The 288,358-nt window shown below is 41.5% G+C and overlaps 2 protein-coding genes across 2 annotated transcripts; one reads left to right on the forward strand and one right to left on the reverse strand.

The window, feature by feature from the left end:
- The first annotated feature begins 15,247 nt into the window (after positions 1-15,247).
- Positions 15,248-154,249, forward strand: LOC126278479 (uncharacterized). The gene is made up of 5 exons (XM_049978628.1): positions 15,248-15,385; positions 74,188-74,328; positions 92,816-93,096; positions 105,248-105,433; positions 153,887-154,249. The coding sequence occupies exons 1-5, from the start codon at positions 15,350-15,352 to the stop codon at positions 154,140-154,142; spliced, it is 900 nt and encodes a 299-aa protein (XP_049834585.1). The 5' UTR covers positions 15,248-15,349; the 3' UTR covers positions 154,143-154,249.
- Positions 154,250-232,817: 78,568 nt separating this feature from the next.
- Positions 232,818-254,673, reverse strand: LOC126278080 (peptidyl-prolyl cis-trans isomerase FKBP2). The gene is made up of 2 exons (XM_049977918.1): positions 254,455-254,673; positions 232,818-233,234 (listed from the first exon to the last, which is right to left on the reverse strand). The coding sequence occupies exons 1-2, from the start codon at positions 254,632-254,634 to the stop codon at positions 232,977-232,979; spliced, it is 438 nt and encodes a 145-aa protein (XP_049833875.1). The 5' UTR covers positions 254,635-254,673; the 3' UTR covers positions 232,818-232,976.
- Between the last annotated feature and the right edge of the window lie 33,685 nt (positions 254,674-288,358).

A 288,358-nucleotide genomic window follows, 5' to 3' on the forward strand; every position in this document is an offset into this window, starting at 1 on the left:
GGCACAAACACACAGTTAATAAAAACACAAATAAATGAAAAAAGGAGGCTCAATTAGTAATCACATTACATTTCGCCCTTTCTCGTAGTACGACGACTGTTCATGAAGATGAAAAAGACGAGACAAGTTGAATATTGTCAGGGCAACATTAAGTATCCAGTCACATACAACGTTGAATCGCCTGCATCACAAACCAACGGACTTCAAGACGAATGTAACTTGCAGCAGGCGAGAAACGCTAAGGCTGTGACCAAAACAAGCACCCGAGAAATATTGCTGCCGCTGTTCTTTCTGGCCCGCCGTACCCAGCTGTTTGCTTAACCTCGTTGTATTGGCTCCCTCCACATTCTGCCTCCACCTCGATGCACCGCTAGAGATGCTGCTTCACAAGGAGACTACGGAAAGCAGGGAAGAATTGATAAGGAGCCGCCGTTGTGCCTCACATGGTGTGCCCCAAATCACCTCTCAACTGAAGAAAAATTTCAAAGGCGCACCGGCAGCCGGTGTTGTCATGGCGACCGTCTTCTGGGACTATTGTTCTGTTGTATTTCCACCCTCATGGTGCAACGAGCAACTCTGAAGTGCATTTTACTTCAAATGTATGTGAATTCCTAAGGGTCCAGACTGCTGTGCTAGACTTACACACTACTTAAATTAACTTATGCTAAGAACGACACAAACACCTATGCCCGAGGGAGGACTCAGCGCTCCGCCGGGAGGGGCCGCGAAATCCGTGACATGGCGCCTCAAACGTCGTGACTACATCGCGCGGCTGCATTTTACTACCCTCAGGAAATTGAAGAAACGACTTCAAGTGTTCGTCACCACAAAAATGCAGACGAACTTGTCCTTTTGGATGATAACGCAAGGCCTTACACAAATCCGCGCACTGAGAGAAGCTCACAAAACTTCATTGGGTTGTTCTTCATCATCCAAGCTACAGCCCTGGTATCTACTCTTCCGACTTCCATCTGTTTGGCCCAACCAAGGATGCACTACGGGTGAAGCAGTACGTGGATGACCGGAGGTTATGGATGCAGCAAGATGTGACCAGTAAAGTGGTGCAATGCGGGCGTACAGGTTCTCCCAGGAAGGTGGCGTAAGGCTGTCGCATTGAATGGAGATTATGTTGAAAACTAGGGATTTGTAGTCAAAAGAGTGGGGAACAAAACGGTGAGTTGGAATCCTGAATAAAACTAACATGCTTTCAGACGGAAAACGTGTTTAATTAATTATTGAATGTCCCTCATGTTAAGACATCAACCATTAACGTCGACGGTAACTGTGAGGGATGTGGAGGATCAACTGTAGGGGAAGACAGAAATTGGAGTATATCCTAGATATAACTGCGGACGTAAGTTGCAAGTGCTACTCAGATGAAGAAATTTCCACAGGAGAGGAGTTCGTGGTGGGCCACATCAAACCAGTCAGAAGACTGATTACTCAAAAACAAAATTTAAAAAAGTACGATCAGTCGTTCTTAGCATACTCTTTTCGGCTAAGGAAGTTTGGCATTTAATGTCCCAAGGCTACAGTGTCATTAGAGATATAGCACACACTCCAACTGGCCAAAGATAGTGAAAGGAATCGCCCGTGCTGGCATTTGCCTCTAGTGATGTACGACAACAGTAGAAAACGTAAATCAGCATCGTCGAACAGACATTTGAATCATGATCCTCCAATGTAAGTCCAGTGTTCTTCCACTGCGCACAGGGCCGGATTAAGGCCCAAAGCAGAGGTTCACAATGCGAAGAAAGCTGTAGAACAAATTCTGGACCGCATCCACAAAGATTCTATTCTGAAACTTTCTGAGGCACCAAGCTGAGAGCGGAGCAAGAGGGACCCAAGTGCAAAATTTGTATACCGTGTGTATCGTAATTAGGATCGAAAACAGATACGTCTTAAAGTGTACGGCAATAGAAGAATGAACGTTCCAGAAAAAATCGACTCGAAAACGGCTTGTCCGTCATATACTGCGAATGAATTGTTATAAGCCACCTCTGGCTTTAGTATCAAATATTGCCCTAGTTGGAATTTGAGCCTTTTTGGAGGTGGTCTGAAAGAACGCATTCAATTAAAATTAGGATTGTACTGATTAGGACAATATTTCACACTAAAGTCAATGGCTTCTCCGAACCACACAAACGTAAGCATACAAAAAATTTTAAAAAAATGAGGCACCACGAAATAGTTATCCTAATAGAACGGACATTGGTAGATGTGATGTACATGTATACACGATCAAAACGATCAAACTACTACATTTTCATAAAAATTCGATCATTTATTCAAGAAAATTGAGCATGGCAGTAAAGTGTTGGTCCACTTCAGGCCCTTATGCAAGCAGTTATTCGGTTTGGCATCGATTGGCAGAGTTGTCAGATGTCCTTCTGGATATCGTGCCAAATTCTGTCCAATTGACGTTTTAGATCAACAACATCCCGAGATGATTGGAGAGGCATGTCCATAATGCTCAAAACACTCTGAATTGGGGAGAGATTCGACGACCTTGCTTGCTGGGGTAGTGTTTGGCAACCAGTGAGAAACGCAGTAGAAACTCTCGCCGTTGTCTTGCTTAAATGGAAGATCAGGATGGTTTGCCATGAACAGCAACAAAAACGGATATAGATTATCGTCGACATACTGATGTGCCGCAAGGGTGAAGCGGATGACAACCAAAGGGGTCCTGCTATGAAAAGAAAAGGCACACCAGACCACCACATAAAGTTGTTGGACCATATGGCAGGTGACAGGCAGGTTGGTATCCCAGTGCAGTCCAGGACGTCCCACACAAGTCTTCGGCCTATAATCTCATTGGCTGGAGTAGAACTGTCTTCTTTGTTGAGTCCTGCTTCGAAATGAGCCCGATGGCCAGCATACACGTGTCTGGAGACACCTTTGACAGTAGTGGGATACCAAACCGACTATCACCCACCATACAGCAAAACAACCAGGAGTGATTGTCTGGGTAGCAATTTCTTTTCATATCACAACCCTTTTGCTTCTTATCCACAGCACTGTTGCAGCACTTTGGTACATCGACAGGGGATCTCAAGTTGATTCCGTATTTCTAGATTTCCGGAAAGCTTTTGACACCGTTCCTCACAAGCGACTTCTAATCAAGCTGCGGAGCTATGGGGTATCGTCTCAGTTGTGCGACTGGATTCGTGATTTCCTGTCAGGAAGGTCGCAGTTCGTAGTAATAGACGGCAAATCATCGAGTAAAACTGAAGTGATATCAGGTGTTCCCCAGGGAAGCGTCCTGGGACCTCTAGTGTTCCTGATCTATATAAATGACCTGGGTGACAATCTGAGTAGTTCTCTTAGACTGTTCGCAGATGATGCTGTAATTTACCGTCTAGTAAGGTCATCCGAAGACCAGTATCAGCTGCAAAGCGATTTAGAAAAGATTGCTGTATGGTGTGTCAGGTGGCAGTTGACGCTAAATAACGAAAAGTGTGAGATGATCCACATGAGTTCCAAAAGAAATCCGTTGGAATTCGATTACTCGATAAATAGTACAATTCTCAAGGCTGTCAATTCAACTAAGTACCTGGGTGTTAAAATTACGAACAACTTCAGTTGGAAGGACCACATAGATAATATTGTCGGGAAGGCGAGCCAAAGGTTGCGTTTCATTGGCAGGACATTTAGAAGATGCAACAAGTCCACTAAAGAGACAGCTTACACTACACTCATTCGTCCTCTGTTAGAATATTGCTGCGCGGTGTGGGATCCTTACCAGGTGGGATTGACGGAGGACATCGAAAGGGTGCAAAAAAGGGCAGCTCGTTTTGTATTATCGCGTTATAGGGGAGAGAGTGTGGCAGATATGATACACGAGTTGGGATGGAAGTCATTACAGCATAGACGTTTTTCGTCGCGGCGAGACCTTTTTACGAAATTTCAGTCACCAACTTTCTCTTCCGAATGCGAAAATATTTTGTTGAGCCCAACCTACATAGGTAGGAATGATCATCAAAATAAAATAAGAGAAACCAAAGCTCGAACAGAAAGGTTTAGGTGTTCGTTTTTCCTGCTCGCTGTTCGGGAGTGGAATAGTAGAGAGATAGTATGATTGTGGTTCGATGAACCCTCTGCCAAGCACTTTAATGTGAATTGCAGAGTAGTGATGTAGATGTAAATTCTGCGTTGGGTGGGGTTGGGGGTTGTTTAGGGGAAGAGACCAAACTGCGAGGTCATCAATCTCATCGGATTAGGGAAGGACGGGGAAGGAAGCCGGCCATGCCCTTTCAAAGGAACCATCCTGGCATTTGCCTGGAGCCATTTAGGGAAATCACGGAAAACCTAAATCAGGATGTCCGGGCGCGGGATTGAATCGTCGTCCTCCCGAATGCGAGTCCAGTGGCTAACCCCTGCGCCACCTCGCTCGGTAATATTCTACGTCCCTTTTTGTAGCCCTTCATGGCAAGCCATCCTGGGCTTACACTTGAGCAGGAAAATGTCCACGCACACATGGTCTTCATTCTTGCCAAAATGTGCCTTGGCCAGCAATGTCATCGGACCTCTGCCCAGCTGAGGACGTTTTGAACCTTAGGGGCAAAGCTCTCCAAACATATCGGAATTTTGGTGATTTAATGCACCAGTTGAACGGAACTTGGCAGGACATCCCTCACGAGGAGATCCGATAACTCTGTCAGTCAACGACAATCAGAATAACTGCTTGCGTAAGCGTCACAGGTACACCAATATGTTATAACTTGCTCAATTTGTAAAGCTCTTACTGTAGAATATATCACTCAATGTACATGACATCTACCAACTTCCGTCCCATTCGGATAATTGCTTCGTGGTGCGTCGTTTTCTTTGTCTTTGTGTGTTGCAATGTTTAATGGAACGTTTTTGTGCTGTTATCGTGCACTTTCAGTTATGTTGCGCCACAACTGCTTTATCTGGCATGGCTAAATTCCAGTAAAGATATCACCCATGGGCTAATGCAAGAAGTATCGTGGAAGCAGGTCATACAGGGGCCAGTGAAGCAGTCAAGCAGACTGCGCTGACGCTGTTAAGTACTGCCATCTAGGCCTCTGGTTGGTAGCCACATGTAGAGGCCCTGATGGATAAAACTGTAGCTGTAATATCATTGGCACAGTGGAAGGACAGAATCCTTGTGTTGTTGATGGCCTGACCGCTCATGACTAAGCTGTGACTCTGTTGTGGCTTAGGCTGCGGTTACAGTGGAGCGACGCGGCAAGATCAGAGCAAATTTGCGAGGCAAGTAGAGCAGCGATGGCATAACAAACCAGAGCTTTCTGACTGCGAGTGATTACTGTAGCGTTGCAGTAAGGGTGGGGGGGGGGGGGGCGGAGTAGGGGTGCAGAGAGCGGCGCTGGTGGAATCGCTGTTTCCGAGCCCAGCGACCAGAGCGTTCGGGTGACTCCGGCGGCGACTGGGCGCAGCCGGCAGCATTCGGCTGTCGCTCTGTCGCTGTGCTTAGAAGCGCCAGTACTGTTGCTGATGCTCGTGTTTCTGTTGTTGTACTGTTGAAAAAATGGTATCAGCATCTAAGAATACCACCACTTGCAAAGTAGGTTAGAAATCAGATTTATAGAGTTGCTCACGCAGCATATGTTCGCTTTATCAGGCAACAACAAAGTTATAGACTGTGGATGGATGAAGTCACTGTAAAAAAGTCATTAATTTTTGCACTTATCTTGAATGGAGTCCCACGTAGATTTCGTCAAAGTTGTTATGGCTCATATTGTTGATTCTAGGGTGATTCCACTTTGACTGCTAGAAGCTCCAGGTCTGTATTTTAGAAATATTTGAAGACCCAAGAAATGCGTTTTTCAGGAAATTCTTAATGATCAAACAATCCCAGATCAGAACAATGGTATGGCAGAAATAATTTTTGACTTGGTGTTCACGATCAACATTTTTATTAAACTTCTTGTAAATACACATATACTTCTTCTTAATTGTCACATCATCAAGAAAACAGTTTTGTATCAATCTTCATATATTTAATTTCCACTTTAACGAAACACAAGACTTGAGTGTTCTTTTACAAAGCGAAACAACAACTTAACTTCTGCAAAGTGAAACAAAGACTGCTCTGAGCGCATTCGCGCCAAAACGGTTACAAGTATGTCAAAGATTATGACAGTCGCAGAAAAATGAATACACACAAGAACCATATCACTGTAATATATCGATACATCGGAGTACCTATACATTAATAAAACCAAATGTGAATATTGCCACAAAAATATGTTACTTCGCAGAAGAGTAGTACGATATTACTGGTATCGAGAACTGGGGTTGGAGTGCCGTAATGGTCACGTAAATAAAGAACCATTACAAGCAGAAGCTTTGATAGCAGTTGTGTTTACATGGCGTCCTTAATGGAACTACCGAAACCATTATTATCACAACTGATTCATTTTGAACAAGTTTTGCGATGAAGTGGTAGCAGAATTGCAGATTATAAGTATTGAATGTGTTTCATTAACCTCTTATTTCTGTCATTGTCTTAAAACGAGAGGCAATGCTGAAGTTGATGTAGCGTACCTGAGAAATATTACCTGAGAAATATATGAAAATCGTGATTTACTAAGTGATAATAAGTTTTCAAAACTGTCTCATTTGGACAGGTCTGTTAAACTTTCAGCCTGTCTTATAAACGTCTGGCATAGACCACTCACTTCTGTGTGTTGCTCATCGGCACTCAGGGATCACGGTAGGTCAGTGACAATGATGTGGAGGACATGTGCATTTCTCAATATTTTCAGCAAATTCTGGTGAAGTTTTAATTGGATTCCAAATAAGGCTGCACGTGCCGATTATTATTCCAAAATCACATTCTGTTAATCCTTGATGTCTGGAAAAGTGTTTGTTGAAATATGCATACCACCGATCTAAAACACATTGACTGTGATATTTGATAAAATGCCTCCACAATGGGTATGTCTAATCTCCAAAGAATACAAAAAGGAATCCAACTGATGTATTTAGTACTGAAAAGTCTGGCAATATAAGAGCTGCCTTTCTTGCATCAGGCGAAATACACTACAAGAATAAAGTCAACCACCTTCCCTTTCCTCCCTTTCTGGAAGTCTTGGAAGGAAGCAGGGAATTTTTCAATTGCGATGCTTGTAAACCCATTTGTCACATCTCGTGGGAAGTCTGTGACATGTTGATGAAGCTTTCCTTTCAATGACCTTTTCACTCATGGAAAAAAGAAAGTATCGCAAAGCGAAAGGTCGGACGAATACGGCTTATACGGAGTGGCAATCGCAGAATGTCTGGCCAGGTAGTCGATAACAGGTAAAGCACTATGAAGTCCTGCACTATTATGCAGTAAGAACCAGACCTGATAATGCCAAAAATCAGGGTGACTTTCTTCGAGGCCGGTGATCCAGGACTGCTCCATTCAGCACTTTGACGCTTCATGTCAGGCTCACACTGGTAGCATCAACTTTCATCCCCAGCAATTCCACAGAATTGTGGCATCATGTCTGGCTCTATATAGCAGTTCAGCATAAATTCTTCATCTTTCCTCTTTCTGTTCTTCTGTTAGTGTTTGAGGGACGAGTTTTGCATTAAGTTAACACTTCCCTAAATCTTGGTGTAAAATCTTATGACACACATCACGATTCAAATTAAGTTCATCTGATATCATACAATTCTGGGATCGTCTTACACTGAACCTCTGCCTCTAAAAAAACTTTTTTGCCACTCGAAAACACCTCTTGAAAGTGCGTCGCGTGCATATGCTTGCTTAATCATTGTTCACGTTTCACTAGGAGTTTTCCCGAGTTTAATGCGGAACTTAATCTTCACTCTTTGTTCACAGTCACCATCAATTGTGTTATTGTAACTAACACACCAAGACCCCAAACAGCGTGTTGTTAAGGACAGCCCTGCCACCTAGTGTGTTTACATGCAAACATGTCAAGGCCATTTCAAGGAAGCACACATACAAGGGAACATAAAGACAACATTTGTTCCTTTCTGGTACTGCAAATGTAGAAATTAAAAATATCTGTAGTGGACAAATGGCGTATTACAGGATTTAGGGTTTGTAGAGGGAAACACCGATAAAGTTCTGATAAGGAACCTCAGTCCAGAGGGTCCTATTAGGGTGCAAAATAAGTTTGAAGATCTCATCACTTTCAAATCCCCTGATTCACGGTACACACACAGCAGAGACAACGAGCTCTGACCTCCGTGTTCTGCAGCACCTCATAACATGGGAAATGTCTCGAGTACTGATGGTCAGGTTCTCATCTACGTTATGATGAACATCAACTTCAAAACATACGAGTTGTTCAGTCACTATTGTGTACTAACGAAAATGGTATGTTACGTCATAATCATACCAGGGACTGATGACGGCGCTCTCTTCTCACTTTGTGTGCATGCCGGAGGCAAGCGAGTTGAGAGGTACTCGCCGGCCGGGGTGGCCGGGCGGTTCTAGGCGCCACAGTCTGGAACCGCGCGACCGCTACGGTCGCAGGTTCGAATCCTGCCTGAGGAATGGATGTGTGTGATGTCCTTAGGTTAGTTAGGTTTAAGTAGTTCTAAGTTCTAGGGGACTGATGACCTCAGAAGTTAAGTCCCATAGTGGTCAGAGCCATTTTTTTGAGAGGTACTCCATCTTCAAATACTTTTTACACAGGAACGCTTAAGTGGTTATTAGTGGGCGAATGGTCTGGCACAGTCGCCGTGTAAATGATTCACTGGGTGAATGGTAATCTGGAAAGTGATTCGTAAACAGAAACTGTGGGAAGTAAGTCACTGTGGGCCACTGCAGTCCACCGTTAGTTTCGCATGCCGTAAAATTTTGCCGGGTCGCCACCCAATTTAATCAAATTTGGGATAATTTAAATTAAGAACTGAATTAATGACTGAACTGATAAGCATAAATAACTTGTTAATATTTTACAAAATCCAAGTGAATACATCGAATGAACATATGGGAACAATTTAAGCAAAAACGATAAATCAAATAATTGAGAACTGGCAGAAGCGCAAGCCTCAACAAAAAAAAGGTAATCGGACAAAAGCCTATAAATGTAAGGCCTGTTTTTTGCTCTGCAGAAAGGCCAGATGGGATGTATTAAGGATAATGTTACAAAAAGGGAGGGGTTTGTCTGAGAAACTGCCATCACAGTTTAACATAGTCTAGTAAAATAAAACAGCATATTAAAAAATCACAAAGTAATTCTGAACTATGATCTGTCGTTGTCTGTTGTATGTGAGTGTGTGCCTGTGTGTATCTGGTGCTTACAGACGCTCAACGGCGAGGTTATCAGCGTCCTTAGTCATACTAAAAGTAACGCATTACCTGTTATTTAATTAATTAACTCACTTCTATTACACTGAAGCGCCAAACAAACTGTTACAGCCATGCCTATTCAAATACAGAAATATGTGAACAGGCAGAATACGGCGCTGCGGTCGGCAACGCGTATACAAGACAAGTGTGTGGCGCAGTTGTTAGATCGGTTCCTGCTGCGACAATGGCAAGTTATCAAGATTTAGTTGAGTAGTCGGCGCACGAGCGATGGGGCGCAGCATCTCCGAGGTAGCGATGAAGTGGTGACTTTCCTGTACGACCATTTCACTAGGGTACCGTGAATATGAGGAATCCGGTAAAACATCAAAACTCCGACATGGCTGCGGCCGGAAAAAGATCCCGGAAGACTGGGACCAACGAAGACTGATAGAAGTGCAACCCTTCCGCAGATTTCAATGTTGGGCCATCAATAAGTGTCATCGTGCCAAACATTCAGAACAATGCGACACCCTACACGTCCAGAATTGCTACAGACTTGTTCCAAGAACACTCTTCTGAGTTTAAACACTTCTGCTGGCCACTGAATTTCCTACCCATGAACATTATTGGCCATATCTGGATGCCATGCAACGTGCTGTTCAGAAGACATCTCCACCCCCTTGTTGTCTTACGGATTTATGGACTGCACTGCAGGATTCAAGGTTTCAATTACTTCCAGCACTACTTTATAGAATAGTCTAGTCCATGCCATATCCTGCTGCCGCACTTCTGTGTTCTCATGGGGACCCTACACGATGTTAGGCAGGTGTACCATTTTTTTTGTTGATGTTCAGTGTATTATTATACTGAGTGCTGAGGTACATTGTGCTGATAAATGAAAAGGAAATCTTAGAAGCAGAAGGCGAAAGTTCACACAAACATACACGATTCACACATGCAGGTACAGAGATGAAAAGAATTTTGCCCATCACGATAAGTCAAAGGCTCAGAGATTCACCACAGTCGGTATGATTGAACTGCTGTAAATACTGATATTGTGGAATACTTTGCGACAAAGAAATTTATCTGCATCACCTAACACACGAAACTAAGGTATCCTGGCGTGAAACACCCGCAAATGCCGTGGATATTCATGAACAAAGACTTGTGGAAACTTCCAGAACACAAATGTAAATCGTATAGACACAAATAGCTATAAAGTATAGGGCGGAATTAAGAATAAAACTTATTCAAGATGGTACAGAAATTACATTTGATGTAATCACAATCTTGTGGTATGAAAAGAGCTGCACAGTCTTAAAACTGAAACGAAATGAAAAGTAGAAGAGATAAAACACACGCACTCGAGGAAAGTTCACACATACATTCCAGTTAAAGATAAGTCAGGGAAGTGAATTTTAAAACTGTGTGGAGTAACGAACTTCCTACATGACGTGTTCTGGTTGCACAAAGCAAGAACCAGAAGAACTTACCAAATACAGAAAATATACTCGTGACCACACTTTAAAGACTATAAGGATTCGACTACCGATCTTTAAGGTTGAGTAGCAAAATCAAACGTGTGCATCAAAATATCTACACACCATCACACATTAACACACTCATCAACGCCAAGTCGCCCTTGAGAGAACCACCTTCACTCATCCAAGGTGCAGTCCCGAGGGCACTGTCACCACAACGAACTTGCCCAGGTAGCAGGTTGAGACCAGAGGGGTTATTTCCGCCGCCAGCTGGCTGAGAAAGCTACGTTGGCTACATTTTTGCTACTACAGCTGACAGAGAGATACTGTACTGCTACCATGTTGTTGTTGTCTTCAGTCCAGAGACTGGTCTGATGCAGCTCTCCATGCAACTCAATCCTATGCGACTTTTATCCTCCAAGTTGCCCTCCAATACTAAATTGGTGATCCCTTGATTCCTCATAACATGTCCTACCAACCGATCTTTTCCTCTAGTCAAGTTGTGCCACAAATTTCTCTTCCCCCCAATTCTATTCAATACCTCCTCATTAGTTATGTGATCTTCATCATTCTTCTGTAGCACCACATTTCGAAAATTTCTATTCTCTCCTTTTCTAAACTATTTATCGTCCATGTTTCACTTCCATACATGGCTACACTCCATATAAATACATTCAGAAACGACTTCCTGACACTTAAATCTATACTCGATGTTAACAAATTTCTCTTCTTCAGAAACTCTTTCCTCTCCATTGCCAGTCTGCATTTTATATCCTCTTTACTTAGACCATCATCAGTTATTTTGCTCCCCAAATAGCAAAACTCATTTACTACTTTAAGTGTCTCATTTCCTAATCTAATTCCCTCCGCATCACCCGATTTAATTCGACTACATTCCATTATCGTCGTTTTGATTTTTTTGATGTTAATCTTATATCCTCCTTTCAAGACACAGTTCATTCCGTTCAACTGCTCTTCCAGGTTCTTTTGCTGTCTCTGCCAGAATTACAGTGTAATCGGCAAACCTCAAAGTTTTTATTTCTTCTCCATGGATTTTAATATTTACTCCGAATTTTTCTTTTGTTGCCTTTACTGTTTGCTCGATATACAGATTGAATAACATCGGGGACAGGCTACAACCCTGTCTCACTCCCTTCCCAACCACTGCTTCCCTGATACTTCGGTAATTTTCACATCTGTCAACACTTGCTTTCTTTGGGGTTGGAATTATTATATTCTTCTTGAAGTCTGGGGGTATTTCGCCTGTCTCATACGTCTTGCTCACCAGATGGTAGAGTTTTGTCTGGGCTGGCTCTCCCAAGGCTATCAGTAGTTCTAATGGAATGTTGTCTACTTCGGGGGCCTTCTTTTGACTTTGGCCTTTAGTGCTCTGTCAAACTCTTCACGCAGTATCATATCTCCCATTTCATCTTCATCTACATCCTCTTCCATTTCCATAATATTGTCCTCAAGTACATCGACCTTGTATAGACCCTCAATATACTCCATCCACCATTCTGCCTTCCCTTCTTTGCTTACAACTGGGTTTCCATCTGAGCTCTAGATATTCATACAAGTGGTTCTCTTTTCTCCAAATGTCTCTTTAATTTTCCTGTAGGCAGTATCTATCTTACCCCTAGTGATATATGCCTCTACATCCTTACATTTGTCCTCTAGCCATCCCTGCTAAGCTATTTTGCACTTCCTGTCGATCTCATTTTTGAGACGTTTGTATTCCTTTTTGACTGCTTCATTTACTACATTTTTATATTTTATCCTTTCATCAATTAAATTCATTATATCTTCTGTTATCCATGGATTTCTATTAGCCTTTGTCTTTTTACCTACTTGATCCTCTACTGCCTTCACTATTTCATCTCCCAAAGCTACCCATTCTTCTTCTACTGTATTTTTTCCCCCCAACCTTGTCAGTCGTTCCCTAATGCTCTCCCTGAAACTCTCTACAACCTCTGGTTCTGTCAGTTCATCCAGGTCCCATCTCCTAAATTCAAACCTTTTGGTACAATATAAAAGACAAATTCACTATAAGCACTCCATCACTCATTCATACTGATGATAAAGAGAGAAAGGAAATTTGGGAGCACACAATGTAGGTAATGTACGTAGAATTAGGTCCTTACTGGAAAAATTGATGCTTTAATGTAACTGAACACCACTGTATGGGGACAAACACGAGTTACAAAACTAAATTACAAATTATTGAGCGTCACGGCACGAAATAACGTTAAATAGCATGGAAAGAATCTAAAGAGACGTTTCACGGTACATTACTACCAATGGGTTTCTTTTCAAAACTTTGTCTACTAAATCCGCTCTACAATCCGTAGAAGTCCGTAGCAGAAATTCTTAAACGCCCTGTATAACAGCACAAGGTTTATGGTAATGTTTGTCATCATCATGATCATTTATGGCATTAAAGGGCCTTTAAGGCTCAGAGCATAAGAACAAATGAACAAATCTCACTACAAAAGGAAAAGAAACGAGATCACTATGAAAGATTATAACACACACACAAGAAGCACAATAAAAAAAGAAGGGCAATCAGTGACAACAGAAGAGATGTCAACTGCAAATAGTAGTCCACCACTGCGAGTACTCGATCCTTCCTTCACGTCCTTGGACTTCCCCCAGTTAGTTTTCCAGCAGGCGGAGGGAGAATGGAGGAAAGTTGTCATGTGGATAAAAATCAGCATGTTATTAAAGGTTTGTCATAAATAAAATATTAAAAAAAAAAACATGAAGTATCTTGAGCAGATGGCCATGTCCACAGGTATACATCGCTCACAGATGCTTCTTCTGCAATACCAGACATGAATTGAATAAACCGTCCGTACTAAAAAAAAAAAAAAAAAAAAAAAAAAAAAAAAAAAAAAAAAAAAACATGACTAGCGTTTATTATTGGTTAATGCACCTCCTTCTTCACTCAATTTTTATAAGTCAGTAACGACCCCAGGTACTTGAATTCTTGAACTCGACCAAAGATATGCCCATCAACTACAATGGAAAGAACGAGAGCTTGACAGCATGATGCATCGAGATATTTTATTATCGTTCACGACATGCCTACTTTTCTTCGAATTGTGGAGAAATCGGGAAGTATTAGTGCTTACTTGCTTCAGGGTGTCAAATGGTTTAAATGGCTCTGAGCACTATGCGACTTAACTTCTGAGGTCATCGGTCTCCTAGAACTTACAATTAATTAAACCTAACTAACCTAAGGACATCACACACTTCCATGCTCGAGCCAGGATTCGAACCTGCGACCGTAGCGGTCGCTCGGCTCCAGACTGTAGCGCCCAGAACCGCACGGCCACTCCGACCGGCCTCAGGGTGTCACCAAGAGTCACAACATCGTCAGCAAACGCCACGATTATATCCGCTGCCACAATCTCCACCTCTCCGATTTTACTAGTGTCACGGCTTGCGTTTTACAACGTCAAATTGAATAATGCTTGTATCTAAATAAATGTGGCGTGGCTCAGAGTTTGATGCAAATATTTTCATCTGACACAATTCCAGTGACGGCCTAGTCTGTTTAAACTAATACTGTCAACAGCAGTCGAATCGAAACTCATAGTGTGGCTTATTTTTCGTATCACACACAAATTTGTCTTATCCTTTTCATTTGCGTACATAGAAATCTGGAACATGTATATCAATTTTCAACAACTTCCATGTTAAGTTTGCTATAATACAACTAGCTACTGGACAGTTTTCTTCCCGCTTAACATACAACTTAGGCAGTTAAACTACGTCATATGTTTAATACGTCAGCGTAAGATTAGATGATATTTTTTGTGTGTATGTCGAAACTTTTCTGATGGAAAATGGAGTAATTTGTTAATTATAGAATTAAAAAAGTTCCACTATAAACTAAAAAGTAACAAAAATTATATATTTTCATTCCTTCCACCCGATTCAATATATGTATGTTTTATCGAAGGTAGAACAACAGATGTAACTCTTTCAGATTTTACTGAAAGCTTTTACAAATTCACAAATTACATTAAATGAAAACTAATTACTTCTTCTTTTAATATTTACCATTGGCATAAGGTTCAGAAATTCATTTCTGTTAGAAACGAATGTCTTCGTAGAAGTTTTTTAAAGAAAAAACCTGTTTTACCATTATCACTAGATTTACATTTATTTTTATTGATCCCACGAACAGTACAAGGAAAAGTAACTGATGTCTGAGAGGAAACAGGCGTTGCCAAACCATATCTCGCATAAGTGGGGAAATGCGTCCTTGACTACACCACCTTATCCTGTAATACTACAAGGAAGCAATTTGTATCGTAAGTGACCGTTGCAATGAGTACTTGACACTTCGAAGAAACTATGGAACTATATATTTAATTACGAGTACATCAGATTCGTACCGATATAAAAATCCTGTAATCTGATATCGTTTTGTCAGAAAAAAGACCACCGTTCTTGTAATTAACCGTGAAGTTAACTGATTGGTCAATTACTTAAAAGGAAACAGATATATTTTTCCATTCCTGTTTTTCCAACGAGCATTTAGATATCATTCTGTCTCATCACTGACTTATTATCGCATACACACTGTCACGTGCTCGTGGGTCGTACACGCTGCAGCAGAATGCGTAGTTCGTTGCTTGCCTTCTCACTGCTTTTGGTAAGTAATATTTGCTGTTTTCGTCGGGTGTCCATAATTTTAACACTTGGGCTTCTGAATGCTAAACGTGAATTCTCTGTTTCTATTCGCACCAAACTGATTACTTTTTTGCCTAAAATGGTGTAGAGTAAATTCTACGTATTTAAATGTAAGTGAAAACGATTCGATAAGTTTTACAGTTCTTTGAGTTGCTAATTGATGTATTCATTTTTCTACTGCGACACACGACCGTCAATAAATTAAAGTTAAAAGAAAGAATTTGTTAACAAATTTCACCAAAGTGGTGCGCCATGCACACGTAGATCATTTTGATACATTTTTTCACAGTTCTGAGAAGTCTGAATACCTTGACAAATGTTCTCATTGTAATTGTACACGTAGGCAAATGGTGAGCTCTAATCAAAATGACACCCAGGAAGAAAAGATATCCTAAGACTTATAATTCGAGCTGTTAAGAAAAGCTTGTTTTGTAAATAAAACCGCCTTTTCTTGCCGTAACTTAATTTATTTTTCCCCGAAACGAATATTATTGGGTATTATGGACCATAAAACAAAATGTAAGTTTTTAAATAAATACAAGTTTCTGTGATTCAAAAACAAATTAATCTACTTGTATATCAAAAGTACGAAATAATAAAAAGCATTTTTTACTCTGTGTTCGACTGTACCTGACACAGCGCGTTATACCTCTGGACTGAGGAATTACGTACGACAGTTCTCGATGCTTCTTCAAAAATTTTGATGGAAAATTTTACGAGGCAATTTCTTTTCTTTGTTAAATCTGTGAGAAATTTCGAATTTTGCTGCCAATTCAAGCCAACTATGGGCATTAGCCTGGAATATAAATCTCCGATGTGTGCTACAAGCATTTCTTCGTAAATTTCTTCAAATGTTCATTTGGAGAATCCCATCTGGAGTGTCGCAGATGTCTGCTGATTCGCTACAACGATTTTAGTGTCCTTTGAAGTGTGGTTCTACGAACATTAAAACGACCTGCAGTAGTCCTTCCGTTCACTTCGGTTTCCAAAGCACTTGAAACCGCCTGCTTCATTGCACTCGCCGACCTCTTCCGTCGACCCCCACCAGCGGGCTTTTCCTTCAACCCTGCACTGTGCACTAAAAGGAAAACAAAATTATTAGTTATATGGTCTATACCACCGAACTTTGGTATGGCTCATACTACCCGAGTGACACTGCGCATTAAAACTTATCGGAAACAGAAACCGGCTTCAGTGATTAGAATTTCATTGTTGTTGTGGTCTTCAGTCCTGAGACTGGTTTGATGCAGCTCTCCATGATACTCTATCCTGTGCAAGCTTCTTCATCTCCCAGTACCTACTGCAACCTACATCCTTCTGAATCTGCTTAGTGTATTCATCTCTTGGTCTCCCTCTACGATTTTTACCCTCCACACTGCCCTCCAATACTAAATTGGTGATCCCGTGATGCCTCAGAACATGTCCTACCAACCGATCCCTTCTTCTAGTCAAGTTGTTCCACAAACTTCTCTTCTCCCCAATCCTATTCAATACCTCCTCATTAGTTATGTGATCTACCCATCTAATCTTCAGCATTCTTCTGTAGCACCACATTTCGAAAGCTTCTATTCTCTTCTTGTCCAAACTATTTATCGTCCATGTTTCACTTCCATACCTGGCTACACTCCATACAAATACTTTCAGAAATGACTTCCTGACACTTAAATCTGTATTCGATGTTAACAAATTTCTCTTCTTTAGAAAGGCTTTCCTTGCCATTGCAAGTCTACATTTTATATCCTCTCTAATTCGACCATCATCAGTTATTTTGCTCTCCAAATAGCAAAACTCCTTTACTATTTCATTATTATGACGGAATCTACATTAGGCTACTTAAATACTAAATAGTAATATGATGATATTACTGCTTACCTCTGAAAGCATAAACCGATACAGAAAATTAACTGTTTAGCAGCTTTGATACTCAAAAACAAGTGAAATTTAGCTGTGACACAAACAGAGCAGCATTCAAGCTGTAGAAAATGGCAGAATGATGTCTGCATTTCATTCAAAGCACTTCATGCTTCCACTGTTTTGCGACAAAACCGAGAAACTCCAAGTGGCCCATACTCAAATGGTTCAAATGGCTCTAAGCACTATGGGACTTAACATCTGAGGTCATCAGTCCCCTAGAACGTAGAACTACTTAAACCTAACTAACCTAAGGACATCACACAGATCCACGCAAGAGGCAGGATTCGAACCTGCGACAGTAGCAGTCCCGCGGTTCCGGACTGAAGCTCCTAGAACCGCTCGGTCACAACATGCGGAAGGCCCATACTACACGCAGGCCCACATTAACTGCAGTTCTCCTGTTCCCAGCGTTCCGTTAAAATGAGCAGCTGGCCTTACCTAACGCTATTTACTACACTCCTGGAAATTGAAATAAGAACAGCGTGAATTCATTGTCCCAGGAAGGGGAAACTTTATTGACACATTCCCGGGGTCAGATACATCACATGATCACACTGACAGAACCACAGGCACATAGACACAGACAACAGAGCATGCACAATGTCGGCACTAGTACAGTGTATATCCACGTTTCGCAGCAATGCAGGCTGCTATTCTCCCATGGAGACGATCGTAGAGATGCTGGGTGTAGTCCTGTGGAACGGCTTGCCATGCCATTTCCACCTGGCGCCTCAGTTGGGCCAGCGTTCGTGCTGGACGTGCAGACCGCGTGAGACGACGCTTCATCCAGTCCCAAACATGCTCAATGCGGGATAGATCCGGAGATCTTGCTGGCCAGGGTAGTTGACTTACACCTTCTAGAGCACGTTGGGTGGCACGGGATACATGCGGACGTGCATTGTCCTGTTGGAACAGCAAGTTCCCTTGCCGGCCTAGGAATGGTAGATCGATGGGTTCGATGACGGTTTAGATGTACCGTGCACTATTCAGCGTCCCCTCGACGATCACCAGAGGTGTACGGCCAGTATAGGAGATCGCTACCCACACCATGATGCCGGGTGTTGGCCCTGTGTGCCTCGGTCGTATGCAGTCCTGATTGTGGCGCTCAGCTGCACGGCGCCAAACACGCATACGACCGTCATTGGCACCAAGGCAGAAGCGACTCTCATCGCTGAAGACGACACGTCTCCATTCGTCCCTCCATTCACGCCTGTCGCGACACCACTGGAGGCGGGCTGCACGATGTTGGGGCGTGAGCGGAAGACGGCCTAACGGTGTGCGGGACCGTAGCCCACCTTCATGGAGACGGTTGCGAATGGTCCTCGCCGATACCCCAGGAGTAACAGTGTCCCTAATTTGATGGGAAGTGGCGGTGCGGTCCCCTACGGCACTGCGTAGGATCCTACGGTCTTGGCGTGCATCCGTGCGTCGCTGCGGTCCGGTCCCAGGTCGACGGGCACGTGCACCTTCCGCCGACCACTGGCGACAACATCGATGTACTGTGGAGACCTCACGCCCCACGTGTTGAGCAATTCGGCGGTACGTCCACCCGTCCTCCCGCATGCCCACTATACGCCCTCGCTCAAAGTCCGTCAACTGCACATACGGTTCACGTCCACGCTGTCGCGGCATGCTACCAGTGTTAAAGACTGCGATGGAGCTCCGTATGCCACGGCAAACTGGCTGACACTGACGGCGGCGGTGCACAAATGCTGCGCAGCTAGCGCCATTCGACGGCCAACACCGCGGTTCCTGGTGTGTCCGCTGTGCCGTGCGTGTAATCATTGCTTGTACAGCCCTCTCGCAGTGTCCGGAGCAAGTATGGTGGATCTGACACACCGGTGTCAATGTGTTCTTTTTTCCATTTCCAGGAGTGTATAATTCATAAATCTCAGTTTCCTATACTGAGGTTTTGGTTCACTCACTAACTGATATCCCTATGCCATATGCCATCCAGTGACTTGATTCGAATTTTTATTTGGCCCTGTTAAATTATAGTCTGTATAATGATTGTACTAAAATGTAAGACAAGTCAATGAATATAATAATACAAGGGCAAAAAGAGAAGAAAAACAAATAATACTGTAAATAAAACAAATACACAACAAAAACCACAGAATTACAGGCAACACACATGTAAGATATACAATATTACATACTTTACTGTACAAATTACATCATTGTAACGTAACACATCTTTTACAAAGATTATAGCTCCATAAATTCATTTCAATTGCATGCATTATGATTTATGAGAAATTGTTTCACTTTCATCTTGAATACATAAGGGTTTTCATTGTCCTTTCTTATATGCAGTGAGAGCTTGTTGTAAATTCTTATCCCAGCCTGGGTAACTCCTTTTTATTCAATGAAGAGTGTTACTGAAGGCTTTGCTTCTGACTCGTGGCATAATTGTGAACATCACAGTTTGGAAAAGTTTCTCGCTGAATACAAATATCGTCAACGAGCAGATGCACTGACTTGTGAGTGCCAATACCCCAAGTGCCTTGAACTGGTGCCTACAGCACGTCCGATTTTAAACATCACAGATCAACCACAAAGCTCGTTTTTGTATTTTGAAATTGTTTTCCTGTTTTGCAAAATTTCTCCAGAATACTGTACCATACGATATTAGAGAGTGGAAATATGCAAAATATGACAGCTTTATTCTTTCCCTGTAAACACAGGGCGAAATAGCTCTTAGCTCAAAGCATGCTCAGCTTTCATTCCATCTTAATTTACTATCCATATGTATTCCTAAAAATCTCAAAAATTTTATTTATTTTCTGACAATTGATGTCTATTTGAGGAGCTTTTAAGTCGTTATTTGCTGCCTGAAACTGCATTAAATTTATTTTTGAGAGGTTTAATGATAGACAATTTGCTGCAAACCATTTCTTGACTTGTTGCGTTGTTGTTTCAGTTGTAATCTGTGCTGAGGATTTCAAGCCCTTGGTCGAGATACTTGTATCATCAGCAAACGTTTATATCTTTGCATATTTACTTACTGACGCTGGCAGGTCACAATGCAAACTAAGGAGATCAGTGGTTCAAGGAATGAGCCTTGAGGAACTCCGTTTTTAATAGTTCCGCACTAATTTTATTGTTTCACCTAGAATTTTCGGAGGGTATCACTGCTCTTGTTGTTCTGGCCTTTAGTCCAGAGACTGGTTTGAAGCAGCTCTCCATGCTACCTTATTCTGTGCAAGCTTCTTCATCTCAACACTGCTTTTAATATTCGTTAAATTCAGACGCAAGTAAGTTCTCATGCTGTCAGCTAAGTAATCATGTTAGCGTTTTAAACTGAATACGTACGAGGTGTATGAATTCAGCTCTCACATCTGCTGAATAAGGGAAATTTTCATGATCTGAATTCCCATCCCATGATTTTGCGATGAAGGCTAGTTTGCTTGTCACGTTTGGTTACAGGTTAAGTGTTTTTGGTTCGAAACCCTATCCATAACGCCATGGACGATGCCACGGTACCGACCAGTGAGGGGTAAAAACCACAGCGTCGCATGGCAAATCTTTCATTACCGATATACAGCACTGCTGGTCTTCGATGTTAACTTCTTACCATAACTTTTACTACGAGTAAACGAATATTTGATTGACGTGATTAGTGTATTCTGTATTTGAACAACGTCCGTCTGGTGTACCACATAGTGCGATATTTTGGGAGACTGTGATTTCAGCCAGTAACACATCGTGTCCGAAGGTTTGTAAAAGTACACTACTGACCATTAAAATTGTTACACCACGAAGATGACGTGCTACAGACGCCAAATTTAACCGACAGGAAGAAGGTGCTGTGATATGCAAATGACTAGCTTTTTAGAGCATTCACACAAGGCTGGCGCCAGTGACGACACCTACAACGAGTTGACATGAGGAAAGATTCCAACCTATTTCTCATACACAAACAGCAGTTGACCGGCTTTGCCTGGTGAAACGTTGTTGTACTGCCTCGTGTAAGGAGGAGAAATGCGTACCATCACGTTTCCGACTTTGATAAAGGCCGAATTGTAGCCTATCGCGATTGCGGTTTATCGTAACGTGACATTGCTGTTCGCGTTGGTCGAGATCCAATGAGTGTTAGCAGAATATGGAATCAGTGGGTTCAGGAGGGTAATACGGAATGCCGTGCTGGATCCCAACGGCCTCGTATCTCTAGCAGTCGAGATGACAGGCAACTTATCCGCGTGGCTGTAACGGAACGTGCAGCCACGTCTCGATCCCCGAGTCGACAGATAGGGACATCTGCAAGACAAAAAGCATCTGCACGAACGGCGTTTGCAGCAGCATGGACTATCAGCTCGGAGACCATGGCTGCGGTTACCCTTTACGCTGCATCACAGACTGGAGCGCCTGCGATGGTGTACTCAACGACGAACCTGGCTGCACGAATGGCAAAACGTCATTTTTTCGGATGAATCCAGGTTCTGTTTACAGCATCATGATGGTCGCATCCGTGTTTGGCGACATCGCGGTGAACGCACATTGGAAGCGTTTATTCGTCATCGCCATACTGGAGTATCACCCGGCGTGATGGTATAGGGTGCCATTGGTTACACGTCTCGGTCACCTCTTGTTCGCATTGACGGCACTTTGAACAGTGGACGTTACATTTCAGATATATTACGACCTGTGGCTCTACCCTTCATTCGACCCCTGTGAAACCCTACATTTCAGCGGGATTGTGGTGTCACCGCCAGACACCACACTTGCTAGGTGGTAGCCTTTAAATCGGCCGCGGTCCGGTAGTATACGTCGGACCCGCGTGTCGCCACTATCAGTGATTGCAGACCGAGCGCCGCCACACGGCAGGTTCGCCCCGTGGTACAGTCGACTTTGCTAGCGATGGGTCACTGACTAAATACGCTCTCATTTGCCGGGACGATAGTTAGCATAGCCTTCAGCTACGTTATTTGCTGCGACCTAACAAGGCACCATTATCAGTTACTATTGATATTGTGAATGATGAACCGTCAAGACCGACGTTCGTCATTAATGGATTAAAGTTAAGTATTCCACCAGCTACGTCCGCTTTTCTAAATTCTAATTTCCTTGTCCTGCTCCAGACCTCACGCCAGCCTGCGTGAGCTAAAACGCGTACCTTTCGGCCTCCTCTAGTAACACGGTGTTGGCTCTCCTGCCAACCACAACAAGGATAATGCACGACCGCATGTTGCAGGTCCTGTACGGGTCTTTCTGGATGCAGAAAATGTTCGACTGCGGCCCTGGTCAGCACATTCTCCAGATCTCTCACCAAAAGTCTGGTCAATGGTGGGCGAGCAACTGGCTCGTCACAATACGCCAGTCACTACTCTTGGTGAACTGTGGTGTCGTGTTGAAGCTGCATGGGCAGCTGTACCTGTACACGCCATCCAAGCTCTGTTTGACTCAATGCCCAGGCGTATCAAGGCCGTTATTACGGTTCTGGGTACTAATTTCTCATGATCTATGTACCCAAATTGCGTGAAAATGTAATCACATGTCAGTTCTAGTATAATATATTTGTCCAATGAATACCCATTTATCATCTGCATTTCTTCTTGGTGTAGCAATTTTAATGGCCAGTAGTGTATTTCTGATCTACTCTGTATAATTAATGGAGAACCAGAACTGCACAGACAAAATTCCGGAGGTTTCTGTGGGATAATTTTGATATAAACGCAATCTCCAAAACGTGCAACACAAAACACAGTGAAGTGTGCAGACAAAAAAGTAGCGTGACGTAGTCGTCTCTTGTGATACTCTTCCACTGCATTCGATGAATCAACAGGTGAAGTGCATACCGGCCAGCACTTCAGCAGTAATATTATCCATAACACTGTATTATCACTGTAAACATACGACGGAAAAGAGCACTATTGAAGGCAATCCTGAAGATGCGGGGTGAAGTGGGCGTTACTGTTGTCGACAGCAACTGGCGGGAGTGAATTTAGCAAGAGTGTTTCAGACGAGACGCGGAGCGCGTGCCGTCGACATTTCTACTGCTGGGCAAATATTTTCAGTGCAACACAATTAGAAAGGTAAGAATTCAAACGTACTGAGCCACAGGTAAAAACGTGTCTCCTGTATGAGACGCTCAGAAAGTGCCAATGATAAAAATTTCGTCGGTGGAACTGGGTGCTCTCCTTGTAAATACATGAAATAAGAAATTTACGCAAGACTAGTTACTATGGTAGCCTTATCGATGACTATATCATGTGACAATTCAAACATTCAAAATGTCCCCTTCTTGCTACTACACATGCATGTTCCCTCACAACATTGCTGCCTCCATGTTATTAGTATGTATGACTAGAAGACGCCTGACATACCAAGATGGAAAAAAAGAATTTGATTCACCTAAAACGATTTAGAGAAGTCATGAAAAAAAGGTCGATTTTCGAGCGGGGGTTCAAACCGTCATCCACTCGAACACAAGTGCCGTGCTTTAGCTGCTGCACTAACTCGCTGAGTCCTGATTGCAGATACAACAGGATCCAAACAGGAATAACCAAAATGAGATTTTCACTCTGCAGCGGAGTGTGCACTGATATGAAACTTCCTGTCACATTAAAACTGTGTGCCAGACCGAGACTCGAGTTCGAGTCTCGGTCGGGCACACAGTTTTAATCTGACAGGAAGTTTCAGGAATAACGAAATCTGCTCCAGTGAGTAAATACACATTACAACACATTTTGATAGTGTCCAATGTGCCGTTGTTGGAATAGAGTGGACCTGGGTTCCACTGTTTATAGAAAATGAAAGGGTATTGGTTAAAAAAAAAAGTACGGTCTTGTGGCAGTGTTGGTTGGGAGGTCCTGAACGACTTCGCAAAGTGCTACAGTCGCTGTTTTTTTTTAATTTATCTGATAAGTGTAGGTGTGTGTTATGTGGTGTCCTGCTGTGTTGGAAGGGAGAAGAGTGAAACCCGGCCCCGGCACATCGTCTGCTCTTGTCGAATAGCAGCAAGGCGGCTGCAAAGCTTAACATCCCCGTCTGACAAGAGGATCACCATCAACAGCGTCATATGACCTCAATTCATGAGACACTACGGAGACGTTTGGTATTTAAACGAGAGTTTTGGCGCAAAGACTAGTGATCACGTCTTTACGTCACCGCGTTGTTTTTCATTTGGTTATAAGAGTGTACGCCCCCTGCTAACGTGAGGTCAGTGGCAGTTTTGATGTTTACAACGAGTCTGGAACCGCGCTGTTGCTACGGTCGCAGGTTCGAATCCTGCCTCGGGCTTGGGTGTGTGTGATGCCCTTAGGTTATTTAGGATTAAGTAGTTCTAAGTCTAGGGGACTGATGACCTCAGATGTTATGTCCCATAGTGCTTAGAGCCAATTGAACCATTTTTTAAAAATATATTTATGTATGTATTACAACGCGCTACTCTGTTTTTACTTGTCTTTATACATTCTCCCCAAATATTAAATCCGATCGTACACTTTTTCATATATTGGGCATGAAAGAGTTCACATAGCTAAACATCCGAACGTAAATGAGTTACGTCTTTGCTTACATCTGGTTACACTGGGAAGGACGTTTGTGGAACCTCGTCTCCGACGGCGGGACATTGGTTCGCGGCGCTGTATATCTTTTTACAGTCAGATGGAGCTACACAGACCTTATGCTACTGATGTCCTCTTCGTACGCACTTTATGCCAGAGAAGATGTGTGTAGTACCACAAAAATCCAAGGTCGATATTATAATTCAGAAGCTATAAATGCCGGAAATTACTTGCTATGTCAGAAAATTCACCATATCGTGCGTTATTGCTTATCAAAAACAGCACCTCGATACGTTTACTTGTTCTGAATATACATTGCCATAAAAATAGGACGCAACAAAAAAATGGTTCAAATGGCTCTGAGCACTATGGGACTTAACATCTAAGGTCATTAGTCCCCTAGAACTTAGAACTACTTAAACCTAACTAACCTAAGGACATCACACACATCCTTGCCCGAGGCAGGATTCGAACCTGCGACCGTTGCGGTCGCGCTGTTCCAGACTGAAGCGCCTAGAGCCGCTCGGCCACTCTGGCCGGCTTAGAACGCAACACCCCCGAGGACTGTGTTCAGTGGAACCTGGGTACTGAGGCGCTGCAGTGTAAGTGAATCATCTGTCGCGATCATCGGCGATCGAAAGAAGCTCAGGAGGCCCGCCCCTACACTCTCTGTTTTGACTCTCCAGGCAGCAACTGTGCTGAGTTTAGAGGAGGACAGTGTTTGTTTTCTAGGGGTCAACCACGCCCCACCAACGATAACGTTGTGGACGTTCGCATTCTACAGGCGCACGTCACGATCGGCGCTTTATGCGAGCAGCGATGCCTGACCGAACATCATTCTGGGACAAAATCTAGGCACACACAGCGCCTTCTGTGTCACCAGGGACCACTGGAAACCGTCTGCCTGCAGCATCCCTAACATCATGTATGCCTCTTGCTAGGCTACCGCCTACACCACGACATCACCGAGCATGGGCAGTCTGGTAAGAATGGACTGGAGAATGGAAGGAGCTCTGTTGTCTTCAGTGATGAGAGTAGGTTCGACGTTAGTGCGAGCAATGGACGAAGTACGCCCCACAGATGAAGAGTATGGAGACCGAGATTATGCGCGACTTACGCACTCTGAATGCAGGTGCGGCTCGATCGCGCACTCTAGTAGAAGAAGCGACGGCAGCACCTCTGATGTGGTGAACACTGTTTCACAACAACCAATGCAGAGAACAGGCGTCGGCAGTGCACCTGATGTGTTTTTCCGGAAAGTGCTCCCTCTCTTTCTACATCATCCCTGAGCTCGGTGGTAGTTTTGGGGTAATGGCGGCACCACCTCAATTTTAATATCAAATTAATTAAATGGTCAATTAATTACCCTCACCCACACTCCTAATCCTGTCCTGTTGGTAGGAATTTTGAATTTTGTCAGGAATTTCAGATATGGTGAGAGTTCCGTTGCCCCAAGCTGTGCTGACGTTTCATCCTGCCCCCCACCCCGGAACTGACTGGAACATCAAAATGGCAGTGCAATTTCTGGCACTCAAATCCAGGTCCTTCTGGGCAGAAAGCCCAAGTGCACCTCCTTACACAGGAAAACTGTCCAGATGCGCGAGAGGAAGGTTAGGATAGTGTACTTTAGGTTGGGTGGGAAACTGAAGTAAATATGGGTCCTAATTAGGTATTTAATCATAAAGGTTGGGCCTAATTAGACATCTATATTTATAGCGCTACACGAAGAGCACCTAAAGTAGCAATACAGATCAGAAAGTGACGTTGTCATACAACTGGTGTTATCCTGTTAGGGGAAAAAATTCACAAAACCACTCAAAACGAGTGGCAGTCGTACTCACATTCTATTTAGGAAAACCCCTTCACCTATGTGGTGTGCGTACTCTAAGACCTTCAGTACACACACTATCAGATTATTTGACTTGTCGCTCTAACGAAGTAGGCGAGTGTCAGCAACATGTCTCGTGGTCTTATCGTGGCGTGTCTATCTTCTGCCGTTAGGTCAGATGATAGAAATGCCTCTTGCACGTTTAGAGTAGCAGATTGACGGTGACCAAAATTGACAATCTGAAGTTCCTTTGGTCTTGGTACATTAGTCTTATTCTCACATATCTCTGATACTTGACAAAGTGTGTACACATTTACCTTCATGGCTATGTACAGGAATATGGTAATCTTATTAGGCGCAGACGGAAACTTGACTATATACTGGTACAGACAAATGCAGACTGGTACAGACTGGTGCAGATAAATGCAGACTGACTAGTCGGAGGTCTGTACGCTCGTTATAATACCTCGCGCATTCAGGTTTCACTGCACGAGTGTGATCCATGAGGAGAAAAGGTTCTACGTTAGCAGCAATCTCATTGGCTGCGTTACATATTAAAACGCGGATCGGCGGAAGCAGAATTTGGTCCATCTCTAAGGCAGCGCCATCTCGTAGTGCGGAGATGGACGAGCAGTGCGCCTGCGCTCTTGTTCTTAGCGGGGTGCGTTCTAGTGGGAAACTTGTGTACACGCTGACTACGCGGAGCTATGTACACAACAACCTACAAGTTAGTGGGAAAAGGCTGGAGTGGAAGCTACTGTCTTTATTTCTGATGGGAAATGTGTTAAACTGATGACCTGTTGGTGTTGGACAGAGAGAAGTTTAATCAGCGTATTACCCATAAATATACAGCTGAGGGCTATGTCTGTCGCTGTTTGACATGAGCATTCGCTACAGACGACTCCTGCTGCACTGATCAACAATCACTCTACAGCTCTGGTACTCGGAATTCAGGAAGGCTAATACATGCTACTACAACGGATGAAAATGCTTCACTGTTCTAATTTCGCATCATAATTTTCGTGAAAAAACTAGCACGCTAAACAACGGGTCATAATGCAACACATGTGTGGGGATTGAGAAAATCATTGTAATAATACGACTACCGCAAAAACCGACCCCAAAAGATTGCAACGGGAGAGAGGGGTGGTAGTTGCGCTTGTGTTCTTCTCGCTGTGCGGTCACAAACTAACCACCTTAGAGCCAGTCTTACCTCCCCCCTCTTGCCACCTCTCATCCCCCGTCTCCTCACTGTGTGTAGGGATACAGGCCTCTTCTATCCTGTCATTGATGGTCCACAAAGAGATCCACCGGGTGGCATTGATACACTGTCTCCAGATATTAGCAATCAGTCACAGATGGACAAAAAGGACAGGACGTTTCCTGCAATCTGTTAAACGTCTTTCGACGGGCCCCCCTGGAACAACAACAAAGTTATGGAGAGCTCTCCAAATCGCTTTTTCAAACATCCGGTGGTTAGGAAACGGACAGCTGCTACCAGTTCTGCATGCCACCGTGCAACCCGTTCTGCAAGTGGGCAGTGCCTTGGACAAGCCTCCACAGCGGAACACATGGCTGGGGACGGTCAGAGTGTTATCGATGCCAACAAAAGTCACACATACGCAATAGGCCGCGACATCACCAGGCCACAGAACACACCGAGATAAATGACGCTACTCCAGTTGCAAGTTTCTTGGCTAAGAGTGCAGCTGTGACTGTCTATAAGACACACCACTCTGGACTGGCATTCGGGAGGACGACGGTTCAACCCCGCGTCCGACCATTCTGATTTAGGTTTTCCGTGATTTCCCTAAATCGCTCCAGGCAAATGCCGGGATGGTTCCTTTAAAAGGGCACGGCCGACTTCCTTCCCATTCCTTCACTAATCCAATGAGACCGATGACCTAACTGTTTGGTCTCTTCCCCCAAACAACCCTATAAGACACACCCCCACGCCGCGAGCAACCACCCCCGCAAGCGCTCGCCATTCTGAGAGGGAAAACACTTCATTGTAACAATTTTATTTAACGGCAATGCATCTCTTATAAGGGAGCTTCTGTTAAAAAAGAACACACAATCGCAACGATAATAAATGTCCTGTTTCACGAAAATAGGCGCAGTCCATTTTCTTTTAGTTTTATGAGCAAAATGGGTACAGTCTGAGAGCATTACTCGTTTTCAAATTATAAATTGTCATGCATGAGGGCATTGCAATCTTTTTGATGATTGAATTATCAATACAGAATGGCATCTACAGAGTCATTCTTTTAAGTTTCACTGCAGGATACAGTTCGCATCTCTCTCCCCTCGCATCCCGTTATTCTGCGACATCCAACGACGTGAAAAAAAGAAAAAGAAAGAAAATCTACAGCACTGCTGCCGATTACAGATTAGCAAACTGCAGAGGTCGGAACTCTATAGTGATACATCTGACAGATGTATTAACTTATCTCATAGATTCTATACATGTCCACTATTTTGCTGCAAGAACTACCGATTGCTGCAGAATGTCCTGTTATTTTGAAACATTCATCAGAGTAAACAAAAAGCGATAATTTCAGCTCCGAAGATAGAAAACATGTACGTTAAGTGATTTCTTTCAGTCTGATGTACAAAAATACACAGATTGAGAGCATCACTAGCATTCAAATCAGCATCCATAAATAAACTCTCATGCACATGTGCATTAGAAACGATTCAGACACTTGAAATAACAGTACAGAATACAACCTTTCACGCCATTTGCTCTCATGCCGGGAAAAACACGATCATTTTACAAAATTCAAATGGCTCTGAGCACTATGGGACTTAACATCGATGGTCATCAGTCCCCTAGCACTTAGAACTACTTAAACATAACTAACCTAAGGACATCACACAACACCCAGCCATCACGAGGCAGAGAAAATCCCTGACCCCGCCGGGAATCGAACCCGGGCGTGGGAAGCGAGAACGCTAACGCATGACCACGAGATGCGGGCGATCATTTTACATTCAGCAACAACAAGGTATGATTCAAGAGGACGTTGTTGTTTTGTACACTATTACAGGTCTCGTTTTAGCAATGAGATGCTGTATTGCACTGGCGCTTATGAAATGTGAAAAACAAATCGTTAGAGCATGTCTTGTAATAGAAAGAGGTTTGAATATTGCATGGGTAGACATGGAAGTCTTCAACAAAAATTTGTCGCAGTGTCTTCCTATTGATTCTCACCTGTTGCGAGGTTCGTATGATCGATTTCCTGTAACTGGTATGAAGCACAGGGTGTCTCTTCTCGGTGTTCTGAGGCGTTTTCACCGTTTTTCGGCGGCCGACATTGCCAATATTGTCATGACGAACACTACCCGTACTGTCAAACTTGCGAACCACATTCTTGATTATTATCACACTTGGACGGGTTGTCTTCAGCTTGGAGTCGGTCGCAAACGTCCTTGGAGCCGCAGTTTGGTTGTTATTGGTCGCATGGTAGGCCTCCACGAGCGCTATACGCTCAGGCATGCTGAACAGTGACGTTTCCACATGCAACAGACAGACAAAAACAAGGCGCATACTAATACCCATCACTCAGTAGACAACTGTGTAGTTTTGAACACTCAAACGCAAACCGTTCAGAAAGCATGACGATTTTGTTTCACATAGTTAAATAATTGGCAGTCTGTACTTAGTAAACAATGAAAAAAATGGCGCTGAATAATTCAAACAATATTGGAAACATGGGATATGTTAGTGACTGGGGAGAAATCACAAAGGATGTCCCACGGGATTCAATGCTGGGTCCACTCTTATTTCTTACACAGTAGTGTCTTTCCCAAGAGCCGTCGGGCACATTTTCCCTGGAATTTCGACAGATACTTGCAATTTCGTCTTTGCTATGTGTAGCTGGATTCATCCCAAACAAATACTGCTCATCACATAGTTCAGCTGACTCCCAGTGTTTCCCATTACAAACAAAGGGATCTTCAAGCGGAAATTTACATGCCCATTCGACAGAACGGTCCAGAATTCGCCTAATATGATAGTAATGTTGGCGGTATGCATTGACAGTAACAGTAGAACACGAAGAATGACCAAGACTCTAGCAGCGACTGAGCAGCGCTGCTACTGCATGGTGATAGCTGCCGGCGCAGGCCAGGGCAGTACCGTAGCTGCTGGAGTACTTGTTATTCTTCATGTTTTTACTGTCACTGTTAATGCATATTGGCAACACGGATATCGTAGTGGGCTACTTTGGGACCGCTCTATGGAATGGCCAAGAGAAATTTCGCTTTAAAAATCATTTTGTTTATAACGGGAAACATTGGGAGTCGCTTTAAAGACGTGAAGAGCAATGTTTGTTTGCTATTACTCCACCTATGCATAGTAAGAACGAAATTACAAATATCTGCCGAATAACCAGGGAAAAAGGGGCTGAATGAAATTCCTCTTAACGTTCAACAAGCAGAATTGGTACTTTCGGTTCGCAATACTAATGTTATAAGTCCCATTAGAGAGAAAGCAGGAAAAGAGGTGTTTTTAAAATAATTATTAGGTGATCCTCTGAAAACGTGCTCTTCTTTAATTTTGAGAAAGCACAGCACATTCATATCTGTACAACAAATGGTGTAATAACAGTAAGTGATGTAGCACATGAACAGCACACAGTAAGTAGGGTAGAATGCTCCAAATTTTTGGATATACGTATTGATGAAAACTTGAACTGGAAGAAGCATATTAGTGAGCTTCTCCAACATTTAAGTTCAGGTACTTTTGCTCTTCGTGTAATTACTAATCTTTGAAACAAACGTACCAACCTCCTGACATATTTTGCATATTTCCACTCAATAATGTCGTACAGAATAATTTTCTGGGGTAACTCATCGCTTAGGAATAAAGTATTGATAACACAAGAGCCAAGTATACTATGTGGTATTCACCGACGAACATCATGTAGGTACCTGTTCAAGGAGCTAGGTATTAACTGCGCCGACGCAATACACACATTCGCTAATGAAATTCGTCAATAATAAAACAGTGATATACGTAGCTACAACACTAGAGGGAAAAATTACTTTCATTACTCATTGTTAAAGCTGTCAGTAGCTCAACGAGAAGTTCAATATGCAGCAACAAAAAGTTTTGATCATTTTCCCAACAACATAAAATGTCTGACAGGTAGCGAAGTAAGTTTTAAATCTAATTTAAAACATTTTTCCTGGACAACTCCTTCTGTTCCATTGACATTTTTCTTCTTAAAAACTGGTAGCCAGGAAAAAAAAATCATGTATACATATGTTGTAACTGACCTGTACCACATCATTTCGATAAAGGCATCATTCAAATGATCTATGGAACATGTTACTAACTAACTAACTAACCAACCCCGTGTGCTGGCATACCATTGGGAGGGATATGGCATAAGCTGATGTGCACAGGAGCCGGCCGGAGTGGCCGATCGGTTCTAGGCGCTACAGTCTGGAGCCGAGCGACCGCTACGGTCACAGGTTCGAATCCTGCCTCGGGCATGGATGTGTGTAATGTCCTTAGGTTAGTTAGGTGTAATTAGTTCTAAGTTCTAGGCGACTGATGACCTCAGAAGTTAAGTCGCATAGTGCTCAGAGCCATTTGATGTGCATAGGGATACTGAAACAGAACATGGCAATTTTCGGGTAAAAATTCTATTTTATCGAAACTTATGGTTACCTCTTCTTCTAGGCTATAAACTGTTGAAATAAATTCCTCCTCCAGAAATAGTACCCAGTTAAGAATGAATTCTGCTTTAATGCAGGAACAACAGTATAAACTTAAATGCATCAAGAAATAATGAATTCTTCAAAGAAAAAGAAAATTCTGCTTATTATTACGTCTATTTACAGTTATTCAAATAGAATTAGCTCGATGTTTTAAATCAACCACAGATGTAAGGCCTGAGAACTTACTTATTTAGTGAGTATCGTGACGAATACAGGGGTTAGCGACCACAAGGCAGTATCTGCTACGCTGAATACCGAACCCCTACAACCATCAAAAAGTAACGCAAAGTATATCTATTTAAAAAAAGCTGATAAAAATGCTCTTAACTCCGTTTTAAGAGACAGTCTGCACTCCTTCCGATCTGATCATGTAAGCGTAGAAAAGTTGTGGAATGATTTCAGAGATATAGTATCGATAGCAAGTGAGAGATACATACCACATAATTTAATAAGTGATTATACTGACTCCCCATGATACACAAAACGGGTCAGATCGCTATTGCAGAAGCAGCGAAAAAAGCATCCCAAATTTAAAAAGCGTTAAATCTCCAAGACTGGCAAAGTTTTGCTGAAGTTCGAAATATAGCGCGTTCTTCAATGCGAGATGCTTTCAATAATTTCCACAACGAATCTCTGTCTCGAAATCCGCCAGAAAACTCAAAGAGATACTGGTAATACATAAAGCACGCCAGTGGCTAGACACAATCAGTACCTTCACTGCGCGATGACAACGGTGAAGTCACTGATAGCAGTGTCACTAGAGCAAAGTTATTAAACACGATTTTCCGAAACTCCTTCACCAAGGCGGAGTAAATATTCCTGAATTCCAATCAACAACAGCTGCTAAGATAAGAAACAGAGAAATAGATACCATCGGCGTCGCAAAGCACCTCAAATCTCTTAATAAAAGCAAGGCTTTTGGTCCAGATTGTATACCAGTCAGGTTCCTCTTAGAGTATGCTGATACAATAACTCCATATTTAGCAATTAAATACAACCGCTCGCTCATAGAAAGATCCGTACCTAAAGACTGGAAAATTCCTCAAGTCACTCCAATACCCAAAAAGGGAAGTAGGAGTAATCCGCTGAATTACAGGCCCATGTCACTAACGTCGATTTGCAGTAGGGTTTTGGAACATAAACTATATTTGAACATTATGAAGTACCTCGAAGAAAACGATTTATTGACACATAATCAGCGCAGATTCAGAAAATATCGTTCTTGCGAAAGACAACTAGCCCTTTATACTCATAAAGTAATGAGTGCTATCCACAGGGGATGTCAAATTGAGTCCATATTTTTAGATTTCCATAAGGCTTTCGACACCGTTCCTCACAAGCCTCTTCTAACCAAACTGCGTGCCTATTGAATATCGCCTCAGTTGTGCGACTGGATTCGATGATTTCCTGTCAGAAATGTCACAGTTCTTAGTAACAGACGGAAAGCCATGGAGTAAAAGAGAAATAATAGCCGGCGTTCCCCAAAGAAGTGTTATAGGCCCTCTATTGTTCCTGATCTATATTAACGACATAGGAGACAATCTCAGTAGCCGTCGTAGATTGTTTGTAGATGATGCTGTTATTTACCGTCTTGTAAAGTCATCAGAGGATCAAAACGAATTGCAAAATGATTTAGATAAGATACCTGTATGGTGCGAAAAGTGGCAGTTGACCGTGAATAAAGAAAAGTGTGAAGTTATTCACATGAGTACGAAAAATCCGCTAAATTTCGATTACGCGATAAGTCACCCAAATCTGAAGGCTGCAGATTCAACTAAATTCTTAGAGATTACAATTTCAAATACCCTAAATTGGAACGATCACATAGATAATGTTGTGGGTAGAGCATACCAAAGATTGCGATTCACTGGCAGAACACTTAGAAACTGCAACAGGTCTACTAAAGAGACTGCTTACACCACGCTTGTCCGCCCTATTCTGGAGTACTGCTGTGCAGTGTGGGATACGCATCAGATGGGACTGACGGATGCGAAAAAGTACAAAGAAGGACAGCTCGTTTTGTATTATCGCGAAGTATGAGAGGTAGTGCCACAGACATGATACGTGGATTGGAGTGGCTATCATTAAAACAAAGGCGTTTTTCGTTGCGACGGGATTTTCTCATGAAATTTCAGTCACCAGTTTTCTCCACCGATTGCGAAAACATTCTGTTGGGATCCACCTACATAGGGAGAAATAATCATCACGATAAAATAAGAGAACGCAGGGCTCACACAGAAAAATTTAAGTGCTCGTTTTCCCGCGCGCCATTCGAGAGTGAAACGGCAGAGAGACAGCTTGAATGTGGTTCATTGAACCCTCTGCCAGGCGCTTTATTGTGAATAGCAGAGTAATCACACGTATTTGAACGGATGGAATTAATTTCCGAACGATTTTACTTTGCTCTTATCAAACTGAACCATCCCCGTCTGGCCATCTCCAGTTTTTCCCCTTTCTGATCATGGTGGACACACTGTCTCATTGCCATCACTTTCGATAGTTTTTCGAGAGTGTTGGCGGGGATGGTACTTCAACAAAACAAAGTAATATACATGGTATTCAAGACAGTCAGGAGGCCCCTGAGATTGTCAGGGATTCGGTTTAGGCCTTGTTCGAAGTGACTTATTGGCATCTTTTAGATGTTTTCTAGAATTCGTGAATACTCATGATTGAGACCCTTCACTGTCGTCTAAGCAGGAGGCTGAGGGTGAAAGTTCTTCGTCATGAAGAGATTCTTCAGCGTCTAAACTATCATTAAGGAGGGGCTAAACTGTCATCACGTCAGGCATATCTATTGTGTGACACGCCCTCATCAGAATCCATACAAGAAAGTTCAGATCGACATATTTTTTTCTTCTTCGACTTGCCAGCCTTAACCATGTCGCCCTCCTTCATTGTACTTGCCCCTTTCCTCTCGTTGGCCCTTTCAGCACGATTCAATCTTCGATGCAACTGTGTGTTAGAACAGCAGTAAAACTTATTTTTCGGCCGTGATTGGACTGACGCCGTGGCCGGCCTGTGGGAAAGGGCGAATTTCTTCCGGGGTGATGTATACTTATTTCTTTAAAGTTGTTTTTTAATGAACTTTAATGAAGGCTTTACTTGGTATAGGTGTGAAGCAAACTGTTATAGGTATGCCAGCTTACCCCATACTTAACTCTGAGCACTAGCCACACGGTGACATCAAAACCGAATTCGATACCACATAATCCCTAATCTCAGAAACAAAACATTATCATACATGAATGCAACGTCAGTTTAGCGCTCGTTCGAAAACCAGCAGCAGTAGCGCCTTAGTTCGATCTACCGGTTCACCAGGACAAAAACAAATAACGACTAAAAATGTACTGACCAGTCAGAAGAACGATTAAACAGGGGTGCTTCCTTCCTGACACTTCCCAACAAACGGAAGTTACGGCGGACGCTATACATCTACTACTACATCTACTACATTTATACTCCGCAAGCCACCCAACGGTGTCTGGTGGAGGGCACTTTACGTGCCACTGTCATTACCTCCCTTTTCTGTTTCAGTCGCGTATGGTTCGCGGGAAGAGCGACTGTCTGAAAGCCTCCGTGCGCGCTCGAATCTCTCTAATTTTACATTCGTGATCTCCTCTGGAGGTATAAATAGTTGGAAGCAATATATTCGATACCTCATCCAGAAACGCCCCCTCTCGAAACCTGGCGAGCAAGCTACACCGTGATGCAGAGCGCCTCTCTTGCAGAGTCTGCCACTTGAGTTTACTAACCATCTCCGTAACGCTATCAAGGTTACCAAATAACCCTGTGACGAAACGCGCCGCTCTTCTTTGGATCTTCTCTATCTCCTCCGTCAACCCGATCTGGTACGGATCCCACACTGATGAGCAATACTCAAGTATAGGTTGAACTAGTGTTTTGTAAGCCACCTCCTTTGTTGATGGACTCCATTTTCTAAGGACTCTCCCAATGAATCTCAACCTGGTACCCGCCTTACCAACAATGAATTTTATATGATCATTCCACTTCAAATCGTTCCGCAAGCATACTCCCAGATATTTTACAGAAGTAACTGCTACCAGTGTTTGTTCCTCTATCATATAATCATACAATAAAGGATACTTCCTTTTATACCTTTACATACACTCTGCACTAGCGCGATGACAGCGCTCTAACTCCGCAGTGGCAGGCAATAGAAGCTGTGTGCCAAGTAGCCCCTTATGAAAACTAACCCCTGTCTACACTACTAAAGAGTAACTGGTAAGTATTCCACTGCGAAATCGCTTCTATTTCCAAAACCTCACATGCAAAGAACTTTGGTTTTTATGCAGTACAACAAATAATTACCATTTGGATTCGAAGAAATGCCTATTATGAGCAGTGAGCGTCATTCTTTCTCACAGCACATAAAGTATAAGCGACGGGAAAAACGGATATGTACTATGACAAAAAAATTACCCTCTGTGTGTCACGTATACATCCTCAAGGGCTTATGATGGGGTGATAAATCACTCTCTACGCGTAATTCCCACTTCTTTGTCGGTTCCAAGAAATTACAGCCTCCAACTCTGATGCATTTGTTGCATAACTATCAAGAATTTTTATTCTGTCCTGAGGAGTTTGTTTTGAACTCCCCAGTTATCTCTCAAGAGCAAAACGTAGATTACACTAATCTTGATGAAACCTCTCGATTTGTTTTCCCTGGAGTGCTCTCTTGAGCAAATGCGATAACTGATATATCCTAATCACTGTATGATCGAGAACGTATTTATCATAAACAAAAGCTTGCTTGCGGAATGCGACATTGTAATAAACGAAGGCAAAATATCTGAAGCCTTTAGAATGCGTAACTGACAATTTGTCAGGTGAAAAACAATTGGTTCAAGAACGTCGAGCGTCACGATACCGTTCGGATGGTCTCGTGGGTTACTGGACGGGTAGTGGCGCTCAACGAGAACTCGACAGGTAAGGTAATGAAGGGCCTAATCAAGAGACCAAATAACAATAACTGCCGATACTTCCAGCCATTTTTGAATCTAGGACAGTCCAGACACAAATCACCATAGGCAAAGCTGTGAGGCACTTGGTTAAATGCCGATATAGTAGCAAATACCAAAATCTGCAAAAAATTGCAACCACTGGTAATTGGAAACAGGACATCGTAAGTGCAATTTCTCAATGTAAGTGACATATCCTAATCGCAGAATATGTGTTCGACTGAGAATGTTATATTGCTATCATAAATTAAAAAGAGGCTTGAAAAACATGGTAGTGTACTTACTAACCTTGTCTACCCTACAACTCAAAAGCAATGCGCCAGATGCAAAAATGTTTAGCAGGCATCGAATATCGCGAATGTCACCTAACACATCGGATGGGTTCTTGGATTACTAGGTTGACAAGGTCAGCATGCTTTACTCCAGTTTATTGCCTACAAATTTTTCCCGCCATCAAACAGTTGTCAGCCTCCGTTAAGAACAGTGAAGTAGCAATAGCGATGCGCCTGTCCCAGAACATCACACAGTCATATTGTTTTGTTCAAAAATGTTCAAATGTGTGTGAAATCTTGTGGGACTTAACTGCTAAGATCATCAGTCCCTAAGCTTACACACTAATTAACCTAAATTATCCTAAGGACAAAAACACACACGCACCCATGCCCGAGGGAGGACTCGAACCCCCGCCGGGACCAGCCGCACAGTACATGACTGTAGCGCCCCAGACCGTTTGGCTAATCCCGAGCGGCTCATATTGTTTGAAAGTGAGGCTCCTTGAACAGCAACGATTTCCACATGGCTGACAGGCTGCCGCAAGAGGAAACTGAGGGCTGTTTTGCTGACGATGGAAGCGGATAAGCAGCCTCTGGTGGCATCCTCTGTTGAAGTGTCTCATGTATACGTTTGACGGATGACGAAAATTATAATAACAAAAATCCGGAAAGAGATTTTTCTTTCACTCATGCACACGAGTGAACACTCATGGGACAAGAAAACTTCGTACCCTCGATAATAACACTAGTCGACAGACATTTTGCATCTGGGATGTGATACATCAGCTAGTACTTATTTTGGGGTATAGAATCCGAATATGCCTTTCAAAATGATCTAGCACATATCATTATCCAGTTTTTAAAGGCTTTTTATTTTTCGTATTCAGTATTTCGCCTTTTGCTGTTCTGTCTTGATGTTTAATTGTTTCTTTTTGATTTGCAGAGGAGAGCTAGAAGATCTACAAATCGTCAGTAAATGGTTGGTGTGGTAATTCAGTGGTGTGAAAGAGATCCTGCGAAAGATAGTGCAAACTTTTTGTGTTTAAAACTTACACTGAGAAAAATGGCAACTAGTAAATCTCGCTGCTGTCTAAACCACACCAACAACTTTTGTTATGTGTGTAGGAAATTCACGCCAAAAGCCCAACGAAAACCAATCACTGATTTGCGTAAGAAAGCATATAAATTGTATTTTTATTGCCCTGTTGGTGATCAAGATAAAAATTTTGCACCTCATATTGCCTGCATAACCTGTGACAACCTTAACCGTGTGGTTGAAAGGAAAAGGCCGAGCGATGCCATTCACTGCTCCGATGGTGTGAGTGAGCCTAAGGACCATTATTCAGACTGTTATTTCTGTCTTACAAATATTTCGGGACATTCAAGCAAAAGAAGACATAAAATAAAGTATCCAAATGTATCTTCAGTGCATTTGCCTGTGCCCTGTGATGAAGGGTTGCCTATTCCTGTCTGTAACTTGATAGCCACGGAACCAGACACCATGTCAAGTGAATCAGAAAGTATTGAGCATATAGAAGAGTACTGTCCTCAATATCAAGACACTTCGCCTCAGCTCTTTAATCAAAAGGAACTGAACGATGTGGTTCGCGATCGAAAACTTTCGAAACAGCAAGCAGAACTCTTGGGGTCGAGACTGCAACAACGGAACCTCCTAGCTCCAGGGACGAAAATTTCCTGTTTCAGATCAAGAGGTGCTTCCTTCGCTCAGTACTTCGATACGCAGACTTCAATGTGTGTACGTAGAGCTGTCAATGGTCTGATGATGCAGCTACGTGTACAGCATAATCCATAGGAGTGGCGACTATTTATTGACTCCAGTAAAACCAGCTTGAAAGCAGTATTACTGAATAATGGCAATGCATTTCCATTGGTACCTTTGCCTTACGCAGTAGACAGGAAAGAAACTTATGAAACCATGGGTTTGCTTCTAGAGGCAATCATATGTAAGTATCAAGAATGGCAGCTTTGTTGTGATTTAAAAGTTGTTCCACTCCTTTCAGGTTCAGAGGCTGGAATCACGAAATACTGCTGCTTTCTGTGGCTTTGGGATAGCCGTGACACCAAGAACCGCAGTCAAGGAATGGGCTATAAGGAAGTCCCGTGTTCCTAGAAACGTAAATATGAACATTACCCCATTGGTTGAGCCCGATAAAATCATTTTGCCTCCCTTTCATATCAAGTTGGGCCTTATGAACAAGTTTGTAAAAGCTCTGGATAAAGAAGGTGAGGCCTTCAATCACTTAAAAGAAAAGTTTCCCTAATTAAGTGAGGCAAAGTTGAAAGAGGGTATATTTGTTGGACCACAAATAAGAAAATTGCTGAAAGATCCAACTTTTGATACCAAACTCACAGATAAATTAACTGCTTGGTCTTCTTTTAAATCATTTGTGAAAGGCTTTTTGGGTAACAGAAAAGACAAAAACTATGTTACCATTGTGAATAATCTGTTGGACAACTATAAGAACATGGGGTATGGAATGTCGATTAAAATTCACTTTTTAAATTCTCACCTTGATTTCTTCCCGGAAAATTTGGGAGCCGTAAGCGATGAGCATGATGAATGCTTTCACCAAGACATTCTTACCATGGAACACCGCTACCAAGGCCACTGGAACCCTACTACTGCTGGGGTTTTGTTAGGGAGACTGATGAAATGGCAAACAAAAGAAGAGTTCCGTCGTCGAATTTTTCAGAAACCAAAGACGATTAAAGATGAAAATATCTTCTGAACTAATTTGGACCTTTAATTGGCATCACGCCCAGATATGTATACAAAATAGTATTGATTTCAAATGTTCTGAACGTGTATTTTTGTTTGACTTCATTGTGTCAATTTTCGCTATTGCCATTTTTATTCTGCTGTGTATCTAGGAAATGTGGCGTCATAGAGAAAAACTGATTTTACTAGTGTATTCAGCACCCCAAATTTAGGCAAATCCATCCATTTACAAACCAGATGCAGAAAAAGACTTTAAATTTGTTAACTAGTGTAATGGTTGCCTGTGCACTTTTATAAAAAAAATCACATGAAATCAACGGACTGAATCACTCGTGAGTCCCAAACTGCTAACTTGCTAAAGTTATTGAAAAGGCTGTGTATTTACGGATAATCATTTCATTTCACACAATTTGGTGTAAAATGTATAGTTCGGTTTTAGAAGTGGTTTAACACCTGAAAATTCTGTGTTCTCTTTTCTTTGTGAGCTGCCGGATGGATTAAACAAAACGTTTCGAAGGCTAAGCATCTTTTTTGGGTTAACTAAGGTGTTTCATTGTGTTTTACTAAGTATTTATCCATAAATTGGACCTTTATGGAATACGGGCAATGGCTCACAATTGGTTCACCTCTCACTTCGAGAACAGACAGATAAAATCGGTGAAGTGGAACACACATACCCCACGAGCCAAACTAGATCCATGTTGTCATTTAAACATAGCATTTTCAGAGTTAGATTTTTAATTTTAGAATGAGTTGACTAGGATTGAAATTATGGAAAAATGTATTAAAAAATCAGTACCGGAACACATTTATTCACATGAGAATGAAAAACATGAAATATCGCACACAAGTTTTCAATATAACATCTGAAGATGGCTTTGACATACCAAACACCAATGTTTTCTGTATCATATGAAGTTTCCTGAGGCATACACGTGCTACTACATACAAGATGTGCACAAACTAGCAGAATTACTTAAGGTGTGTACTACTCTTTCAAAAGAATGTCTATGATGTTTAAGAAAACAAAATTAGTTACTTCAGACATTCTTGGAATAGAGAAGATGGTGATTCAATCTGATTTTCGTGAAACAATCGTACTGTGCCACATATAAACACAAGCCGTTCGATTTGATAGCTCACAGCCTTCTGTGTATTCACTCCATAGTCGTAGTGTTTTTCCCCAGATTCTGAAACCATCTCGCTACATGCTACCACCACACAAATATGAGTCATAGACGTCCTAACACTAAGAACTGCATATTTAGTGACACACACATATATATATATATATATATATATATATATATATATATATATATATATACTACTGGAAATGGGAAAAAGAACACATTGACACCGGTGTGTCAGACCCACCATACTTGCTCCGGACACTGCGAGAGGGCTGTACAAGCAATGATCACACGCACGGCACAGCGGACATACCAGGAACCGCGGTGTTGGCCGTCGAATGGCGCTAGCTGCGCAGCATTTGTGCACTGCCGCCATCAGTGTCAGCCAGTTTGCCGTGGCATACGGAGCTTCATCGCAGTCTTTAACACTGGTAGCATGCCGCGACAGCGTGGACGTGAACCGTATGTGCAGTTAACGGACTTTGAGCGAGGGCGTATAGTGGGCATGCGGGAGGCCGGGTGGACGTACCGCCGAATTGCTCAACACGTGGGGCTTGAGGTCTCCACAGTACATCGATGTTGTCGCCAGTGGTCGGCGGAAGGTGCACGTGCCCGTCGACCTGGGACCGGACCGCAGCGACGCACGGATGTACGCCAAGACCGTAGGATCCTACGCAGTGCCGTAGGGGACCGCACCGCCACTTCCCAGCAAATTAGGGACACTGTTGCTCCTGGGGTATCGGCGAGGACCATTCGCAACCGTCTCCATGAAGTTGGGATACGGTCCCGCACACCGTTAGGCCGTCTTCCGCTCACGCCCCAACATCGTGCAGCCCGCCTCCAGTGGTGTCGCGACAGGCGTGAATGGAGGGACGAATGGAGAAGTGTCGTCTTCAGCGATGAGAGTCGCTTCTGCCTTGGTGCCAATGATGGTCGTATGCGTGTTTGGCGCCGTGCAGGTGAGCGAAACAATCAGGACTGCATACAACCGAGGCACACAGGGCCAACACCCGGCATCACGGTGTGGGGAGCGATCTCCTACACTGGCCGTACACCTCTGGTGATCGTCGAGGGGACGCTGAATAGTGCACGGTACATCCAAACCGTCATCGAACCCATCGTTCTACCATTCCTAGACCGGCAAGGGAACTTGCTGTTCCAACAGGACAATGCACGTCCGCATGTATCCCGTGCCACCCAACGTGCTCTAGAAGGTGTAAGTCAACTACCCTGGCCAGCAAGATCTCCGGATCTGTCCCCCATTGAGCATGTTTGGGACTGGATGAAGCATCGTCTCACGCGGTCTGCACGTCCAGCACGAACGCTGGTCCAACTGAGGCGCCAGGTGGAAATAGCATGGCAAGCCGTTCCACAGGAATACATCCAGCCTCTCTACGATCATCTCCATGGGAGAATAGCAGCCTGCATTGCTGCAAAAGGTGGATATACACTGTACTAGTGCCGACATTGTGCATGCTCTGTTGCCTGTGTCTATGTGCCTGTGGTTCTGTCAGTGTGATCATGTGATGTATCTGACCCCAAGAATGTGTCAATAAAGTTTCCCCTTCCTGGGACAATGAATTCACGGTGTTCTTATTTCAATTTCCAGGAGTGTATATATATATATATATAAAGGCCGGGAAAGGCCGGATACATCAGCCTTAAACATGAGAAATGTACGCCAGCTGACAAATTACTCGCTATGTAAACCAGAAGTGATGGTGTTGCGTAACCAACGACAGCGTACACCATCACGCCAGATGACGAACAAGTATGAAGATGAGGATTGCAATCTGGCAACATTCGTACATGTCAGAAGATGAAGTCTGACATGTAGTAAAAGCATATTCTTTTGCAGTATACCACTTGATAATGCCCTTAAGGCTGAAACTGCAATAGGGAAGATAAATAATTTCTACAGTCCATGATGACTATGAAGTCTTTTAAAAAATATAGCAAGATTGTGAACCCCAATTACAAGAAGTTAAAAAATATAAATTACGAACAACTTTTAAACTGAATTTTGACTACGCAGACGAATAAATTACGGATGACATTTGTAACGCGCCGACTGGCGGTACTCAAGATCGAACTCACGACAACGGATCGTACTGTACCAACGTCGCTATGCCACTGATGTATGGCTTCCTGCCGCTGAAAATAACTTGAGCGAACCAATCGGTCACCACAGCATGAATTTAGTACAGTTTTAATTTTATAGTCGAAGTTATGACTGGATCGCTATTAGTTTTCAGAATATTCCAGTCGTAGTGGAACGCCTGGCAAATACTCAAAGTCTAACTCGTACCACACTCTTAAAACACAAATTGAAGACTGCAGCAATCATAACCATTGACGAGACGGCAGACTCAAATGTCGAATAATAATAAACAGCACCTTTACTATACACAACGTCGTAATCGTACAGTGACACTATTACACCAGAAATAGACACGTTAAAACATTCCAATGACACTGACAAACAATATCGAGCAGCAATTAAGAGACAGGCAGATTTTGATAAAAACTCCCTTTATCGCACTATCGGACAAACACAACACCAAACCACTTCATATTCAATATCTGTTTATATTATGTAAAGCTAAATGTTACCTCTAGCTTGCAATTGTTCTCACGCACAACAAAATTCTCACAGTGCAGCACACTATCTCTGGAAAAGTCTCGTAATCTTTTAATTACTTGCAATTTAGGTATCCAATATATCGACGTGTTACGACCAATTCATTTTAAGTTGCTTTCACCGATACCTATAAGGATTAAGATAATTGATGGTACCATTAAATCTCTTTTTATTTACTCCAGCGTTGCTATATAAATAATACGACATAACGTATTCCACAGATTACTCACTCTTTGTTATTAGTATAATCGCTGGCTTTTCCGTGATAACTTTCGATAACTTTAATTCTAATTGAAGTTACTTAGAACACTCTTTCCATAAATTAAATCATTTTAACTGTTTAGAATATCTACCCTCTGTATATTTAGCGTGGATCAACTCAATTAATGAACTTTTTGATAAGGCAAAGCTTACAAATACCATCGCAAAATTGTCCTGCAAAGCGTTATTAATATCTCTGAAACTAAACCTTTGCTTTTCTCACAAAACATAGCTACACACAACAGCTACTAATTGACCGCACGTAAAGGTTTCTTTTAACCCAAGAAAAATGATATTTATTGGGTCTAGGTATCTCAATACAATTTAATTCACGTAAGTGAGCGAGTGCCAGCAAAGACTAACACACCCCACAGAAACGGAAATTCAATAATAATAATAATAATAATAATAATAATAACAGAAATCCTAGTCGCCACCGCCTCTTTGACCCTAACCTTAACTAACAATTTAACACAATTCTGAGCCTCTTCAGGCGTTAGCAAAACGCGACCCGCAAAGTTCCCTAAATTGAAATAGGCCACCCGTCATTTTGACTAACAAAGTTTTCGTTTAGTTGCGTGTTGCTTGTAAATGGTTCCTCTTATTCTCGTAGCTTATCAACTCAACTACTGGTGCAATCTATCATATTACAGTGAAACAGTTCGAATCTATACGAGCCAATTCTCGGCCCGCTGTATGATCGGGGTACTTAAACAACAACAACAAAATGTGTTCGAGGCTTTCCCTTCTCGACACACACCAGTCACTACCAAACCATTCCCACAAAGCAGCTAACAACCCAGTTACCTCTGGGCGAGCCGCGACCACTAATCGTACACCACGGACAGGATATCGGTTCCAACGATTCCCAAAAACTCATCAACTGCAAATCTCCTTCTATCTAAAACGGCTCACGCTGTATCTATCACAGCAAACTATTCCTTACCACCGAACTGTCCAAAGGTCGGCAACCTGCGGATCGCAAGCCACATGCGGCCCTTTGGATGTGAAGCCCCAGCTCTTTAGTTTCATAGGTAGATATTATTTATTTTATAAGGAAAAAATTTTAATCGTTCTGAATCGATTAACGAGGATTAGGCACCATTTCTATCTCTCACAATCAGCCCATTGTTCTCGCTTTTCACTGCACCTCTCCCCCGAGACACTCGTCACTGTCGCACCGTGATAAGCACGTTTTGAGTTCTGACGAGTCCGTTCATGCCAGTCGGCGATCACGGTACACGGGAGGCGACCACAGAGTGAGGCAAACAATGTTTCGTGTCTGAATTATTCACTTTAATAATTCAGTTATTGGACAATTATTTATTCTGTCAAGATAAGTATTTTTAATTTGGAAACATCGATGTAAAATGTTTTTTGATAGATTATATTTTAAAGCACAGCTTTTCGTATGCATAAAGAGAGAGAGAGAGAGAGAGAGAGAGAGAGAGAGAGAGAGAGAGAGAGAGAAACTGAAGAAGAGCATCGAGAATTCAATCGGGATTGGAAGGAGTCGTTCGCTTTCATATACAACTCAGATGGCCTTCCGACTTGTCTCATTTGCCACGAAAAACTTGCACACAATGAGAAATCAAATTTAGAGAGACACTTCACTGCAAAACGTACACAGTTTGCTAGTAAATGTCCAGCCGGCGAAGAACAAAAAAAAGCTGTCGACGAGCTCCAGAAACAAGACGGCAATCAAGTTCTATGTTAAGTAACTGGACGCAATCTACAAGTAATGTTAATCTGGCAAGCTTCGTGGTATCACTAGAAATTACAAAAAAAGGCAATCCATTCACACATGCCGAGTATGTCAAAGATTGCTTCATACGTGCATCTGAAGAACTATTTCGTGATTTCAAAAACAAACCAGAAATCTTGAAAAAAAACCAAAGTTCTCCAACTATTCGCTAAAACAGTGCAAGATAGAATAAGTAAAATGTCTTCAAATGTAACACATTTGCAGATTGTAGAAATTCAACTGGCTTCTGCCTTATCGCTTGCTATCGATGAGTCTTGCGATATAGAAGACACGGCACAGGTCGCCCTTTTTGTGAGGTATAAGTCTTCCCAAGGTCCGAAAGAAGAACTGCTAAGATTGCTACCGCTCTTGGGACAAACTAGAGGGGAAGACATAGCCAGTGCCGTGCCGAAATGCCTCGATGATAATGAGATCGATTCAAATAAAATCGTTTCAATAGCGACTGATGGAGCCAGAAGTATGACAGGAAATAATAAAGGGACAACAACGATTCTTAAGAGCAAAATAAACCACGAAATTCTTACGTTTCACTGCATAATATACCAAGAAACGCTTTGTGCGCAAACATTTCCGGCAGAAATAGTTGACGTAATGAATTCGGTAATCAAGATTGTAAACAGCATCTTCTCAAAAGCACTCTACCATCGTCAATTTAAAGAATTCTTAAACGAAATGACGGCTCAGTATTCCGACCCCTCCTTCACGATAAAGTGCGATGGCTTTCCAAGGATAAGATGTTGAAACGTTTTGCTTTGTGCTTGAATGAAGTAAATACATTCCTCAGTGAAAAAGGCATTAATCACCCTGAATTAGAGAACAGCAAATGGCTGCAAAATTTTACATTATGGTGGATATGATGGCGAAATTAAATGAGCTGTCTCTAAAACTGCAAGGAAAGGGAAACCCAGCCTATGTTTTGGTAGAAGAATTGGTTTGTTTCGAAGAAAATTTAATTATTTTTGAAGAAGATATTCAGAGCGGTAAATTACTTTATTTTCAATTTCTAAAGCAATATCGCGATGAAACCAGTGCAACTGTCGACTCTAGTTACTTAAGCACAATTATTTAAAAAATGAAAGATGAATTTGCTAACAGATTTCAGCAATTCAAAGCCAACATATCCACTCTAGCATTCATAGTAAATGCTCTCAACACAAATAGGTACGAAATCCACATTGAGCCATTTGGAGTTGATAGTGGATCTCTACAAATGCAATTGATCGATTTAAAAAGTAAAGCTTTGTGGAGTGGAAAATTCAGAGTTGGAAAGCAAATTGGAAGACTCGTAAGTCTACAAATGTATGTACGTAACGCATCAAAAGCGGACTGCTTTAAAAGAAATGCGGCGAGTTGAGGCACTTATATTCGACGCATGGAATGACTTCAAGATTGCTACAGTGAGGTGAAGAAGTTGGCATTTGGACTGCTGCTTATTTTCGGATCGACGTATTCGTGCGAGCAAGCTTTCTTTTGCATGAACATAATTAAAAGTAAAGTGAGAAGCCAACTAACAAATGGAAAATTTTGAGTCGTGTTTGAAACTTCAAACAAGTTATGAGCCAAATTTATCAAACTTTCTAAAACTATGCAAAGCCAACGCTCCCATTGAATTTGTTCGCTCGAATGTATGCTATCTTTTTTCCATTTTTAAGTACATGTTACATAGTTTAGTAAAGTTCAAATTTTCTACTTGAATAACCATGAAAGCCATCGCTCCCAGTGAATTTGTTTGTTCAGTTGTTTGCTATTGAAGTACAAGTTAGTGTTGTAAGTGAATGTTTAATTGTTTTAATATTTTACTTGAATAATAAGTGATTATGTAATAACACACACACACACACACACACACACACACACACATATATATATATATATATATATATATATAATTTGTTGTGAAAAACTCTACTTATAGTATATGAATAAACATATTTTTTTCTGATGAATGAATAGGTTAATTTTTTTCATCAAAAAACTTTATGCAAGTACTATTTATTACTGGCAAGAAAAATTTTTGTGGCTCTTTAAAAACTTAGAAATTTTATAAATTGTAATTTCTGACTCTTGGGACTCAAAAGGTTGTCGACTCCTGCCCTAGCACATAAATTCGCCAAAACCAGTGTCTTATCCGCGACTATTTATAAAATCACACACAGCCTACGTACATTCCATAGCCCAGCTTTGGGAGGAAACTACCGTCACAGCCATGTATATGAACAGGAGCCTAAAAGACGAAGTATCCACGCAGCCTCCGTGAACTGCACCAAAGTAAGATACAGTTTCTACCAGTATAACTTTTTTCCCTCTATCAAGCCTTAAACACCAACTGCGGTGCCTCAATGCACCATGCAATGGGTCGGTAATCCTATCCCACCCTGAAATATCAACTTCGTCGGTAAGAAATCTACTCGGGAACTAACTACTATCTTACGTCATGCAATAGGAACCATTTACAAGAACAAATACGCAGCTCCACGCCAACTTTTGAAAATTAATTATTCGTTGGTGCTGTCGGTTCTGTATGACAGCGGCCGTCTGCTGCGCGTCGCTCATGCAGCATCTCTGGACCCAGCGATGGTGAGTTGCATCGCTGAAGTCTCGCGCGCTCAACACCTGTTTTATTCGTCGTACACGTATATTTATAGTAGCCACCAGGTATTATTAGCCATTTATCGGGTCGGATGCTCATCAGTTGTAATGGCGAACGAAACCCGTGCGTTTTGACTCAGCACACACTCACAGATTATTACAGTACATAAACTCAGCACTCTACAATCGACAAACCGATTATAACAACTTACAAGATATAAAAACAGGAAGATTCATTCATACACTTTAAGACACACTTTTACTTCATTTATAACAGTAATATAAGCCTCTTGTTAACGTCACTGACGTACAATGTTCATTTATTTCATTTTATTTTTATTTTCATTGTGAGTTGGTAAATAGCACCATACAGCTGCTCATATTATATATGTAATACATCGCAGATACTAATGACAATGTAATACGTTTTTTAATATTCCTTTCCGGAATTTCTAAGTATGGCAGATATAATCTAAACTATAATTTGAGCTGATGAAGAATACTTGGAAAACCATAAGGTAGGAGGACATCAGCTTTCTTTAAGAATTCAGGAAGACCTGTCTAAGCATACTATGTTTTGTACAAGCAAAGAAAATACGGTTCACACTTGCGTAGCTGGTATTGTCACAGTCGCAATAAGGAGAATTCAAGGCGACCATTCGGTGAAGAAGGCCTGGAAAATATCCATGATTGAAACACGCCCGAATTACGCTATTTATTAATTTCCTGGAAGAGTTTGTCTTGGAACCAAGGTTTAAGTGGGATAGATTCTTGCATCGATTCATACCATCTCCCTTCATTAGCTACAAATAACTTTCAACATTGATTTCAATAAATATTAATTTTCTCCTTCGTCCAGGGATTGAGGTCTGATATAGGAACTCTTTAGAGATATTAAATTCATGCTGTAACTGCTGACTTCGCAAGCTGATCTGTCTGTTCATTGCATATGATGCCTGAGTGAGTGTGAATCCAAATGAAAGAAGAGACGATTCCTTTGTCGTTCCTTTGCATCACCATGTGAATAATTTCAACTGTCTATGTATTTGTATCATAGTTCTATTTGGATTTCCATAGATTGTGTAACTTTTTCGAATCTGAAGAAACGTCAATGTTGCGATCTGCTGTTGTCTACTAATAAAATAGTGCCTTGTTTATGGCCATTGTTCAGCTGTGTAGATGGAAAAGTGTGATGAGAGGATAACTTGTTTGCACTGTCCTAGCTGTGGGCATAAAAAAGCGCAGCCAACCGAACCACTGTATCCCATTTTTGGCCTAACTGTAACTATTAACAGGGACTTAGAAGAAACTTCAAAACTACGCTTAATAACATCGTTGTTTCAAGTATAGGAAGAGTGCCTTGTCTGGCTACAATAATGAGTCATGGCATTGCTTAGCTGGCAACTAATTGGAAATTTAAATGGAATACCCACATCATGTGGTCAAAAAGATAGACTCCCATAGATGGTTAACACCACAATCAGACTGAAGAAAGCTTTTGGAAGACAAAACAAAGGAACATGGTACACGATAGTGCTTAAAAAAATTGCGAAAACTAAATAACAAATTCACATAAAGTAAAACTTTTGGATCTTCTTCCTTTGTTGGTTTATATCACAACTGTACAAAACCTTTAACACGTAAGATTTGTAAACAATACTCAGTTGAAATGAGATATATTCGTAGTTTTATTGCTTTTGTGCTTGCAGTTATAATACTTTCAAATCGTAATCACTTGAAATAAGATATATTCGTAGCTTTATTACTTTTGTGCGTGCAGTTATACCCTGCAGAAACGTTAGGCATGATTTAGAATAGAAATTTGGCAACAGCGTATCTTACAAGTTCGCACACATTCTACATTGCTCTCAAAACAGCCAGAGAACGACTTCCGAAAATGTGTCGAATAGTACTACAGCGAGGCACCGCAAGTAGTGCTAAATGTGTATAGTGCATCTCTCTGAATGTGCCGTACAACTCATAATTCCATAAAACAAAATTCAGTCCTTTAAGTGTTCACATATTTAATAAATTAATTAAAGCAGGGTAATGGAATTAAAGCACCCGCACGCTGATAGAAGGTAATTCTTCAAACAGTAAGTGACTTGAACAGTAAGCTGTTATCGATCGAAATCAGGGACGTGTATTACACATCCCAATACAGCAGCAGTTCCAAAAATGATTAATTTTTACCAATAGTGTCTCAAATGAAAGTCATTCGAAATGAGGAGGCAGCTACAGAAGACTTTTTGTAGAGGAAATATTTAGACTGCAGTGTAGACGTTGCAGATAGACTTCACGGCATCTTCCTTCTGCTCTGTTCATAGGCCGGCCCTATTGCGATTCTTCCATCATTCCAGTTCTCCTTTCCTCTTATTGCAACCACAATTAACTCTAGCAACATCAAGGAATTTTCCATAACGTGTACTACCAGGGGAGGGGGCGGGTGGTACTTTATGCTCATAAAATAAATAAATAAATAAATAACAACAAATTTCGTTAATGATTATTAACTTTTACTGACTACATTCTTTTTATACAGATACTTATGTATAAGTAGGGTCTACAATATGAAAATATTTTACAGAATTATCTTAGCAGCACCAAAGCATCTTCCGTAATGTATACACAGAGAGGACTGATGTTTTATGACCACCACAAATATTTTAAAAATACAGATTTAGGTAATTAACGTTACGTTTTATTCGCAACATACTTTTTAAAGGCATGGTGGTGTAAAAGGAAGGTTCTGAACTAGAAAATATGAATATGACATTTGTTGCAAGAATTCACGCTTACAACTAAACTTAAATTTTTGGGTTACGTTTAACTGAAAAATTCAAACTAGTTACGAAATCGGGCACAAGAAATTATTAAAAACGATACAGATTATTTCAGAATTTTAAAATGTAAAATACATGGCCAGATAACAATATTTTCCAAACATGATAGTGCATTGAGATTCGGGAGAACACAGGCACTGTAATATCGTATTTATATGCCGACATCGGGCAAGCGACTTTCAAGTAAAATGTCTCCCCTGTACGGTGTATACATAATGGAGTACGGGTTGTAGACATGTGAAGGGTGGTAGTGGCTCTACTGTACTCGAATAGCCAAGTTGTAAGGAGAGCGATCGCGATAAGTAGGAAATCCGGATTCGAGCCCCTGTCCCGCACGAATTACATTGTCGTTATTCTATTATACAGCTGACGGTTGTCCATATTCACAACTGCCAATGTATTTCATACATTTTCAAAATATTGGTGTAAACTACCTCCCACCCTCTTGGTATTGTGAGGGTTAATACGTGACATTTTCTGGTAGCAACATCCCGGTTGCTTGACCTTAGTACGTCTGGATCTCGTGGATCTTTCCTTCCAATTCCACAGCTACTACTTTGTTCATGTGTTACATACAACTGCGCCCCTCATGCAAATTACACTAGCTTGTGTAAAGCAGCCCTTTGGCGGCACACAAATACAGGGAAAATCAAAGTGAGTATTGCATTGTTTAATTCATATATTTCGGGCGTATTATAGTATTTGAGGGTTGTAGCATCGCGCCTTAGTACCTGAATAGTGTAAATTCGCGTAGTCGTCTGTCTTCTGTTTTTGTTGTAAACGGCCAGTGTCGGTTGGTCAGTCAGTGTGCTCCCTGCCGCCGTTGGATAAGCAGCTGCAGCAGCAAGTCGTATAACCCTAGCTTACTTGTTTGTTAGATAGTTTAATTAATTTCTTTGCGTGTTTTTGGGTACTTGCATTGTTTAATTCATATATTTCGGGCGTATTATAGTATTTGGCAGTTGTAGCATCGCGCTTTAGTGTTTACTTCGTAGATTATTATTTAAATTGCGTGTGAGTTTCGTATAGGAGGTGCAATTTCGAGTTTTAGTTACTGTAATCGTAAATTCAGCAGATTGTGGCGTAGTCGTTAGGCATTTGTACAGGTTAGTTGATACATTCTTTGCGTGTTTCGCTTGCGTTATCTAGGCACGGACACGTGTTTCAGTAACTGTTGTTCAACATCGATTAGAATGGACAGGGACTGCGATTGCTGTGTTCGGATGAGGGCTGACTTGGCATCCCTTCGCTCACAGCTGCAATCGGCGCTGACTTCGGTCGCGCAGCTTGAGGCTGTTGCCAATGGGCACCACTGTGGGCAGCCGGACTTGGGTATCACGGGGATGTCAACCTCGTCCCGTCTGTCCCCAGATCGGTCTGCCGCTGTGGTTGCCCAGGTTGCTGCCCGCAGTGGTGCTGAGCTCTCGCCTGTGGTTGATTGGGAGGTCGTTCCAAGGCGTGGCAGGCAGCGAAAGGCGTCCCCGGAGGCTGATCAGAAAGCCTCCCCGGTGCATCTGACAAACCGGTTTCAGGCACTGTCTCTGGCTGAGCCAGATGCAGCTGCCTGCCCTGTTTCAGAGGATCATTCTCAGCCTTCGAGGTCCGGGCAATCGCAGAGGGTGGGCTTACTGGTAGTTGGGAGCTCCAATGTTAAGCGCGTAATGGGGCCCCTTAGGGATACGGCGGCTAAGGAGGGGAAGAAATACAGTGTGCACTCCGTGTGCATTCCGGGAGGAGTCATTCCTGATGTGGAAAGGGTCCTTCCGGATGCCATGAAGAGCACAGGGTGCAGGTGGTGGCACATGTCGGCACTAATGACGTGTGTCGCTTTGGATCTGAGGAAATTCTCTCTGGATTCCAGCGGATATCTGATTTGGTGAAGGCTGCCGGTCTTGCTTACGAGATGAAGGCAGAGCTCACCATCTGCAGCATCGTTGACAGAACCGACTGCGGACCTTTGGTGCAGAGCCGGGTGGAGGGTCTGAATCAGAGGCTCAGACGGTTTTGCGACCGTATTGGCTGCAGATTCCTTGACTTGCGCCATAGGGTGGTGGGGTTTCGGGTTCCGTTGAATAGGTCAGGAGTTCACTACACTCAGCTGGCGGCTACACGGGTAGCGGAGGCTGTGTGGCGTGGACTGGGCGGTTTTTTAGGTTAGAAGGCCTCGGGAAAGTGCGGGATGGGCTGCAATGTCAAAGGGTGCTTGGCAATTACAGGACGTGCTTGGATCAAGGAACAGTCGGAATTATAGTTGTAAATTGTTGTAGTTGCGCTGGAAAAGTCCCTGAGCTTCAAGCGCTAATAGAAAGCACATAATCTGATATCGTTATAGGTACAGAAAGCTGGCTAAAGCCTGAAATAAGTTCTGCAGAAATTTTTACTAAGTCTCAGACGGTGTTCAGGAAAGATAGATTAGGCAGAATTGGTGGTGGAGTGTTTGTGTCTGTCAGTAGTGGTTTAACTTGTAGTGAAGTCGAAGTAGATACTCCGTGCAAATTGGTATGGGTGGAGGTTATACTTAACAGCCGAATTAAGTTCATAATTGGCTCCTTCTACCGACCCCCAGACTCCGGTGATACAGTTGCGGAACAGTTCAGAGAAAGTTTGAGTCTCGTAACAAATAAATACCCCACTCATACGGTTATAGTTGGTGGGGACTTCAACCTACCCTCGGTATGTTGGCAAAAATACTTGTTCAAAACCGGTGGTAGGCAGAAAACGTCTTCCGAGATTGTCCTAAATGCTTTCTCCGAAAATTATTTCGAGCAGTTAGTCCACGAACCCACGCGAATTGTAAATGGTTGCGAAAACACACTAGACCTCTTAGCCACAAACAATCCAGAGCTGATAGAGAGCATCATGACTGGTACAGGGATTAGTGATCACAAGGTCGTTGTAGCTAGGCTCAATACCATTTCTTCCAAATCCATCAGAAACAAACGCAAAATAATTTTATTGAAAAAAGCGGATAAAGTGCCACTAGAAGCCTTCCTAAAAGACAATTTCCATTCCTTCCGAACTGACTATGCTAATGTAGACGAGATGTGGCTCAAATTCAAAGATATAGTAGCAACAGCAATTGAGATATTCATACCTCATAAATTGGTAAGAGATGGAACGGATCTCCCGTGGTACACAAAAAAGGTCCGAACGCTTATGTAGAGGCAACGGAAAAAGCATGCGAAGTTCAGAAGAACGCGAAATCCCGAAGATGGGCTAAAATTTACAGACGCGCGAAATTTGGCACGTACTTCGATGCGAGATGCCTTTAATAGGTTCCACAACGAAACATTGTCTCGAAATTTGGTAGAAAATCCGAAGAACTTCTGGTCGTATGTAAAGTACACAAGCGGCAAGACGCAGTCAATACCTTCGCTGCGCAGTGCCGATGGTACTGTTATCGACGACTGTGCCGCTAAAGCGGAGTTATTGAACGCAGTTTTCCGAAATTCCTTCACCAGGGAAGACGAATGGAATATTGCAGAATTTGAAACACGAACATCTGCTAGCATGAGTTTCTTAGAAGTAGATACCTTAGGGGTTGCGAAGCAACTCAAATCGCTTGATACGGGCAAGTCTTCAGGTCCAGATTGTATACCGATTAGGTTCCTTTCAGATTACGCTGATACTATAGCTCTCTACTTAGCACTCATATACAACCGCTCGCTCACCGATAGATCTGTACCTACAGATTGGAAAATTGCGCAGGTCGCACCAGTGTTCAAGAAGGGTAGTAGGAGTAATCCATTTAACTACAGACCTATATCATTGACGACGGTTTGCAGTAGGGTTTTGGAGCATATACTGTATTCAAACATTATGAATCACCTCGAAGGGAACGATCTATTGACACGTAATCAGCATGGCTTCAGAAAACATCGCTATTGTGCAACGCAGCTAGCTCTTTATTCGCACGAAGTAATGGCCGCTATCGACAGGGGATCTCAAGTTGATTCCGTATTTCTAGATTTCTGGAAAACTTTTGACACCGTTCCTCACAAGCGACTTCTAATCAAGCTGTGGACCTATGGGGTATCGTCTCAGTTGTGCGACTGGATTCGTGATTTCCTCTCAGGAAGGTCGCAGTTCGTAGTAATAGACGGCAAAGCATCGAGTAAAACTTAAGTGATATCAGGTGTCCCCCAGGGAAGCGTCCTGGGATCTCTACAGTTCCTGATCTATATAAATGACCTGGGTGACAATCTGAGCAGTTCTCTTAGACTGTTCGCAGATGATGCTGTAATTTACCGTCTAGTAAGGTCATCCGAAGACCAGTATCAGTTGCAAAGCGATTTAGAAAAGATTGCTGTATGGTGTGTCAGGTGGCAGTTGACGCTAAATAACGAAAAGTGTGAGATGATCCACATGAGTTCCAAAAGAAATCTGTTGGAATTCGATTACTCGATAAATGGTACAATTCTCAAGGCTGTCAATTCAACTAAGTACCTGGGTGTTAAAATTACGAACAACTTCAGTTGGAAGGACCACATAGATAATATTGTCGGGAAGGCGAGCCAAAGGTTGCGTTTCATTGGCAGGACACTTAAAAGATACAACAAGTCCACTAAAGAGACAGCTTACACTACACTCGTTCGTCCTCTGTTAGAATATTGCTGCGCGGTGTGGGATCCTTACCAGGTGGGATTGACGGAGGACATCGAAAGGGTGCAAAAAAGGGCAGCTCGTTTTGTATTATCACGTTATAGGGGAGAGAGTGTGGCAGATATGATACACGAGTTGGGATGGAAGTCATTACAGCATAGACGTTTTTCGTCGCGGCGAGACCTTTTTACGAAATTTCAGTCACCAACTTTCTCTTCCGAATGCGAAAATATTTTGTTGATCCCAACCTACATAGGTAGGAATGATCATCAAAATAAAATAAGAGAAATCAGAGCTCGAACAGAAAGGTTTAGGTGTTCGTTTTTCCCGCTTGCTGTTCGGGAGTGGAATAGTAGAGAGATAGTATGATTGTGGTTCGATGAAACCTCTGCCAAGCACTTAAATGTGAATTGCAGAGTAGTCATGTAGATGTAGATAGCGATTACAAATGGCTATAACTATTTAGTGGATAAGTATACAACGATACGAATTACAGAGAACGTAAACACTTAAAAATTTCGATGGTTGTTTAAGCGCAGTGAGCGGGAAGCCTACCACGCGCTGTGGCCTGTAAGCGAAAATGGCACATCGCATTCACTGTTGCAGAGGTTTCTTTCCCCTCGATGCTTGCCTTGGCACTTTTTTCCCTCTGTCCTGAAGCCCGCTACTCATCAACCGCTTTTAGTCCACTTCCTATCACTTCGAAAAGCCCGTATTAGTGGGTACTCCTACCCAGACGCACGGAAAACCACACAGAACAGCATCCTGTGAACTGCTTGATTAGCACTAACAAACGCACAGATATCACTAGAACTTTCGTGATGGTCACCATGCCAGAGCACGGTGCGATCATGGAGGGGTGTTGCCAAATCCCTATTTTTTTAAAAGACATATTCACGTTACAATTTAACAGTTGCCGTTGTGTCATCACAGTGCAAAGTAGAATTCGCCATCTACACAGTCAAGCGCCTACAGATGCCAAAAACTTTCGGAGATGGTATTGGCAGTCTGGAGAAACATTACCTTTGTGTAAAGGAAAAAGAAACGGGCGGCCACGTGTAACGGCACAAAATTTTGAAATAATTCATCTTTCATTTGAACGTCGTTCTTGGAAATCGATGTATGAATCCACGAGAGAGCTACAAAAGCCTCAAGCAACGGTTTGGCGTGTCCTCAAAACGAAGTTGAAAATGAGACCACACAGTTAAAATTTTAGAGGAACTGAAACAGGAAGACTACATCAAACGCACGAATTATACGAAGATATTTATTCACCTAGAGATCATTTCACAATGATACAGATTTTATAGTCGTAACACAATGAAAATAAAAATCTCCAACAATCAACCACACACAGTATGCAAATATGTTTCATGAGAATGCTGAATGCCATGAAGGAAGAAGTATTCACTGCATGTCTCATTTTTAGCGATGACCCTACCTTCTGCAAAAGAAGCATTATTAAGCGGCACTGCATTCGACTAAGGGTTCTAGAAAAGCCTTCGCGTGCAACTGAACATCAGCGTGAGTAGTGTGATATCAACACAAAAATTGTACGATCCAATTTTCCTCATTGAGCTAAATGTTTCAACATACACTCCTGGAAATTGAAATAAGAACACCGTGAATTCATTGTCCCAGGAAGGGTAAACTTTATTGACACATTCCTGGGGTCAGATACATCACATGATCACACTGACAGAACCACAGGCACATAGACACAGGCAACAGAGCATGCACAATGTCGGCACTAGTACAGTGTATATCCACCTTTCGCAGCAATGCAGGCTGCTATTCTCCCATGGAGACGATCGTAGAGATGCTGGATGTAGTCCTGTGGAACGGCTTGCCATGCCATTTCCACCTGGCGCCTCAGTTGGACCAGCGTTCGTGCTGGACGTGCAGACCGCGTGAGACGACGCTTCATCCAGTCCCAAACATGCTCAATGGGCGACAGATCCGGAGATCTTGCTGGCCAGGGTAGTTAACTTACACCTTCTAGAGCACGTTGGGTGGCACGGGATACATGCGGACGTGCATTGTCCTGTTGGAACAGCAAGTTCCCTTGCCGGTCTAGGAATGGTAGAACGATGGGTTCGATGACGGTTTGGATGTACCGTGCACTATTCAGTGTCCCCTCGACGATCACCAGAGGTGTACGGCCAGTGTAGGAGGTCGCTCCTCACACCATGATGCCGGGTGTTGGCCCTGTGTGCCTCGGTCGTATGCAGTCCTGATTGTCGCGCTCACCTGCACGGCGCCAAACACGCATACGACCATCATTGGCATCAAGGCAGAAGCGACTCTCATCGCTGAAGATGACACGTCTCCCCATCGGTGCACAATTGCTGTGCAGCTAGCGCCATTCGACGGCCAACACTGCGGTTCCTGGTGTGTCCGCTGTCCCGTGCGTGTGATCATTGCTTGTACAGCCCTCTCGCAGTGTCCGGAGCAAGTATGGTGGGTCTGACACACCGGTGTCAATGTGTTCTTTTTTCCATTTCCAGGAGTGTACATTTACCTGAACGTGCTTGAGCAATAGCTGATGCCACAGTTTAACATGGATCCCGCGGATTACATCTTTCAGCAGAATGGAACACCTCCAATTTGCGGTATGGATATTCGGACGTTTTTAAATCAACATCTTGCAAACCGTTTCATCGGTCATAATGGACATGACGACCCTGCGTTCAGCCCTATGCCGGCCGGATCTACGAAGTGAACGCTCACGGATTTATTTTCATAGAGTTATGTGAAAGTCCTTTGGTTGTACCTCCTTCGTTAAAAACTATTCCAGAACTCAAAATGCGCCTTTCTAATTTTGGAATGTATTTTAGAGTCTTTGTAATGACTATATTATCGATGTGTCACTATGAACTAACTAGTAATAGCTTAAATTTATCCATTTCACTGTTTTTTTAGGTCTATAGATGTGGATTGTGTTACTTTTCAGAAACAAAGCAACCAGGCACTTCTTACTATATGTTATTATTATTATTATTAGGTGCGATTAGACCCCCTCGGTTCACCCAAAGCTATTGCGTTTCTATCTTGGAGTTTCGAAACAGATCTCACTTTTTCTCCGTTGAATCTCTCTTCTTCTTCAGTCCGCTTTGTCCCTGGTCTTGTAATAACTTCATTCTCTGCCAATGCTTCCCATTTGCTAATTTTTTCTATTCGTTTCTGTTGAAAATGTTTGCCTCCAATTTTCTAAATCCTTTTTGACCCTCTGGAGCATGATATGGTTCTGAATCATTCTATGTACGTCGCCATTTTGTGAGTGAATCTTATTGGTGAGAGTCTATGGATACGCCTCTAAAATTTCATTCTTCTTATGTAAGCCACAAGATTCTATAGTTTTTCGAGATTGTAGTCGGTATCCAGCTTTTGTTCTTTTTGGGCCGAGAATTTTGCGATCTTATTTTTCCGATTACCTTTTCTTGGAGTGGAAGGGTGTGCAAGCATACAGGGCTTCAGGCTTAGTAACTGTGTCATAGTGCCTGGTTTCGTGTTTATGTACATACATTTTTTGCTGTAGATGACTGAGCGCGTTGGCACAGTGGTTAGTTAGCACACTGGACTTACATTAAAATGCCCATCCGGATATCCGGATTTAGGTTTTCCGTGGTTTGGTTGATTGTCTGTTTGTGGGAAGAGACCAAACTGCGAGGTCTCGGTCTCATCGGATTAGGGAAGCATGGGGAAGGATGTCGGCCGTGCCCTTTCAAAGGAACCAATCCAGCATTTGCCTGGAGCGATTTAGGGAAATCACGGAAAACCTAAATCAGGATGGCCGGACGCGGGATTGAACCGTCGTCCTCCCGAATGCGAGTCCAGTGTTTCCGTGGTTTCTCTAAACCGCAGAATTAGATGGCGAGATGGTTCCCACTGAAGGAGCGCGGTCGATTTCCTTCCCCATCCTTCACAAATTAGAAATCGTGTTCCGTCTCTAATGACGTTAAACATTAATGTTCCTTCCTTCCTTCTTTTTTTGTGTGTAGTGGATGCTGTAGATTGTACCTTAGGCTCAGCTAAGTTTTTGCGCGCATATTTTCTGTGCTGTTAAGTCTCCTCCTTTAGGTTCAAGGATTTCGTCTAAATACTGTAAGTATGGAATGTTCTAGACTCATCCCTATTTCGTGATCGGTTTCTGAACTGGATATTTTGAGCATGTAATATCTCAAGTGCTAACGCATAACTGAAGGGAGAGATTCCAGCACACCCCCTTCATCTGTAATAGCGTAACTGAGACAATGTTTGTAATTTGCGTGGGACGTAAAGTCCAAATGATTGCCTCAGTGCCATCTGTAGTCCATCTAGATCTTGGGTAGCCAATATTTCTAATTTACCGCCCACTTTCGTGTCTATGTTAGTAGTAATATTTTCTAACTGGCCACCGTTTCCACAGTACTGGTGATGTACAAAGTGGGGAAGTAACTTTACGTTATAAAAACTGTAAAGCAGAGGTACAGCAAGTGAAAGCAAACAATACCAGTTACTTACCAAATACTTTACGTAGAAATTTTATGAAAACCTAATAAAAATACTTTTTAAACCACTAACGTTTACGGCCCAACATGAAAGCTGGAGCTAGTTGACTGCCACTGATCTAGGTCAACTACGTAACTAAGTAATGATGATCTCTGTTATGTGGAAGCACCGATATTCGCCGTCACAAGATTAACGTAAACGGTTAGGAAACTTTCTGCAAAAGCAGTTGTTTTATACTCTTCGAAAACAAATGGCTCTGAGCACTATGGGACTCAACTGCTGTGGTCATTAGTCCCCTAGAACTTAGAACTACTAAAACCTAACTACATCACACACATCCATGCCCGAGGCAGGATTCGAACCTGCGACCGTAGCAGTCTCACGGTTCCGGACTGCGCGCCTAGAACCGCGAGACCACCGCGGCCGGCCTCTTCGAAAACAGATCATAACCATTATTGTACAAATACTAGTCTTGTGACAAAATTTTGTAAACATTTTTCTTGTTAGAAGAGAGAAGATTGAGCATTTTCCAATTTGCATAAATTGTCAGGGAAAGGAGTGTGATGCACAAAATGACTTGTCACCATCACCAACGATATACGATGGTGAGTCAAATGAAAACTTTAAATTTATAATAACAAATCGAAATTTCGCGCCGTTATCCTGTAAGATGCTAAGCGTGTTACAAACAGCGTGCAGAATGGTCTGTAGGTGGCAGCATAGTGCAGATGTAACATATCGTCGCAGCATCGGTATAAAGATGGCCGCCCCACATGCGACTTGCACCACGGAAGAACAGCGTTCTGTTATTCGGTTTTTGCATAGTGAAGGTGTGAAACCTATTGAAATTCATCGACGAATGAAGGTTCAGTACGGTGATGCATGTTTGTCAAAGCAGCAAGTCTACGAATGGAGTCGGAAGTTCGCAAATGGTGTGACTTCAGTGGAAGATGCTCCTCGTCCAGGTCAGGCACAACGAGTTGTGACTCCACAGAACATTGCGGCAGTTGAAGCCATAGTGAAGGAAAACCGCCGAGTGTTTACAGATTAGTCATGGATCAGCATACCACATTGTGCATGATGTGCTCCACTTTCACGAAGTGTCTGCAAGATGGGTGAAACGGCAGCTGACTCCTGAAATGAGAGAACGACGTGTTGATGCTTGTGAAGAACTTCTTCAGCGCTTTGAACGAGAAGCTGATGGCTCCCTTGCAAGAATCGTTACTGGGGACGAAACCTGGGTTCACTTCTACCAACTGGAAATGAAGAGAGCGAGGAAGGAATGGCACCATTCCTCATCATCAAGTTATTTCCATATGTTTGTACCACTCAAAGACGAAATGGGAGGAAAGAAGTTCTGTTCTGATGATGAGGTGCGCCAAACGTTGCATGAGTGGTGGCATGGACTACCAATAGAATTTTTTTCTGAAGGAATTTAGGCACTTTGTAAGCGCTGGAAGACTTGCATTGAACGTGGGGCAGATTTTGTTGAAAAGTGATACAGCTTTGTACCACTTCTTCACAATAAATAATAGTTAAAAAAAATTTGAGGTTTTCATTTGACTCACCCTGTAATATGATCTTTGTGGTATTGGGCAAAAGAACAATCTAAAAAAAGTTCCAGAAAAAATACGGCGTAAAAGAAAGTTTTGATTGGAAAAGAAGAACATGCCCACATAATGTAGCAAAAACGACTGGCTTTAAATAACACTGCTGTAAAGACGCCTACAGATAATTACAACATGGGCGGTATGTGTAGTGCCAATTTTTCGTGTTTGAAGTAGTCACCGGTTAAACATCACACCTAAACTGACCGACCCTTAAGGTCGTATCAACAGTATAAAAAGTGTTGTGATCTCTCCGTCGTTTATAAAAAAGTAAGAATAACATTATACGCTGCTGCATAAGTTCGTAGCATTTTTGTTTTGTATATCGATATTCCGGTTGCTACTGGGTTATTTATCGATTGTCATATTTTATTTGTAGTTCACTGTTGCTGTTTGAATTTACACACTGTCATTTTGAGATAGAGAGTGGAGCTGTAGACGCTAGAAAACGGAATGCCAAGTGGAGAAATCGGAACATATCGGAATATACTTCTGTTTGAGTTCAATAGAGGGGTGACGGAAACGGAGGCAGCCCGAAACATTTGCGCCGTGTATGTGACAATGTCATTGGACAGAGCACTCCAAGAAAACGTTTTACTCGGTTCAAGGAGGATCGTTTCGACATTAGTGCCTCTCCAAGTTCAGCAAGACACGTTCGGCGTTTGATGAAGATCGTTTATAAGTATTAATCTGCAATATCAAAATTTCTGAGAACTGGCAAATGTGATAAACTACACTACTGGCCATTAAAATTGCTACACCACGAAGATGACGTGCTACAGACGAGAAATTTAACCGACAGGAAGAAGATGCTGTGATATGGAAATGATTAGCTTTTCAGAGTATTCACACAAGGTTGGCGCCGATGGCGACACCTACAACATGCTGACTTGAGGAAATTTTGCAACCGATTTCTCATACACAAACAGCAGTTGACCGGCGTTGACTGGTGAAACGTTGTTCTGATGCCTCGTGAAGGAGGAGAGATGCGTACCATCACGTTTCCAACTTTGGTAAAGGTCGGATTGAAGTCTTTCGCGATTGCGGTTTATCGTATTGCGACGTTGCTGCTCGCGTTGGTAGAGATCCAATGGCTGTTAGCAGAATATGGAATCGGTGGGTTCAGGAGGGTAATACGGAACGCTGTGCTGGATCCCGACGACCTCGTATCACTAGCAGTCGAGATGACAGGCATCTTATCCGCATGGCTGTAATGGGTCGTGCAGCCCCGTCTTGATCAACAGATGGGGACGTTTGCAAGACAACAACCATCTGTACGAACAGTTCTGCGACGTTTGCAGCAGCCTGGGCCATCTGCTCGGAGACCATGGCTGCGGTTACCCTTGGCGCTGCACCACAGACAGGAGCGCCTGTGATGTTGTACTCAACGACGAACCTGGGTTCACGAATGGCAAAACGTCATTTTTTCGAATGAATTCAGGTTCTGTTTACAGCATCATGATGGTCGCATCCGTGTTTGGCGACACCACGGTGAACGCACATTGGAAGCGTGTATTCGTCATCGCCATACTGGCGTATCACCTGGGGTGATGGTATAGGGTGCCACTGGTTACACGTCTTGGTCACCTCTTGTTCGCATTGACGGCGCTTTGAACAGTGGACGTTACATTCAGATGTGTTACGACCCGTGGCTCTACCCATCATTCGATCCCTGCGAAACCCTACATTTCATCAGGATAATGCAGGACCGCATGTTGCAGGTCCTGTACGGGCCTTTCTGGATACGGAAAATGTTCGACTGCTCCCTGCCCAGCACATTCTCCAGATCTCTCACCAACTGAAAACGACTGGTCAATGTTGGCCGAGCAACTGGCTCGTCACAATACGCCAGTCACTACACTTGATGAACTGTGGTATCGTGTTGAAGCTGCATGCGCAGCTGCACCTGTACACGCCATCCAAGCTCTGTCAGACTCAATGCCTTGGCGTATCAAGGCCGTAATTACGGCCAGAGGTGGTTGTTCTGGGTACTGATTGCTCAGGATCTATGCACCCAAGTTGCGTGAAAATGTAATCACATGTCAGTTCAAGTGTAATATATTTGTCCAATGGATACCCCTTTATCATGTGCATTTCTTATTGGTGTAGCAATTTTAATGGCCAGTAGTGTATTATCATTCCACTATCGCGCGATTTGCATGCAATGGCGAATGTTAAAAAATAGGATGTATGGATAATGCATACTCTAAGTCAAAATCACAAAAATCAGTGGTTGGTCATATGTGCATATCTGCTTGCTCATCCTCAATTTTCCTACCCTGTGTCGTTACTGGTGACGAGAAATGGTGTCCTTATGATAACATAAGAAAAAGAAAAGATGCTTGATCCCAAACAAAGCGGAAACTCTCCTACAAAGATATGCAGGATTCCACAAAGATAGTGTTCTGAATCTGGTGGATCAGCGACGGTGTGGCTTACTATGAATTGCTTCCCCGAGGTGTAACCATCACTGCTGACATTTATTGTCAACTAATGTGAGGTCTTGCAGACGCAGTCAGAGAAAAACGGCCAGAAAGACGGAGTAAAGTGATGCAACTCCACGACAACGCCCTCCCGCATTCTGCTAAACACAAAAATCGCTATACAGGAGCTCGATCGAAAAGTCATTTCAACTCCTTCTTGTTCACCTGATCTTGCGCCCTCAGATTTTCGCCTTTTCCGCTCTCCTTCAAGGAACTTCATTTTCGGATGAAAATCCGCTCCGAGCATTGCTTAACGAGTTTCTAGCCTCAAAACCATGTCATTTCTACAGTCGAAGAAACGAAACGCTACCCAACACTGTCAGACTGTTCTAAATAGCGAAGGAGAGTATACTTTTAATGATTAAAGTCTCTGTTAAGTGTATCTATTGTGTTAAACTCGTAGAAAAATGCTACGAATTTGTGCACAGAACTAATACGATCGTGCTTTCATTACCTTACCTGCATTGTATTAGAGCCAGTCGCAGTAGCCCAGCGGTTCTAGGCGCTTCAGTCTGGAACCGCGCGACCGCTACGGTCGCAGGTTCGAATCGTGCCTCGGGCATGGATGTGTGCGATGTCCTTAGGTTAAGTTACGTTTAAGTAGTTTTAAGTTCTAGGGGACTGATGACCTCAGAAGTTAAGTCCCATAGTACTCAGAGTCATTTGAACCATTTTGAACCTTGTAATAGACAAAACAATTTTCAGCTAAAGTATAATGTGAAAGTTCCTATATCGAATAAACTTAAATAAATCGAAAGACATGGTAGAAATGAGGGAGAGACACTGAACTACAAATATCGCCGCAGTAAGTGACAAACTACACTGAAGCGCAAAAGAAACTGGTACGGACATGCGTATTCAAATACAAAAATATGTAAACAGGCAGAATACGGCGCTGTGGTCGTCAACACCTGTACACGACAACAAGTGTTTGGCGCAGTTGTTAGATCGGTTACTGCTGCTACAATGGCAGGTTATAAAGATTTAAGTGAGTTTGAACGTAGTGTTATAGTCGGCAACGAGTGATGGGACACAGCATCTCCGAGGCAGCAATGAAGTAGAGATTTTACCGTAAGACCACTTCCCTAGTGAACCGTGAATAACAGGAATCCGATAAAACATAAAATCTCCAACATCGCTGCGACGGGAAAAAGATCCTGCAAGAATGGGACCACCGCCGGCTGAAGGGAATTGTTCAGCGTGACAGAAGTGCAACCTTTCCGCAAATTGCTGCTGATTTCAATGCTGGGCCATCAACAAGTGCCAGCGTGCGAACCATTCAACGAAACATTATCGAGAGGGGCCTTCGGAGCCGAAGGCACACTCGTGTACCCTTGATGACTGCACGACACAAAGCTTTACACCTCACCTGGGCCCGTCAACGCCGACTTTGGAATGTTGATGACTGGAAACATGTAGTCTGATCGGACGAGACTCGTTTTAAATTTTGCCGAGCGGGTGGACGTGTACGGGTATGGAGACAACCTTATAAATCCATGGACCTTGCATGTCAGAAGGGAACTGTTCAAGCTGCTGGAGGCTCTGTAATGGTGTGGGAGTGAGTTGTTGGAGTGATATGGGACCCCTGATATGTCTAGTTACGATTCTGAACATTATTGAGCAATTCTGGAATTCCTTGCGTCGTGCTGTTCAGAAGAGATCTCCACCCCATCGTACTCTTACGGATTTATGGACGGGCCTGCAGGATTTATGATGTCAATTCCCTCCAGCACTACTTCAGACATTAGTCGAGTCCATGTCACGTTGTGTTGCGGCACTTCTGCGTTCTCGCTGGGGTCTCACACGATATTAGGCAGGTGTACCAGTTGCTTTGGCTCTTCAGTTTATATGATGTGTTCTGACAGAAAGAAATACCCTACTCATAAGCCTCGCTGTCATGTTGAAGGGAAGTTCCTCAGGCTACATGCGGTCAGTTACTTTTGCTAATACAAACAGTTCTAAAGTAGTTATTGCTGTATGAGTAATGACGAATTAGTGGCAGTGTTTCGTCCACTTCTTTGATCTCAACCACTATTATTAGAGCACACTTAGTAAAAAAAGAAAAGAAAAGGGAGGTGATATTATGGAAAGATGTATTTGGTGTTTTGGAAGGATATTTGGAAGATTAGTGACTAGTTAGTGAGAGTGGTTCATCCATTTCTTTGACCTCAACCACAGTTATTAATGCACACTTGGGTAAAGAAAAAAAGGAGAGTTGGTATTACAAGCAGATGTGCTTGGTGTTTGGGAAGGATATTCGTAAGCCAAATCTTTCAGCCCCTTCGTAGAAAGTTTCTGTCTGTTAGGTTGCTGTCTTCTCGTCGTCTGCTAGGATTGCCAGATCGTCTGCGAGAGGTAGACAAGAAAATTGGATGTTATTTTTAGGTCTTTCAAATTGCATGGCTCCCAATTGTTTTTATTTTTAAGTTCTGTTTCCCAAATCTCGGATGACTTTATCCAAAACGAAATTAAAGTTGATATGATTCGGTCGTCTACCTGCCGAACACCGGTTTTTATTAGAAATGATTCCGAAACCTCATCTTTGAATTTTTACTCTAGGAATTGTGTTGATGAGAATTTTTTTGATGAGATTTTAAGTTTTTAAATAAAGAGGGTCTGGCGATAGATTGAATTGTATGCCTTCCACCAAGTAGGATATGATTGAGCTGTTCATGGGCGGCTATGGTCGCACGTTCGAATCCTGCCCCGGGCATGGATGTGTGTGATGTCCTTGGGTTAGTTAGGTTTAAGTAGTTCGAAGTTCTAGGGGACTGATGACCACAGCAGTTAAGTCCCATAGTACTCAGAGCCATTTTTTTTCATGGGCGCTTTGTATTTTCGCATTGTTTTCAAAATGAATATTTCTTCTATACAATTTCGACTAGTGTGAAAGACGGCCTGGTATTCGTAAAAATGGTTCAAATGGCGCTGAGCACTATGGGACTTAACTTCTGAGGTCATCAGTCCCCTAGAACTTAGAACTACTTAAACCTAACTAACCTAAGGACATCGCACACATCCATGCCCGAGGCACGATTCGAATCTGCCACCGTAGCGGTCGCGCGGTTTCAGACTGTAGCGCCTAGAACCGCTCGGCCACTCTGGGCGGCGGTATTCGTAAATTTTGTGTTCCAGTTTCTTCTGAACTTTTTGGACGGCACATGTTTGTATGTAACTCTCAGGAGGAGGAGTCTCGATAATTATTTCAATTTGTCTTGTCACCTTTCCTGTGCAAAGGGAGAAAGAGGGTGCAATTCCACTACACTCGGAGATTCTTTGGCTTTCAAATCTCTTTAATGATTTGCTTGCATCTTTGAGGGAGTTTGGTTCGGTGATGCCATTTTCTCCCGAAGTTCTGTTACTGTTGAGTTTCAGGCAGTGCCTACGAATCAGTTCTCGTGAAGATGGCCGGGATTTAGTGTGGGTGTGTATGGAGCTTTCCTTAGGGAGTCCTGAAGTGGGTTCATGGCAGCTGAGTAGATCGGAAAAATATCGTCTCAGTCCCCGACAGGTTTCCTGTAACTATCAGTGCAAGAAATATGGCAGCCGGCCTGTTGTTAAACATTTTCATTTATCCTAATACGTGTTTCGGGCACTCAGCTATCTCCAGTTGGCGTAATACTTTTATTTAGCAAATCATTATCACGTCGACTGCATTATGGATAATGCAACGGCCAGGTGGTAATATGGCGACTCTGCGCTGGTGTTGTTCGTCCGACATACAAGGTTTGTGAGAAAAGTGATGATACCGATAACAATGTGAGTTATCTGGCAACACTGTGTTGTTCTACTCAGTCAGAACTTAAGTTCCTTACTGCCTTCATGTAATTCTTGAGGTCGCCATCAGTGAAGTCGTGTCACAGCGGAATTTAAAGCAAGGTTATGCCCTCAAGTTTTGGGTTAAACATGGGGAGTCCGCGTGTCTGACCTTTGAAAAGTTGAAATAGGTCTATACGGAAGTTTTTCGCTGCACAGATCATTTTTGGAAGGCCGAAAACATGTTGAAGATGAACCTAGCTCAGGGAGACCTTAAAAAACTGACGAAAACATGCTCCTGTGAGATTGTTTCTCCAGGACAAACTGTCAACCGAGAGTTTTACAAAGATGTCTTGAAGGCTCAGGGGAAGGGAGAATCGAGTGACATCAGTCATTGCAGACAAGTGGCTGCTGCATCGTGACATTGCCCCGTGTCACACAGCCACGGAATTTCTCACCTTAAAATGCATTCATGTTGTTTCATAGGCCCCCTATCCATCTGATCTGAGTCCCTGTGACTTTTTTTCCCGAAATTGAAAGAGTCTTAGAAGGGCGTCATTTTGGTGCTGGAGAACACTCAGAACAATATGACTGATGTGCTAGAAACTCTACCCGTTGAAGCCTTTCAACGCCGCTACAAACAATAGGAACAACGACTCCACCGGTGTATATCTGCTGAAGGGAACTGGTTAGAAGGGGACAATACTGTTGTTTGAAAAAAATAAAAACTTTGATGGATAAAAAACCAGTTTCATTACTTTTCTCATACACCTCGTAGAAAAAAGTTTATGTGCAAAGGGCATAAAACAGGTGCAAAACAAGCACAACAGAAATACGAATAAGAGTATATAAAAAGTGGTTGGTGCTTTTTGAAGTTATAACTGATTGTAATCAAATGGTTCAAATGGCTCTGACCATTATGGGACTTAGAATCTGAGGTCGTCACTCCCCTAGACTTAGAACACTTAAACCTAACTAATCTAAGTGCACCACACACATCCATGCTCGAGGCAGGATTCGAAACTGCGACCGTAGCAGCAGCGCGGTTCCAGACTGAATCGCCTAGAACCGCTCGGCAACAGCGGCCAGCTGATTGTAATCGCCACACGATATGGGTTGGGCAACCAGCAAACCTTGGGCCGCATCTGGCCAGCGATTGGTTTCAGTCTGGCCCACGGAAGAAATCTAAAATGAACTTTTCTCAGAAACACGAGTGTTGAGGCATAATTTGTTGGAGTGGCGTATCAGTACAGTACAAAGCTGCTGTTCATATCAGTGCGTTACCGCAAAATCATTACAGTCACAGATACGATAGTTTTGAGTTGATGTGGTAGGGATGTTGTTGTCACGTCGTGACGACGTGGTTCGCGGTAAGTATGTGAATCAGACCAGTATAAAAAGGAGGCGTGGGCTATTGTGTTGTTAGCAGTTACTGCAGAATGGGTCGCTGAAGAGATCTCAATGACATCTAATGTGGAGTAGTCATTGGACGCCGCCCGGGTAACACATCCATCAGGGGACGTTTAATCTTCCTAAAGCTGCTCAAGTCCATTGTTGTGAATGTGACTGTGAAGCGGAAATACGAAGGAAAAACAGCCAAACCAAGACGAGGCATACCGCACGTGCTGACGAACAGGGGCCATCGAGCTCTGCGAAGGATGGTTCTAAGAAATCGGATGAAGTCAGTGGACGGAATACCTCGTGAGTCCCTAGGTGCTACTAGGAGTCCAGGAAGCACAATGGCTCCGCAGGGAGTTAAAAAGAATGGAGTATAACGGGCGAGCAGCTCCTCATAAGCCACAAGTTGCTACGGAAAACTTGAGGTAGTGTAAAGAGGAACACTGCTGGGCAGTAGATGACTGGAAGCAAATGATCTGGCGCGATGAAGCACGCTACACCCTCTGACAGTCTGATGAAAGGGTGTGGGTTTGGTGAATATGTGTAGAACGTAGCCTGCCGTCATTCGTAGGGCCAACAGTGGAGTATGGAGGAGGTGGTGTTACGGTACGGGGGTGCTTTTCGTGCTGGTTAGGGTGACGCAGCCTTATTAGCTTTATAAAAACGCTAAGTGAGGAAGGATATGAACCCTATTTTACAGCGTTGTAGTAGAGAGTACGGTAAAGGAATAGTTTAAAAGAATAGTCCGGAGGCGATGATTGTTTGTATGTTTCACAAGCAACTAGTCTGAGGCAATGGTTTGTGGACAATAACATTTTTGAAATGGACTGGCCAACCCAAAGTCCTGACATGAACCAACTGGAACACGTTTGGGAATGAGTTAGAACCTCAGCTTCACTCGATACTGCAGTGTCAAACATCACTATCTTCTCTGGTTTCTGCTGCTGAGGATGAATGAGCTGCCATTCCTACACAGACATTCAGATGCGTCACTGAATGGGTCGCCAGCAGAGTTCAAATCGTCATAAAGGGGAAGCATTGCCCTGTATTGTCACAGTAATTACTATGCAACCTTTAGACTGACTACACCAGCAAAAACAATAGCTACAGAGTGATTTACATATCAAATCAGTAAAAGTAACAAAAATCCATATTTGAGAAACAATATAGTTTCAGTTGAGCCTAACAGGTATCCAAAGTTATGGCTTCTCTTACCAAGTGTCCTTTAACCCTTTACAGGACAAAACTTTTTTTCAAAAAATTTGAAAGAATATTTTTATTGCAACCAAATTGACTGGCATGTAATATAATTAGAATTATTTTATGTTCATTTGCCTTGGAATTGAAATGAAGAAATAGGTGGTTGATGTACAGACCACTATCCATTTTGGGTGGGGGCTTAGACTACTGTGGATGGCGGTCATTTAAAAGACCGCCTTCTTATATCTGGTATAGATAAATAAAAACATGGCATTTTGAATGCAAATACGATACAGTTTATTAGCTAATGTACTGGAGTACAAAAACTGAACACATTTCACTATTTAAACAATGAAACATCAGCAAACACTATGAAATACAACAAATTCCAGTGGTAAACATGTTATTTAGAATGAAACGGGTGAAAACAAGGAAGGCAAAGCGCAACTTTGCATTCCTTGCATACAATACTACATTTTTTGGGTTGCTTTTTTATGCTATGATGGGCACACCTTCTGCTCGTACCCTTCTGTGGCAAATGTGCCCCATACATTCATTACTATCTATGGATCCACATTTGAAACATTTTTGCCCCTAAACTTTGTTTTTGTGATAAAAACTTTTGGGGAAGTTTGTGGCCCACATGTCTTCCTGCTAGAAAAAGTTCCAATTAACTCATTGGCCAAGATATTGCGGAAATTTAGATGTGGCAGTGGGCTTCCATTATAAGAGTGTGCCATTTTTGCAGTCTCATAATAAAGAATGAAGGAATTGACAACTGCAGCATCCAGAAAGTAATAGAATAATTTTATCCACCACTTTCTTGATTTTCATGAAACACTGTTATCAAATTTATCAACCCATACCATGTAGCTATTATGGTCAGCAATAGCCTTGGGACACTCAGTACTTTCCTTTTCACCCTTCTTGTTTCTCCTAGTCACTTTACACATCTCACTAGGGTTATTCATGTTGCTCCCAATTACTACTGATTTTGCACCTGTCTTTCCATTTTGTTATAGAAATATCGTCTTCCATAACAGAGTCATGCTGTCCTAATTTCATCTGCTTGTCAGCTTTCAATAACATTTTAGGAACATATTTTCTATTTTGAAGCATTTTTCCACAACCAAATGTTCCTCTAGTCAATAATTTAGAAAGCAATGGTAAATTAGTAAAAAATCTGTCAAAAAAGAGGCAGTACCCTAAAAACTGGAATGGTTTTGAAAGTGACAAAACAACCTTCTCACCTAGAGAACCTTCTTCTTTGAATTCAGATTTTCCTTCATACACTTGAAAAGATAACATGTACCCTGTAACACTGCAGGCTGCAACCCAAATTTTAAATCCTCGTTTTGTAGGCTTCATTGGCGTATACTGCTTTAGGGAAGTCCTACCTTTGAAAGCCACCATGCTTTCATCAATACTGATAAATCGGCTCGGTATAACAGTTTTCAAAAAATTTGTTTTGGATGGGTAAGATGTGGACAAAACTTATACAATTTGTCATACCCACATTCCCCTTTTTCGGCTTTTTTTGTGAATAGTTTACATGCAAGAACCTTAATATCTTCAAAAATCTTCTGACAAACATCACTGAAGCTACTCTGTTTACAAATAAATTGGGATCAGATGAACAGTAATGTCTTATGCTGGGATGTCTGTGGAAACCTATTATAAGAAGTACACCGAGGAATGCTTTCAATTCAGCTGTGGTCATATTTAGACCAGCACCTTTCTGATTAGCATAAAGATTAGATTCTCTGACACATGTTCTAAGATAAAGATAGGAAAAAACTGCGAGAATGTAGCTATAGGAGATTCTAAATTCACTTCAATGTTTGTTCCAAAACCATGTGAATAATTTACTGAATTGTATATGGCAAGATCAGTAATGGTTTTTGAAAAATTGTACTGCACGGTAGGCCTAACATGAGCATCGTCACGTTCATCCTCTTCTTCACTTTCGTCTTCATCCTCATCGCTTTCAGGGATTACACATGTTTCTTGAGGTGATAGAGGAATCAAATCACTACAAGAGTCATGGGATGAATTATCTCTCCTGCTTGTATTAGTGGGATGAGTATTTGGCAATATGTCGTCGGCATCCGAATCACCTCCACACTCGAAATCAACAGCCTGATCATCGCCTATCAAACTCTGGAAGTCTTGTGATGATATCTATTCGAATTCTCGAAATATAAAGGTATTCTTAGTTCTGTGCATCTGTAATAATGAAATGCGAGGTTATGTCAGTTTCCGTTTTGTCATTGTTCATTTGCTAATAATTTGTATCCAGACACTAAAACTGGCTTATATATATATATATATATATATATATATATATATATATATATATATATATATATATATATATATTGTAAATTACTTGCATATTATCAGGGTATATCGTAAATATTGCATAGTCCCTTGTACGTATTTGATGAAGGAACATTTTACGAAAATGTAATAAACGACACTCAAGTTTTGCTACCTATCTCTGTATTATTACGTGTAGTCTCTATTTAGGTACATAAAACGTATATACAATGTAAAACACGTAACTATTAATTCAATAAATGTCATACATATCTTATATTTTAACAAATTGTCACATTAATTGCGCCTTCAGTGGGACGATTTTCTCTCGTACACACAGAACGCCGCCAAAGGTACTCCTCACGTAGACAGTGGTCGCCTAGACAACCACCATTTCAATAAGAATGTTCTACCAACCTCAGCAAACAAAAAGTGGTCGCTCGAGAGTACACCATGCATTTAGCAACACCTGATGCATCTTTAAGGGTCATGTTTCTACAGAAAACGTACACGTTTCGCACTTATGGTAGGTGGGCAATATATCGACCACTATCCTATAAAGAATTAAAGCCACTTGCTCGTTTGCATTTGCAGGCGCAGCCAAAGGTGGAGGTAGGTTTTCAACACGTCCAGCAAACGAGGCACTGCGGTGTGGTTCACAGCCTCGCTGTTGTTTCACTCGCCTGGCTGTGGTCTGTGTTGCAGGCGACGGCGTCCCAGATCAGCGCCTCGCCACCCCAGAGGGCGGCGCTCGGTTTCCTGGCGCAGCTCAACTACCTGACGCAGCTGGCAGCCTCCACGTGCAGCCAAGCCGGGCAGACCATCTGCAATGCGGCCTGCACACAGGTAAGACGCCACTGGGCTCGACTCGTCCCGCTGCTTACAGAAGGTGCGCCTCGTCACAGTCCGTACAAAATACTGTGGCCGGCAGACGGGCAGTCGGCAGGACCTGCGTAGGGTTGTGGTAGTGCTGGGGGGACACGCAGGCGCTGTAGGGTAAATGCTGAGCGCTAGAGGTGAAGGGCCCTTCTAAACAGTTAACACTACTGGTCATTAAAATTGCTACACCACGAAGATGCTACAGGCGCGAAATTTAACTGACAAGAAGAAGGTGTTGTGATATGCAAATGATTAGCTTTTCACAGCTTTCACGCAAGGTTGGCGCCAGTGGCGACACCTACAACTAGCTGACATGAGGAAAGTTTCCAACCGATTTCTCATACACTAACAGCAGTTGACCAGTATTGCCTGGTGAAACGTTTTTGTGATGCCTCGTGTAAGGAGGAGAAATGCGTACCATCACGTTTCCGACTTTGATAAAGGTCGGATTGTAGCCTATCGCGATTGCAGTTTATCGTATCGCGACATTGCTGCTCGCGTTGGTCCAGATCTAATGGCTGTTAGAAGAATATGGAATCGGTGGGTTCAGGAGGGTCATACGGAACGCCGTGCAAGATCCCAAAGTTCTCGTATCACTAGCAGTCGAGATGACAGGCATCTTACCCGCATGACTGAAATTAATCGTGCAGCCACGTCTCGATCCCTGAATCAACAGATGGGGACGTTTGCGAGACAACAACCATCTACACCAACAGTTCGACGACATTCGCAGCAGCATGGACTATCTGCTCGGAGACCATGGCTGCAGTTACCCTTGAGGCTTGTAAGGGATCCGTGCTCCCATGAACATAGATGCTAGTGTCCAACGCCAGGTCGATAGTAGACAGGAGTCGATTGTCAAGCGCTGCAGGACGCAGCGAGATGAGTATCGAGTGCAGAGTAGTACTAGAGAGTGTCGAGTGAGAAGTGGTGCTCGAGAGACAGGCAAGAATGGGGGTCGAGTGAGTTGTAAATGGTAAAATTCACCAGAGTATGAGGAGTGAGCACGTCCCCCTGATGGTCGTGGGGTTGACCCTCACTAATACCGATTCGCGAGTGATATGAAACAGAAAGTGACAAGTGGCGAATTACGTGTTTCGCGTCAACCGCGTCGGCCAGCAACAACTATGGATTGCAGTGAGGATTGTTGTGAACGTAAACCGTCAGGACTGCGTGTGACGAAGCACTGAAAATCAGCAACCAATAGAAAGGTATAACTGTAATTAGACGTGTAAGGCGAAGGTAGCAACTGCCTCAGAATTTGTGTGTTAGTAGGAAATAATACACTAGTATGGTCCTTAATAATAGACAAACTTTCAATCATTCCACTATTCAGTTGCAAAACAGCCGCACTGGGCTGAAGTACCCCCTAAACCACAGCAGAAAAACCGATAGCCTTTCATCCATTAAGCACACGGTCATGTAATCATAATAATTACCTGTTTTAGCGGCTTCGGTAAATTTCACAAAATCCAGTAAAGGAATTAAACGGGGGTGTTTCATTATGCATTACAGACAGGAGCGCCTGCGATGGTGTACCCAACAACGAATCTGGGTGCACGAATGGCAAAACGTCATTTTTTCGGATGAATTCAGGTTCTGTTTACACCATCATGATGGTCGCATCCTTGCTTGGCGACATCGCCGTGAACGCACATTGGAATCGTGTATTCGTATCACCCGGCGTGATGGTATGGGGTGCCATTGGTTACACGTCTCGCTCACCTCTTGTTCGCATAGACGACACTTTGAACAGTGGACGTTACATTTCGGATGTGTTACGACTCGTGGCTCTACCCTTCATTTGATCGCTGCGAAAACCTACATTTCAGCAGGATAATGCACGACCGCATGTTGCAGGTCCTGTACGGGCCTTTCTGGATACAGAAAATGTTCGACTGCTGCCCTGGCCAGCACATTCCCCAGATCTCTCACCAATTGAAAACGTCTGCTCAATGGTGACCGAGCAACTGGCTCGTCACAATACGCCTGTCACTACTCTCGATGAACTGTGGTATCGTGTTGAAGCTGAATGGGCAGCTGTACCTGTACACGCCATCCAAGCTTTGTTTGACTCAATGCCCAGGCGTATCAAGGCCGTTATTACGGCCAGAGGTGATTGTTCTGGGTACTGATTTCTCAGGATCTATGCACCCAAACTGCGTGAAAATGTAATCACATGTCAGTTCTAGTATAATATATTTGTCAAATGAATACCCGCTTATCATCTGCAGTTCTTCTTGGTGTAGCAGTTTTAATGGGCAGAACCTCAAATTTTTTTGTAAATAGTAATTGGAGCCCCTTCACACCCACAAATGCATGGTTACCATTCAAACTTTTCTCTCACTTCTGCTTTGGTTAGTATCTAAAAAGAATCATAGACAAAACCGTAATTTATACTCGTTCCTGTGTTCTATAATTTCTGTCACGAGTAGCAAGTCACCTATTGTGCTGTATATATTTCTAAAGACAGATTTATCCTTTGATTTCAAATGCAAGATTTTTCTTCCATTCAGTTGATGACTGATGATAATAAACGAGTACTTTGTACATTTGGAAGAGAGACGCTTATGTCACTGTTGGAATCAGCCAACTCATACAAATAACTGGTTGTAACACTTTGTAGGAATATGAAATGGAATGATCACACAGGTTCAGTTGTGGGTAAGACAAGTGGTAGACTTCGGACTATTGGTAGAATACTGGGAAAGTGCAATCAGTCTACAAAACAGCCTCTTAAAAATCACTCGTGTGACTGGTTATAGGATACTATTCAAGTGTGCGGGACCCATACCAGACAGGACTAACAAGAGATATTGAACATATATAGAGAGAAGGGCAGCACGAATGGTCACAGATTTGTTTATTAAATGAGAGTGATTTTTCATTTTAACATTCTTTAACAGGATCAGATTTTTGTTACTGTCATGAAATGCTTGTATTCAAAGTTTTCAGTTTGTCAGTATCGGAATGTACTTTGTCGCCAATTACACATTCTTAATCATAGCTCTCAAGTCACCAAAATTACTTTCAGCATATTTACATTAGGATAGTAGGAGAAAGTTCCTTGCACGTATGGACTAAAAGGATAATAAGAGAAGACGAGTGTACCAAGAAACTGAAAAATAATTAACACCCATCTCGGGGAGGCATCGTTCGCCAATCGATGTATCCAGAAAAGTGGAATAGATGCCCTACCTACATTTGAACGTAATAAAATGCTTTGTTAGTTCTTTCCGTAATTATATTCCTCTGTATGATTACGTGCAGACTGTTCACTGTCTTGTGTGTAAGTACATTTTTGTGTACGAAAATAATCGCCTAAGTTGTCTGTGTGAAAATGTTTGTAAACGTAACTGTAAGCTTTCTGTATCCATATAACTTCGCTGCTTCGCCACCCAGGCTACTCACCGATCCGACTGCGAGAGAAACTGTGTTCTCGAGAAAAGTCACTTAAATACCGTGAATACATGTTGTTGTTGTTGTTGTGGTCTTCAGTCCTGAGACTGGTTTGATGCAGCTCTCCATGCTACTCTATCCTGTGCAAGCTTCTTCATCTCCCAGTACCTACTACAACCTACATCCTTCTGAATCTGCTTGGTGTATTCATCTCTTGGTCTCCCTCTACGCTGCCCTCCAATACTAAATTGGTGACCCCTGACGCATCAGAACATGTCCTACCAACCGATCCCTTCTTCTAGTCAAGTTTTGCCACATGCTCCTCTTCTCCCCAACCCTATTCAATACCTCCTCATTAGTTATGTGATCAACCCATCTAATCTTCAGCATTCTTCTGTAGCACCACATTTCGAAAGCTTCTATTCTCTTCTTTTCTGAACTACACTCGTGGAAATTGAAATAAGAACACCGTGAATTCATTGTCCCAGGAAGGGGAAACTTTATTGACACATTCCTGGGGTCAGATACATCACATGATCACACTGACAGAACCACAGGCACATAGACACAGGCAACAGAGCATGCACAATGTCGGCACTAGTACAGTGTATATCCACCTTTCGCAGCAATGCAGGCTGCTATTCTCCCATGGAGACGATCGTAGAGATGCTGGATGTAGTCCTGTGGAACGGCTTGCCATGCCATTTCCACCTGGCGCCTCAGTTGGACCACCGTTCGTGCTGGACGTGCAGACCGCGTGAGACGACGCTTCATCCAGTCCCAAACATGCTCAATGGGGGACAGATCCGGAGATCTTGCTGGCCAGGGTAGTCGACTTACACTTTCTAGAGCACGTTGGCTGGCACGGGATACATGCGGACGTCCATTCTCATGTTGGAACAGCAAGTTCCCTTGCCGGTCTAGGAATGGTAGAACGACGGGTTCGATGACGGTTTGGATGTACCATGCACTATTCAGTATCCCCTCGACGATCACCAGAAGTGTACGGCCAGTGTAGGAGATCACTCCCCACACTATGATGCCGGGTGTTGGCCCTGTGTGCCTCGGTCATATGCAGTCCTGATTGTGGCACTCACCTGCACGGCGCCAAACACGCATACGACCATCATTGGCACCAAGGCAGAAGCGACTCTCATCGCTGAAGACGACACGTTTTCATTCGTCCCTCCATTCACGCCTGTCGCGACACCACTGGAGGCGGGGTGCACGATGTTGGGGCGTGAGCGGAAGACGGCCTAACGGTGTGCGGGACCGTAGCCCAGCTTCATGGAGACGGTTGCGAATGGTCCTCTCCGATACCCCAGGAGCAACAGTGTCCCTAATTTGCTGGGAAGTGGCGGTGCGGTCCCCTACGGCACTGCGTAGGATCCTACGGTCTTGGCATGCATCCGTGCGTCGCTGCGGTCCGGTCCCAGGTCGACGGGCACATGCACCTTCCGCCGACCACTGGCGACAACATCGATGTACTGTGGAGACCTCACGTCCCACGTGTTAAGCAATTCGGCGGTACGTCCACCCGGCCTCCCGCATGCCCACTATACGCCCTCGCTCAAAGTCCGTCAACTGCACATACGGTTCACGTCCACGCTGTCGCGGCATGCTACCAGTGTTAAAGACTGCGATGGAGCTCCGTATACCACGGCAAACTGGCTGACACTGACGGCGGCGGTGCACAAATGCTGCGCAGCTAGCGCCATTCGACGGGCAACACCGAGGTTCCTGGTGTGTCCGCTGTGCGGTGCGTGTGATCATTGCTTGTACAGCCCTCTCGCAGTGTCCGGAGCAAGTATGGTGGGTCTGACACACCGGTGTCAATGTGTTCTTTTTTCCATTTCCAGGAGTGTATTTATCGTCCATGTTCACTTCCATACGTGGCTACACTCCATACAAATACTTTCAGAAACGACTTCCTGACACTTAAATCTATACTCGATGTTAACAAATTTCTCTTCTTCAGAAACGCTTTCCTTGCCATTGCCAGGGTACATTTTATATCCTCCCTACTTCCACCATCATCAGTTATTTTGCTCCCCAAATAGCAAAACTCCTTTAGTACTTTAAGTGTCTCATTTCCTAATCTAATTCCCTCAGCAACACCCAACTTAATTCGACTACATTTCATTATCCGCGTTTTGCTTTTGTTGATGTTCATCTCATATCCTCCTTTCAAGACACCGTCCATTCCGTTCAACTGCTCTTCCAAGTCCTTTGCTGTCTCTGACAGAATTACAATGTCATCGGCGAACCTCAAAGTTTTTATTTCTTCTCCATGGATTTTAATACCTACACCGAATTTTTCCTTAGTTTCCTTCACTGCTTGCTCAATATACAGATTGAATAACATCGGGGAGAGGCTACAACCCTGTCTCACTCCCTTCCCAACCACTGCCCTCCTTTCATGCCCCCCAACTCCTAAAACTGCCATTTGGTTTCTATACAAATTGTAAATAGCCTCTCGCTCCCTGTATTTTACTCCTGCCACATTCAGAATTCGAAAGAGAGTATTGCAGTCAACATTACCAAAAGCTTTCTCTAAGTCTACAAATGCTAGAAACGTAGGTTTGCCTTTCCTTAATCTAGCTTCTGAGATAAGTCGTAGGGTGAGTATTGCCTCTCGTGTTCCAATATTTCTACGGAATCCAAACTGATCTTCCCCGAGGTCAACTTCTACTAGTCTTTCCATTCGTCTGTAAAGAATTCGCGCTAGTATTTTGCAGCTGTGACTTATTAAAATGATTGTTCGCTAATTTTCACATCTGTCAACACCTTCTTTCTTTGGGATTGGAATTATTATATTCTTCTTGAAGTCTGAAGTTATTTCGCCTATCTGTGAATACATACAGATAACGAAAACGCGAAAATATGATTAAGAATAACTGAGATCATCACACTTGCATTTTCTTTCAGAATGTGTAAGCTGTTGGTCCCTAAGTCTTACATGATCGTCTATATGCTATTTCAAAGCTTCACTTTGCATTATACGTGAAGAACAAAAGAGGGAAATGTTATCTGCATATGTTATTCGAAATTATAATAGCTGTTCGTTCGTGTTCGTCACACGTTGGTGTAGCCATGTGTTCGATTTCTTGTTCTCCATGAATTGCGATCATACAGGGTATTACATTGCTTTCATTGACTAGTTTTTCTACTTTGTCATTGCGCAGGTTGGTTTTACTGTTTAACCTTGTGTTAGCTAATGTGTTGTTTGTTAAAGTACAAAGTTGTTCTTTTTGTTCTTCAGAATTTAGTGTCTACGTTTCCACTTGTCCGCTAATTTCTTTTACCGTTATGTTAAGACGTTCGTTCTGTTCTTTTATCTGTGTAACTATCGCACACAGATCTACAGTGTTGCATTTAGTTAACAATTCGTCCGTGTCATGAGGCTCATTTGTTATCAAGTTTTCATGTTCTGTTTCAAGGTCACGTAACCTCATGCAAAAGTGCTAATTATTGATTGAAGGTCATTTTTAGTTTCTTACCTAGATGAGTATCTACTCCCCCCCCCCCATCCCACCATGAACCATGGACCTTGCCGTTGGTTGGGAGGCTTGCGTGCCTCAGCGCGATACAGATAGCCGTACCGTAGGTGCGACCACAACGGAGGGGTATCTGTTGAGAGGCCAGACAAACGTGTGGTTCCTGAAGAGGGGCAGCAGCCTTTTCAGTAGTTGCAGAGGCAACAGTCTGGATGATTGACTGATGTGGCCTTGTAACACTAACCAAAACGGCCTTTCTGTGCTGGTACTGCGAACGGCTGAAAGCAAGGAGAAACTACAGCCGTAATTTTTCCCGAGAGCATGCAGCTTTACTGTATGGTTAAATGATGATGGCGTCCTCTTGGGTAAAATATAGAGGAGGTAAAATAGTCTCCCATTCGGATCTCCGGGCGGGGACTACTCAAGAGGATGCCGTTATCAGGAGAAAGAAAACTGGCGTTATACGGATCGGAGCGTGGAATATCAGATCCCTTAATCGGGCAGGTAGGTTGAAAATTTAAAAAGGGAAATGGATAGGTTAAAGTTAGATATAGTGGGAATTAGTGAAGTTCGGTGGCAGGAGGAACAAGACTTCTGGTCAGGTGATTACAGGATTATAAACACAAAATCAAATAGGGGTAATGCAGGAGTCGGTTTAATAATGAATAGGAAAATAGGAATGCGGGTAAGCTACTAGAAACAGCATAGTGAAAGCAGTATTGTGGCCAAGATAGACACGAAGCCCACGAATACTGAAGTAGTAAAAGTTTATATGCCAACTAGCTCTGCAGATGCCGAAGAAATTGAAGAAATGTATGATGAAATAAAATAAATTATTCAGATAGTGAAGGGTGACGAAAATTTAATAGTCATGGGTGACTGGAATTTTAGAGTAGGAAAAGGGAGAGAAGGAAACATAGTAGGTGAATATGGATTGGGGGAATGAAATGAAAGAGGAAGCCGTCTGGTAGAATTTTGCACAGAGCTCAACTTAATCATAGCTAACACTTGGTTCAACCATCATAAGAGAAAGTTGTATACACGGAAGAAGCCTGGATATACTGACAGGGTACAAATAGATTATATAATGGTAAGACAGAGATTTAGGAACCAGGTTTTAAATTATAAGACATTACCAGGGGCAGATGTGTACTCTGACCACAATCTATTGGTTATGAATTGTAGATTAAAACTGAAGAAACTGCAAAAAGGTGGGATTATAAGGAGATGGGATCTGGATAAACTGACTAAACCAGAGGTTGTACAGAGTTTCAGGGAGAGCATAAGGGAACAATTGACAGGAATGGGGGAAATAAATTCAGTAGAAGGTGAATGGGTAGCTCTGAGGGATGAAGTAGTGAAGGCAGCAGAGGGTCAAGTAGATAAAAAGACGAGGGCTAGTACAAATCTTTGGGTAACAGAAGAAATATTGAATTTAACTGATGAAAGGAGAAAATATAAAAATGCAGTAAATGAAGCAGGTAAAAAGGAATACAGGCGTCTCATAAAATGAGATCGATAGGAAGTGCAAAATGGCTAAGCAGGGAAGGCTAGAGGACAAATGTAAGGAGGTAGAGGCTTATCTCACCAGGGGTAAGATAGATACTGCTTACAGGAAAATTAAAGAGACCTTTGGAGAAAAGAGAACCCCTTGTATGAACATCAAGAACTCAGATGGAAACCCAGTTCTGAGCAAATAAGGGAAAGCAGAAAGGTGGAAGGAGTATATAGAGGGTCTATACAAGAGCGATGTACTTGAGGACAATATTATGGAAACAGAAGAAGATGTAGATGAAGACGAAATGGGAGATATGATACTGCGTGAAGAGTTTGACAGAGCACTGAAAGATCTGAGTGGAAACAAGGCCACGGGAGTTGACCACATTCCATTAGAACTACTGATAGCCTTAGGAGAGCCAGTCCTGACAAATGTTACCATCTGGTGAGCAAGATATATGAGACAGACGAAATAGCCCGAGACTTCAAGAAGAATATAATAATTCCAATCCCAAAGAAAGCAGGTGTTGACAGATGTGAAAATTACCGAACTATCAGTTTAATATGGCACGGCTGCAAAATACTAACGCGAATTCTTTACAGACGAATGGAAAAACTAGTAGAAGTTGACCTCGGGGAAGATCAGTTTGGATTCCGTAGAAATATTGGAACACATGAGACAATACTAACCCTACGACTTATCTTAGAAGCTAGATTAAGGAAAGGTAAACCTACGTTTCTAGCATTTGTAGACTTAGAGAAAGCTTTTGACAATGTTGACTGAAATACTCTCTTTCAAATTCTGAAGGTGGCATGGGTAAAATACAGGGAGCGAAAGGCTATTTACAATTTGTAAAGAGTCGAGGGACACGAAAGGGAAGCAGTGGTTGGGAAAGGAGTCAGGGTTGTAGCCTCTCCCCGATGTTATTCAATCTGTATATTGAGCAAGCAGTAAAGTAAACAAAAGAAAAATTTGGAGTAGGTATTAAAATCCATGGAGAATAAATAAAAACTTTGAGGTTCGCCGATGACATCGTAATTCTGTCAGAGACGGCAAAGGACTTGGAAGAGCAGTTGAACGGAATGGATAGTGTCTTGAAAGGAGGATATAAAATGAACATCAACAAAAGCAAAACGAGGATAATGGAATGTAGTCGAATTAAGTCGGGTAATACTGAGGGAATTAGATTAGGAAATGACACTCTTAAGGTAGTAAAGGAGTTTTGCTATTTGGGGAGCAAGATAACTGGTGATGGTCGAAGTAGAGAGGATATAAAATGTAGACTGGCAATGGCAAGGAAAGCGTTTCTGAAGAAGAGAAATTTGTTAACATCGAGTATAGATTTAAGTGTCAGAAGTCATTTCTGAAAGTATTTGTATGGAGTGTAGCCTTGTATGGAAGTGAAACATGGACGATAAATAGTTTGGACAAGAAGAGAATAGAAGCTTTCGAAATGTCGTGCTACAGAAGAATGCTGAAGATTAGATGAGTAGATCACATAACTAATGGGGAGGTAATGAATGGGATTGGGGAGAAGAGAAGTTTGTGGCACAACTTGACTAGAAGATGGGATCGGTTGGCAGGACATGTTCTGAGACATCAAGGGATCACCAATTTAGTACTGGAGGGCAGCGTGGAGGGTAAAAATCATAGAGGGAGACCAAGAGATGAATACACTAAGCAGATTCAGAAGGATGTAGGTTGTAGTAGGTACTGGGAGATGAAGAAGCTTGCACAGGATAGAGTTGCATGGAGTGCTGCATCAAACCAGTCTCAGGAGTGAAGACCACAACAACAACAACAACATGATTTTATAATCTCTTCCTGTGATTTTCTTATTTATTCCCTAAGTAATTTACTATCTTTTTCTTGTGTTCTGTCAATTTTCTTAGCATTTCATCTTATCTTTCTTTAAGCGTGTGGTGCATTGATTCTAGAAAATTTGTCTTATTCGCACAGTGTGGTTCTCCATAATTGTTCACTGAAGGTGATGTGTTTTACGTTCGTTCAAAAGACATTGACACAAAACCTGATTCTGATGTGTCTGTTACCTGTTGTAAACTTTCTCACGATTGTGGCGACTTTTGTAAGCTTTCGCTAGACTGTGGCGATTTATTGCCGACCGACTCAACTTCATAATTTACGTTTTCATTACTTATTGTTTGTTCTGTTTCATAATTGTTCGCTAAATTGGTTAATAGTTGTCGATCCGCGCAATTTTCTGCAGTCTCGTGTAAACTATTGGCATTTGCTAATTTCTCAAGGTGGTTTATCTCATCCTGTACCGACTCGTTATTTAGTCTTATGCTTGGAAAAACTTTCTTATTGTTTTCTGTTGTACCAAGCATGATGAAACACTATTTCTTGAAAAAAAAACTGCTTCAATGAGCAAACAAACAAAAACAAAACTTTACCATTGTGCACAAAGATACTCAACAATGAAAGAAATCCACACATAACTTTCACTATTTTGCCAACTGCTGACGCAACAAAGTAATCGATAATTGTCAGACGACACAAAATTTCACGAATTGAACACAGAATTTTAAACGAATAACCTGAAAAAAGAAGTACGATACTAGTAAAATCAGCGCAGCGGTATTTTTCTTCCGAGAAATCCGACACTATATATTACCAAAAGAAGCAACGAAATATCATGGCAGAAGGGCGAAATACGTAGCCTCCCCACTATATTTGTTTCTGTATGAAATTTAGCCCAACTTTACCCCCCACTCTATAAAAGTTTACATATTACCTAAAAACTATCTACCCATAAACTGTTATCCAATTTACACTCATATGCTAACCTTTGACGAAACAGAACATATGCAGCATGTCTTTGTATTAAATGTGCAATGGAAGTAAAACAATGATCCTGGCCCTAATCAAAATTTTCACTGTCCTTGCGTCTTGACAACATTGTTGCGGATTTCTCGAAAGCACAGCTGCAAACAGCAAGAAGGTAGCGGCTAAAATAGATTTCTGTTTTCAAATACATACGGTATTCAAACCGTTGCATGCGGTAATGCATAATTATAAACGGAGGGGTGGGGAGAGTAACTATTCCTATGAAATGATATTCAAAGACAACGATTTTAGAATGAAATATATATTCGAAAAAGACAGAATGAAAGTTCGCATGATCTTCACACAGAACATTGGTCTGAACAATACAGTGCTTAATAAAGTGAACAATGATTCAAAAATGGTACAATGTTAACAGAGAATTTCTATTAAAAACCAAACAGCTTAATCAGTTAATATGTTACTGCTTGACTCAGGGAAGTGTGGTGGTCTTTCTCTCAGACTTTAGCAAGTTAACTGGTTGACGATAATCATTCCGACAAATGGTGCGCAGTGCTGCAGTCTTACCCCAAACTTCTTCTCTTCAAAAACAATCACGTTATTCAAAAATATTGCTTTCACCTTTCATTGCAAGTATCATATTTATTATTGCTGTCGTTTCCAAGAAATCTCTATGTAACAGAAACAGTCAGAAGTCGATATGGCACTAATGTATACGTCTACCACCTATCACCTTCAACTAAGAATGTATCAGACTGCGCACGGACAAAGACTGTGCCACGACAAGACCAAAGATTTGCTTAACAGTAACGCAACTTGCTCTCTCTCTCTCTCTCTCTCTCTCTCTCTCTGATGTGCACATCGGTAACACAGAAAAACAAAAATGACATGATAACCATACACAGTCCATGCATTATAACAATCTTGGCTCCTCCCTGTCACGGTGACTGTCATTCCACTCTTCAACGGTGGCTCTCTAAAGGCCATCCAGTACGTGAGTTGGTTTCCATCGGCAATCCACTACAAGTCTCATCTGGTCCCAGGCAGGCTTCAGGCAGTTTAATGTCAGCAGATACCATAAGCCATTTCAGGCCACTGAGTTCTGCCTCCCGGAAGAAGGTGTTCACGAGGTGGGTAGAGTGTGGCGGTGTGCCCTTGCAATGTCGTCCTAAAAGACGATACCGTTGCTGAAATTTTGACTGTGGGGCCGGAAAATAGGTAATAGGATCAATGAGAGGCGTCTGACATTTGTATAAGATGCTGTTCCGCCTGCTTGTTGAACATGTGGCACTGCATATCTGAGAAGTACACTGCCCCCACAATTTCCTACAACAACCATCAGGTATCATACAAACCCTATACGCCTCAGTGAAGAGAGCCCAACACTAATGATGAACGATTCATTTCCCCTTGTTGGGCCACCGCCATGCTGGGTGGTTTTAGCACTGTCTCTCGTAACTGTAGTGATGTCGGCAATGCGGATACGTCTATTAAGCCAAGGCGGCTTCTGTCGTATAGACTGGCACGTGCAGAAATATTGGGTTGCATCCTACCAATACAACAGCGGGAACGGAGTCGAGAACAACCTCTGCTCTGCAAGACTTCCGTACAGAAGTTGATGACGGTGTCTCGGTGGCGTGTGTGGTCATCCAGGCAGCGGTTGCTACCGCAGCCCAATTTCCGGTAGCGCGCTTACGACACAGTGACGGTGAACTGCAGTTTAGACGTTCATATGTCCTACGCCGAACCGAGGACCCTTAGAGTCACCTAGATTGTCGGACGAAGACACCCTAATGGACGTCTTTCCTTGGTGACGCCAGCTCGAGACCCAGAATCATCACATCTCCTCGTGGCTTGTAGACCATCCTTCGTCTTTCGCCATACCGGTCAGTTTAGTATTAATTTGACTGACTAGAAGTCTTTTCAGTATTTGCGAAAAATCTTTCTGTTGTGGTCTGGCTTCTGTAGAGCAAGAGCGAAATAATAATTTGAAAAGCGATTATTATTCTGGATACTGTCTTTGAGAAGTCACTTGAAATCACTTCTACCATTGACGGGGCCAAACGTAATTTATATTATTTAAATTCCTATCTGTAGTACAGGCCAAAGCTGCTCTTCGCAACTGTAAAATCTGAGAAAACCTGAAAAATATCTTGATGTTCTGACAGACACCATTCAGTGAAATAATTTTAGACAGTTTCCTCCTGTTACCGTAAACGGTAAAAAACAGTATTTGAATAAATTTTAATTTGCCACGTAATAGAGCCGTATTCACAGAACTCTTCAGTGTTCAGCTATAACACTGGTACAAACAGAACAACCAGAGCTGTCCAGTCAATTTTTCACAATGCCTCATAAGCGAGGCATATCTGCACTTGGCTGTAGCCTTCCTCCCCTGCTGGAAGAGTGCTCTTGCTGATATGTAAGGTAATGTCGTTACTGCATGATGGTATTATAGTTCACAGAACTCTTGAATGTTCAGCTGTAACACTAATACAGACAGGACATTCATAGTTGTCTGTTGTGTTCTCACGTGTGCTTTCAATCGCGAAAACCTTCACTGTCAAATACTTTTTGTTTCCCCTTTCAATTGCGTTTACGCAATTCTGGGCATATGAACATATGATCTTTTTTTGCTCCTTACGCAATCTGTGATCGTTTCCTGTGGTTTGTCACCCCATTTAGCAAAATCACCCACATAGAGGACCACTCAAATTGTAACTTTGAATAAGTGCAGCATGCCATACACACTCTACATAACATTTCCTTTTAAACATCACCATCTGCTCTCATTTTACAGCGTTTCCCAAAATGAAAAATAATTCCTAATTTTTTTTTACTCGAAGTATTCATGCCTCTCAGGAATCGTCCTATAGATCAGTCCAACAAAAGTCAGTAAGTACCCTTCTCTCGACTACAGCGTCCTTCAACTGTACACTGGGCATACCACTCATATTGCATAAAATAAATACGTACAAAATGTTGACACATGAAAATTTAGGTATACACGTCCCGCAAATAACATTAGTCTATATAAATAAAAAATGTAAATGTTCGTTTGCACAAAATTTTAAATTTACGAAAGTTATTCACCAATTGATTTGAAATTTTTACACAACATTGCAGTCTAATATGCATGTGGTTTTATATAGCTACTGGGGCGCCACATACACTTTATAAATATATATGTAATATTTATGGGGGAAATGTATATCAAAATGTAAATGTTCATTTGTTCAAAATCTGAAACCTCTGAAAGTTCTTCACTGATTGCTTTCAAACTCTCGCACATCATTGCATTTGAATAAACATATGTTTCATATACCTATTTTCAATATATATGATATATAAATAATCATGTACTGTATAAAGGGGAAATTTTATTACCAAAAATCGCGAAATGTTCTCTATCAATTTACATCAAATATTTACACAATATTCTAATGACCATACAGATGGACATAGGCTATGTACTTTTAATATGTATCAAATATAAATACATAAATAATGTATAAAGAACAAACATTGTTCCAAAAATCTCATAATGTACACGACCAATTTACTAAGTACTTTTTATTTACTGTACATTTACTATATTTTAATATACATGTGATTCTTATTAACGTTTACAAAACAGCAAAGTGGCGTAGATGATGCTGAGATGAATAGTTTAATATAAGATACATGGGGCTGCTAATGTCGGGAAGTAGTCAAAAGGGGGTGACAAATGTTGAACATGTGACGTTACCAGATGATGTGGGGTAGCTGAGCCTGTTGGTCTGTCCCGCCTGATCATCCCAACCCAAGTCAAGTATTTACGTCGGTTTGGGTCTGGGCTTATGTGTGCGACTCCAGTGCGTGGACTCAGGTTTCGAGTCTTGCGTCTTGTGTTAGACAGTTATGTGTTTACATTGAGGTACGATTTATTATTTTATTTACCTATCTCGCTGTCTCCACTGGTTTATTGCGAAGTAAAGTACAACAAAAGCCTACCATATTGGTTCACAAGTAAATTATTATAAGCCCCTGAATTTCGTCTTCGCCAGTGAATGACCTATGTTTTCCTAACTAAATAGTATCCGTAAACAAAAAAAGGGGACAAAACGAAACAACATAAAGCAAGAACAGCTTTGGTTGTTTACAACGAGGACAGTAATTTTGTAACTTCTACGTTTACAACAGATCACATCTACAAAAGATGTTCTAAATTTGCACCATTGTGAAGCGGTGTGCAGCCCTGCCTCCCTACAACCACATGTAGGACTGACAACTCCGACCACTGCATGGGGAATGAAATATATGATCTGTTGAAGTCGCATGTTCAACGTTTGTCATCCACTTCTGGGGTATTTTCCAACATTTACGGCGCCATGTCTCTTGTATCAAATTACTTGTTGCAGTGGCTTCGATGTAGCTTCTGGTGTTTTTAAACGTTAATAAGAATCACCCTGTATATAATTGGTGAAACACTGTTACCAAACATCTCAAAAACTACTTGACTGATTTACTTCAAATTATTATATATTACATTTGGACACATATATAAAAGGGAAACATTGTTAGCAACCAGGAGAATTTTATTAATTAATTATTGACCTACAATTTGAATAATATTACAGAACCTGAATTTGCAATGATAATAAACAAGACTCAAGGTAAGAGAGAGGGGCAAAGAGGAGGTGACAGGGGGTGGGAAGAAATACATATAGAACGTGGTAAGGAACAGACAGACAGAGAGAGGGGGCAGGAGGAGATCGAGAGAGAGAGAGAGAGAGAGAGAGAGAGAGAGAGAGAGAGAGAGAGGGAGGAGAAGATGGACAAAGAAAGGAGGGAGGAGGTGATGGACAAAGAGAGGGGGTAGAGAGGTGCACAACAGAGAAAGGGGGGTGGGAGAAAACGAACTGAGAGAGGTGGAGGAGGTGATGGACAGAGGAGTGAGAGAGGGGCACGAGGAGGTGGAGAGAGAGACAGAGAGAGATAGATAGATAGAGAGAGAGAGAGAGAGAGAGAGAGAGAGAGAGAGAGAGAGAGAGAGAGGATAAGTTGGACAGAGAAAGGAGGGAGGAGGTGATGGGCAGAGAGAGAGGGGCACAAGCAGAGAAAGGGGGGAGAAAACAAACCGAGACAGGGGGAGGATGTGATGGACAGAGGAGTGAGAGAGGGGCAGGAGGACGTGGAGAGGGAGAGAGAGAGGGAGAGAGAAAGACAGACAGAGGGGGAGGAGAAGATGGACAAAGAAAGGAGGGAGGAGGTGATGGGTAGAGAGAGGGGGGGGGGGAGAGGGGCACAAGCAGAGAAAGGGAAGAGAAAACAAATCGAGGGAGGGGGAGGAGATGATGGACAGAGGGGGGTGAGAGAGGGGCAGGAGGAGGTGGACAAAGCGGTGGATAGGAGGAGATGGATAGATCCTAATGGACGATCACAGCAGCTGTGTTGATGTTGACTTTACTGAGAGCAGAAGCAAAAACACCAGGCACACGTAGTATGACACAAACAAATCGGCATTTGTTGAAGTCCTTGAACCATATACACACTATTGCACGAGGTAGTACATCTTCACCATAAGCTTGCTGTCCGCCCTGATAGCTAAGTGGTCAACGCCACGGATTGTCATGCCAAGGGACCCAGGTTCGATTCCCAGTTGGGTCGGAGATTTTCTCAGCTCAGGGACTGGGTGTTATGTTGTCTTCGTCATCATCATCATCTCCTCTCCATCGACGCGCAAGTCGCCAAGTGGTGTCAACTCAAAAGACTTGCACCAGGCGACCGGTCTGCCCTATGGGAGGCCCTAGCCACACGAAATTTCCATTTCCATGCGTTTGCTGCAACTTATCGTAACTTTCAGTGGTTGTATGGCTTCAGAGAATACAGAATTTTATTCCACCATACTGATCTTCTCGTGTCACGTCCACTGTTTCATATGGGAAGTACAAGGAGCGTGTACAAAATAGAGCATTGCTATCAACCAACCGATACAAAAATACTGCCGCCTGTTGACACTGTATATACATTGAAGCGCCAGAGAAACAGGTTTAGGGATGCATTTTCAAATTAAGATACGTAAACAGGCAGAATACGGCGCTGCAGTTAGCAAAGCCTATATAACACGGGGCGTGAGTCGTGCTTGGATAGCTCAGTTGGCAGAGCACTTGCCCGCGAAAGGCAAAGGTCCCGACTTCGAGTCTCGGCTTCGCACACAGTTTTAATCTGCCAGGAAGTTTGGAAACATGTTGTCTCGTCGGACGAGTCTCGTTTCAAATCGTATGGAGCGGATGGACGTGCTCGGATATGGAGACAACCTCAGGAATCCGTGGACCCTGTATGTCAGCAGCGGACTATTTAAGCTGGTGGAGGCTCTGTAATGGTGTGGGGCGCGTGTAGTTGCAGTGATATGGGACCCCTGATACGCCTAGATACGACTGTGGCAGGTGACACGTACGTAAGCATGCTGTCTGATCACCTGCATCCTTTAGTGCCCATTGTGCATTCCAAAGGATTTGGGCAATTCCACCAAGACAATGCGACACCATATACATCCAGAATTGCTACAGAGAGGCTCCAGTAACACTCCTCTGAGTTTAAACCCTTCCACTGGCCACTAGACTCCCCAGACCTGAGCGCCGGCCGCGGTGGTCGAGCGGTTCTAGGCGCTTCAGTCTGGAACAGCGCGACTGCTACGGTCGCAGGTTCGAATCCTGCCTCGGGTATGGATGTGTGTGATGTCCTTAGGTTAGTTAGGTTTAAGTAGTTCTAAGTTCTAGGGGACTGATGACCTCAGACGTTAAGTCCCATAGTGCTCAGAGCCATTTGAACCCAGACATGAACATTACTGAACATATCTGGGATGCATTGCAATGTGCTGTCCCCTTCGTACTCTTACGGATTTATGGGCAGCCCTGCAGGATTCAAGGTGTCAGTTCCCCCCACCACTACTTGAGACATTAGTCGAGTCCATGCCACATCGTGTTGCGGCACTTCTGCGTGCTCACGGGGCCGCTAGACGATATTAGGCAGAGTACCAGTTTCTTTGGCTCCTCGGTGTAATATAAGTACGAGAAACTTGACAAGCACACACGCAGACGAAAGCTCTGGACTCAAACTCCTCTCAGCAACATGTTTATTCAATTGCTCTCGGGCCAATGAACTGGGTGCATACTCTGTTCTTTACTACACATCTAGACAATGTTTGGCATCAATAGATTCCATTTGGCAAAGGAGGCTTCCTTCAAGTGAAAGGACCTTTTGCACCGTACAGGTGATCCTCTGCGTGTCAGACGGCCAAGGAGGCTTCCGTGAGGTGCCACAGGAGACTTGCTCCTCGGACACGAGGTGCAGCGCCGAGCAGGGGGCGTGCGTGGAGGGCGCCACGTCCTGTGGCAGCACCCCGGGCGGCAGCATCTTCTGCACCGAGTTCGGCTACTTCCCAGACCCTTACGACTGCACCGTCTACCACATCTGCCTCGCCGCCAACATCCAGTCCACGCCGTACCAGTGCGCGGACGGCTACGCCTACAATCCTCTCACGAGTGAGTGCAGGTAAGGACTGGCCACAACCTACCATTTAAAGGACCACAGCTAACCCTGTAATTTTGTCAAATAACGGCACGCGCGTGGTGGGAGAAGTGCACTACACATCCGTCAAACTATGCCTAATCTTCCGACACACGCGCACAAAGACAAAGTGTTCTCACAGAGGAGTCTTATCCATCAACTGTACTGTTGCGAATAGTGCTAGGCTACACGTGAGTAACACAGCATTTCAAACTGTGTACCGAAGTGACTACCATACAGCCCACCCGGTTAGCCGTGCCGTCGGCACACTGACCGTGAATCCGAGCGTTGAGCGTGCCGAGCTTCTGACGTCATAGCGTGGAATAGCACGCTCGGGAGTCTTTCCGAACGTGCAGAGCAATACCTGGCATGTCAGATATTCTGAGCGTGCGTCTGAGCGTTGACCAATGAGAGGTCACAATGCCACCTACGTCATAAGCACACCGTCTCCCTTCAGTACAGAGTTGTGAGGTCCCATATTGGCATTCATTTCATGCCTATACGTATGTATGCCGTTTCTGAGCACCAGCAAACTGAGAATCACTGGAAAACCCGTTGTTAACTGTGTGATTCGTTCCAATAAAATAACGAGAAACATCATATCCGTGTCAAAAGGATTATTGTAACTTCCGTATTATGAGAGAAGGCTATTTGAAGGCAGCGACGCACTGAAGATGCACCCAAAACGTATTGTTCTTGGTACAATTTGTTATAATTAAATTTCAATTAATAACATATCTACGATTAAGGTTTACAGCACTGGGTAACAAAATATGATTACAAGAGAAAGGTCTGCTGTTGCTTTAGCGTAATGAGTAGCCTCCCTCTCCTGTACAGAGTTGTGAATCGGTTCGGTGGTTCGCCCCTTGGCACAACCACCTAACATTCCCGTTTTTATTAGGTTCTGATACTTTATCATTAGATTAATATAAATATATACTATAATATTTGATGTTATGTAAATATAAGTTCACCTTTTTTTTAGGGGTGACTTTGTTTGATTGGCTTAATCTACAGGATAGCTTGCGCTACTTCTATAAAGATATTTTGCTCCTTTTTCTTTTACGCTTCGTAATTCACATGTCGCAAAGATTCTGCTTCTGGGTACGAACAGTGATCAAGTAAGACTGACCTTGAGGTTTTACTAAAATGTGGGAATGATGAAATAATCTTTATCTGATGCGGAGAAGTATTCCAAATTTGTAATGCACTGTTTGTAGAGGAACTTTAATATGCGTGTGTCCTTATTGACTGGACATGGTACATTCCTTTTCGTGGACGATGGAGTAAATGTGGGTTTTAATAGAGCTAGAAATGGAATTTTAGGCGCTCCCGTTGAGTAAACAGTGTGATTTACGAACTAGAAGCATCCTTCAACTGCCGCTGGAGTGCGTTGCGATCGCGTATACCACGTTGGGGCCCACGTACCGTATGCACAACTCTCATCGCTCCTGAGCGTTCAGCAGCACGTTGAACTTGGCACGCTCAACGTTAACGTTCGACAGCACGGTCCGTGTGCCGACGGCTTAACGCACTGCTTCCTGGGCAGGAAAGCGTGCCAGTCCCCAGCACGAAACAGCGCCGCGGATTAGTGTCGAGGTCCGGTGTGCCAGCCAGGCTGTGGATGGTTTTTAAGGCGGTTTTCCGCCTGCCTCGGCGAATGCGGGCTGGTTCCCCTTATTCCGCCTCAGTTACACTATGTCGGCGATTGCTGCACAAACACTGTCTCCATACACACTCCGTACACCATAATTACTCTCCAACGCAAAACATTGGGGCTACACTAGTCTGGTGTGAGACGTTCCCGGGGGAGGGGGGATCCACTGGGGACCGAACAGCACAATTACCCTGGGTTTGGTATGGGGCGCCGGTGGGGTGAGTGGACTGTTGTAGCCTGTTGTGGGGTTATGAACCACCAAGGGCTACGGCGGGAGCGACGCCTCTCCGTCGTTTGTAGGTCCCCAGTTCCATACAACACAACTACCCTACATATTATCAGTCTCTCTTTGAAACATCCCCTTAGGAAAATTTATGAATTACTGTGCTGCTAAAGCTCTTACGTTACGTGACTAACAATAACCTATACTTTTCATGAATCACTTACCTCACAAAAATCTTCGTTACTCGAAGTATTGTTAACTGTGTGATTCGTTCCAATAAAATAATGAGAAACATCATATCCGTGTCAAAAGGATTATTGTAACTTGCGTATTATGAGAGAAGGCTATTTGAAGACAATACTATTGCAATACAGCAAGCGCCAATACTGCCAGCTACATAAAAGATTCTGACTACTGAAGGCACTAGCTACTGATAGGCATAGTTAACAAGATTTTGACAGAGAACTAACAATGTATTTACCTTAATAGTGTTCAAAATCAGTTCTTGACGTCCAGTCTTACAAATTTCGTTTTTCTGACGGACACACGTCCAGATCGTCCGCTCTCAAAATTCTGCCATCTCTCTCCCCACATCCACCACTGCTGGCGGCTTACCTCCAACTGCGCAACGCTACGCGCTGTTCGCATCCAACTGCTCAACACCACAATAACAAATATTCCAACAATGCAAATCAGCCACAGACTGCACACAGCACAGTCAGTGATTTTCATACAGAGCTCTACGTGGCGTTACCAACATAAAAACCTAAACAGCCTACTTATACCTTGCGTTTTTGAGCTAGATACATAAACAAAACTCGCCATTTCCCTTGTCGCCAGTCAGTTAAATTTTTACGGAACATATCGTGTGGAGCTGAACTTTAAATTTTTCGTAATTGGGGCTTTATTTTTTAATTACGAAAATGACAGATGTGAACTAATTTGTTCTAACTACTTTTTTGTTGCAGCAGTGTTTCGGTACTATAGAGAATCGAACTATTGACATCTGGAAACCACAGTCCATGTTCCTGGCTCCTGCGTACAGACTGTTCCTGTGCCCATTGCTCGCCTGTGGGCGCGTTGCCACAGGAAACTACCGTTCACGATACACATTATTTCCACGAACACTATCGCTTTTGCTCACTCAGTTGAAAACTGGCGTTTATTCTGCACTTAACGAACGCTATATTTAAGGCAGTTCAAATGTTTTTAGTGCTTTTTACCAAGTACAGATAACTGGAATTTATTGTTGATTCAATCAAAAAGTATTACTGACTGCTTTCCAAAGCAGGATGAGGAATAGGTGTCTAATTTACAATTCTGGTACACACATAAATGACACTTCATTTCACTGCCAATTTCTTAGAACATGGTTCTATCCTAAACACAGCAGTATGTAGTGTGAAGACTCGAAGAAAACTGGTACCGTACCACAGTCCCTCTGCAAAAATATTTATTAACCAAAGATATCGGCTGCCAGATCTAAAGGAGCGTTTTAACTTTATCGTTTCAAGAACAACGTTACTGTTACTGAAATGAAGTTAATATCTCTTGACAAACTGACTTTTACTTAGAGAGAAAATGGATGCAAAGAGCGATAGCAATACGTAGCACAATGATTACCATCATTAAAAGTTTTGAAATACACTGTTACTGAAATTAATTACTTGAAACTGTGAAGCTATTTTCAAATAAAGTTAATCATCAACAAGTTTTCAAAGCGACCACAACATTTAATTGAAGCAGTAATATCTCTTTAAGCCATAACAGAGTTATATTTAAATTGAACTAGAATTTGTGGCAGACATTATTTATCCAAAACTTAGATTCTCATAAGAGGTTTTAGATCGTATAAATTTACCCAGAAACCTGTACAAAATTCAGTATCAGGAAACAAGATTAAGTAAGTGACACTAGGAGAATGAATTGAAGAAGCTTCTTTAATACCTGCTTGCATTCAAAAGTTGCACAACATTAAAAGAGAGTAATATCCCGAACAATTCTAAGCACAGTTAAATTTACGAAAACGTCCTTTCCTTAGTTGTTAAAGGGGTTGTACTGCCGTCGCAGATGTTGGGTGTCTGGTAATTTGTCAAGCTCTGCACATATTAAAGCTGATATAATATGTGGTGAACCGCGTTGCCTATACGAGCCATTGTTCTTTAAATCGCCATAGCACTAGATTATGACCGGAAGACCTTGTATGCACGACCCATAATTCTGAGAGACGACTTTACACCATAAAAACAACAACCACACAAAATCTCATTTCAGTCGGCTTAGTATTGATGCTAATCAGAATTTCGCCTCTCCACACATGACACGGTCTCACGTTCGCACACACTGCTAACCAGCCTTCGACACCACACCTTTCTACTCCTGCTTGCCACGAAATGTGCTCCAAGGCCATCCAAAGAAAATGATGTAAATGCCCTAATGGATCCCAGCCTCGTGATTATTGCTTTCCAAAATGTTAATACATAATTATTGAACCCAATATAATGTCGTGTGACGAGGGCCTCCCGTCGGGTAGACCGCTCGCCTGGTGCAAGTCTTTCGATTTGACGCCACTTCGGCGACTTGCGCGTCGATTGGGATGAAACGATGATGATTAGGACAACACAATACCCAGTCCCTGAGGGGAGAAAAATCTCCGACCCAGCCGGGAATCGAACCCGGGCCCTTAGGATTGACAGTCTGTCGCACTGACCACTTTTTTTATTTTTTTTAATTCCACAAAAACGGTAACAAAAATGACTACAATGAAATTACATAAATAAGGTGACAGATAATTGCAGTCATAAATTACAGCATTCAAAAAATGAGTCTTTAGCAGTAGCACAATTTAGCACCTTCACTGTCACCTTCAACTGGCAGTTCAGTAGCACATTTTCTTCTTCTGCAGACGGTTCCTCATCATCATTTCCCAGACCTACATTAATCATTCAGTAAAGCCTTGCTGTGTGTTCCTTCCAGGGTAAATTACATGGACAGAAGAACAGTCCCGAACAGCGACATCGAAAAATACTTCACTGCCTTGTTATTTTTGTCAGTTCCAGCCTTCTAAACGCATTCATTCAGCTACCGGGGACGGACATTATTTGCCCATTACTAAGAATATTACAGTTATGTTTCCTACACTGAAGCCTTAGATTCATCTAAATACCTAGGTATTACCATTACGAACAACTTAAATTGGAAGGACCACATAGAAAATGTTGTGGATAAGGCAAACCAAAGACTGCGTTTTATTGGCACGAAACTTAGAAAATGTAACTGACCTTCTAAGGAGACTGCCTACACTACGCTTGTCTGTCCTCTTTTAGAATACTGCTACACGGTGTGGGATCCTTACCAGATAGGACTGACGGCGTACATCGAAAAAGTTCAAAGAGAGGCAGCTCGTTTTGTATTATCGCGAAATATGGGAGAGAGTGTCACAGAAATGATACAGGATTTGGGCTGGACATCATTAAATGAAAGGCGTTTTTCGTAGCGGCGGGATCGTCTCATGAAATTCTAATCACCAACTTGTTCCTCCGAATACGAAAATATTTTGTTGACACCGACCTACATAGGAACAATCACCACGATAAAATAAGGGGAATCAGAGCTCGTAAGGAAAGACCTAGGTTTTCATTCTTTCCGCGCCCTATACGAGATTAGAATAACAGAGAATTGTGAAAGTGGTTCGATGAACCCTTTGTCAGGCACTTGAGTGTGATTTGCAGAGTATCCATGTAGATATAGGTGTAGATGAACGTTCATGATAATCATATAATATACTGTAGCTCAAATAAAGAAAAAGACGCACCACAAAGGAATTATCCGAAGGGGACGGAAATTTGTAAATGTTATATACATGTACGGACAAACAAATGATTACAATTTCAGAAAAAATGGACGAATTGTTCAAAAGAAAGAACTCTATAAATTGAGAAAGTCAGTAACACACTGATCCACCTCTGGCCCTTATTCACCAGTTATTCGACTTGGCACTCATTGATAGAATTGTGAGAGTTATGAGAGATGTAGTGTCAAATCCTGCCTGACTGGTGCGTTAGTTGTCAAAATCCTGAGATGGTTGGAGGGCCCTGACCACAATGCTCCCAACGTTCTCAGTTGAGGAGAGATCTGGCGACCTTCTTGGCTAAGGTAGTACGAAGACGGGCAGTAGAAACAATCCAATTGACCCAAAACTTCGATGTCCTGCAATGGTTCAATAACACATAAAGTACCCACAGGTAGATTGGACTCCACACTTACCCAAAGCCACCAGGCATACACACTCATGCGAATTAAGCCTTAATGCTAATGTACGCGGTTCAATTGGTTTGTTCATTACGTTGAACGCCCGTCATGACAGCTCTGCGTCGACAACAGTTTCCCCTAGCAGAAACAACATTCCACCAAGTTCCACAGTTCGCTGTCCAAGGTCAGTTTTGGCATGATGTTGATGCAAAAATCTACTACGCCTAGAATCATATCATAGCCCTCGCTTACCCATGTTACTACCTCCATGCATGCATCAAATCGGACTTTTCCTATGGGAAAATCAACTGTCACTGACCCCAAATGTGTGACCTTATCTTTCACTCCACACAACCTTTAACGTGGTGGGCCTGACTTCCTTCGTCCCATTAAACTCTTAGCAGTCACTGACACTTGCACTCCTTTTCATTAAGGGCAGAAAAAAAGGACATAGAATGTCGTCGATGTTCGGTGTACTGTAAGGGTGCCACGGATGACAAGCAAAAGGTACTCACATGAAAAGAATGACACCCCAGATCATCAATTCTGGTTGTCGCACCGTGTGGCAGGCGGCTGTCAGGCTGGCACCCCACTTCTGTCTGGGGCGTTTCTGATCTTCGGCTGCGAAAGTATTTCATTGGGGTAGAATTGTCTTCAGTGATGAGTCTCGCTTCGAACTGAGACCCGATGAATAGCAAAGACGTGTCTGGAGAGAACCTGGATAGTGGTGGGATACCATCCTGGTTGGTTCAAATGGCTCTGAGCACTATGGGACTTCTGAGGTCATCAGTCCTCTAGAACTTAGAACTACTTAAACCTCACTAACCTAAGGACATCACGCACATCCTTGACCAGCGGATTTCTTCACAATTGAGAACTTTTGGAGCATTATGGGCAGCACCCTTTAACCACCTCGAGATTTTGATAATCTAACGCACCAGTTGGGCAGAATTTGGCATGGTATCCTTCTCGAGGGCATCCAACAACTCTGTGAATCAGTGCCAAGCCGAATAACTGCTTGCATGAGGGCCAGAGGTGGACCAACGCCGTATTGACTTGCTAAATTTGTGAAGCTCTTTTTCTTGAATAAACCATCGAATTTTTCTGAAACTGTAATCATTTGTTTTTCTGCATATTTACATCACATCTATCGATTTCCGTCGTATTCGGATAATTCCTTCGTCGTACGTCGTTTTACTGGTCTCAGCGTGTAGCTATTAACAAATATTCAATTATTCGCCTTCATTTAAAGGTAACTTATCAGACAACTGAAAGCTGTCATTTTGGTCTACATATCTGTTTCGATTTTTGTGGTTAGAGTTAAATTTCAAAAAGTTCTTTTAAAATTAAGGGTTCAATTTAAACTAATACATTGTTGTTGTTGTTGTGGTCTTCAGTCCATAGACTGGTTTGATGCAGCTCTCCATGCTACTCTATCCTGGGCAAGCTTCTTCGTCTCCCAGTACCTACTGCAACCTACATCCTTCTGAATCTGTTTTGGTCTCCCTCTACGGTTTTTACCCTCCACGCTGCTCTCCAATACTAAATTGGTGACCCCTTGATGCCTCAGAACATGTCCTACCCACCGATCCCTTCTTCTAGTCAAGTTGTGCCACACATTTCTCTTCGCCCCAATTCTACTCAATACCTCCTCATTAGTTATTTCATCTACCCATCTCATCTTCAGCATTCTTCTGTAGCACCACATTTCGAAAGCTTCAATTCTCTTCGTGTTTAAACTATGTATCATCCACGTTTCGCTTCCATACATGGCTACACTCCATACAAATACTTTCAGACACGATTTCCTGACACTTAAATCTATACTCGATGTTACCAAATTTCTCTTCTTCAGAAACGCTTTCCTTGCCATCGCCAGTGTACATTTTATATCCTCTTTACTTTGACCATCATCAGTTATTTTGCTCCCCAAATAGCAAAACTCATTTAGTACTTTAAGAGTATCATTTCCTAATCTAATACCCTCAGCATCACCCTATTTAATTCGACTACATTCCATTATCCTCATTTTGCTTTTGTTGATGTTCATCTTATTTCCTCATTTCAATACACTGTCCATTCCGTTCAGCTGCTCTTCCAGGTCCTTTTCTGTCTCTGACACAATTACTATGTCATCGGCGAACCTCAAAGTTTTTATTTCTTCTCCATGGATTTTAATTCCCACTCCTTTACTGCTTGCTCAATATACAGATTGAATAACATCAGGGATAGGCTACAACCCCGTCTCACTCCCTTCACAACCACTGCTTCCCTTTCATGCCCCTCGACTCTTATAACGGCCATATGGTCTCTGTACAAATTGTAAATAGCCTTTCGCTCCCTGTATTTTACCCCTGCCACCTTCAAACACCTGCTCTTGACCACAGACGATCGAATGTATGATACGATTAGGTAGAGACTACTAAAAAGGAACCCCGCAAGTTTATGACTAGAAAATATCCTTTTTTTTAAATAAAATTGAAAAGACAGAGTAAAACTGCTTGTACCATCTTAGAGCATACGTTCATGCTGAGAGTACTAAAAGGGAACGCCACAAATGTATGACATGAAAATGTCCTTATTTTAAAAATAAAAGTGAAAACAGTGTTTACAAACTATCGATAAATCAAGCATCACAATAGGCGATGAAAATTCATGCTGACTCAAAGAATTGATAAAAACCGGCCGAGGTGGCCGAGCGGTTTTAGGTTCTACAGTCTGGAACCGCGCGACCGCTACGGACGCAGGTTCGAATCCTGCCTCGGGCATGGATGTGTGTGATGTCCTTAGGTTTGTTAGGTTTAAGTAGTTCTAAGTTCTAGGGGACTGATGACCTCAGAATTTAAGTCCCATAGTGCTCAGAGCCACTTGAACAAATTGATAAAAAAAATACTCTTCGTCTATCAACGTTTGCCGAGTGTTTTTCAAGATCCGCATCGTTGTTCAGTTGATGGAAATCTAAACACAATTAAGTATCTCGAGTTCCTAAGATATGTTGCTGACGCAGTTACTGGAAGACATCCCACTGAACACAAGGCAATCGTTGTGGTATCAACATGACGGATGTCCCTCCCATTCGACATACGTAACGGCAGGCCCTATTAAGTGAACTTTTGGAGAGCTCTGGAACGGTTGTTCAGGAAACGCCAAATGGTCTGCACACTCACCAAACTTAACACTTCTGTAGATTTATCTGTGACGAAAACTGAAATGAGAGATCTGTTAGGAAACACCGGCCTGTGCTGCCGTTAACTCTAGATGAAGTTCAACCCAGTCATCTCACGAATGACGAATGTGCACTGCTAGGAGACTGGGATAGAACCTTTTGTGGAACGGTGCTTCTTCTTGTCTGATATGCGACTCTGGCTCTCCCGAGTTTCTTGCAGTAGATGCTGTGTATGGGACTGTTGTATTCCTTGCCGTTGCTGCCCCCTTGGTGCGACAGTTTCGCAATATGCTACGAAAATAGCAAACTCGACAAAACTGCCGGCGGTCTGCAGCACTTGCTTTCAGAACACCATCCAGCTCTTATCCATTCGTACACTCCGAGAGAGTCACTCATACTCATTGCTCCATTCTATAGTTTCTTTTAAGACTTACGCCGTGTTATAAAGCTGCAACTGGTACATCACTCCTCGCAGACACACTGGATAGTACATGTTGATACATCAACAACTCCGACACTTTCGTTCGCTGTGTGATTGTCGCCACGTCCATCTTCAGTAGTTGATTTTTGCTGCTCTGTTCCACTTCGACGGTGGCCCACCTTGAAGTGGTGATTCCCATCCGACTGACACATTCACCCCACTGATATATACTTACGCTGCCATGACTTTCCTCAGTATAAATCTTACTTTTGTTGTTAGAGTCTGTGCTTTATCTGTTTGACAAACTGGTACGCTAGATATTGTCTGTGAATTGTATGGAATGTCATACCAAAGTATCAGTAAGGGATTCATTATTTAAAATTGGAAATTTCGAGTATTAAGTAAATTTGTATATTTCAGCAATTGTTAAAATTATCTTTTTACTTTTATTCATGTTTTTCAGTTATTGTTCATGCGAGGGCTTACCAATAGAAATTGAGACCGATTATTTTCACAGATGGTTATTATTCCATCACAGTGTTTACATGATCTTTTTCAAAGTAATCCCCTTCTACTTGAATTTACTTTTTGAAGCGTCCCTGTCAGTCCTCAAACACATGGTGCAGGCCATTATTTGAAATGTCCTCGAGAATCGCCTCACTTTCTCGAACACTGCTTCAGAGTTCTCAAATCGAATGCCCCAAGCCTTTGCCTTCAGTGACGGGAATAAAAAAAATCATGGGCTGTAAGATCGGGTATATAAGGCTGATGCAGTACACAGGTGATGTTGAGGTGTGCATGACTTGATTTGCGATTTGAGGCTGTGCATTATCATGATGAAGTGGCCACCTAGTCCGAGAAAGTTCTAGTAGTTTCCTTGCAATGTGGTTCCTAATCAGTGATAGTAAAACAATGTGATCACCATAACTTTCCTTGCATACAGAACAGCGTTCGCCTGTTCTAGTGATAGAGAACCCATCAATTTCCACACTGTGTTGGCTCGTTTTCCTAAAAGATCATAATGCAGCCATGACTCATCAGTGATGACAATCGATTCCAGAAACGCATCCCCTCCATTAGCAAAGAGGACACGGGTATATGGAAATGATTATGCATAATGGTGAAGGCACTCGCCATATGAAATTCTCAACACTTCACTGAGATTGCGGAAGGTTATCCACGGATCCTCATGCACAGTCAACAGGATCACTGTTGATATTGACTTCAGCCAGAGCAGGAGCCAAAAACCAGACCCACCTTGCTTAACACAGACAAGTTGACCTTTGTTGAAGTCCTTGAACCACCTTAACACTGTTTGCACGAGGTAATGCATCTTCACTGTACGCCTGCTGCAGCTATTTGTAAGTTTCAGTGGCTGTTTGGTTTGAATGAACACAGAAAGTTGTTGCACCATACTGCTCTTGCGTTGTTTCGTATGTGAAGCGCAAAGAGCATGTACAAAATAGATCATTACAACCAACCTACCGATATGAGAGTGCTGCTACCTATGGAAATTAGACATACGTGGTATCAGATATCGATACCACCCTACCGACATCTTACAGTTGGCAATGGATTTGCAAGTTTCAGTGAGACGTCGATGGCGGTCGCCCTGGATCTGGTGCACTCAATGGAGCACGCCTGTGTAGCCACATCTCCAATGGCTCGGTATCGCGAGCACCTTCTGCCGCCGCAATATAAGGCGGCCGGCGGCAGGCATCCAACCCACTCGTACACAGAGCCCCGACACTACGTAGAAGTTGCCTAGATGCGGCTCCAACTCCATCATTCGTACTTCAGTACAGAGTACCTAATCCTTGTCGACATTTTAAGCCGCACTCTACCCTTTCTGTATCATATGTAATGAGTCTTTGTACACTTGGAGAAATACAAGTTAAGTAAACCTTCTGTTTAATTTGTTAACATGTATGCTAATCATTTCTCCTCCTGTCCAGCTTTCCTTCAATGACGACTGCTGCACGACTCTGTAGCCCACTTCTTCTCACCACTGTGTACAAAGTCATACACAGAAACGTAAAAACCCACTGCAAGAAAAAAGTCAATCCCAGTCTTTGCTGATCAGCCCTTTTACTTCCAATGCATTAAAATGATCACCTCGTCACTTGAATAGTGAACTTCTGTAACCATCTGAAAGTGTTGGGTGAACTTTTATTCAAATCAGTCTACTGAAACTAATAAAAATTAATCCACAGGTTGCTGCGTAGTTTAGGGACTATATACGTGATCACACATGTGACACACGTGTAATGCTATGTGGGAACAGAACTCCCGGGCTATATCTCCTTGCAGCATATTCACGAACGATCAGTACAGCCTCTTTCTGAACGACTAAATACGGCCATGCCGCGAGTGGTTCTAGGCAGCATTCTCCACAGGCTGGTACGCATTCTGTTTCAGCTTCCGGACGACGGACTCCGTCTGCACGAGTGGCCCCGTCCCTGCCTGCATAAGTGTGGGTCAAACTGGAGCACTGGCCACCGATCCTAGCATGTACTACGTCTGCACGGCAGATGCGAACGGAGTACTCACTCCCCTGCTCTACAAGTGCCACAACGGACAAGTTTATGACCCTGAAGCTTATAGGTAAGTTAGTAGCAGAACGACTAACAATAGTCAATGCAAAGGCAAGATGAAAAGTTTTAGTTTTATCGTTACACATTAACGCATGCGTGTCACGAATCAACTTGGCAACGAATTTTCCGTGGCAGCAATCGTGTGAAAATTTCAGTTCGCAACACATTTGAGCAGAAACTCAAGCTTTCAGCTATTAGCACCATTTTCATCTCCTAAGTTGTCCCATAGGTAACATCCCTAAGAACTATTATTATTATCACTACATTGTTACCAGTCATTTCAGTCCACTGAACAGCCTAATTATCACAGAATCTAGATATAAGATAAAGAGTTTAGATGAGAATGAGAAAGGGTAGCAGAAAGAGCCTATCGATTTGTTGATTACCATGCGTTTTGGTTAGTGTTGTCAACACAGGCTGGGTTTTAGCACATGTGCATTTCTGTTATATATTACATCGTCTAGTCAGGTAGAGGAAAAGTTAGGCTTCAGAGTAGACTCCAACGATCTTATTATACGTCTGTAATTTTCAGGAGTAATTTATAACACGGAAATCTGTAATATTTTGAGATTAATATTAGCCATAATAAGTTTGTTTTATCACCAAGGCATGATGGAATGCAATATTTTAATTGGAATTTGTTACCGTCTTTCACGAATTCATTACGTTACACAGCTAACAAAAGTCAGCATAAATCTATGTTGGTACTTATTAACCAATCTCTGCTAGAATTGATTTTCTCTTCTGAATTTTATAAAGGAATCAGACATATATAGTTTTATTGTCATCAAAGAAACATACTAGAACAAGGAAACCAAAAAAATAAAAATTAATAATTGAAGCAAGAGGAGTAACACATGTCATGCTAGGCACTATATAAAGTCTAACTGAAGTATATTACAGCACCTGAAGTAATGTGGTTTATATAATTTAGATTATATATGCAACTGCAGTCTTTCTCGGAGTATTCCAGTGATGAATTCTTCTCAGGTTATCAGCCGAGTGGTGGCATCGTCTTGTGGCAACATTTCAATGTTTCATACCTATCATCTTCTGGCACACAAAAAAGGGGGAAACTATAGCTGTAATTTTTCACGAGGGCATGCAGCTTTAGTGTATGGTTAAATGATAATGGCGTCCACTTGGATAAAATATTCCGGAGGTAAAATAGTCCCCCATTCGGATCTCCGGGGGGGGGGTGACTACTCAGGAGGTCATCGTTACCAAGGGAAAGAAAACTCGAATTTTATGGATCGGAGCATAGGATGCCAAATCCCTTAATTAGGTAGGTAGGTCAGAAAATTTAAAAGAGAAATGGACAGGTTAAAGATATTAGTGAAGTTCGGTGGCACGAAGGTTGTGTTGGGTTGATTTGGAAAGGAGACCAAACTGCTAGGTCATCAGGCTCATTGGATTAGGGAAGGATGCGGAAGGCAGTTGGCCGTGCCCTTTCAGAGGAACCATCCCGGCCTTTTGCCCGAAGCGATTTAGGGAAATCACGGAAAATATAAAGCAGGATGGCTTGATGCAGGATTGAACCGTCAACTTCCCGAATGCGAGTCCAGGGTACTAACCACTGTGCCACCACGCTCGGTGGTGGCAGGATGAGCAAAACTTCTGGTCAGGTGAGTACGGGGATATACGTACAAAATCAAATAGGGGTAATGCAGGAGTAGGTTTAATAACGACTAAAAAAATAGGAGTGTGGATAAACTACTACCAACAGGATAGTGAACGCATTATTGTAGCCAAGATAGACACAAAGCCCACGCCTACTGAGCTATGTGTGGCTCGTGTTCATGCCATATCTCATTTGACATCTTGTTTTTCACTGTACTACCACCTCGTTATGTTAATTTCAATTAATGGAGTCACTGAGTTGCAGCCTTGCGTGCATGTAGGCGGCAGCAGTGACGCTTATCGATATAAGCCGTGGCGTATTATCTTTGCTAACTGCTATTACTCCCCATATGTCATGTGTTGCGAGTCAGTTCGGATCTGCATCGAGTTGGAACACGCCAGCAGTGCAGTTCGCACCTGGCAGCCCTAGAGCTGGGACGCAGCGAAAGTCGGTCGGGTTGGAGCAGTAGTGAGGTTTGGATAGCCATGACTTGCCTGGCCGTCGTGGCAAACATGACTTGAAATGGGGACGGTCTTGGTTGACCGTCGGCTGTCCGTCTTACCGGACGAAGTGTATTTGCTCGCCGGTCGCTTATGGGTTGGCGGAGTGTGTCTCAACTCGTGTTTCGGCCGTGTCATTGCTCGGTCACTGCTTTTAGCATTGGTTGCGTTCTTCGTCCTAGGGTTTGTGAAATTGTGTTTAGCTTGTGATATCGACTGCTCAGTTATTTCAGCGCTGTCTCCGTGCTGGTGTTTGAGGAGTCGGTCGGTTGGCGTGGGGCAGCGAAGAAATCTCCACGGGAAGTGGTTTGGCTGGACTCGCTGGCGGTCTCTACGCAGTGTCGGAGTGTGTGGGGCTGTTCCCATTGCTAGGAGATCCATGGCTCACCGACCCTGGACACGAAAATTGAGTTTCGATTTAATTTACCAGCAAGTCAAGACTGTTCACATTGTGCCGTTTGGTTCTCGTTGTTGGCTGTTGGGACATTACCGCAAGCAACAATGTGTGTGTTTGAGTTGGCGAAGATTTGGCCACCGTCTGGTGGAGTCCAACTGTATTTCGTTACTTGCAATTGAAGTGCACCAGCGGAATTCTCTGCCTTGTGGCCGTTAACGTTAGGGTTACCTGCCCTGGCCGTTAACGTAAATTCAGGCAGTGTCCTTTCCTCGCTGTGTTGTCACTGTCCAGCACGGTGTGTAGCTTGACAGCTTACTACATTCATGGTTGTGGGCGTCCATGCCTTTTTACGTTTTGCATTGAACTCCCAGTTGTCTGCTGGTCGAGTGCAGCGCAAGTTACCTTGTCGGTGGGTCCGTTAACTGTCTGTTGGTTGGGCTGGCGTCGGATCGAGAATGATTGGGCCGACCGCCTGCCTCACCTAAGTGATCGTTAGTATTTCAAGCGCTGGCCGACCCCGAAACTTCTGAGCGCCGTTAGCTGGACTGCCTTTTCTTATTTTATTATTTGTATGGCTCCTAGCTGATGGTTTGAATTAAAGTTGAATTGTTTTTAATGGTGTTTTAAGTCATGGGCCTTCACCCGCTTTAAAATTAATGTTCCTTTCTTTTCAAGTGTTAGATTGTTTGGGCCTTCAGCCTGATTAAATATTGTTTAAAGATAAGGCCTTGGGCCTTCTGGCTACTAAAAGCTATTTTAGTTGTGTTATGAGTCATGGACCTTCAGCCATTTTAAAATTAAAAGTTTCTTGCTTGTCAGGTGTTTGATTGTTTTGGCCTTCAGCCTTCAGCCTTGGTCTTCCTGCCTAATAAAAATTATTTTAGTTGTGTTTTAAGTCAGTTTTAAAATTAAAGTTCCTTGCTTGCCAAGTGTTAGATTGTTTGGGGTCTTCAGTCTAATTTAAGATGAGGCTTTGTTGTTTAAATTTATTTTACCTTGAGTTTTAAGTCATGGGGCCTTCAGCCGTTTTTAAATTAAGGAACTTTGTCCTTCGAGCATCAGACAGTTTGGGGTCTTCAGCCTAACTGAAGATAAGGCCTTCTGCCTTGTGATTTTTATTTAATCTTACCTTGAGTCTGAAATCATCGGCCTTCAGCGGTCTTTAAATTAAGGTCGTTGCTTTTCAAGTGATAGATTTTTGGGCCTTCAGCCAGAGTATAGAACTTACTTAATGTGAGGCCTTCTGCCTTCTAAATACACTTCTGGCGTCTGAATTTTGAGTTAATGGCTTTTAGCATTTTTTTAAATTAATGGTTGTGCCCTTAAGGCGTAAAATAGTGTGGCATATTCAGCCGATAACTAAGTCCAAGAATTTGTACTGTAATGTTTGGTCAAATAAATAAAGTCATGTGTGTTCGAGTGTAGCTGACAGCCGCTCATTTCCACAATTCCAACTACCTGTCCTCTCCTGTGGGTTTAGCAGGGCGTTTCACCTACCACAGTAGTACAACTTTATATGCCCACTAGCTCCGAGGATGACGAAGAAATGTATGATGAGATGAAGGAGATTATTCAGATAGGAATTTCGAGAGATGGGAAACTGATAACGTGAAAGAACCCGAGGTTGTAGAGAGTTTCACAGAGACCATTAGGGAAGGATTGGCAAGAATGGGGAAAAGAAATACAGTAGAAGAAGAATGGACAGCGTTGAGAGATGAAATAGTGAAGGTAACAGAGGATCAAGTAGGTAAAAAGATTAGGACTAGTAGAAATCCTTGGGTAACAGGAGAGATATTGAATTTAATCGTTGAAATGAGAAAATATAAAAATGCAGTAAATGAAGGAGGCAAAAAGGAATGCAAACGTCTCAAAAATGAGATCGATTTGAAGTGCAAAATGGCTTAACGGGGATGGGTAGAGGACAGGTATACGGATGTAGAGGCATATATCACTAGCGGTAAGATAGATACTACCTACAGAAAAATTAAAGAGACCTTTGGAGAAAGGAGAACCACTTGTATGAATATCAAGAGCTCAGATGGAAAACCAGTTCTAACCAAAGAAGGGGAAGCAGAAAGGTGAAAGGAGTATATAGGAGGTCTACACAAGGGCGATGTATTTGAGGGCAATGTTATGGAAATGGAACAGGACGTAGATGAAGATGAAATGGGAGATATGATACCGCGTGAAGAACTTAACAGTGCATTGAAAGACCTAAGCCAAAACAAGGCCCCAGGAGTAGACAACATTCTATTACAAATACTGATAGCCTTGGGAGAGCCAGTCCTGACAAAACTCTACCATCTGGTGAACAAGATGTATGAGACGGGCGAAGTAGCCACAGACTTCAAGAAGAATATAATAATTCCAGTCCCAAAGAAAGCTGGTGTTGACAAGTGTGAAAATTACCGAACTATCAGTTTAATAAGTCACGGATGCAAAATGTTAACACTAATTCCTTACAGACGAATGGAAAAACTGGTAGAAGCCGACCTCGAGGAATATCAATTTGGATTCTGTAGAAATGTCGGAACACGTGAGGCAATGCTGACTCTACGACTTATCTTAGAAGATAGATTAAGGAAAGCCAAACCCACGTTTCTAGCATTTGTAGACTCTCTTTCAAGTTCTGTAGGTGGCAGGGGTAAAATATAGGAAGCGAAGGGCTATTTACAATTTGTACAGAAACCATATGTCAATTATAAAGGTAGAGGGGCATGAAAGGGTAGCAGTGGTTGGGAAGGGTGAGACAGCCTACCCCTGATGTTATTCAATCTGTATATCTTGAGCAAACGTAAAGGAAACAAAAGAAAATGTGGAGTAGGAATTAAAATCCATGGAGAAGAAATAAAAACTTTGAGGTTTGCCGATGACAGTGTAATTCTATCAAAGACAGCAAAGGATCTGGAAGAGCATTTGAACGGAATGGACAGTGTCTTGAAAGGAGCATATAAGGTGAACATCAACAAAAGCAAAACGAGGGTAATGTAATGTAGTCGAATTAAATCAGGTGATGCTGTAGGTACTAAATTAGGAAATGAGACAAAACAGTAGATGAGTTTTGCAATTTGGAGAGCAAAATAACTGATGATGGTCAAAATAGAGAGGATATAAAATGTAGACTATCTATGGCAAGGAAAACGTTTCTGAGGAAGAGAAATTAATTAACACCAAGTATACAATTAAGTGTCAGGAAGTCTTTTTTGAAAAGATTTGTGTGGAGTGTAGTCGTGTATGGAAACATGAACGATAAATAGTTTAGACAAGAAGAGAATAGAAGTTTTAGAAAGGTAGTGCTACAGAAGAATGCTGGACATTAGATGGGTAGATCTCCTAACGAAGGAGGAAGTACTGAATAGGATCGGGGAGAAGAGGAATTTGTGGTACAACTTGACTAGAAGAAGGGATCGGTTTCTTAGGACATGTTCTAAGGCATCAAGGAGTCACCAATTTAGTAGTGGAGAGCAGCGTGAAGGGTAAAAATCATAGAGGAAGACTAAGAGACGAATACTCTAAGGAGATTCAGAAGGATGTGGGTTGCAGTGGGTACTGGGAGATGAAGAAGCATGCACAGGATAGAGTAGCATGGATCTCTGGACTGAAGACCACACAAAAAAATTGGATGTCAAGTAGGATGACAACGATCTTTATGGATTGTTCACATTGGAAGTCAGACATCGTTTCGCAGCGTAACGCCTAAACTGGAGCTGCAACGTATTCTTATGTCATTCATTATGTGTGGGCACATTTAGTAGTCACGTAAAAACTGGCCACCACCATTTCTTTCCTCTAATAATCAACCTTTATAACGCTATATCTTCCTCCATTCGGTCAGTCCCCAACGTATTTTTGTTGTATTCTCCAGTAACATATGGTTGAGGTACAACGATGCTTTTCTTCTCTTGTCTGGAGTTTCCTTGTAGCTCTCGTAATCAAAATCTCTTCTATTCCATTTATATCTAAACGATATAAGTGGTCATACTGTAGACAGGAGATTCTCACGAATATCCCAGTTACACTATAACCTAGTTCCTTCAGATGAATCAACAATGTGATGCATACAGGTTGCCAAAATAAAACCTGTAGGACAGATTTTTACTTCTTTCAGAAAGTGAATGGATCATCTGAACCAGAGGTGCACCAAATTTTCCAAAAGCTTTCTTGTACACTTTGTTCCTGTCTGGATCAGATACTTGGTGTATTTGAAAACCCACTAGATATCCCATGTTTACGTTTAGGTACCGTCCGTTGTACCTACATCTGACATGTCTGCCTTTCCGAACATCCGTTCCAGCCAAAATACACTCCTGGAAATTGAAATAAGAACACCGTGAAATCATTGTCCCAGGAAGGGTAAACTTTATTGACACATTCCTGGGGTCAGATACATCACATGATCACACTGACAGAACCACAGGCACATAGACACAGGCAACAGAGCATGCACAATGTCGGCACTAGTACAGTGTATACCCACCTTTCGCAGCAATGCAGGCTGCTATTCTCCCATGGAGACGATCGTAGAGATGCTGGATGTAGTCCTGTGGAACGGCTTGCCATGACATTTCCACCTGGCGCCTCAGTTGCACCAGCGTTCGTGTTGGACGTGCAGACCGCGTGAGACGACGCTTCATCCAGTCCCAAACATGCTCAATGGGGGACAGATCCGGAGATCTTGCTGGCCAGGGTAGTTGACTTACACCTTCTAGAGCACGTTGGGTGGCACGGGATACATGCGGACGTGCATAGTCCTGTTGGAACAGCAAGTTCCTTTGCCGGTCTAGGAATGGTAGAACGATGGGTTCGATGACGGTTTGGATGTACCGTGCACTATTCAGTGTCCCCTCGACGATCACCAGAGGTGTACGGCCAGTGTAGGAGATCGGTCCCCATACCATGATGCCGGGTGTTGGCCCTGTGTGCCTCGGTCGTATGCAGTCCTGATTGTGGCGCTCACCTGCATGGCGCCAAACACGCATACGACCATCATTGGCACCAAGGCAGAAGCGACTCTCATCGCTAAAGACGACACGTCTCCATTCATCCCTCCATTCACTCCTGTTGCGACACCACTGGAGGCGGGCTGCACGATGTTGGGGCGTGAGCGGAAGACAGCCTAACGGTGTGCGGGACCGTAGCCCAGCTTCATGGAGACGGTTGCGAATGGTCCTCGCCGATACCCCTGGAGCAACAGTGTCCCTAATTTGCTGGGAAGTGGCGGTGCGGTCCCCTACAGCACTGCGTAGGATCCTACGGTCTTGGCGTGCATCCGTGCGTCGCTGCGGTCCAGTCCCAGGTCGACGGGCACGTGCACCTTCCGCCGACCACTGGCGACAACGTCGATGTACTGTGGAGACCTCACGCCCCACGTGTTGAGCAATTCGGCGGTACGTCCACCCGGCCTCCCGCATGCCCACTATACGCCCTCGCTCAAAGTCCGTCATCTGCGCATACGGTTCACGTCCACGCTGTCGCGGCATGCTACCAGTGTTAAAGACTGCGATGGAGCTCCGTATGCCACGGCAAACTGGCTGACACTGACGGCGGTGGTGCACAAATGCTGGGCAGCTAGCGCCATTCGACGGCCAACACCGCGGTTCCTGGTGTGTCCGCTGTGCCGTGCGTGTGATCATTGCTTGTACAGCCCTCTCGCAGTGTCCGGAGCAAGTATGGTGGGTCTGACACACCGATGTCAGTGTGTTCTTTTTTCCATTTCCAGGAGTGTACATTGTCATGTTCTCATCATACCGCAAATCTTTCTCAGGCTGAAACTGGACAGAAAACTGTTTTCTCAGCGTTTCTATTAATGGACGAAGTTTCCACATTTTTCGTTTGTATTAATTTGTATGTTATCACATGAGTGAAGGCTTGAGATTTGACGGCCTCCGGGAGAGCTCAGAGTAGGGACTCGAAGGGCTCTTAGACGTGGTGACATCGACCTTTCTAAAGGAAACAACTCCGAAGAAAAATTAAACAGCTGCAGGCTTAGGTGATTGGCTTGCCAAAGACGAGACGAAGTAAACTTCGATCAAAAATTACTGGCAAGGCATGAGACCAAAAGATGGCAGACCCACCACATGTCTAGCCTGGCTACAGCGTAGCATTCCGTACAGGGGACTTTAAATTTACTCATACTTCTCAAAGTAATCATCCAGATGGGTTAAATAAAAGGTGACCCAAGCAAGAAAAAGACAAGCGATTTGGAATGGTAATGGATATTCTCTTATACATTTTGCCACAAGAAATGGACCGAAAATAACTAATTATTTTTTTAGGAAGAGAGACATACATCAATACACATGGAGCGCCAGGGGACAGAAATCAGTAATAGATTATGTAATGTTGTTGTTGTGGTCTTCAGTCCTGAGACTGGTTTGATGCAGCTCTCCATGCTACTCTATCCTGTGCAAGTTTCTTCACCTCCCACTACCCACTGCAACCCACATCCTTCTGAATCTGCTTAGTGTAGTCATCTCTTGGTCTCCCTCTACGATTTTTACCCTATACGCTGCCCTCCAATACTAAATTGGTGATCCCTTAATGCCTCAGAACATGTTCTACCAACCGATCCCTTCTTCTAGTCAAGTTTTGCAACAAACTACTCTTCTCCCCAATCCTATTCAATACTTCCTCATTAGTTACGTGATCTACCCATCTAATCTTCAGCATTCTTCTGTAGCACACATTTCGAAAGCTTCTATTCTCTTCTTGTCCAGACTATTTACCGTCCATGTTTCACTTCCATACATGGCTACACTCCATACAAATACTTTCAGAAATGACTTCCTGTCACTTAAATCTATACTCGATGTCAACAAAATTCTCTTCTTCAGAAACGCTTTCTTTGCCATTGCCAGTCTACATTTTATATCCTCTCTACTTCAACCATCATCAGTTATTTTGCTCCCCAAATAGCAAAACTCCTTTACTACTTTAAGTGTCTCATTTCCTAATATAATTCCTTCAGCATCACCCGACTTAATACGACTACATTCTATTATCCTCGTTTTGCTTTTGTTGATGTTCATTTTATATCCTCCTTTCAAGACACTATCCATTCCCTTCAACTGCTCTTCCAAGTCCTTTGCTGTGTCTGACAGAATTACTATGTCATCGGCGAACCTCAAAGTTTTTATTTCTTCTCCATGGATTTTAATTACTACTCCACATTTTTCTTTTGTTTCCTTTACTGTTTGCTCAATATACAGATTGAATAACATAGGGGAGAGGCTGCAACCCTGTCTTACTCCCTTCTCAACCACTGCTTCCCTTTCATGTCCCTCGACTCTTACAACTGCCATCTGCTTTCTGTACAAATTGTAAATAGCCTTTCGCTCCCTGTATTTTAACCCCGCCACCTTCAGAATTTGAAAGAGAGTATTCCAGTCAACATTGTCAAAAGCTTTCTCTATGTCTAGAAAGGCTAGAAACGTAGGTTTGCCCTTCCTTAATCTAGCTTCTAAGGTAAGTCATAGGTTAAGTATTGCCTCACGTGTTTCAACATTTCTACGGAATCCAAACTGATCTTCCCCGAGGTCGGCTTCTACTAGTTTTTCCATTCGTCTGTAAAGAATCCATGTTAGCATTTTGCCGCTGTGACTTATTAAACTGATAGTTCGGTAATTTTCACATCTGTCAACACCTGCTTTCTTTGGGATTGGAATTATTATACTCTTCTTGAAGTCTGAGGGTATTTCGCCTGTCTCAAACATCTTGCTCACCAGATGGTAGTTTTGTCAGGACTGGCTCTCCCGAGGCCCTCAGTAGCTCCAATGGAATGTTGTCTACTCCGGGTGCCTTGTTTCGACTCAGGTCTTTCAGTGCTCTGTCAAACTCTTCACGCAGTATCATATCTCCCATTTCATCTTCATCTACATCCTCTTCCATTTCCATAATATTATCCTCAAGTACATCGCCCTTGTATAGACCCTCTCTATACTCCTTCCACCTTTCTGCTTTCCCTTCTTTGCTTAGAACTGGGTTTCCATCTGAGCTCTTGATGTTCATACAAGTGGTTCTCTTATCTCCAAAGGTCTCTTTAATTTTCCTGTAGGAAGTATCTATCTTACCCCTAGTGAGATAAGCCTCTACATCCTTACATTTGTCCTCTAGCCATCCCTGCTTCGCCTTTTTGCACTTCCTGTCGATCTCATTTTTGAGACGTCTGTATTCCTTTTTGCCTACATCATTTACTGCGTTTTTATATTTTCTCCTTTCATCAATTAAATTCAATATTTCTTCTGTTACCCAAGGATTTCTACTAGCCCTCGTCTTTTTACCTACTTGATCCTCTGCTGCCTTCAGTACTTCATCCCTCAAAGCTACCCATTCTTCTTCTACTGTATTTCTTTCCCCCATTCCCGTCAATTGTTCCCTTATGCTCTCCCTGAAACTCTGTAGAACCTCGGGTTCTTTTAGTTTATCCATGTCCCATGTCCTTTAATTTCCACCTTTTTGCAGTTTCTTCAGTTTAAATCTGCAGTTCATAATCAATAGATTGTGGTCAGAGTTCCCTGGAAATGTCTTAAAATTTAAAACCTGGTTCCTAAATCTCTGTCTTACCATTATATAATCCATCTGAAACCTGTCAGTATCTCCAGGCTTCTTCCATGTATACGACTTCTTTTATGATTCTTGAACCAAGTGTTTCCTATGATTAAGTTGTGCTCTGTGCAAAATTCAACGAGGCGGCTTCCTCTTTCATTTCTTTGCCCCAGTCCATATTCACCTACTACGTTTCCTTCTCTCCCTTTTCCTACTACCGAATTCCAGTCACCCATGACAATTAAATTTTCGTCTTCCTTCACTATCTGAATAATCTCTTTTATCTCATCATACATCTGCAGAACTGGTTGGCATATAAACTTGTACTACTGTAGTAGGCATGGGCTTCATATCTATCTTGGCCACAATAATGCGTTCACTATGCTGTTTGTAGTAGCTTACCCGCAACCCTATTTTCCTATTTATTATTAAACCTACTTCTGCGTTACCTCTATTTGATTTTGTATTCATAACCCTGTATTCACATGACCAAAAGTCTTGTTCCTCCTGCCACCGAACTTCACTAATTCCCACTATATCTAACTTTAACCTATCCATTTCCCTTTTTAAATTTTCTAACCTACCTGCCCGATTAAGGGATCTGACATTCCACGCTCCGATCCGTAGAACGCCAGTTTTCTTTCTCCCAATAACGACACTCTCTTGAGTAGTCCCGGCCCGGAGATCCGAATGGGGGACTATTTTACCTCCGGAATATTTTACCCAAGAGGACGCCATCATCATTTAATCATACAGTAAAGCTGCATGCCCTCGGGAAAAATTACGGCCGTAGTTTCCCCTTGCTTGCAGCCGTTCGCAGTACCAGCACAGCAAGGCCGTTTCGGTGATATGTGATAGCAGACAGGAAAATACGCAAGCATGTTCAGGATCTTCATGTTTCCGGAGGTAGTGACATGAACTCGGATCACCATCTAATAATAGCAAAACTAACTATACTCGCTAGATGGGAAAAGACAAAAAGAGTTCAGACAAGAAGGGAAGAAGGCTTACAGTTTTCCTATTACAGGAGGAGAGCAGAAAACATCTATACCAAATCAGATCGAATCTTTGGCTAAAAAAGACACAAGCGGTAGTTTAGAAACCTAAAGGGAAAATGTTAAGAAATGTATAGAACAGGTCGCAAATGAGTTACTAGAAAAAAAGAAATAAGAAAAGAAGTAAGAAGGGACTTAGAGTTCATCGCAAATTTAGTAAAGGCCTCGTCGCTACTGCTGTGGAGTCCGAGTTGCCAGTGTTGTAATGGTAGGCCAAGTTTATGAGTTCGTGAAACGGCTTCTAGCGCAGCACACTGCTAAGACAATTTCTCCCTACCACTATTACACAACTATGCCCCAGGGTCAGGCCATAGGACAGGAGAAAGAAGGTTCTACAACACTTCACCAAACTAGTATCAAAATCACAAAAATGAGTTGAAAGATTGACTTATCTTTGTGACTTGTCGAATAACGACGTCTACAACACTGCATGTAATATAACGCAAAAATGCACTCAATGGATGAGTGCAAGTAACCGTAGATCAACTTCATTGCACATAGCAAATGCAATAAACAGTAACTGTCTGTTCACTTCTGCGTTCGCTAAACGAAGTCCCCTCTCTAAGTCGGCCTTGGACGATGATCTATAACCAAGTAGGCAAAAGCTCCTCTTCTGTCTTCCGAGTAGACTTCTTTCCGTTATCGTCCAGTCATTGCCGGATTGTACGCGGGCGGCAAGTGGCCTAGGCGAAGTCGATATTTTCATCCTCAACCCCGCCCGTGGTGCTGGTGCAACTCGCGCAAGTTCAAAAATGGTTCAAATAGCTCTGAGCACTATGGGACTTAACATCTATGGTCATCAGTCCCTTAGAACTTAGAACTACTTAAACCTAACTAACCTAAGGACAACACACAACACCCAGCCATCACGAGGCAGAGAAAATCCCTGATCCCGCTGGGAATCGAACCCGGGAACCCGGGCGCGGGAAGCTCGCGCAAGTGGCGAGTCTCTATGGCACTGGCAGCAGCTCGCATCTTAGTAGCACCTGTGGTGTTTTTGACCTGTCTGTGTCGCTTTCGGACGACACAGCATACAGTATGGAATGAAGATATCGCAAAAGCAGTTAAGGCACAGAAACAAGCGTATCGGATATACAGGGTTATTCACAAAAATGTGCAAATATTTTGATTTGTTATTCTACAAGTTAAACTAAGGAAAAACGTTCATATATACATACGACTGTGAGCCAAAAGCACACTTTAAATGTTTTTTAAATATTATTTATTGTGCAGAAGTGGTAGAAAACTGTATGACTTTTCAACATAATCTCCTCCACGCTCAATGCAAGTCCTCCAGCGCTTACAAAGTGCATAAATTCCTTTAGAAAAAAATTCTTTTAGTAGTCAGTGCAACCACTGATGCACAGCGTGGCGTATCTCTTCATCAGGACGGAACTTCTTTCCTCCCATTGAGTCTTTTAGTGGTCCAAACATATGGAAATCACTTGGGGCAAGGTCTGGTGAGTATGGTGGATGAGGAAGACACTCAAAATGCAGATCTGTTATTGTTGCAACTGTTGTACAGGCAGTGTGGGTTCTTGCATTGTCATGTTGCAAAAGGACACCTGCTGACAGCAATCCACATCGCTTTGAGAGTTGATTGTAGGAGCGGTTCCTCTAGGCATGTAATGCTCCAAAATGACGCCTTTTTTGCCCCAAAAGAGAGTCAGCATAACCTTCGCTGCTGATGGTTCTGTTCGAAACTTCTTTGGATTTGGTGATGAGGAGTGGCGCAATTCCTTGCTCTCTCTCTTTGTTTCCGGTTGGTGAAAGTGAACCCAGGTTTCGTCCCCAGTATTCTTGCAAGGAAGCCATCATCTTCTCGTTCAAAGCGCCGAAGAAGTTCTTCACAAGCATCAACACTTCGTTCTCTCAGGTTCCGTGTCACCCATCTTGCAGACACTTCGTGAAACTGGAGCACATCATGGACAATATGGTGTGCTGACCCATGACTAATCGGTAAACATGCTGCTATGTCATTCAGTGCCACTTGGCGATTTTCCTTCACTATGGCTTCAACTGCTGCAAAGTTCTGTGAAGTCATAACTCGTTGCGCCTGACCTGGACGAGGAGCATCTTCCACTGAAGTCACACCATTTGCGAACTTCCTACTCCATTCGTAGACTTGCTGCTTTGACAAACATGCATCACCGTACTGAACCTTCATTCGTCGATGAATTTCAATAGGTTTCACACCTTCACTATGCAAAAACCGAATAACAGAACGCTGTTCTTCCCTGGTGCAAGTCGCAAGTGGGGAGGCCATCTTTATACCGATACTGCGACGATATGTGTACATCTGCACTAAGCTGCCACCTACAGACCAAAGTGCATAAATTCCTTTAGAAAAAAATTCTATTGGTAGTCCATGTCACCACTCATGCAACGTTTGGCGCACCTCATCATCAGAATAGAACTTCTTTCCTCCCATTTCGTCTTTGAGTGGTACAAACATATGGAAATAACTTGGTGATGAGGAATGGCGCCATTCCTTCCTCGCTCTCTTTATTTCCAGTTGGTAGAAGTGAACCCAGGTTTCGTCCCCAGTAACGATTCTTGCAAGGGAGCCATCACCTTCTCGTTCAAAGCGCCGAAGAAGTTCTACACAAGCATCAACACGTCGTTCTCTCATTTCAGGAGTCAGCTGCCGTTTCACCCATCTTGCAGACACTTCGTGGAACTGGAGCACATCATGCACAATGTGGTGTGCTGATCCATGACTAATCCGTAAACACTCGGCGGTTTTCCTTCACTATGGCTTCAACTGCCGCAATGTTCTGTGGAGTCACAACTCGTTGTGCCTGACCTGGACGAGGAGCATCTTCCACTGAAGTCACACCATTTGCGAACTTCCTACTCCATTCGTAGACTTACTGCTGTGACAAACATGCATCATCGTACTGAACCTTCATTCGTCGATGAATTTCAATAGGTCTCACACCTTCACTGCGCAAAAACCCAATAACAAAATGCTGTTCGTTCCTGGTGCAAGTCGCAAGTGCGGCGGCCATCTTGATACTGATACTGCGACGGTATGTGTGCATCAGCACTATGCTGCCACCTAAATGCCATTCTGCACGCTGTTTGTAGCACGCTTACCAACTTACAGGATAAAGGCGTGAAATTCCGATTTGTTATTACAAATTTAAGCTTTTCATTTGACTCACCCTCGTACGTCCGCAAATGTTTAGTTACGAAGTTACGACTAATAAAAGATTTTGCCTGAAATTTAGCAAATTCGCTAACATGAAGCCATCGAAAAACTGTACGAGGTTAAAGCACGTTTTCCATTTATTTTGTTGCTATTGATCTGGTGAATCTAATAACGCATGTCCCAGACGTGTATCTGCAGTAGTTTTCCAGAATATCTAAAGAACCTAAGACTATTATACAAGTATATTTTGTTTACTTTCCATTAACAAGGTAGAAATGTTTATGACATTCTTGGCAACCGTTGGTGAGTTGTTTCAGTCGTTGCCTAACTTTGAAACGCGTTAGTTTTCTGTATTGTTCAGTGAAAGAACAACATAACAACAGTGTATTTAAGTGAGACCACATAGCATCTTTGTAATTCGTGGATGCCTTTCAAATTTACGACAGAGGAATTCGCCGATATGGTGTTTATTTGTGGCAAATGTGATGGTAATGCTACGGGTGCAGTTAACGAATATCGTGTACGCTATCCAACTCGGACGATTCCAAATACACGAACCATTAGTGGAGTATTTCGAATGTTACGAGAGACAGGTTCTCTACCTAGCGTTTATAATCAGTACGAGTGCTCGATACGTGAAGACGATGATGAGCATACGTTGGTTGCTGTTCATCGTAGACCGGGTAACAGTGCACAACATATCTCTCAATTAGGCATTTCACAGTCTAAGGTATGGAGTACACTGAAGTAGAATAATCTGTATCCTTACCATAAACAAAAAGTGCAGCATTTACATCCGGGAGATCCTGCCCCCCGCTTGTAGTTGTGCAACTGGTTAAATACTAATTGGGAGTTACACAAATACATTTTATTTACTGATGAGGCACAGTTTACTCGAGACGGTATAAACAATTTACGTAACGAGCACGTATGGTCTGAAGCAAACACACATGCAACAGTGCAACGCAATTTCCAGCAGCGATTTACCACAAATGTGTGGTTTGGTATAATCAACACACGCTTTATTGGACCATTCATTTGACTAGGACGTCTAACTGGCGAGACGTACTTACAATTCCTTCAAGGAGAAATGCTCCACTTGCTCGAAGATGTTCAACTTGCTACGCGATTGCAAATGTACCCTTTTCAACATGATGGCGTGCCTCCAGATTTCACCAATGCCGTTACTCCACATTTAAATGAACATTTCTCCCAGAAATGGATTGGTCGTGATGCTACTCGTCTGTGGCCACCCAGATCGCCCGATTTATCACCAATGGATTTTTGTGTAGGGGGATGGATGAAAGACATAGTTTATGACGACAAAGTCAAAACACGTGAGGCATTACTTGCTCGCATTATGAATGCTATAGACGAAATTAAGAACCCTGTGAAACTGAAACTAGTAACAAAATCTGTTCATACACGTGCAGCTAAATGCATTGATTCGGTGGAGACACTTTTGAACAGTTATTGTAAATGACTTGTGAAATTGTTTGTACACTGTACAATCCTTATCACTGGGCTTTGTTTTATCCGGTTTAACATGAATTCACGTGTGCTGTGGTACTAATAAAAACATATTATCTGACAATTCATACAGTTTCAGTTAACGTTATTACCATCATTTTTTCCAAAATTAAATTCTCTACTACTTCTGTTGAAAACTTCGTGCAATTATAAGGAATTTAAAAAACAAACTGGGCCAAGTAGTTAATACATTGAAAATTTTACGAAATTGCTTTTTTGCTTCTCTAGATGTTCTGGAAAATTACTGCAGATAGACGTCTGGGACATTTTTATAAGATTCAGCTGATCAATAAAAATAAAATAAATAGAGATCGTTCTTTACTTTAACCTCATACAGTTTTGCGATAGCTTCATCTTAGCGAAGTTACTAAATTTCAGGCAAAATCTTTTATTAGCCGTAACTCCGTAAATAAACATTTGTGGAACTATGTTTATATGAACTTTTTTCTTTAGTTTTACTTGTAGAATAACATATTAAAATATTTGCATATCTTCGTGAATCGCCCTGTATTCATAAAAGTGAAATCAGAATCTGCGAAGCAAGAACATAAAGATAAAAGAAAGAAAGGAAAAAACCAAAGTCAGGACAACACTTGAAGAATCTTGGAATAACTATGTGAGCAGAATTGAACGGGCATCCATGGAAGACAGTCCAAAGCTTACAGGATGGTAAAGCGTTTAAAGAAAACTGAAAAAGAGACAATATGTCTAAATCTAAAACCAACATATAAATGTGTCGCACATTATAACAACTCTGGTGTAATGAAAACCAAGCTTTAACGGAAGATCGTCCTGAAATGGATGAACCATATGATGGCGATCTCATAACCAACCAAGAACTAAACGAGGCCCTGAGTAAAACAAAAAAACGGGAAGTAACAAGCCTCGACGGCATAAACGCCAAGTTACTTAAATACGGGAGATTATTATTACAAATTAGATTTCTTCATTTACACAACATATGTTGGCAAAGACACCAAATCCTAAAACCATGTAAAATTGCAGATGCCATTTCAATCCTTAAAAAAGGTAAACGAAATGAATGCAATAATTATCCCGGTATAACTTTAGCGGACCAGTGTATGAGATTTACGCCAAATTAATAAATCAAGGTCTACAAATTATCGTCGAAACTCTGTTAACGGAAGAACAAAATGGTTTCAGAAAAACAAGATCCTGCACTAATGATGGTTTCACACATAACAAAGAAGTCGATAGGGAAATACTGATCGCATTTGTAGACTTGGGGAAAACTTTCGATCATGTTGATAGGAAAAACTTACGGAACATATTACATAGAAATGGAAACCATCAGCAAATAATATAGGTAATACAAGGCCTATATAAATATTTAAAAACAAGAATAAAGACTAATCATGCTATATCAGAAGACATACCAATAAACTAAGGAGTTCGACAAAGGTGTAGCTTATCACTCACACTTTTTAATATATACATTGACGATAGTTTTTAATATGATACTTTTCCAGACGATCTTGCAATTGAACTGTATTGAGAGATTTCGCTACAAAGATCCATCTACAGAATAAACCAGATTTCTAAAGAATATAATATGAAAATACCCATTCCAAAAACAAAAGTGATGGCTTTCAAAGGGACAAAACTACTGAGAACCAAGACCATAGGAAGCAAACCCACTGAACAACTTACTTCAGTTATCTTGGAAATATTGTAAGGTACCTGAGTGAACTCGATATTAACAGCAAACTGCAGAAATGTCAAATGATATGCGGAACAATCAATAGAAGTTGAGAAAAAAGTGACAAAAGACACAAAAAGCAAGCTTTAAAGGATATGAGCTATTTCTACATTGCTTTTTGGAAGCGAAACCTGGATAACTGCTAAAAACCAAGAAAGTATAATCAAAGCGGCGGAAATGAATTGTCTAAGAGGAGTTAAGGGCTGTACAATGTTAAACAGAATAAGAAACAAAGACATAAGAGCAGAGCTCGGGGTGTATGCTATAAATGAGGTGATCAGTTCTAATCAACAAAGCTGGCTAGAGCATTTACAAAGAATGCCAGATTCAATGATACCAAAACAAGCCTTAAATTTTAAACCTTTAGGTACAAGGTATGTAGGGGGAGCAAGAAAAAGACGACTGGATACTTAAAAGATGGCGCAGGTCTATGGCCTAGACTACGATGAAAGAAGCACTCTGAGGCTGTTTTAAAGCCTCACTAACATGCTGGTAGAGTCTCACAGACAACGACACAGAGAAATCAAAATAAAATCGATAAATTCAGAAGAGGTATCCATTGCGTAAAATATGGTAAAATAGGCAATATACTTTTTGAACAGACCAAACAACTTGCAGTTTTTACACACAAAATAAAGAAGGTGGGCACAAATAAAAATTGGTGTATCTAGTACTGCTTTCGATTTTTTTTCTTTCTGCTTCTTGACTGAAGTTTTATTTGGAGCTTGAATGTTACTTAAAGTGCACACATTATTCTTTACAAGTGTCGAGGAAGATGGGTCAATTCTCCGTGTTCATGTCGGTGAACCAAATAGTCTGCGAGTTGCATTTGTTCTCTTATGATTTGTTTGGGCCGAATACTGACGCTGTTTACATCACTAGTCTTGAATATGGCAAGATATATTCATAAAGGCCATCTTGTGATTCGTCAGTATACTGAATAATAACTGTAAATTTGATCTAGGCTGTCAATGGGCTGCCCCCACCTTTCGCCTAATTGTTTATCATGAATGGCTCGTTACTTGAATGTAGAGCATTGTAAACAACGACAACAACACAACTGTCCGATTTCTTTGAGGAATATATGAACAGAGCGTCGTATTATGTACCTCAAAGGAGAAGGCAATAACGAAGAAAAACCGTGACTTCCTGATGATCGCACGAAGTGCTGTGTTTTCGTATATGTTCCTCACGGTGAAAAAATCATTTCCGTGACTTGATTTCATCCATTCTGACAACAACAAGAGTCAAAGAAAAACGCTAAATTCAATTAAGCGACATCTTTAGTTTAAGATCGTTGTGATTCCAGAACTTCTTCTGATTGCTCTCAGTGTGTCATTTGTATATACAACAGGCTTACAAGATATCTCGAGACTCAATATTCCTAGAAAATGCCCCTATAAGTTAAACAACAATACTTTGAGGCCGAGTTCAGATATGTGACTTACACAGTTTACACAATTTCCAAGTTGTGTTTTTGCTGAAAGTAAAAGTTGGTTTGGATCAAGATTTTTTGTTCTGGGAGTCCGTATGAAGAGCATGACCCTCGATTCATGATCACTTGTGATGAAATCAGTGCCATCTTCTGAAAGGCAAATGTGTGAATCATGAGACCCAATTTAAACGTGAGTAAAGAGCATGGTAGTCCGTTTTCGGAGAGCCATGTTGCTGTAAAACATTATATCTTTTCACCAGGTTATGTAGTAAGATTAAAAACCAATGGCTGATCTAATAGGAAAGATAAACAGGGAAAAAAGATGCACTCGTGTGTCAGTGAGCTCCAAACGGAAATATCTTGTGGTATTCACCACGCAACAGTAATAATGCACAATGTTTTCTCAGCCATTCACAGAGAAATGTGAACTAAGATAACAATGAGTTTCAATACTGTCTTCCACTTACCGGACGAGACACTACGACATTTAAAGGGAATTACGTCCTTCAGACAGCAACAGCACCGTTAAAGGTTAACAATAATTTCCCAGATTAGTAGTGGAATTTGTACAATTTTAGGGTTACATTAGTAAACCTTTCAATGCGAACTGCGTATTCATTGTAAAATGCATGCACCATAACGTTTTTCGTTGTGTGCAGTGAACTGAGGGAGTGGAACTCCTAACCACACTTTTTAGTGATGCCCAGATAGCGCGCTAATGGATCTCCAATTAAACTCACTCACTTCAGCACTGTGTATTGCCATACTGACTCTATAAACGAGCCCTCCGATCTCACGTGCCCTGAGTTTGCCACTGTTTTATGCAACAAATCGCGAGTAATCGAACCTAATGTTTCCGTAACAGTGTTTGTTTTACTGTTACATAATAACGCTTGTGTCCTCGTGTACTTTACTTCCTTTGACTGAATAACATTCTTACCTGCCACGCCTAACCAACGCATAGTAACCGTTCTACACTGAAAAAACCCTGGTATAGGCATGCGTATTCAAATACAGAGATGTAAACAGGCAGAACACGGCGCTGTGGTCGGCAACGCTTATATAACGCAACGAGTGTCTGACGCAGTTATTAGATCGGTTATTACTGCTACTATGGGAGATCATCAAGATTTGCGTGAGTTATAACGTGGTGTTATAGTCGCCGCACGAGCGATGAGACACAGCATCTCTGAGGTAGCGATGAAGTTAGGATTTGCCCTCACAACCATTTCACGACCGTACCGTGAATATCAGAAATCCGGGAAAACATCAAATCTCCGACATCGCTACGGCCGGAAAAATATCCTGCAAGAACGGGACCAACGACAACTGAAGAGAATCGTTCAGTGTGGCAAAAGTGCAACCGTTCCGCAAACTGCTGCAGATTCCAATGCTGGGCTGTCAACAAGTGTCAGCGTGTGAACCATTCAACAAAACACCAACGATATGGGCTTTCGGAGCCGAAGGCCCACTCGTGTACCCTTTATGACTGCACGGCACAAAGCTTTACGCCTTGCCTGCGCCCTTCAACAGCGACCCTGGACTATTGATGACTGGAAACATGTTGGCTGGTCAGTCGAGTCTCGTTTCAAATTGTATCGAGCGGATGGAGGTAACTATGTCTAGCGACAATTTATCCATACTCGGAATCGACGATATTGACGATTGTTGCGTGTTACCGACATTGATACTGGAAAGATTTCGTTCCGAGGGATTGCAAGTCTTTCGAGAATGTTTGAGTTTCAAGTCTGGAGTCGGATAGCTAACGACAAGAGAAATACTTCATCATGTGATGTAATTACATATAGGGTGGCGCAGGGAAACGGGAAATTTCGAAATAACTTCATTTCTATGAATAAATTCATAAAACTAGTAATTTATTAACGAAAGCGAATGTATTCAGTATGTCGTTATTCAGTATGTCTTTACAATCAAAATGCCCAAAAGTGTCTCTTTACTTTTTAAAGATATCATCGGAAAGATGTGCTCCCATTCGGCGTTCACGCTCTAACAGCCTGTTATGAAAACTGTGGAATGCGCGGTGTAGCAAATCTTGGGGAATGGCAGTGATTTCATTTTCAATGTTCTCCTTCAGTTCATGGATTGTTGCAGGACGTGTACAGTACACTTTGCCTTTAAGATATCCCCACAGGAAGAAGTCGCACACACTAACATCAGGGGATCTCGCAGGCCATGCAATGTCACCGTTATGTGAAATAATGTGTCTTCCAAACAATTTACGAACTGCTGCCATCGAATGTCGAGCAGTGTGTGACGTGGCTCCGTCCTGCTGAAACCACATGTTTTCGACGTTAAGATTAAGCTCGTACAGTCTCGGTGTAAAGAATGTTTCAAGCATTTCAACACATCGAGCGGATGTTTTCTGTCACTGCACTACCACCCTCACGTTCAAAAAAATAAGGGTCGATAGCACCATACATGATACAGCACACCATATTGTGACCTTGGCGCTATGTAGTGGTCGCTGGTGAAACTCACAAGGATTGTCCTGTGCCCAATAACGAAAATTCTGTTTGTTCACGAATCCGTTCAGGTGGAAACGGGCTTCGTCTGATATCCATAAGTTACCAAGGAAATTCGCGTCCTCGTTGATTTTAGCCAATATCTGGCTACTAAACTCCATATGTGACGCTGGGTCTCGTTCATGTAAGTGTTGCACAATCTGCAACTTATAGGGATGGAAGTCTAATTCGTGCAGTATTCTTTGTAAGCTTCGTCGCTTAATCTCTAGCGAAGATGCATGCTGTCGAACGGAGCGGCGAGGACTTCTCTCGACTGCAGCTCTAGCAGCTGCAATGTTCTTCTGGGGTACGTACCGTTGGAATGCCACCTGGAAGTTTCTTTCTCAAGGCAGATCCTGTTTCTTCAAAATTACGCACGTCCATGACGCCCAAGCTGGTAATGCTGTCGAAATGTTCTCTGCGCGGCAGTCGCACTATCACCATTTTCGTAAAACGCTCTCACGGCTACTGCACGTTCCGCACCAGTCCAATTCTCCATGATTAATAAATGGCAATGCGTTCACATCAATTGTGCAAAGTTTAGAACATCTGCCGGCGCTACAGTGCTGCCAACTGTAAAGTTCAAAATTTCCCATTCCCCTGCTCCACACTGTATTAACAATTTCGGTTTTTCTTCTTTACTTATACAGTGGGACTTTGCATCTTGCAGAATTTCATGATTTTAGGTCAACGGGAAGCGTACTGCAGGATTTTATGAATGATTCCTAGTATCAAAAACTTCTGCACGGTTTGCGTTAGGACATTCAAACTGCACAGTTGACCGTGGTGCATGATGTGAATTAGATTATATTATATTAGATTAGATTAATACTTGTTCCATAGATCATGAATACGACACTTCGTAATGACGTGGAACGTGTCAGGTTAATGAAAGATGTCTGTACACGATATTACATTACACAAAATATTGCATGACACTAATGTTTAAATTAGTTTTTTTCCCTCCCTTAATTTATATCTAAAAATTCAGCCAATGAGTAGAAGGAGGTGTCATCTAGAAATTCTTTTAATTTATTTTTAAATGTTGGTTGACTATCTGTCAGGCGTTTGATGCTGTTTGGTAGGTGACCACAGACTTTTGTGGCAGCATAATTTACCCCTTTCTGTGCCAAAGTCAGATTTAACCCTGCATAGTGAAGATCATCCATTCTCCTGGTGTTATAGCTATGCACACTGCTATTACTTTTGAACTGGGTTGGCTTATTAACAACAAATTTCATAAGTGAATACATATACTGTGAGGATCCCTAGATCCTTAAATAGATGTCTGCAGGATGACCGTGGGTGGGCTCCAGCAATTATTCTGAATACACGTTTTTGAGCAACGAATACTTTTCTACTCAACGATGAATTACCCCAGAATATGATGCCATACGAAAGCAGTGAATGAAAATAGGCATAGTAAGCTAATTTACTGAGATTCTTATCACCAAAATTTGCAATAACCCTAATAGCATACGTAGCTGAACTCAGACGTTTCAGCAGACCATCAATGTGTTGCTTCCAGTTTAACCTCTCATCAATGGACACACCTAAAAATTTTGAAAATTCTACCTTAGCTACAGACTTCTATTCAAAGTCTATATTTATTATTGGAGTTGTGCCATTTACTGTACAGAACTGTATATACTGTGTTTTATCAAAATTTAAAGAGAGTCCGTTTGCTGAGAACCACTTAATAATTTTGTGAAAAACATCATTTACAATTACATCACTTAGTTCTTGGTTTTTGGATGTTATTACTATACTTGTATCATCAGCAAAAAGAACTAACTTTGCATCTTAATTAATATGGAATGGTAGGTAATTAATGTATATCAAGAACAGTAAAGGACCTAAGACCGAACCCTGTGGGACCCCGTACTTGATAGCCCCCCAGTTTCAGGAATCAACTGTTGTTTTAACATTACATGAACCACTTATTTCAACTTTCTGCATTCTTCCAGTTAAGTATGAATTAAACCATTTGTGCACTGTACCCCTCAAACCATAATGATTTAGCTTATCTAAAAGAATTCCATGACGTACACAATCAAAGGCCTTTGAGAGATCACAAATACCAATGGGTGATGTCCGGTAATTCAGAGCATTTAATATTTGATCAGTGAAAACGTATATAGCATTTTCTGTTGAAAAGCCTTTCTGGAAACCAAACTGACATTTTGTCAGTACTTTATTTTTACAAATATGGGAGGCTACTCTTGAATACATTACTTTCTCAAAAAATTTTGATAGAGCTGTCAGAAGAGAGATTGGGCGATAGTTGTTGACATCCGACGTATCCCCCTTTTTATGCAATGGTTTTACAATGGCATATTTCAGTCTATCGGGGAAAACACCCTGCTGCAAAGAGCTATTACATACGTGGCTGAAAATCCTACTTATCTGTGGGGAACAAGCTTTAAGTATCTTGCTGGAAATGCCATCAATTCCGTAAGGGCTTTTACTTTTCAGTTAGTTTATTATTTTACTGATTTCAGAGGGAGAGGTTGGTGGAAATACAGTTGTTTCAAACTGCACAGGTATGGCCTCTTCTATTAGAAGCCTTGCCTCTTCTAGTGAAGAACTAGATCCTATTTTCTCCACAACATTTAAAAAATGATTATTAAAAATATTTCCAATTTCTGATTGTTTGTTAGTACACTTGTCATTCAGTTTTATGACACTAAAGTCTTCCTGTGCTCTTGGTTGCCCTGTTTCCCTTTCAATAATATTCCAAATTGCTTTAATTTTATTATCAGAGTTACTGATCTCAGACATGATACACATGCTCCTGGACTTTTTAATAACTTTTCTTAGTACTGCACAATAGTTTTTATAATATTGAACCATTTCGGGGTCAGTACTCCCTCTTGCTGTTAGATACAGTTCTCTTTTATGGTTGCAAGATATTCTTATTCCTTTAGTTAGCCAAGGTTTCTTACATGTTTCTTGGAATTATGTTTAACTATTTTCTTGGGAAAACAATTTTCTAATACCCTTAAAAATGTATCGTGAAATAAGTTATATTTCAAGTTTGCATCGGGTTCCATATACACTTCATCCCAGTCTAGCTGCTTTAGGCTTTCCCTAAAGTTTGCAGTATTTATATTGTTAATTGAACGCACTGCTTTGAAATTCTGATTTGATATACTGCATGGAGCTATGTCATGTACTGTAACTAGCTGTGCACCATGATCTGAAAGACCATTCTCAACAGGATAAGCATTTATGTCCTGAAACTTATCTTGGTCTATAAAAAAGTTATCTATCAGTGTCCTGCTGTTCTTTGTTATCCGAGTAGGAAAATCAATGACGGAGCTCAAATTGAAAGAACTGAGTAATACTACAAGGTCATTCTTCCTATTACGCTCTTTCAGGGAATCAACATTAAAATTCCCACAAATGATAATTTGCTTCTCCCTGTCTGACAGATAGCACAACAAAGCATCCAAGTCTTCTAGAAATAGCTGGAAATTCCCTGAGGGGGACCTATACACTTACAATTATGAAAGTGCCATCATTTAGTTTTAGTTCAGTGGCACATGCTTCCATATGTTGCTCTACACAAAATTTTTTAGTTTCTAAATTTTTTGCGCTGTGGAAACTTTTGACATATATGGCAACTCCTCCTCTCATCATATTATCTCTACTTACATGTGCAGCTAATTTGTACCCATTGATGCTAACCTTTTGCATATCAGTGACAATGTGATGCTCAGACAGGCATAGTACATCTATTACATTCTCAGTTTCTATATCTTCTAAACAAAGCAGGAGCTCATCAGTTTTATTCTTCAATCCCCCAATATTTTGATGAAATAAACTAACATTATTTTTCATATTACTTTTGTGAGTATCTTGAACTTTTTTTTAACATCTTTAGTACTTGCCTGGCTGAGTTTCCCACTGGACACTGATCTTACACTAAAAAAGAGTTACCACCATGAGATGTAGTTCCTCCCACCTTTAAATTTCCTGCTATCAGCCCAGCCAGTTTACCCTTCCCCTTCTTGTTAAGGTGTAGGCCATGTCTAGTATAGTCCCACCTACAGAGTGAATCAACAGGAACCACACCAATGCGTGACCCTGCATCAGATCCAAGTAGCCATTCCAACTCCAAATTAACTCTCCTGACAGAAGAGCTCAAATGAGGCCGGTCGTGGCGTTCCAAGACCGACACAAACCCAACACTGGTATGACTCAATGCTGATGCAATATTTGCCACGTCACACTCTATGCTGTACCCCGGATCTCTGTCAATACTGTTGCCCGGGCCACCCACAATAACCACGGTATCTTCCTTAGTAAAGCCTCTACATAGTGAACCTAAATCCTCTGTAACCTGCCCCAGTCCAGCACTAGGTTTGAAAAAACTTGTGACCTGGTAGTCTGGCCCTAATTCATCCTGCAGAAGTTGGCCCACACCCCTAGCATGTGAACTACCTAGCAACAACACTTTCTTTCTCTTTGCAGACTTCCCTACCTTCTTATTCAATTTGCTGCTGAAAGCTTGTCGAGCCCTGTCTACATCTACTTCTGTAAGAGGATCATCAGTTTCTGGCTGAGGCAACAGGTCAAACCTATTTTGTACATTAATAACAAAGCTGTCAGAAGAATTTCTTGGCCTGTTACTTATGCCTGTTGCCATTTCCCACCCCCTGTTTACCCTTCTCACCCCTTAACCTGCCCAGTTTTCGCCTAGCCTCATCTAACTCAGCCTGAAGGGCAGCAATTTTCCCCTCCTGTTCCACAATCTTTATATCTCTATTGCATATCTATGCATTAGTATGTGCATGAGTACGCGCCTTGGTTTGGTTTAGAGACGAAGCCCACTTTCATTTGGATGGGTTTGTCAATAAGCAAAATTGATTGAGGGACTGAGAATCAGCAATCGAGAAGTCTCTTCACCATGAACGGGTTACTGTGCGGTGTGCAGTGTCCAGTCACCCAATAATTGATGCTATATTCCTCGATTGCATCGTGACTACCGAACAGTACATGAATGTTCTGGAAGATGATTTCATCTCCTTTACTCAAAGCGATCCTGTTTTCGACAAGATGTGGTTCATGCAAGACGGAGTCCGACCCCGTCGAAGCAGGAGAGTGTTTGATGTCCTGGAGGACCACTTGGGGACCGCATCCTGTCTCTGGGGTACCCAGAGGCCACTGGCATGGGCTTCGATTGGCCGCTATATTCTCCGGATCCGAACACATGTGACTCCTTTTTGTGGGGCTACATTAAAGAAAAGGTGCACCGCAATAACCCCAAAACCACTGCTGAGCTGAAAAGCGCCATTCAGAAGGTCATCGCCAGCATCGATGTTCCGACACTTCAGCGGGTCATGCAAAATTTCGCTATTGGTCTGAGCCACATCATCGGTAGTGATGGCAGGCATATCTAACATCTCATAACCTAAATACCAAAATCTGTAGTGACGTTTACATGTCGAATAAGGTGTGTGCACGCCGTAGTTTGTAACTAATTTGCGTTTTTTTCTCATATAGTTAACCTGTATGTGACATAATTTTGAACTTGATACGTATACCTGCTCCTCAGAAAAAGTGTTCTTAACAATCGGACAGACAGACAGACACGAAAGTGATCCTACGTGTAAGTGTTCCGTTTTGTACATAATGAGGTACGGAACCTTAAAAACGAGGAGGTCCTCAGGATTTTAGGCGAATGCGAGAGTATGTGGAAAAAACTGACTACAGGGTGTTTGAAAAAGGTCTTTGCAACTTTAAAAACTCATATAAATTTATTGAAAGAAGACCTAGAGCTGGGTTTAGTGGCATTTTGTAGGGAAACACATCAAGTTTTTTTACCTTAAACTGAAGATGTATGAAGCTTCCGTTGGTTATCCTGCACACATCCCATCAGATCTGAATTTCTTCCCAAACTCGCTGCAGCATTGCAGATGTAGCTTGTTCAGTGGCGGCGTAAATTCTTGCTCTAAGTTCAGGTAGAGAAGCCAGCACAGGTGGTACAAACACGACATCTTTGATGAATTCCCATTTTAAAAAATCGAGTGGTGTCAAGTCTGGAGAACGTGGAAGCCATGCAATTGGCCATCCGTTGACCTGGAAAGCGGTCATTGAGAAAATCGCGGACTTCAGCCAGTTAGTGGGGTGGCGCACCATCTTGCATGAAGAAAACATTTCGTTCTTGGCCATCCTCACCGATCTGTGGTATCAAAAATTGGGCCGTACACTTTGTTCTTGCTCAATGCACAAAAAACGTTCGGTTTAGAGCTATTACGAACATGGTGCAATGTTTGATGTGGATTTTCACTGCTCCAAATCCTACAGTCATGTGTGTTAATCTTGCCACTTAAGTGAAAAGTCGACTCTTCAGAAAAGATGATTTTGTCCAAGAAATGTTCATCCTCATGTAATCGATTTAACATATCTGCACAGAAGTTCTTGCGAGCAATTTTATCAGTGTCTTTTATTGCTTGCACAATTGTCAATCTGTACAGTTTCAAATGCAAACGGTTTCTGTTAGCAAAACGTTGTCTCACACGCTCAACGACGTCGAGAGATGTCCTTGGACGACCTTATGATTTCCCATGTCTTACCGAGCACCCTCGTCTTTGTACCTACTTTATCCTCTGCTGCCTTCACTACTACATCCCTCAGAGCTACCCATTCTTCTTCTACTGTATTTCTTTCCCCTATTCCTGTCAATTGTTCCCTTATGCTCTCTCTGAAACTCTGTACAACCTCTGGTTCTTTCAGTTTATCCAGGTCCCATCTCCTTAATTTCCCACATTTTTGCAGTTTCTTCAGTTTTACTCTACAAGTCATAACCAATAGATTGTGGTCAGAGTCCACATCTGCCCCTGGAAATGTCTTACAACTTAAAACCTGGTTCCTAAATCTCTGTCTTACCATTATATAATCTATCTGATACCTTTTAGTATCTCCAGGATTCTTCCACGTATACAACCTTCTTTCATGATTCTTAAACCAAGTGTTAGCTATGATTAAGTTATACTCTGTGCAAAATTGTACTAGGCGGCTTCCTCTTTCATTTCTTAGCCCCAATCCATATTCACCTACTATGTTTCCTTCTCTCCCTTTTCCTACACTCGAATTCCAGTCACCCATTACTATTAAATTTTCGTCTCCCTTCACTATCTGAATAATTTCTTTTATTTCATGGTACATTTCTTCAATTTCTTCATCATCTGCAGAGCTAGTTGGCATATAAACTTGTACTACTGTAGTAGGAGTGGGCTTCGTATCTATCTTGGCCACTATAATGCGTTCACTATGCTGTTTGTAGTAGCTTACCCGCATTCCTATTTTCCTATTCATTATTAAACCTACTCCTGCATTACCCCTATTTGATTTTGTGTTTATAACCCTGTAGTCACCTGACCAGAAGTCTTGTTCCTCCTGCCACCGAACTTCACTAATTCCCACTATATCTAACTTTAACCTATCCATTTCCCTTTTTAAATTTTCTAACCTACCTGCCCGATTAAGGGATCTGACATTCCACGCTCCGATCCGTAGAACGCCAGTTTTCTTTCTCCTGATAACGACATCCTCCTGAGTAGTCCCCGCCCGGAGATCCGAATGGGGGACTATTTTACCTCCGGAATATTTTACCCAAGAGGATGCCATCATCATTTAATCATACAGTAAAGCTGCATGTTCTCGGGAAAAATTACGGCTGTAGTTTCCCCTTGCTTTCAGCCGTTCGCAGTACCAGCACAGCAAGGCCGTTTTGGTTAATGTTGCAAGGCCAGATCAGTCAATCATCCAGACTGTTGCTAGAAATTCTTGGGTAACAGAAGAAATATTGAATTTAATTGATGAAAGGAGAAAATATAAAAATGCAGTAAATGAAGCAGGCAAAAAGGAATACAAACGTCTCAAAAATGAGATCGACAGGAAGTGCAAAATGGCTAAACAGGGATGGCTAGAGGACAAATGTAAGGATGTAGAAGCTTATCTCACTAGGGGTAAGATAGATACTGCCTACAGGAAAATTAAAGAGACCTTTGGAGAGAAGAGAACCACGTGTATGAATATCAAGAGCTCAGATGGCAGCCCAGTTCTAAGCAAAGAAGGGAAGGCAGAAAGGTGGAAGGAGTATATAGAAGGTTTATACAAGGGCGATGTACTTGAGGACAATATTATGGAAATAGAAGAGGATGTAGATGAAGACGAAATGGGAGATACGATACTGCGTGAAGAGTTTGACAGAGCACTGAAAGACCTGTGTCGAAACAAGGCCCCCGGAGTAGACAACATTCCATTGGAACTACTGACAGGCTTGGGAGAGCCAGTCCTGACAAAACTGTACCATCTGGTGAGCAAGATGTATGAAACTGGCGAAATACCCTCAGACTTCAAGAAGAATATAATAATTCCAATCCCAAAGAAAGCAGGTGCTGACAGATGTGAAAATTACCGAACTATCAGTTTAATAAGCCACGGCTGCAAAATACTAACGCGAATTCTTTACAGACGAATGGAAAAACTGGTAGACGCAGACCTCGGGGAGGATCAGTTTGGATTCCGTCGAAATGTTGGAACACGTGAGGCAATACTGACCTTACGACTTATCTTAGAAGAAAGATTAAGAAAAGGCAAACCTACGTTTCTAGCATTTGTAGACTTAGAGAAAGCTTTTGACAATGTTGACTGGAATACTCTTTTTCAAATTCTAAAGGTGGCAGGGGTAAAATACAGGGAGCGAAAGGCTATTTATAATTTGTACAGAAACCAGATGGCAGTCGTAAGAGTCGAGGGGCATGAAAGGGAAGCAGTGGTTGGGAAGGGACTGAGACAGGGTTGTAGCCTCTCCCCGATGTTATTCAATATGTATATTGAGCAAGCAGTAAAGGAAACAAAAGAAAAATTTGGAGTAGGTATTAAAATTCATGGAGACGAAGTAAAAACTTTGAGGTTCGCCGATGACATTGTAATTCTGTCAGAGACGGCAAAGGACTTGGAAGAGCAGTTGAACGGAATGGACAGTGTCTTGAAAGGAGGATATAAGATGAACATTAACAAAAGCAAAACGAGGATAATGGAATGTAGTCAAATTAAATCGGGTGATGCTGAGGGAATTAGATTAGGAAATGAGACACTTAAAGTAGTAAAGGAGTTTTGCTATTTAGGAAGTAAAATAACTGATGATGGTCGAAGTAGAGAGGATATAAAATGTAGACTTTCAATGGCAAGGAAAGCGTTTCTGAAGAAGAGAAATTTGTTAACATCGAATATAGATTTATGTATCAGGAAGTCGTTTCTGAAAGTATTTGTTTGGAGTGTAGCCATGTATGGAAGTGAAACATGGACAATAACTAGTTTGGACAAGAAGAGAATAGAAGCTTTCGAAATGTGGTGCTACAGAAGAATACTGAAGATAAGGTGGATAGATCACGTAACTAATGAGGAGGTATTGAATAGGATTGGGGAGAAGAGAAATTTGTGGCACAACTTGACTAGAAGAAGGGATCGGTTGGTAGGACATGTTTTGAGGCATCAAGGGATCACAAATTTAGCATTGGAGGGCAGCGTGGAGGGTAAAAATCGTAGAGGGAGACCGAGAGATGAGTACACTAAGCAGATTCAGAAGGATGTAGGTTGCAGTAGGTACTGGGAGATGAAGCAGCTTGCACAGGATAGAGTAGCATGGAGAGCTGCATCAAACCAGTCTCAGGACTGAAGACAACAACAACAACAACCGAGCACCCTGTTTTTCCGAAACATTTATGCCACTCATAAACTGCACGCCTACTAGGAGGATCTTTAGCGTACTTCGTACGGAAATTACGCTGAATTGTTGTCGCCGACTTCGATTCTTCAAACCAAAAAACGCAGCTAGCACGCTCGGATCCAGTGCAGGCAGCCATCTTTAACGCAACTGCTGCTAGCGCTTCTTACGGTGCCATGCGGCACTAGCAAACTACGCAAGACAAAACTTGATGTATTTCCCTACTAAAATCACCTCTGTAGGTACTATTTACATGAATTTTAAAAGTTTTAAAGTCCATTTTGAAACACCCTGTAGAAGAAGGGAGAGTATGGTGGGACATGTCTTGAGACACCAGGGAATGATTACCATGGTGAGGTCAAAAACTGCAGGCGAAGAAAGAGACAGAAATATACCCAAAAAATAGCCGAGGACGCTGGGAGTATAGTACTACTCTGATTTGAAAGGTTGGCACAGGAGACGAGTTCATGGTGGCCGTGCCAAAGCAGTCTGAAGACTGTCACTCAAGGAAAAAAAAAAAAAAGAGTCGCTTCGATATATTGGTTTCTTTCTTTTAATTACGTAGTTGATGCATTTTTTACGCGTATTTCTCAGGTTATATTGCACGTTACCGGATTTTTAGTGCATATTTCTGACACTTTATCCATAGGAACATAGACATTTAGGTAATTTTTTAGTGCATGTCAATCCGCCCTCTAGTTATCAATGATCTTTCCTAGCGTTTATTACATCGTGCGGGGTCCACTGTTTTCCGTTATTTGGCAAGTATATATTATTTAACTCTGTCGCTAGATGTCCTTCGTGTTGCCCCAGGGAAGTCGCTAGAACCTTCCAACCACAAATCGTGCGAAATTTGTTGTGTGTATTGTCGTATTTTAACTGTACGTGTATCACGTTTCCATTGTCTGAGGTAGAGATTTGAGACAAGCCCAGAAGTAGCTTAAACGAGCGTGGAAAACTGCCCGAAGACCACACACTGGCTGGTTGGTACCAGGCCAAACGTCGTAAATCTACCGTTCACTTCCCTATCTCACAAGCGATAGTGCTCTGTGTTAAGCTAACACCTGTGAAATTACGAAACGATCGTAAAGAAATATATGTAATGTACTAAAGTATAAATACAGTAACGGAATTAAGAAACGTAGGCGGCAAAATATAAATTCTCTGTGATGTTTACTTAAACGAGACAGTGATTATAAGCAGCAGTCCTAGTCAATAGTAGTAATAGTAGTAGCAGTAGCAGCAGTACTAAGTAGTTTGTAAACGTGTCAAAGTCTGATAGAGGGCTATTGTTTTCGTCTACAGACGTCTGAGTTTCACAGTTCAAAAAATGGCTCTGAGCACTATGGGACTTAACATCTGAGGTCATCAGTCCCCTAGAACTACTTAAACCTAACTAACCTAAGGACAACACACACATCCATGCCCGAGGCAGGATTCGAACCTGCGACCGTAGCGGTCGGGCGGTTCCAAACTGTAGCACCCAGAACCGCTCGGCCACACTGGCCGGCTGAGTTTCACAGTTGATATCTGTTATAAGCGCTACTTGGTGTCAGGGATCTCCGTAAGTTGACTTGACTTCAGGAGTGTCTTAGTAAGTGGAGAAAAGAGGTATTAAACCTACATGCATGATGCGTCATTTTTTCACGTATCTCAGTATTTATGACGTCATATCTCTTGAATTATGTGTCATACAGTGATATATTTGTGTAAGTATATTCAGCGGCATATGTGGATAATATCTGTAAGTTATGTTGCGAAGAGAGTTGGAAGTACGGAAGTAATAAACGTCACGCACTATGCGGCAGTTTTTCAAGCATCTCAATGTTTATGACGTCATGTCTTCTGAACTATGTGGGGTACCTTGATATATTTCCATGGGTGCATGTAGTGATATAAGTGGATACTGCCTGCGAAATTTATTGCGAACAGAGTTAGTTACACAAACGCAACAAATTTAAGCGTCATGTAAGATGCGGTAGTTTTTCACGGTCTCATTGTTCATGACGTCATATCTCCTTAGTTGTGGTAGGTAGGTGGTTCTTACCGACACAGCGATTGTTGCCAGACAGTAAGGGATGTGTGTACCACATCTAGTAAAAATCGGTCTAGTGGTTTATGTTTAGGAGATGTAGAGCATACACATACATCTACCTAGATACTGAACTCTGGCAACACGTTCAATCACATCCCAGACTCGGTTGATCGGGTCCAGATCTAGGAAGTTGGGGGGGGGGGGGGGGTGAAGCACTCTGTTGCTCAAACCATTTCATCACACACCCGGCCTTTTGATAGGGCAAACTGTCTTGCTGAAAAATTCCAATGCCATCAGGAAACATGATCGTCATGAAGGAGTATACGTGGTCTGCAACCTGTGTAAAGTGCTCCTTGGCCATCATGGTGCCTTGCAGGAGCTGCACTGGACCCGTGGATGCCCTATGAATCTCCCCCAGAGCATAATGAAGCCGCCAACATATATACATATATATTGCAGTTCCTGGTTTGCCTCTAATATACAGTTTTTTTCTCCACTTGGACATCTAATTCTTAATGGTTTCTTGTTGAAAATCACTTTATCAATTTACTGGGAAAGGAACATCGAGCGTACTTTGTTATTAGACCCCGATAATTTAATGAAATCTCGTCGTCCGAAGGTTGCCAAATACTAAAGAACAGCAAGTGTCGCCGGAAAGCACCGGTGGACATTTTCTCACTGAATTGGCAGAGTCTGATAGCAAGGTATGCTGATGATACCGTCTCCAGTAAACTGATAGAGTGATTTTCCACTGGACTCGCATTCGGGAGGACGACGGTTCAATCCCACGTCCGGTCATCCTGATTTAGGTTTTCCGTGATTTCCCTAAATCGCTCCAGGCAAATGCCGGGATGGTTCCTTTGAAAGGGCACTGCCGAATTCCTTCCCCGTCCTTCCCTAATCCGATGAGACCGATGACCTCGTAGTTTGGTCTCTTCCCCCCCCCCCCCCCCCCAAAACAACCAACCAAAGTGATTTTCAACAAGAAAACAATTAAGAATTGGGGTCTCTAAGTGGAAAAAGAAACAATATTCTAGGAGCAAAACAGGAACTTTAATTTTGCTGGGCCTATCACCTTTCGTATGGAGCAGATGCCTGGATTGTAGGCAACACACAAGAAGTACACACAACCACGGAGTGCTTATGACTCGTTGTATCTCAGGAAGATAACCCCCCACTACAAGAGAATGCATAGTGTTTCCAAGAAGCATCAGCGTCCATTTCATCTCTAACAGCAGTTGTTAGCTATGATGTGGTCTGTAACCTCTACACGTTTGACGCAAAGACTTAGAAACATCTTAGATGTATACAGTCCAGCCGGTCGGGGTGGCCGAGCGGTTCTAGGCGCTTCAGTCTGGTACCGCGCGACCGCAACGGTAGCAGGTTCGAATCCTGCTTCGGGCATGGATGTGTGTGATGTCCTTAGGTTAGTTAGGTGTAAGTAGTTCTAAGTTCTAGGGGACTGATGACCTCAGATGTTAAGTCCCATAGTGCTCAGAGCCAGCCGTATACAGTCTAGTTTTCATCAACATGGATATATATATCTATATATATAATTATTTCTCTGTGGCATAGAGGAGTTGTTGTTAAGAAGAAACATCTTTAAGGAAACACCTTTAATTTGCATTTGAAAAAACGTCTGCTACCAGTCAGATATTTCATTTCCATGGCTAGACTGTCAATAGTTTTATAGCTGCATCTTCACACCTTTCTGCGCCTAAGTTACACTCATTAAACAAAATTTTCTTCTAGTTTAGTACTTGTGAATACGAGGGGCGTTCAATAAGTAAAATAACATTTTTCCGGCCAATTTCTGCTACAAAAATGCGGAATTTTGGTGTGGGACATCGTGGAATATTCCCACTGCAGCCGCTACAGTTTTATGACTTCCGAAGGGTGGCGGCTCTGTAAGTACACTGCTAGCCATTAAAATTGCTGCACCAAGAAGAAATTCAGATGATAATGGGGTATTCATTGGACAAATATATTATACTAGAACTGACATGTGATTACATTTTCGCTACGGTCGCAGGTTCGATTCCTGCCCCGGGCATGGGTGTGTGTGATGTCCTTAGGTTAATTAGTTTCAATTAGTTCTACGTTCTAGGCGACTGATAACCTCAGAAGTTAAGTCGCATAGCTCTCATAACCATTTGAATCATTTGATTACATTTTCGCGCAATTTGGGTGCATACATCCTGAGAAATCAGTACCCGGAACAACCACCTCTGGCCGTAATAACGGCCTTGATACGCCTGGGCATTGAGTCAAACAGAGCTTGGATGGCGTGTACATGTACAGCTGCCCATGCAGCTTCAACACGATACCACAGTTCATCAAGAGTAGTGACTGGCGTATTGTGACGAGTCAGTTGCTCACCCACCATTGACCAGACGTTTTCAGTTGGTGAGAGATCTGGAGAATGTGCTGGCTAGGGCAGCAGTCGAACATTTTCTGTATACAGAAAGGCCCGTACAGGACCTGCAACATGCGGTAGTGCATTATCCTGCGGAAATGTCGGGTTTCGCAGGGATCGAATGAAGAGTAGAGCTACGGGTCGTAACACATCTGAAATGTAACGTCCACTGTTCAAAGTGCCGTCAATGCGAACAAGAGGTGACCGAGAGGTGTAACCAATGGCACCCCGTACCATCACGCCGGGTGATACGCCAGTATGGCGATGACGAATATACGCTTCCAATGTGCGTTCAGTGCGATGTCGCCAAACACGGATGCGACCATCATGATGCTATAAACAGAACCTGGATTCATCCGAAAAAAATGGCGTTTTGCCATTCGTGAACCCGGTTCGTCGTTGAGTACACCATCGCAGGCGCTCCTGTTTGTGATGCAGCGTCAAGGGTAACCGCAGCCATGGTCTCCGAGCTGATAGCCCATGCTGCTGCAAACGTCGTCGAACTGTTCGTGCGGATGGTGGTTGTCTTGCAAATGTCGCCGTCTGTTGACTTAGGGATCGTGTCGTGGCTGCGCGATCCATTAGAGCCATGCGGATAAGATGCTGGTCATCTCGACTGCTAGTGATACGAGGCCGTTGGGATCCAGCACGGCATTCCGTATTACCTTCCTGAACCGTTTGCATATTCTGCTAACAGTCATTGGATCTCGACCAACGCGAGCAGCAATGTCGTGATACGATAAACCGCAATGGCGATAGGCTACAATCCGACCTTCATCAACGCCGGAAACGTGATGGTACGCATTTCTCCTCCTTACACGAGGTACCACAACAACGTTCCACCAGGCAACGCCGGTCAACTGCCGTTTGTGTATGAGAAATCAGTTGGAGACGTTCCTAATGTCAGCACGTTGTAGGTGTCACCACCGGCGCCAACCTTGTGTGAATGTTCTGAAAAGCAAATCATTTGCATATCACAGCATCTTCTTCCTGTCGGTTAAATTTCGCGTCTGTGGCACGTTATCTTCGTTGTGTAGCAGTTTTAATGGCCAGTAGTGTAGCTTTTAACAGAGGTGCGTTCCTAGCAGAGATCTGTCACTGAGTTTCTTTTGGCGTAAAACCAGAGTGTCGCAGGCTATTCGTAGGCGCTTACAAAATGTCTACAGAGAACTGGCAGTAAACAGAAGCAGTGAGTTGATGGGCGATGAGTCTCGTCATCATCGTAATAAGGTCGCACCAACCTGTCTGACCTCCCCATGCCGGTCGGCCGCAAGCAGCTGTGACACTTGCAATGTTGGAAAGGCCGGACTCTCTCATTCGAGGTGATTGGTGGATCACAGTCAAGCACCTCGCTACACAACCCGAGATCTGTGCTGGTAGTGCCGACACACTTGTCCACCAGTTCGGTTACCCAAAGGTTGAAACTTCTCAATATATTTTTACTTGGAGTGGAATAACTGAGAAGGTGAAATTTCTTAATTTAATTCTGAAGCTGCTGAGTGAAACTGATTACTGCAAATGAAACATAAAAACTGCTGAGTCAAATTAAACGTACAGTATCTTAGCTTGTCTTTATCATTTCATTTCACTGACCTGCAGAATTTTCCCTGATAAAGACAATTCAAAATTATTCTATTCATTTATGACCCACAATGTACAAGGACAACGCAATCTGACTATTACTTAACACAAAAGAATGGCCCTGAATGAGAAGAAATCCTAACAATAACTCATACGTTTCATAAGTCACTTACCTCACAGAAAATCTTCATTCCACGAACTACAGCGATACATCAAAAACCAATACAGGCAGCTAAATAAAAGACTGTAACTACTGTAGGCTCTAACTAATAATAGGCATGTGGTTAGCAAAGGAAGATTTTGTTGCAGTGCAAACAATGTAGTTAGCTAATTTTACCTTAATAATGTGATATCCAGTTATATACAGGGTGTTACAAAAAGGTACGGCCAAACTTTCAGGAAACTTTACTCACACACAAGGAAAGATAATATGTTATGTGGACATGTGTCCGGAAACGCTTACTTTCCATGTTAGAGCTCATTTTATTACTTCTCTTCAAATCACATTAATCATGGAATGGAAACACACAGCAACAGAGCGTACCAGCGTGACTTCAAACACTTTGTTACAGGAAATGTTCAAAATGTCCTCCGTTAGCAAGGATACATGCATCCACCCTCCGCCGCATGGAATCCCTGATGCGCTGATGCAGCCCTGGAGAATGGCGTATTGTATCACAGCCGTCCACAATACGAGCACGAAGAGTCTCTACATTTGGTACCGGGGTTGCGTAGACAAGAGCTTTCAAATGCCCCCATAAATGAAAGTCAAGAGGGTTGAGGTCAGGAGAGCGAGGAATCCATGGAATTGGTCCGCCTCTACGAATCCATCGGTCACCGAATCTGTTGTTGAGAAGCGTACGAACACTTCGACTGAAATGTGCAGGAGCTCCATCGTGCATGAACCACATGTTGTGTTGTACTTATAAAGGCACATGTTCTAGCAGCACAGGTAGAGTATCCCGTATGAAATCATGATAACGTGCTCCATTGAACGTAGGTGGAAGATCATGGGGCCCAATCAAGACATCACCAACAATGCCTGCCCAAACGTTCACAGAAAATATTTGTTGATGACATGATTGCACAATTGCGTGCGGATTCTCGTCAGCCCACACATGTTGATTGTGAAAATTTACAATTTGATCACGTTGGAATGAAGCCTCATCTGTAAAGAGAACATTTGCACTGAAATGAGGATTGACACATTGTTGGATGAACCATTGTCAGAAGTGTACCCGTGGAGGCCAATTAGCTGCTGATAGTGCCTGCACACGCTGTACATGGTACGGAAACAACTGGTTCTCCCGTAGCACTCTCCATACAGTGACGTGGTCAACGTTACCTTGTACAGCAGCAACTTCTCTGACGCTGACATTAGGGTTATCGTCAACTGCACGAAGAATTGCCTCGTCCATTGCAGGTGTCCTCGTCGTTCTAGGTCTTCCCGAATCGCGAGTCATAGGCTGGAATGTTCCGTGCCCCCTAAGACGCCGATCAATAGCTTCGAACGTCTTCCTGTGGGGACACCTTCGTTCTGGAAATCTGTCTCGATACAAACGTACCGAGCCACGGCTATTGCCCCGTGCTAATCCATACATCAAATGGGCGTCTGCAAACTCCGCATTTGTAAATATTGTACTGACTGCAAAACCACGTTCGTGACAAACACTAACCTGTTGATGCTACGTACTGATGTGTTTGATGCTAATACTGTAGAGCAATGAGAAGCATGTCAACACAAGCACCGAAGTCAACATTGTTTCCTGAAAGTTTCGCCGTACATTTTTGTAACACCTTGTTATATATATATCGTGCGTGACATCCATTTCCAAAAATTACGTAATCGTCAACAATATTAGAAATCCATGACGGACACACATCCAGATCGTCCGCATCTGCAAGAAACACTTCAGACCTGTAACCTCCATCACTGCGAACTATTAACTTCTAACTTAATCACTGCTGGCTATTCACTTCCAACTGTGAGTCCGACCAGCCACAGAGTTTCTTACAGATGGCGCACAGCGCTGTCAGCGATATTAATGCAGAGCGCTGCATAGCGCTGCCAACATACAAAAACATAAACAGGCTACTTACAAGGTGTGTGCCCGCTAGGTTCCTTGCTGCCCAACAGAAGAGCGTAAAGAGCAACGAAGGACCATCTGTCCGGATTTGTTTGCACGTTACGAGGTTCATTGTAACAATTTTTGTCGAACATCGTCACTGTCGATGAAACATGGGTTCACCACTTCTACATCTACATCTACATGACTACTCTGCAATTCACATTTAAGTGCTTGGCAGAGGGTTCATCGAACCACAATCATACTATCTCTCTACTATTCCACTCCCGAACAGCGAGCGGGAAAAACGAACACCTAAACCTTTCTGTTCGAGCTCTGATTTCTCTTATTTTATTTTGATGATCATTCCTACCTATGTAGGTTGGGCTCAACAAAATATTTTCGCATTCGGAAGAGAAAGTTGGTGACTGAAATTTCGTAAAAAGGTCTCGCCGCGACGAAAGACGTCTATGCTGTAATGACTTCCATCCCAACTCGTGTATCATATCCGCCACACTCTCTCCCCTATAACGTGATAATACAAAACGAGCGGGCATTTTTTGCACCCTTTCGATGTCCTCCGTCAATCCCACCTGGTAAGGATCCCACACCGCGCAGCAATATTCTAACAGAGGACGAACGAGTGTAGTGTAAGCTGTCTCTTTAGTGGACTTGTTGCATCTTCTAAGTGTCCTGCCAATGAAACGCAACCTTTGGCTCGCCTTCCCGACAATATTATCTATGTGGTCCTTCCAACTGAAGTTGTTCGTAATTTTAACACCCAGGTACTTAGTTGAATTGACAGCCTTGAGAATTGTACTATTTATCGAGTAATCGAATTCCAACGGATTTCTTTTGGAACTCATGTGGATCATCTCACACTTTTCGTTATTTAGCGTCAACTGCCACCTGACACACCATACAGCAATCTTTTCTAAATCGCTTTGCAGCTGATACTGGTCTTCGGATGACCTTACTAGACGGTAAATTACAGCATCATCTGCGAACAATCTAAGAGAACTGCTCAGATTGTCACCCAGGTCATTTATATAGATCAGGAACAGTAGAGGTCCCAGGACGCTTCCCTGGGGAACACCTGATATCACTTCAGTTTTACTCGATGATTTGCCGTCTATTACTTCGAACTGGAAAGGAAACAGCAATCCATGAAGTGGCGCTGCACCACCTCTTGTCTGGAGAAATATTTCAAAGCCGCACCCTCAGCTGGTAAACTCATGGCGATCCTTTACTGAGACCCTGAAGGGGTTATTCTGATCGATGCCCTCTCTCATGGTCCAACAATCAACTTTGATGTTTACTGTGCTACCCTCAAGAAACTGAACAAACGACTTCAACGCATTGGCTGTAACAAAAATACAAAAGAAATTCTTGGTCTCCATGACGATTCAGCGCCTCACAGAAGTCTGTACACCCGAGAGGAGGTCACAATACTTAATGGGGAATGTTCTTTCTTATCCGCTGTACAGTCCGGATCTCACACTTTCCGAGTTCCACGTGTTTGGTCCAATGAAGGATGCATTCTGCGGAGAGCAGTACGTTGATGACGTGGAGCTTGTTGGTGCAGCAGAACGTTGGCTGTGACGTCGACAGGTAGAGTGGCACCATGCAGGCCTACAAGCGCTTTCAGTAAGGTGGCTTCAGGAGACAAGCCCGTCCAATTGAACAGAGATATGTTGAGATCTGTGGTCCTGTGGTCAAAATGTGGGGAATGATGTTGGAATCCTGAATAAAACCAACCTACTTTCAGAAAAAGATATGTGACATTACATATTGAACTCCCTTCATATCTCTGCTACTCTTGAACTCAGTCTGACTGTAGATAACAAACCTTGTAAGTGTATAAATGTTCTATGACGTTGTGGTTAATATTGCCAGCTGTTTAGCGAGAAGCTTGCGAGGTATACGTTTGTAAACTCCACACCTAGCTCTAATCACTTTCTTTTCATATATGAATAAAAAAATGGTTCAAATGGCTCTGACCAAGGGACTTAACATCTGAGGTCATCAGTCCCCTAGAACTTAGAACTACTTAAACCTAACTAACCTAAGGACAACACACACATCCATGCCCGAGGCAGGATTCGAACCTGCGACCGTAGCGGTCGCGCGGTTGCAGACTGAAGTGCCTAGAACCGCTCGGCCACACCGGCCGTATGCTATATGAATATTTTCTAAGCGAGGAGCTAACTCAGAATATTATCCCGTAGCACATCAGTGAATGAAAACGTGCAAAATGTGTTAAACTACCGACTTATATATCCCCATGTTGTTAATTATTCTTGTGACAAAATTAAACTAAATTTTTATGTTTTCAACAATATGCACACCTGAGAACGTGGAATTTTTTACCTTGTTTATTTTATCTTTTTAGTTTACTAGTTTAATAGGAGCTGGGATGTTTTAGAATGAACAAAACCGGAAAAGCTGTATTCATAGTTTAAAGTTCGTCTGTTTGTGCAGAACCAGTCATTAACTTGTTTGCTCGGCTTCACAACACTTGAATCATTTGCAAACATGACTAATTCTGCCTCTTGATTCCAACAAAATAGCAGATCATAAACATAAGGCAAGAGCAGTAATGGGCCGATCATCCAGCCTTGTATGACTCCTATTGTAATTTCTTTCGCACGCAGATGACGTGGCGTCCACTTTTGTGTTAATCAAACAATGTGGAGTAACTTCTTGCATTCTGTTTCTTAAATAAGAATAAAACTTAGCTACATTTTTCACAAAAACTTACTTCCTCTAATACAATATTATGACTGACGTAGTCTAATTCGTTAGATAAGTAACAAAAGCTCATAAACGATGAATTTATCATTTAAATATTTTATTACCAACGCGTAAAACGTATGAACAGCTGATTCAGTAATAGTGGCTCTTTTGAAACAGTAATTAGCTAAGTATTCCATTACTATATAAGTGGGTGGCAACAAATGTTTAGAAAATTATGTTCTGACACTGGGTGGTAGTTATTGACATCTTTCGAGTCACGGTTCCTTTTTTTAAAAGTTCATCAGTGGTTTCTGGGCATCATCCACAGAGCCAACAATAGAATGATTTTTTTAAAAATTCGAGTGTGTAACAACCTGAAATCATTAAAAACGACAATTATCAGTTAAATCCATTTAACATGTAACTAAATCACCGATGTAAGAAGATCAAAATACATTCATCATGAAAGGAGGGTTGGTGACACACCTAGTACTTAGTCATTTACTATATTATAATGTAAAAAAATATGAAAAGAAATAAAACGTAAAAAATTTCCTACATTCTTATTTGTTCTTCCGCTACACAACCGTATAGGAATTTCTACCCTTTTATGTCTTCTGTTTCTAAAAGAGTTTGAGTGTTCGTTGGGAAATCGTTACCAGAGGACATCAGACGCTGCATTCCTTTCATGGTTTATTGATATTTTCTGACACAGCTAAGGAAAAATTTATTAAAATCTATCTCACTGCCGCCGCATTCACAACATAGATGACATAATTTAATTTGTGTGAAAAAACGCCCTGAATTACATAAGTGACTAATTATGTGACATATTATGGAGCCACAACCTTTTACTGTGTAGCTGGAGATACTGTCCACGAACAGATCATCAGTGTCCTTAGTGTAACTCAATGTGCCACAGGGTAGCACATTATAATCTCTGTTGTTTACCTCTTCACAGTGAAAGTAAAGTGACTAACTTTGCAGATGATTCCACCAGCATAAACTGTGTCAGAAATTTACAGGATGCCATAACAACAAGCAAAATGATATTTGAATCTATCACTAGGTGACTTGAAACCGATAGGCTAATTCTCAGTAAAGAGGAAAGTAAAACAGTACTGATCATGAGCAACATCAGAAGCAGAATGGAGGAATCCACAAAAATGCAAGCGCTAGATATAAATGAAATCCAGAACACACAATTCTTGGAGCGTACCATCGATTCCTGTTCATTGTGGAAAGACCACATTGCTACCATAGCTACAAAACTAATTTCAGCCATATTTGTTCCCTGTTCCCTGAAACATACAACCGCTAGTAGCACATGATTCTATGTGAATGGTGAGTTTTTCATATTTTAGTAGTAATATGACACCCCGAAAGTAAGTGTGGGATCAGTCGAATGATGCAATTAAAATCTGTAGACCGCAAAAAGTAACAAGCACAAAAACGACTAATGCCAAAAGAACATACGGCTGTAAGCCACTATTCAAACAACTTAAAATCTAACTTTCTACTATATATATATTATACTGATATTGGCAAGATAACGAAAAAACGATTTCAATAAGAATGTAGATGTTCATATGTATCCTACTTCTGAGTTCCTCAGTAATTTAATGCTTAATGTCGTGTGACTTGGGTCTCCCGTCGGGAAGACCGTTCTTCGGGTGCAAGTCTTTCAATTTGACGTCACTTCGGTGACTTGTGCGTCGATGGAGATGAAATGAGGATGATTAGGACAACACAACACCCAGTCCCTGAGCGGCGAAAATCTCCGACCCAGCCGGGAATCGAACCTGGGCCCTTAGGATTGACATTCCGTCGCACTGACCGCTCAGCTACTGGGGGCGGAAATTTCCTCAGTTTAACACAGCTAAACTTGGAAGAAACACTTCTTTTATGTCAGTAAAACTGTACATGTGTTTACCCCTTCATTATTTCAAATATCAGCTAGAAATAGAAATTTAAACAAACCACAAAACTACTAATACCTGTAAAAAAAGGTCCTTCCTATTCAGTTGGTGAGTTCATACCAAACAACAACAAAAATAAATAAAAAGAAAATAAACAATAAAAAAATAATAAATGGAAACAGGCGTACCATGTGATAGAATTGGAATACACTGACGCAAAAAATCGTAACAAAACATAATTATTGTAGATTACGGAATTTCGGGAATATATTTGTCTGGGTAACACAATTAACTGATTAGTAATGCAAGATCACAGTTTAATGTAAGTCTGAGAGAAGGCATTGCAAATGTGAAACGCAGGTACATTAATAATCAGTGTAGCCACCAGAATGTGGGATGTAAGCATGCAAACTTGCATTCATTGTGTTGTACAAGTGTCGGGCCGTGCGGGATTAGCCGAGCGGTCTAGGACGCAGCAGTCATGGACTGTGCGGCTGGTCCCGGCGGAGGTTCGAGTCCTCCCTCGGGCATGGGTGTGTGTGTTTGTCCTTATGATAATTTAGGTTAAGTAGTATGTAAGCTTAGAGACTGATGACTTTAGCAGTTAAGTCCCATAAGACTTTCACACACATTTGAACAAGTGCCGGATCTCAGTTTGTGGGATGGAATTCCATGCTGTAGCACTTCGTCGGCCAGTACAGGAACGGTTAATGCTGTGTGGGGACTACACTGGAGTTGTTGTCCGATGGTGTCCCATAAGTGCTCGACTGGACATATCTGTTGACACATGACTGAGCAGACCTAGGCAACATGCGACACTCGGTAGAGCATGTTGAGTTGCAACAGCGGTATGTGGGCGAGCGTTATCCTGTTGGGAAACACCCCCTGGAATGATGTTTATTAACGGTAGTACAACACGTCGAATCACCAGACTGACGCACAACTTTGCAGTCAGAGTACGTGGACTGAACTGAACTGATTTGCAGCAAGAGACCAAACAGCGAGGTCATCGCTCTCACTGGGTTAGGGAAGGATGCGGAAGGAAGTCGGTCGTGCCCTATCAAAGGAACCATCCCTGCATTTGTCTGAAGCAATTCAGGGAAATCACGGAAAACCTAAATCAGGATGGCCGGACGTGGGATTGAAAAGTACGTGGAATATGCACGACTGTGTTCCTGCTGTCAAAACGAAATCTCACCCCAGACGACAAGTCCATGGGTAGGTCCAGTGTTTCTAGCGCGTAGACAGGTTGCTTGCAGGCCCTCGACTGCCTTCCTTGTAACCGACATACGGCCATCACTGGCATCGAGGCAGAAACAGCTTTCATCAGAAAATAAAACAGACCTCCACCCAGCCCTCCAACGAGCTCTCGCTTGACACCACTGAAGTCCCAAATGCCGGTGGTCTGGAGCCAGTGGAATGCGTAATACAGGGCATTTGCCTCAGAGCTGTCCTTAAAGTAGCCGCTTTGCATCAGTTCTTTGTGCCACTGTGGTACCAGCTGCTGCTAGATTTATCGAGTGAGGTAGCGCAGTGGTTAGGACACTGGACTACCTTCGGGAGCACGACGGATCAAACCCGCAGACTTGCCACCGTACATTGTCGTGACCACCTCCGCCAAAAATCGTCTGCACTGGCTACATTCCTAGCAAGTCTTTCTGCAACATCGCAGAAGGAACATCTAGCTTCTCGTAGCCCTGTTACACGACCTCGTTCAAACTCAGTACAGTACTGATAATAGCGTCTTCGTCGCCTTAAATGCATTCTTGAGTAACTTCACCTCACCACGCCCAATCTAAAAGGTAACTAACGCTCATGACCACTACAGCGTGTATTTAAAGCAAACCAGATCTGCATCGTCGTATTGGCGCTACTAGCCTCACTCTTATGCGTCCTGGGCGAAAACTGAACAGTCATCATCTTTCAGATGTAGGAACATACCTACCAACTTTCTTTTATGTTGCATAATTCCTTCCTGATGTTGCGATTATTTTTCCGTTAGTGTATGTGTAGGGGGATGGGCTGTAAATTCAAGAGGTGTACTTTTGTGTAATATAATAGAATTAAAATGTGTATTGGTAGAAGGTACAGTAAATACAAAAGTGTAATTATGTATGGTGTTTTGCATTTAGAAATGATATAACTATAATAGTTACAGGATGTCAATTATTGAATGATATGAAAAAAACGTAAACTAGTTACAAACTATGGCATGCACACTCTGTATTCAACATGTAAACGTCACTGCACATATTCAGATTTAGGTTATGACACGTTCGATATGCCTGCCATCTATGGTCACAATCTTTTCTGTTTAACAGATTACCGGTTTCGGCCTTTAATGATCATCATCAGATCTGCAGCAAAAATGGGAAAAATATATATATACACTCGCAAACTGTATACAGCTTAAGAACAATACATAGAGAATGTTGAAAAGCAGTACTGACAAAATTTACATTTGTGCGCTTTAAATGTGAAGAGGCATACCTGTCTCATAAAATCCTAATACAGTGCAGCCATAGTGGCATAGTCAAATATTAAATGCGGAATCAGCACCAGCATCGTCAAGTACATATAAATTACATCACATACACGAGTCCTGTTGTCAGTAAAACTACTGTTTAAAACAAGCTGCCGTACAGTAGCCACTACATGTTTGTGTAGTAAGTTGACCAGATGTCGTTAATGTCACCATAGACGTAAATTAAAGAAAACTTATTACATATACGGATCACTGTGTTTTTTCGCGACAATGTCGCAGCTTGTGATGCCTGCCATCATTGGCGATGATGTGGCTCAGTCCAATAACGAAATTCTGCATGACCCGCTGAAGCGTCGGAACATCGATGCTGCGGATGACCTTCTCAATGGCTGTTTTCAGCTCAGCAGTGGTTTTGGGGTTATTGCTGTACACCTTGTCTTTAATGTAGCCGCACAAAAAGGAGTCACATGCGTTCGGATTCGGAGAATATGGCGGCCAATCGAAGCCCATGCCAGTGGCCTCTGGGTACCCCCAGTGGCAGGATGCGGTCTCCAAAGTGCTCGTCGAGGACATCAAACACTCTCCTGCTTCGATGGGGTTGAGCACCGTCTTGCATGAGCCATGTATTGTCGAAATCAGGGTCACTTTGGATAATGGGGATGAAATCATATTCCAAAACCTTCACGCCCCGTTCGGTAGTCACTTTGCCATCAAGGAATATCGCACAGATCATTCCGTGACAGGACATTGCACACCGCACAGTCACCTGTTGAAGCTGAAGAGACTTCTCGATCGCGAAATGCCAGTTTTTCTTATTGACGAACCCATCCAAATGGAAGTGGGCTTCGTCACTAAACTAAACCATACTGCACATACTAATTCTCATCATGCCACACGGCCAAACGGTGCCGCTCGTGTAGTTCAATGATTGTCACCCTGTAGTTAGTGTATGTGTTATTTTGTAAAACTGATATCGAAGCTGCTAAATAAATAAACGTATCGTTTCAGCTGTGTCGACCCCACATCCAGCCCAGGGCAGGAGACTACTGCGACCACGACCACCGGCACGAGCACAACCACCACCACCCCCAGCACACCCATCCCAGGAACTTTCTGCTCGCCGCCGCTGGCCAGGCTCCCCGACCCGGACGACTGCACGCGCTACTACGAGTGCAGCGAGCACTGGACGTGGGTACACGGCGCCTGCACCTGGGGCACCTACTACAACCCCGTGCACCAGCAGTGCGAGCTCGGCTTCTGCTGAACGCGTCGCCAGTCTGCTGCACTGAAGTCAACTGTATCGCTGCAGGCCCTCTTTAGCTCTTCACAGTTAACAGCTTCTTGTCACGAATAAATGTGTTGTAAAACTTGTTTACATTTTTTATTATACATGACACACCTTCTTTTCCAAAAGTCACCCACTCTCGTAACAATGATGTTCTTAATCTTATTAAAATACTGTGAAACCCGACATTACCCGGGAATCTACTTATTCCAATCTTCTGTTAGTCCATCTCCTTCCTCCTTCTCTCTCTTTGTCCATTTCTTCTTGCTGCTTTTCTCTGTCCTTCTCCTCCTGCCCCCTCTCTGTATTCACCTTCTTCTCCCCCTCCCACTACCGATCCCCTCTATCCACCTGTCCTTCCTCCTCTCTCTATCCTCTCCCCCCCCCCCCCCAGTTCCTGTCCATCACCTTCATTCCTCCTTCTCTCTGTCCATCTCCCTCCACCACCACGCTTCCTGCCCATCTTCTTCCCCCCCCCCCCCCTTCTCATCCTTCTCTCTCTCTCTGTCTGCTCCTCCTCCTGCTGTCCACCTCCTCTAATTTCATCATCTCCTCCCTCTCTCTTTGTCAATCTCCTCTTCCTCTTTTCTCTGTTCGTCTCCTTGTTCCTCTCTCCCTGTACATCTCCTCCCCTTTCCTTTTTGTTTCTATCTCCCGCTGTTCTCTCTCTGTCTATCGATTGCTCTTCCGTTCCTCTGTCCATTTCGTCCTTCCTCTCATTTCGTCCTGCCCCCATATATCACTGCCTGTCTCTTCCTCCCCCTGTCTCTGTCCATCTCCTCTTCCCCCCTTCTCTCTCCATGTTATCACACTCACTCCAACACGAGGCTGATGGTGTTTGCCCCCACAGTATTCCTTTCCACAATGTAACCAACATGTGTACCAATTTTGATTGAAGCGATTCCAGGGGTTTAGGATGAGCATTTTTCCCGTGCCTTCGCCCGCATAAGCACATGCAAATATATTTCACACGTATTTAACATATTTCGTGAGTATTGGTTCACACATTTTCTCTGTATGTCGCCCTGCAGTTTTATTTTCTTGCAGTTTATGACGTCGTGTCTCCTGAACTATGTACAGAACAATGAAATAATTTTGCAGGTACATCCTTACTGTCTCAGAAATGTGTTGTGAGGAAAGTACGTGTTTCGACCGTTCATTTAGTACTACCGACCTACCCGGCCTACAACTTATAACTGTAACACAAGTCGCCTTCAAACGGCAATCGATTCTAACGTTATACCTCTGCAAGGAATTTTTGAAAGTTGTGACCGTCAGATAAACTAATGGAAACAGAACAATCAAACTGGGATTCGTTTCCGAAACACTCCAGCGAAGTATGAGCAACAGTAAACGGTGGGGCGGGACAGACGTTCTCCCAGCACTAAAGTAAGCTGTAACATTACATATTAAAACCGGTCGCCAGCCTAATTAGACATTCTTACGTCAAGCAAAATGATAAACCAGAAGGCAGTGCTAAGGCTAATCTAACCTTCCTTGACACACACTCTAAACTCTTTCCTTACGTCTGTTCCTACTATAACACAGTAACCTAACCTTGCAGATAAATGTGCTACTAACGAACAAATGGCCAATGAGATAATATGCCTCTCAATAACACGTACCTTAAATGAACTAGGTATAACAGTTCAGATACACATGAAACTAGTAGCAATACTGAACAGGGAAAAGCTTGAAATGATTCTGAATTTAAATCAGGGAGTCTGCTAATGATCGTAATCTACAGGGTGAAAAGTATTTAAACCGACAAACTCTGGGGGGTTGTAGGGGGCGTCAAAACAAATATTTTTCCCTAATGTCATTTTTTCCTATGAGGATCATTTAACCGGAGGAGGCCGTATTACGCTCTTCAGTTGTTAGAGGGCGTATTACGCTTTTCAGCTGTCCACCAGTGTAGTAGTGCACTGTCTCTGTCTACTAATGGAGCGTTGCACCTGGATTGAGTACACTGATATGGTTGGTGCGTACTACGTAGCGCACCACAACGGACGAGCTGCACAGCGGGTTTATCAACAACAATATCCTAATCGCCGTATCCCGCATCATACGACCTTTGCTGCTGTGTACCAACGTCTGCATGAGACCGGGTCATTTAGCAGATTACCTGGACAGGGACGTCGTCGCACGGTAAGAACGCTGCAATTTGAGGAAGCTGTCTAGCAGCATGTGGAACGGGATCCTTCAATCAGCACTCGTGCAATTCCACGTAAAATGGGGACGAAACAGACGAATGTAAGAACAGTTCTTCGAGAGCAATTGTTACGTCCATTTCACTTACAGCGAGTCCACAACCTGGAACCAGTTGATTATCCACCCAGAACACAGTTTTCGAAGTGGTACCTGGAACAGTGTGAAATGCATCCTACATTTCCATCCTCTGTGTTGTTTACTGATGAAGCAACGTTCGGGCGTGATGGAGTCTTCAACATGGACAATTCGCATGTTTGGAGTGAAGATAACCCACATACCACAGTTAGTAGCGCTCATCAAGTGCGGTTCTTCGTTAATGTGTGGGTCCGTGTTGTTGGGAACTGTTTAATTGGGCCGTATCTGCTACCTAGGCGATTAAAAGGCAGGCACTATTTCAATTTTCTCGCCAGAGCATTGCGAGAATTGCTGGAAGACGTCTCGCTCCCTAAAAGACAACGCATGTGGTTCCAAGATTACGGGGCGCCGTCACATTCCAGTTGGCGTGTGCGTCGGTTCCTGGACCGACGGTTGCCAGAAATGTGGATTGACAGAGGTGGTCCTGTATCATGGCCTGCTCGATCCCTAGATAAGTCCCCTCTGGACTTTTTTGTGTGAGGAGAGAGGCGCAACCTTGTTTACGCAACTCCTGTTGCCCGGATAGTAGCAGCAGCAGGAACAATTCAGGATACTCCTGGGGTTTTTGCCCGTGTCAGACAGAGCATGATCCGACGGTGTAAACTTTGTTTACGTGTCAATGGAGGTATTTTTGAAAATCTACTGTAATTGAAATTGGGTTGTGTTATTGTGTTGTCTCTGGGTCATAAAAAAATGGAAAAGTGTTTGTTGGTTTAATTAATTTACCGCCAGAGAAATCTTCCTCTACCTGCTTAAATACTCCTCACAGGAAAAAATGACATTTGGGAAAAATATTTGTTTTGATGGCCCCTACAACCTCCCAGAGTTTGTCGGTTTAAATACTTTTCACCCCGTGTAATTTCATTGCTTAGTACAGGGTCGCTATGCCTGTGCATTAACCAACTTGCGTTATAATAGATAATACAGCAAATAGTTTTTTCTTAAATTTGGTTTGAAGCAACTAAACAGAATGCAAATCTAACTACACTGGCTCGGAAGGGATTTTCGCATTGTTTCATTAACTAATTAGCCTAGTACATGAGACCATTAACCTTTCATGGTTTGAAGAATAATGCTCATTAACAAAACTACACGAGTATGTATGAAAAATGCTAAGTATTCTTATCATTCATCATTAATTAAGTAAAGCACAACGACTATAAACCTTTAAATAACAAATATGCATTCATAAGCAGTATTTTGACTTACTCAAAAGTATATTTGGCTGTGCAAATGACAGCACAACAGTAAATTCAAGATCAACCACTTTCTCATAATAAATTTGGACATTCGAAATTAAATTCACAAGGGTAGGATTCCTGTCCAGGTTTTTATTTGGGATAATCGCAGGTGTAAGAGTTTTTAGCAACGCCACAATTATTGTTATAAAATCAAGCAAATTTCACAAATACCTGGTCCATTTACAGAGTGCCAAATATAAACAATTTAGTGGAAGGCTGATGGCACTGGTGGCGGAATTTTCAGTGGTTGTTAACCTGGCGGCGACGCAGTCATAGCAATACTGTTGGCCCCGCCCTGTTACATATCTTCTTGGCGTCGACATTATATTTCTATAGGGCCAAAAATCGTGCCATGAGAATGGCGTCACCAAATGCAGCATCCGAGTCTCTGCCCTTAAGCTCTTCTTACCTCAAAACTCCACGAATGTGAGTAACAATAACAGCACTGCTCAGTTCTGACCCCTTACTCATCACAAAGGACGAGTTGCCACTTGCGCGCCGACCACACGTTTTCCACCCCGCCAGCCTATTTCTGTTTTACCCCGTTGGCCCAAGCTCCTCCTCCTCCTCCGTATTAAGCTGACTCTTCGGATTGAACTCACTGAGATGTGCTCGAAAACGAACTTCTTCCTCTCTGCCACGCCTGTACCACACAACAGTATCATGAACGCAACGGAACAGTGTATTCAATTTTTTGTTGGCTGGCAGTTAAAAAACAAACGAATAAATGGTTCAGTTCGTCTTGTAAATAACCCTGCTCGCAAATTTAAACACTGTGTCCACTAAGGTTTTAATGACACCTGTACACCCAAAGTCCCGTCCGCTCATTTGATTTCTGGTACATTCAGCGGTGGTCTAGCGGTTCTAGGCGCTCAGTCCGGAACCGCGCGACTGCTACGGTCGCAGGTTCGAATACTGCCTCGGGCATGGATGTGTGTGATGTCTTTACGTTAGTTAGGTTTAAGTAATTCTAAGTTCTAGGGGACTTATGACCACAGATGTTGAGTCCCATAGTGCACAGAGCCATTTGGTACATTCAGAAAATTCCGTTGTTTCTCCATCGTAAACTGGATTTATATGAATTTTAATTGACTTTAATAATGCAAGCTGTAAACCGTGACGAACTGTGGTGCCCCCAATACAGAGCTATAAACTCACGGGCTTCTGGAGATATGGATGCAGCTGTCGTTTTACCTCCGAAGATGCCTCTCGCAGTCAGAGACGAAACCTCGGGGAACAGTTCTACACACTAACCACAGCCTCCCGGCCTGGATGTTTTAAATGAATTAAATAGCAGTCGTGAAGGCCTACATTGCATGTCCTTTCACAAGTTCGGCGATTTTGCAGTGGCTCGACCCGTCAATATCACACTCCTGCCGACAGGCAGAATGAATTTTCACTCTGTAGAGGAGCGTGCGCTAATTCGAATCTTTGTGGTAGGATAAGGGTAAAGTACCCTTGCATGTTCTGAATGTCACATCATGGCTGTCGTCAGCAGTGCTGAGCTGTAGGTTCGGAAGACGAAGAGCAAGTTCCGCGATGTCGATATGAACAAAAATTTCTTCTTATAGTACTGCGAAAAATAATACGTCTGGTTGGAACTGTAGAGAGATGGATTCATCGCCAGATTTGGAGATTGCAGTGCATACGACAAGTAATCACGTAAGAGCTTTCAGTTCCAGAACATCAAAGTCGATGTACCAAAGATAAGTTATTATGAGAGTACTTTTATTTTACCTATGTTAGTCTTCGATCACTGTAGAATCTCATCTAAAATGCCATGAGTAAAATGTAGACGCCATTGTTGTTCAATATCTGGTTTCCCAACCAAGGAATTAGCTCTACGTTGCGGACTATGATCCCCAATACTATGTTATGTTGTCTTGTTTTGAGATTTGTGGGTAGCTATGCTTTTCTCCATCTGAATCAGTTCCCCCTATCATAAAATAAGGAAACAGCGATACTACCATTTTTTACTCAGATCATCTTTACCTTTTCATGTCCTTCGTCCAATCGCCATTACTACCATCCACTTCCTGTTTGAATTCGTATCATCACCCTGTGTCTCGTAATCTGCATCAACATCGCTGTCGTCAAACAGTTCATTGATCATTCCTTCCAAAGGCGTTTCCATTTTTGGTTCATTTAGTGTTAAAACACGTTGAGAATAGCCAGTTTGTTCTGACTGTTTTCATTGACGAGATGGGCGTTTAGATGCCTAATAGTGTGCAAATTAATTACGAGACACTTTCAATAATAACCATAGTATACGAGGTGTTCAAAATGTCTCTCCGCAGTTCCGTGTGATCGTTAGCCGCGCGTGCCGTATGATTGTTCGCCCGCCTGGGTTACTCCCCTTGAAGTGGACTCTCCCAACATTCCACTGTTTCGTTTATCTCAGCCAGCGTCAGTAGTATGGTTGGTGTGTGTCGTTATGTGTTGACGTGAACCGTTTAGATCCTTTGGTTCGTTTTTGTCACTGTTAAAATGTTAACCATTGAATAACGTGTGTTTCTAGTCGAACAAGTGTTCAAAGCTGGCGGTAAATACACAGTTTCAGTTCGTCGAACATTTAATTCAGTTTTCCCGGAGACAACACTTCCACATCGCGATACTGTGCGAGATTAGATTAACAAAGTTCGAAGTACGGGTTCAGTGACAGATGCACCGAGAAGTGGTCGTCCTAGCGTTTTGTCTGAGGATAAACTATTCTATATTTCCGATAAAATGTCCATGAGTTCGAACATGTCAGTAAGAAAACTAGTCCAGGAAATTGATGTTAGTGTCGGAATGACCTACAGAGCTCTAAGGAAAAAAATTAGAACTTTTCCCATACAAAGTGACAGTCATGCAAGAACTGAAAAATACTGATCATGGCAAGAGACTGCATTGTTGTCAATGGTTCAAAAATGTCGTTCAACAAAATGCAAGGGATATTCTTAATGAAACGTTTTTCACTGATGAGGCGTGGCTTCATTTATCCGGGTACATGAACTCGCAAAATTCTCGTACGTGGAGTACTGCAAACCATTGTGTATTCATGTGGAACCACTTCTTTCTGTGAAAATAGGAGTTTGGATTGCAATTTCTAGGCGTCGGATTGTCAGTCCCTTATTTTTCAACGAAACAATAAACGCACAACGATACTGCAGTGATATTCTGTACCCATTCATATGAGAACTTGTGTTAAGTGAAATAGTGAACGGTTATGTTCAACCAGATGGTGCAACCGCGCATACAGCTCGCGTTTCAATGTCACTGCTTGCTGATGTTTTTGGTGATCGCATAATTTCACAGGGACTTCGGCCTCCACGATCGCCTGACCTAACACCACCTGACTTCTTCTTCTGTCTACAAAAACCGTCCAAAATCCATCGATGAACTGAAAACTGCAATATCCACTTTCACTGCTTCTGTCGCAGAAGAAATGTTAGAGCTTGTGTTTGGAAACATGATTAGACAAATTGAATTGTGCATTCAACAACAGGGGAGACACTTTCAACATTTAATGTGAAAATTTGTAAGTAAAAATGAATATTCAATGAATTAATAACTTATATTTCACTGGGTTTCATTTCGGTATAATCACTGCGGCATACGGCACGCGTGGCTAACAATCATACGGCACTGCGGTGGGACTTTTTGAACAGCCCGTATTACAGCAGAATTTTCGCAACAAACAAGTGGAAGAAACGACAGCTGTCACAAATATGCACTGAGGTGACAAAAACAATGGGATACCTCCGAATATCGTGTCGTATCTCCTTTCGCACGGTGTCGTACAGCATCTCGACGAGGCACGGACTCAAAGTCGTCGGAAGCCTCTGTAGAAATATTGAGCCATGCTGCCTGCCTCTATAGCCGTCCATAAATGCGAAAGTGTTGACTGGTTAGTATTTTGTGCATGAACTGACCCCTCGATTATGTCCCATAAATGTTCGATGAGATTCGTGTTAGAAAATCTGGGTGGTTCAATCGTTTGACTGTATTGATCAAAATGTTCTTCAAACCAATCACGAACAGTTGTGGCCGGTGACGTGTTTAGGAACAGGAAATCCATGAATGGATGCAAATGATCTCCAAGTAGCCGAACACAACCATTTTCAGCCAATGATCGGTTCAACTGGACCAGAAGACCTAGTCCATTCCGCGTAAACACAGCCCATACCATTATGGAGCCACCACCAGCTTGCACAGTGCCTTGTTGACAACCTGGATCCATGACTTCGTGGGGTCTGTGCCACACTCGAACCCTACCATCAGCTTTTAGCAACTGAAATCGGGACTCATCTGGCTAGGCCAAAGTTTTCCAGTCGTCTAGCGTCACGAGCCCTGGAGAAGTGCTGCTAGGAAAGGCACTTGCGTCAGTCGCCTGCTGCCATAGCCCATTAGCGCCAGACTTCGCCTCGCTGTCATAACGGATACGTTCGTCATACGTGCCACATTGGTTTCTGCGCTTAGTTCATGCAGTGTTGCTTGTCTGTTAGCACTGACATCTCTATGCAAACGCCTGGATTTTTGAAAATTTGGTATTCTCGGTACACGCTTAGCACTGTGGATTTCATAATATTGAATTCCCTAACGATTTGTGAAATGGAATGTCCCATGTGCCTAGCCCCAAAGTCTGGTAATTCCCGTCGTGCGGCAGTAGGCACGTTGGACATCTTTTCACATGAATCACCTGAGTACTAATGACAGCTCTGTCAATGCACTTCCCTTTTCTACCTTGTGCGCTCGATACTACCGCCATCAGTATATGTGCATATAGTTACCCCGTGACTTTTGTCAAAAATGGCTCAAATGGCTCTGAGCACTATGGGAATTAACATCTGAGGTCATCAGTCCCCTAGAACTTGGAACTACTTAAACCTAACTAACCTAAAGACATCACACACATCCATGCCCGAAGCAGGATACGAACCTGCGACCGTAGCAGTCGCGCGGTTTCGGACTGAAGCGTCTAGAACCGCTCGGCCACCACGGCCGGCTGGCTTTTGTCAGCTCAGTCTGTGCTACGATGGTAGTAAGTAAATGTTTAGGAATCAACAAAGCTCTCCAAACACAAAAGGGAGAATAATCGCTACTGTGATCCAGGAAGAAAATCGTTACGCAAACTATAACTGTGACTGGGGCCAACGCTCGCACTTAGCAGACTGACTTTCGCGGGCCGCCCTCTGCCGACCGGCCTGTTCTAACGTGACCCACAGCTTCGCTGCCACCAGAACTTCTGCCTGGCTCTCCATGCTTCAGACAAGTTCCTTTGAATACTCTCTTCATCCCAGTTGGGTAATTGACTGAATGCTTTACTATCACCACCCTTTGTTTGCTGTAAGAGATGTATTGTACGAGTCATTTGGCAGAATTTCCTGCGACGCCACAGTATTATAATTTATTTAAAAGGTCGTAAGGATTTACGCACTCAAGCATGACATATTATAAAATTGTAGCTGACTAACTTGGGTATTCATTTTGCCAATTTCCTTTTAGTAACTAAACGTTGTATGTACTCTTGCAGTAGACTTGATGTGAGATGATCCCAGACAGTTCCAGTACACTGTTCACAGATGTTTCATGTGTCTACAGCACCATTTTGTACACGTCTCTATGGCAACACTTCTTCATAGCTCTACAGATGGCTATTGTTTTCGCCTACAGCCATTCGATCTTCACAGTTGACAGTTGTTAACCCTCTATCAGGCGCAATCCTGGGACTCCTGTATTCAGGCGCAAATTAGCCCGAAAGGCACAGTTTTGAAATCACCTGTTACTTCATGTTTTCAACTTTAATACCCTAAACGTAATCAGCGGCTATCATGGGAATGTGTAGGAAAGGAACATATGAAAACGGATGCCAAAAAGAAACATTTATTAAACACAAAAGAAACAAAATATGAAGGACCGAAATTTTGAAACCACCACTGAACAGTTAACATTTTCAGTACATCAATTTTATTAAGCAGTAAACTTATGCACAAACTCCAATTTTAAGTCACTATTTTGGTACTGGTGTCTTTCACGCTCACGCAGAATTAACAGAAGAAACACATTGGCGCACACAGAAACCAAGTTGGCCGACCATACTTGCTTTGGATAAGCAGATCATGTTACAGTAGATTTTACATTTGTAGTCTGACATCCTTCTGCTGTCCATTTCTGTTGTGCAGGTGATGGATCTACATCTTTTGAGATGTGGGAGAGGCGGCAATTTCTCTCTGTCTTCTGTGGGGGCAAATCTTTTGAGTCGGCTTTGGAAGCTGGAGCGGATTCCAATATTCTTCATCCTTCTCCTCTACAGCTCTCCAAGAACAAGTTGAGGTGCCGTCGATTTTAGGTACACCCTTCTACACAGTTTCTTCAGTAGGTTTCCAAGATGAAAAGCCTGGGAGTTGATGCCAACACTTTGTGTTTTGGTCACATTTGATCTGCCACCTTTTGTTGGACTGTAGAAAGTGACAATCTGTTGCTTATTTTTCTCTCCAGATTCGGCATCAATGGCATAGTCATTATAAAAGGAGGGTACAAGAATCACATTTTCGTTCTTGTGTGGTATGTAGGAAACCAAAATCTTCGTATCATTTAAGCTGAACATACTGCTGTATTGTTTCTCCCTTAAAAGGAAGATTCTGTTTAACAACCCATCAGCATTGAAAGAGCTAAAAACGCAGCACAAGATCGGGTTGTGTCAAAAATGGGAAAGGAAATCTGTTGTGCCCTTTCAAAGGAAGCATCCCAGCATTTGCCTGGAGTGATACAGAGAAATCACAGGAAACCAAACTGTGGATTGCTGGGCGTGGGTTTGAACCATGGTCCTTCTGAATACTTCTCCCTTTTTACATCAACAAAATCTGATGGCAGTTGTCTTATTTTTTATAACAGTTCCAGAATATGACAGCCTTCTTGTCTCAAATAGTCGATGGGGTCGGAATCGGAAACCAGTCATCAGCAATGATACTGCAATATTGCGACCCGGTCCAAATACAAGCTTAGACATCCTCCTGACAACTTCAGTTGGTTTGTTGCTGACGCAAGAAAGGATCTGCAGGCTGTAGTACAACATATATCTTTGTGTTGACTGTGTACATTATTTTAAATCAACAAGAGCAAAATGTTTTGTTCCATATTTGTTTGGTTTTGAGGCTATGAAGGAAAACACATCTACATCCGTTTCGTCCACTGTGGCGCTATCCCAAGTACATTAGCGCTTTTGACAATTTTCTACGAACTTTTAGAAAACTTCACAAATAGGAGCTAGCCAGTCTAATTCTTTCCATTGGGCTCTCACAATACAGTCATCAAAAATTAGGCAATGTATTATACTCATAAAACATTTGAGATTTATCACGAGACTTAACTTTTCAACACCATCGCCTTCAGTCCTCTGAAGTTCCTCCAGACTTTGACCATTCCCTCTGTATAGATCTGCTTGGTACAACAAGCAGATAAAAGCTCTTAATTCAATTACATCTGTGGAAGTGGAAATGATGTCTCTCTCTCTGTCTCCGTCTCTCTCTCTCTCTCTCTCTCTCTCTCTCTTCTCTCTCTCTCTCTCACTCTCTCCCTTTCTCTCTCTCTCTCTCTCTCTCTCTCTCTCTCTCTCTCTCTCTCTCTCTGGAGAACCGATGCTTGATAGTGTCAATGTACTGGTTTGTGTATTTGATGATTGTGTTAAGGATGTCGTCAATGAATCAACTATCCCAACATTCAATTTCACTTTTAGCGTTCTTAGCATTTCCTATGACTCCAGGAAGATGTGTGATAATGTTATGATATCCCATGCGATGTCCCTTCCCAGGTGACCTTCCAGCCCACATTGTCTTCTTATCTCTTCCCAAACAAAAGTTCCTAGTTTTTTTGTCTCTTCCTTCTTCATCTTCAGTAGTATCCTCACCATCTTGCTCTATTTCAGAATCGCTTTCAGTTTTTTCCATTTCATCATGTGAATCAATGTCACTCTCACCACCAACAGCATGGGGTCTCCCTCGACAGTGCACATCAGGAAATCTTGTACTTCTTCGAGATTCTGTGGATTAGGCAAACTCTGAGCCATATCTGTGGAGAATCTGGAGTGTAAAAGAGAACATGACGATAATTATGTGTTCAGGTGCTATGTGACTGAAAGGCCGAACTCAGTATACTACATATTTGTTTTCACAAAATATACACAAAATTCACATTACTCATCCATCAAGTGAGCAATGTAACAACTGTGGTGAAAGCGAACCAAAAATACATACCTCTGTCAGTGAGAAGTAATGGGGCGCAATGTGCTTGAGAGGCCACTAACGCCACATCCACTCTCCACAAAGGTCGCACGAAAAGTAATGGAGGGAGTTGTGATTTTATAGGAAGGGACTAATGATGGGGAAATCCCATGTGCATTATTGGACAGAGGGAAACAAAAACATGCCAGCTGCACCTGTCAGGTTGATTACTCCAGACGAAGGGCTAAAAGCGCTGCCAGCTGTCAAGGACTTCCATAGGCAGTAGCGTCTTAGTAGTAAAGAATATATCTATTAGAAGTTTGTGCATGATGTGGCATTTTTTCACATCTGCACTCTGCTAACCACCGCGAAGTTCATGACGGAGCATACATCGCATTGTGCCAGTAATTATGCTTTCTTCCTATTGCATTCACGTATGGAGCACGGGAAGAATGATTGTCTGAATGTCTCTGTACATGACATAATTATTCTAATCATATCCTCACGATCCCTATGTGAGGGACACGTAGGGGATTGCAATGTACTCCTAGAGTCACGATTTAAATCAGGTTCTTCAAACTTTGTTAGTAGACTGTCTTGTGCTGGTTTACATCTGTTTTCAAGAGTCTGCCAGTTCAGATTCTTCAGTATCTCTGTGACACTCTCCCACAGATCAATCAAACCTGTTCTCAGCATATTTTCAATATGCCTTGTTAGTCCTATTTGCGGCAAGTCCCATACACTTGAGCAGTATTCTAGGACTGGTCACACAAATAACTTGTAAGCAACCACCTTTGTATACTGACTGCGTCTCTCTAGTGCTCTACCAATAAATCAAGGCTGTTATCTGCTTTACCCATGACTGAGCCTTTGTGATCATTGTATTTCATATACCTACACACTGTTGCACCCAGATATATGTATGAGTTGGCCGATTGCAACTGTGACTCACTGATGTTATAGTCATAAGATACTACAGTTTTTCGTTTGTTGAAGTACAGTACATAATTTTACGTTTCTGAACATTTGAGCAAGTTGTTTATTTGCATCATTCTGAAATCTTATCAAGATCTGACCGAATATTTATGTAGCTTCTATCAGGCAGTAATTCATTATAGGTAACTGCATCATTGGCATCTCGGTGCTATGACGTCATATCTCTTGAACTATGCGACATATAATGAATTATTTGTGTAGGTACATTCACTGGCACATGTGGATATTGTCTGCGAAATGTATTGCGAATATTGTTAGTAGCACAGAAGTAATAACTTTTAACATCATGACAGTTTTTCACGCATCTCATTGTTTATGACGTCGTATCTCCTGAATTATGATACGTAGGTGGTTCGTGCAACCAGAGCGATTGTTTGCTGACAGTAAGGAATATGCGTACGAAGTTTGATTCAAATTGGTCCAATGGTACGGGATAAGATATGGAGCATAAATACACACCTACATCCATCTCTTTTTATTATATGTACTGGTGCTAGTAGCCTGTATTTTATTTCCTAATGAATTAAGTACGTTTTCGCTTATGTGTAAACAACCTTATCAACATCCGAATCCAAGCTGTAACTTTGACAATACATCATTTGTTGTAAGATGGATAAGGAGTCGCTTATAAATTACCTTTTCAAAAATATTAGAGATTGCTGCCAGAAGTTTATGTTCCACGTCATTGTATAGAGAACTATTTGTGTTATCGTTAAATTATGATTTTATCGAATTATAGAGAACGATGATGCATGGAAAACTACATCGATAGGTAAACTGAATGGTATTTGTTTACTTCATTGAAAGTCACCTAAGACTTATTTATTCTTTGAGCTGAAATACATTTACACCTCAAAAGTAATGCATATTGGAATGTTCTTTAGATGTGTGTTATGACTGTTAGAAAAAATTATGTAGCAGCTGTGTGGAGAAGAAACTCGTCTAAACACATATGCAATATCTCTATCAGAAAAGTGATTTAGATCCGCTTGAGCGTTTACATAATTTGTGCCTGAATTGTCTTCTTGTTTCAGGATAGTGTTTATAGTTTTTCATAATGGTAGTTTCCTAAACATTTATTACAACTATCACATCTGATGGCCTAGTCCTCTGTTATCTACAGCAGGGTGTCTAACACAGCGATCATGCCAAAATATTTAGCGGAAATTCAGAAAAATATTTGTTTACCATATAACTGTTACAACTTTTCAAAATAGTCTCAATGAGCACTTACACATTTTTCCTATCGTTGAAACCACTTCGGAAAGGCGTCTCCATGTTTCTTTATGGAAGTCACCTAGAGCACTGTTGTACTATGCGATAGCCTCTTCACCGGATGAAAAATAATGTTTGCATGACATGAAATTTGCAGTATCACACTGAATATTTCCGAAAACATTTTGAAAAAACAGCGATCAATTTCGCAATAAACTATACTGAGGAAAACAGTCTAGATCGCGCAAATCACCTTTGTTGTGACCAGTTTCAGTCCAAAGGCGGACCTCTTCAGACTGTTCTACATAGAGTACTATAAATATAGAGGGACATACAGATAGAATGAACCTGTACCTGTAACGTGTAGTTATTTTGTGTAAAGTGCTGGTGGGTAAAGATATTTTGTGATCGCGTGCAAGTGGATAACATATCATAATGTCTTCTCAGGCCCGGTGTGGTAAACAGACATTCTACATAGCTATTAATTTTGGTCCTGTAATACCCCAAATTAATTAGAAATTCTGCTGTGACATAACAAGAATGCACAAATTGATATAAATGAGAGTTTGGGATTATTTTCTAAAATGGCAACACAACCTCTCCCTTTTTCATTTTACATTAAATTTATCACTGCTTTCAGGGTTCAAATGATACATAACGAGCAAGTTCAATTACGTTCAACTCTCAACAAAATAATTAACATTTAGACATTAAATTTTTGATTATTAAATTTTTATACCTATATATGAGAATGTTACAAGTAGCAAAACAATTAAACCTTGATCAGTGAAATTTACATTTATGTTGTCGTAGATGTTCAATGGATTAAGATGGTGGAGAATGAAATTTTGTCTTTTAAACTGATCAAACTCTCATGTACTCAATGGAGGGTATGTTAGTATTCAACTCTTGAAATTCCTTATACAAAGTGTATGCAGTTTGGAGTCAGCAAACTCTCGACTCAACATTTAGTGTCGTCTATTGTGCATTTGTACAATACCAATCGGCAACTGCAGTGGCGTTGGCTCTGTGCTGCATATGAAACGCTAATTCCCTACTCTGGCCGTGACTGAATCACTCAGTCTCAACTTTCCTGCGATCTGTAGAATGTTAAATTTTCCCTACTCGAAATAATGGTTATTGCACACTCGCTAAGGGACGGAGCGACGTGCGCAATACTCTGCCCTCAAATATTCCCGCAGGAATATGAACTACCGCTTTAATCTGTCGGCACAATACGTGAAGCGCACCACCCTCACTTTGCAGACGTTAAGGTCTCAACGTCTTCGCTGTTTTTCCACTCATAGGTTTGGCCCGGTGCGAGACAAGAGAGTTCTGTTAATTTAGTTCTCAAAAATGCTTTAATATGATGTGACTCTTCCCATCATGTCTCTTCTATGTCACACAGTAAGGCTTCAGCCAACCGCTTCCTCGTCATAGTGTTGTTAATGCTGTCTAGCCACTTACCCACGCTCTTGGTTGTGTTTATTTAAAAGGTATTATATCGTTCTCGCCTTATTTCGTTCTCTGCTGCAGCTGGGCCTTCTTTTGTTAATGTTAATTGGGGGTTTCCAATGCCATTAGTCACGTGCACAGTCCACCTCCAAACTGCGTTCACTTTATATCATCTACGCATGCCACTGTCGTTATAAGGGTAGATGCTGTTTTGTTATTCGGTATATTAGATTACTACAGTTGCTTCCTGTTAACAGTATAGAGTTATTTTCTGGGGATTTCATTCTGTATCGTAATTATCAAGCTCATGTAAGGTGCGAAAAATGCGGACATCTTACACATGCCGTCCCTTCCGACTTGACTTTGTGCTGCTGCAAGCAATTGTTGAGGCATTGGTCATTGCAGTGCAAAATTATGAGCTCAATTAATTTTTGATCGTTGTTCAGCTACTGGTCTAGCTTATTCTAAGTGATTTTGTCTTAATATTCTAAATTTTTAATTTGAAATCTGACGTTACACGGTATTGTCTATCTAGATGATTACTGTTTTGTCTTTACAGTCTTTCATAGCAGTTCTGATTAATTTAATTCTACAATTTTTCCTTTGTATTATTGTTGACTTATGTCAAATGGTTCATCAGCTCCTTATCTTGTCCTATTTTTTTAATAATTCCAGGCATTCCACAGTTATCAAACACTCATGATGTTGATTATGGAAGATGAATTGAAGATAAGGAATGGTTGTTTTTATTATCTATAGTCTCAACACATATGTTACATTAATTAAATTGTTATCATATCTAAAATAATTAATAATTTTTTCATAATACAAATTTTACATTAATTCATATTATTTATCGTTACAAACAAGTTTTCATAAAATTTACAATACATAAATATTAGATTGTCTGAAAAAAACATTACATATGAAATACAAAATATAAAAACATGGTACATTTTTGAATTGCTTTACAATTTACAAGTGGAATTACAAAATACAAATGTGCAGTGGTACAGGTGTGATATATTATTTACTTGCATTTAATTCTTTGTTGGAATGAGTGTCTTTCTCAATCTTTTTACAATATTACAATGACTTTGTTTTTCGTTACACTTTCTCTTTCGCTTTAGGCAAGCTTACTTTGTAAGTAGGCTGTTTAGGTTTTTATATTGGTAACGCCACATAGCGCTCTGTATGAAAATCACTGGCTGTGCTGTGTGCAGTCTGTGGCTGGTTTGCATTGTTGGCATTTTCTATTGTTGTATTGGGCAGTTGGCTGTTAACAGCGCGTAGTATTGCACAGTTAGAGGTGAGCCGCCAACAGTCGTGGATGTGGGGAGAGAGATGGCGGAGTTTTGAGAGCGGATGATCTGGACATGTGTCCATCAGAGAGAGTAAATTTGTAATACTGGATATCATGAACTGATACATATATTATGACTTTTGAACACTATTAAGGTAAATACATTGTTTGTTCTGTATCAAAATCTTTCATATGCCTCTCAGCAGTTAGTACCTTCAGTAGTTAGAGTCTTTTATTTAGCTGGCAGTAGTGGCGCTCGCTGTATTGCAGTAGTTCAAGTAACGAAGTTTTTTGTAAGGTAAGTGATTCTTGAAAGATATAGGTTATTGTTAGTCAGGGCTATTCTTTTGTAGGGATTATTGAAAGTCAGGTTGCGTTGCGCTAAAATATTGTGTGTCAGTTTAAGCACAGTCATTTATAATTTTCTAAGGGGCGCTATGTGGCGCTACCAATATAAAATCCTAAACAGCCTACTTACATAACCCCTATGCTCCCCACAAAAAATTTTACTGTAGTTTTGGGCAGTGACCAATAATGATTTGATAAAATTTTTCATAATTACAATAACAAAGATATCAAACGCACACACTTATTGATACAATGTTGGTCAAAAGCTAAAGTTTTCTCATGAAGACAGTCCTGATCATTTACCACAGTAGTAGAGTGTTTTTTTCTCAAAATCTGAGCAGTAAAAGAAAATGCACAAGGAAGTAGTGGATTCCCATGCGGTCTTGAAGAAGTAGTGCTGTCCTTCCAATGGAAAGACAGTGCTGACTCTTGACATGCAGACAGGTAATGGGCCACAACAAAGCAAACCCACAGCAGAGTCAGTCGAAGTTTTGAAGAATATTGGTAGGCAAGTCATCACACAGTAGACCCACTGTAGTCCTGGTAGATATTATGGTATTGGTGGGCCACCAGAGTTGCAGACCCACAGCAGTCCTTGTAGAGACGGCCAGCAACCATCTGTTGTGACTGTACAGATGCACAATCACCATCGAAAAGTCTTGCGGACAATATAGCAATTCCATGAACCACCACTTGTACACCCACAAATTTGTTTTTGAAATGTCCTTAGATCGAGCAATGCTGTTAACCAGTCCCCTGCTGAATTATCAACACACGTGCAAGCGCTAACAGTCCCTTTTTTCAGATATTGTGCATATACTATGACCAACAGAAACGTGTGCACTGAAATGAATGCTTACAAGATACTTAATTTGATGAACTGGTGTCCATTACAATTTTATAACATGAGAATACAATTACAAAGATTTAGAAAACATCATTAAAACATAATGATACAGATAACATTTGTAGTAATACAGGCTTTACAAAAGAATCGAAATAACATACACATCAGTGTTACAGGAATTATGACATAAGTACATACTTAAAAGATCAGAATAACTTCCAAAACATCAACTTCACACATGAGCATTAAATCAAAACAGAATAAATAATGTCTAAACGTCTTTACAAAGAAAATAACATATTATTAGAAAAATTCTACAACATATCTGTTATCAGATAAACATATAAAGACAGCAAGAACACAAATACACAAGGGTACACAAACACATAGCGGAATAACACAAAAGGAAAGGAGAGGGTTTGTTTTACTGCTGTATTTTGCAAATAAAACTTTATTTACTTCTTGGAGATCTCCCTTCATTCATCATTATTGCCAAAAAGTCCTATCTATACCTTCTTTCTGTATTCTATTCATATCCTCTATCCGAATAATTATTCTTCATTGTGCAGTACCTTTCCTTTTTACAAACTTTTTTCGTATAACTTCTCAATGCATTCTTTCCCTATCCTCCATAGTTAATTTCTTATATAGTCTACCCCCTCTCAAGCCAACTTAAATCTACTGAGGTCAGATGCATAAACTAAAGGATGAGGCAATGCAGCAGCACACAACAAATTAACACAAACAGCAATGACGAAAAATGCAAATTGTGAAATCGAGCAGCAGTATATCTAAATTAGCAAAGCAAATGCAACATTACAACTAATATGAGCCAATGTGCATTAACAAGGAAAGTAAATCAGTAGTAAAACTGGCTTAACAGAGTAATTCAAAGTGAAATTCAGTAACACTATGCCTGGCAAAATGCAGCAGCAAATACAATAACTTATACCTAAAAATGACAAACCCACAAGTGGAAAAAATAGTACACTAAAGACAACAATGCAGATAAGGGAAATGTCTATTCACATCTTAATATCTATGTCATTAAAGTGGTGCACCACAACTTATGCTACAAAAAAAAAATCCAAGTACTTGAAAAGAAAATTATATATGCAGTTACTGTTATTAGTCACTTCTTATTGTTCTTTCCTTTCCAAGTGCTCCATTTTCGAAGAATGTGGATCATAAAATTATTATTTAATAGATCTGTTGACAGAAAGTGTTCACATTAGCAAATGCATTTAATTTTATTTTATAAAACCAATGCTGCAACACAGTTGGAAACCAGATATCAAATGAAATAACATATGAAACGTCCCATTAGAAAAATTATAAATGACTGTGCTTAAACTGACACACAATATTTTTAGCGCAACCCAACCTGACTTTCAATAATCCCTACAAAAGAATAGCCCTGACTAACAATAACCTATATCTTTCAAGAATCACTTACCTTACAAAAAACTTCGTTACTCGAACTACTGCAATACGACGAGCGCCACTACTGCCAGCTAAATAAAAGACTCTAACTACTGAAGGCACTAACTACTGATAGGCATAGTTAGCAAATGAAAGGTTTTGATAGAGAACAAACAATGTATTTACCTTAATAGTGTTCAAAAGTCATAATATATGTATCAGTTCATGATATCCAGTATTACAAATTTACTCTCTCTGATGGACACATGTCCAGATCATCCGCTCTCAAAACTCCGCCATCTCTCTCCCCACATCCACGACTGCTGGCGGCTCACATCCAACTGCGCAACGCTACGCGCTGTTAACAACCAACTGCCCAACACTACAATAGCAAATTCCAACAATGAAAACCAGCCACAGACTGCACACAGCACAGCCAGTGACTTTCATACAGAGTGCTACGTGGTGTTACCAATATAAAGACCTAATCAGCCTACTTACAACTTCTTGATGCTTCTGTTGTTGATTAGTAGTGGCTGATGTGGATAGTCAGTTGTAGACTCTGCTGTTGCTGAAGGCCATAGGTATCTACAGTCCTGAGTGGCTGATTATGACTGCTATTACATGGTCCATTCGTCCAAGGCACTGTCATGATGTAATGACTGAGGTGTCCTTGTCCCTTTTTTGTGTAGTTGCTATCGACGTGGTTCAGTTTAACTCCTCGACAATTGTTGCAGGTTGATGTATAAACTCCCCGATATGCATGCTCTGCTTGTAAATTTGACCGGCCTTATTCACTGAATAAATTAATTGTTATGGTTTGTTGAATACAGCTTCTAGTTGATTTTGCTGAATCTCATCCTGGTTCAAGATGAGAGATGGGGAAAAAATCTTATGTCTTCTGCCTTTATCTTGGGACCCTCTCTTCTCTTTGTTTCTTGCTGTATGTTCATGTCTTCTTTCTTGAAGCTTGTGACTTCTCGGGCATAGGAATAGGATTAGTTGTTCAGTAAAAATTATTTGAAAGGATTACCAGTTATGTTTGTTAGGATATGTGAAGTTTGAATAGATCACGGAAGTGATAATCTGCCTTCAGATATACATTTGCTCAATAGGTATTTAAGGGAAATATTTTCGTGCTTGTTTTTCCCAGTCAGTCTTAATGGTAAAGCGGAGCGTGTTTCTGGTCGATGGTATTGTTGTGGCTGCTGTTATCGGTCGCAAATGGGGTTCACTTGCCTTCCACGTAGGTGTGCATCAATTGTCCCGTGCTGTCGCTGGATTTCCCGCATCCTTTCGGTAATGGGGAGAGGCGTGAGACACGTTCTTTATCATCCACCTGGCTCGTTATCCGCCCTAATGTAAGGTGTGAGCCAGTGAATTCTTTCCTTTGGTCGCTGGTCGTTGCTAATGCCATGTTGTGCAATCGTTTACTGTCTCACTCAGGCCCGTAGCTTTGGGCTTTTTTTACATCAGCTTGGCTGCTTCTTCCTTCCCCAGACGATGGTAATGACATGGCTCTGCATCTTCTGTATCACCTCGTGACCACTACTTACAAGTCTTTTTTCAAAATTTACAATGAAGTTTCCATCATATAATTACTTGGATAACAGAACAAATATGAAATTTTACATCGAATAATAACATCAACAACCTTGTACCTGAATAATTCAATGAATTAAATGATGGATATTAAATTTTTCTCAGTACTTTACACGAATTTATCATTTACATACTTTACATTACTTTATAACGGTTCCTTGACTTCGTGTATGAGTATGGATTGGTGATATGTGAATTTGTTAGTTAATTCTTCATGCTATTAGTTTCCTTTTATTAATGTTTTTCTGATCTACTTTAACGATTTAATTGATTAGTATTATGGTACTTAATTTTGAAAAATTACTTGTTTGTAGCTCTTCTTATCTGCCTGTTGAATTCTGCTGCTTCCTGAAACATATCTACAGTTTTTCTGTATTATCTGTGAACCATTTATTTTTATTTTCCTTGTTAATTGCCATATGATACTGAAATAAATTTTATTCATTATAAGCTTCAAGATGGCTGACATGGTGTAGACCCACATTCTTTCCCATTCTTGGGTTCACCAATTCCACTGCATTGGCATGAACTACCTTATTAATTACCATAGGCCCTTTATACATGGGACAAAATTTATGACAAATCTGTTTCCATTTATTCGATAACAAGTGAGTTCTAACAAGAACCAACTGTCCCATCGTGAATACTCATGTGGACACACCTCTGTCAGCTTTGAGCTTACGTTTCTCCGCTGCTTGTTCGATGTTTCCAAGTGTCACTTTTATTATCTGCTGGTGTGATGGCCTTTTGGATTGGGGGGGGGGGCGACTGTACCACTTCTCTTACCCTATCCACTGGTCTTTTATTCTTCAGTACAGTGACTGGCGATAAGCGTGTGGTACTGTGTGGCATTTCATTAATGATATTTTGTAACTGATGTAAATTTGCATCCCATGTAGTGTGTTGTGAACTACAGTACAGCTGACACCAAGTTCCAATATCGTTCATTGTTCGTTCTGCACTACTGGCGCTTGTTTTGTATGTGGATATGAAGATGGGTTTAATTTTGTATCTTTTTAAAGTTGCCAACCAAGGTTTAGATCTGTATTGGGGCCCATTTACTGAAATCAACCTTTCTACACGTCCTGCTTGTTTGAGGAAATCATGATGAAGTACTTTACTGATTGAAGCACCTGTTGTATTTTTCAAAGGGGTCAATGTGACATACTTTGATGTTAGTTCTACAACCACGAAAATAAATGTGTTCTCATTCCGTGTCCTTGGTAGTGGTCCCATCAAATCTGTTGTTGGTAGATGTTTTAGTTTTTTCGGTATAATAGGTGTTAATGATGGTCTAATGTGAAATGTAACGTGCTTGACTTGTTGGCAATCTTTACATTTTTTAAGTATTTGACGAATTCGTCTTTCCATGTTGGGGAAACGTGCAGTTTCTTTTAAGTTTCATAAAACATTTCTTCGCCCCAAAATGTTAATTACTTAAATGATGTACCATATGTACTTGTTTGTTAATTTATCACGAACACATACTGTCCACAAACTAGTGCTTGGGTCTCGTCTGTGGAACAGCACATCATTCTTCAGCAAATAATGCTGACGAATTTCAACAGAGTTCTTGTCTTTCCATTTATGTTTGACCCTTAACACTCATGGATCTTTGTTCTATTCGTTCGCAATATTTGAAAAGACAGTTGTGATGTAATTCTCAAAAGGAACTCCTATTATATAATACATGCCAACTTTGTCTTGATCTGTACCGAACTTACCTGGGGTTGCACCATGTGGACATCGGGAGACAAAATCTGCTAAGGTGTTAGCTGGTTTTGGAATATGTTTTACACAGAAATCATACTCTTGCAAGATTAAAATCCACCTCGCTAGCATGCCATGTATCAACTTTGCTGTGAGTAAAAACTCGAGAGCTGTATGATCAGTCTATACAATAGTTTTCCTCCAGAATAGAAAATATCTAAACTTTCGGAAACCCCAGACTACTGCTAAAGCTTCCAGCTCTGTAATGGAATAGTTCCTCGCACTCTTTGATAAGACACGACTCGCAAACGCAATGGTTTTGTGTATTATCTGTCCATCTTGTTCGTAGTGTTGAAATAATACTACGCCTAATCCCGCCTTGGCGGTGTCTGTTCCCATACAAAAATCTTGTGTAAGATCTGGGTGTGACAGAATCGGTGCTTCCGTTAATGCATTTTTCAGCTTTTGAAATTCTTGTTCTGCCGTATCATCCCACATCCATGGAGTGTTTTTACCAATTAAACTGCATAATGGATGTGTAGCTAGAGTGTCTGTACAGATGAACCTTTTAAAGAACGTTACTAGTCCCATTGACCGTCTGAGTGTCTTCCTATTATATGGTGCTACAAAGTTTCTTATGGCCTCTAGTTTCTCTGGATTCGGCTTTACTCTCTGTACGGATATGACAAGTCCTAGAAAGTTTATCTGTTGTGTTCCAGATGTGGATATTCCAAATTTACCGTTATCCCATGTTCTTTAAGTGTTTTCAGTAATGTATCCATGACGACTCTGCTATGAGGATGTCATCTACATGTTATGTCAATCGTTCCTGTAATTCCCTAGGTAAAATATTTCCTATACCTCGAATAAAAGCGCAGATAAAATGTTCAATCCGAAAGGGAGTCTTTTAAATCCATAACACCTTCCAAAAGCAGCAAATGCAGTATATTTCCTGCATTCTGGTGCTAGCTCAATTTGCCAAAAACTACTCCGTAAATCGAGTGATGAGAATACCTTTACATTATGAAATTTTTGCGGTAAATCTTCTAGTCTCACGGGATGATCTGGTACTGGAACTATGATTGTTTTAATTTGTCTGGAATCTAACACTAGATGTATCGTTTCATCCATCTTTTCTACAACACGGAACGGGCTGTTATAAGTTGATGGTACCTGATCAATAACACCCTCTTGTTCCATCTTATTTAACTCCAAGAATACAGCTCGTCGGTAACTCAATGGAATGTTATAAGGAGCTACTCTAAAAGGCTTGTTGTCCTTAACCTCGAATCTGTACTGTAAATTTTTAATTGCGCCAGGTTTCGGTTCAAATAGCATCACCTGCTTGCGTAATATTCCATCTAAATCCAACTTTTGCTGATCTGTTACTCCCTCTAGACTTTGTATGTTTTTCTCGATCTCTGTGTGAATGTCTTCAAGTATTTCTACATCAATAGGCTCTTATTCGTTCATCGTTAGATATCACGGATTGTCCTGACACGCAATATCTCCATCTACTTGCATTTGTAACTGTGTATAATTTCCGCATACTTCTTGATGTCTCAGGTTGTCTTCGGATTTTAAAGTGATTTCTCCTAAAGTGACACTTCCTCTGCCCGTGTCTAACACAGCTTTATGCTGAGTAAGAAAATCAGCTCCGATAATCATATCGACTGACATCTTTGGTACGATGAGAAAATTCGTTTCTATTATATGACCCTGGAAGTCAAATGCAAGTCTTGTCTGCCTTGGGACGTTCGAGGAACGTCCCATAATTGGTCCGTGTACTTTAACCTTTCGTGTGTTCAACACTAACAAATCAGTGTCACTATTGCAACGATTAAATAACGGCTCTGATATCGCCGTTAACTCACTCCCGCTACCTGTTATTGCGTTAACAACAACACCCTTTACTATTACACGTAGTATCGGACTTATCTCCGAAGTACTCTTGTCTTTGACCTCCTCCATTAGTATATCCTCAATTACTTCGAATTTAATCGGTTTAATTGTGTTTGTTCGATAGTTTGGTGAGAAGCATTTCCTCTCAAATTGTCTAACTGTATTCTTGCCGCTTTTAGATCAGCTTCTACCTTAACCAATCTAGATTTTAAAGCTTCATTTTGACACCTTGCTCTCTCTTTTAGTCTTGTCTCTTCGTCACGCATCCGTGTGATATATTTAATTTGGATTTTAAAATATGGCACGTATTCTTTAAATGTGATAGTACCTCACGTTTAGATTCTGGGGATTCGTCAGAGTCTACAGTAGTTGTATCTGTACTCGCACCCACATTCAGTTCGTTTTCATCTTTGTCGTCTGCCACTGAGGGTTGCAGATGCATGTCGTCATTTATTACGTTGCTGTTTTCTGTATCTGGTTTGATGATTACATAGTCTCGGTAATGCTGCCGTACTACGTTCTCATATGTGCCACGATTGTATACGTTATTCGACTCTGATTTATCCGCCTGTTCAGATACTTTATGATCTGGTTCGTTTTCCGATCCAGACGAAATATTTGCCCATCATTGGCCTTTGCATGATCTGCTAATTCTTTCCTATTCTGTTGGATTCTCTGTGTCCATAACGCTTCCGACTCTTTTTGCTTTTCTTCCAAAGTTTTAAGGAAGAATTTTAGAAAATCTTGTAGCGTATCGAACTTTTGATTAGGTGTACTTATTCGTTCTCTTCTCTTTTTTTCTGACCTATATTAGTCGTATTTTCTGAGTTATTTTTGTCGTCTGGATCAATCGTACTGTGACAGATTACGTTAGGATCTGTATTATCCTGTTGAAAATCATCTGTCGTCTGTGCAGACTCAAACATCTGTACAATATACATCACTGCTTCCTCATTATTACACAGTTCATAATTAGGTAAAGCTAGGAGTTCGTCCTCATCGTCAGTATCTGTCCAATCTATCTCGTCCCAACACTTCAGTTGTGACTTCCTGCCTATCTACGGTATCTGTTCGGATACTTTTGACGATCCTTCTCTCATTCCTATTTCCACTTCCGATTCCTGTCCTAACCTATTTATCGCTACGGTTCATTTGTTATCCGTCTCTGCTTGAACCCCTGAAATACCTAACGTCTGTCATTCCACACGCTTCCCAGGATTTGGTGGTAGTAATTCAACCTCCCTCTGTGGTTCATTTCTCCGGTAAGTACCTTAAGTATATTGCTGTGGCTGAATTCTTGCACCACCTCCCCATCTGCTTTCTCTCCACTGACCTGACGATCGCTGATTAAAATCAGTTTGTCGGTTTCCCGAGTTCTCCAGTTTTCATTCCTATTTTCGCCCCTATTTGTCCTGTTCCAATTATTAGTATTAAAGCCTTATCCATTACGTTGTGTTCTCGTGTTTCTACTATTCCCATTTACGTAACTATTTCCATTTCGTCCCGAATTCATTCCAAATACCGGCCTATCATTTCTACCATTACTGTCATTATTATTATTATCTGTTCTTTCAAAGTTATTGTGTGCTGAATCACGACGTCTTTGAGCTTCGTTTTCATACATGAATTCGACTTCTCGCAAAACTCCTTTGAAGGTTTCTACATTATCGCCCCCACATCCTGCCACTGCTTGTTGATACTTCATCGGTAGTTTCGTTTTACATATCTCTATCAATTCTCCGTCACTATATGGTCTTTCTAAATATTGGTTCCTTTTAGTCATATCCTCAAAGAATTTGCCTGCTATTTTCTCTCGTGAATTTTCAAATGAGACATTTTGTAATAAGCCATATTTTATTCTCATTTGCGACTCAGGCCACCAATATCTGGCTATAAAGGATGCTCGAAACGAATCATACGAGTCGCAAGTTTCTGCTAACTTCTGCATCGTTTCAGCAATACTTCCTTCCATGTGTGCACAAATGAAATCTAATTTATGTTTCAAAGGCCAATATGCTGGTATACCTACTTTGGATTGATCAATAAATGTGCGAGGATGAAGACTATTTGCATCCTTCCTTATAGTGCTGGTATTTGCACACTGTCAGAAAGTGGTTACCATCAATATTTCTCGCTTCGCTCTGTGATATTCCTTCTGTATTTTGGAAATTGGAATTCTGTTCCTAGGTTTGCATCAAATCTACGCAGACGTGTATAATTTGGCTCATTCTGTGACATTTGTGCCGCAGAATCACTTGCAGGTTTCATTGCGCAATATGCGTGCATCACACCCGCTACCGGCTCTGTGTCTCGTCGCGTACGCTACTCTGGCTCGTTAGATACCGCATTGTAACCCGTCAGTATTCGTCCTATATGTTGTGATGTTGCATAATGTGTCGTTATAGCTTGATATGCGTATGTGACACTTTGTGCTTGACGTTCGGAATCTTGCTGCCAACCACACACGCATATTCCCAGCTGACCTGTTATTCTTTTGTGAACTAGTGGTCGCAATCCACTCTGTTCCCTACTGTTACCGTACTGTTCCGCGATATGCTGTTTTGGACTAATTGCCGTGCAGTACGTTTACATAATGAAAAACTACGACATTGTTTCCGACAATGCTACCAACAGAAACGATGTAATTCCATCTTTGCAATACTGCAGTCCACAGTCTTCTATAGAAACAGTTACCAACTTTATTTGATCTTAAAGTAGTGAATGAAGATTTTAAGCATTTTAAACATTTTCAGACAATATCAAATAAAAAGTGAATCAAAAACTCCACCGCGAGTTTGTAAATGATTTATATACCATGTTATTAAGGAAACTGCACATTCCATAATGGCGTAAATATCCGAAAATGAAAGAAATTTGTTTTCCTTCTAACTCTTCCTGCCCGCGCCATCTGATAAGTGGCCCAGGACCCCTACTCCACCGCAACTATAACGACACAAACGTTCAACACAAATATAAGGAAACACTACTTACAGTGGAAAAGAAAATATAAAGAAAAAAATTGGACCTGTAATCAAGAAATGGAGAATCGCAAAAAACTAAAGAACTGTGGAGGTTCTACAGACATCATAATGTCTCCACAAAGCTTAAGAAGAGCTGGTTGAACTGGGCTGGCCATATGTGTATAGTACGTGCGAATAAGCATTAGACCCCTATTACTCTGTAAAGGATCTTTGTCTTTGAATATGTACTGGGGTACTTTTATAACATCTAAAAAAGTTAGAGAGTGGCCACAACTCGGACCTTAGACATAAAGAAATATCAGAGGCTTGTGGATCAGGCTTATGGTCGATAAGAACATGAAAAATGCGTTTCATGATATTCACTATTCTCGAAAAGTCATGCTTATTATATATCCAGATCATGCGTGAATCGAAACTGTTTTCATGCTGTGGACTTGACCTAGAGGTATCATTATGTTTTCACAAACTATTGGTCCATTTGTGATTTCTCCCTGATTTATGAAACCAGTTAATATACAGTAAAGCTACAGAGGCAAAAGAATGGCACAACAGAAATATGATTGCTGGCAAAGTGGTTATATATCTGGCTCTATTGCAGGAAGGTCTTTCCGGCAGCCAAGGCTGCTGCACCTCAGTAATCTGATAAAAACTATTGATTATGTAATCTTTCTCGAATTTTTGCACTGCTGCACTGCCTGATTCCAGGAGTCTCCAAACGACCAGGGTCCAAACTTGCCAAACACAGGCAAAAAACGTTCTGACTGACAGGACGTGTAATATCTGAGCTCTGTCTCTTGTGTGCTAGGGGACAACGATACATTATTGAATTCTGCCTAACTATGCAGTTAATCGCCGGACACTTGTGGAAAGATAACAGGAGATGTGCGACATTATCTTTAAGGTGTGGAGCAAATAAGTGATAACAGTATCTCTATGAAAAACCTGCTGATATGCTCCTGATTATGCCCGCTTATTATGGAGGGTGTCCCAAGAGGAAAGGTCAGTAGGCAGTAAGAGGAAAGGTCAGTAAGCAGTAAGTAACGGGAAACACTTCATATGGAACATAAATATCTAAAAATTGCAACCACTCACTTTTTTGAAATAGCTGTTCATTATTTCCAAGAACCTATTTTCAAACCTTTTCAGGCTCATCTTCAGACGGTGTACAGGAAGTTGTATAGCTATATCAAGCATAATGCTGGGTGTTGGCTCTGTGACAAGAAGATGGATCATTCTTTAATGCTTCTCCATGAGTGTTGTTTATCTGCCGATTTGGATCCAAAATTTACGTATAGCGACAGTATGGGTTGTTTTTGTTGTTAATATCCATCTGTTTACTTCCATTGCGATAGCCAGTCGATACCACATCACCCACATTTATAGAATATGTATGCATATACACTTCGATAATGAAACTTTGTTAGCATCCAGAATGCGCTTTTCAACTGTTACTTGTTTCAAACATCTTCACACAAAAATCTGACAAATGTCGACTTTGGTCAGAGATATTATTTGATTTTGTTTGCATGTATTAAAGTCGAGGTAGTTATCAGCAGGTTCCACCAACATGGAAATATTGCAAATATTATGGAGATGCTTCGTGAACTATAACTGGAATTCCTGGAGGGAAGGCGACGGTCTTTCCGCAAGATGCTATGAGATAATTTAGTGAACCAGCATTTGAAGATGACTGCAGAAGGATTCTATTGGTGCCAACCTACATTTCACGTAAGGACCACAAAGATAAAATAAATCAGGTCTCGTACGGAGGCATATACAAGAATCATTTTTCCCTTACTCTCTTTGCGAGTGGAACAGAAAAGGAAATGACTAGCAATGGTACAAGGTACCCTTCGTCCCGCACCATATGTAGAGGAAAGTTGAAATAAACATCCTGGTTCCTGCTCATGCTAAGCTGTACGAGCAGATCCGAGTCATGGTGCGAAAAACGCAAACAAAACTTCACAGCCCCAAGACACAAAGGAATTACAGATGTATAAAAAAAAATCTCCAGGTCGTATAATCTTTCAACAGAGTCTGGAGTGCTTTTGACATGATGCTACAAAATCACGCTCCTTGCCAATCTTCGTTTATAATAATCTGGGATATCTTCAACTCTGTACTCGAGGTACCGGTTGAAGGTACACATTCATTATATACTACGAGTATATAACTCTTCAAAAATGAGAATCTTAACATATGAGATATGACTAAAGATATGTATTAACAAATGAGCAGCAACTTTCAAAACCTTAATTTCTATACAGCACGAATAACAAGCAGTCACTATACTATATAAAACCATTTGTTATTACGTCAGTACATATAGGTTACTGAATTGGAGGGGACGCCACTACTTTGAAAAATGCTATTGCTTACTCAGATGCTGTTTATCTTCTATGATAATTTATACTTACTTGATTACAATCATACTTTTAAAAGAAAATAGTTACGTAATTTGTTACAACAAAGGCCTGTTTAAAATGCACTATTCTTGTAATACAGCGTTACATTAAACACTTCCTTTTGCCATATTGCTAAAAGGAACTTTCAGTCCTTGACTCTAGATAACTAGGGCATTTGTGGAAGCAACAGCTGATGAGTTACGAACAAAATTTTATTTTGTATTTGTAGAGATTCCCAGTTTCTTGCTTTGCGTTACGTGGGAAACTGTTGAATAGTTTTGCGCCACAGTACATAAATCTACTCTGAACTTGGAAGCAAAGTCTACATCAAAATAATTTTTGTGTATTGTATTGTGGTTCACAATGCACCTGAAAACGATTTTTATTTTCATCAACAAAAACTATTACGATGAGAATGTGCTGAGAAGTGAGTGTAAAACGTCAAAGATCCTTAAAAAGGATTGTGCGAAATCTGTCCACATCTCCTGAAATAATACTTCGTTTGCTTTAGGTGCAATTCTGCAGATTATAATTCTGTTACTCAACAGCGAGCGAGAATATGCAAAATAAGACAACGCACTTGCCTTTATGTCAACACAATTACAGATACGTTTAAAGTCAAATCATACTGAACTGAGGTTGTTAATTAGTTTATCTGTGTGTTGCCTGCATTTCTACTTGTAGGCGCCTAGACTCCAAGGAATTTTGCACCCAGTGTTTTATGTAGTCTCTGACTGACAATGTTGGCTTTTGGTAGAAGATTGTCATTTATGCTTATTTGCATTTGTCTCATATAAGAATTTTTGAGACTAAGACTTAAACTGCTTCCTATGAACCAGTTGTATACTTGTTCAATTATCATCTGAATTGTGTAATTCGTAAAGATCACAATATTTGAACCATCCTCTAAAATCACTGGAAGAACAAGGATTTAACCAAGTGCCAATCCTTGTGGGACCCTGCATGTCACGATCATCAATTCTAAGGTTAGATTCTTCTTGTGCTATCATCTGTCACTGTGACCCTGTACTGTCTGTTATGAAAGTAAGAATCTATTTTTGTTAGAAGGATGGTATTAATACCATAACATATTACTTTGGCAAATTTAATCATGTGCTATACAAAATCAAATACTGCGGCAAGGTGACAGGATAAATATTCTTGTATAGTTCTTTCAGGATTTCACTGTAAAGTCTTGTATGTCTTTCTCTATGGAAGATCCTTTATGTACTAAAAACTGACAGAAAATTAACAAGTTCTGGACAGAAAAATGAGTCAGTGTTCTGTCGTAGGTCATTTTCTCAACAATTTTTGAAAACATTTGGAGGAGTAAATTAAGTCTACAATTGGAAGTAGATTTCTGATCTTTTGTTTTAGTGAGGTTTGTCAGAGCGTCTTTCCTGATGGACTTAAATATGCTGTAGTAAGTCACTGACTGAATACAAAGACAGCTTCAGTGTACCAACATTCGAGTGCACATCTAGAAACACCATCACAGCTTTCAGAATTACCATTTTTTTAGTAGCCAGATGTGTAATTTACTTGTCACTCTATTTTAGAAGCTAAAGTCTGTTCGCATTGCATGCAGTGTCTGCTGAAGTAACTATGTATATTACATCTATACTTGGTTGTTTATTCAGACCAACCGGAATTCTTAATATCTGCATTTTTTTGAGTAAGAAGCTTCAAAACACATGAAAGCACAATATTCTCCATTGGGTCATCATGTAATTTGAGATCTTTAGCCATGTAATAGGTAAGCGACCATCATTGTGGTCGAGTTTCAAGCTGAACCCATATGAAAACACAGCCTATTGCCAGTCTGCTTGCTATCATCTGAGGTATTGTTAGATTTAATAACAGTATATGACACTGTGTGGAGACAAGCATTAATACGTAAGTTCCACCACATTACTTCCTGTTGTGTAATTACAATATAGCTAAAAATGTGCTTATCAATAGAAAAACCCAAATTATTATTGGGAATACATGGAGCAAGAAATAGAAATTGAAAAATGGTCTTTCTCAAGGCCTCATCTCAGCTCCTCTGCTCTTTAGTACAAATATTTTGTATGCTGGCAACAAAATCTCTAAAATTTGGATACGCTGATGATTGGGAACTAGCTACACAACACAAGGAAATTAAGACAAAGGATGTTCTAACAAATGATTTGGTTGCAATGAGCAACTATTTCCATTAATGGGGGCTCTAGCCCAGTTGAGCTAAGATGAAGGTTTCATGCTATTGAGCAGTGCTACCCTTGACACCCATTGGTTATCACTATCCAGGATCTCCTGTGGGACATCTACCAAGTTTGATGATTGGTTGTCTTTGTAGCGACCTGTGATTATGTTGGGATCCTCTGGTAGGAACATGCTAAACAGTTGGCCAAGATGGTCGCCAGGATCCTGACCTTGGTGTTGAGGGTGCCAGAAGCAGACCTTCAGTCGACGTTATGCCATCAATTGTTGGAGGCTTGGAATACTGATTGGTGTGCCTTGGTATCTCTGAATAAACTGCGAACCATTAAGGAGGCGAGGACCATGTCACAGTCTTCCCCTTGTACTTCTTGCAGGGAATCTACTGTTATCTATTGGCTTCGCATTGGCCATATTTGGCTGATCGATAACCACATTCTCTGACATGAGGCTCCACCCCGCTGTCAGTGTTGTACTCATTTGACACTCGATACACTACCTCTGGCGCTAGCGGACCACGCCAAAGCGACTGACTTGGTTTTATGTTTTACACATGAAAATTGTTTCCACTCCTCTTTGTGACATAGGGCACATTAGCATCATCGGCCGATTGAGGGAATGGAGGGCCGGCCTGTCGCCTCCTCCAACTCGTGGGGACCATCACTGCCCTTTCTCGGCGGTTTGGCCTCTCTACTGCCCCCTTCTTCCTATTCTTTTACATCTGTCGTCGGTTCACTGTCTCGTCATTGTTGTTCTCTTTCCTGAGATTATATAAAATTGTCCATGTAGTTAGTGTTCTTGTAGTAAAGGAGGGTGTGAAGCCATGGTGGGATGTTGAAGATGCATCTCTCATCGCATAATGTTTTTTCAGGAGCCTACAGCTGCCTTCTGGAAGTGGCAACTGTTCTGGCGCAACGACAAGTGCTGGGATGAAGACGAAGAACACTAGACCAGAGAAGGCGGTGAAACGACGTTGGGAAATGGTGCACTGATTAGGAACACTCCATGACAGGAGCAACCTTTGCAAGAAGTGAATGTAAGCGCCACTCCCGCCAGCTTCGGCTGGACATTGGTGGACAGGATTATCAGAGTATCAGCATGGCCTAGCAGAGGGTGCTATGATATCAGATTGTAGTGATCCATATTCATTGATTGCAAGAACATTGCATGTAGCAAGGACTCAGATTTACATTGCCTGTCGCCCATCACTTGCAACACTTGTTCTAAATCCAAAGTTAAGTATTGTCAATCTACTTTATTGAAATAATGTAATTTGCTTCACTTGTTGTACAGCATTCAGAGAATGCTGCAACCCTTAGGCACCCTATACGAGACGAGTGGGCAAGACCCTACAGTAGGTCTCCCATCTCCACCCCTTTTACACATCTCTCACCTCTTCTTGCATCTATCTTTTGGTTTTCTTGAGCTTCAGATTCAGTTGGGTTCATTGGAATTTGTCTTTTGTGTCCTTCCTCTCCAGAACTATTTCTGGCTTGACACATAGAGAACTGAGGGACTGATGCCCTCATAGTCCGGTCCATTTCACCTCATCAATCCATCCATCCATCCTTAAATGATAACAAGCTCCTAAGTATCCTCCATTCCCACCCCAAGAACCTGCTCCACTCTCCCAGGATTCCTCAGTAAATTACTATGATCCCTCAGCCAACGCTAAGGCATGTAACCAAGAGCAGCATAACTATTTTCAAAGAAAGGTTTACTGAAAGAAACCTATACCACGTGCATTCAGTACATATAGGGCAACAAATGACTACATGAACAGAGCGTAACAATGAATATAAGTAAGAAACACAAACATATAATTGTAAATAGAAATAGCTACATTCAGACAAACTGCAAAAGAATCACTACAAATCCCGCATCAAAATAAGTATAATTAAATAAAGTTATATGTATTATAGACCATTGGGCATTACTAACATGAACAAGGAAAATGTATATGGTACTCAAGAATAAATTTCAGCTGTAAAAGTCATAAGTTTGCTTATCTTTACGATAAAACATAATTGAACTCATCAGAGAATTTATAAACATTCAAAACAACAAACGACTAGCTTTACATTCGCTCTCTGATTACATACACATTAAATGACTCTACTCTAGAAAACCACTACTTGTGGTAGCTATGTGCTTAGAAAATATCAGCTTTTATATTGTGTAATACTGGAAGAAAGCCTGGTAAGATACTGTAAGTGCGGATCTCAAGAAATTACAATGTATCTCTGAAAATCTGACTGGTTTTGACCTCCGAAGAAAATACTGGATAATTTTAAACAAAATTTGAACCAACTGTGAGAAATTCCTGGACTCATTGTGTTAAAGGAAACCAAACACATCTCTGTAGTTGGACTGTGGAGTAGCAAGGCAGACACACCAGTGTATTTAGATGATACGTCCACTAAGTGCATATGGGGTACAGTTGGAAGATTATCTGAGTGTGACTGACAGTTCAGTGAACTATATTTGTAACCTTGGTGTTTCTTTATGAACATTATTCTTAGTTTATATTTATAAATGTGATTTTTGATAATGGGGTATGTAGTTATCTGCTAAATCTATACACTGAAATTTCAAATTTGTCAGTGTCTGTGGTAATTAGATGAAACTCTGCTCCCCCCCCCCCCCCAATCCTTGAATGCTTTACTATTTCTAAAATGTATTATTTGTATAAATTATATGGAATGATTGTATCTGCTACACATGCACACCCCCTCTGACCTCACCCTTTCCCCACTTCCTCCCTCCTCCACCTCCTATCTTCCATGCTAGATCTAGAAGCTGCAATTTCCAGATTTTTTGTGTTCATGTAAAGTTTGTGCTAGTTCAAGATACCTATGCACAGCTATCTATTGGCCATAACTATGTCCATGCCATTATCTTTGCTTCCCTGTCATCCAGTCGCATCGTATACTCTGTCTAAGGTGGATCCACGACATATGTAACACGTTAAGCAAACATAAACAGATGTACAAATGTGGATGTACGATGTACGAAAATGTTCAAATGTATGTGAATTCCTAAGAGACCAAACTGCTGCGGACGTTGGTCCCAAGGCTTACATACTACTCAAACGAACTTGAGCTAACTAATGCGAAGAACAACACAAACACCTATGCACGAGGGAGGACACGAATCTCAGGCGGGAGGGGCCGTGTACTGCACGTATTAAGAAACAAGCCTCTGTGAGTGCTACATACGAAAACATGCCAGTGTGCACAAGGAGTTTGTTAACTGGTTTTTTTGTCGATAAACCTGTGTATAATATGCTGTATTGCATTCATCATAATGACAAAATGGTATGAGGTACTAACTTACAATGGTAGACATTTTACAGTAAATACGTTTTGAAGGTATCTAAATGTATAATTTTCATTTCCATCCTTGTACTGTCAAACAAAAATTTTTTTCTCAAATATTTTTTGAGAAATCACGATAGGAGATATTTTTCATTTATATGCATGACATAACAGACCAGAAGATGAGGATTACAACTGTCGAAACTGGTTGTCGACAATAAAGACTAATTTATGTTATCTTGGCTATTGAAAGCTTCCTCATAAATAAACTGTTTACCTGTAATGAGCAGGACCTGTAATAATTGGATTTTGTTCCTGTAAGAAGCTTCATAACACACGATAGATTGGTATTCTCAAGAGTGTGATTACGTATTTAGTCCTCACTATTCATGTGACATGTAGGTGACTGTCACTGTGGGCCATTTCATAGCCAAACCCCATCTCATCAGTCGGATTGCTTTCCAACTTTTACATCCGTGCCGCCCGCTGTGGCCGAGCGGTTCTAGCCGCTTCAGTCTGGAACCGCACGACCGCTACGGACGCAGGTTCGAATCCTGCCTCGGGCATGGATGGGTGTGATGTCCTTAGGTTAGTTAGGTTTAAGTAATTCTAAGTTCTAGGGGACTGATGACCTCAGATGTTGAGTCCCATAGTGCTCAGAACCATTTTTGTTCTTGTTTTACATCCGTCCACTGTGATGATGTGCGAAGATGTGCCGAACAGTAATGCCTCCAAATTTTTCACGTAAAAACTATAGCAACCTTTTAAGTAAGACAAAGTTTATTAACAATATACAGGTTTATTCTTCATGTCTACAAATTTTTTTCAACATAGTCACCCTGATGACGAACACATTTCTCCCAACGCTTCCGTTAATAGTGTCACTGTAGAATAACTTTGCTGATGCAGCCACAATGTCACCTATAATTACACCACTTCATCACTATCAAAGTGAAGTCCTCGAAAGTGTTCTTTAAATTTTGGAAACAGATGAAAATCGGACGGGGTCAAGTCGAGACTGTATGGAGGATAATCGATGACAGCGAACCCAAGGCGTCGGATTGTTGTAGATACTGCAGCGCTCCTGTGTGGTATGGCATTATTAAGCTGAAGGACATGCGTGGACGAGCTTTCGAATTCGAAATTCTATTACAGCACTTTGTTTCTCACGCATCGACATAGTTAACGTTACACACCGCCATGTTACACACTACAATTCGGAGCCCCCAAGCGTCAGAGGGTTGCAAACATGTAGACATAAAAAATAAAGATGAAGAATGTTAATAACGGTTGTTTTACTTGAAAACCTTTCAGAGCTCTCACATAAAAAATTAAGAGGCATTGCGTCTCAGCAGGCCCTCGTACTTTTCCACAGCCTTAAGAATATACTATAATCCCCTACGTATCGCTCACATATGGATTGTAAGGATAAGATAAGAATAATTACTGCACGCACAGAGGCATTCAACAATCGTTCTTCCTGCGCTCCTTACGTGAATGGAACAGGAAGAAACCTCAATAAATGGTACAACGGGACGTACCACCTGCCATGCATTTCACGGTGGTCTTATAAATTTAATAGAAGTACATCACTTTAATGGGCGACAATTGATTTCAATTTTAATCTACCCCTTTCCTAATAATAAAAATTCCTTTCAATCACATGAACAATTTACATCCAGACATTACTTCAGCTGGCACTTCATAACTAAATAATCGTCTTTGTTTCCATTAGATTATAAAGCAGTTATACATAATTATATTTCAACAAAAATAATCCGAATGATTACAGAAAGCATCTCAAACTAAACTACGAGTTGATGTCAGTTATAGTCTTTCAATGAATTGATGGGCATCGCGCCTGCTCGTGAGAGCTTTAGTAATCATACCATGTAGAGATGTTCAGCTCAATCGCTAAGTAATAGAGTTTGTCAGAATGTGTTCATTTGCTTGATTTCCACTGTCTGCCTCGTCACGTTAGAAACCTCGTGCTTTTTGACAATACTGACTCCCAGATTCTCACTGATCGGACGTCAGCTGCTTTTCGGTTGAAAATGGTTGCGCTGTTAGATATAATCAGTGTACTGGACCAACAAGTTATGAACGCGGAAAACGTGTCAATAACAACGACATTCCTTCAGAAAAACAGGTCTATAATAGTTACTCTTACAAAAACTGACAAACTGCTTACTTCGCTCACGTTTTGATTTAGTTTTGCACTTGTCGGCAAAGATACAAATCTGTTGAGAATTCCGTATATAGCGTAGATAAAATTTACGTTGCATCGCCGGTCAAACCAATCTGCGAGCTTTCCTGCTATTCTTATTTGTGTATGCTCATTATCCACTATTTGTTCTACTTGACACAGGTTTGACACACTTGAGGGATATTCTAGCATGGAAAGTACATATTATATGTGGACCATCTGCTTTGTAGACAGACTGCATTGTCCCAGTATCTGCTAATGAACCATAGTCTGTCACTTACTTCATCTACGACCAACTCTATGTGATCATCTGTTTCATATCCATACAAATGTTACTCCCAGGTATTTGTACTAGTTGACTGAGTCCAACCGTGATGTAGTAATCATTAGATACTACTTCTCTGCAAGTTATGAAGTCAGAATTCTCTGAACATTTAAAGCAAGTTGTCAGTCTTTGCACCACATTGGTATCTCATCAACATGAGACTGTACATTATCTCATAAAAAATGTCCTGATGCACTTACGTAATGCGGAATTGGCCATTAGAAGACGCCAGAGGCGTGCAGTATTTTGCTGTTGAAAGAGAAGCAGTAACAATAGAATGGGATGGTCAGGAGGGCTCAGTGGCTCCGAATGTGCGTTAGTCATTCAATGTTACCTGTGTAGTAAATCCACGACGGAAATTCCAACCCAGAGAAATCTGCCAGTACTATACTCATGCCGATTCTGGCTCAAAGAGCTTTGTTCGAGTAAAATTTCCAGAATGCAAACCAAGAATCTAATTTCGCAGTTTTGCCCAACCAAATTCTACATCAATACAACGAAAACGAAATGATCAGATAGGTAAGACAATCTCTTCACTTTACTTTACTTTAGGATACCCAGTTTTGGCTACTGTAGAAAACAATTAAATTTTATGATGAAAAAAGATGACAACAAAAAAATGGACAACATATGTGAAAGAAAGTAAGTGAAAGAAAAATGGAAATCAGTGGATACTGAAGAAAAGTGAAGACAACAAGAAATGAACAGAAAAAATGGACAGTAAAAGTGGTCAACAAAAAATGGACAACAAGAAAAAACACCAAAAAATGGACAACTGACCAAACATTAAATGAATGTTAAACGAATGTAAGACATTAACCAAACATTAAATGTTAAATTTAAATATAAAAACGTTATCATCGAATGTTGACGTTCAATGTTAATGTTTCTATGTTGACGTTATCTAATGTTTGATTGTTTAACATATAATGTTTGTTTGTTTAAGATCTTATGTTCGTTTACCATTTTGTTGGTTGTCCATTTTCTTTGTATCCATTTTTGTTGTCAATCTTTTTGTTGTCCATTTTCTGTCGTCAATTTTTTTTGTCCTCATTTTTCATCAATCTCCATCTACTTCCACTTTCCATTCATTTACTTTCTTTCACACATGTTGTAGCTTTTTTGTTGTTCTCATTTTTCATCAAAAAATTTAATTATTTTCAACAGTAGCCGAAACTGGGTATCCGAAAGTAAAGTGAAGTGATTTTCTTACCTATCTGATCATTTTGTTTTCGTCGTATTTATGAAGAATTTGGTTGGGCAAAACTGCGAAATTAGATTCTTGGTTTTCATTCAGGAAATTTTACTAGAAAATGGTCCTTGAGCCAGTTTCGGCATGGCTATACTACTGCTGCCTAAGTCGACTGTTGATACTGTAAAGTGGAAAGATCACCCTCTGCTAAACCAGGACCAGGCAGGCCTCATGTACTGACGGACAGGGACCGTCAAGTATTGAGGAGGCTGGCTGTAAAAAATCGCATAAAATCAGCGGACGTAATCACTCGTGAGTTCCAAAGTGCTACCAGCAGACCAGATAGCACAGTGACTGTGCGTAGGGGATTAAAAAGAATAGAGTAGAGTGGTCGAGCCGTTCCTCATAAGCCACACCTTCCTATAGTCAGTGTGAACCGAGCCAAAAGCCTGGAGACTGTTACCAGCCGTCATGTGTACTGACAACAGTGAAGTACAGAGGAGTTGGTGTTACAGTATGGGTGTGTTTTTCGTGGTTAACGTGTGGTTCACTTACTGTGCTTAAGAAAACGCTGAATGCAAAAGGATATCAACACATTTTACACCATTGTGTGCTGCGTTCAGTAGAAGAACAGTTAGGAGACGATGACTGTTTCTATGAGCATGACAATTCATGTTATCATGAGTGTGCATTTGTGAAGTAATGGTTTGTAGACAGCAACATTCCTAGCCTGCCCTGAGTCCCGATCTGCACCCAGTGGGGCACCTTTGGGGCGAGTTAGAATGTCAACTTCGTTCCAAATACCAGTGTCCAACATCGCTATCTTCTCCAGTTTCGGCTCTTGAGGAAGAGTGGACTGCCATTCTTCTACAGACATTCAGACACCGCACTGAAAATGTCCCCAGCAGAATTGAAGCCCTCATAAAGGCTAGGTGTCCGAATACTTCTGATCAAATAGTGGACATGTATGGAGCTTTTTTTCAGGTGGTACTTTATTGCTGATGACTGTATCATATGAAAAAGGTCTTAAAATACTTTCAGCAGTACCTTTCAGGTTATTAATATAAAACATGAACAGAATACTTTCTGTGATTCCACAACAGACAAATTTCAGTGGGACCGGAGGGTGGTTTTCTAGATCACTTGATTCACTTCTGTTACCTTTCTTGTAGACAGTTGTGAACAGTGCTTCCTCTACTGACAAGGAGGAGCTCCAGATTTAAGTAAAGGTGCCAACATAGGCAGTGTAACTTCTCATATTTCATAAACAGACGAGTACTTCGAGGAGCTATAGTGCGTTAATTGTTCTAGAAACTGCCTATCTCTCTTTCGTCAGAGGAGTGTTATCTCTTATCTGATCTTACCCACTTGAGATGACTCTGTGACTGAAAAGGCAGACAGATTAGAAATCGAAAATCGTGCTTTGGAATCGGCAGCTTCTGATTTGCTGCAGTTCCATATTATTGAACGACCGTTAAAACTGAAATGCGAGAAAGGGATGTTCGAATTGAGGTACCATCAACTACGAGACCATCAGAGACTGGACAGTAGGTCGAGCCTTAAACAGGATAAAACACGAAATTGGAAACAAGCATCCCAGCATTCAGCTGAGGTTGCTTAAGAAACCACAGAAAAACAAAATCTGGGTTGTTGGACAGGAATTTGATAGCTACAGCGATCTTACCTTCTATGCAGTTTCTTCCATAAGGGGGGATTACACTGCCGTCTTGTAAAGATCCTTGTAAAGATATTTTCATATAATCCGCACTCCAACCGTATTTATCCAATGCTGTTGGATTTTAACTTTAGTACATTCCCATCTACAGAGCAAAGCAGTTAAGACAGGGCATCCCAAATACATGCAGAGTGAGCCAATATATAAAAAACTGTAACAGACAATGAGGTGAATTTTGTTATGTACATAACTGATTTTTAACTTTTATAGCTGCTTATTTATCATACCGACTTTATTTTTTATGGAACTGACATTTTTTCTGTGGCATTGGAAAGATTCTTTGAAGAGCATATCTAAGTCATAATATGTGGGGACCTCGATCAGACAGTAATAAGATATCAGTGCCTCAAAGTACTGTCTCGCCATTACAGGAACAGATCGACAAACGTCAGCTCTGCCGTACCAATATGAGCAAACCCGTGTCTCAGATACTGTTCGTGTATTTACCTGCACGCTTTAATTTCATCAGTCTGTACGATATTCGACAGAGTGGATATTGTTTCCGTTTGTGGCGAATTACGCAAACTGTTCTGTGCTGAAAGGTATCCTCATTATGTCTTCGCTAACACTATTTCAAAATATCACGAAACTGAAAGTGTGAAGAATGTAATACACCAACGACAACAATAGAGCAACTATTGACAGAAATACAACTAACACTTTGGCAACGATCTCATACTATCTGGCTGTCATTACCACACGCAGTATTGACTTTATCTGTAGGAAAGACAACCTGTAACACCTTAAGTTGCTGTTCGGATCATTCTTCCATGTGCGATAGATTTCTGTCGGAGGCCATTTTCCATCCTCTGTTGTACACACGTCATGGATACACGAAAATTCCAAGTGAGAAGATGTTTGGAAATTCTAGTAAACTACAAACGAGAATATTTCAGAATTTGTTAACACGAAGAGCCTCGTGTATACAGATGAGCAAGAACATTATGACCACCGACCTACTATCGACAGAAACCCTATCAGGCGATAGCAGCTTTACCTGGCGAGGAATTACTACTAGTGACACACACTCACATTACATGTACTATTAATGTGCGTGCTGTCCGTGTGTAGAATGAGGAAAAAGTGCGATCTGTCTGAGTTTGACAGAGGACAGACTGTGATGGCACAGAGGGTCGGCACGAGCGTTTCGGAAACTGCACGAGTTGAGTGTTCGAGGAGTGCCGTGGTCATTGTCTTCAACACGTGGCGGAACCAAGGTGAAACCACGTCCAGACGTCATGGGGTTGGGTGGCCACCTCCTATCACTGATGTTGAACGTTGTAGGCTGGACAGACTAGTAAAACAGGACAGGCGACGAACTACATTCGAACTAACATCAGGCTTTAACGTTGGGCAGAATACAAGTATGTCTGAAAATGCAGAGCACTGAATACCCCTACGATGGGCCTCTGCAGCCGAAGACCGAAGTTTGTGCCAATGTTAATACTACAATACCAGCAACTATAACTGAAATTATTTGCATTTTATATTTAATTAAGCCCTCATGCACATGGCGATCCTGGCAGGATAATTTTAATTTTTAGCCGCTGTTTGTCTGGTTACGCAGTCTCGTAACCGATTGGCACTGAATAATCTTAGTATTGCTCCACAATCTGACTGCATAGAATAACAACAAAGAATGAAAGGAAATTTCCGTTAACACAATTAATTAATTAAGTCCCCAGCAACTATAAAAGCTACGAAACAACAAAGTACAAATGTAACTGTTCTGTGTGTGGAAGTGTGATTCAACGTACACATCTGTCACGATTCTTCCACGATAAGACAAGATATTTTGAACACCATTTACACTCAAGTAATTAAAAAAAAACTAGAAATACTATAACTGCATATAGAAACCAGAATTACAGTATAACACAAGAACACGAGCCAGACGGTTTGTTGACTGAACCTGTGACCAAGATTCATTGTTACATAGAACATTAAAAATAAAAAAAAATTCTTTAGCTTCGTATATATTGACGAAAAAAATACTCTCTGATCATTACAACATCCCCAATCGAATAACATATGGTGTCTTGCCCAACAGAACAACTAGTACTCTATCGACATCTCAACAAGCACAGATCACGCCTACCTCAGAACTACCACTACTACCTCCAACTTCTCAGCGACAACTGCCAGTGGAGGCGGCTGAATAATACTCTTTGGCGCAATCTCTGGCGCTGTGACTCAGTGTAGCCACCTTTCACTGTTCCATTTTAATCGCTGTTAAAATAGTGGACTGTGACTGTGAGAGCAAAATTTGCGTGTGTGTGTGTGTGTGGGGGGGGGGGGGGGGGGGGAGAGGCTGCACCTGTGAGATACCATTACTTACGGTGAGGCTGCATTTTTGCTGACATAACGGTGTACCTGATTACTGCTGACACAGTACCTCGACCCTGCATCCAAGCAACCCGTGCGTAATGCTTACATTTGCCCTGCTGCTGTGTGACCTTCAGCAGACTGTTCAAGGTATAAGTGTACTGTAAATCTCATAGTCATTGTGCTGTTTTATCCTAATCATCTTTTTTTCTCTCTTTTTCATTAGAGAGAACATCAAACTGTTGCAGGGTATGAGATCTGGTGTACGAAGTTAAAAAATAATGTCTTTAATTTTTTAGCCAAACACTGGCTGGCATCAATGCTGTCTGTCTAAGATAATTAACCTGCATTGTGATGAATCCCTTCTATGGTGTTATTTCCTCAGGGTTTCACTTTGTCTTTTTTTGTCTACTGAGATTAGATATATCAGTTAACCGTGGCTCCTCAGACATACTGGTCATGTTGAACATGTTATTGGCTTTACTCTGTATACATTTAATGTATATTATAACATACACTCAGCTTTTGGCTTTAAATTTTTTTTGTCTTGGACATATTTTCACCACATTAAATTAAAACCGTTCACTTCCCCCCGTTCTGACTAAGGTTCTCGGGAGGTTTCCCTTGGTTGTAAGGAAAATGCTGGAACAGGGAATGCCTTTCCAGATGTTCCCAACAGGGGCTCCATCTGCCCCGTTACCGCCCCACCTGGTACCTGGCTGGCAAATCACTCATTCTAGTATAGACCATTACCTGGACAGCCTGACAGAGATTGAAAATTTCACAAAAAGGTAATTTGGCCACAAAATTGCCATCTAGCTATTCACCTCATTTAAAAACACATTGTTTTCATATTTCTCCTCGCTTCAGTAGTCATCAATGCCTCAGCTACTGTTTGATTTTCAAGTCGTATACAGGCAGTATCTGTACCCACTTCCGTACTGGGAAACAGGATTTACTGTTTATGAGGTTTTTCTGTCGTGTGCATAACGGCAAAGTCGCAAAGTGTTTATGAAAGAAGCACTGTGGCCTATATCGCGCAGCCCACAGAATCTAATGGAGGCATCTAGCGGTGATTCCCATCACTTCTGTCTCTCCACCTACCGGAATAGAATCAGGTCACTTTTTTCCACTCCCCCTTTCACAAACATGCATTAGAAGAGCTGACGTATTATCATTTTGGTGCTACTGAATAAATGACGATTCTTAAGTTGTTGATAATTCCTCCGGCTTATATGGCCGTGGTCCATGGAATTCTATTCCTAACGTTTCGTCCAATACTATATTGGACATCCTCAGAGGTATGGCTGGTCATGAATTCCTTATCATTACTATTCCTGCTTATACACTCCTGGAAATTGAAATAAGAACACCGTGAATTCATTGTCCCAGGAAGGGGAAACTTTATTGACACATTCCTGGGGTCAGATACATCACATGATCACCCTGACAGAACCACAGGCACAGAGACACAGGCAACAGAGCATGCACAATGTCGGCACTAGTACAGTGTATATCCACCTTTCGCAGCAATGCAGGCTGCTGTTCTCCCATGGAGACGATCGTAGAGATGCTGGATGTAGTCCTGTGGAACGGCTTGCCATGCCATTTCCACCTGGCGCCTCAGTTGGACCAGCGTTCGTGCTGGACGTGCAGACCGCGTGAGACGACGCTTCATCCAGTCAAACATGCTCAATGGGGGCAGATCCGGAGATCTTGCTGGCCAGGGTAGTTGACTTACACCTTCTAGAGCACGTTGGGTGGCACGGGATACATACGGACGTGCATTCTCCTGTTGGAACAGCAAGTTCCCTTGCCGGTCTAGGAATGGTAGAACGATGGGTTCGATGACGGTTTGGATGTACCATGCACTATTCAGTGTCCCCTCGACGATCACCAGAGGTGTACGGCCAGTGTAGGAGATCACTCCCCACACCATGATGCCGGGTGTTGGCCCTGTGTGCCTCGGTCGTATGCAGTCCTGATTGTGGCGCTCACCTGCACGGCGCCAAACTCGCATACGACCATCATTGGCACCAAGGCAGAAGCGACTCTCATCGCTGAAGACGACACGTCTCCATTCGTCCCTCCATTCACGCCCGTCGTGACACCACTGGAGGCGGGCTGCACGATGTTGGGGCGTGAGCGGAAGACGGCCTAACGGTGTGAGGGACCGTAGCCCAGCTTCATGGAGACGGTTGCGAATAGTCCTCGCCGATACCCCAGTATCAACAGTGTCCCTAATCTGCCGGGAAGTGGCGGTGCGGTCCCCTAAGGCACTGCGTAGGATCCTACAGTCTTGGCGTGCATCCGTGCGTCGCTGCGGTCCGGTCCCAGGTCAACGGGCACCTTCCGCCGACCACTGGCGACAACATCGATGTACTGTGGAGACCTCACGCCCCACGTGTTGAGCAATTCGGCGGTACGTCCACCCGGCCTCCCGCATGCCCACTATACGCCCTCACTCAAAGTCCGTCAACTGCACATACGGTTCACGTCCACGCTGTCGCGGCATGCTACCAGTGTTAAAGACTGCGATGGCGCTCTGTATGCCTCAGCAAACTGGCTGACACTGACGGCGGCGGTGCACAAATGCTGCACAGCTAGCGCCATTCGACGGCCAACACCGCGGTTCCTGGTGTGTCCAATGTGCTGTGCGTCTGATCATTGCCTGTACAGCCCTCTCGCAGTGTCCGGAGCAAGAATGGTGGGTCAGACACACCGGTGTCAATGTGTTCTTTTTTCCATTTCCAGGAGTGTAATAACACTGGAACGCAAAGGGCGCTAAGTGAGTGGACGGCCGAAGCATAGTTAAAACCACTCGGTAATGACAAAGGTACTATATCCAAAAGAGCACTTGTTACATTCTGATTTGCTGCAAAACAGTTTAACTCAGCACTCTTGTTAGTAACTGTTTGTCGAAGGCAGAGCAATGCAGAGTACAAAGTGACGTAAAAAGCGCTCAAATCGTTCCAGTTTTAAGAAATGCTACAAGGCTGAAGGGTATTAGGTAGATTTGCATCCGGACTGCCAATATGTTACAGAATTATGGAATATGTTTTCTGTATTCTTTGTAGTTCAATCACATTTTTGTAGAAACCAAGTGGCTTCCAAGATGCGAAAGTCTTTATTTTGTAAAACCCGCACTGTTGCACTAATTTTGGAAAAATATATATGGCGCTGCCGTAAAATTGTGTCACAGTTTGTATGCGGGCCGTCCGGAAAGTAAAGAACGTTGTTGCATACAGTCTGTGGTGGCAGCCACTCATTGGTTACTGGTGCCCAGTGTTATGTTGACAGTTGGCACATGTGGTTGTAGATCAGACCTCGTCACGTGGTAAGCGCAGACTAAGCTGCCACTGTAACCGTGCCAGTTGCGAATCCCAACGGCTGTGAGGAATGAGATGTTATTCCATTTCTGAAGATGGAAAATGTTTTACCCTGTGACATTCACTACAGACTTTTTACCATTTATGGCGAAAGTGTAATTAATTCAGCGAGTGTCTGAAAGTGATGCTTAATGTCTAAGAATGGGAGTAGAGATGCTCATGACGAAGAGACATCAGGGTGGCCTCTGTGGTCGCAGGTGCTGTGAAACAAAACATGGATGGTATTGTCCCAAAGGATCGACGATTAACGACGTGCTTCAACATACGTCAGGAAGTGTTTCATTCAGTTGTTCTGGAAATTGTCACTCAGCACCTATAATACCACAAAATCTACATACAGTGAGTGCCATGCATGCTCGTGGATGACCAGAAAGCTGCGAGAATAGGTGCTGCATGGCTGGTCTTGCAGCATTACGAAAGGGTCGGGAGCACGTCCATTGAGCAGATTATTACAGGTTATGAAACAAGGGTTCCTCATAACATCCTCAAAATGAAGCAACCGTCTATGGATCGGCATCGTCCTCAGTCGGCACAGCAGAGTCGAAAGTTCAGGCAAACTGTATGAACAAAAGCTGATGACTTTTGCATTCTGGGACAGTGAAGCGATCCTACTCGTCGATTTCATACTGGAACACAGCTAAGGATAGCAGTGCATACTGTGCTACTCTTGAATGTCTTCTATGGACTATACAGAACCTTCAAAAAGAAAAAGTGGAAACGTTCTGTTGCATGACAATGCATGTCTGCATACTGCCCAGCAGACACAAGTTTTTCTGTACGAGAAATTCCAGTAGGACAGCTTCGACCATCCTTTCTACAGTCTGGACCTGGCATTGTCGGAGTCTTCCCTGTTTCCAGCACTGAAGGAACACCTGGCTGATAAATGCTTCATAAATGATGAAGACCTGAGGATTGCTGCTGTGATCTTGTTGAACAGACAGGTGGCCACATGGTATGCAGAGTGTGTACACAAACTGGTGCCAAGCTATGACAGGTCCCTTAATATCAACGGCGACTATATGGAAAAGCAGACCAAATGTGTGACAAAACGTATGTATTGAGGTTCTGTGTTTTTACTAAAGAATGCCTTAGTATGGTGAAACATTCTTTACTCTCTGGATGGTCCTTGTATCCAAAATTCTCAGATAACTAGTTAATTTTGCTAAATGAGACTTGAATTTCAACTGAATACACCCCATTTGATTCTATACAATTTTTAAAACTCAAAACGTCATTTCCTTTGTAGTGGAAACCCACTTACATACGACTGCCTAGCACTAACTAATAACATACTCCCACTAATGTACACACACACAAAATTCTGGAGTACGCTTATGCTGCAACTGTGCTGCTGGCATCTTGCTGCTCGTTGTTCGCACATCACATCTCACCATTCGCTGGGAGCCTTCTTGCGCTTACACTGCTGGCACATCGCATCTCGCTGCTCGCCGACAGCCTTGTTGCATTAACGCTGGCAGCCATGTTGCTGGCAAATCGCTGGTCGCATAGAAAACTCGCTTCTTGCAGGCTGCATTTACCCTGTGGTTGTTCACATTACTACCTGAGTGGATTAATTGAAGTGGATGAAAGAACATGACATTCTCAGCATCGTCTAACAACAATAACAGTGGTTTGTCCATGCCGAATTGTCGTTATTAAGGATACAGGGTACTTTCCCGGCTCAGTATTACGTAAAAATCGAAACCTATTTATTTCTGGCACTGACATTTACGGAATTTTTGTTGATATCAGGTAATGCAGCATACTTTCTAAACAAATTATAAGTATACTGAATATTTTTGAATCTGCTTAGGGTTATCAAAAAAATTACAGAGAAACTGATGCAATTTTTTTCCAAAATGCTTCCTCAAACTGAGGCACCATTTAATCCAATGTTACACATTTGAAGTAGACCAAATTTTTACCAGGTATGCATGACACGATGGCTATTATGTATATTACAAGGATAAAAATACCACATCCTACATTTCAATTTTTATAATTTTTTCCTAATAAAAAATATTTTTTCTATAATTTAGTTGATTCTGCATTAAAACCTAGGTCTATTACATAAGTATGGACTATTGCACATTACAGGAAAAATTATAGCAACACTTTATAAACTTAAGAAAATATTTGTACCTGAATTCTGAAAAATACAACGTGCAGGAAATTGCAAATGAAGATATGAGTCCAATTAAACTGTGCCTGAGAACATTTTTGAAGCGTAGTCTTCATCCTGCAGCATTTCTTCATCTTCAAGCTTCATCTTCGCATTCTTTTTAGCGTTCCTTGCTTCTTTGGTAACTTGAAGAGCGAATTTTTCAGCTTCATGCACCTGTTGTCTGGCAGACGCAAGCAGTTGATCTTCCATATTGGAGCCACATTTTATGCCTAAATTTCTCAGGACTTCCAATCTTCCTATCACTCCATCATTGAAACATATCACTACATCTTAGTTGTACTAAAACATTCTTGGGTGATCTTTCCCATATGCAATGGTTGAACCTATCATTTGTATTCTGAGTGCCCCCATTAAGACATTAATTAAGCAAAACAGAGTAACTCAGGTCTCTAAAAATTGGTTTTATTTCATTCATAACAGCTCAGGAAGAGAATGCTTATGATTGTATATTTGACCACTTTCTTTTGCTTCTTGGTAACTACACCAAGAATCTGCTCCTTTAGGGCAAAGTCCGTGAATAGGGTGGCCTTCTGTGAACAACCTATCTACATCTACATGACTAGTCTGCAATTCACATTTAAGTGCTTGGCAGAGGGTTCATCGAACCGCAATCATACCATCTCTCTACCATTCCACTCCCGAACAGCGCGCGTGAAAAACGAACACGTAAACCTTTCTGTTCGAGCTCTGATTTCTCTTATTTTATTTTGATGATCATTCCTACCTATGTAGGTTGCGCTCAACAAAATATTTTCGCATTCGGCAGAGAAAGTCGGTGATTGAAATTTCGTAAATAGATCTCTCCGCAGCGAAAAACGTCTTTACTTTAATGACTTCCATCCCAACTCACGTATCATATCTGCCACACTCTCTCCCCTATTACGTGATAATACAAAACGAGCTGCCCTTTTTTGCACCCTTTCAAATGTCCTCCGTCAATCCCTGGTAAGGATCCCAAACCGCGCAGCAATATTCTAACAGAGGACGAACGAGTGTAGTGTAAGCTGTCTCTTTAGTGGACTTGTTGCATCTTCTAAGTGTCCTGCCAATGAAACGCAACCATCGGCTCGCCTACCCCGCAATATTATCTATGTGATCCTTCCAACTGAAGTTGTTCGTAATTTTAACACCCAGGTACTTAGTTGAATTGACAGCCTTGAGAATTGTACTATTTATCAAGAAATCGAATTCCAACGGATTTCTTTTGGAACTCATGTGTATCACCTCACACTTTTCGTTATTTAGCGTCAATTGCCACCTGCCTATGAAAGTAGGTGGCCCATACAGCTTTTGTCATTGGTGTAACATTATTCAGAGCTGTAGTTCATCTAATGGCCAGTCAATAATAACTCTGAATGAAGTCTACTTCAGTTTCGGTCAGTCTGCCTCGTCCAGACAGAGATTTTCCATCAGATAGGAACTTTCTTTCATTTCTGTTCATAGTTTCCTCAATCCAGCACCCATTGTCTTTTGCACATGTCCACAACACTCCTGTTTTGTTACCAAGACATCACCATAAACATTGAACTCAACAATTTTATTGAAAGTTTTAGAGTTCCCATCTTCTAGGTACTTCGTATATCTAACGTTATAAACGGGCATCTACCTCTGAAATACTTTTAGAACTCCATCACACTCCATACTTCCACTGTAATATAATTCTTAGAACACTGATGTTCAATATGCCCTTCGGTGTTACCATGGCAGGTGTGCCAGTACTTTGATAAGTACTCAACACCAACAACTTTTCCATTCTCCAGAGAAGTAGCACTTCCAATACCATTCAAGGATCGATGTCCTCGACGCTGCCCTGTCCCATCAAGTGCAACAGCAACGTTACTAGATCCACTAATATTTACAGTTTCTTCTACTGCATGTTTCATAGATGCTTTAGACACAAACGTCAAGGCACCTACAAGTATTTTTATGTACTTGCTGAACCTACTGCGAGGAGGAGAAAGGTTCATCAACCCACAAAACATTTGAGCAGCCTTTTTTCCTTTTCCTATTGCACGCATTGCACAAAGGCTACATTCAAATTCATATCGTATGAATTGTGCACAATGTTCAAAGTCATCTTTGAGGTAGATTTATTGCAGGATCTACATAGAACAACTAATTTTGACACTAAGCCCTTCCTGCTATTACTTTATTGTTATTTCCAGACAGCCTACACCATCACGTTGTTTACATTTTGCGACTTCCTTTATCAAAAATGCCCACATGGCAGTACATCATATTATTTCATACCCACTGTTATTGTAAACCAGTACTTTGAACATGGGCCTTTCCAGATGTCCTAAAATATGCAGAGATTAAGTCATTATTTAAATAGGGATCACCAGAAGATATGGGAAACTACCAGCCTATCTCTCTCCTTCCTTTTTTTTCTAAAACATTTGAAAAACTTGTGGCAAAACAACTAGAAAATTTCCTTACAGTAAATGACATTATTTGTAAAAATCACTTTGGTTTTCAAAGAGGAAAAAGCACCATAAATGCAATCGGAGAATTTACAGTAGAAATAAGCTTATCATTAGACCAGGTTACAAAAGTCTGAGGAATATTCAGTGATCTAACGAAAGGCTTTGACTCAGTGAACCATTCATTGTTACTTCACAAACTGAAGAGCTATGGGATCGAAGATACTGCATTACAGAGGTTCAACTCTTATCTGACATAAAGGAAACAAAGAGTTATTTTAACACCAAGTTCAGTTAACTACCACTCCGAATGGAAAACAATTTCCTCAGAGTTCCACAGGGTTCAGTACTGGGTGCCTACCTGATCTTGATGTATAAAATGATTTACCATTAAATATTGATGCTCATTCAGTCTTGTTCCCAGATGACACCTCAATCCTGATAGAAAATGATACAACAGAAAAGATTCCAGATAGTATAGAAAATGTTCCGGGGAAACTGGAATCCTGGTTCCATACAAATGGACTAAAGCTCTATGTCACTAAGACCCAGATAATGAAATTTGTCTCTAAATTGTCAGCAATATGTCCTGTGCAAATAGCCCAGAATAATCAACAGATGGCAAGTGAGCCATGAGAAATTTTTGGGCCTAAACCTCGATAAAAGCTTAAACCGGAAGACACATATAGACTTCCTGGCAAATAAATTAAATTATGTAGCTTTTGCAATGTTTATTTTATCTGGTGCCACTCATATGGACACAAGAAAGACAGTCTACCACAGTTATTTTGAATCTGTTATTTAGTATGGGATTATTTTCTGGGGATACTCTAGAAGCTGTACAAGGCTACTAATTCTTCAGAAGAAAATCATTAGAAACATGTGTGCTGCCCACAAAAATGAGTCATGTCACATACTGCTGAAGAAATTAAAAATACTAACAATTAATTCATTGCAAATTTTTTGAAATTTTAATTTTTGTATATAATAATCAACATAATCTTGAAAAGTTCTATTTTAAGTGTAGCTATGGTACTCATCACAAGGATAACTTCAAATTTCCTTCACATCACTTAAAGCTTTATGCTCAGACATCACAGTACATGGGGCTAAAAATATGTAACAAATTAAAAGGAAGAAACATATTAACAATGGGCCTTGTTTCACTGAAAAGTTTACTCCAAAATATTTTAGTAGAGAAATGTTACCACACCAGTGAAGAATTCATGGAAGACAAGTCTGATGCTTTGAAGAATAAAAAATCCGTAAGTAATATTGAAGTGTTGTCTGTGTACAACAAAGGAAAATGGTAAACTGTTAATTTATAGTAAATATTGTAGTGTTGTATTTATTGGCATTATTCTTAAAATAGTGTAAAAAGAATTTCTGTAAATCATTATACATTATATTTTTGCTGAACTTGCCATATCTCCTGTACAACAGATTATATGATCTGTCAAATGTATGCAATGAGACTAATAAATCACATTTTACATCAACAACAACAAATCCACTACAAACAGTCTCATTGTTCACATAAAAATTTGAATCACCAGAAGGCACGTCATGTGGGAGTTCCTTCCCTGAAAACTGATACATAGGTTACTTTCAACGATGTGGCTTTCTTTCTTTGTGAACTGCTTACCACAAAATTTCTTTTTATTGAATTTCTTGATGTATGTCATAGTTCATATTTATTGTACACTAAAGGATATGTACTTCCCCAAATATATGTATATACCTGTCTTTTTCATTCGAAACCCTCTAATGTACATATCAATGCAATCAGGGAAGACTTTAGAATTTAATAAAGTCATTAAAAAATTCCGATTTTTCCACCATTTGTAATTACCCTGTATCCTTAGAAAGGGGAAAGAGAATAAGGTATGTTGACCATCCACAACGCATATAGTTTCACCAGTTTTACAACAGGTCAACAATTACCCAAAGTACCTATTCACAAAGTTACGAATGTTACAACAAATTTTCCAGTTTATTTTAAATATCATTGAACGAGAATAATTAAAGATATGAAAAGGAGGAAAAGTGCCATGTGAAAGCTACTATTGAGTTTACCGCTACTGATTTTCTCGAAGTACTTTTCAGTATTATAATTTACAAATGATTATGTCAACGATATCAGCAACAACCTTTTGATAAACAGCTAAACGAAATAGTCACTATTTGAATCTCACATTTAAGTAAAAGGAAACTTGCATAAGGGGAATCATGGCAGTTACAAGACAATAGTTTCTTTGTTCCAGAGACGTTCGTCACAACATTATTACAGTAGGTACATTTTATGTTATTTTCTTTTAAACAAGAGCTTCGTTTAAGCAACTGCTAGACCGCTACTTTTTTTAAAAAAAAAAAAAAAAAAAAAAAAAAAAAAAAGAGAGAGGCTTTAGTGTGCATGCATTCTAAGATGACGTAGAAATCTGTGTTTGGTCTTTGCACATCTGATTTTCTTACCTTACTACACAAATATAAAAAAAAAAGTTTTGTATCACCTCAAATCCAGAACCTGTACAGAAAATTGGAATGGACATCAACATAAACACCATTTCTACCCTTTTTATTGTTCATGAAAACCACATGTTGTTTGTTATACCCCCATACAGTGAGACTTTCAGAGGTTGTGGTCCAGTGATGCATGCCTGAATTCATCGTGGCATACCATCCACAAGTTCATCAAGGCACTGTTGGTTGCGCTGTTGGTCCAAATTATCCCACTCCTCAATGGCGATTCGGTGTAGATCCCTCAGTGTGTTTGGTGGGTCATGTCATCCATAATCAGCCCTTTTCAATCTTTCCCAGGCATGTCTGATAGGTTTCTTGTCTGGAGAACATGCTGGCTACTTAGCCGAGCGATGTTGTTATTCTGAAGGAACTCATTCACAAGATGTGCATGATGGGGGTGCGAATTGTCATCCATGAAGACAAATGCCTCTCCAATATGCTGCCGATCTGGTTACGCTATAAGTTGGAGGATGGCATTCATGTATTGTACAGCTGTTATGGTGCCTTCCATGACCACCAGCGGCTTATGTCGGCCCCACATATGGCGCACCATAACATCAGGGTACCTCCACCTTGCTGCACTCGCTGGACAGTGTGTCTAAGGTGTTCAGCCTGACTGGTTTGCCTCCAAACACGTCTCTGACGATTGTCTGGTTGAAGACATATGTGACACTCATTGGTGAAGAGAATGTGATGCCAATCCTCAGCAGTCGATTCGGCATGTTGTTGGGCCTATCTGTACCATGCTGCATGGTGTCGTGGTTGCAAAGATGGACCTGCCATGGATGTAGGGAGTGAAGTTGCACATCATGCAGCCTATTGCACACAGTTTGAGTAATAACACAACGTCCTGTGGCTGCACAAACAGCATTATTCAACAGGGTGGTGTTGCTGTCAGGGTACCTCCGAGCCATGATCTATAGGTAGAAGTCATCCACTGCAGTAGTAGCCCTTGGGTGGCCGGAGCGAGGCATGTCATCGACAGTTCCTGTCTCTCTGTATCTCCTCCATGCCTGAACAATATCGCTTTCGTTCACTCTGACATGCCTAGACACTTCCCTTGTTGCGAGCCCTTCCTGGCATGAAGTAACAATGTGGACACAATCGAACCACAGTATTGACCGTTAGGGATGGTTGAACTACAGACAAGACGAACTCTGTTGCTCCTTCCTGGTGGAATGACCGGAACTGATCGGCTGTTGGGACCCCTCCATCTAATAGGCACTGCTCATGCATGGTTTTTTACATCTTTGGGTGGGTTTAGTGACATCTCTGAACTGTTAAAGGGACTGTATCTGTGATACAAGTTCCATAGTTAATGTCTATCTTCAGTTCTGGGAACTGTGGAGATGCAAAACTGTTTTGATGTGTGTATTAAGAATGAAGTGCAAACATGTAATAGCCATGATTGGGGGTACATGTTCGGAATCACTTTCCGGCATACGAATCCAGCCATTTTTGTGTGTTGGTTAGCTCTCTTCACAGAAAAGCAGTTGTTTTAAGGTGTCAGACACTGCCTTTCACCCTATCTCATCTGCTACACTCAAGTGAAAGTTCATGTATTTATTTCAGGAAGAGGAAAAGACCCAAAATAGTTAGTAAATAAAGGGATAATTAACATTATTATTTCTATGAGTAGTGTAATTATATAAACCATTGTCCATTATGAGCTGTAGTGGGTTATTTACAACAAACTTCATAAAAGAATACATACACTTTGAAGCAGTAGTCAAAATACCTAACGCCTTAGGGATACAGGGTACTTACAAATGTTGGAAAAGTCAAAAGTTTTATGACTTTATTACATCTCATAGTCTTTCCTGATTACATTAATATATACATTATAGGGTTTCAAGATCTATATATATCAAATTTTAAAGTTATGGTCATATTTGCCACCACGCCCCCTTATTTCTGTTACAGAAACCAGTATTATTTCAAAAATAACTGTGAAAATTCTGTTTAGAGTGATTATACGTATGATACGTTGTATATGTTGGTAACAGTGCAGGTTTCTAGAGTCTGTTGATTATTTTGTATTTACTTTTGTTTTGCTGAAGCAGTTTGTTCACGTGTTACTGAATGTTTGTTGCCAAAGTGCTACATATATTTGTGGAAGTATATATCCTTTAGTGTGCAATAAATACAAACTATGACACACATCGAGAAATTGAATAAATGGAATTTCCGTGGTAACCAGTTCACAATGAAAGCAAAGGACACTGTTGAAAGTAACCTATGTATCAGTTCTTCAGGGAAGTAACTCCTACATGGAATGCCTCTTGGTGATTCAAATTTTTGTGTTAACAATGACACTGTTTGTAGTGGATTTGTTGTTGTTGATATGGGCAACTATTCTCTTTTGATAAAGGAAGTGGCAAAATGTACACAATGTGATGGGTAGGCTGTCTGGAAATAACTGAATAATAAAGTAGCAGGAAGGGTTTAGAGTCAAAATTAGTTGTTCTTTGTGGTTGTTGTGGTCTTCAGTCCTGAAACTGGTTTGATGCAGCTCTCCATGCTACTCTATCCTGTGCAAGCTTCTTCATCTCCCAGTACTTACTGCAACCTACATCCTTCTGAATCTGCTTAGTGTAGTCATCTCTTGGTCTCCCTCTACGATTTTTACCCTCCACGCTGCCCTCCGATACTAAATTGGTGATCCCTTGATGCCTCAGAACATGTCCTACCAACCGATCCCTTCTTCTGGTCAAGTTGTGCCACAAACTTCTCTTCTCCCCAATCCGATTCAATACTTCCTCATTAGTTATGTGATCTACCCATCTAATTTTCAGCATTCTTCTGTAGCACCACATTCCGAAAGCTTCTATTCTCTTCTTGTCCAAACTATTTATCGTCCACGTTTCACTTCCATACATGGCTACACTCCATGGAAATACTTTCAGAAACGACTTCCTGACACTTAAATCTATACTCGATGTTAACAAATTTCTCTTCTTCAGAAACGCTTTCCTTGTCATTGCCAGTCTACATTTTATATGAAAAAATGTAGATTATCTTCGAACGCGTCCTTCATTTTGAGACAGGCTTGAAAGCAACAATCCCTTTGATCTCCGGTAAGAAGCTTCGGCACGAATTTTGCTGCCACTCTTCACATCGCCAAATCGATGGTCAAGATGCGCTGAATTGAGCTCCAGGACAACCCGGACAAGTTCTCGAGTTGGTCGATTGTCCTGCGTTGATCTTCACTGATGAGATCACAGATTTTGTCGATGTTGTCTTCGCTTCGAGCAGTTGAAGGTCGACCAGAACAGGGCTGATATTCAACCACCATTTCTCCCTTTTTAAACTGAGAAAACCATTCATACACTTGCATTTTACTAAGAGCATGGTCTTTGTAGGCTGTCTGAATCATCGCAATAGTTTCTGCTGTGTTCTTACTGAGCAAGAAACAAAACTTCATTGCCGCACGTTGTTTGTAAGAATTAGCCATTTCCTCGTGTCACGTCTGCACTGTACGCAAACTCAAATAACTGCCAAAGAACCCACACTGCTCACTGTTGGGTGACGCCACGTGGCAGAATGACTCAGCAGAGCTCCTACTACAACCCTCTGGCGGCACAACCTGCTACTACAAGTACACGATGTTCAGCATTACGATTCCGGTTATTTTTGGGTCCCCCATCGTATGCTAACAAATTGATTTCTCTCTCTCCCCAGGACGTGCAGCAATTCAGAGCAAAAATGTTGCTGAACTAAGTTATTTTAAGTGTTTCAAAATGGTTTTTTTTTCAGTTTAAATTCTCATCAATATGGACACCGAAAATTTTTGATGTTTATACTTTCATTGGTGTAGTACCTCTAGATGTTCAGAACTGAAAATGTAGCATCTTTCTGAAATTGTGGGTGAGAACATTTGCAGTAAACCACTCAATAATACTTTTAAGAACATTATTTACAATTTATTCCAACGCTGTCTCTACTGATTACAAGACTACTGTCAGATGACACTAGTTTTGCAATCAATAAAATAACTAATTCTGCTTTCTGTGTATCATCTGATCAGAAACAGTCTGAAAAGCTTGCAAGAGTGTTGAAAGGTACATTGTGCTGAGAAACAACTGTTGAGGGAAATATGTGATACACTGAATCACTTCTGAGTTACTTGGAATAGAAATTATCCAATCAGACTGTTTTGCACACAAATTCAAATAGCCCACCAGACACAATTAGTGGTTGGTTGGTTTAAAAGGGGAAAAGGGACCAAACTGCTTGGCCTTCGGTCCCTTGTTCCTGTTAAAACATTCATACAGGGGAAAGAAGAAAACAGACAAGATGTAGAGCACAATACCGAAAGGAAGGAAATACGACAAGAATGACAGAAAGGCAACAAATACTACAAAGAACAAAAGAGAACAAAAAACCATAGAGAGATGAAGGAAAGAAATAGAAGAGATTAAAACAAGGAAGCAGATTACCATGACTGGCTGACCATGAGAATAAAAAGGAGAAGCCAGCCATCAGCAACCCTAAAAGCACTACGGTGGAGGACACAGAGGGACAAAGGACATTTGCTAAAACTTATATCTAATGATAAAACCCACCCTAATGAATAAAACGTAAAACTAAAGCTGCTGTTGATGCACTGTTGACCAACACCAAAGGTAGGGTGCTGGGAAAGTTAAAAGTCCACCACAGAGCAGCTAAAAGTGGGCAGTCCAGCAAGAGGTGGATGACTGTCACTTGTGAGCCACAGCGCCACTGAGGTGGGTCCTCACGATGGAGGAGGTAACCATGTGTTAGCCACATATGGCCAGAGTGGAGCCTACAAAGGACAACTGATTTCCTGCAAGAAGCCCACAGGGAAGACTTCTACACATTTGCAGTCTCCTTAATAACATGCAGTTTTGCGTACTGTTATTCCATTTCATCTCCCAAAGGTGACAAACATTGCAGCGTAAACGCAGGGCAGTTTCAGAGATGCCCATCTCCAGAAGCAGTTTCCATGTAGCCTGTTTGGCCAGCCTATCAGCAAGTTCATTGCCTGGGATTCCAACGCATTCTGGGGTCCACACAAACACACTGTACGACTGGACAGTTCCAGGGCAGAGATGGTCTCCTGGATGGTCTCTAACAAAGGATGGCGAGAGTAGCACTCATCAATAGCTTGTGAGCTGCTCAGGGGGTCAAAACAGAGAAGAAAAAACAGAGAAGAAACAACTCACCAGAACAGCAATGGATGTACTGAAGTGCACGAGATATGGCCACAACTCCGCAGCCAGCGGGCAAGGAATGCTGTTCAATATGTCCTCTGTGGACATTGCCGAAGCCAACATTACCACCAGCCATCAAGCCGTCCTTGTAAACAACTTCAGAGGCCCGGGTTACGTCATGGATAGAGAGGAACTGGCAGCGGAGAGCAGCGGGGTTAACAGAGTCCTTAGGGCCATGCAAAAGGTCCAGACAAAGCTTCAGCCGAGGTGTACACCATTGAGGTGTACGTGAATGGACCTCAAGTAGAGGTGGTAAAGGGAAGGACTCCAGTTCAGACAGAAGAGATCGCACGCGAACCGCAGTCCTTAGCCCTGACCTGAGCCACCGATTTGGGAAATAAACAGCCATGGGTGGGAAAAGGAGACAGTAATTTGGATGCTCAGGAGAACTACGAATGTGTGCAACATAACGGGTGAGCAGTTGTGCACGTCAGATCTGCAATGGAGAGAATTCACCAGAACACTGGTCACCAGACTCATTCCAAAGGTCCTGTCGCTTGGTGACCACCAAAGTGGTGCACTGGATCGAGTAAATGCAATGCTGAGGGCGCCGCCGAACCGTAAACCAGACCCCCCAATAATCAAGGTAAGATTGAACAAGGGCTCCGTAGAGCTGCAGCAGTAGAGGGCATTGAGGTGGTGCCAGCACTTCCACTTAAGCTGATGTAGGTGAGGTAGGATAGTCAATCGGGCATCAAAAAGCAGTCCTAAGAATCGATATGCCTCCACTACAGTGAGTGGATTGTCATTAAGGTAAAGTTCTGGTTCTGGACGAACGGTGCGACATTGACAGAACTGCACGACATATGACTTCGTGGCTGAAAACTGGAAGCCATGGGCTAGAGCCCATGACTGTGCCTTGTGAATGGCTCCCTGTAAGCGCCACTCAGCAACAGCAGTACTGGAGAAGTAGTACGAAATGTAGAAGTCGTCTGCATAAAGAGAGGTTGAGAAGGATGGCCCTATAGCTGCTGCTAGACCATTAATAGAAAATAAAAATAGAGAGACACTCAATACGGAGCCCTGCGGAACAGGATTCTCCTGAATACGGGGGCACTATGGGAGGCAACCAAATTGGACATGGAAAGTACGGAGTGACAGGAAGTTTTGGATAAAAATTGGGAGCGGGCCCCGGAGACCCCACTCATACAATCTGGCAATGCTATGATGTTGCCAGGTCGTGTCGTATGCTTTACATAAGTAAAAAAAAAGATGGCAACCAGGTGTTGTTGTCTGGAAAAGGCTGTTCGGATGGCAGACTCGAGGGACAGAAGATTATCAATGGTAGAGCGACCCTTGTGGAAGCCGCCCTGATGTGGAGCCAGTAGGCCATGTGACTCCAGGGCCCAACCCAATCACTGACACACCATACGTTCCAGCAGTACACAAAGAACGTTGGTGACTGATGGGCTGGTAGCTATCCAAACCAAGCAGGTTTTGAGCACCGGAATGATGGTGCTCTCTTGCCATTGTGATGGCACTCCGTAAAGGGGAGCATTATAGGGTTCACTGTGGTGTGTAGTGAATGAGAAGACTTTCCTTTCGATCCGCTGTTTGTGGGTGTGAAAGACTGGGGGGTAGTTTACCAATGCACAGGCTTGAGCAAAGTGCTTGGCAATTGCGTTTGTGTCGGTAGATAACATGCCATTTATGTTAATACCGGGAACACCTGTTGGGGTATGGTACCTAAAAACTCATTTGATCTTTGCCCAGACTTCGAAAGGTGACATATGGCACCCAATGTTCAAGACATCTCTCTCCCAACATTCCTGTTTCCATCTTTTGATAAGCTGCCGAATGCGGGAACGGACCCGTTTAAAGGCTATGAGTTGCCCCAGGGAAGGGTGCCACTTATGCTGCTGTAGAGCTCCTTAATTGCATCAGCGATTTCTGGCGACCACCAAGGGACTGCCTTTTGCTGGGGCACCCTAAAGGAGGAGGAATCGTGATTTCCACTGTGGAAAATTTGGTGAGTGAATGTGTAGATAGCTTTCTCAGTTGAGCAACTCTCCAAAACTGCTATTTACTGAGGACATTGTTGTTTCTCAGTTCTGATGCATCTAGGATACATTTCCGCAAAAAAGTTTGGATACTAATATCAGTAGTGAAATGAATTGCCAGTTACTGACATCTCTACTAATACCTTTCTTAGAGGGGGATTAACAATGGCATCTTTCAATCCCCCTAGAAAAATACCATAAGTTAGTGATTGCATAACATATTTCACAAAAGACAATGCCCATTACATGGGAACAAACCTTGGTAGTATGTTGGAAATACCATCAGATCCAGCTGAGTTTTTATTTTTGAGAAATTAGATAACTTTTTTTAATTTCAGAAGGAGACGTGGGTGAGAATTCACCCTACCTTGCAGTACACTTCACCCAACTTCTAGCCCAATGGAACTGTAATGCAGACAAGGAAAAAACAATGAACCAAGTGTCTTAACATTTCACAATAGTAGCTAAATCATACAATGTTCACAATGCTAATAATTCCTGGTATGCTGATTCTTGTAGATTTTCTGTAAGGGTAAGTGTACCATGTTCAGTTGAGAGTTTGTGTTGAAGTCCCAGTTGTTTGCTACTGAAAATGCATGCTGCACTAACTGCTCACCATTGCTGTTGTACATGATAATATAACAAATGAAAATATAATAAATGTGAGATGATATGGTAGGTAATCTTTTACAATTGTTTAATTTTCTTTGTTATGAAGAGTCTTGAAAACAGTGTATGCAAGTCTGTCTGGGTAACCAACCTTATGAAAAGATTCACTACACATATGATTTGGTGCAATACAAAGCTCAGTTTAACATTTCATTACACTGATGGAAAAGAAAGTGTTACACCACGAATACCTCGATCGAACCTTACCATGGTGAGACATGAGTATTTCGATGCCGCCTGTGTGATATGGTGATTAAAATTTCATTGTAATGAAATATTAGTCTCGCTATATTCAGCACAGAAAAGACATTTATACCAATGAGGTATGATTTGAGTAAATGGTGGCCACCAAGTATATTAAATATTACTGGTGTTGGTGGTGGTGGTGGTGGTGGTGGAGGCAGCAGTGGCATGTAAAGAGGGCTCAACCGTGAGGTCATCAGTGTCCTTATTCAAGTAACTGGATACCAATGTGGTTTTGTTCTGTGAAAAGTATACGCCAAATTGTAAAATACAAAAACAAATAAAACTGTATGGTTCCAGACAACTTTTCAAATCTCAAACACCTATGGTGCATGTACACAAACTGAAGCGATGAATGAAAATTTGTACCGAGGCTTTGATTCAAACCAGGGCCTCCCGCTCACTAGGCAGATGCGCCAACCACTACGCCACCCTTTCACAGTGGCTTTGTGTGACTGCATGGTCTACCCTAGCACATCTCCCTCTTCAATCCAGACTCCCATCCACACAATTTTGATTGAGAAGGGAGGCGTGCTAGGGTAGTCCCTGTTGTCTACTACAATGTCTCTAGCTTTCACTCACACTTTTACAAAGAAGATTGAAAGACAAATAACCCAAGACAGCTTGTGATTAAAGTACAAATATAATGTAACAGGGAACTGTACCTGATTCAACAATGGGAAAGTAAAAGATAAAACAATCACCTGGAAACACACTAACATCTTCTACCTAAGAAACAAGGGAGGTCAGTCATGACACAGAACTGAAAACATGAACCACACTTGATTTGTTGTCTTCTGAAATAGAGGGCGGATCAGCTGGTTGCAGTCCTCACAGCTTGGTATAAAGCGAATACTGGTGGATCCTCCCTCCGGGAGAGGAAATCACTTGTCAAAGACGACAGTGTTCTATCCTGAGGCAGATCAATAATACTTCCTCCTGCTGCAGTGGTCGGAGGGAGGAACACTATGGGAGCATTGTTGGTTTCAATGATTGCAATTTGTTGTTCCTCAACCCTAAACACTCCTCCTCCTGCACACATATTATCCCGTTCTTCAGCGGCAATGTAACTGCATGTACAGGATCAGCGTATTTGGAAACTGTATTTCCCCAGTAGTTATTTTCAGCTGCTTCATTAGCCTGAATTCCTGCATGTTGTGGTACACAGCAGAGTAACACCCACTTGGCCCACCTCTATAAGTGGAAAAATGCTGTTGTGGGTTAGCTGAACATACTTTTCTGCTTGATACACATTATGGACAACCTAAACGGCACTTAGGGAGACTGCACAGATGAGGAATTGGGTACCAGGAAGACACTGTGTCAGCTCCAGCACCCTCCCGATTGCATATAATTCAGCATCATACACTGTCAATGTATCAGGTAAGCTAATTTTGAGAACACATTCTGTAACTAACATGGCACAGCCAATGGAATTCCTTTGCTTAAGCCTGTCAGTGTAAACTACACCACAGTTGCAGCACTCAGATAAAATTCTGTAAAATATTAATTTACGAACATAGCCTCGAGTATGATTCTTACTGTATACTCATAAATCTAAAATAACTCAGGGTCTCCTTAGCCAGGGTAACAAATGACTCCAACCTCGATGATGCACTGAAATATGGTCTGGATTAAGAACCACTATGTCCTGCTGCACATAAACCTCAAATTGATTCATTACTCATGGTCTGCTTCTCAATAGCTGCTCTGCTGGAGAGCAAGCAATGGTATGGAATGCCAGTGACTGTGAGGTCGAGGATAGGTTGCACATGTGGCATATGGTGAGAACCTATTGCCACATGACAAACGGTGGTTCACCAACTTCAACACATAGGCTGTGAATTGGACTTGCCCTGCATGGTCCTGTCATCAACTGAATCCCCTCATGGTGAACAGCATTGATATCTTAAGATAAAATAGCCTAGCTGAGCCATAAACCACACATTCAATTGTCAAGGTGGGATCACAAAATGCCTTTTAAAATCGGAGTAGACCTGGACGGTCTGCTTCCTATGATCTGTGGTTGAGACATTTTAAAATATTCAATTCCTTTAGGCCTTTATATTCTGCAGATATGGTAATCATGTCAGCCACTCAACTAATGCAAGACCAAAAGCCCTCACTGAGTTTTTAAAATTGAGAAGAGTGCCCCTCATTTTAAGAACAGACATGTTAAAAGGGCAACAAGAATAATTAAATTTAACATAAACACATTTCTCTGAGAAAAATTTAAAACCTTTGCTTTCTGCCCTTTTCTTCAACCAACATGATGTTACTTGCCGCTGATGAGTGGTTGTTGCAAGGTTGGAGGAGGAACGGAATATGGATAAGTCATTGGGAACAGATTACTGGAGTTGTGTTGAGATTTCAAGTTACCACATGTCACTTACTGCTGACCACATCATAGACATTAGAAGCTTTTATGATGTAGAGCTGCAGTGAAGTGGGACACTGAATGGCATTCTGTGGTGTACACAAATAAACCTCACTTCTCTTTGTAGCAGACACACTGACAACAAAATGTCCATAGATGATCTGCTGAACAGTCACAGGAAGAAGTGATTCTCAAGTCTGTGATGAACTATAGGATATGACAACAGGACTTATTTGGTGGTGGTGGTGGTGGTGGTGGTGGTGTGTGTGTGTGTGTGTGTGTGTGTGTGTGTGTGTGTGTGTGTGTGTGTGTGTGTTTATGAGCAGTCAAGCAGCAAGGTCGTCAGCACCCTTATGAAAATTAGTATGGAGAAATGAAGCAAGAGTAAATCTTACAGAACTACACTCACAGCCACACTCATGGTTGCACACACAGTCACACTATCTTCCATCTTTTAGACAGTGTAAAATTGGGCAGATGTTCCAAAACTGTCAATTAAGACACAAATACGAGGGTCAGTCAAAAAGTAATGCCTCCTATTTATTTTTCTACGTTTAATTGTCAGGAAATTTAAATGCAATTACATAGGTTGAAAACCACAACATTGAGGATCATTTTGTCATTTTTCAATGTAATCTCCGCCCATCTCTACAGTTTTGGTCCATCTTTGATCAAGGGCATGTATCCCAGCACGGTAAAAATCACAGCTCTGCTTCCTAAGCCATTGACGCACGGATGTTTTGACGGCCTCCTCATCTTCAAAATGAATCCCACGATGGGCTTCTTTTAGTGGCCCGAACAGATGGAAGTCTGATGGTGCCAGGTCAGGGCTGTATGGGGGATGAGGCAAAACTTCCCATCCAATTTTGACAATCTCGTCAGAGGTGTGACGACTGGTGTGTGGTCTTGCATTGTCATGCAAAAGAAGAACATCTGCCATTGATTTTGTTGGGCGAACTCGCTGAAGACGTGCTTTAAGTTTTTTGAGGGTTGTGACGTATTGAACAGAATTTATTGTGCATCCCTGCTCCAAAAAATCAACCAGAATCACACCCTCTGTATCCCAGAAAACTGTTGCCATAACTTTCCCTGCCGATCGCACAGTTTTGAATTTTTTCTTCCTCGGCGAGCTTGTGTGACGCCACTCCATTGACTGCCTCTTTGATTCGGGTTCAAAAAAATGCACCCATGTTTCGTCCCCGGTCACAATTTTTTTCAGAAACTCATCTCCCTCCAAACGGAAGCGCTGCAAGTGTTGGGAGGCTATTGTTTTCCTTGCCTCTTTATTCTGATCGGTTAACATTCTTGGAACCCACCGTGCACAAACTTTTGAGTACCCCAATTGTTTAATAATCGTGATCACACTGCCTTTACTAAGAGAAATAATGCGACACACTTCATCTGCAGTCACCCGACGGTCAGCACGAATGATGTCATCAACTTGCTGAATGTTGTGTGGAGTCACTGCACTCACCGGCCTGCCGCTCCGCTTTTCGTCAGTCAACGGTGTTTGCCCTTCAGCTTCCTTACAACGACGAACCCATCGTCTAACAGTGCTGACATCCACTGTCACAACACCATACACCTTCTTCAGTCTTTCATGAATGCGTATGGGCGTTTCACCTTCTGCATTCAAGAATTCAACCACACAACGCTGTCTCAAACGAACATCGATGTCGGCCATCTTACAAACTTCTGCTGTGCTGCCACCTGTTGACACAGAAAGTTACTACTGCAGTGGATTGCAGAAGAAGGTTTGAGGAATGACGCCAAATTCAAATTTTTCACTTAACTTAATTTTTTTAAGTAGAAAAAAAATGGGAGGCATTACTTTTTGACCGACCCTCGTAATATGAGATGATGGCTAAAATAATTACATAGAAATATGTGATCGGCTGATCACTTAACAATAAGCATGGATGAGCCAGCCACCTGGATAACACATTAAAACTTCTCTCTGAAATTTTTGGGAACAAATGGACATTTCATAAAACCTCAAAAGTTGTAGCACATTTGTGTGACTGTCAGTTAAAATAGACGGAAAATCTGCCAGTAAATGAGCTATTGTCCTCGTCTACTAAAATGTGGTGCACTGTGATCTGCAAGCCGCAAGCAGCGTACAATGAAGGGTCCGCTCGCTGGAGTAAGAAGCCATGCATCATAATGCTGTGTCCTACATGAAGGAACTAAACCCCATCTGTATGGCTGGACTGAGATATGTTATGGCTACGCTGTTGGTCTTATTAGGCGTAGCTTACTGTCAGCCAGTACCAGCCAGTCTTCCTCCCACTTACATGACAATGCACATCAACAGTGAGGTGATATCATGTCGGGGGATGACATACTGAACTATCTGAATATCACTACATGTCTCCTTGGCTCCTCATTTCCCAGCTAGACAATGGGGTCTTGGGTATTTTCAACTGTTTATTTGCTGAGTACAAGTGTCGTAGAGTGTCAAGGGCACACAGGGATTTGGACCAGACACGGAATTAGGCTGTTGCTACACTTGGCACCTGCTCCAAAACCATCAAGATAATGCATAAATTTGCATTGCACACAACAACTTCTTGAGGTAATCTAATCTTGAGCACATGATCAGGCAAACCAACCGAGCAGTCAACAGGGTCCCCCTGTTTAGATCCACCTGTGAATACAGTTATGTAGCTGTAGTGCTAATTTACGTCTACTTAGATACTCCACAAACCATTGTATGGTGTGTGGTGGAAGGTATCTTCTACCATAACTAGTCATTTTTTTTCCTGTTCTACTTGCAAATAAAGCAAGGGAAAAATGACTATCAATATGCTTCCATGTGAGTTCTAATTTTTATTATCTTATCTTTGTGGTCCTTGTGCGAAATGTACATTGTTGGTAGCAGAATAGTTCCACAGTCAGCTTCAAATGTCAATTCTCTGTTGTTCTCAATAGAATCTCTCAAAAAGAATACCGCCTTCCCTCCAGGGATTGCCCTTTGAGGTCCTAAAGCATTTTATAATACTTGCATGCTGACTGGACCTACTGGTAACAAATCTAGCAGCCCACCTCTGAATTCCTTTGCTGTCTCTCATTAATCTGACCTCAAAGGGATTCCAAAAATTGGAGCAGTATTCAAGAATGGGTTGCATTAGTGTTCTACACCCAGTCTCCTATACAGATGAACCAAAATTTCATAAAACTCTCCCAAGAAACCAAACAACTGTTTGCCTTCCCTAATATCAACCTTATGTGGTTGTTCCATTTCATTCTGCTTTGCAGTGTTACACCTAGATGTTTAATTGATGTGACTGTGACAAGCAGTACACTAACAATGTATCTCAACGTTATGGGATTCTCTTTCCTGCTAATCTGCATTAACTCATATTTTTCTGTCATTCATCACACAAACTAGAAATTTTAGCTAAGTCATCTTTTATCTTCCTCAATTTGCTCAATGACGGCATCATGAGCAACCAGCTGCAGATCGGAACTCACCCTGTCCGTAATATCACTTATGTATATAACAGCATTGCAATCACATTTCTCTGGGGCAGTCCAGAGAATATCCCTGTCTCTGATGAACACTTGCCACTGATGACACTGTACTGGGTCCAATTACTTAAGAAGACTTCAAGCCACTGACATATCTGGGAACATATTCTGTTTGCTAATACCTTTGTTAACAGTCTGCAGTGGCGTACCTTGTCAAATGCTTTCCTGAAATCTAGCAATATGGAATCTGCCTGTTGCCCTTCATCCATGGTTTGCAGGATATCACATGAAAAAGGGCAAGCAGAGTTCAATGCAAGTGAGGCTTTCTAAAGCCATGCTGATTTATGGACAGAAGCTTTCATCTCGAGGAAATTAATATATTTGAACTGAGAATATGTGTAGGGATTCTGCAGCAAACCAATGCTAAGGGTACTGGTCTTCATAATGCACCTAACATTGGAGCTCCTCATAAGTAGAAAACCTCTCCCTTCACATGCCTGCTCGGACCTTGCTGAAAGTTCAGATATCCATTCAATCAAAAGGGGAATGGGCGAGGCCAGACAGCCAGTATCCACATTGACCCTCCTTCTTGAGCAACATGAACACGTTACCACTCACCATTCACCCTGTGCTGAGGGTGGATCCACTGCATTAGGCATACCTGAAGGTGTCTTGGCAGCAGAGCCTGTGTGCAAAACAAATGACACCTGAGGTGTCGCATGCTATGCGCCAGATTCTCTGCCACTGCTATGCCCAGAGGCAGCAGTCTGCAGATAACTGACAGTACCCGAAAGTGCCTTTAGCTGCTCGCAAACTACAGCTAGTTCCTCCTGCATTCACACACAGCATGCACACATTCTATCCTTCATATTGTAACTAATCTTAAGAGGTAAACTATCAAAGCACACATAGCAAACTAAATATGTAACTTGCTACTCTCCTGGTGTGTCACCAATTGAGGCTGATATCTTACCGAGCTGTGTACCTGAAAGGAATGACTACTGAGTGACAGACTGCCTGAACTTACACTTCAGTTAAAAAACACTAGATTGCATGTAGAAAAAGATATATACATAACTTGCTACTCTGCTTGTGCATAACAGGAGTAAATGTTGTAAAATTATGTATTTAAAACACCTGCAGGGGTCAGTGTCTCCTTTATTGCACTAAAACTAAAATTGTTCTGGGCCTATGCACCAACCACACCTAGGGCCTTGCTGCAGTGGTAACACCGGTTCCCGCCAGATCACCAAAGTTAAGCACTTTTGAGATTGGCTAGCACTTGGATGGGTCACGATCTGGGTCTACTGAGATCTGTTTGCAAGATGAGTGCACCGAGCCCTTGTGAGGCCAATTGAGGAGTTACTTCATTCAGAAGTAGTGGCTCCAGCCACGAGAACTGAGACTGGCTGGGACAACAGTGTGCTGAACATGCCCCTAGAAGTCTGCATCTACTGATACCTGTCGGCTGAGGATGAAAATATGATCAGTTGGTACCACCGGGTCTTCCAAGACCTGTTCAGTCAGAGTATGCAGTCACAATGGTGTTAATCAGTTCCAATCCTGGATTAGGGTTTGTATTTGCACAAGTAACTCCAGCTCGTGTTTTACATAGATCCAAAATGACCTTGTCATTCATGGGTGATTTGAGAAAAGGTGTTGCATGTCTGGGGAAGCAACAGCATGCTATGATGGTGAATTTTGAGCAGTATTTTTGATGCACCACGAGGTGTTCCCTCCAGGTGGTGACTGGCAGTTCCCCAGACTCAGAACAGAGACTGGGTTGGTTGGTTTAAAAGAGGGGGGAAGGGACCAAACTGCTAGGTCATCGGTCCCTTGTTCCAAATAAAACAATGCCACATGGGTGGGAATAAAATAAGCGAGACTGACAAAACAAAATGGAGAGAAAGGAAAAACCAGGAGAATGACACAAGGGCAACTTAAATGGACAAAAGGGGAGAACAAAACCACAGGTACAAGAGATTAAAATGACAAAACGGATTACCATGGTTGGCTGACATGAGAATAAAAAGGAGAAGCCAGCCAGTCTGCAACACATTAAAACCTCCACCCTAGAAGCACTAGGGTGGAGGACACAGAGGAACAAAGGACATGCGCTAAAACTTAGATCAAATGATAAAACCCACTCTCACGAATAAAACGTAAAACTAAATCAACCGATGAGGCGTTGTCAGATACAATTAGCGGCAATGAGTTTGGTAACCGAAGATTTCATCACATGACAGTCAAAGCAGGACAGTGCACCAGAATATGGGCCACTGTCAACTGGGTGCTGCAATGACACTGAGGCAGGTCTTCACGGTGCAGGAGGGAGCAATGGGTCACCCAGACACGGCCCATGCGGAGCCGGCAGAGAACCAGAGTCCCTGCGAGAGGCCCGCACGGAGGACTGCCACACATTCATTGTCTCCTTAATGCCACACAGTTTGTTGTGCATACTGATACTATGCCATTCCGTCTCCCAAAGCCGAAAAACCTGGTGGCGTAAAAATGAATGCAGGTCAGTTATTGGAATGTCAATCTCCATAATTGGTTTCCGTGTAGCTGTTTGACTAGCCTGTCTGCTAGTTTGTTGCCTGGGATTCCGAAGTGTCCTGGGGTCCACACAAACACCACTGAACAACTGGACCATTCCAGAGCATAGGTGGACTCCTGGATTGTCTCTACCAAAGGATGATGAGGATAGCAATGGTCAATAGCTTGTAGGCTGCCCAAGGTATCAGTACACTAAAGAAACGACTCTCCAGGGCATAAACGGGTTTGCTCAAGAGCATGAGATATAGCCACCAGCTCTGCAGTGCAAACACTGCAGCCATCAGGCAAGGAATGCCGTTCAGTATGTCCGCCATGGACATACGCTAAGCCGACGTGATCATCAGCCATCGGTGTAAACCACTTCATGGCCTCAGTACATGTCAAGAGTGAAGAGGAAGTCACAGCGGAGAGCCGCAGGGTGAACTGAGTCCTTTGGGCCGTGTGAAAGGTCCAGGCGAAGACGCGACCTAGGTGTACACCATGGAGGTTTTCCCAAATGAACCTCAAGTATAGGTGGTAAAGACAAGGACTTCAGTTCAAGTACATGGGATGTGATGTGAACTGCATTTGTAAGCCCTGACCTGGGCTGCCAATGAGGGAGATGAACTGCCGTGGGTGAGAAAAGGAGACGGTAATTTGGATGCTCAGGAGAACTATGAATGTGTGCAATGTAACTGGCGAGCAGTTGGGCATGCCTGATCTGCAATGGAGGGACTCCCGCATCCGCCAGGACGCTGGTCACTGGACTCGACCTAAAAGCTCCCGTCACTAGTCGAACGCCACAGTGGTGTACTGTGTTGAGTAAACGCTACACTGAGGATGCCACTGAATCATAAACGAGACTCCCATAGTCAAGGCGGGATTGAACAAGGGCCCTGTAGAGATGCAGCAGTGTAGAGTGATCTGCACCCTAGCTGGTGTTGCTCAGGCAGCGGAGGGCACTGCGTTGCTGCCAGGACTTCTGCTTAAGCTGATGAAGGTGAGGAAGCCAAGTCAATCGGGTGTCAAAAACCAGTCCTAAAAATCGATATGTCTCCACTACAGTGAGGAGATCATCAGTAAGGTAAAGTTCTGGTTCCGGATCAACAGTATGATGCCGACAGAAGTGTATAGCACACGACTTTGCAGCCGAAAACTGGAAGCCGTGGGGTAGAGCCCATAACTCCGCCTTGTGCAAGGCTCTCTGTAGGTACTGCTCAGCATCACCAGTACTGGTGGATTAGTATGAAATGCAGAAGCATCTGCATACAGAGAGGGTGAGACAGATGGCCCTACAGCTGCTGCTAGACTGTTAATGGCCACTAAAAATAGAAATACACTCAATACAGAGTCCTGCAAAATGGCAATCTCCTGAATACGGGGGGAACTATGGGAGGCATGAACTTGGAAATGGAAAGTACAGAGCTACAAGAAGGTTTGGATAAAAATCGGGAGCGGGTCTCGGGAGACCCCACTCTTACAATCTGGCAAGGATATAATGTCGCCACGTCATGTTGTATGCTTTACATAAGTCAAAAAAGGCAGCAACCAGGTGTTGGCATCTGTAAAAGGCTGTTCAGATGGCAGACTCAACAGATACAAGATCATGAGTGGTACAGCAACCCAGGCAGAAACTGCTCTGGCAAGGAGCCAGTAGATCACGTGACTCCTAGACCCAACCCAACTGCTGACACACCACACGTTCCAGCAACATACAAGAAATGTTGGTGAGGCTGATGGGCCGATAGCTATCCGCATCAAGTGGGTTTTTGCCAGGTTTGAGCAGTGGTACGATGATGCTCTCCTGTCAGTGTGATGGAAAGATGAGGCATCGGTGAGATCCAGGTCCGCAGGAGACGTTAAAATTTCCACTGCATCCTCAGATGCAGAATTGATAGGGAGTGGTGGTGTTGGGGCCACCAGAAGAGGAGGAGAAGGAGGAGGAGGAGATTAGTGTTTAACATCCCGTCGGCAACGAGGTCATTAGAGACGGAGTACAAGCTTGGGTGAGGGAAGGATGGGGAAGGAAATCGGCCGTGCCCTTTCAAAGGAGCCATCCCGGCATTTGCCTGAAGTGATTTAGGGAAATCACGGAAAACCTAAATCAGGATGGCTGGAGACGGGGTTGAACCATTGTCCTCCCGAATGCGAATCCAGTGTGCTAACCACTGCGTCACCTCGCTCGGTGGGGCTAACAGAGGGTCCTGTTTCTTAGCAGACTACTACTTAGTTTGCTTGCTTTCTCGATTTCTTTAGGGGCTTGCTGGGAAGATTTCTGTGAAGCAGCTTCCGGAAGACTGTGAAGCTCTTTGTCCAGCAGCTTTTGGCTCCTTGAGCCACTGGAGGGTATCCACTGTGGCATTAATGGACACTTTGGGAGAGAGGGCCCGAAGGGACCTCTTCCGCACGAGAGAAGCCAGAGGATGACTTATCCCCTATTCTGGTGGCCCGGAGGGCCCACTGTTCATGGCACAAGGTGAGGAAACACTGGCACTTGGTACGGTGATGGTGACATAGCTGCAGCATATGTCGACATTAACTGAATGGGGTGTAATCTTTCAAATTTACGTTTAGCCTCTGTGTAAGTCTGCTGGTCCAGGGTCTTGTACTCCATGATTTTCTGCTCCTTTTGGAGTACTGGGCAGTCTGGCGAGCAGGGGGAGTGGTGCTCTCCACGGTTGAAGTAAGTGGGAGGAGGCACACATGGAGCATCTGGGTGCAGTGGACGTCCACAGTCTCAACATGTGGCACTGGAAGTGCAGCAGGAAGACATGTGCCCAAACTTCCAGTACTTAAAGCACCACATAGGGGGAGAGATTTATGGTTTAACTTCACAGTGGTAAACCATCACCTTTACCTTTACAGGCAATGAATCACCCTCAAGATGAAGGCACTGGTAGTAACCCTGTTGTCTTTAGGTCCCCTGTAAACACGCTGGATGAAATGAACACCTGGCCATTCTAAATTGGCGCAGAGCTTGTTGTCAGACTGCAAGAGGAGATCGTAATGGAAAATGATTGCCTGGACTTTTATGGGGAGTGACGGAAATAGGAATATCACCCAGCTTGTTACAGGCAAGTAACGCTCGGGACTGGGCTGGGGATGCTGTCTGAATCAAGAATGCGCACTTTTGAATCTTGGACAGTGCTGTCACTTCTCAAAATTATACTCAAGGTGTTCAATGAAAACTGAGGCTTCGTAGGTAGAAAGGAGTCCCCATCAGCTCTGCTACAGACTAAAAACCGAGGCGAATATGGCTCTCTCCGTTCTGTAGGCCTATGTTCCTCCCATGGTGCAGCGAGGGAGGGGAAACAATTTAGGGTCATACCTGTTGGCATTGTATTCGATCTTGCCCTTTTTAGAGACTGCTGGTGCCGTACGGTCATCAGCAAGAGATGACCACACTGATTCATTGTGGGTCATCTGCCCTGATGCCACCCACTCCAACCAGAGGACCCCACCAAGGGCGCCACCCAGCCGTAGCAAAAGCTACCTGGCAGGATGGCCATTGCCGAGAGTCCCAATGACCCGGGGTGACGGGCATCTACTCCTCGGCATATGTGGGGAGTTAACGGTGCAGGCATTAGCAGAGTGATCCCTGTGTGGTCAGGGGACTAAAATCAACAAGGGGACATGGCGGCCCCACCACAACAGACTGGCTACCGTGCTGGATATCAGGCACAAACAAGCCAAGAAGTCCATTATTGTCGACAGCGCAGAAAGTGATACTGCACAGTGGATGGAGGAAAATGCACCCAGGAGGGTGATCTCGCCTAACAGCTGGAGAATAAACAGAAGTGCATGTCCACATCACTGAAAGATGCGAGTAGTCTCAGTGCACGATGGACATGACACACCATGTAAGGCGCCCTTCCGAAATTGGCTCGCTCTTTGGGAAAATTTACAAGGATGGAGGTCAAACCCTACAGGGGACCATCACATAAAGGCCTAAACGTGTGAGACTCCTTTTAGTTGCCTCTTATGACAGGCAGGGATACCTCGGGGGAATACAATTAGTGCCAGTTTTTCTCATAGGGTAGATGCTAGATGATAGTGCACAAGGCTGCTTAGCCTTTGGCTCTGTTAGATCCTTAATAACATCCCATGTACATTTTTTTAAGGAAACCAAACGAAGAACATATTTGGTATCACCTTCTCTGGGGGTCACTTGAACTTTCATGCACAATGGCATAATTCGCTAACTTCAGTTTTAATTAACATGGAAATGGTACAATGTATCAATTTTTTTCTTAGCAATTATTTCTCAGCATCATCTGCTCTTCAACACCCTTACAAGCTTTTTAGACTGTTTCTGACCACCCTGCTTATGAGAAACAATAAAACTGAGCCTCGTGAAACACTGTAAGTAATTTTTCCACAGTTAGAAGAATCCCCCCTGGTTACATTTGTTGAACTATTAAGTGCAACTTTGTACATGTTTGTGATTCAATATGACATCAGTTGGTTGGCTATGTCACCAATACCACAAAACCTCAGTTTATCTAGGAGACTATTGAGAGTCTGGCAGTCAAATGCCTTGGATAGGTTACAGAAAGTCACACTGCACAGAGGATGGAGGAAAATGAATCCAGGAGGATGACATTGCCCAATAGCTGGAGAATCAGCAGAAGTGCAGAGCCATGTCGACGAAGGATGTGAGAGGTCTCACCACATGATGAACACTATGCACTATGTAAGGCACCCTTCCCCAATTGGCTTGGTCTTCGGGAAAATTTTGAATAGTGGAGGTCAAACCCTGCAGAAGACCATCACATAAAGGCTGAAACTTGTGAGACTCCCTTTAGCTGCCTCTTACCTCAGGCTTATTCTAACCCCAGACCCACAAGGAATAGAGACTGGGTAAAGGATTGTTCCTGGATGGATCCTGGACTTACCTGCATGGTCGCCTGATTTGTCACCCAAAGAGCATGTAAGAAATGTGATGGGAAGACATACTTTCATACCAGTCATGCCACCAATATTTGTGAGTTGATATGTCGTGCCTTTCAGGCATGGCAAGTACTTACTCAATATGACATCCAGTGTCTGTCTGTTTCAGTGCCACAATAAATACAAGAGTACATTTGTGCTTGTGGGAGTCACAACTAATACTGATGCTGATGATGGACATTAGTTCCAAACCGAATTACATCTGATACAAACAGAATGACATCTGCTCTATGTTGAACATCTATAGGAAGTTTGGTATGTGTTGGAATGGTGGCTTGTGGTGTGTTTCCACTTCTGTCGGTGTATTTTGATGCTTTAATTATTTTTCTTAGAATTTTAAAATGAAATTTGTAATGTTCTGATTCCTTTGATGCAAAAAGAAGTCCTCTCTTAGTTTTTCATACTACTCTGAATCCATATGTAAACCAGGATTTAGGAGTATTTAATCTACTTACATAAGTTCTATGATACAGAAACAATGTTTGCACCTACACTAGGTATGTTGCGTACATCTTTCCAATCTGTATCTTTTAAACACTTTCTTGAAGTTATTTCTCATTTATTACCACTGTAGTTTACTACTTATTATTGATGGCATGCACCATGATATTAAATGCCAAGAGTGCAGCACCATTATTGGTGCGCCATGAGATGTCCACTGCCAAAGGGGCCACAGTAAGAGAGAAGTTTGGCGAGTAGTGAAGTTCCAGTGCCAATTGTCGATCGCCTTATTGCTAAAAGTGTGCAACATTGGTGGTTCAGTCTGCAGTGTATGTGCCAGCCAATGTGCTTACAAGCTGCTCCACCTTCTACTGGCAAGCATATAGTATAGGATTTATATTTCAAATTTTCAGCCTCAGTAATCAGTATCATGTTTACATTTAATGAAGCCATATGCACAGACAGATCAGTTATACTGCCATGTGAACAAGAATGCCACTTCCCTACACCAAGCTTTTTGTGAAGCAGAAAGATTAGGATCTGAAGTATATGATACCTCAACACAAGTGTTTACAGGTACTTAAGCTGTCTTATTTGGCTCATATATCAACTAATTCATAATGCATATAAGTGACTATCTGTGTAAAAAACTGCCTTATGACACATGTGCCCACTAATGTAGACGTGCTTTCGTATCCTCTGTTACAATCATATTTCGAATGGAAATTGTGGTCAATGCAGAAATGTTGACGCATATGTATATACAAGTATCACTTGAAAATGGCTTGAATGGTGAAACAGGCGAATAGCAAATAAATTTGTAAGTCTGACACAATATTTACAGTCTCAGTGAAATTGATTTTAACCTTCAACAAACTCTTAGCTGTGGAACCCAGTGCAAAGACAATGGTTTACAGCTTTTATCTTCCTTCAGTCCAAACAGAAAATCTATATTAAACAAAGACACTCGAATTAATTCTGTGTAACCTTACTAATACTGCCCTGCCTCTCACTGATAAAACAGAATATTGTTAACACTGTCATGCTGTTAAATGGTAGTAATCAGTACCAACAGGCTGTACGTCTCCAGATCTAGATTTGAAAGAGCTATTTAGAAGAATGTACATTAAATAGTAGCTCCTAGGACTTTGCTCAGATTTTTAGGTGAAGGGCCAACATGTCCCCACAAAATCTTTTCATTACTGGACACTCATATATTAGCTTGTGTACATCTGTTCAAAATTCATGGTTTTCAAGAAAAATCTGATAATTAGAATACTTCTATGGCATTCCATTTACTCTTCCATTCTGGAGAATTTATATTTCACATTCATTTTTTCCATTTAGACAAATTCTTATGTTCTGGTCAAATACACATAAAGAGGGCGTTTTCAACCTGCTGTTTTGTACAAGACACATGGTTGTGGTCTGCTAGTAACCATTTCATCTGAAATTACATTTTCTTTGCAGTTTTGTCTTCCTCTAAAACACAGACTACAAACAGTGAAGATCACTCTGACTGGATGGATACTTCTGATCAGGTTGACTACAGATATATCTGTCATAACAATTCTAATGTCATTATCGTACATTTCATGTAAGGACTGCACCAACAAGGTAAGAGAAACTAAGTCTCATATGGGGGTAATCATTTTTCCCTTATTCAATTTGCAAGTGCAACAGGAAAGCAGATGACAAGGCTTGGTACAAGGTACCCTCCACCATGTACCCCATTGTGGCTAGCAGGGTATGTATGTAAATTTAGTGGTATCAAACTGCATATGGAAGTTGACTCTGAACTCGTACAGGGCTCTTGCCAATTATCTAGTTTTGTTTATTTTAGTCCTTGATTTCTGACATACACACATTTGCATGTTTACATTCAGCACATCTTCCTCTGTATTTTACCTCGCACTATCCAGTGCCCTCACCAACAGTTCTTTTTTCCTTAAAATATTATTTTTAAAGCTCTTCTTGCTCCACTCCAACCAATTTTTGATCATGTTGCTTTTGAGTTTGCTTTCACTTTGTCTGGATTTGCACTTTTATTTTTAATCTATTCCCAACTCATTAACTCTCCCAGGTATATAACCTGATACAGTGATTAACACAAGTTTTTGTTTCTTTAAATTAATGCTTTATTTTATCCTTTCCTAACAAACATAATTTAAAAAAGTCAGATACTTAACACTTAGCAATATTTTCAAACTTGAATGCCTGTTGCTCCAGTTGAGGCTGTTTTGTCAGATGGGAAGTAATCATTTCTCATTTTTATAAATATTTTTAATGTTGTTTTTTAGTTTTCTTGTAAGTAAATTAAGAATATGAATTTTGTTCATATTTTGAAAATTAGAAATTGAAATAACAACGAACAATACTACAAAGAGCAATGAAGCAGAATTAGGTAAATCTGAAACAAAAACACTTGTGTGAAGTCACCTTAAAAGCTACAAGGCATAATACAGAATTCTTATGTTCATGAAGCACTGAATTGTGTAGTGAAACTGTGGAACTAAGGCTTCACAAAAGATTAGTGACATGAATTTCAGAAATATTTCCAGAAAGAAAAACTACATGTGGTCACAAATGCTGCTGCTAATTATGAGTTGAAGTATGCGAAACATTTATCTCCTATCTGCTGCCCAGTGTGGAATCAGTGTACCCCATTTGTTTGTGTCTAAAGTAAATTCATTATGCAAGTGTGAGAGAGTCTTATAAATGTTTGTATAGTACGTATGTGTAGTGGGAATGTGGGAAACCATCTTAAACTACATCCAGGCAGGCAGGCACACATCATTAATCCACAGGTGAATTTGAACAGGGGGCTTTGTGGCAATGTGCCCCCGTCCTGGAAGCGGATTCTTTAAGGCATGCGGTTATCTGGGAATGGGTCACAAATACAAAACAGCATGGGCACATAGGTAATTTTGTTACAAAATATAGCTGACAGTCAAAAGTTGCATTTTTCTATTGCCTGACAAACCTATGGAAGACTTTTCCACATTTAATGCAATCAGACACACACACTACATACAGATATGTTACCAACTTTTTATGATCACATATTTACTTAACTCTTTGATAGTTCACCATTCTATTTGATTCAAAGATCATCACGTCTGTCAATTTTGACGAGCTCCACTTCAAAGATCAGAGTTGCATGCTTGGGTATTTTTGGAGGTGATCCGCTGGCCCCATACCCTAGCTCTGGAGGTATTACAAGTTTCCGTTTCTCCCCTTCACACATTCCGATAAGTCCTTTGTCCCATCCTCTGATGACTTGCCCAGAGCCAAGAGTGAAAGTGAGGGGCTGTCCTCGACCATAGCTGCTGTCAAATTCATTTCCATCTTCCAATGAACCCTGAAATAAAAATTATGGTCAACATTAGTAATGTTCATACATTTGAAAATCCACAAAGTCTATATCTACAACTACACTCCAGTAGCCACCATGCAGTGTGTGTCTCTTTTAGCTCTGCAGAAGAATGACTTACAGAAAACTTGTCTATCATTGAAACACATGTATTTGTGATGATTTAACATCTCTTGCAACAATATTTTTAGTATCAAATGCAAATTTGAGAATTTGTGATTTAATCAGTTCATGAACTCATATTAATCGTAACTCACTGCAAAAATACATGTACTCTACTGGCCATTAAAACTGCTACACCAAGAAGAAATGCAGATGATAAACAGGTATTCATTGGACAAATATATTATACTAGAACTGACATGTGATTATATTTTCACACATTTTGGATGCATAGACCCTGAGAAATCAGTACCCAGAACAACCAACTCAGGCCATAATAATGGCCTTGATACACCTGGGCATTGAGTCAAACAGAGCTTGGATGGCGTGTACAGGTACAGCTGCCCATACAGCTTCAACACGATACCACAGTTCATCAAGAGTAGTGACTGGCATATTGTGATGAGCCAGTTGCTCGGCCACCATTGATCAGACGTATTCAATTGGTTAGAGATGTGGAGAATGTGCTGGCCAGGGCAGCAGTCGAACATTTTCTGTATCCAGAAAGGCCCGTACAGGACCTGCAACATGTGATCGCGCATTATCCTGCTGAAATGTAGGGTTTCACAGGGATCGAATGAAGGGTAGAGCCACGGGTCATAACATATCTGAAATGTAACGTCCACTGTTCAGAGTGCAATCAATGCAAAGAAGACGTGACCGACACGTGTAACCAATGGCACCCCATACAATTACTCTGGGTGATATGCCAGTATGGCGATGACAAATACACGCTTCCAATGTGCGTTCTCCGCGATGTCGCCAAACACGGATGCGACCATCATGATGCTGTAAACAGAACTTGGATTCATCCGGAAAAAATGACGTTTTGCCATTCGTGCACCCAGGTTTGTCGTTGAGTACACCATCGCAGGCACTCCGGCCTGCGATGCAATGTCAAGGGTAACCGCAGCCATGGTCTCCGAGCTGACTGTCCATGCTGCTGCAAACATCGTCGAACTGTTCGTGCAGATGGTTGTTGTCTGGCAAACGTCCCCATCTGTTGATTCAGGGATCAAGACGTGGCTGCACGATCCGTTACAGCCATGCGGATAAGATGCCTGTCATCTCGACTGCTAGTGACACGAGGCCATTAGGCTCCAGCACGGCCTTTCGTATTACCCTCCTGAACCCACCAATTCCATATTCTGCTAACAGTCATTGGATCTCGACCAATGCGAGCAGCAATGTCGCGATACGATAAACCGCAATCACGATAGGCTACAATTCGACCTTTATCAAAGTCGGAAACATGATGGTACGCATTTCTCCTCCTTACACGAGGCATCACAACAACATTTCACCAGGCAACGCCGATCATCTGCTGTTTGTGTATGAGAAATCAGTTGGAAACTTTCCTCATGTCAGCACGTTATAGGAGTCGCCACCAGCACCAACCTTGTGTGAATGCTCTGAAAAGCTAATCATTTGCATATCACAGCATCTTCTTCCTGGCGGTTAAATTTCACGTCTGTAGCACATCATCTTCATGGTGCAGCAATTTTAATGGCCAGTAGAGTACTACTATAATGGCAGCTTGGGGAAAAGTGAGTTATGATATTTGAACTGAGTCAATACTTTACCATATGACATGTCTCACAATAAGAACAAGCAGAACCTATTAGAGATCCGCTGAACTCGCATTGGCTAACAACAGATTTCAAGGGGAATTATGTAATCTACTTGGCCTCGATGGGTTTCATAATTCATGGAGCAATGGGGTGGTTTTAATTTAACTAAACACTGCAGTGAAACACTAAAAAAACCTAAAATATACAACTGTTGATATCCCAGTTTGATGGCCACCTTCACTTGAGCTAAGACAATTTGCATCACTAACATCAGTTGAGAACTTTCTACTTCCAATACAAAAAACACTCAGAGGAAAAGACTATATACTGAATTATTCCCTCAGGCACAGCATGTGAGAGATGTGGATAACTGCGGCACTGTTGGCACCATTAGATATAGGTATTTTATGTATTATGTGAATTGTTCATTGCAACCTTCCAGGGTGTACATAAAGTGTGGGAACACTTTCAATTATTTATTGCACAAGAACTATACATTGCACAGATGTCATACATATTGCGTTTGATGTGAAACTCTGAAAGTCTTTTTTACATACATTTGATATGCGAACCATGAGTGACCCGGCAGACATCAATCTGGTAGTTGAATTCTTGCCATACCCGTCCCAGCGTGGCATCGTCGACTGTGGCAGTCGCTTCCCGTATTCTTTCCCAGAGCTCTGTAGAGGCAGTACATATACCAGATCTTTAATGTATTCCACAGAAAAAAGTCACACAGTGTGAGATCTGGTGATTGGGGAGGCCATTTCATGAAACAGCTGCCCTCTTCTGTAGCACAGCCAATCCATTGATGCAGCAGCGCCGGCTTCAGGTACCCACGAACTTCACAATGAAAATGAAGTTGAGCCCCATCCTGCTGAAAGATGAACGAAGAGACCGATTGCATTTGAGGCATCGGCCATTGCCGCAACATGTCCAAGTAGGAATGTCTCTCATATGCGTTCCACATTAACTTCACTGACACTGGGATGTCCGCTTCTCTTTGTCAGGCACAAGCGACCCATCGTAACAAATTGTTGTACCATTGGTAAATGGCCTGCCTTGTTGGTAGCTTCTTACCGCAATTGGTTCAAAACATCCATTGAACAGCACACTTGTTTTTGTCAAACTTCAACACACAGAAAGCTAGCTCTGCACCTGAACTCACCATGTTTGCGACTAGCGCTGACTATCTGAAAATTACCAAACTACGCTGTGGCGGTTTACATGAAAAAAAAAAAAAAACCTTTCAGGGTTTCTCTTCAAAATGACATATGTATGATATCTGTACAATGTTTGGTTCTTGTGCAATAAATAATTGAAAGTGTTACTGGACTTTATGTACACACTGTATTTCATACAGCATGAAAAGGAGGAGATGGGATTAAAGGTTAATTATTGTGACTGACAAAGCTGGATTGATTATTATTGTTCAATGTAAATGAGACAGATGAATGAAATCACCCCATTTTTGAGTCTGGACACACAACATACAGCCAGCCATGAAGAGTAAACAAATGAGAACTTAGCCCCAGCTAAGGGGAGGCCAGAAGAGTGGGTCACAGTACGTCCCATCTCCTCCTCATAGAGCTGGTAGCCTAAATCTATGTTCTGTGCTCTTGTGAAAGCCTGCCAATTCATTCCGGTGTGGTGAGAATCATACTTGAACGTCTTTGTGGACCAGGATAATTCTCTTCACTGATTTCAACATAAGAAAAGAAGACAATGAGCAACACATAACATAAAGCAAAGTGGGGTACACTATGCATTCAGTAACTGCTGCAGCGCAGTGTTTGCTGAGGTTTTCAGTGTCGTGAATGTGGAAGTTTAGGCCCGACCTCTAACGGTGTCTTACACAACCATACTTCAAAACACTGTCCATCTAAAGCTGCCAAATTAAAGATCTGCATAATACCATGTAGCTGAAATTGAGAAAATTGGAACAAGAATGCACTCTTAATTACTGTGAATGTCTGAACCATTTTTCTTCAATACTAATAAAAATTGGGGTAAACCAGAACTAAAGACAGATTAAAGATGACAGATTGGCCAATAAACTCCTGGCAAGAAAGATGGAAATGGCTAAGCAGCTGACTAATGAGGTGTACAACATATCTATCTCATCTCATGCACTACTAAGTTATCATACATAATAGTAATAAAGTCACGATTTTTTTTACACAGGCAATTGAGAAAGAAAATATGGGGGGGGGGGGAGAGGGAGAGGGGGAGAGGGGGAGAGGGGGAGAGGGGGAGAGGGAGGGAGAGAGAGAGAGAGAGAGAGAGAGAGAGAGAGAGAGAGAGAGAGAAGAAAATCATCTGAAAAATATTGTAGGTTCTTATACAGCCGTTTGTCTAGAACGGATACAGGGAACCTAGAATCATTACCAGTTAATATTTTATTTTTTTTTATGCAGTGCAACAATTTGTGTTGCTTGAGGCTTTCCCAATGAACTAGTTGTAGATTTGGTTCTCAGGTGTGATGTCAAATGTCGTGAAATTCACATGATTCTTCATTGCTGCAGCTGCAGCTGACCGACATCTTGGGGTATGACAAAACACTGCTGAGTAGTGACTTAAATCACGTGTTCATGCCAGTCTGAGTAGAAAATGCACTGGCATTGAAGATGCCAAAACTGGTGGCCAATAGTTAAGATTTTGAACCATTGGTCGTATTCGGCTGACCATACCAAGAACAGTCACATACCAGTGCGGACACATATTTTGGTATGCGACTCCTGACAAGAGGGCGCTGGGGTGGCTGATGGCAGTGCACAGCGTGAGTGACAGCCTTTGATCGTGTGCTGAAGCTCTTAGTTCATCGCCCCACAAGTGGCGTAAGTATCTTTCTTTCTTCCAGTCAAAAAATCTTTACTATGAACCACTGATTTTGGCACCATCAAGTTTGCATGTTTTCTACTTAGACTGGTATAAATAGGAGGCTTCACTCACAGCTCAGCAGTGCGTTTGTCACACCTGAAGATGTAGGAAAGTTGCAGTGATGGAATATTATGAGAATTTGATGACAATGTCAACAATTTGTTCCATCAAGGTATCACTTAGCACTGAGCGTTTTTCCTCTAACAATGGCACTATCTTCTGCAGATCAGCATACTGTCTGCTCTAAAGCCAATGATTTGTAATATCTGAGTTGACTGACTGGCAGGCTGGGATAAATGCTGAAATTCATCTGCATGATTATCAAACAATCCCTGACATTATCAAAAGTGTGAATTGGGCATTAAAACCTAGGCAGAGAGTGAAATTGTTAGGCAAAAACAACCAATGTCATGTGATGCACTTTGTCACCTATAATTTCAACACAATTATTGCTACATTTTTTCTTATAGTGCAACATTACTGAAAGAAAATTTACAAAATTACAGCTCTGGGTACCACCTAGTCACAAAATGTAAAAGCAGTAAGAAGCAGCTTGATCAACAAATTTTCTTGGGCGTCTATATACATAAATCCAACTTGCCATTGGAACAAACATTAATGATGTCAAACAATATTAATATCTATCAGTCACTATTATCGCTTTTTCCTGCTTTTCACATTATTGTATCATACTGGTGTAACAGAATTGTAAAAAATAACTTCAGTCTATCATTGAAGGTTTAATTTTATCCACAACTATTGATTTTTGTCGATAATGACTTGCCATGAGATGTATACAATGGAACTTCGATTTTACATTCTCCAATTTGACATTTTTCGTGATGCTACGTCATAAATTCATAGCCCCTAAGAAAACCCCATAAGATCAATGCTAAAAATTCCTAATAAGATTAACCTCGATTTTAAGTTCTTATTCAACATCTTGCTTGACTTTCTTCTGTTTTCTTCCTGTTGGCATTATGTGTGACTGAACAAGTTATAAGTGGCTCAAAAGGCAGACTGTTCGCACCACGGGTGTTGGCAGAATTAAGGGAATATTTTAAACCGTTTTGGAGATGTGAGAGAGGAAATGCTGATGTAATCCACAATCAGTGTCACCAATACAACTTGTAACATTTAGTTTCGCCACACAATTACGATACAACTACTGCTAGGTTGCAGCAGTACTGGAAAAACGAGACAGTCGACAGGAAGTGTCAGGATCAAGACAATATGTGATAAAGGGGACCACCCACCACCTTTCCTTGTTCCACTTATAACTGAGCTTCATCTTTTTACATGTATTTCTGATGTACTGTATTCAGCAACAATATCAATAATCAATCTTTTAAATTCAAACACTGAGCTCGAAGAATATCTTCAAGGAAACGTCGTCCATTTCCAACTAGTGAACTCTTATTTGCTAGTGTCTTGTTCAGACACCCAATAACCAGCGCAGCCACCATCCCACACTAACACGTTAAATGAGCTCACCTACTGGATATGTGGAGTGCCCCTTCAGCGACGGGAGAGCAGGTAGGGGTGAAAGCATTTTGTGAAGTGCTGAAAATATATGTGAAGTGCTGAAAATATACGTTTCGTGCAGATGATGTGTTACGACAGAGATGTCACATGGAAATAGAACAAGGGTTTTGCAATAGCACATTTTAAAGACTTTTATGTTCAAATCTGATGATACAGTTTCAACACCTATATACATTATTCCCTCCCCCCATGAACCATGGACCTTGCCGTTGGTGGGGAGGCTTGCGTGCCTCAGCGATACAGATAGCCGTACCGTAGGTGCAACCACAACGGAGGGGTATCTGTTGAGAGGCCAGACAAACGTGTGGTTCCTGAAGAGGGGCAGCAGCCTTTTCAGTAGTTGCAAGGGCAACAGTCTGGATGATTGACTAATCTGCCCTTGTAACACTAACCAAAACGGCCTTGCTGTGCTGGTACTGCGAACGGCTGAAAGCAAGGGAGAACTACGGCCGTAATTTTTCCCGAGGGCATGCAGCTTTACTGTATGATTAAATGATGATGGCGTCCTCTTGGGTAAAATATTCCGGAGGTAAAATAGTCCCCCATTCGGATCTCGGGGCGGGGATTACTCAGGAGTACGTCGTTATCAGGAGAAAGAAAACTGGTGTTCTACAGATCGGAGCGTGGAATGTCAGATCACTCAATCGGGCAGGTAGGTTAGAAAATTTAAAAAGGGAAATGGATAGGTTAAAGTTAGATATAGTGGGAATTAGTGAAGTTCGGTGGAAGGAGGAACAAGACTTTTGGTCAGGTGACTACAGGGCTAAAACACAAAATCAAATAGGGGTAACGCAGGAGTAGGTTTAATAATAAATAGGAAAATAGGAATGCGAGTAAGCTACTACAAACAGCATAGTGAACGCATTATTGTGGCCAAGATAGATACGAAGCCCACACCTACTACAGTAGTACAAGTTTATATGCCAACTAGTTCTGCAGATGACGAAGAAATAGAAGAAATGTATGATGAGATAAAAGAAATTATTCAGATAGTGAAGGGTGATGAAAATTTAATAGTCATGGGTGACTGGAATTCGGTTGTAGGAAAAGGGAGAGAAGGAGACGTAGTAGGTGAATGTGGATTGGGGGAGAGAAATGAAAGAGGAAGCCGTCTGGTAGAATTTTGCACAGAGCACAATTTAATCATAGCTAACACTTGGTTTAAGAATCATGAAAGAAGGTTGTATACATGGAAGAACACTGGAGATACTAAAAGGTATCAGATAGATTATATAATGGCAAGACAGAGATTTAGGAACCAGGTTTTAAATTGTAAGACATTTCCAGGGGCAGATGTGGACTCTGACCACAATCTATTGGTTATGACCTGTAGATTAAAACTGAAGAAACTGCAAAAAGGTGGGAATTTAAGGAGATGGGACCTGGATAAACTGAAAGAACCAGAGGTTGTACAGAGTTTCAGGGAGAGCAAAGGGAACAATTGACAGGAATGGGGGAAAGAAATACAGTAGAAGAAGAATGGGTAGCTTTGAGGGATGAAGTAGTGAAGGCATCGGAGGATCGAGTAGGTAAAAATACGAGGGCTAGTAGAAATCCTTGGGTAACAGAAGAAATATTAAATTTAATCGATGAAAGGAGAAAATATAAAAATGCAGTAAATGAAGCAGGCAAAAAGGAATACAAGTGTCTCAAAAATGAGATTGACAGGAAGTGCAAAATGGCTAAGCAGGGATGGCTAGAGGACAAATGTAAGGAGGTAGAGGCATATCTCACTAGGGGTAAGAGAGATACTGCCTACAGGAAAATTAAAGAGACCTTTGGAGATAAGAGAACCACTTGTATGAACATCAAGAGCTCAGATGGAAACCCAGTTCTAAGCAAAGAAGGGGAAGCGGATAGGTGGAAAGAGTATATAGAGGGTCTATACAAGGGCGATGTACTTGAGGACAATATTATCGAAATGGAGGAGGATGTTGATGAGGATGAGATGGGAGATGCGATACTGCGTGTAGAGTTTGACAGAGCATTGAATAACCTGAGTCGAAACAAGGCCCCCGGAGTAGACGACGTTCCATTGGAACTACTGACGGCCTTGTGGAGCCAGTTCTGACAAAACTCTACCGTCTGGTGAGCAAGGTGTATGAAACAGGCGAAATACCCTCAGACTTCAAGAACAACATAATAATTCCAATCCCAAACAAAGCAGGTGTTGACAAATGTGAAAATTACCGGACAATCAGTCTAATAAGCCACAGCAGCAAAATACTAACTTGAATTCTTTACAGACGAATGGAAAAACTAGTAGAAGCCGACCTCGGGGAAGATCAGTTTGGATTCCGTAGAAATACTGGAACACGTGAGGCAATACTGACCTTATGACTTATCTTAGAAGAAAGATTAAGGAAAGGCAAACCTACGTATCTAGCATTTGTAGACTTAGAGAAAGCTTTTGACAATGTTGACTGGAATACTCTCTTTCAAATTCTAAAGGTCGCAGGGGTAAAATACAGGGAGCGAAAGGCTATTTACAATATGTATAGAAAGTAGATGGCAGTTACAAGGGTCAAGGGACATGAAAGGGAAGCAATTGTTGGGAAGGGAGGTAGACAGGGTTGTAGCCTCTCCCCAATGTTATTCAATCTGTATATTGAGCAAGCAGTAAAGGAAACGAAAGAAAAGTTCGGAGTAGGTATTAAAATCCAGGGAGAAGAAATAAAATCTTTGAGGTGCGCCGATGACATTGTAATTCTGCCAGAGACAGCAAAGGACTTGGAAGAGCAGTTGAACGGAATGGACAGTGTCTTGAAAGGAGGGTATAAGATGAACATCAACAAAAGCAAAACGAGGATAATGGAATGTAGTCAAATTAAGTCAGGTGATGCTGAGGGAATTAGATTAGGAAATGACACACTTAAAGTAGTAAAGGAGTTTTGCTATTTGTGGAGCAAAATAACTGTGATGGTCGAAGTAGAGAGGATATAAAATGCAGACTGGCAATGGCAAGGAAAGTGTTTCTGAAGAAGAGAAATTTGTTAACATCGAGTATAGATTTAAGTGTCAGGAAGTCATTTCTGAAAGTATTTGTATGGAGTGTAGCCATGTATGGAAGTGAAACATGGACGATAAATAGTTTGGACAAGAAGAGAACAGAAGCTTTCGAAATGTGGTGCTACAGATGAATGCTGAAGATTAGATGGGTAGATCACATAACTAACGAGGAGGTATTGAATAGGATTGGGGAGAAGAGAAGTTTGTGGCACAACTTGAAGAGAAGAAGGGATCGGTTGACAGGACATGTTCTGAGGCATCAAGGGATCACCAATTTAGTACTGGAGGGCAGCGTGGAGGGTAAAAATCGTAGAGGGAGACCAAGAGATGAATACACTAAGCAGATTCAGAAGGATGTAGATACCAGTATGTACTGGGAGATGAAGATGCTTGCACAGGATAGAGTGGTATGGAGAGCTGCATCAAACCAGTCTCAGGACTGAAGACCACAACAACATACATTATTCATGTATATACTTTGCACACCATACACTGTAGACTGCATAGATTGGTAGCAGTGATAGAGGGCAAGCATTGGTGAAGTAAACTCATTTTTTCAGGCCTCTGTTTCTTTCATCAAGCCTGAAATAACACCTTAATAGTGGTGGGCATATGAAGTGCAGCTCATAAGAAAAGGATTAAACAATAACAGCAATGGTGACAAATTAAGCCATTAAGCGACAGGAAGGGCATATGGCACCCCTTAAATTAACATGCCAAATCTGGTTCACCAAACAGCAGACCCCACAAGTTGGGATTAATGCTTGGAAAGAGATATCGCTTTTTCAGTGTCAGCTTGAACAGTAGGGGTGAGAGACTACAACCCTGTCTTACACCCTTTTTAATCCAAGCAATTTGCTCTTGGTCTTTCACACTTATCGCTCCCTCTTGGTTCTTGTGCATATTGTATATTACCCTTCTTTCCCTACAACTTGCCCCAATTTATTTTAGATATTGCACAACTCAGATTTGACAAGCATAAAATTGCTAATGCACTTTAGTACATTACTGCAGGAATAAAGACCTGCTTCTTTGTAACTACTTCAGCGTCCATTACAGATGCATATTAATTTATATGTGCTGCTTAAACACTGAAGTGCCAAAGAAACTGGTATAGGCATGCGTATTCAAATACAGAGATATGTAAACTGATAGAATACGGCACTGAGGTTGGCAACACCTATATACATTGTGACTCTGCAGCGGATACAGAACCGCGCCCTGAAGACTGCTATGCATCTTCCGAGGTGCTTCTCGACGCGCCAACTCCTGAGAAGACGGGATGCTCCCGAAACCTGCTCATCCGTGGACTGGGCCAACAACCTCATCACAGGCCTGCTGAGGGATTAAGTTTTACTAATCAGCTACCAGAGTGTGTCTTTCTCTTTTCCAGGTTACACCCGCTAGGACCAATAAACAAAAATGGTATTATATCCTTCTCTCTTTACAGGAACCGCAGGAAAGACAAATTTTGTCTAAACTGCAACACCACAAGTCAAGTATAGGCTTGTCTTGTCAACGTCAGATCAGCTACTGCTGCTAAAATGGCAGTTTATCTAGATTTTAAATTAGTCTGAATGTGGAGTTATAGTAGACACATGGGCATTTGGACACATCTCTGAGGTAGTGATGACATGGGGATTTTCCTGAAAGACCATTTCACAAATGTACAGTGAATATCAGAAATCTGGTAACCATCAAATCTCCACCATTGCTGTGCATGGAAAAAAAAGATCTTGCAAGATCTGGACCAACAACGGCTGAAAAGAATCATTCAACATGACAGAAGTGCAACCGTTCCGCAGATTGCTGAAGATTTCAATGCTGGGCCATCAACGAGTGTCAGTGTGCGAACCATTCAACAAGACATCTTTGGTAAGAGTTTTTGGAGCCGGAGACCCACTCGTGTACCCTTGACAACTGCACAACACAAAGCTTCATGCCTCGCCTGGGCCTGTTAGCGCCAACGTTGGACTGTTGTTGACTGAAAACGTGTTGTCTGGTCGGAGTCAAATTGTATTGAGCAGATGGACATGTATGGGTACTGAGACAACCTCATGAATATATGGACCCTGCACATCAGCAGGGGACTGTCCAAGCTGGTGTAAGCTCTGTAATGGTGAGGGGCATGCGCAGTTGGAGTGACTGGGATCCCTGATATGTCTAGATATGACTCTGGCAGGTGGCATGTACTTCACCATCCTGTCTGATCACCTGCATCCATCCATGTCCACTGTGCATTCCAACGGAGTTGGGCAATTCCAGCAGGACGATGCAACACCCCACACATCCAGAATTCCAACAGGGTGGCCCCAGGAACACTCTTCCAAGCTTAAACACTTCCACTGGCCACCAAACTCCCCAGACATGAACATTATGAGCATATCTGGAACGCCATGCAACATGCTGTTCAGAAGAGATCTCCATCCCCTCACATGCTTAAAGATTTATGGACAGCCCTGCAGGATTCATCATATCAGTTCCCTCCAGCACTACTTCAAACATTAGTGCAGTCCACACCACGTCTTGTTGCGGCACTTCTGTGTGCTCATGGGGGATATTAGGTGTACCAGTTTCTTTGGCTCTGCAGTGTATATTCTGCTAAATTTGGAGTAATGCATAGTTACACTTATCAGCGATTTAAAATTGAACAATATTCTGCATGTTTTGTTTCACTCATTAATTGCAAGGCCCTATTTTGAAGAAGTCTAACACTTTCACAAATATTCCACAATACATATATTCTTAAAATTTAATCTTTGTTGTCATTACCAATATCTGTCTTTTCTTGTAAAAAATGTACTGCAAATGACTTATGATATTAGGACCAAAATGAATTTGTGCCTGTAAAGACTTCAAGATTAAAATACAAACGAATGGGGTAAATGTATAGGCGCTGCCCCAATATTCAACTAAGTGTTATAGCACTTGAAATGTCTTCAAAGAAAGGTAATTCAGTTAAAGGCCGAATTATAGAGCTCTCGGCAGGAATATTCTCTTTTCACCCACGGAAGAGTATCACTATAGATTTCTTAAATAGGTCATATTATTATTATTATTATTATTATTATTATTATTATTATTGTTATCATCTATTTTTGCAAAATAACTTTTGATAAAGAAAAGTCGTTTCATTGTATTGTATTGTAATTAAGTAAAATGCACATCCTTGACTTTTTCAACATCTCAGAGAACCCACTATGTGAATCTGTGGAAAACGATTCATCATTCACACACCTTGCTGAGGTGGGGTGGCTTGCATGCCTCATCAATAGAGATAGCTGTACTGTAGCTGCAATCACATGGAGAGGTATCAGTTGGGAGGCCAGACAAACGTGTGCTTCCTGAAAATAGGCAGCAATGTATTTAATGGTTGCAGGGGAAACAGTCTGTATGATTCACTAATCTGGTCTTGTAACATCAGCCAAATGGTCTTGCTGTGCTGGTACTGTGAATGGCTGAAAGCATGAGGAAACTACAGCCATTGTTTTTTCTGAGGGTATGTAGCTGTACTATTTAAATGGTTAAACGATGATGGCACCCCTAGTGAGTTAAGCTTCTACATCCTTACATTTGTCCTCTAGCCATCCCTGCTTAGCCATTTTGCACTTCCTGGCAATCTCGCTTTTGAGACGTTTGTATTCCTTTTTGCCTGCTTCATTTACTGCATTATTATATTTTCTCCTTTCATCAATCAAATTCAATATTTCTACTAGACCTCGTCTTTTTACCTACTTGGTGCTCTGCTGCCTTCACTACTTCATCCCTCAGAGCTACCCATTCTTCTTGTACTGTACTTCTTTCCCCCACTGCTGCCAATTGTTCCCTTATGCTCTCCCTGAAACTCTGTACAACCTCTGGTTCTTTCAGTTTATCCAGGTCCCATCTCCTTAAATTCCCACCTTTTTGCAGTTTCTTCAGTTTTAATCTACAGGTCATTACCAATAGATTGTGGTCAGAGTCCACATCTGCCCCTGGAAATGTCTTACAATTTAAAACCTGATTCCTAAATCTCTGTCTTACCATTATATTATCTATCTGATATCTTTTAGTATCTCCAGGATTCTTCCATGTATACAACCTTCTTTTATGATTCTTGAACCAAGCGTTAGCTATGATTAAGTTATGCTCTGTGCAAAATTCTATCAGACTGCTTCCTCTTTCATTTCTTAGCCCCAATCCATATTCACATACTATGTTTCCTTCTCTCCCTTTTCCTACACTCGAATTCCAGTCACCCATAACTATTAAATTTCCATCTCCCTTCACTATCTGAATAATTTCTTTTATCTCATCATACATTTCATCAATTTCTTCATCATCTGCAGAACTAGTTGGCATATAAACTTGTACTACTGTAGTAGGCATGGGCTTCGTGTCTATCTTGGCCACAATAATGCGTTCACTATGCTGTTTGTAGTAGCTTACCCGCAACCCTATTTTCCTATTCATTATTAAACCTACTCCTGCGTTACCTCTATTTGATTTTGTATTCATAACCCTGTATTCACCTGACCAGAAGTCTTGTTCCTTCTGCCACCGAACTTCACTAATTCCCATTACATCTAACTTTAACCTATCCATTTCCCTTTTTAAATTTTCTAACCTACGTGCTCGATTAATGGATATGACATTCCACGCTCCGATCCATAGAACGCCAGTTTTCTTTCTCCTGATAACAACGTCCTCTTGAGTAATCCCCGCCCGGAGATCCGAATGGGGGACTGTTCTACCTCCCGAATATTTTACCCAAGAGCACGCTATCATCATTTAACCATACAGTAAAGCTGCATGCCCTCGGGAAGAATTACGGCTGTAGTTTCCCCTTGCTTTCAGCCGTTCGCAGTACCAGAATAGCAAGGCTGTTTTGGTTATTGTTTCAAGGCCAGATCAGTCAGTCATCCAGACTTTTGCCCCCTCACCTACTGAAAAGGCTGCTGCCCCTCTTCAGGAAAAATGTTAGGAGGCTGATATGTTTGTTTCCAAGGTTAGCAACTATACGAAGAGCAAAACTAGCTGAACTTAACTGTTTGAGAATCTCAGTAATATGCTTCTTCCAGTTCAGGCTTTCATCAATATGTACACCAAACATTTGGAGCATTCTACCCTATTTACTGACTCCCAATCATGTGCGACATCAATTGCTGGTAAGGCTATTTTTGTACAGAACTAAATGTAAGGTGTTTTTTCAAAGTTTAAGGAGGGTCCCCTTTCAGAGAACAACTTTATAATTCGTCAGAAAACATCATTTACCAGCTCTTTGGTTCTTTCTGTCTAATGGGATTTATTAGAAGACTATAAATGTCTGAAACAAAAATGCTGATTCTGTTTGTTGAATGTTAAGTGGAAGGTCATTCACACAAATATGGGGTGATTCAGGAGGAATGTCACATAATATGTGAGGTGATCTACATGTGAGAATAAACTGAAAAAGTTTTATGAAAATGTGGCCCATTTTCGATTGTTACAGAGCTGGAGCACATTGAAGACTACACACATCCATTAAAGATTATGGACTACACACATCCATGAAAGATTATGATGACAAGTGTGAATATTACTTACTGAGGTGCTGTGTAGGCACTGTGATGGATAGAATAATGCTGGGACAGATAACTGATCCATCCTACAAATGATGTTCGAAGAGTCCTCCATTCATCTCAATGCCCCTGTCAATGTGCTGGAGGGTGTGCTGTGTTGCATATTGATCATCATCTTGGTGGGCTGTAATGCTGGCAGCGGCATCAGTGATGTGTACCCACCTTTGTAGTATACACATTCACCTATGAGCAGCCACATAAACTACTAGGATTAAATCAGGTGATATGGCAGGCCAGTTAATGGGTCCACCACAACCAATCCACGGTCAAGGAAATGTGTTATTCAGATACTGGGATACTAGTCTGGTACAGTAAACGTGATCCATCATATGTTAAGAACATTTGCCATCATTGGTCTAATGTCACATCTACTGCCAGGAAATGTGAATATGCTGCAGCTTTCATGTGATTTAGCAAGAACACAGGCCCTATCACCAGGTCATCAATCATACCACACCAGACATTCACTGACAACCTAATTTGGAATTTTCTTTCCCTAGTGTCGTGTGGGTTCTCCATCACCTGTGTATGAAAATTGTGGGCGTTTGTGATACCATTGCATGTAAATGTAGCCTCATCTGTCAATAAAGTGTACAGCATGACTTTTCTGTGTACATCTAACCATTCACAACATTGTTGTCAGCTTAAAGAGTCACTCAAATGCAGATGTTGCATGTGGTGCACGTGGAATGGGAACAAGCTCTTATGTTTGGGGAATATTGAGCTGATGGCTAATGCCCCTTTCCTCAGATGACTCGATGACCTTACATTCTGATGTTACATGTATACAGGAGTGTTCTGGATTCATGTATTGTTTGAAAAATCCTGAGAAATACCCTATCACAGGAGGTCTGTGAATAAGGTATAATGTCTCTGGTATTCTGCCACAGCCATTACAGTATCCATACACAAACAACATATCTGCATATTCTTCATTAGTGAATGTATGCAGCATGTGGGTATACTTGGACACAATGGACTTGTTCAATTAAACAACACTTCCGCATGACATGCACACAGCCTCACAACTGTTTACTGATCCAGCCCATGACCGCACACTGGGTATGCTTGCAGCTGCTGCCCTGGTGCGACATCACAGTGCTGTCGTCTGCTTGAGAATCCCCAGGATCCAAAACTGAACCCTGTGGGATTACCTTTGTGACTTTTTCCCCCGTCTCTAAAATTTCTACCCTTTTGACACTGTCTGAACTATTCAGTACAATCTTTTGCATTCTGTTTGTGAGATATGAATTAAATCAGCTGTGCATAAAGTCACCAGTTCCATATAACTTGGGTTTTGCTAAGAGACTAATGTGATCTACACACTGAAACGCCTAGGAAATCGGCCGTGCCCTTTCAAAGGAACCATCCCGGCATTTGCCTGAAGCGATATTATTTAAGGCATGTACCACTTAATGAGTGAAGTATAAATAGCATTCTGATTCTGTGAGGCAACCTTCTGTAATCCAAAATGTGATATGCTAAGTACATGGTTTCCACTTACGTGTGTGTTTGATTTTGAGTTCATTACTTTTTCAAATGTTGTGGAAAAAAGATGTCAGTAATGAAACTGGACGATAACTTTTTAAGCCTGTCTCCTTGTCTTTCTTATGAAGTGTTTTAATAATTCCATATTTTAACCTGTGCCTGGAAAAATTCACTGCTCCAGTGTTACACTGCACATATCACAAATGACATTACTTATTAAGTTGGAACAACTTTCCAGAATTCTGCTTGAAATTCCATCAACCTCATATGAGCTTTAGTTTTTTACATTTTTATAATTGTGATTTCAGAGAAGAATGTTGGTTTAACTTCTAGCTTCTTAACGTTTTGTGAAATGACATTTTTAATATATTTTCCAGCTTCGTAAACTGAACCATTTTTTTTTTTTTTATATTTGCTGCTATGATTAGAAATTGAGTGTTGAAAATTACTTGCAACTAGTGAATTATCAGTCACAACATCGTCATTTAGTGTAATTAAATGGAATCTTGTACACTGACTGGCTATCCTGTTTCCTGTTTGACAATGTACCATACAGTTTTCATCTTATTATCGGCACTATTTATATCTGCCAAGACATGCATAATCCTGGACACATAACGACTTTCCCTAAAGTACTACAGTAGTTTTTGTGGTATGCATGTAAGGATCTTGACTTATGCTGGCCTTTAAATAAATAATTCCATTAGTTATCCATGGCTTACACCCCACCCCCTTTTTCTTATCTTCTGAATAATTTTTTTACGAAAGCAACTTTCAAATATTGACACAAAATTACTATGGAATAAACTGACTTTGACATTAGCATGTCTTTCTACATATACCTCATTCCAGTCCATCCTTTTTATCTTACTCTTACAATATTGTATCCTATTCTCATTAATAAGCCTCAATGCTTTGTAAAAACCTGCCTCAAGGTTCTAAGATGCCATACTGCTTACTTCCATTAATTGCGCATTCAGCCTAGAAACTGTCTATAAAAATGTAATCAGTCAGTAACCTATTATTTTGCTGCACACAAGATGGAAAACTGTCTACTGAAATTAGTTTGAAACAGCAAAATATTAATTCTAGTTGATTTTTCCTGCCCGTATCTTTTAAGAAATCTACACTGAAAACTCCACAAACCACTAACTGTTTCTTCTTGTCTGACACAGAGTTCAATAATACATTTAGATTTCTAATAAACAGCTAAAAGTTTCTTACGGGGGATTAGTATTTTGCTGCAATTATTGGGGAAGTATTCTGGAGTAACAACTTTACAAGTACATTTCCAGTTTCCGATCAACACAAATACCACTTGTTTCAATATTTTTGATTTTCTGTCCAACTTTTTAATATGATGCAGTTCCTTTTTCCACATTAATTTTACATGATCCCTCATATTTAACTTTCCCATCCCTGAGGTAACATGGTGTTCAGAGAGGCACAGATCATTCATCACATGTACTAAGCATACAATAAGCTCTTCTATCTTGTTTTTCACCCTTCTATTGTTCAAATGAAACAAATTAATTTTATTTTTCTGGAAAGTGTTACACATATTATTGCTTTGTAATGTTCTAATTTTTTCAATACTCTCTGTCTGTAATCTGACTAATGTAAAAAAATGTGCCCTGTGTGCTTGTGGCCCCCTCCACTTTCTGTTCAGGTTATCTATAACACGCCGCCCCTCCCCCCCCCCCCCCCCCCCCTCATTCAGTTGCAGGCCATGATTATCCTCATCTTCCATCACAGTAACAGACAAAGACTGTTTCAGTCAAAAGCAACTCACTCAGTTCTTTGTTCACACGGCTAATAGCCTTGTTAATCTGGGCTGGTCACGTTGCTGCAAAACTTTGACCAACTCCATGTCAGTGTGTTGTGTTGCTGCTAGTACTTCCTTCAGGTGACCTTTAATGATATGTTCTAAGTTGTTAGCCAGGCTGTTTCCTGCTTTTTTTACTATAAGTACTTCATTCTTGCCATCAGAATCTCTGCACAAGGCAACAATGTTCTCTGTTACCTGGGCGAACTGGGTGCTTGGTTTCACAATGCTTGTAAACTGATATTGAACGCGTAGGTTTTTCTGTAGCAACTGGCCCAGGCCTCTCCTGTGACAGCTTCCTAGTAGCAAGACCGTTTTCTTTCCACAAGACTTCTCTACCAACGTCGCTTTATATTACAAAGTAACACATTGTGACTACAAACTTTACAAAACTAACACAACACCAAAAATCATTTACTGTTTCCAGTACTGGTTACAAGGTTTAAAGGTACAATATGAAGAGACATGTTAAATATATATACAAAATTTTCATCCTACAGCCACTTGAAAACACAATTCAACACAAATGTGCTGTAGTACGAAATGTGTGTCTGTGTATAATAATGCGCAGATAGTTCAGTCTGCCACATCTACAGTGATGAGAACTCTCTCACCCAGTATGCTGAAGACCTCACAAAGGTTTTCACAGACAGGTAACACCCTCCAGACTTAATACACAAACAGATTCCCTGTGGCATATCCAACCAAACACCTGATCCTCACATCCATCCCAAGAACCAACCACAAAGGAGCATCCCCCCTTGTCACCCAATAACACCGTGGACAAGAACGACTGAACCATGAGCTTCGTAAGGGATTTGATTATCTATCATTACACCCTGAAAGGAGGGACATCCTACTCAAGATACTTCCATCCCCTTCAAAAGTTTCTGTTGTACACTCAACCTCCACAACATCTTAGTCCATACGTATGCCACTCCAACCCCCAATCCCCTGCCACATGGATTATACACTTGTTGAAGACCCACCAGTCCAATCCAGCACCACCTACTTCAGTCCCATCACAGAGTGGGCCACCTGTGAAATCAGCCATGTTGTATACCAGCTGTGCTGCAGCCACTGCACAGCATTTTACATTGGTTTGACAACCAGCCAGCTGTTAACTTGAATGAATGACTACTGACAAACTATTGCCAACAGCAAGGTGGACCACCCAGCCACCACCAGCTTTCCTGAGCTGTGCAGATGGGACCTATCCTTACAGCACATCCTTTCTTTCACTCCCTAAACCTAAGGTAACTTGCTGCCCCCCACCCAATGGAGTGTGAGCGTCTTACACACACACACAATCTCGTGTCCCAGTACTACGCCCAATTCATGTCAGCTACTTTTGTGCTGCTATCTCATGCCCTAGTCTGTGAAATCGTGTGCCCAGCCATCTGCCACCTGCCCCCTCTACCTGTACCCCTAGCTAGCCCACAGATGGCTCCCTACTCTTCCACATGCTGCTCCCCCCCCCCCCCCCCAACACCTCCCTGCTTCTCTCCATCCCTCACCCTACCCCACCCTGCACCTCCACCTTAATCCAGTATAGTCACTGTGGGCCAGGAAAGAGCTGGCAATCAACTGAGCACAATGTACAGAGACAGGCACATACATGTTTTTACTACAAGCTCAAAAAAGTAAGTTAACTCCAAAAGCTAGCAAAGTTCTGTACCTTTTGTCTGTGTACCTATTGACGATGCAGTGGTTCTGCCTTTTGGTGAGTCATGTCCTTTATTGCTAGATGTATATTAATGTCCCTACTGACACTATAGGCTACTTAAAAACTAGGTAATCATCTACTGGGAGCAATAAAAGATTATTTACTGTTGTCTTAGTTTTTGTTAAAATGTTCCTCTTTCTAATACAACCAAATAAGCTTAACACAGACAGTATTAACCTAAAAACAAAAAATGATGTAGACTGTACAGGCACCTTATGATAAGTCTGCAGGGCTTGAAATGTTTCGTTCATTGAAATAAAAATCACAATTTTTGACTTAAGGGAGTTTCTTTTTTATTTTATGAACTGTATGAATATCAAGAACTGATGGAAAACTAACAATAAGCAACAAAAGGAAAATTTAAAGGTGGAACGGCTACACAAGAAAAACGAACTTGAAGGAGTGTTCCAGAAAAGGGAAGGGGAAGTAGGTAGGTGAAGATATGTTGAGAGATACAGTGGTGTGAGAAGGATGTGAAAGAGCACTGAACGGCCGATTTGAAACAAAGGACACTGGAGTAGATGACAGTCCGTCAATTCTACTGATATCCTTGGAAACGCCAGCCATGACACAACCATTACACTTGGTGTGTAAGAAATATGCGACATGTGAAAAACCCTCAGACTTCATGAAGGATATCCTAACTCCAATTCCAAAGAAAGAAGGTGCTGAGAATATTACCAAACAATCCGTTTAATATGTCATGTTTACACAATACTAATATAAATTATTTACAGAATGGGAAAACTGTCTGAAGCGTGCCTCAGGAATCATCAATTTGGGTTTCACAGAACTCTACAAACATGCAATGAGCTGAAGGAAGCCGCAGTTCAGAATGGAGTGGGGCAGGAGTGAAGCCTGTCCTCAATGTTATTCTATCTGTACATTGAGCAAGCAATAAAGAAAAACAAAGAGAAATTTAAAACGGGATATGTGATGAGGCTTACTAAGGACACAGTTCCACAGGGAGCTGCATCCAACCAGTCTTGAGTGAAGACCACAACAACACTACATAGTGAATTTTTGTGTGGTTTACATTTTGTGAGTATTGAATAATTCATATATGGACGGAAAAAATGTTAATTTTCACAATAACTGGCGCCAAACAATTGTAAAGTTACAACGCTTCATTGTTCCAACTCCACATGAATGTGGTGATTTTTTTTTTATTTATTTTTTTCCTGGGAAGCAAATGGGTGTGATGCTTTGCTACCACATAATTTGCGTTGGAAATATGTAAACAGCCATCCAGAAACGATGTGAATTTTGTACTTCACGATACACTTAGCACTTAACAGTACAAACGCCGCTGTTAACCAAAACGTAGTTTCTGTAAATGGCTACGCTTGAAGTATCACCAAGTTTTGCCTTAACTACATACGATATATATTAGTTACGAAACCTTATAATGAACGTGAAGGAAGTCTCCTTTCTTCGATTTGTATTCGCATTTATCTGGTCGTTTCTTTACACCAATTTGCAATTTCTTTTTCGTCTGTTGGTTCTCGTTACTTTTCTCTGCACCTGATACTACAGCAGAACAAATTAACACTAAAACAACCAACACAACATTGCACTTCATTTCGACTACAACAAACACCAAATCAATACGTACCTCACATCTTTGGATTCCAAGTCATCAATAGATCTCTCGAATGTACATCCGAAGGAATCGAATTGTATTTGTATTTCTATTTATAACTCGTAAGTTTTCAAATGCTTAGGTGACTGCAGCGCCCATTTTATTGAATGTTTGAGATACAGTACGTGCGTATACACAATTCAGTAACACCATCTTACCTTCTTAAATTTCCGAGTTTAATTAACTTAAATTGTGTAATATTGGAGAAAATAATGACTGAAGATGCTCGAATATGCCCAGTGATAAAAGTGTGGGCTCATGTAACTTGCTGGGCGAAATTAAATACGATAAACCGTCACGTGAATGGGTTTTAACACTCTGTAACTGCCATAAAACTGTGAATAGGAGATTTGGTGCTGGGATGGAAGACTCCGTGGCAGAAACATTCAGAAATGAGATTCCAACAACAGAAAATTATTTTTGGAATTTTAAACCAATGTTCAACATAACTCAACGCTGGGGAATGTATGTAGGATGAAAACTACCAGGAAAGGTATATGAGGCTTAAAATACAGTTCGATTATGCAAAGGAGAGAGCAATTTGTGTTGCATACAGAGTACAAATTCGATCTTGTTGACCATGAAGTCTCTGAATCCGAAGGAAAAATAACATCGAAAAAAATCTAATGATTGAGAAGACAGTGATGACTCCCGAACAAAAGTGAACGAAAACGTAAATCGTACATTTAACCAAGTACCGTACAGAGGAAAATCGCAGAATATATTGTTTTGTAGATAGCCATGGAGGAGGAATCGCCGAAATTTTACCTAATACTCAACAGTGACTTTGACGTAATTGGAACTGTCAAGCCGGAAGAACCGATATCTTAAGTTTTAAGAAAATGTGAAAGCTCTTTACAGACTGGGAGCAAGTGTTCAGTCATAGGAATCGGTCAACTCATATAAACACAGTATCTGCTTATAGGACGCTGCAGCGATCGAAATGGAATGAGCACATAAGCTCAGTCGTGGCTAAAGCAGGTCGTAGACTTCTGTTTATTGGTAGAATGCTGAGGACTTGCAATCAGTCTACAAAGGCATTTGCTTAAAAAACACTCCTGTGGCCCATTCTAGAATAATGCTCAGCTGTTTGGAACCTACGCCAAATAGCATTAACAGAGGGTATGGATTTTATACAGAGAAGGGCAGCACGAATGGTCACAGGTTTGTTTCACCTAAGGGAGAGTGTCACAGAGATTATGAAGAAACTGAACTGACAGACTTCTGAAGATGGATGTAAACTATCTTGAGAATCCTACTTACAAAGTTTCAATGACTGGTCTTAAATGACGACTCTAGGAATATACTTCTAACCCCTGTGTATCGCTTCCATATGGATCATGGGGACAAGATTAGATTAATTACTGCAAACACACAGAGGCATATAAACAATTATTCTTCCTGCAGTCCATATGTTAATGGAACAGGAAGAAAATCCAATAATTGGTGCAATGGAATGTAAACTCTGTCATGCACTTCACAGTGGTTTACAGAGAGTAGATGCAGATGTAGACAACTGAGTAGAAATTATGAAGGTAGAAACTTGCAAAGAAAAGAAATAGTTTATAAGAGGTAGAAATCACGAACATGAAAGGGAAGCAGTGATTGAGAAGGAAGTGAAACACAGTTGTAACCTACCCGCAATGTTACTCAATATATACACAAAGAAAACAGTAAATGAAACCGAGAGAAATGTGGAAAAGGAGAAGAAATAAAAACTTTGAGATTCACAGTGAACACTGTAGTTATGTCAAAGACCACAAAGAAGTTGGAAGATCAGTTGTATGGAATGGATAATGTCTTCAAAGTAAGTTATAGGATAACATCAACAAACTTAAATGGGGGTAATAGAACATAGTTGAAAATCGTGTGATACTGGTAGAACTGGAGAACTAAATGGTTCAGCGTTTCAAGTATATGATATAAAAAGATGGCTTACACACGAAAAGATAGATACATTGACCAAGTTTTTGGTACATTCTACGAATGTTCAATGTACCTGCCCTTGGTCACTGGTACATATCCAAATGGTAATCATGTCCCATCAGTTTATTCACCAGCTATTTCTGTTAATGTCTGCACAGCATCAGTGATGCATTTCTGCAGTTCTTGGAGTGTTGTTGATGTTGGGGCACATAAACTTTGTCCTTAACATAAACCCACAGGAAAAAATCACATGGGGTGAGCTCTGGCGACACAGACAACCAGTGTCACGAAACTGGCAAAAACAATGCAAAATGCTCGGGCAACTAGGTGCAATTTTAGCCATGTTTGTGTGTGAATCAATGCCAAACCACATAACCGATGAAAACTTCGCATATTCTAACACACAAAAACTCTCTTCTGCATCGCCGACATTTTGTAGAGTGCCGTCACAGGATTTTCATACAGAATGAACATGAGCCATGAGGCAGGCTTTTAAAACTTGGTGAGTACATCCATCATTCCATGTATCACCTGTCTTTGTACGTCATATACTTGTCAATAAACACAGCCTTGAAATCCAGTGACCCATTAAAGCCAACCACATTTATTAGGAAGTGAGACATCAAAAGTTGCAGATGAGCTTCGATAACGTGACCGCAAAATAACTGATGATGGCCAAAGTACAGACGATATAAAACACCGATAGGCAACACTGAAATAAATGTGTTAACATTGAATAAAAAAATATAATTGTCAGGAAGCCTTTTCTGAAGTGTAACCTTGTATGCAAGGGAAACATGGACGATAGACAGTTCGGCTTAGAAGAGAATAGATGTATTTGAGTTGTGGTGGTAGCTACATCTACATCTACATCAATAACCTGCAAACCAAGAAGTGCACGGCAGAGAGTGTGTCCCATTGCACCTGTTATTAGCACTAGGTGTTCAATGCTGCTTCTGGACACAAACTGACATTTGAACTTTGAGTTGTCTCCATGCAAGGGCAGCGGCAAACAAATGACACCACATGCACACATTGCCTATATTCGAGGAATGGGATGCTCAACAGTAACCTCATATTCCATTTTGTCAACAAAAATTCGCCTCTGCAAAAATTATTGTTCAGAATTAGCGGGGATTTGTGGTGATTGTAATCAAATTTTCTTGGTTTACATGGGAGTAAACGTAACGTCCATCTACGACTTGTTCTTGTCACTGGGTGACATAAGTATAGCTTCATAAGTACAAATAAAAGATAAACAGGTGATTCATCTGTGTTGTGACAGAGCTACAATTTTTATACCTCATTTTTAAATTTAAGATTCTTTCGTATATGTACATAGGTCTGGTTAATTTCAGTGCTTTTTCATAGGGAATGTTAATCTAAATTTGTCTGATTTAACCTCACCATAGTGAGTTTCATTTCTTCTCTTTTTAGTGTGTAAAGCATCACATAAAACAATGTCAGTGATCATCAGTAAAATAATAAACTCACTGAAAAGTAAAAGCTATTATGGAATTGATGGCATTTCCAGCAAGATACTTAAAGCTTGTTCCCCACAGATAAGTAGGATTCTCAGCCACGTATGTAATACCTCTTTGGAGCAGGGTGTTTTCCCCGATAGACTGAAATATGCCATTGCAAAACCATTGCATAAAAAGGGGGATACGTCGGATGTCAACAACTATCGCCCAATCTCTCTTCTGACAGCTCTATCAAAATTTTTTTGAGAAAGTAATGTATTCAAGAGTAGCCTCCCATATATGTAAAAATAAAGTACTAACAAAATGTCAGTTTGGTTTTCAGAAAGGCTTTTCAACAGAAAATGCTATATACGCTTTCACTGATCAAATATTAAATGCTCTGAATAACCGGACATCACCCTTTGGTATTTTTTGTGATCTCTCAAAGGCCTTTGACTGTGTAAATCATCGAATTCTTTTAGATAAGCTTAATCATTATGGTTTGAGGGGGCAGTGCACAAATGGTTTAATTCATACTTAACTGGAAGAATGCAGAAAGTTGAAATAAGTGGTTTATGTAATGTTAATACAACAGCTGATTCCTCAAACTAGGGGGGGCTATCAAGCACAGGGTCCCACAGGGTTCGGTCTTAGGTCCTTTACTGTTCTTGATATACATTAATGACTTACCATTCCATATTGATGAAGATGCAAAGTTAGTTCTTTTTGCTGATGATACAAGTATAGTAATAACATCCAAAAACCAAGAACTAAGTGATGTAATTGTAAATGATGTTTTTCACAAAATTATTAAGTGGTTCTGAGCAAACAGACTCTCTTTAAATTTAGATAAAACACAGTATATACAGTTCTGTACAGTAAATGGCACAACTCCAGTAATAAATATAGACTTTGAACAGAAGTCTGTAGCTAAGGTAGAATTTTCAAAATTTTTAGGTGTGTCCATTGATGAGAGGTTAAACTGGAAGCAACACATTGATGGTCTGTGGTCTGCTGAAATGTCTGAGTTTGGCTACATATGCTATTAGGGTTATTGCAAATTCTGATGATAAGAATCTCAGTAAATTAGCTTACTATGCCTAGTTTCATTCACTGCTTTCGTATGGTATCATATTCTGGGGTAATTCATCGTTGAGTAGAAAAGCATTCATTGTTCAAAAACGTGTAATCAGAGTAATTGCTGGAGCCCACCCACGGTCATCTTGCAGACATCTATTTAAGGATCTAGGGTTCCTCACAGTAACCTCACAGTATATATATTCACTTATGAAATTTGTTGTTAATAATCCAGCCCAGTTCAAAAGTAATAGCAGTGTGCATAGCTATAATACCAGGAGAAAGGATGATCTTCTCTATACAGGGTTAAATCTGACTTTGGCACAGAAGGGGGTAAATTATGCTGCCACAAAAGTCTTTGGTCACCTACCAAACAGCATCAAAAGCCTGACAGATAGTCAACCAACATTTAAAAATAAATTAAAAGAATTTCTAGATGACAACTCCTTCTACTCATTGGCTGAATTTTTAGATATAAATTAAGGGAGGAATAAAACTAACTTAAGCATTAGTGTCATCCAATATTTTGTGTAATGTAATATCTTGTACAGACATCTTTCATTAACCTGACACGTTCCACATCATTACGAAGTGTCGTATTCATGATCTATGGAACAAGTATTAATGTAATCTAATCTAAGTTCTGTACAGATAGTGGAATATGGAGCAACACACACACACACACACACACACACACACACACACACACACACATATATATATATATATATATATATATATATATATATATATATATATATGTGTGTGTGTGTGTGTGTGTGTGTGTGTGTGTGTGTGTGTGTGTGTGTGTGTGTGTGTGTGTGTGTGTGTGAAATCACAGGAGGCACTTTAGGCAGACATCTGATGTGCAGCCCAGTGTAGAAGGGTGTCACTCTGCAGTGGAGGCCAGACCCACCACTGAATACACACACACACAGCGGAAGAAAACATGTACATGGGAGGGGTTTAGTGGCCCCAACTCTCCCTCTCCCAAAGGGATAACCACAGAAGCGCCATGCCATCTGAATGGCAGGTCTCAAGTAGAAGGTCTCAAGTAGAAGGTGTCTGCTCACTGATGCGTCCCTTAGGAATCAGAAATGCGACAAGTAGCCCGCCACTTGCGTAACATGACGTCTCAGCTGGAGTAGGTTACCATGCAGTTTTTGTTCAGCTGAGCCTACGGTTCTGACAAGATTTGGAAATGCACTGTGGTAGGTGTCAGAGCTCTAGGTTGCTTGTCCTAACCTTCCTTTGACCACAGGGAGCAGCAGACCCTGATATGGTATGCAAGGTGGACATCTGGTGTCTCTAGAGTAACGCCAGCGAGTTTCTTTTGGCCAGACTATTGTCAATGGGTCTTTCACCGATGATTAATTGATTGCAGAAGCATTTCTCTTCTGACAACACACTTTGGTATGGTCTACCACACTTAGCAGAGCCATAACCCCACATTTACTTTCCTCTTTTTAGGTACAAACTCCAGAGCACTGACAAGGAAAATGGACCCATAAGCCACCTTTACTTCAGTCATGGCGCCAAGCACCCCTTTTCACCATAGAAATGCTGTGACAAAATGCTTGGACATCCACACTCAGAGAGCAACTTGCCTGAGATATGGACTTGATGATGTCGAATCCATGATTCTGTGGAAGTGGATGCCAGATAATAATGTAAGTCAGCCTCTTTGAACTCAACCTCATCACCACCCCATGTTCTTATGTCTGTGTTTGTGAGAAATAGCATGTGCCAAAGCTCAGTGCATTTGATGAGAGATAGGTTGAAGAAGTGTTAAATTTGTGTAACATTTCCTTTTCATCAGGACTATAGCAGAAATTAATATAAAGAAATATAATCGTAACCTCTATGTACACTCATCTTTTATTAGCTTCATCTTAAATTTGTTTTGTGTAGACTTAAACTTTGATATTATTTTTATTTATTACCTCTCAGTAATATGCAATATTGCATTACAGTTACTGTAAATAAAGAACCTCTGTAAGAGAGCAATAATAAATATATACTCTCAGCACAAGAATTTTCAGTCACATGATGAAGTTCATGAAAATGCTTTGTATAGTGTTTAATAATAATAGTGTGCAGTTAGGTTTTCGATGCAACGGTTAGAATATGTTTTATGATTCTTGAAGAAACTCTGAAATATGTATGTTTACAAAAAGCTGATTGTTTCACGTTAGTTGGTGGACGAATATATGTCGGTTATTCTGCCCCTCGTTGGAAACTTGAATATCTGTGATTAGTGTAACAATAATGTTTTATTCTGTGTTAGAGTTGGAGTTGTTTTAGATAAGTGTGGTTGTGTGTGCAGTCGTTTGATAAGTAAACCCAAATTATATAACTATTGGGTAAAGGCGATCTTCTGTCATTTGTTAAGAGAATGTATGGAATAAGCACAGAGGACAGAGGAGTCATCTTCAGGATGAGAGAGAGAGAGTGAATGTGGAACATCAGTATATGAAATGGAAAAATATAAAGGTATGGGTGATGGTTATACTAACAAATGTTGTAACATTTTCCTTGAACAAAGGAATGAGATGTGTAAGCTGGTTTTTTTCCTTTTCTTTAATTTTGTGGAAACTGAAATGAGGCCTTGAGTACATCTAATAGTCCTAAGTATGAGTGATCATTAACGACTCTACAACTGAATGAGAGGGAATTAAGATACACAAAGGTTGCCTTGACAAAGACCCATTTCCCTGCTTCCTAATCATCTTGTTCAATTGTGGTAGGGAAATCATCTAAACAGAACATTTACTTGGCGAGGTCAGGTTGAGTGTGACACCCCCAATATAAATTTTTCATTGGTGTTGTAACAACCTGATATAACTTAAACCCTGGCCATTTGGTAAATGGTTGCAGGACTCTATATTGTCCAGCTGAGTACCGGCATGAAACGAGCGATCAAGACTGCAGTGACTGCGTCCATGCACAGTGGAGTCCTAGAGTCTGTCTAAAAGAGTTCTGCATAGCGAACCTGTCATGCAACTGGCTTCCTAGAAGAACGGAGGCTGCTAGACTGATTGGGAGATATTCATCCCTGATTTCTTATGGGAACCTTGGTGGCTATTTATCGTTAAAAATAGGGGGGGGGGGAGAAAGTGCGAAAGCCACACACCACTCCACCTGGAGGAAGGACTTTACTCTTTCACGAGGCGAGAAAGGTACCCATTAGACATTATACAACAATAACTGTAGGTGGGAGTGGAGGATGCCATTTTACATAAATTTAGAGCTTTGTCTTTCCAGAATTGTATGGTCGGGAAGTCAGTTCATTGGATAACTTATAACCGTTTGCCAGTTGCTAGGTTGGGCATTGGATCACCATCTTTTTCTTGTTTAATCTCTCATGACCAATGTTTAATGGAGCCTTCTGATGGGTGGAATATTCTTTTATGTGAGTATTGTGCTGAGCACAGAGAAACGACACTCAGCTATCTGAACGAAGACACAGTAGTATGTGTTCAAAGCTTGGAGGTGTGGAGAAGCGGACATTCTGACTTCAGGGGCACAGCAGAGGCTGCACTTGTATTTATGAAGACTGGGGGTGCAAGACCATTTCTGAGTGGTGTTGGATTGTCATGGTGTGGCAAGTTCGTGGGAGTAGGCCATTGCTAGCTTAGACCGACAGTATCAAAATTCAAAGCATTTTATAATCACTCATTCGATTACACTGGTAGTGTCTTGCCGGAGGCAGCAGCCGTGCCTCTTCACTGCATGTGGTAAGGATTGTGCGTGTTGCTGGTGAATTGACTGACCGTGAGTGGTGACCAGTCTCCTGAATCAGTATATAGGAGTGTTTTGAGCTGCTGCCCTCCAGAGCAGGAACCTGGCAGTAGCTGAAGTGAGTCTTGAGGCAGCCCAGTGGTGGAATAATACCATGTCTAAAGAGGGGCACTGGGCACTAGCAGACGGTACGTTAACACAGGCCTGAACTTGTAGTGGCTGTGTGCTGTACAATGTCAACAGGTCGTTCAGCAAGCCCTCCCATCTCTGTAGGCACTGCTGGATTGCTGATTCTGTGTTCAAATTAACAGTTATTTATACTCATGCTTGGTGTGCTTGTTGTGCTTACAAGCTACTTTCAGCCTCAGTAGATGCAACAAATCTGTGGGCTGCGACAGTGGTAATGGCTGCATTGTCCAACACGAGTTCCATTTACTACCATGGTTGCAATATTGCTGTGCTTGTCCTGGTCTGCCTCGTACCACCCAAACAGCCAACAATGCAGCCTTATATTGCTGGGGTCGAACTGCCAGTGGTAAATCCCAAAAAATAGTGGCTACATGAACATCAACAAAAGCAAAACGAGGGTAATGGAATGTAGTCGAATTAAGTCAGATGATGCTGAGGGTATTAGATTAGGAAATGAAACACTTAAAGTAGTAAAGGAGTTTTGCTGTTTGGGGAGCAAAATAACTGATGATGGTCGAAGTAGAGAGGATATAAAATGTAGACTGGCAATGGCAAGGAAAGCGTTTCTGAAGAAGAGAAATTTGTTAACATCGAGTATAGATTTAAGTGTGAGGAAGATGTTTCTGAAAGTATTTGTATGGAGTGTATCCATGTATGGAAGTGAAACATGGAAGATAAATAGTTTAGACAAGAAGAGAATAGAAGCTTTCGAAATGTGGTGCTACAGAGGAATGCTGAAGATTAGATGGGTAGATCACGTAACTAATGAGGAGGTGTTGAATAGGATTGGGGAGAAGAGAAGTTTGTGGCACAACTTGACTAGAAGAAGGGATCGGTTGGTGGGACATCTTCTGAGGCATCAAGGGATCACCAATTTAGTATTGGAGGGAAGTGTGGAGGGTAAAAATCGCAGTGGGGAACCAAGAGATGAATACATTAAGCAGATTCAGAAGGATGTAGGTTGCAGTAGGTACTGGGAGATGAAGAAGCTTGCACAGGATAGAGTAGCATGGAGAGGTGCATCAAACCAGTCTCCGGACTGAAGACAACAACAACAACAACATAAAGGATTATTTAGAGAAACTGCACCAGATTAACTCTTATAGCGTTTAGATATGGACAATAGAGATATTAGTGTCAGTGATATAGAGAATCAGTTGAAATTGCTAAAATTAAACAAGACACGATGTCCAGAGTGAATCTGTATCTGATTCTCTGCCAAATTTGTAGCTAACTTAGCTCCTAACAGTAATTTACCATAGATCCATTGATCGAAGAACTGTGTTTAATGGTTGACAGAAAGCAGAAGTCACACGTGTCTATGAGGATGATAGCAGAGGTCAACAACAAAATTATTTACATCCATTTATTGTAGAATCTCAGAAAATGGTCTGAGCTGAAACCTAAGATGCATTTCGAACGGAATGACCTCCTCCATCCCAACCAATATGGATTCCAAAGACATCAGTCAAGGGAAACCCAGCTGATGCTTTTCTCATACGACATATTGATAGTCATGGATCAAGGAAATCAGGAAGATGCAGTATTGCTAGAATTCTGAAAAGCATGTTACTCAGTAGGACGCAAACACTTATTACCAAAAGTAGGTTTGTGGACATTATCAAACGAAATACGTGACTGCCTTGAAAACTTCGTGATAGTGAGGACACAGCATGAGATTTTGGCTGGAGAGCAATCGACAGAAGAAAGATCCCAATGTGGATCAAACATTGTCAAGTTATTTTAAAAGTACAGAAATTTTAAACTGTATATTCCGTAAAATGCGAAAAATAGGATCCTATGGCAAAAATATCGATGTGTTACAACTGGAATCAATCAACTCATTCAAATACTTGGGTATAGCAGCTTAAGAGGATATCAAATGGAATGATCACATAGGCTTGATCCTAGCTAAAGCAAGTGGCATATTTTGGTTCATTGTAGGATACTGTAAAATAGCATGTCTACAAAGGGGACTGCTTACAAAATATTCGTGTACCCTATCTTAGAAAACTGCACAAGCGTATGGGACTAATACCAATAGTGCTAACAGGGGAGACTGAACATATATAATGAAGGGCAGCACGAATCATCACTGATTTGTGTTCCTAAAGCCAGAGTGTTACAGAGGAGATGGAACACCTGAACTGGCAAGCGACTGAAGATGGACACCACCTGCATTACAAAAGCCTACTAACCAGGTTTCAAGAACTGGTACTAAATGAAGAAACTATAGATACACTACACCTCCATTTATATTTTTTGTGGTAATCGCAAAGGCAAGATTAGACTAGTTACACTGTGCAAAGAGGCATTTAAGCCCCCCAAAACCTGAGCTGTTGTAAGCTATAAAAAGTATTTATCATCAGGATATGAGTTGATATAAAGAAAGGAAATGTGTAGAAAGGTTTTTAGTTTTTTTACTTTTCTTCACTGAAAAATTATTTGGATAACTGTGCACAGAATGTCGCAAAGGTAAGAAAACATAAGTGTAACTACACGCTGCTATCAATAAAGTCCCAGCTACAGTACAAGCTGGCTATCCAGTGCAAGGAGACTATTACTATTTATGGTCAATGAATAATGACATTCATTTGACTCCTTGCCCCACATCTTTACAATGTCTTTTATTGATGTATTCAGCCACTTTATCAAGGTAAGAGTCTTTTATATATCTTTTGAAACATGAAAAAAAATTTAGTAGCTCAGCATCATCATCCATCGCTGCATTTTCGTGAAATGTCGTGTCTGGTCTGATAAACACACCTTTCGTCCATTGAACTTTATTCTTCATAGTGTTATCACCATCTCCTCCAGTTACATAATGAGCTCCAATCACATGATGACCTTCTACAACAACATGATAGTTTTCTCCAAGCACATGACAGTCAGAACTACAATGTTCAGTGACCTGGGGATCAACATCTTCAAAAATACCTGCCACATCATCAGGCCCAATTCTTCAGTGCTACTCGTTAGATGGACTGGGTTCCACTTGCTGTTCATATTCTTCTTCATTAATCACCTCTAACTCAGAGCCAACACCCAATTTTAATAGTTGAAGCACAGTCTGAATGTCCTCTTCCTTATTCAGATCGAAATATATTATGTAAATATGTTGATAAATTTCAGTTCTCTACATTACATTGTGTTATAATTATTTGCCTTACCAATTAGTAATCTAGAGTATTTACATTCATTATTATGAACTTATGTCAATCTGCACATTTCACCTAAAAGATGTAGTAAACATACAGCTGTCTATAACTAGTCTGTATCTTCCATAAATTCAACATAACCGCAAAATTATTTCAGCACTAAACAATCATTGGCATAATTTTTGCATAATAATGCATATAGACTTTTAATCGTTTGCTACAGCATTTATACACCGTGAATAGCTCCTATTTTGCTACATATGAATTATTTCAACATTGAATTTAACATATAAACTGAAGAAGCCACCACATCATTCATAAATTCTTCTTAGGAAGAAATATAATAGGATATACACTTCTGAGTCAAATTTTTTGTCGCCATGGTTGCACAGAGTTGCAGCTAGTCCCTCTGTATGACCACAGCATGCACTAAAAGGGTCCACAATCGATTCAAAATATTTAAAACTTCACAGGAAGTATGCATACGCACTTTCAATGCTTAACAACGTGTTTGTCACATGTAAAGATAACTGAAATCCTTCATAATTCTGCATAATTATGCACACACTGTCTGAAAGGGTTAAGTAGTTATTCTTTCCATGTTCCATGTGCGTTTGGAATGGAAATAAACACCACTACACAGAAAATGAGAGGTACAGAATTACCTTCTACCATGCAATTCACAGGGGATTGCAGAGTATGTGTGTATTTGCAGATGTTGATAACCATGTTTAATGCTGTAATTTTGTATTTGTAATTTTTTACATGTAAGCCAACGAAATCCATACAGAGTAAATTGTCAAAAAATTTTTAAGTAAATGTCATAGTGATGTGCAGCAAAGTGCCACACTTGTTACTGTTACAAAATGAAATAAACAGTAACCCATCATCTAATCTAGGCACTGCACAGAAACGAGAATGTCAACAGCACAACATTCAATATGTTAGGATACCAGGTTATATTTATTTTTTAATGGGCCACCTAGTGATGAACATTGTAGGACGAATTAAGGGTTTTGAAATAGAGGCCAAGTTCATATTTAACAGAACTCTGTTCACAAAAGTTAATCAAAAGTTATAAGTGAACAATGATAGTTGAGTTACGAAATTATGTTAGCAAAAATGATACTAACACTATGGGAGGCGCCAAATATAAGGAATAGTGCATGGAGAATAAATCGCAAAAACATTTTCATATGTGTAGCTCATGAACTCAAGATTAAAGACACAAAATGGAAATTAGAATTAAATCAGCAACTCAGATTGCATACCCGAAAAATATGAGAATCAAGCTACTTAGATTACAGATTGTGATCCTGCAGATTGTAAGAACTTACGTCTCCTCCATATCAGCAAAGTGTGCCAAACAACCACAGATGGGAGTCAGCTATCAACAATTCTGATACCAAAAAAGTAGGTCCTCCTTGTCAGCTCCCAAACTTTCAAAAATTCAGTGTAGAGTGGACACCTCCAAGCTATTGCCAATGTGGTGGACAAGAAGTAAGATGAAATTGACGAAAACTCTCGAAATGACCAGAAAACTTCCCACTTTTTACATAAACGGCGCGCGTTTCACCATCACAGGGCTGGCATTGGACTGAAGCAGTATTATCTTGATTGGTCGGTCCATGCATTCCGTACTCTAGGTGACACAAAATTTTTCGAGTGAAATAGAACTGACGCTCACATACTAGGTGAGTGGCACCATGGTGTGCAGAAAAGTAAAAAAAAAAGTCATTGGCAAATTATCCCGAAGGGATGACAAGGCAGGTGCAATATTCACTGTCCATTATATGGGTACGTGCTGGGTGCGTTCAGACAAAAGTAGCTCTGCTTCCTTGATCGTTGTTCAACATCCCAGGCAGGTGTGCTTCACCTAATGAGTAATGAGACTCACAGACTGCCCTCTGCTGATGAAGAAGAGCTGAATCCATAGTGCAGCATGCCTGAGCTGCTAGGAGGGCGTGCAGCTTCCTTTGAAAGTATGCATGTCCAACTCTCAGAAATGTAATCACAGAGTAGTGGCTGAAAAATGAAATGATACTGCATACCGATATGTGACAGTAACATTGCAAAATAAGTAAATGAATCAAATCATATTTGTGGTATTCATAATCTAGAATAAATTTGGTATTGGAGGGAGAAATTTACACAACTGAAATTTGTTCGTTTAGTTCACAGACATCTCACACACACACACACACACACACACACACACACACACACACACACACACACACACACACACACACATATATATATATATATATATATATATATATATATATATATATATATATATATATATAGGTTATAGTTTAGTTGTTGGAGGTTACAGGTCTTCAACAACTTATGGTTGTCTGGACATGATAAACATCATACCAAAATTCCCATATGATCTTTCAAAGCAAGCACCCTCCCGATCCATGAAATATCCTAATCCAACACGTTTCAGAAACAATAAACCGATTTGTAAAAAAATACTGTTTTTCATTCATTGTTTTTGGATGTAAAAAGTTGCTCCCATAACATGGTGCTGATAGCATGGTACGTATCACTCACTCACTCTAAGAAGATACTTGTCGCAGTGGCTAAAATGAGGTGGTATTTTGATAGAAGTTGGTAGATATATGACTGATATTCAAGTGAACCTTTGATTCTTTTTAAGATTAGAACTCTCATATATAAAACCACTAAAAACATTGGATTACTTTACAAATGAGTTAATGTGTTAAACATATAACAAACAAATGAGGAAAAACTGGAAAATGGCTGCAATTATGTTTAAGAGAACAGGCTAGAATACGTGCTGAAAAGTGCGTTTTGGAATTCGAATGTCAAAAAATTCTCCATTCATTTCTGTGGTAGATATTGCCCACTTTATTGTGCCTGTTTACGTAATTAGCAACGAAATAGCTCAAATAAGCAGGTGTCCCTTTTAAATCATTGGTTTACCAGACCCCCCTCCTTAAAATGGAATATCTCCAGTAACTTTTAATATATAAATTCAAGAGAGAAATTTGGTTTTTCGTGTTACATGGGTGGATAATCTGTTTTATGCATGATGACGTGCATTTGATCTAATGAGTCCTCTGTGCATTTCTTTTCAGCTTGTAAAGGGTTGTTTGTTGTATTTGAAATTGTGCTGTGGCCTATAACTTGTGTGTGGATATATTTTCTCTTCCACAGTGGGAATTGATGAAGTTCGGTGGCAGGAGGAACAAGACTTTTCGTCAGGTGAATACAGGGTTATAAATACAAAATCAAATAGGGGTAATGCAAGAGTAGGTTTAATAATGAATAAAAAATAGGAGTGCAGGTAAGCTACTACAAACAGCATAGTGAACACATTATTGTGGCCAAGATAGACACAAAGCCCATGCCTACTACAGTAGTACAAGTTTATATGCCAACTAGCTCTGCAGATGGTGAAGAAATTGATGAAATGTATGATGAGATAAACGAAATTATTAAAGTAGTGAAGAGAGACGTAAATTTAATACTCATGGGTGTCTGGAATTCTTCAATAGGAAAAGGGAGAGAAGGAAACATAGTAGGTGATTATGGATTGGGGCTAAGAAATGAAAGAGGAAGCCGTCTGGTAGAAATTTGCACTGAGCATAACTTAATCATAGCTAACACTTGGTTCAAGAATCATAAAAGAAGGTTGTATACATGGAAGAATCCTGGAGATACTAAAAGGTATCAGATAGATTATATAATGGAAAGACAGAGATTTAGGAATCAGGTTTTAAATTGTAAGACATTTCCAGGGGCAGATGTGGACTCTGACCACAATCTATTGGTTATGACATGTAGGTTAAAACTGAAGAAACTGCAAAAAGGTGGGAATTTAAGGAGATGGGATCTGGATAAGCTGAAAGAACCAGAGGTTGTACAGAGTTTCAAGGAGAGCATAAGGGAACAATTGACAGGAATGGGGGAAAGAAACACAGTAGAAGAAGAATGGGTAGCTCTGAGGGATGAAGTAGTGAAGGCAGCAGAGGATCAAGTAGGTAAAAAGACGAGGGCTGCTAGAAATCCTTGGGTAACAGAAGAAATATTGAATTTAATCGATGAAAGGAGAAAATATAAAAATGCAGTAAATGAAGCAGGCAAAAAGGAATACAAACGTCTCAAAAGTGAGATCGACAGGAAGTGCAACATGGCTAAGCAGGGATGGCTAGAGGACAAATGTAAGGATGTAGAAGCTTATCTCACTAGGGGTAAGATAGATACTGCCTACAGGAAAATTAAAGAGACCTTTGGAGAGAAGAGAACCACTTGTATGAATGTCAAGGGCTCAGATGGCAACCCAGTTCTAAGCAAAGAAGGGAAGGCAGAAAGGTGGAAGGAGTATATAGAGGGTTTATACAAGGGCGATGTACTTGAGGACAATATTATGGAAATGGAAGAGGATGTAGATGAAGATGAAATTGGAGATACGATACTGCGTGAAGAGTTTGACAGAGCACTGAAAGACCTGAGTCGAAACAAGGCCCCTGGAGTAGACAACATTCCATTAGAACTACTGACGGCCTTGGGAGAGCCAGTCATGACAAATCTCTACCAGCTGGTGAGCAAGATGTATGAGACAGTCGAAATACCCTCAGACTTCAAGAAGAATATAATAATTCCAATCCCAAAGAAAGCAGGTGTTGACAGATGTGAAAATTACCGAACTATCAGTCTAATAAGCTACAGCAGCAAAATACTAACACGAATTCTTTACAGACGAATGGAAAAACTGGTAGATGCGAACCTCGGCGAGGATCAGTTTGGATTACGTAGAAATGTTGGAACACGTAAGGCAATACTGACCTTACGACTTATCTTAGAAGAAAGATTAAGAAAAGGCAAACCTACGTTTCTAGCATTTGTAGACTTAGAGAAAGCTTTTGACAATGTTGACTGGAATACTCTCTTTCAAATTCTAAAGGTGGCAGGGGTAAAATACAGGGAGCGAAAGGCTATTAACAATATGTATAGAAAGCAGATGGCAGTTATAAGGGTCGAGGGACATGAAAGGGAAGCAGTTGTTGGGAAGGTAGGTAGACAGGGTTGTAGCCTCTCCCCAATGTTATTCAATCTGTATATTGAGCCAGCAGTAAAGGAAACGAAAGAAAAGTTCGGAGTAGGTATTAAAATCCAGGGAGAAGAAATAAAAACTTTGAGGTTCGCCGATGACATTGTAATTCTGCCAGAGACAGCAAAGGACTTAGAAGAGCAGTTGAACGGAATGGACAGTGTCTTGAAAGGAGGATATAAGATGAACATCAACAAAAGCAAAACGAGGATAATGGAATGTAGTCAAATTAAATCGGGTGATGCTGAGGGAATTAGATTAGGAAATGAGACACTTAAAGTAGTAAAGGAGTTTTGCTATTTAGGAAGTAAAATAACTGATGATGGTCGAAGTAGAGAGGATATAAAATGTAGACTGGCAATGGCAAGGAAAGTGTTTCTGAAGAAGAGAAATTTGTTAACATCGAATATAGATTTACGTATCAGGAAGTCGTTTCTGAAAGTATTTGTTTGGAGTGTAGCCATGTATGGAAGTGAAACATGGACGATAACTAGTTTGGACAAGAAGAGAATAGAAGCTTTCGAAATGTGGTGTTATAGAAGAATGCTGAAGATAAGGTGGATAGATCATCTAACTAATGAGGAGGTATTGAATAGGATTGGGGAGAAGAGAAGTCTGTGGCACAACTTGACTAGAAGAAGGGATCGGTTGGTAGGACATGTCCTGAGGCATCAAGGGATCACAAATTTAGCATTGGAGGGAAGCGTGGAGGGTAAAATTCGTAGAGGGAGACCAAGAGATGAATACACTAAGCAGATTCAGAAGTATGTAGGTTGCAGTATTTATTGGGAGATAAGAAGCTTGCTCAGGATAGAGTAGCATGGAGAGTTGCATCAAACCAGTCTCAGGATTGAAGACAACAACAACAACAACATCAACGCCACACGCTATGAAAGTGTTTACTAAAAGAAAATTTCGAGGTAATATGTGCACAAGAGCAAAAGAACATGTAGCAGCTAGCCAACATAATGAAAATAAAAATACTTTTGCGTTACAAGAATGAGTTCCATGTGATCTAGCTTCTCCACTGAGCACTCTGAGAAAACTGCTTTGTAATCTGACTGAAAATGTAAATAGGCAAACTGTGGATGCCTGTTCTGTAAATAGCGGTAATCTCATTTTAGCATAGATATTGTTTCTACGCTTCTAAATAATAATACTGGTTTTGAATATTGTTCAGCTGCAGGTTCTTTGTACACAGTAGAGGATAAAAGTGTTAGGTTTGGATTGTGTAGCAATTTGGTCATTACATGTAAAATTTGCAATGAATCTAATTCAACAAGAGCTGCAGAGCCTAAAAGACACCATAATTATGATACAGATTTAAGATGGTTCATAGCATGAGGTACATTTGCAAAGGATAGCGCAGTGTAGAATTATTGCGTGGAATGCTGGACATGTCATCAAACCCATCCAAGTTTTCAACTAGTATGATATAATTTTAAGAAAACTGAAAGATACAACAGAAGGGATTATGAAAAATACTGCACAAGAAGTTGCATCGACAAACGATGGAGTGAAAGACATTTGTGTAGCTGTCAAGGGGACTTCGGCAAAATATGGACACACCTCTCAACATGATGTTGCTTTCACATCACTTCAAACCGGTCAAGTTCCTGATATAGTGGTTCTCACAAATTGCTGTTGAGTGTGTAGTAATGAAGTGCCTAAACCAAAACGTGACAAAAACTATATTTGGTGCAGTGGAGGTACGAAAGTTCAAGGCGCTGAAGAAATTTCCGAACGATCAGTGCACGTTTGTAGTGTGATTATTTACAATGGTGACTGTAAGGCTTACACTGAGGTTAATAAGTCGAAGGCCTGCTGTAAAATTGGAGTATGTCGGGTACATACCAAAAATGGGAGGTTTTATTATAAATGACAGTGACTTGATGGATAAGCATTAATCGGTTTTGACCACTACAGGAGTTGTTTCAGTCGGATTTTGGCTGCTCAGTTATGCTCTATGCAAGGAAAAGAGACTTTGTATTAATTCAAAGTCCCAAAAAGTTTGCGCAAAGTAGTTATGAATTTTCGTTACACACAAATGGAGACAGTCATTACGATTGTCATATATTTTTATTCATAGCATAGCTCAAGACACGCTGTTGCAATAATCCACACTCTATCATCACTGCAAGCAGTTGGCTGGTGTTGTAGACATGAATATGTAGTATTGGCATTCCATATTTACAAAAACACTTTTCGGTAAAAACACTTTGTCACTATCCAATATAATTCTGTTTTCTGGGGGCTCAACCCATGACATAATGATGTTACTCTTCCTGCTTTGCCATTAAAACCACACACGCTACTAGCTCAGCTGCATCTCACAGCAGTAACGCTCGTCTGGTACACTTGGCTCTTGACTGTCGATTATTGACCTACCGTCGACCTGTGCAAGTAAAATATACTTATCTTTAAATAAGAGATCGTGGATCCTCTACGTCGTCGCAATAAAACAGCTTTGGGAGCTACAGGCGAAAAAGAAAAATAGAAAAAATTGTTAAGGGTTACAAAAAAGAAGATAAAAAACATAAAATTCAAGAACAAGCAATAAAAATTACAATGTGTCACAGGTAAATTCCCTTTAAGTCCGTTAGAGAACGTCTTTTACAAATTATCATACAAACGTTCAACACATCTTAGTGAAAAATAATAATTTTTTTTCGCAGGGTGTGATTTACTTTTCTTTACAATGAAACTTCGGTTTTGACAGTTTGACTGGGCCATCAAATGCATAACTATTGCTGGTTATCTTTTTAGGAGCACAGCTCAACAACACTCATGTAACTGATTTTTGTTACCCCATATTCTGTTGCCCTTTCAGCATTGTTTTTACTGTGCACACTACATTTCAGCTCAACTCAGTTATGACAAATGAAAAGTAGAGAAAAAATACCATAAATTAATAACAATTCTCTTCTTATCTCTACCATACTATTAATTTGAAATGTAAGGGACTAAACATGATTCTAATAAATTTATTAATGTAATTAATTGACAATTATTTAATTTCTATCAGCTCAGTCAAAAAATTTGGATGTCAAGCGAATTCTCTAAACATATCCTATATAACTACAAACAGTTATAACTAATGTGCCCTGAAATAAATTTATCAAGAAATGGCCATTTTTCTTTGCCATTATGGATAATTAATTACTATCATTGCGAATAGGATTGGCACTTTCTTGTGAAACCACTACATGATTCAATATTAGTATTCGTTATTCAATATTCATTACATGGTGTCAGAACTCTACTCCCTAAACCCAGCACAAAGATATGCATTCTCAACCTAGACAGCTAACTATTTCATTAAATCATTGTTTCTTTGCCATTCGTGAGTGGCACTTTACTGTTTTCATCATACTCTCTTCATTACCACTAATGTATAAATACATAAGATACAAATAGGACATGTTAACTGAAAACAAATGACATTATTCGAATATTAGCTCTTAAAATACTTCAGGTTCAGTATCTACATCTACATCTACATAGGCACTCCGCGAGCCACAGTATAGTGGGTGGCGGAGGGTACCCTGTATCACAACTTGTCATTTGCCCTTCTGTTCTACTCGCAAACAGAATGAGGGAAAAACGAATGTCTGTGTGCCTCCACATGAGTCCTAATTTCTTATACCTTATCTACATGGTCTTTGTGTATGACCGATGTTGGCGGCAGTAGAATCGTTTGGCAGTCAGCTTCAAATGCTGGTTCTCTAAATTTGCTCAGTAGCGTTTCTCTAAAAGAATGTCGCCTTCCCTCCAGGGATTTTCATTCGAGTTCCTGAAGCTTTTCAATAACACTTACATGTAACAAATCTAGCAGCCTGTCTCTGAATTACTTCGATGTCTTCCTTCAATCCAACATGGTGCAGAGTCCAAACACTCAAGCAGTACTCAAGAATAGGTCGCACCAGTGTCATATGTGCGGTAACTTTCACAGATTAACCACTATTGGCTAAAATTCTCCCAATAAACCGAAGTTGACCATTTGGCTTCCACACCATAGCTTTCACGTGCTCGTTCCACCTCACATCACTTTGTAACATTATGCCCAGATATTTAAACCACTTGGCTGTGTCGAGCAGTACACTATGTAATGTGACAATGTGCTGTCTAGTGAATGCCAAGTATAGTCAAGGCGCAACGGCGGAGAAAGTGGATGCTTATGCTATCTGTGGGCCAGAATCGAAGGCACAGCGGAAGTGCTTCCGCCCGATGGCAGCTAAACTAAAGAACGCTATACAGGAGATAGTGTCTAGCTTGTGCTGCACTCTGACAGCGAAATAAAAAAAGAATTAAACAAAATAATATTGTTTCGTGTAGTAAAAATATAAATGTAATATTAATTTAATATATGAAAATGACTGTAATTGAATATTGTAATGCTATGGTATGTTTAATTGTAAATAGAGAACTTGGCGACATGTAAAAAAATGTTGAGGTGTGGGGGGAATCCCCGAGAATGTGAACAGTGTACAGGTTGGCGCATAATATTGGCGGTAGAAGTAAATTGGCGTAGCTCTGAGGCAGAACAAGTGTTAGTGATGTAAAAGTGACTGCCGGTTTGTGCTACGGTAACGTTGCTAACAGACCATTTGGAAGTGAGCTGAAAACAGATATGGCCTTCGCTTATCGTATGGCTACAAGCTAAATAAAAACTAAGGCTTGTAAGACGCGGTATTTCGACGGAGATGGGCTATGAGTGGCAAAATAGTACGGTTTCCCACTCTGAGGTAGATGGCACTGCATGGTGCAATGCTGTGTTAATTGCGACAAGTTTCATGTGCCATCGGCGAGGTGTGAAGGGACCAGTAGCTGCATCCAGCGGCGTATTGTGGTCTCAATAACTGATGACGTCCATTGCTGAGCTCACTTCGGTAGCAACGAACTAGAAGTTATCTTACAAGAGTATTATTATGAACAGTGGTTGTTATACCGACGCCATTACCAGTACATTTATATTTTGTGAATCACTTTGTGTAATAGTCAGACTAAGTTCTCTACAGTGTGTAAAGTTTGGAGGCAATAATAATTTAAATTGCACTTCCCGAGTGTAATCAATTTTTAAAGGAAATAGCTCATTATTACCCCATATCCAGTGATATCTATGTGCTGCAACATCAGTGAAAAGTTATGGTGCGTGAGTATCGACGTAGCTATATTACAAGAGAAAATAGTCAGAATTGCTGGCCACGGTGGTCTAGCGGTTCTAGGTGCGCAGTCCGGAACCGCGCGACTACTACGGTCACAGGTTTGAATCCTGCTTTGGGCATGGATGTGTGTGATGTGCTTAGGTTAGTTAGGTTTAGGTAGTTCTAAGTTCTAGGGGACTGGTTCTTTTACATCTATGCTTTTTTACATCAATTTCCTCTTCTTCTTTTGTTTTGTCTGTAGCTATTTCTGTTTGAATAGATTTCTCTTTGCCATGAACATCCTTTGATATGTCTTTGTCTCTTTCTTCTGGTTGTGGAATGTTAGTCATAGTTTCTTCTGAAACAGTTTTCTCTTCTTTCTTCTTTACCTCAGGCATCACCTATGAAGTATCTTTATCTTTCTCCTTTACTTTAATTTCAGGAACTTCTTTTGGTGAAAGTTCCTTTATACTAACTAGGTCTCCAATAGTGCTGTGCATCCTTGTGAGATCTCTGTCACAATCTTTCTGTGCTCTTCTGTTCCATTAACTCATTCCTTTGAATATCATCTACAAGTTTATCTAAATTCTCCTGCAGTCTGGCATCTCTTTCTCCATAGGCTTTGTACCTTCTTTCTTCACTTTCCCGCCGCTACTTCTCCCAGCTTTATTTTCTCTTTTCAAATATTTCTATCACATTCTTTTTGTTTTCTTGTAATATCTTCTCTACGTACTCTGTTTTCTTGTGTCTGTTCTCTTTACTTCCTTGGTATACCCTTAAGTTTTCTTGGGGCATGTTTTCTAAATATTTGTTGCTTTCTTCATTTCCTTTAGCTAAGTTCGAGTTGTCTTGTGATATTTTCTCTATACACTCTTTGATCTCCTGGGATCTCTTCTACTCCTTTCCTTCTGATGTTCTTAAGACTGCTGCAAACATTTATTGTATTCTTTCCCAGAATAGACTTGGTCTATCTCTCACTACTTTTACTGATGTCTCTGAGCACTCAGTTGAATAACCTAAAGAGCTGACTGTCCACAGCCGCTGATCCCTAAATCATCTTCTTCTATCTGCACTAACTTCATTTTCCCAGCTACTACGTCTTCAGTCTCATGTTTTGGTTGCGAAGACATCCAGACTATCCATAATCCACTGTAAAGTATTACTAAAGAACCTTTGGTAATCCAAAACTCCTACCAGTTAATAACCAACAAGTAAAAGTTCAGTGTTCCACTTTAGTTAATCCAAAATTAACAAAACAGCTGTCACCATTGAATACAATAATAATCGCAATCCCACCAAAATCAAACAACAATGTAATATTCACTATTTTACATAAAACATTTGAATAAGATGTAAATTATAAATTAATAAGCTTATTAACCTGTATTTGACAATAAGTAGCACATTTAAAAGTTAGCTACAGTTAATGCTTAGCTGCGTTAATATGCGCACTTTGAAACGTCCCCGTAGAAAAATTTATACACGACTGTGCTTAAACTGAAACACAATATTTTATAGCGCAACGCAATCTGACTTCCAAAAATCCCTACAAAAGAATGGCCCTGACTAACATTAACCTATACGTTTCACAAATCACTTACCTCACAAAAATCTTCGTTACGCAAGCTACTGCAATACAGCGAGTGCCACTACTGCCAGCTGAATAAAAGATTCAAACTACTGAAGGCACTAACTACTGACAGGCATAGTTAGCAAATGAAAAATTTTAATAGAGAACAAACAATGTATTTACCTTAATAGTCATAATATATATATCAGTTCATGACATCAATTCTTACAAATTTCAAAACTCCGCCATCTCTCTCCCCACGTCCACCACTGCTGGAAGCTCACCTCCAACTGTGCAACGCTACGCGCTGATAGCATCCAGCTGCCACTGCCCAACACTACAATGGCAGACAACAATGCAAACCAGCCACAGACTGCACATGGCACAGCCAGTGATTTTCATACAGAGCGCTACGTGGCGGCGGCGTTACCAATAAAAAAACCTAAACAGCCTACTTACATAGCCCCCATGCTCGCCACAAAAAAATTTACAAATTGTTTTGGGCAGTGGCCAATACAGATTTGAAAAATTTTTTCATAATTACAATAACAAAGAAATGAAATGCACACACTTATCGATACAACGTTGGTCAAAAGCTAAAATTTTCTCACAGTCCTTAAAGACAGTCCTGATCATTCATCAAAGTAAAATTGCAGTGTTTTTCTCAAAGTCTGAGAAGTAAAAGAAAATGCACATGGAAGTAGTGGATTTCCATGCAGTCTTGAAGAAGTAGTGTTGTCCTTCCAGCAGAAAGACAGTGCTGACTCTTGACATGCAGACAGATAATGGGCCACAACAGAGCAAACCCACAGCAAAGTCAGTCGAAGTTTTAAAGAATATTTGTAGGCAGGTCGTCACAGAGTAGACCCATTGTAGTCCTGGTAGAGATTATGGTATTGGTGGGCCACCAGAGGTGCAGACCCACTGCAGTCCTTGTAGAAATAATGGTATTGGTGAGTCATCAAAGGTGTAGACCCACTGTAGTCCTTGTAGAGATGGCCAGCAGCCATCTGTTTGACTGTGCAGGCGCACAATCACCATTGGAGGGTCTTGCGGATAATATAGCAAGTCCATAACCCACGACTTGTCCACTCACAAAGTTTTTGGAATTGTCCTTAGAACCAGCAATGCTGTTAACCAGTCCCTTGCTGAATTATCAACACACTTGCAAACACTATCAGTCCCTACTTCTCACATATTGTCCATATACTATGACCAACAGAAATTTGATGAACAGATGTCAATTACAATTTTATAACATGAGAATACAATAAAAAAGGTACAAAATATATCATTAAAGAACATAATAGTACAGATAACATTTGCAGTAATACAGGCTTTACAAAAGAATCGAAATAGCAAATACATCAGTGTTAAAAAAATTTATGATGTAAGTAGATACATAAAAGATCAGAATAACTTTTCAAACATCAACTTCACACATGAGCATTAAAATAAAACAGAATAAATAATGTCTAAGCATCTTTACAAAGTAAATAACATATTATCAGAAAAATTCAATAATGTAACTCTTATCAGATAAACACATAAAGACAGGAAGAACACAAATATACAAGAGTACACAAACACATAGCGGAATAACAGAAAGGGAAAGGACAGGGTTTGTTTTCAGTGTAACATTTGGTACTGCAGTCCTACCCAAAACATCATTCTGAAGATCTTTCGTCTTATCTCAACATTTGTTTCCACCAAAAATATCCTATCCAAGCATGCTTTCTGAATTTTGTTCACATCCTCTTTCAAAAATAGTTTTCCTCCACTGTACACTACGTTTTTTGGCCAAATCATTTTCTTATAGCTTCTCAATGCATTTCTTCCAATTCCTCATAGCTAGTTTCTTATATAGCCTACCCCCTCTTAAGCTAACTTAAAATCTACTGAGCTCAGATGCTAAACTAAGGGACGACGCAATGCAGCAGCACAAAACAATTAACACAAACAGCAATGACTAAAAAATGCAAGTAAGCATAGCAAGCAGCAATAAATGTAATAACTTATACCTAAACATAACAAAGCTGAAGCAGAAAATATATTACAGTAAAAATGTTTAATACCTATGTCACATCTTAACACTAGAGTGATGCATCACGAAATCGTACGCTAGCAGATAAGTTACCAAATCGTTAAAAATTAACTATACATTTTCTGTGAGGGGAAATGTCTATTTGTGTTCCTCCTTTTTTCCGAAAGTACATCATAAAATTATTCTTTACTGGGTCTGTAGACAGAAAACATTTATATTAGTACATGTATTAAATTTTACTTTAACCAATGCTGCAGTGCAGCAAGAAACTAGATATTAAACAAAATGAGCAAATATAAAGCAAATTCACTAGGCAAATGGCGTCTCCAAAGGCAAAAAAAATCTCTCAACTAGAAAGACAATAGATGTAAAATGTTTCTCATCATTTCATTAGGCATTTTAGTAAATATCATGAATTAAGAACTCCACAGTATAATCATATGTTTTCAAGTTTGAGTGTGTCGTATTTGCGATGCTTTCTACAAAGGAATCTCAATAGCGAGGATAATGGCCTCTTTTTTTTTCTCCACCTGTGCCTCTGAAAGGCACACACTAATGGCTTGTTTCCAGGTGACTGTCGCGCAGCTGGGTGCCCATGACGCATTACGTGCGGTGGTCACTTAACTTTCTTACGGAAATATTTACGACACCAGTTTCCGCTACAGTGGCAGTCTCATATAAAAAATTTCACAGGCCAAGAATTTGCGTTACACATCTGTAGAAACAAAATCCTGTAAATATAGCAGTGTCCAAAAACTTTTCGCCAGCATAGTGATACATTCACGCATATAGACATATTTCATATCTCTTAAAGTACGATTCTCGGTTTCCAACAACCTTTGTCACAAATCAGAGTCACTAACCACTACTCATTATTCCTTCTCTTATTCGTCGACACTTCTTCAACATTTCATCATAGTAAATACGTAGCATAATCAAATTCCTCATATAGCATCAGCTTATAGATCATAAACATACCACAACAGCGTAATACATATCGTCATCATAACATCATAAAACCTTAGCCAAATCTCAAAATCATCGTAGCTTTCTGCAATAACTTCAAAACCTAAAAACTATTCTCTGCTCATTTCAGTAGTGTCATCTACCTCAAACGTACTTTAAAAATCATGATCTCATACCAAATACGTCATTCAAAGCTCTCATAGTATCACAATGGTTCCGAAAAACTATGAACAGTTCACAAAGTACAGACAAAATACAATTTCATAAGTGTGAAGCTATCCACCTGCGTAATTGCGTAAACATGTGTCACTGTCATAGTAAAAAAGATGTTTGTTTCTCTATCAAATAATCAGATAGCTGTGTAATTCTGTGTCAGTGAAATATGGTACCGATGTGTAAAATTGTATAAGCAAATACCATATTAGCTAAGGCTCCTTGTGCTTGCCAAACACATGATACACAAAGTAAGCGTGTACCCCCCTGAGGATTAATGTAATTATACCCTCAGGTGTTACAGGTTACAGGAATGGAGTGAAATGTATCACGGAAAACTTTCTATGTAATTCAAAAATCTTGAAAAAATAAATGGTTCAAGTACAAAATTAATCACTCAAATGTGTGTCCTGTAGCGCTAAATGTGCGTCTTCCTGTAAGATAATTCTGTGGAAGTGTCGTAGTTATCGTCCTCCGAAAGCTAAGTTCTGCAGAAGTCAATGTACTTACCTCATGATAAACAAAAGTGAAATGCCTTGCGTATAAATATGTTAGTTATTACGCTTATTGCCGTGATGAGGAAACTACTGTGCTGTAACGTATTGTTGTGCTACGGAAAAGGCTGTCTCGTTGTACCTATACCACAAAAGTTACTACTAAAACATGTTTTCCTTTCCAGAAGAATTCAGAAAAACAGTGCAGATATAAAACAGAAACACCGCAAAAGCAACATTGTAAATTGTCACTCATTAGTAGAGTCGTGATAAAATCGTGTAGCTGTCACATACACTAACCACTGTGTCATCTGGTATCTTACAGAAAGTACTTTAAATCCAGAATGTATTGTCAAGTAAACCAAAATATTGCATTAAAATCTCATTCGCAGTATTGGTAAATGTTCTAAGTATGTGAGCCTTATAGTCGTTACGTAATCGTGCAACTAACAAGCAAGAATGTATAAACACAATAACACTGTGTCGTCTGTCCACAATAACAATGCATTCGTAATTTCTGTTTAAATAAGTTCTCTTGGTTCTTGCCTGGATATTTAACTTCAAACATTGTTGCATGTTAACAGATTCTAAGTCTGACAAAGCATATTAGTATTGTAAAGTGAAAAGTTATATGGCAAAGACAAAGTTAAAAAGCACATTATCTTTCAATAAACGGTTTTACATGTGAAATCTAGTACAATCCTTTACTCTTCCTAGTGCTCAGAGTTAACTTGAACGCAATTATCATGCGGTATACGTCGGTAAAGAATACTGGAATTTTTGTCAAGGTTAGCGTCTATGTTATTTTTCTCTGAGCCAGCCGGCGCACGCGGCTGCCTGCTGTGTGAGTCATTGTCTGTCTCTTTGTCGGCGCGCGCCGTTATTGGGATTAGGAGACCTAACATCTACAAATTCACCTTGCCGAGAGGGCCCTGTCCTGTAGGAATCCCGCCAGTTCTGATGCAACTCAGGTCTGTCATTTTGTCGGTAGATTCCATAGTTTCTTTCTTGTCGGCCTCGTGGTGGAGAATTTCTCCCTGAATCGTAACTGCGCGCTGGACCGTTGCGTCTGAAGTTATTCTGTCTCCCGTGATAATAATAATAGTTCTGGTTGCCATATTGTCTGTTTCTATGATTGTCTCTGTCATGTTCATTACTACGGAAATACGATCTTTCTCTGTAACTATCACTCTGCCAGTGGTTGTCATACGGGTGGTGTCTGTTTTGGTCACGATTTGTGTTGTGAGAATAGCCTTGCGTGTACAGTTGTTATTTCTTTCATCGCGGAATTGCGACGGATATGACCTGTAATTGTTGTGCTTCTGTTTTTGCGTTCCGCGATTGTCAGTGTCAATTTCCAGTTCTTGTAAGAGTCGCTGAAAAGCTTCAATGTCGTCTTTGCAACGTCCTGCCAAAATAATATGTCGTAAATGTTCAGGCAATTTCATTAAGCAAATGTGGATGAGTTCTGTGGGGCTGTATGGATTTGAAAGATATTGATTCTTATGTAACATGTCTTCAAAATATTTCACAAGACTGGAAAATTCAGATTGTTCGAAATATTTCGTCATTATGATGCCATGTTTTACTCGGTCTTGTGTAGCTTGAGACCAATATGCTGAGAGGAAGGCATGATAAAATTCTCCTTCACTGTGGCAATCGTGAATGACCGATCGCATTCTTATGGCTGGTTCATCCTCCAAGTAGCCACACATAAATTCTAATCTGTGTTCTAATGACCAGTTGGGAGGAAAACAATGAGAGAATTGATGAAGCCACGCTTTAGATGAATGTCGTTGCCAGAATTCTTAAATGTTTTGAATTTACGTGTAGTAATGAACAGCTTATAGTCAAAATCATCATGTCGGCGAGTCGCATGTCGGTCATTGTTACGTCGTTTCGGCGGTACCATCTCAAAATTCGGTGTATCTTGCCAATTTCTTTCATAATTTCCGAAGTTTCCTGTGTTATTATTTTGTGGTTGTTCTGTATTTCTATGTCCCTCTTCCCGTACTGGAGCACGAGTGTCCTATGAAATATGTAAATCTTGTATTACTTGAGCCAACTGATCTTGCACTTCCCGCGTTTCTCTTTTGTTCTGTGTGTTGATTTGATTTTGATTCTGTTTGAATTTTCTAATTTGTTCTTACTCTTCAGTGTCAGTGAAGGCTACAGGCTTTGTGTCATTCAGATCACCATCTACCTTTGTAGATAAGTTAGTGAACTGATCTGAAAGTTCGGCTACTTTATCCGATAGTGAAATTATTTCCTCTGTGTGTTTTTCTGAACCAAGTTTCAGAGTGTCCATTTGTGCTGAAATTGAATCTACTGTGTCCTTTAAGTTTTCCTGAGTTTTTGCAAGTTGCGTAACCGAATCGGTGGATGCAACTGAGTCCATTTTAGCTTGCAAGGTGTCGTGATTTTCACGAACAACAGTTTGCAGTTCTTTTATGGCTGCTTCGTGATTCTGTAATGCATTTTCATGCCGCGAAAAAATATGTTGAAAATGCTCACAAATTTGTGTTTTTACGTCATTACAGGCTATTCGGCAATGCATTTGAACCGGCAATATTCGCAGTTTGAAAAACAGAAAATGTGTCTTGACTTATTTGAGAAAACGGTGAGGACGCAAAATCTGAATCTACAGTATTTGCAAGATTGTGTCCTGTCATTTCGGAATCCTGAGGCGAGCTGTTGCTGACCGACTGATCGATAATGCTTCCCTGTTCACTAATTGTTTCACTGCCTACACCATTATTTGCAACCCGCTCCATTTCCCTATGCACAATTACCAAATTACTACTTTGAACATTAGTTAATTCATTACATGGTGGCGCTAACACACTGCTTTCGTCTCCACTGTCATTTCTCAGTTTACTTTGGAGCCTAGTATTACGTTTTTTCACACGCCATTATTATCACAATATTTCACATGATAACACAGAAAAGAACAATTTGAAGAGCAAAAATAAGAAAACACATTAACATATCACTGAAAATAGTATCTCGTTAATTGCAAGCCCAACTGCGAAATACTTGGTGCAACTCTGCATGCATGCCACAACTGTTTTACTGTACAACAATGAAAGACTGCAACTACAGAGGAAATTGTCTCCACAATTAGGCGCTAGCAATAAACAAAGGCTACACTAATTACACAAACTACAAGAAAAAATCAGAAAATTCCAGTGAGGTATCCTGGCAGGGTCGCCATATGAAATGTCTCCTTTGAAAAATTATACAAGACTGTGCTTAAACTGAAACACAATATTTTTGGCGCAACGCAATCTGACTTCCAAAAATTCCTACGAAAGAATGGCCCTGACTAACATTAACCTATACATTTCACAAATCACTTACCTCACAAAAATCTTCGTTACTCAAGCTACTGCAATACAGCGAGCGCCACTAGCGCCAGCTAAATAAAATATTCAAACTACTGAAGGCACTAACTACTGATAAGCAGAGTCAGCAAATGAAAGATTTTAATAGAGAACAAACAATGTATTTACCTTAATAGTCATAATATATATATCAGCTCATGACATCAATTCTTACAAATTTCAAAACTCCGCCATCTCTCTCCCCACGTCCACCACTGCTGGCGGCTCACCTCCAACTGCGCAATGCTACGCGCTGTTAGCATCCAGCTGCCGCTGCCCAACACTACAATGGCGAGTATTACAACAATGCCAACCAGCCACAGACTGCACATGGCACAGCCAGTGATTTTCATACAGAGCGCTATGTGGCGGCGGCGTTACCAATAAAAAAAACCTGAACAGCCTACTTACAACTTAAGTACACAATATTTTAGAGCAAATGTACGAAAAGTATTGAAACTACTGTGTACCAACCTCTGCATTAATGCCTTAGCCCTTGAAATCAGTTATATACTCTTAAGACTGCGTTATGTTGGTTACTGAAGCGCCAGAAAATAGTATTTACTGATCTCGATGTTGGAACACCTCACAATGAATTGACATTTGATGTGGGCATGCCTTTCGTTACATTACTCTGTTCACACATGTGTTTTGGCTGGCGGTGTCACGCTGCAGGGCTGTCTGACTGGTGCGCTATGTCGTCATTGCCAGTGAATCGTCACACGATGTAGCCGTCGTTTCGCGTCGAGTTTGTCGTCTGTTGGTAGACTTCTCGATATTTCAGAGGTCGCCTTTCATGTGAAATTGCTGCTAGTTCGGTGTTTCACCACTAGATGTTGAGTTTGGTGCTCGTTTCTAGCTTTGCCACTTGACGTCGTTGCAATTGGAAGGTGTGGTGTAATGTGATTGCTACGTCCAAATTCCTTGCATGCATTTGGTCTAGCATAGTGTAGAGTCACTCTGCAATCCCTTATTCTTTGGCCAGCTTCCCTGCTTGCCTGTGTGCTACCATTCAACAATTACGGCGCCATTGTTGTATACATTATAGTTTACAGCTCTACATCAAATCAAGCGATTTCAGTCATTGAAAAAGCAATATCAGGCATAAAAATCCATAGAAAACACTTCTCCTCTAAGGTCGTGACGAATATCTGACCTTCTTCATAGCAACAATGTCCAAGTATGTCCTTTAACCTCTGAACTGCAGTTTAACGTTCACGCTTTGAGACACTGTTTGTTGACAATTTTTCTACTGTCTGATTTTGTGAAAACAGCTTTATTTGCTATATACAAGATATTAGTTCCGATATATATATATTCCAGATGATATCGTTCCCTCCCGCGATTTTGGACATTCAAAATTATATTTTATTACACTCTCCACAGTTTAATATTCCTGATTGTTCGATCCTAAGAAGAGGTATTGTCATGTTCACCAAAATTAAATGTAACTGTCTCTGTTAAGGTGAAAAAATGAAACACCCACGATCAGATTTGTGGTATTGTTAGTGGTCGAACAATGTAGCAGCATAACGTTTATTTCAGATGATAGTGACGTAATCGCCAATTTGTTTTGACTGCTACGAGAGTTGTTTCAATTGGACTGGCTATACTCAAAGAATGCAGGCTTTGTATCAATTCAAGTTCACGAAAAGCTTCCACAAAGTAAATATATATATTCCTGTTAACGACAATTTCTGTTCACAAGCTAAGATCGACACAGGTCAAATACATTGAAATATCATCATATGCTGCTGTAATAATCTGCACACGTTATCCTTATTGTAATCTCTTGGTCAGCTCAGTAGACGCAGACACGCATAATATCGGCACTAAAGCACTGTGTCACTAGCCAGTATAATTCGACTTGCTGGAGGGTCAGACCACAACGACTGGGAATGCCCATTCAGATGGTATCCTCTTGCCACAATGCCATTACAACCACACACACTACTAACTGAAATGTTCCTGAGAACAATAACATTTGCTGGGTACTCTTGGGACGTGCCCATCCATTATACATCTACCCTCGACCTGTTTGAGGAAAACATGCTTTTCCTTAAGTAATGGGCTGTGGATACCTTAAAATGGGAACAAGGCTACTAAAACTGAGGCCAGAACTAATTGGACAAAAATTGGGTGTCAAGAAGGGTCTTGGTGGTGCTGACTGACTTACAGACAAAGACGTAGACCTTTTGCAAATATATTAATGTCATTATAAGTAATGTAAATGATGTAGATGCTATGAAAGTTGAAGTATGGGCTTTCTCGTTCCATAAAGCTTCAGAAGACGTAAAAGCTCAACATACTCTGTGCACTAAAGAAAGTGAACCTTGGTAAGGTTCTCAGTGGGCTGTTGTTACTGGTGAAGTGTAGGAGTATGATCACTCATTTTCTGATCCTGGCCGACCGTTGTGGTCGAGCGGTTCTAGACGCTTCAGTCTGGAACCGCGCGACCTCTACGGTCGCATGTTCGAATCCTGCCTCAGGCATGGATGTGTGTGATGTCCTTAGGTTAGATAGTTTTAAGTAGTTCTAGGTGACTGATGATCTCAGATGTTAAGTCCCATAGTGCTCAGAGCCATTTGAACCTGATCCTGAGATTCAGACAACAAAACCTGGGTGTAAGCAACTTTGTGATGAGAAGGCGCTGAAAAAATTTCTTCACCGTCGAGCCCAGAAGCTGATTGAAAGCTCCAACAACTGTGTTCACGAGCGTCTACCAAAAACTGTATTTGTTCAACTAAAAGATGTACAACCTGGAGCGTATGCCACATTTTTGTGCTCTAGCAGTGGTGGCATTACAAGGACAAAAGTATTCTATGAACTCGGAATGAATTCAGGAATGAACACTACCGAAGATCCTTGGCAGACTGCCACCCTTCTGTGCAGATCTGTAGAAATGAATGTGGTACTAGCGAACCCTGTCAGTACCAAAACAACACAAAGGGAGCTCCAGAAGCAGGCAATAGCAGGGCGAGTTTGAATCCTAAAACCACTCGTCAGTGATGCAAAGGTCCATAAGAGGAAAACGTGATGCTGAAGCCATAAAACATGGACTGTGGCACAAGAGAAGAATGTCTTTTGGTCGGACGAATCTTGTTTCACTCTGTTTCCAACTTTTGGGCGAGTTTAAGTCCCAGGAGTGAAACGTGGCGGGGTTTGGGTGATGATAGTATTCGATAGGCTCTATGGTTACTCAGCAAGGCC

This window comes from Schistocerca gregaria, chromosome 6 (genome assembly GCF_023897955.1).
Source record: "Schistocerca gregaria isolate iqSchGreg1 chromosome 6, iqSchGreg1.2, whole genome shotgun sequence".
In the NCBI taxonomy this organism is placed as follows: Eukaryota; Metazoa; Arthropoda; class Insecta; order Orthoptera; family Acrididae; genus Schistocerca; species Schistocerca gregaria.

Coding starts and splice junctions, on each gene's coding strand:
- LOC126278080 (XM_049977918.1), bottom strand. CDS start 254,634: ATGAAGTGCAATGTTGTGTTGGTTGTTTTAGTGTTAATTTGTTCTGCT. Junction 233,235..254,454: donor TCCTTCACGTTCATTATAAG/GTTTCGTAACTA, acceptor TTTTTATTTCAG/GGTTCATTGGAAGATGGAAA.
- LOC126278479 (XM_049978628.1), top strand. CDS start 15,350: ATGCGTAGTTCGTTGCTTGCCTTCTCACTGCTTTTG. Junction 74,329..92,815: donor GCAATGCGGCCTGCACACAG/GTAAGACGCCAC, acceptor TGCACCGTACAG/GTGATCCTCTGCGTGTCAGA. Junction 105,434..153,886: donor TATGACCCTGAAGCTTATAG/GTAAGTTAGTAG, acceptor GTATCGTTTCAG/CTGTGTCGACCCCACATCCA.